Source organism: Mustela erminea, chromosome 20 (genome assembly GCF_009829155.1).
Source record: "Mustela erminea isolate mMusErm1 chromosome 20, mMusErm1.Pri, whole genome shotgun sequence".
Classification (NCBI taxonomy): Eukaryota; Metazoa; Chordata; class Mammalia; order Carnivora; family Mustelidae; genus Mustela; species Mustela erminea.
In genome coordinates, this window is record NC_045633.1 from 28,538,728 (window position 1) to 28,826,174 (window position 287,447).

General features: G+C 45.8%; 5 protein-coding genes and 2 long non-coding RNA genes across 16 annotated transcripts; 2 read left to right on the forward strand and 5 right to left on the reverse strand.

The window, feature by feature from the left end:
• Nucleotides 1-8,694: 8,694 nt before the first annotated feature.
• On the reverse strand, nucleotides 8,695-151,489 carry RNF216 (ring finger protein 216). 5 transcript variants are annotated; one of them, XM_032326721.1, is made up of 17 exons: nucleotides 151,326-151,489; nucleotides 136,697-136,832; nucleotides 130,425-130,558; nucleotides 124,146-124,832; nucleotides 123,314-123,390; nucleotides 112,526-112,628; nucleotides 110,771-110,935; nucleotides 102,805-102,919; nucleotides 98,738-98,877; nucleotides 96,946-96,996; nucleotides 95,881-96,018; nucleotides 94,641-94,789; nucleotides 93,818-93,896; nucleotides 31,070-31,167; nucleotides 24,711-24,933; nucleotides 12,237-12,306; nucleotides 8,695-11,632 (listed from the first exon to the last, which is right to left on the reverse strand). In XM_032326721.1, exons 2-17 carry the CDS (start codon nucleotides 136,761-136,763, stop codon nucleotides 11,313-11,315), a joined length of 2,616 nt encoding a protein of 871 aa, XP_032182612.1. In that variant the 5' UTR covers nucleotides 136,764-136,832; nucleotides 151,326-151,489; the 3' UTR covers nucleotides 8,695-11,312. The 5 variants fall into 5 exon arrangements, with proteins under 5 accessions (XP_032182612.1, XP_032182609.1, XP_032182611.1 ...); XM_032326718.1 differs by having other exon boundaries at nucleotides 124,146-125,003; XM_032326720.1 differs by lacking the exon at nucleotides 151,326-151,489 and adding an exon at nucleotides 141,137-141,179 and having other exon boundaries at nucleotides 124,146-125,003.
• Nucleotides 32,609-55,503, reverse strand: LOC116580466. The gene is made up of 3 exons (XR_004281666.1): nucleotides 55,349-55,503; nucleotides 41,524-41,529; nucleotides 32,609-32,620 (listed from the first exon to the last, which is right to left on the reverse strand). It is a non-coding gene; the product is annotated as an uncharacterized LOC116580466 (long non-coding RNA).
• Nucleotides 151,490-192,268: 40,779 nt separating the features above from the next.
• Nucleotides 192,269-210,720, forward strand: LOC116580580 (zinc finger protein 300-like). 5 transcript variants are annotated; one of them, XM_032326979.1, is made up of 9 exons: nucleotides 192,269-192,699; nucleotides 192,797-192,914; nucleotides 197,444-197,565; nucleotides 198,130-198,362; nucleotides 200,396-200,569; nucleotides 201,579-201,621; nucleotides 207,043-207,169; nucleotides 207,450-207,545; nucleotides 209,321-210,720. In XM_032326979.1, exons 6-9 carry the CDS (start codon nucleotides 201,613-201,615, stop codon nucleotides 210,394-210,396), a joined length of 1,308 nt encoding a protein of 435 aa, XP_032182870.1. In that variant the 5' UTR covers nucleotides 192,269-192,699; nucleotides 192,797-192,914; nucleotides 197,444-197,565; nucleotides 198,130-198,362; nucleotides 200,396-200,569; nucleotides 201,579-201,612; the 3' UTR covers nucleotides 210,397-210,720. The 5 variants fall into 5 exon arrangements, with proteins under 5 accessions (XP_032182870.1, XP_032182871.1, XP_032182869.1 ...); XM_032326980.1 differs by having other exon boundaries at nucleotides 192,269-192,415; nucleotides 192,630-192,699; nucleotides 200,396-201,621; XM_032326981.1 differs by having other exon boundaries at nucleotides 192,289-192,342; nucleotides 192,630-192,699; nucleotides 200,396-201,621.
• Nucleotides 210,721-216,053: 5,333 nt separating this feature from the next.
• LOC116580720 (olfactory receptor 10AC1-like) lies at nucleotides 216,054-217,456 on the reverse strand. The gene is made up of 2 exons (XM_032327363.1): nucleotides 217,279-217,456; nucleotides 216,054-217,039 (listed from the first exon to the last, which is right to left on the reverse strand). The coding sequence occupies exons 1-2, from the start codon at nucleotides 217,454-217,456 to the stop codon at nucleotides 216,054-216,056; spliced, it is 1,164 nt and encodes a 387-aa protein (XP_032183254.1).
• Nucleotides 217,457-233,326: 15,870 nt separating this feature from the next.
• On the reverse strand, nucleotides 233,327-234,718 carry LOC116580584. Of its 2 annotated transcripts, none has more exons than XR_004281716.1 (3): nucleotides 234,520-234,718; nucleotides 234,139-234,272; nucleotides 233,327-233,681 (listed from the first exon to the last, which is right to left on the reverse strand). It is a non-coding gene; the product is annotated as an uncharacterized LOC116580584 (long non-coding RNA). The 2 variants fall into 2 exon arrangements; XR_004281715.1 differs by having other exon boundaries at nucleotides 234,139-234,275.
• A 4,113-nt stretch (nucleotides 234,719-238,831) lies between these two features.
• Nucleotides 238,832-257,382, reverse strand: RBAK (RB associated KRAB zinc finger). Its single transcript, XM_032326975.1, has 5 exons — nucleotides 257,271-257,382; nucleotides 256,343-256,401; nucleotides 247,447-247,573; nucleotides 247,059-247,154; nucleotides 238,832-242,533 (listed from the first exon to the last, which is right to left on the reverse strand). The coding sequence occupies exons 2-5, from the start codon at nucleotides 256,379-256,381 to the stop codon at nucleotides 240,636-240,638; spliced, it is 2,160 nt and encodes a 719-aa protein (XP_032182866.1). The 5' UTR covers nucleotides 256,382-256,401; nucleotides 257,271-257,382; the 3' UTR covers nucleotides 238,832-240,635.
• An 8,086-nt stretch (nucleotides 257,383-265,468) lies between these two features.
• On the forward strand, nucleotides 265,469-269,767 carry LOC116580721 (speedy protein E4-like). The gene is made up of 6 exons (XM_032327364.1): nucleotides 265,469-265,635; nucleotides 266,131-266,328; nucleotides 267,209-267,267; nucleotides 267,752-267,837; nucleotides 269,352-269,520; nucleotides 269,705-269,767. The coding sequence occupies exons 1-6, from the start codon at nucleotides 265,521-265,523 to the stop codon at nucleotides 269,765-269,767; spliced, it is 690 nt and encodes a 229-aa protein (XP_032183255.1). The 5' UTR covers nucleotides 265,469-265,520.
• Nucleotides 269,768-287,447: the final 17,680 nt, after the last annotated feature.

Consider the following 287,447-nt stretch of genomic DNA (forward strand, 5'->3'; position numbering starts at 1 on the left):
GGGCCGCTGGACATGGTTTCCTGCAATGCCTGGGAGGGCAGGAAAGAACTGCCCTGGAATGACCCCGGGGTCCCCTGGCCGAATCCGAGCCCGGTCTGAGCCAGGCGAGCTACGCGTAGGTTGTGGATTCCATTTGTTCTGCAAAAATGGGCACCTGCTACGTGGCTGAGCTTTCGGGGGGGCTGCTGGCTACAGTGTACTTGGGGAGCTGATCACAACCAGGGAAAGAGGACAGTACAAGGGATGGGAAGGTCAGTCTGGGTAGAGGGAACAGCATAAGCAAAGGCCCTACGGGAGAGATGGGACAGAGCCTCCTTGGATGGTGGTTGGAGACTTGGTTTGAGCAAACGAAGCTGGTTGCCTCCACCGGGGTGCCCACTCCCCTCCATTCGCCCAGACCCAGACTGGCAGGTCTTCCTTGCCTCCAGCTGTGAAGCCTGCCATGGAGGGTGAGCAAAAGTTCAGCCTTCCATTGCACAGATGGGGAAACTGAGACCTAGCAGATGCCCAGTGAGCCTGGGCAGGGGCAGTGGAGCCGAGTTCCAAGTCACAGTTAGTTGTGAGCCCCAAAGATCATGATTGAAGGAAAAATGTTCCGTGAAATTGAAAAGGAAGAAAAAGAAGAGAGACAAGCACTCTTCCTCCCGACGTGTCCGTCCCTGTCAGGGGCCGAAAGAGGCTGCGGGCCAAGCAGCTTCAGACAGGCTGGAAACAGACAGCCATGTAGCCAGAGGGCACAGGCCATCCCTGGGCCTCACCCCTGGGCCTCCCCACTCCTGTCTGCTGGGGTTCCCACAGGTGTGGCCCTGTAGGACCCTTGTTGTGATGGGACCCCAAGCCCCTGCCGGGGGACCGTGGAGCTGTCCCTCTGGTGGGGAAGGCCTCTGAGCTTCCCAAGGGTGTCTCCCTGGGACACCCCTGCCAAGTAGGTCCCCTCCCCAGCTCAGGCTCCTCCCCTGTTCATTTCAGGGGAGACCTCAGTGGAGGGCACCCCAGACCTGGCTGGGCCTCACTTCCTCTAGGGTCAGAGCTGCCTCTTCCAGAATTGGGAGGGATGATAGGTGACTTCCAATGACCTCACACTGTAGCATACCGTAGGTGAGGCTGCAGAGGAAGCTTGAGTCTCTGGGGACCTCCTGTCCTCAGTTTCCCCCATTTGAGCAATGGGCAAATGGTTCCCAGGGCAAGACTGCCCAGTTGGACGAGAACCCTGGGACAGCAAAAGAAGGGAACAGGTGCGGTTTCCTCAGGCAGAAGGAGGCCTGGAGAAGCCCGCCTCCCCAAGACACACCTGGCAGGGGAAGAGACGGGGTGGGTCGGGTAGAGCATTTGCCCTGAGGCCCCAGCCTCGTCGTGGGGACCCTGGGCTTAACCGGGAGGAGGACTGATCCTCCAGGAGGGGTGAATAATGGAGACAAAAGCTGCACAGATGTGGGGAAAGGATCTGACCCCCCAGGACGGGAGGAGGAGACCCACCTTCTAGGCACCTCCCACTGGTGTCAGGCACTGGTAAGTGCTCTGAGAGGGTTACAGCGTCATCATTGCTGTTAGCTTAGGAATTAAGGTAATGAAACAGGGCACCTGGGTGGCTCAGTGGGTTAAGCCTCTGCCTTTGGCTCGGGTCATGATCTCGGGGTCCTGGGATCGAGCCCCGCATCGGGCTCTCTGCTCAGCGGGGAGCCTGCTTCCCTCCTTCCCTTCTGCTTGCCTCTCTGCCTACTTGTGATCTGTCTCTGTCTGCCAAAAAAATAAATAAAATATTAAAAAAAAAAAAAGAATTAAGGTAATGAAAGCACGGAGTCTGGCGTCGGAGGATCCCAGCAACCCCCAGAGTAACACTGATGGCAGTCTTTTAGTCTTCTGGAAAATCTTACTTTTATGGGAAAGCATTCATATACAGCCCTTGCTAGGTGCTGGGTACTTACCCTTCATTCACTTGCTCAGTCCCTGGGTCCCCAATTGGGATTCGTGTGCGGAGGTCAGAACCCCAGCACCTCTCGGGGTGATGGTGCGCGGAGACAAGGTATTTCAGGAGGTGATTAAGATTTAAAAAGGTTGCTGAGGTGAGCCCCACTCCAATCTGACCGTGTCCTGGTAAGAAGAGGAGATGAGGAGGTAAATGTGCCCAGAGGGAAGGCGGGAGGCCGCGGACAGAGGCCGCGAAGACTGCCCACCCCCTCCCCACTTTGGGACTCCCGCCTTCAGGGCTGGGAAAAAACTTGCAATGTTGAGGCGCCCGGCCCATGACTCCTACCACCCACATCCCAGCCCCGCAGGGGAGCGTGTCCTGCAACTCACTGCTGCAGAAATTGAGGTTCAGGGAGGTTAAGTAAGTTGCTCCCAGCTCGGGGTACAGCTGGGATTTAGATATAAATGTAACCCTTCTGGGCAAGCACGCGGACACTCCTCCTCCTATGACTGGTTCCCCCAAAACAGACAGACACGCACATTCAAGGCCAAGTGGCTTACTTGGGTGGTGACCCCAGGAAACGGGGGGTCGGGGGAGGGCTGGTGAGGGTGAGCCGGAGGTGCACAAGGCATCTGTCCTTCTGTGACCACTCGAGTGACTTGGCCCTGCGTCTGTGAGGTTCACCCATGTCGTGGCGTGGGTCGGAGCTCTAGTCCTTGTTCTGGCTGACTCATGTTCCGAGGGACACGCGGATGCATGTGCCGCTCCCCAGACGGACACCGGATTGCTTTTGGTTCTTGTGAATGCCGCCGCTTAGAACACGGGTACAAATCTCTTGAGTCCCTGTTTTCTCTTCTTTTGGGTTTACACCCAGAGTGGCTTTGCTGCTTCTTACGGTCGTTCTAGTTTCATTTTTTCAAGCACCCTCCCTACCCTGTTTTGCACAGTGGCTGCACTGCTCTACACCCCCAGCAACAGTGAGCGGGGGTTGTAGTCTGCTTTGTTGCACACTCGGGTTTGTGGGCTTCCATGACCCCCTCCCTTCAGCTGTCACCCGACACGTGTGTTTTCCTTACCTGCACAGGCAGACCTTGGTCCGGCTTCTCGAGGGCCACTCTGTCCTTGGCCATCGGATCTAGTCAGTGCCCCAGTCACGGACACTCCCGCCCGTTCTCCCTCGTTCTGAGCGGCGTGTGCTGCTGCATAGAACAACAGTGGGCAGGAGACACTTGATGAGGCTCTTGGGGAAATATCTGGAAGGGCAATTCTTTTTTTTTTTTTTAAAGATTTTATTTATTTATTTGACAGATAGAGATCACAAGTAGGCAGAGAGAGAGGAGGAAGCAGGCTCCCCGCTGAGCAGAGAGCACGATGTGGGGCTCGATCCTAGGACCCTGGGATCATGACCTGAGCAGAAGGCAGAGGCTTTAACCCATTGAGCCACCCAGGTGCCCCCCCCCTTTTTTTAAAGATTTTATTTATTTATTTGACAAAGACACCAAGAGAGGGAGCATAAGCAGGGGGAGTGGGAGAGGGAGAAGCAGGCTCCCGGCTGAGCAGGGAGCATGATGCCAGGCTCGATCCCAGGACCCTGGGATCATGACCTGAGCCGAAGGCAGACACTTAACAACTGAGCCACCCAGGCGCTCCAGGAAGGGCAATTCTTAAGTCACTTGAGGTTTGGATAGAGGCGGCCGGACTGCCTCCCCAAAGGCCCTCCCACCCCCGCCCAGCTGTGGATGAGTGTGTCTTTACGTTCTCCCCCTCCTGGATGGAATCGTTCTGGAAGCTTCTTGCCAGGCTGAGGTGAGATCGAGGGTGCTGCATGGGTCAGGAGTGCAAGGGTCACCTGCGGCTGAGTCTGTGCTAATGGGGAGCACCTAAGCTGGGCGGAGCCTCTCCACCTCTTTCCCCTGCCACTTGGCGTCCTCCTCCCCTGGAGCAGGGCTGGCAGATTTGGGGGAATGTAAATAAAAGCCGCCGCATCTCCCATGGCCCCGGATAAAGTCTCCTCCAAGAGCTGGCCCATGGTCCCTGCAGCTGCAGGGGGGCCTAGAGGGGCTCCACAGTGGCCCATGCTGTGACCAGCTGCTCCGCACCTGGCCCCAGGTCCTCTCCACAAGGACCCCGTTTGCAGACCCCGAGTGGCCTGTCTGGCTGCTTCCTCCTCCTTCACGCCTCTGCCCTGTGGGTCCTCGGCGTCCCCAAGTTTTCAGATCTGTCTCCTCCACGCAGGGAGGTCCCCAGTCTCTGCCAGGCTTCTATCACTCAGGCTACCCAGCCCAACCCTTCCCTTTTACAGATGGGGAAACTGAGGCTCCAGCAAGCAGGGGACTTGCCGCCCAGGACGCAGGTGGAGAAAGCAGTCGCTCACATTTTTGGATTCCAAACACAATTAAGCTGACATCTGTGTGGTTCCACAGGTCACACTGTGTCTTCGCCTGCAGTAGCTTGCTGAGTGTCCTGCAGACCGCCTTCCAACAACTATTTCCTGAGCACCCTGGGCCCCAACCGGGTGCCAGAGATGCAGTGCCGAGCACAATGGTGCTCTCGGTCCTTTGGGGAGGCAGGCCTGGTGGACAGTGTTCTCGGGAGGAGAGGCACAGAGGCCTGGGCCGTGGCTCACAGCCGGGGAACAGCACTGCTGGGCAGGAACTGTGTGCCTGCATGTTCTTCAATGTTCCTGGCCTCCAGAATGTTCCAGGCCTCCTTTCTTGTTCCCCATCAGAGGCAAGAAAAAGGAGCTGTCTGTGGGGGAGGTGGCGTCAGAGTCGCCGGAGGTCTGAGGCTGAGCAGGTGAGGGTGCCCTGTGGGGAGCCATCCAGGTCGCCCACTCGGTGCCCAGGCCCAGGCCTCCCCAGAGCCCCAGCGGGGGGGCACCCCCCCGAAGCCGATCAGGGCCTGGGGCTGCCCCTCCTGGGCCTCCAGCAGGTCATGGAGACGTGTGCTGCCTGCGGAGCTGTCTTCTTTGGAGCTATGGGCACGTGTTCGCCCCATGGCCACGGTGACCCTTACAACTCATGTGCTTCTCCATGTGAGTGGCCAGGAAGGGGGCCAGGCCACCTGGCTTCAGAGCCCCACTTCCTGCGCTGTGCTCTTTTAATACTGTTGCTTTGCTTCTGTTCCAGTTCGGTTTTTCTGGTTTTTTATCATGGGTATTTTTTGGTTAAGTGGCCTCAATCTGGATAGAAATGAGGAAAGAGAGAGAGAGAGAGAGAGGGAGAACAAGACGTGGGGGAGAGAAAGGAGACACCGACAGTCCCTTTGGACAGCTGCGGCCCTGCTCTCCTTGTGGTGACGTCCTGGGCACAGGTGTACCCCCCCCAGGCCGTGAACGCTGCTCAAACTGGGAGTGGTGGTTTGGGGTCCCGTTTCTGCTCGGGAGGCAAGGGATTCCCCCAATCCGGGTGGTCCTGTGGCTGGGTCTGGCCGGGAAGGATGCACGCGGATGGCTGCTGTGCCCACTTAGGGCACTGCAGGAGGGGAGCTCGGCCCAGGAGTGATGGGAGGCCAGGGCAGAGCAGCCCTCGCGGAGGCCATCTGGGGGCTGCAGTCTCAGATGAACCCCAGCTGAGAGCAGAGTGGACTGGCTGAGCCCATGAACCTGCAGCGCTGTCCGAATCAGCATCTCCGGCTTCCCAAGCTGCCGCTGGGGGCTGTGCTCCCCCTGCTTTAAAGGTGGCATTTATTTATTTGAGAGAGGGAGAGGGAGAAGCAGGCTCCCTGCTGAGCAGGGCGACAAATGCGGGTCTCTATCCTGGGATCATGACCTGAGCTGAAGGCAGGTGCTCAACCGCCTGAGCCACGCAGGTGCCCCGTGGGCTGTGGTCTTATTCAGCAGGAGATGGGAAGCCAGAGAAGCAGGGGGGAGGTGGCGCTGGAGGAGGGGAAGGACGCAGGGTGCTGCTCCCAGGCACCCAGAGGAACCGGAGGGCCCGAGACAAGGTTCTGGGGAAGCTCCGAGAATGCCTGCAGGTGGGCACTGCACCCAGCACCAGGTCCTCCTGTGGGGGCACCAGCTCTCCCAAGCCCACAGTTTTCTCCTACTGCCCTGGCTGCCCTCCACCTGCCCTGTCATCAGGGTGGCTCTTGGGGTCCCAGCCTGGCTCGCTGTGCCATCCCCAGGCCTTCAGGGCTGGGTCTGCCGTGGGACACCTCTTGGACAAACACACTCATCGGGATCGAAGACATGGCCTCTGCCCTTGGGCCCTGGCCCGCTGCTCCACCTGCTGCCCTTGCCGGCACTGTGTGGCAGCGTGGTCCTCCTCTCTCTGCAAGTCCCCGCTGCCGCCAGCTCCCCTGGGTCTCTCTGGAACCCTCCCAGATGTGCTCCCACCCGTCGGGATCCCTGGAGGCATCCCTCCTCCTCCCAAACCTCCCGCCCCAGGACTCCGCCAAGGATCTGCAGTGATCCCTACACTGATGAGCTGTTGAAATGCAGATTCCTGGGAACCACCAGCATCACTGGCCCTGCAGCCTGCAAGCGGTCCAGCCCCGGAACAGGACAAGGAGCTAGGCTGGGGCCCCAATTTCTGCCTTCCCAGTGCCTGGGCCACCCCTACCATGTTCCGTGCCCAGAGGCCTCTTGTTGCGCCGTGGAGTGGTGAGTCCAGCCCGGGCAGCTCCCACTGGGTGCACACACATGGCTGCGTGGGGCACGTGGGTTGGGGGGACTGGACCTGTGGGGTGGTGAGGGGCAGCTGCCCAGGGGATGGGCCTGGGTCTGAACCTGGGACAGCCTCTGGGAGTGGATGCCAAAGGGCAGCCAGCAAGGGAACCCAACAACTCTTATCACGTGAGAGACTTCAAGCTCTTTTCTGGCTTTCTCGAATTCTCTTAGCCTGATGAAAAGGTGCTGTAATTATCCCCGCTTTGCTTCAAGCAGCTGGCTTCAGTGACCTTCCCCGGGGCCCCATAGTGCTGCACCTGCAGGAGCCACAGGATGGCCTCGGGCCCGGTGCACCACCCCCACTTAGGGAAGAGGCAGGTCCCAGTGATCCTGGTGACCCTGGTGACAGCCTGTGCTGGCTCCATGCCCCTATAGTGAGGGTCTTAACTGGCATCGTCTAGGGCAAAGTCAAGCTGGTGGTCAGTTCTGGGCTGTCTTTGCCAAGACGTACTGACGAAGGGGGAGGAAGCAAGCAGAAGAGTCACTTCCGACTAAATCCTGGAAGGGAAGACCCAGAGCTGGGGCTTTGGGGGTGTGTGTGTGTGTACCCCTAGGGGTCATGAGAACAAAGAACAACTGGCAAGATAGGGGCAGCTGTGGGCCAGCCTGTAGAAGGTGATTAAGAAGTCCAAACAGAAAGCTTACAAGCCTGAGGCAAGAAGGTTCTAGAAGGAGGAGCTAATTGTATTTTGGAAGCAATTGCTCATACCTTGCTAAAGCCCACGATAGGGTACAAACCTGTGCGTCTGGTTTACTGGTTGGGGAGACATTATATATACCACAGAGCAGGACAACCTAGAAGGAAATGCATCAAAAAAATATTATCAGTAGGGGCGCCTGGGTGGCTCAGTGGGTTAAGCATTCAACTCTTGACTTCGGCTCAGGTCATGATCTCAGGGTCATGAGATCGAGCCCTGCATCGGGCTCTGCAATCAATGGGGTCCGCTTGAGATCGTCTCTCTGCCCCCTCCCCACTCCTCCATGCTAATAAACAAATCTTAAAAAAAAATATATATATATTAGAGGGGTGCCTGGGTGGCTCAGTGGGTTAAAGCCTCTGCCTTCGGCTTGGGTCATGATTTCAGGGTCCTGGGATCAGGCCCCGCATCGGGCTTTCTGCTCCACGAGGAGCCTGCTTCCTCCTCTCTCTCTCTGCCTGCTTCTCTGTGATCTCGGTCAAATTAAAAAAACAAAAACAAAAACATGTATTTATATATATATTTTATATATATATATAAAATCAGTAGTTACCTTTGGGTAACAAAGCACTTTTGAATTGATGCTTTTCTGTATCTTCAAATTTTTTCTGTTTTAAAACATGTATAATTGGCCAACGTGTACGTATATACATCACTTTAAGGATGGAAAAGTGAGTTTGGGCAGGACAATTACAAAGGCACCTGACCTAAACAGCAGTTCCCTCTAAAGGAAAATGTGTCCATTCTAGTGTCCCCATGAGGTCGGATTCCAGGAGACGAGTCTTAGGACAGCCGAGGGACCGAGGGACCGTGGTGACAAAGATATGCCAGCAAAAGGTGAGGACACAGCCCAGGGCGGGTGGGTTGACACTGTTTAGTCAAGGAAATCTGGCAAGGAATCTTGCAGAAGCCATAGAAATACACACCCCTCCCTGTCCCTTCTATGCACAACTCTGCTCCTGGAAAATGCATCCTTTGAAACATCCAAGAGGGTTAAACAACCAAGAGGGTGGCAGGAAGTGCGAAGCCCCCAGATTTCCCATCAGGATGGCACAAAGAGAACCCATCAGACCCAGAGGGCACTCTGTGATTGCAAAGGGAGAAAAATAAGTCCCGTTTTGAAAAGTGTAGAATCTCTTTTTCTGGAAGGGGATTCTGTGCCAAAAAACAACAAAAAACCACCCAAGCAGGGTCGGCACGAGACATCACCGGATCTTCCTTCAGGGGAGGGGAGATGGGGGTCTCACGTCTCCCTGCAGCTCTCCGGCGGCAGCCGACAGCCGGTCCTGGGGAGTGGAGGCTTCATAGGCCCAATCATTCCCTGGGAATCTGTCGCCCGTGTGTGCAGCCCCTGTAACTTCGTGGGGGTGGCAAGGCCTGCCTGGTAGTGCCGTGTGGACAGATGAAACCAGAGGGAGTGTAGTGCACAAACATTTATTTACAAAAAGTCCAAGTTACATATGATACAGGCTTTTTACACACAGTAGTTTAAACAGAATTATTTTGATGTATTTTTACTACCAGAAGGTACAGAAAAAAAATTTAATAAACTAATCATTTTTGCTATTTTTATACAAAGTGACAGGTCATGCACACTTTTTTTTTTTTAAGTTTTAAAATCTTTTGCTAAGTGCAAATACTAGATTCCTCTCTCCAGTTTAAGGCAAGTAGAACAGGACTGTCGCTGGGCAGTCTCTGGCTTGGGGGAGCAAACACTGTGGCCCAGAGAGGGAAAGGTGCCAGGCTGCCTCTGGGATTCCTGCCTTGTCCCTGTGACTGGCTAGTCTCCGTGGGTCTCCTATCTTCACATCTTGCAGCCATTTGCTGGCTGGTCGGAGTACTAAGGTCCCCTCTCCCCTGAACTCTCACTAGTGCAGGCTATTTCTCAAGAAGCCTGGGGTCCTCTGGAACACAGGCACCTAGACAGTCACTTCACAGACAGGTGGGGGACCTCATGCTAGCATCAAACTTGTGGCAATGACCTTCCCCCAAACAGCAACTGTGCTGCCGCAGGCCTGGGACCTGCCCCACCATCCAGGTCAAGGGGGATCATCAGAAACCAGGCACCCGTGGTTCCCTAGCAGCTGCTTGTGGCTACGAACAGCCCGAATTCATCTCAAAGGACAAGTCTTCAGTTTGGCCTTGGGGGGAAGCAATCATTCTTGCCTCTTCCTGTGCCAGGGGGGCTTCACATGCCGCCCACCCGGGGTGTGTCCCTTCAGCTGCCCAAAGCACCTCATGAAGCCCTGTGCCCTGGCTGGTTTCCTCCTTGGATGAACTGCGCCAAGGGGCTCAGGAGGTTTTGGTGTGTCTATTTGGTGGGATGTCCACTAGAAGCTCAACTGCTCTTGAGACCCCTGCTGTCTTGGGGATACAAAGGGACCACGCTATAAAGGTACTTAGACATGTCACCGTGCTCCACAGGGCACCCCCAGCAGGGCTCTCCCAAGGGACTGCCATTCAGGCTCCCGGCCAGGCAGGCCCCTCCTTGTTTCCTGCCCCACATGCAGAGAACTGCAAAGTCCTCCCTGGAGGAAAAGCAGGACAAAAAACAGGCAACTTAGCAGATTTCTGCCCATTTTAATCCTTGAAATACATGAGAAATGGATGGCAGTGGATGTCTATGCACAAGAACGCATGGTCCTGGGGCATGGCCTGTAGGCTCACCCCACTGCGGTCTGTGCACAGGTGCTGGGAACTTCCGGGAACCCCACAGCCATCAGAGATACAGCAGCAGTGACAGAGGCCAACACTGGGTCAGGCAGGGTCGCTCCCGCAGAGGCCTCTGCTCTGTACAGCGGAGGCGAGTGATGGGGCAGAGCCTCAGGTGGGCTGGGGCTGAACAGGCAAAGGTGAGTGGGAAGGGGCAGGGATTCCCACGCCGACTCAGAGCTAGACTCACCTGGCTGTGGGCAAGGGCAGCTCCATGGGCGGATGCTGGGTGTAGTCTGGGTCTTCTGTCCCCCTGTGGAAACCCACCACTACCACCAAACCTCTGGGGAGAAGCTGCTCATTACCAGTAACTGGGCTGCCTGGGAAAGCCACCAAGCCTGTCACAGGCGCCCGAAAGGACCTTTTGTTTGGCAAGATTCAGGACCATCCAGCCCTCACTGGCTGCCTGGCATGGGAAAACAGATTTGACTTTCCAGAGACTGAACGAGAGAAACTCTAGCAGGCCACAGAAAACCCAGTAAGTTCAAAGTGAGTAAATGGCAAATATTTCTTTAAACTACAAAACAGAACTGATAGCATGAGATGGCTCTCTGTGGTCTCATCGGAGTGGGCCAAGGACGAGACCAGAATAGTCATGGTGGCAGCAGCGGCGGCCTGGGGTTCTGGATGTGGGAGATAAAGTCTGCAGCCTCCCCACCCTGAGTGGTGCTCCCAGGCCTGGGGACATGGCTCTGCCACCGCCTTCCTGGGACCAATGGGCTTGAAGCAGCAGGGTGTACTCACTCTGGATGGGCTGCAGCACTGGGGTGGGGGCGGGGGAGAACCCAGCCTTCACAACATGGTTCAGACAGCTCAGCTCTCTCCGAACTCGACTCCCTCCAACTGGGACTCAGCTTTATCGAGAATCAGACTATACTGCGGTAAGGAAGGCCTATGTGGTTAACTGAGAGACTTCTGAGGTCTGCCAGGGGAGGGAACGGACCCAAACACTTCACTCATCTCTGTCTGCAGGGACAGGACTGACAGAGCAGAGACGAGCTACCTTGTGGTGAGGGTCCCTGCACTGTGGCTTGGACAGTGGAACTCTCTAGGGAGGCCCTACTCTCTGGTCCAGCAAGTGCCAGACCAATCCTTTTACAGGCACCTGAGGGCACTGGCCTGCTGGCCGCTCTTCAAGGGGCAGTAGCCCTTCCCAGGAAGGAGCAGGTAAAAAGCCAGCCTATCCTTTTGAGAGCCAAGTGCATGATCCCTACTCTGAAGGCATGGCCTTGGGGGTGAGGCGGGTAATCTACAGAACCCTGGCCCTGCACAGGCTGGGCTGCTCAGCGGCAGGGCTCCGGGGAGGACGCAGGACACAGAGCTGTCAGAAGCGATGCCGTGGCTGCGGGCCGAAGTGCATAGGCAGGTTGTGCTCCAGCGGCACGTGGACGGGAGCGAAGTCGTAGTTGACACGCACATTGGGCAGAGGGGGCACGTAGGGCGCTGGGACTGGGCCCATGTTGAGAGGGAAGTTGTTGAACATGGGCCGGACGGGCGGCAGGGGGAAGGGCGGGTGCACGAAGGCATAGGGGGGGATCTGTGGCTGGTGCAGGTTCTGCGGGACGGGCCTCGGCAGGGCTTCGATCCTCTGGACTTTCTCTGGAGGCTTCTCCAAGGGGGGCCCGATGCGTTTGAAGGTGTTCTCTGAACAGGAGATGGGATTTAGTAGAGAAAACAAAACCAACTGTGCTTGCATGTGGGCTGGGACCAGGGCTGCATATCCTGCTCAGTCCCACCTGGCCCTAGCGGAGAGCCCACAGCACGAGGCCAGGCCAGGACTGTCTGACCTTCAGCATCATTCTTACCTATGGACACAGAAGGGGTAGCCGGGCCAAATAAGGCTGATTAACGCGTGTATGCGCACCAACCCCCCTCAGCTGTCCAAGCATTAGCTCAGAGATCACCCTGGAAAGTGGTAGATTCCGTGACTTTCCTTCAAAGCCAGGGCCTAGGGACTCCCAGAAACTCCACTTCATTCTTTTGTGACCTCAGAGAGGCAAGGGTGGGCCTACTGTCTTTTTAGTCCAGTGTGGGTACTGTCTACCCCCTAAGCTCAAACTCATCCCCTGAGACCTCCTGATCATCAAGGGGATGCTGAAACTCTCCTACGCTTTCATAGCCTCTCCCATGGGGAGTGGGATGGATGCCTGGTGGTCCCCAGCTGGGCAGAGGGCCAGCCATGAAGCCTGCCCCCCACCCCACACATGGAGAACACTGGGCACAGGGCCCGCGCCGGGGGAGCGCTTGCCTCCATTCTTTCTCTTCTGCTCCTCTTCAGCCTCCTTCTGGATTTCCTCAATCAGCTTCTCATCATCCTCCTAGAGGAAGAGCAACAAGATGGTGAGCTTGCCCCAAGCAGTTCCATGCCATGCTGAGACACCACTGGGAGCCGGGGGACGCCAGAGGGCGGCTAGTCGGCAGACGACTCATTTCCAGACCCAGAAAGCAGATTCCTTGCTTCATCACTGGGTGAGGCTCCCATGAGGAAGCCCACCTGAAACGCCGTGGCTGAGGAGTGGGACTGTGTACAGTGGTGGCCACCTCCGGGAGGGGCGAGGGCCTGCTTTGTTCGTTAGGCCGCAAAGTTAGCAGAGAGAGAATCTTCTGCAGCTCGGGGTGGGAAGACTGATAATCCAAGGGTCTGGGGCGGGCAGGGCCAGAAGAGTTTCAGATCTAGAGTCTACCAACTCCGAGCTCCACACCCTTTTGTGCAAAGCCCAACAGAGTCTTACTGATTCTGTGACCTCAGGGGGGACAAAGGTCTACTCGGGCCAGCTGAGCCCTGAAGCTGGCCTTTAGCTTCTAGGTAACTGGCAGGCTACAGAAGGAATGGTGTCCCGACAGTCAAATGGTGGTTGGGGCGGGGACCCGCATGTGGAAGGAAGGGCGCAGCAGTTTAAGAGCGAGCTGAACCGAGCGGAACATCACCAACTTCGTGGACTTGAACTGAACGACCAACAGGCTCGTTTCCTGGGGTCTTCCAGCTGCTTCTCCGTGAATTAGTAGCAGTCACGCTGGGAGGAAGTGTGAGGAAGGCACTGGTACACAGTATGGGGGCCAGAAGGCAGAGCCAATCCCCACACTCAAGGAGGTGTTTCCTAGACAAGGTATTGGAACCTGCCCCCATGGCCAGGTGTGTCCTGGCTGGGAGTGGTTTCAGTGACAGCTCGAATTTTCACACTGATCTGAGGCTCTGACCAACTGATGGCACCCAGCAAACTTGGGAGATGTGAATGGAGGACCCCTGAAAAGAGCATCTGAGCTGGAGAGAGCACCCTCCCTGGACAGCGGAGGGCGTGGGGGTCCCACCTGTGCGATGGGCAGTGTGGACGTTTACTTAGCGTGTTATTAACGTCGCTGCCAAGACAGCGGCCAGGGACTTCACCACACAGTTCCGAACCTCAAGGACTTGAGAGTCAGGAGCAGCCTTTAAATCAGCGTGTATTGGACACCTGCTAGTGCCAGACACTGATCTAAGTTTGCTGGTTAAACTTCTGATTGACAAGAAGACTAAAAGTCCTACTGATGGAATGAGTAAATAGTTATGTAATATTCCCTTTGGTAGATTAAAAAAAAATCTTAGAACAGGGGCACCTGGGTGGCTCAGTGGGTTAAGCCTCTGCCTTCGGCTCAGTTCATGATCTCAGGGTCCTGGGACCGGGCCCCATGTCGGGCTCCCTGCTTGGCGGGGATCCTGCTTCTCTCTCTCTCTCTGCCTGCCTCTCTGCCTGCTTGTGATCTCTGTCTGTTAAACAAATAAATAAAATCTTAAAAAAAAGAAAAAAAAGAAATTGTAGGACAGAATTGCTGGGGGCCGGAGGCTCTGTGGCCAATAGCAGAGGCCCTGTTAAATTCATAGACATTTCCCCACCCTCAGGCACTGAATGATGGACTGAACTCAGTTGTCTCTAGATTCTTACCACGTTCTTTCTGACATTCGGAAATTCTTAACACACAAATCTTTCTCAGCCTCACCTTGCAGGTGTTCTGAGCAAGGCAGGAGAATGAGGAGAGAACTACCAGGTGCCGAAAGAAACCCTCGGGGGCACCATGTCTGTCTCTCAGGTTAACATATGTCAAATTCTCCAGTAAAAACCCCAAGGCCCGGTTGTCCAGTCTCTCCGTGAACACTCCAAACGAGGGAATGGAGTCCTATACAACGGAACCACTAAGCCAACTGATGCAAAGGGCTCCGAGAACTCCGTATGGGTTGGTGGGCACAGTCTGAAGGTTTCCGTCTGCATGCAGAGATACACACTATCGATTAGAGGAGGAGGAGCTGACAAACCTCTTCACTTTGGTGCCAGTGGATGGTCCAGGACAAAAAGATTTTTAATGGGGGGGGGGGATCCGGAGAACTGTCAGGTAGGAGAGCAGGGCTCTGTGGTATCTCCCACGAAGCGAGTTAAAACATCCGAGTCTTGATACCTCGTCTGTAAAATGGGCTGTTGTAAGGATGGAATGAGCTCAAGTAGGTAAAGGACTTGGCACAGATCACTCACTATTAAAGACAGGAAGTTCATGGAAAACAGCAGAAATAAAGATTTTAGAAAGATTAGAAGCTTCAAGAAAGAGTGGAGAGACTGGGAGATGTCCCAACACTTGCCTCTGTGGCTTCTTCATGGGGCAGGTGCCTGGCTTCCTGTGTTAATTAGGGCCACTGAGTAAACCGTCAGTTGCAGCTAGAATAAGGGTCAGATGGTTCAGATTTCAACTTCCTCTGACTGGTTGGAGTCACAGGACACTATTTAGAAACTAACAATGAAAAGCTTTTTAATATACGTATTTTTAAATTACATTTTTAGCTAAATGTGTTAGACTCTAAGGTGAAGATTTCTTATTTCATCCAGGGCAGGGGTTCCTTCCCAAGCAATTTCTCTTAAGCATTTAAAGCTCCTCAAGTCAAGAGTGACATTTTATACATACTTTACCATAACTAAAAATGTAACGTTAACAAAAAGAGTAAATGTGGCAAGCTTTAGAGTTACTTTGAGGTAGAAGACGAAGACTGGTCCCTTTGGGTTTGGGCTGAAGGACAGATGGGCTCCCGAGGCCTTTCTGAAGGTATGTTCCCTTAGGAAACATTCTAGGAGCCCCAAGTGTCACCATTCATGGTGAACGAGGACACTTGCAAAAAAGGCTTGCCACTCTGTAATCTAGGACACACCTAGGCTGCTGGAAGCAGGGAACAATAGGAGGAAAGCAGATGAGAGAGCCGGGTGCAGTGGCCAGGTCACCGAAGTACCTGACCTCCAGCACCCCCGGAAGGGGCTGAGTCACCCACAGGAAATCCAGGCAAGCTGGGGTGACTGGCCATGGCAAGTCTTATCTTCGAGCAGCACTGGCCTCCTAATGGGCAGACAGCTGGTGCAGTGGGAAGAACTCCTGTTCTGGGGCTCTAGAGAGCTGGGCTTGAGGACCCTGTTACACTCCACCACCTGACCTGGAGCCCATTCACAGCAGCTTTACGTGAGAAGCAGATGATCTTCCTTTTACAAAGTGCCAGGCTCAGCGACAGCAAGAACGGAAGCTAATGTTTGCTGAGGGCTTACTATGTGCCAGCTCCTGCTGTAAGCACTTCACAGAGACTGAGTCTTCCTAACAGCTCCAGAGTTAGGCCCTATTAACTAATTCCCGTATTACAGATGTGGAAACGGAAGCACAGTGAGGTTTAAACCCAGGCTTTCCACTCTGGAGGTTGAAGCTCTTAACCACATAAACCACAGGTTTCTGAACTGGAGCTTCTGCAGCAGGGACTGCAAGGCCCCTGGAACTCTGCCCACCCTGCCCTGAGCACCATCAGAGGCCCTGCCTTGTTCTAGAATGAGTTCATCTTATCCTCCTTGAAATACAAGAGGGTTCCTTCTCTCTGGGATGGGCAGAACTCCGAAATCTCCTTTTTCCACTAAATACAAGAGAATAGGGCAAAACAAAACGCCTCCATTCAAGAGGACGAACGGCCAACACAGCAAAGAGGGTCACTTCCCTGGAAATTTTTAGGGAATTCTTTTCTTGGTCAGCTCACCCAGAAATGCACGTATCATCCCTTAAAAAAGATCCATTCGCCAGTGTCTGACTGGCTTCCCTTGGCACCAGGCCTTTGAGACAAAGCCAGCAGATCCCTCTCACCACCTCCTGTCTTCTCACCCAGACGGAGCCAGGAGCTCCAGGGCCCACAAACCTCACCTCCGAGCCAGAAAGCCAAGGTGCAGGCCAGGGTCTACCACTGAGGCCCCAAAGGACTTACTGGCTCACAGTGGTAGGGTCTCCTGTTGCCTCTGACTGGGCTACTGTTCTTAGTCCCTCTCCAGAGCGGGAACACACACTTCTACATTTCCCTGCCTGACATGCTTTCTCGTGAGGCTACCAACTTACTTGCATATCACAGTGTCCCATGGAATTTTCTTTCTGCAACAAAAAACCGGTGTTTCTGATTCTCATATACATTAAAGCAATTTTGGGAGAAAAAGTTTAACAACACCCAAATAAAAAAGTGACCAGTAATTTCTTTCCAGAGAGAACTCCTGGGAATGTTCTGGCCCACTTCTCACTGCTTGTGCTTGTATCCCCGCCTCGCTCAGAGACCCCACCCCCCATCCCGAGGTTCTCTTCTAGAAGGCCATGCTCTGCACTCAGGTCCCACCTCCCTGTGTCTTGCTTTAGTTCATATGCGCACCCTTAGCGTCTCTTCCAGCTATGGGGGGGTAACAGATTCTACCTGCGAGGAAACAGGCTCTGAGATGCAGTTACATGCTGAAGATGACGGAGCTGTGAGAAGTGCCGTCCGACCAGCACAGAGCCTGTGGTTCCTTCTGGGCTCGCATCCCCGAGGGTGCCTGGGCAGTTAGCGCCCCTCTGCCTGCTCTGTCCTCTGCAGGGCTGGAGGCCAAGCTGGACACTCTTGAGAACCAAGCTCCCCGTCAGCCTCTGCCCACCTGGGCTGGCTGGGAACCACAGGAGGAAGAGACGGTTCTGTTGGTAGTCACCACACTGGGCACCCCAACAGGCCTTAGTGAATGGACACGAGGGTGACACGTCCTCCTGTACTCCTCCACCTGGCTTTTGGCGTGGGATTTAAGATGGATACAGTAGGCCTGGATGACTTCCACTCTGTATGCTTCCTGGCCCCTTCTGATCTTGGTGAAAATTTCCACACAGATCCATGGAATGTGCATATAAGCAAGGCTAGGCTGAAAGAGGAGGGAGCAGACACCAGTCGGCGGTCAAAATGTCCCAGGACGGTGGGTCTCAAAAGACTAAGTATAATGGGGGCACCAGGGTGGCTCAGGTCATGAAGCCAGGGTCCTGGGATCGAGCCCCATGTCGGGCTCCCTGCCCAGCAGGAAGCCTGCTTCTTCCTCTCCCTTTACCCCTTCTTCCTGCTTGGGCTGTCAAATAAATAAATAAAATCTTCATTAAAAAAAAAAAAAAGACTGAGTATAACGAAACACCAGGCTAGAGTGCAAGAGAACCACCTAAGCACTTTTTATCACTACCCATGGCCACTCTGGGCAGGGAGCCCACAGACCACAACCAGATGCAACAAGGCCTGTGAAGGGAACGAGCACAGCACCCACGGCGGGCCGGTGCACCCCAAATGCAGTGCCGAGGATAAAGGAATACAGCAGAATGGGGCGTGGAGTCTCACTGCCCCGGGAATCTGGAGCAATACTTTAAAGGAAGAAATGAGTGGGTTGCATCTTAACAGGAAGAAGGTTTTATTTCCTCTCCCTGAATTCCTTTGAGCTCAGCAGGACACAAAGTGTTGGCCTGACTGGAAGGACTTGGACACGCCTGCTTCACATGGAGGCAGCGGGGAGCACGGCGAGGGCACGAGGCTGATGGCAGGGGCCGGGCTTCTCCAAAACAGACTCAGCACGGCAGTCGCTGGCAGGAAGTGAGGTAGAGTTCGCCAGAGAGATTTTAATTAAGAAAAAGCAGCCCAAACCTGGACTCTGTAACCCGCCCCTCAATAAGGAAGCTTTGCAGCTCCGCCTGAGCAGCAGGGTCTGGACAGGAGGAAACGGAGAAGCTGCAAATGGTCTGAGAAAGAGGAGGTTTCTGCCAATCAGACATTGACAGTGATCGCCACCACAGGCTGAAGGGCCCTAAAATAGATGTGTGAACACTTGGCCTCAGGCTGCTCTTGCCAAAGCTTTGAAAAGTCCCTTTGAGCAGTTTTCTTTATTTCTGATCACCATGGCTGGCGGCCGGCTAGTCTGCTGTTCAGCCTCCTGTGACCACGGAGGAAGGATGGGTGACTTTTCTTCTTCATTTAACTTTCCTCCCCTTAAAAAGGTGACTGGGAATTCCAAGTCAACTGCTGCTTCCCTCCTGTGATTTTGGGGGTGGGGTTGGGGCTGGGATCCAGGTCATGTGTGGCCACAGCTGTTGTTAATAAACTTGCAATGATTTCATAAAAGGCTTCTCAAGGACTGAGGATTTAGTTTCAAATTATTCCCAGATCGGCTGCAGATCGCCGAGCAACACCAGACCCTAACCCCCAGCTCCAGCTGTCCCCCTGCAACAGGAAATTGGGGGGAGGAGGGTGAGGCGCAGCCCGAAGTGGCACATGCTGTGCAGCTGGGGTCTGGAATGGCCTGCGGCGGGGGTGGGGGGGTTGGACGAGGTGCTGGGGAGGTGCAAGGACAGCAAGGAGAGCAGGCTCTCAGCTCACAGAGACCCAGCACCCGAATGCTTTTCCATCTAGAGCTCCCCCATGCGGACCTGGAGGCAGCATGGAATGTGGCCATCTTTGGACTCCCGTCAGGGTTAAGTGCTCTGCCTGGGGCCTTCGGGCATTTGCCGAAGATGACCCATATTTACATGCTGCCACCCTCCTTGGTAAAGTCCTCAGTGACACCTAAACCCGATCAAGCACACTGTCAAGCTTTGGAGATGCCAGGCCCCACCTCTACCATCGGCAGCTTGCTCAATGGGGAAAGGGTCTAGCGATGGTCCCACCCCGCTATGGAGGCCCAGCTGGTTCCCTTGGCTCTGGACCCCCATGGGCACCTAACATGGTGAGCTGCCAAATTTGTGACCTGTCACTCCAGAGCGTGGAGACTTCTGGAGTAAAGGGAGCCGACATCTGATCCAAGACCTGGGCTTGCATCCCACTTTTACCAAGTGACCCGAATTTCATTTTCCTCATCTGTGGACTGGGAAAGCGGTCATAAGTGACCCGAAATAAGATGCTGAGGCAGGGGACTCACATTACCACCTTTGTTTCTTTTGTAGAAGGTACATTTAAAATGGTACGGAAAGAGAGGTGCCTGACTGGCTCAGTTGGTACAGCATGCGACTCCTGATCTCAGGGTCAGGAGTTCAAGCCTCACATGGGGCACAGAACTTACTACTATTATTATTTTTTAAGATTTTATATATTTGAGAGAGAGAGAGAGAGAGAGAGATAGAAGAGAGAAAAGTAGGCTCCCTGCTCAGCAGGGCTTAATCCCAGGACCCTGGGATCATGACCTAAGCCAAAGGCAGAAGCTTCACTGATTGAGTCACCCAGATGCTCCAGCACAGAGCTGACTTTAAAAAAAAAAAAGAAGAAAAGAAAAGAAAAGAAAAGAAAAAAAGGTAAGCAACATTGAAACCAAAATCCAGTTAATGACTTCACCTTTGGTCTACCTTTCCCATGGGCCTTCTGCCTCTCCTGGGCCCACTCTGAAAAGCTCTTCTCCCTTCCATTCCTGCAACACGCCCTCCTTTTCCTGACACGGGTCTCAGAGTTGTGCGTGGCCTCTGCAAACCAGCCCCGGCAGGGAGACGCTGGGCCCTGGGCTAGTCTGGATGGCGTTGGAGCCATAGGCGGGAGAAGGCAGGTGGGTGTCTTCCAAGAGAAGCAGCTGTGGCTGCAGCCCCGTGCTAGGTTTATGGACCACAGCCTTTGCAGAAGTGGAATGACACATCTGCCTTAGAAAATTATTGCAGAATTAAATATATTAGCCCAGGTCGATGTCACATTCGATTCAATGTAGGCTTGGGAAAAATAAGTCAGTCTCCTGACCAAGTGGCTAGGCGGTAATGGTATCAAACTGTACATTGGTTGCAAAAGCTCCAGGGTTTTATTTGAATTGAACAATCTTTTATATCCAAAAATCAAAGAAGTTGTGGAAAATAATTCTGTGCAGTTTCTGGTAACCAACACCCAAGATAAACACTGACTTTGTTTTGTATAAGAAAAAATGCTGTTAAGAATTCTGCGTCACTTCTTGAATCCAGACAGCCAGGGGACTCCGGAGAGGACCAGGGCGTCTGCCGCCAAGCTGTGCTGTGCCAGCCCTGCCGCTCCCTCAGCTGCAAGGGGTTCGGACCCAGTCAAGCACTAGGACGCCTCCCTCCACGGCAAAATAATATCTGCTGACTTCTGTGTCAACATGTGGCTTTGCATTCTGCCCCCCAATCAGAAAAGTGTGGTTTGCTTTTTTTCCCCCTTCCTTTTAAAAAGACATCTTGCTTTTTAAGACTTGTGGCTGAATGTTTTTGGCTTCATTCTGATAACACTGAAGGCAAGTTACATTCATCATTTTAGTTCTCATACAGAGTTCGTTTGGGTTCCCAAGCAATCTCTAGTCATTAAGGGATAAAACGCGACTTCTCTCCAAACCACGAAGGGACGAAGAGATTCTTCCTGGCCTTGCTGGTTAATTAAGCCAGAGAAAAGGCCTGGATGACAGGGCATGCTTTGTTTCCCTGAACTTCTGAATGGCTTTGTGTTCTCAGAAGCCCCAACAGATGCTGGCTTGGAATCCAATCAGTCTCCTGGTGAGAATCAAGGAAACGGGGCTGATCCCAGATTTGATGGGAATGGACAAATGGAACCAAATCTCTGGCTATGGCTGCCCGAGGAAATCAGAGGGATTTGTATTTGCCTGACCTTCCTTTTGAACGTTATTTTGAGCAAATACAGAACCTTTCTCAGGGTGGAAGACAATGATTCAATAAGAAAACAAGGGAGCAGTCACATGGTACGGCACCCAAACAAGGTGTAAAGGACACAAAAAACCTTTAACTCATTCCACGCGTAGTAGGAAAAGGGAGGCAGCAGGAGAAGGAACAAGAATGAGCAGGAGCAGAAAGGAAAACAGTGCCAGCCAAGGAGAGGCCAGCAGCTGAACACCTTCTGCTGTGTAACTCTGCTTAGCTCTTTGTTTCTGGAAGGCAGCGTGGTGTGTGTGTGTGTGGGGACGACTCGGAGAACTTCATAGGAGATGCAGCTGAAGGAAAAGAGTCCTATTTCCTCGCGTAAGAGATGCTGAGGCCTGGGTATGCTGGCTGCATGGCGCGGAGGAAGTGAGTCAGCAGAGCTGCCAGGGCCCGGGAAGGTTTGTCCTAGAAGGCAGCACACGTTACCTTGCCGAGCACTTGCCATTGGCGGCTGGACCTCCTTCCACTGAACCAAACCAGCAACAGAAGGGTGACCTGCCTACTTCCAAAGTCTGCCCTTTCCTTCAGTGACTAGGGGTGTGCTGGAGGGTGAGGGGCGGGGAAGGAAGGCTTGCTGAGACTCTCAGTGGGTGGCAGAGCTGCCCAGTCAGAGCCATTCCTGGGTCCCTCTGCCCAATCTTCTGCCCAGTGAGGAGGTGGCTTCTGACACGCACACAGCTGGTTTCCATTGAGGACTCACTATTTTTCAAAACTGGGAACTCCCAGAATTGGGGTTAGGCCAGGAGAATGGTCTGCTGTGGTTCTCACACTGGGCGGGCCTGCCCCTGACATCGCCTCTTGGTAGGCCTGCCGGACATGCTCGAAACCAGGGGTAAAGTCTGATGACTAACAACCTATGTTTTGGCTTACGAAGTGCTGGTATGAAACATAAGTTTTTAAGATACTTGGATTAATGGCCAATCTTGAAAAATCAGAACATAGGGGTGCCTGGGTGGCTCAGTGGGTTAAAGCCTCTGCCTTCGGCTCAGGTCATGATCCCAGGGTCCTGGGATCAAGCCCTGCATTGGGCTCTCTGCTCAGCAGGGAGCCTGCTTATTCCTCTCTCTCTCTCTGCCTGCCTCTCTGCCTACTTCTGATCTGTCAAATAAATAAATAAATAAAATCTTAAAAAAAAAAAAAAATCAGAAGATAACATATTAAAGTCCAGAGTTCCACCTCCTCTGGAGAATCTGAAGCCATGGTAACCATGAGCAGAATTTTACCTGGTGACAATCTGTGGGAAAGGAGGAGCAGCCTTGGATATGACCTATACCCTCTCTGGTTTGCCTCACCATATCCCACTATCCCAGACATGGCCCACTTTATATTCACAGATGATTTATGTTACTATTTGTCCCTGTGGTAACTTGGGTCTACGACCCCAGCTACACGCTGTTGGTGTTCTATGCTGAACAGTGAGCCTGATGGGGGGCTCAATCCCAAGACTCTGGGATTATGACCGAAGCCGAAGGCAGCAGCTCAATGGACTGAGTCATCCAGGTGCCTGAGCACAGAACTCTGGATCTTGGGGTCAAGAGTTTCAGCCCCACGTTAAGTGTAGCGATTATGTAAATAAAAACCTTAAAAAAAAAAAAAATATATATATATATATTTTTTAATATATATAAAATATATATATATATTTTTTTAACAGATTAAATTCTCATTTAATGTGTTTCTGGTCTCCATTTTCTCTCTCAGATCTAGTTATTAGCTCACTTAGTTTTGATTAGTGTAGCTTAATAAAAATTAGTCTCCTTTACAAAACTGGAGGTAATTTTTTAAGGGGAAAAAAAAAAAGCTTTACTGAACTTAAATGGGAATTGCAGCAAAAAAAAAAAAGCTTTACTGAACTTAAATGGGAATTGCAGCAAATGTCTTGATTTCAGATTGAAGTGCTATGTCTGTAATACCAAGTCTTGCCTCTGAGGGCAAGACTCTGAGGATCAGGTCAGCAACTTCCCGGTCCTCAGGGAAGCTGAGGAGTCACCGGCTGTCACCAGGCCTCCAGGGACCTTGGGCTGGGGCACTTCCTCAGGCCTTTGCTCTGAGTTAGCAGGGTTTTCACTTAAGCTCAATCTTTTTGGTAGGACAAGTCCTGGCACATACTGCACTGCGTGAAAATTATTTTAAGAACGGACACAGTTTATATTAAAGCTTACTTAAGAACAAAGCATGGGGCCCCTGGGGGCTCAGCCATTAAGTGTCTGCCTTCGGCTTGGGTCATGATCCCAGGGTCCTAAGATCGAGCCCCGCATAGGGCTCCCTGCTTGGCGGGAAGCCTGCTTCTCCCTCTTCATCTCCCCCTGCTTGTGTTCCCCTTCTCGCTGTCTCTCTCTGTCAAATAAATAAATAAAATCTTTTTTTTTTTTTTTTAAAGATTTTTTTATTATTTATTCATTTGACACAGAGAGATCACAAGTAGGCAGAGAGGCAGGCAGAGAGAGAGAGAGGAGGAAGCAGGCTCCCCGCGGAGCAGAGAACCCCATGCGGGACTCGATCCCAGGACCCTGAGATCACGACCTGAGCCGAAGGCAGCGGCTTAACCCACTGAGCCACCCAGGCGCCCAAATAAATAAAATCTTTAAAAAAAGATCATAATTTAGGAAAAAAAAAACAAAACAAAGCATATTTCTCTGTATGTTCACGTCTCTTGATGTCCTTCAACATAGTTTAATGGTGTTCTTCATTTTTCTTGTTAAAGTAATTTCTAGGCTATTTTATGATTTATATTGTTATATAACGTGAATGACAGTGAATGACATTCTGTGTATTTATTTTGTATCTAGACATCTTTCTACTGCTTCTAATAGCTTTCCAGTTGATAATATTTTGTCTTTTCTCAGGCTGAAATTGGTAGATTTCTCTACCATTATTATGTATAAAAGTACTTAGAATGGTGTCTGAAACACAGTGGGTACCCAATGAACACAGGCAATTATGTTCTATTCTCTTAGCTAACTGAATTGACTAGCAGTTCCAAAACTAAATAGTGGTAATAGTCTTATATTTGATTTTTTGGTAATGCTTCTATGTATTTCACTATTAAAAACATGCTAAGGACTGTTCTGAAATATGGGGTTAAAAAAATATCCTTCTAGGGGCGCCTGGGTGGCTCAGTGGGTTAAAGCCTCTGCCATTGACTCAGGTCATGATCCCGGGGTCCCGGGATTGAACCCCACATCGGGCTCTCTACTCTGCAGAAAGCCTGCTTCCTCTTCTCTCTGCCTGCCTCCCTGCCTGCTTGTGATCTATGAAATAAATAAAATCTTAAAAAAAAAAATCCTTCTGATACTGTTCTTTAAACCTTAAATCAAGAATAGATATGTGATTTTATTATATCTTTAACCATTTAAAGTTATCATATGGTGAGTTATGTCAATAAAGCTCTTAATACTGAACCATCCCTGCATTTCTGGAACAGTCTCACTTGGTTATAGTTTTTTTCTAGATTTTATTTATCTGAGAGAGAGAGTTTGAGACTGAATGGGGGGTAGAGGGAGAGGAGAGACAGAGAGGACAGAGCAGACTCCCTGCTAAGCACGGAGCCCCATTCAGGGCTCAGTCTCAGGATCTCAAGATCATGACCTGAGCCAAAATCCAAAACAGACACTCAACCACTGGGCCACGCAGGACACCCAATCACTTGATCCTAGTTTCTATTTGCTGATATATTCCTATATTTTCCAAAGTCACAATGTGTTACGTATATGGAGAATCCCTTTCATTATGTTACCTTACCAACATTTTCCCCTACAAAGCAACAAGCAGCCGTGCATTCACTTACAGTGGGGTCGGTCCAGAGAGAGCATCTTGAACACTCCTGGCAAGGGGCTCCCGGCGAGCGAGGATGCTGGCAGAAATGGTCATATCCGTTGATAGATACGCGACAGAGGTAGCACATTTGGGCGCCACAGCGGCAAGACATGCGGTTGCAGCCTTCAGACTTGATGAGGCCAGTCCCACACTTGTGGCATTTTCTAATGCGGGCTGCAGTCATTTTTTCTTCACTGAGAAAAGAACACATGAATGGAGACAGGAGGTAAGAGGACGAAGAGAGAAAAGCACGCTAGGCACTAAGTATATCTTCCCACAGGTGACTGCCTAGACCTTTTGGTGACATCTGAAAAGTGAAAAGAACCTGTGCTTTGGAGCTGAGAACTCCGTTCAGTTCATTATCTCTATGGCCCTGGATGAAGTACTCAACTGCTAGGAGACTCAGTTTTCTCATTTTAAAATTAGGAAAACCCAACTTTCTTCATCATCTTTTTTTTTAAAATTATTTTTTATTTTTTTTTAAAGATTTTATTTATTTATTTGACAGAGAGAGATCACAAGTAGGCACAGAGGCAGGCAGAGAGAGAGGCAGGCAGAGAGAGAGAAAGGGGAGGAAGCAGGCTCCCTGCTGAGCAGAGAGCCCGATGCGGGACTCGATCCCAGGACCCTGAGATCATGACCTGAGCCGAAGGCAGTGGCTTAACCCACTGAGCCACCCAGGTGCCCCTCTTCATCATCTTTTGAGGATTATTACAGGTAAGACAGCAAGCACCCTGGCACAGTGCCTGATACCTACCATTTAGAAAATTACTATTCTGTTTGTTATAGGAGTCCCTGCAGGCTTAAAACGGGAGAGAAAAACTCAAGGTCTTCCTTGATAATGTGTTTTATATACGCAAAATGGCTGACGAAGAGCCACCAAGCCTAAACCTTAGTTATATACACATTTTGAATTTTACACATCTTTCTTTTTTTTTTTTAATGTTGGGGGAGAGAAAGAGGAAGGGGTAGGAGGGAGAGAGAATTCTGAGCAGGCTCCACGTCCAGTGCGGAGCCTGACATGGGGCTTATCTCATGACCCTGAGCCGAAAGCAAAAGCTGGACTCTTAACTAAGTCACCCAGGCAGCCCCCTCCAACCCTGGATTTTAAAAACTTAGTGTGGGATGGGGAGACACAGATGGGAGACAATACGACAGCCAGTTTAGAACTTCTTCCTGTTGGCAAGTGCCCACCTCCTTGTCAAAATCCCACATTCCCAGGCCCCCTTTTAGCGAGAGTGTCGGCATGTCCTTGAGGAGTTGTAGGCCCTGGCCAATGGGAAGCCTGTAGGAAAGCTACTTGTTTCCAGAAGCAATTTAACTGATATGGAGGGTCAGATGATGAGAGCCAAAATGACACATCTTGGCTCTTTACCAAGAGCTGGCACTGCTGAATTAGTTTCTTCTGTAGTGTCCTGTTCCTAACTCTAAGACAACACTTGCTACCCTGGCCTATAACTGTTTGTGTGTCTGTCTTCCTCTACTAAGCTGAGTTCCTGGAAGGTGTTAGAAAGCATGCCTATGGAGACTAGGGAAGGCAGGAATGACCCCCACAGTGGAGAAGCCCTGAAAGTAGGACTTAACCCAGTGCTCTGAGAACTGCTCTTCTTTCCAAGCAGGAAGCCAGAGTGGTGGCCAGGGAAATGCTTCCCTGCGAAGACTCAACAGTCTGGGGATGAGTTCTGACCTGCAGGCTCTGTCCTTACAGTGAGAAAAAGCCTTCCTCCTGCAGCTCCCAGGGTTTCTGCTAAGTAAGGGAAGCCAGCGGAGTCTAGGGTCAAGACAAGTGTTTTTATTTACTGATATTTAGAAGACAGTCATAGTTTGTGCCTTAAAAGCTAGATCATGAGCTTAAAAATAGAAAAATGAACTAGGAAATTGTTTGCTATTCATTTAGGTCTAATTTTTGAATGGTCCAAAAGGCAGGAAGGCTCTAGCTTGAAAAGAATTTAAACCCAGTTCAAGTTATAGAGGAACAAATGAGTTCTAAGTTTTGCTGAGCAGGAAACATCATCAAGGAGACAAAGTTTAAATAAAGTGAATTTGTTATTGTCAACTTAACATAGCACACATGTTCATGATTTCGGTTACTCAGAATCTGTGAAGATACTTTTCAATGCTCCCTGTAAAGACTTACAAGGTTCTGATGCGAAAGTGTCCAAGATGAAAACCTGTGGCCAAGACACAACCATGATTTTCTATAGCATAAGCTTTCTGTGTCAGAACACCTTCAAGACTGATGTGGGGCTTGAGGCTGTCATGCTTTGGGGGCCTGGGGCTGGCTGACATTCTCCCTGGGTAGCTGCTATGGCTACAGTATGGAAGAGAAGTTGATGAAAAGAACCAAGGTTGGGCCGTGTGGGTGGCTTAGTCAGTAAAGTGCCCAATTCTTGCTCTTGGTTTAGGTCTTGATTTCATGGTCATGAGTCTGAGCCCTGCACTGGGGCTGGACATGGAGCCTACTTTAAAAAAAAAAAAGAACCAGGATTATGGAGTCCTTTCCTGAAGGCTTGGGAAGAGGGTGCATTTATCTGCTTACTGTGTTCCACCAAGCTGTAATGATGGATACGGGATGCGAGAAAAGGCACTCGGAGATGAATGGAGGGATACACAGAGTGAGCACCACTCAAGATTGCTCTAAAGGTCACAGAGCTGTTCAAGGCTGCACGAGTATCATCCAAGTCCTCATTCCTGCACTCTTGAGACTAGCACTAGGGTAGGGCCAGAATGACTCATACCAAGAAAAGACTGCTTTTATGGATTGCGGTGACCACCTATCCAGTAACATAAAAGTGCAAAATGGGATGAGAAATCAGTTGATTCTTTTGGGAGAAGAGTGATGTGGGAATTCGATTCTAAACTAGGGAGGAAACAAACAGCCCTACAGGATGTGCTCCTGGGCAGGACAGGAAGAGAAGCCTGACCTGCAGCTGTGTCTCCTGACCTTGTGTTCAAACAGGAAGGTTCACTGCCTTCCCCTACATAACCAATCTAGATCCTATAGCTCTACGAGTATTTGTTCTCACCACTTTTAAGTATGTTGGGGGCTGTCTTCTTTTTTTGTGGCCTTCACAGGTGAGGCCATTGTGTTCTTTCCAGAGTCCCTGACACTTCCTACATTTTGAATATACTATTCAAAATGTTAGATGGCTTTCCTTTGTGAATGTGTATATATTTTTTAAACTGTGGTAAAATGCACATAAAATTCCCATTTTGTTTTTTTTTTAATGATTTTATTTACTTATTTGACAGAGACAGACACAGCGAGAGAGGAAACACAAGCAGGGGGAGTGGGAGAGGGAGAAGCGGGAGCCCAATGCGGGACTCGATTCTAAGACCCTGGGATCATGATCTGAGTGGAAGACAGATGCTTAACTAACTGAGCCACCCAGGCGTCCCTATTCCATAAACCACATCTACAAGGGCCCTTCGCCATGTCAGGTAACGATATTCACAGGCTCTGGGGATCAGGACATTTTGCCCACCACAGTCTGCCCTCGGGACTCCAGATTCATATTCAGCCTGCACCCCTACAGTCACCTCAACCCATGACCGGATGCCAAATCTCACCATTTAAATCGAGTACAGGTGAAGACACTGGATATGACCCATTCTGGGACATACTTCCTTTCCAAAGGGAAACAATGGAAGGAAAAAAAGGAGTCATCACTTATAATCAATTTAGAAATCCAGCTGGGCAAACTCCCTAATATATCAGATCTCAGAACCCTGTGGTCATGGCGCTACTGTGCAAGCCTGCCTTTTCTCAAGAAAGGTAGCGTGTCTGCAGCTGAGTCGTTTTTAGTCAACCTGCTTCCTTTCTCTAGAACTCTGGGCATCTGGTGGACTCCTTCCCATCCACACTCCGTGTCTTTCAGGCCAAGCTGCAGTGTTTCTGCTGACATGCGCACTCTACCCACAGCCAGTTCCCCGCAGAGCCCACCTCTGCTTTGGGCTTCTGCAGAGATGGCTGAGGGGGGATGCCCGAGACGCCAAGAGACTCCCTTGTCCGCCTGAAGGGATCTGAAGGGTTCTCCCTTGACCTCCTAAGAGCCTTTACAGGACTGAAGACTCTGACATTTGGAACACATCCTTGGTCTTCTCTCCAGGCGCATGCTTCTCCTGATGGCTGAAGTCTTAATTTTGGGGTCTTCTGTCCCCTGAGCAGGATGGGAGTTTCAGGAACAACCAAATCCTGTTCCTGCCCCTCAATCTCTCCTGCTTACATTTTTCTCTCGCCATGCTCAGCCCCCAAGTTTCCTCAGCTACATGTCCAGACCCATCTATACCTTCTGCTTTCTACACGACTGAGACGAACCAGCTGAGGTTCCTGCCACCGACATGAGAACACGCTCTGCATGCACTTCTGAGTCCTCATCTGCGGCTCTGTCTATGGGGGCTCGGGTCTTCTCCAAGGCAATTCTGGCTTTGCCCATGATGCTCCTCCCTTGCTTCTGAGCCCTCAAGGGGGAGGTTTCTAAAATCCATATTTCTACTAGTTCAAGGCAATCTAGGCTTTTTCTACCCTGGTTTTCAAAACTGCTCCAGTCTCTACCCATTATCCAATTCCAAACTTAACTTCCACATTTTTAGGTATTTGTTACAGCAGCACCCCATTCTGGCCCCAAAATCTGTGTCAGTTTTCTACTGCTGCTGTAGCAGACCACAATTTTATTAGCTTAATGTAATATAATTTTTTTTTTTTTTTTTTTTTTAAAACAAACGCATTCTTTTACAGAGCTGTACGTCAGAAGTCCAGCATGGGTCTCCTCCGACAAAATATCCAGGTATCATTGGGCTGTCACTTACTCTGGGAGAAAATCTATTTACTATTCCTGTGGGCTGTCAGCAAATTCATTCGTTGGGGCTGTGGGACTGGGATACCCATTTTCTTACTGGCTGCCAAATGAAGGTTGCTCCCTGCTTCTAGAAAGAGCCACATTCCCTGGCTCAAGGCCTTCTTCCTCCATCTCAAAGGCCAGCAGCAGGAGGTGGAGTCCTCACACCTTTCTGGGTCTGTCCATCACTATCCCTCTGACCACAGAAAGGCTCTCTGCTTTTAAGGAGTCATGTGATGAGACTGGGCTCACCTGGATAATCCAGAATCATCTCCCTACCTCCAGGTCCATAACCTTAATCACATCTGGAAAGTCCATTTGGCCATAAAAGGTAACCGGCTCACAGATTCCAGAGGGCAGTGACATCCTTGTGGGGTCATTAGTCTGCCTACCAAAGCTGTGGTAAAGGACAGCTGGGAAACCATGTGCTCAGATTTCAAGCCCCAGGTAGTAAACCTGCAGGATCACATGCAAGTTTCCTCGGCTCTGCCTGTTGTACTGTTTTTCTAAAATGAGGGCCATAGTACCTACTTGTGCTGGACAATGGAAGACTATTCACTGCTCCTAATAGTCATTTCCCATGTCATTCTCTTAGTAATGAAACCCACTTCTCACCCTTTAAATTCAAGTTGGACATAGAATCACCCAGCGAGAGATTACATATGGTGTCTGCCTTGAAACTAGGTTGTGGCCACATGACTCAGTCTAGACCGATAGGGTAGGAGAAGTCACAGGCACGGATGCGTGCGTGTACACACACACACACACACACACACCCCTTACAACTAAAAAGATGCCTGGCTGGCAGCTTTGTTCTTTCTCCTCTTCTATGGGCTGGAGTACAAATGTGGTTACACTCCAGTCACCATCATGCAGATGAGAATACCACCTTCGGGAATGGTGAAACAACGTGATAAAGGAACCTGGTCTCTGAGCGACCTCATGGGAAAGATCTGCCTGGCAAGGCTGGGCCATTATAGGAGAAAGAAATGGCCTTATTTAAGCCAACGCATTTAATGAGTTAATATTTGTAAAGTGCTCAGCCACAGAGGGAGTGCTAAACGGTAATGGTGCTTATTATTACTGATGGCATTATTCTGCATTCTGGAGGCTATAATTTTGCTTAATGTCTCAGGCCACTAGTATCCTATAGGAAACATGGATATAAGGAACATTAGTGCAATCTAATCTAGTTAAAGTGTGTGATTTGCTTATTTGTTCGGGATCAGAAGGAGAAGACGAATGAACATTTACTGAACTCGCGTGCACCAGGCACTGACTCCAGGACCGGCTCTATGAGGCTGAAGAGATAAGGAAACAGAGGGGGTTACGGTCGCTTCCTGAGGTCCCTCTAGATCTGCGTGGCCCGAGAGCTTCCTCCCCACAACACTCACTGCCCTCCTCCGCCAAGGGGCAGGCTTTGGCAGGCTAAAGGGGGTGGGGTGGGGGGTGGGCAGCTGAGAACTAGCAGCAAGCCCCTGAGGTTACTCACATGGAGGTTCGGTACTTGATGTCATCTTTCTCAGCCAGCTCTTCACAGGTGAGGCCATTGTGTTCTTTCCAGAGTCCCTGACACTTCCTACAGGTTTCCTGGGGATAGAGGAGAGAGACAAAGACAGCTCCTGGTGAGGAGACACCATACAAGCTTCTTCTGTTCAACAACAGGAAATGCAAAACCACCCTCATGTGGCTTGAGTTTTTCCTGAAGATGGCTCTCCCCTTCCAGCAGGGATATTTCTTTCTTTCTTTCTTTCTTTTTTTTTTTTTTTAAAGATTTTATTTATTTATTTGACAGACAGAGAGAGAGAGATCACAAGTAGGCAGAGAGGCAGGCAGAGAGAGAGGGGGAAGCAGGCTCCCCGCTGAGCAGAGAGCCCGATGCGGGGCTCGATCCCAGGACCCTGAGATCATGACCTGAGCCGAAGGCAGAGACTTAACCCACTGAGCCACCCAGATTGCCCCGCAGCAGGGATATTTCTAAAGACATCTCTCAAGAGAAAAGATAAGAATCGTGAGAAGAAAGCATGGGGGAAACTTCCTTCTCCTTAGAGCCTCCCCCCAAAAAGGGGGGGTGCTTTCCTCATCGCCCAATTGATAAAAGGCCTTCAAAATGCCAGGAGCCACCTGAAAACAAAAAACAAAAAACAAAAAAACCCCCACAACCCCCCCCCCCCCACCAAACATGGAAGACAGACTTATGTGACCGCGATTTTTTTTTTTTTAATTTATTTATTTGACAGAGAGAGATCACAAGTAGGCAGAGAGGCAGGCAGAGAGAGAGGGGGAAGCAAGCTCCCCGCTGAGCAGAGAGCCCGATGCATGACTCGATCCCAGGACCCTGAGATCATGACCCGAGCCGAAGACAGAGGCTTCAACCCACTGAGCCACTCAGGCGCCCCGAGTTTTTTATTTTTTAAAGATTTTATCCATTTGAGAGAGAGAGGAAGCAGCAGACTCCCCACTGAGCACAGAGTCCAATGTGGGGCTCAATCCTAGGACCCTCAGATTGTGACCCGAGCCAAAGGCAGATGCCTACCCAAGTAAGCTACCCAGGTGCTCCCGATCTTGGGCTTCTAAAAATGAACTACCATAAGGTGCTTGAGCGCAGGGTCTATTTGGATCTCCTTAATTTCTGTAATACCCGTGCCCAGTGTTCCAATGTTGGCCAGACACAGATTACATCTGTTGAACTGAAGAATGGTCTAGATTAGGATTAGTAGGGGTCCTTACGAGAAATACCCATCTAGTCGTCCCTTATTGGAAAAACTGATATCAATCTCCACAGCTTAACCCCATCTGTAAACCTAATTAAAAAAAAAAATTTACTTATTTGAGAGAGAGCGCAAGTGAATGCATGAATAGGAGAAGCAGAGGGAGAGGGAGAGGGAAACTCAAGAAGACTCCGTGCCAAGCCTGACACAGGGCTTGATCTCATGACCCTGAGATCAGTACCTGAGCTGATACCAAGAGTCAGACGCTTAACCAACTTTGCCACCCAGGCTCCCCTATAACCATGAATTTAAAAAAATTACTACTTTTTATTCTAGAAGCTTTACAAATTTTACATAAATTATATGTGTCAGGAACTATTTCCCATCCACAAGAATTTAAAGAACCTTTAACCCAATTAAATTTCCATAAGTGGAAATTACAACTTTAGTAAGTATAATGAAGGAAAAGTTGAGTGTCATCAGCTTTAACTGGGAACCTGATCTAGTCTCCGGAGAAGAACGGTGAAGGCTTGAGGAAGTGGAGTCTGAGTTCTGAAAGATGAGTCAAAGATAGCGAAAGGAGAACAGCATTCCAGACGGAGGAAAAGAAAGAGAATACTTGGCAGACGAAGCTGGGCAAGTCTGGTTCCTGTGCTGGACGGCGGAGAGTGAAAACAGGCCCGGTGAAGCCTGCACAAACCAGGCCGTGTGGATGCGACCATCAGTCTGGCCTTTGTCTTAAGGTTGCCAGGAAGGCCTCAAGAAGTGGCAAGCATGGAAACACTATTAGCAGGTATCTGGTTTAAGAGATCACTGTGTGTGGACAACAGCCTGGAGGGAGGAAAGAATGAACGTGCCAAAGACACTCAGGAAACGGAGAAAGTCACCCAGTATAGAGCCTGAGAAGGCCCAGACCAAGAAAGTAGGTGAAGGCAGGAAGGAAAGTTCACTGACTGGAGAGAACTCAGGAAGGTGTCAGGATGATTTCTCAGTTTCTGGTTCGTGCAACCCAAGATACAGATGGAGCCTGGCAACAGGGGAAAAGGTCTGGCTTGTGCACCTGTGGGACACCACTGGTGATGTCTGGTAGTGAGCTTGAGCGGGTCAGTGTTTCGCATTTGGGAGTGGCCAGGTTAGGGATCGCCCGAAGATGTACTAGATTCTATCCTGATGTCAATTCTAGAAGCACTCCCATCGGTGTATTCGTCACTTCATTACTGAACTTTCTCTAACATATACTGCCGAGATGACTCAACAAGGCACAGAACAGCATGTACAGTATAGACGGTACCATTTCTACAGAACGAAGGTGGAGGTGGTGGTAGTGGTGGTGCTGGGGGAGAATACAGCGACCCTATAAAGTGAACCTGGAAGGTTACCTAGGAAATTGGTAGTGCTGACTGTCTCGAGTGGCCGGAAGACAGGGGTGAGACTTCTTACTGCAGGCAGTTATCATCTTTTGAATCTTTTTTTTTTTTTTAATATCTTATTTATTTATTAGAAAGAGAGAGATCACACGTAGGCAGAGAGGCAGACAGAGAGATCACAAGCAGGCAGAGAGGCAGGCAGAGGGAAAGGGGGAAGCAGGCTCCCCGCTGAGCAGAGAGCCCGATGCGGGGCTCAATCCCAGGACCCCGAGATCATGACCTGAGCCGAAGGCAGAGGCTTAACCCACTGAGCCACCCAGGTGCCCCTATCATTTTTTGAATTTTATACTACATATGTGCACTATCTAATTAAAAAATAAATTACATTTAAAAAGATAAGACAAATGAAGCGAACTGCTGGGGGAGCTAAGAACCTGAACAACCCTCTGATGGATGTGACTGTAAACAGGCTTCAGTCAGTGGAATGAGGCAGGCAGGGGTAGAGATGAGCCCATTAGAAATTCGATATCACACACCACTGCTTCCAAGGGCTACGATGTTCTCTGGTCCCCTACCTACATTCCCCGCCAGTGAACAGAGGCTATATCAGTAGTGACTTCATTACTACACACCAAAATGTAAAGCAGCCCCAAACCTGTTTTTTAAGAGACTTTGGGCCTGACTATTCTGGGAAACCGGAGGATAAACAACAGCTGGAGAACAGATGAGCTGGTATCTGGATCCTAACCTTTTGAACAATACTGGCCTAGCCACCCCCACCATGAATGACAGCTTGACAACAATGCGCAGCACTTTTTTAGCATTCCTGATGATGCAGTTATTAATTCATGGGACCTTCTTCGTAAGGAAGAACCCATTTTCTAAGGGAGACACGGTTGTGACAGAAGCTGGCCTGGGCCAATGAAGTCACTTGTGAGCAAGAGGACTCCACCGTTCACTTCCAAAATCATAGCAATTCTCTGGCAAATCCAGGGGTGGATTTTCAGCCACGGTGTTTCTCACTGAAGGGCCCGGGTCCCAAAAGTAAAACGGAAATGTCTTTTGAAGAGACTAACTAGCCAGACATTGAAACCCACAATTAACGTAAGGCAAGAGAATAGCAATCTGGATGAATTTAGCATTTGGAGCTTTGTGTTGTTTCTTTAAAACGCATCGTTCTCTTATAAACACAGTGTATATTTCTCTGAATTGTAATTCTCTCAAGCACAGCGAGGCTTTGCTCCTAGACTCAACAAATGCTTTAACAACATTAGGCAGAAGAAACGTTCTTGCACATTTCTAACACAAAGATAATTACGTTCTTCAAAGTGAGGCTAATGAGAAGGTCCTGAGGACCATTTTGGAAGGCGGTGGACATTCTGCATGCAACTTCCCAACACCCCGCGCAAGCGCACCCCGGCCATCAGACTTGATCGGCACAGGGGTGGGGTCACTAAGGACTGCTGTGGGTCTGGGTTCTTCACAGCAAGAGAGAGATTCCTGGTCAAGTTTTATGGTGCCCTTTAGTCTTCATGATGCATCAAGGTGTTCGGACTGCTCACTGAGGTCTCAGCTTTTCCAGTATAAAGAAAACACTCCAGAGTCTCCCTTCACCCACTGCTTAAATACTGTTCTATGGGCAAGGCAGCAGATTAAGCTTGGTTTCAGACGACCCTGTCAGAGAGCTGAGAGCTCTTCATTAAACAGCTTCCTCAAAGACCAGCAAACAGTGCCTCCGTCATCACCTCACCTCTGCACAGCTAGCTTCCTGCTGCTGGCAAGGAATCCAAGAGAAGGTGAGACCAAGAGTCCGAGTCTGTCCTCCTCGCTCACTGCCCCTCCAGGCCTACTCTGAAATGGCTTGGCTTTCTGTGCACCCCGAGTCTTACCTGCTGGACTTCCAGCCTTGTCTAGGGAGTGGAACACAGTACAAAGTTTAAGAGGGTGGGCATCAAAGCCAAGTATCTTTCTGCTCACTTATTTTTAAATGGTTCCTCCAGTGAAACTTCTAGATCCACTCTTTAGGGCAGAGAAGTTGCTGACCTAGAAATGGGGTATGAGGCTGTGGCTGACTCAAACAGAATCTCTGAAACTCAAGCTCTGCCATCTCAGGCACTCCAAAAATGGTGGGGCTCTAAGTCCCCAAACCCCTTAAATCAGAAGATGAGGCCCAGGAACCGGACTCTTTACAAATGCTTAGCAAACTCCAGGAGCCACAGGACCATGTGTATTCAGACCACACCTGTCTCTCAATTGTCAAGGTCACCGTTTCTTCCCCACCTCCAGGTCAAGATGATAAATGCACACCAACTTAGTCCAGCAAGAGACTGATTTTTTTTTTTTTTTAAAAGATTTTATTTATTTATTTGACAGAGAGAGATCACAAGTAGGCAGAGAGGCAGGCAGAGAGAGAGAGAGAGGAGGAAGCAGGCTCCCTGCTGAGCAGAGAGCCCGATGCGGGACTCGATCCCAGGACCCTGAGATCATGACCTGAGCCGAAGGCAGCGGCTTAACCCACTGAGCCACCCAGGCGCCCAAGAGACTGATTTTTTAAGACCATGAGACTGATGCCGGAATCCCTGAGAAACAGTAAAACCAGGCAAACTTAAAATTCAATAGAATTGGGGCCTTTCCTTCCTTTAACTGAGGAAATCTGAGAACTTCTGTTTTTCCCAGGGTAAGGATGCACACGGTGCGCTTCAGTGTAATAGTGCGCACACAGGCAGGCTTGTGCACACGTGAGAAAGACAGCCAAGGAGAGGGAGAGGAGCTAAGTCACACAGGAGTTCTTGGAGGAGTTGGCAGCTTCATAGGACTGAATAAGACAAGAATCATGAGGGCTGAGAACACCAGGCAACGCATACAGTACTCCTCCCATCAGGACTCAGATCTCTCTGGGAAGTGCCTTCCCCAGCTCTAAGAGCCATCAAAGCCAAGTATTTAAAATGCAGAACCAGACTCCCCAAACATTCCAACAACGAAATGAAACACAATGTTAATATTTTAATGAGCACAAAAGAATTTCACATCATTAAGTAAAATTATTTTAAAGTATAATTTCATCCCACCCTCTTAAACTTTCTGTATCTAAGTAGTTCTGCAATGTATGTTACAACAGAAGCTATAAATAAATTAGTTGGTTATGAATAAGTAGTCGACACACACTGGGGGTATTCTGCTCTACACAATTCTGATGCAGTGAGCAATCACAACATTGTACATCTCCTGCTCTCGATACTGGAAAGTCACGGAAGGGACCTACACAGGCCAGCGATCTGTCTGGGGGCTTGTTTTTCCAAAAGCTTTGATGAATGGAAGAAGCTAGACCAGAGGTGGGAAGATGGCTGAGCAGCAACTAGAAGAGTCTATGGAAGAGACAAGGATGAGAGAAGCCTGCAGTGATTCTGGGCTTCCGACTTATGACACCGCTAGGCTGGTGGAAACATGAACTTGGATCAAGTGATGCAGGAACAGCAGATCCGAGTGACAGTGGGAAGAAGAGGTGCGAACAGAAGTTTAATTTTAGACTAACTTGCTTATTCTTTTTGTTTATTAATTTATTTGAGAGAGAAAGAGCGAGCAAGCCCACCCACACACGAGTGAGGGAGGAGGAGAGGGAGAGAAAGGATTCCCAAGCAGACTCTGCACTCAGCATGGAGCATGATACGGGGCTTGCTCTCACAAACCTGAGATCATCCAATTAAGAACTGGACGCTAGGGGCGCCTGGGTGGCTCAGTGGGTTAAGCCGCTGCCTTCGGCTCAGGTCATGATCTCGGGGTCCTGGGATCGAGTCCCGCATCGGGCTCTCTGCTCAGCAGGGAGCCTGCTTCCCTCTCTCTCTCTCTCTCTGCCTGCCTCTCCATCTACGTGTGATTTCTCTCTGTCAAATAAATAAAATCTTAAAAAAAAAAAAAAAAAAGAACTGGACGCTCGACGGACTGAGCCACCCAGGCGCTCTTATTCACCCCTGATACTGTTTTATCGCTTGTCATATGCTGTATGAGATGCTGGGCATAGCTACAAGCAAGTTAGACTCAATTTCTACCTTTTTTTCTTTTTTTAAAAGAAAGCTCTGTGCCCAATGTGGGGCTCAAACTTATGACCCTGCGATCAAGAGTCATGTGCTCTATCAACTGAGCCAGGCATGCACCCCATTACTTTTTTTTCCCCTAAAGATTTTATTTATTTAGGGGCGCCTGGGTGGCTCAGTTGTTAAGCGTCTGCCTTTGCCTTGGGTCATGATCCTGGGGTCCTGCTACTGAGCCCCGTATCAGGCTCCCTGCTCGGCAGGTAGCCTGCTTCTCCCTCTCCTACTGCGTGTGTTCCCTCTCTTGCTGTGTCTCTGTCAGATAAGTAAAATCTTAAAAAAAAAAAAAAAAAAAGATTTTACTTATTTGAGAGAGACGAGGGAGGGAGAGATAGAGCATGCAAGTGGGTGGTGGGGGAGGAGCAGAGGGAGAGGGACAGGTAGACTGTGCTGAGCATGGAGTCCGTGGCAGGGCTTGACTCCATGACTCCATCACACCCTGAGCCAAAACCAAGAGCCAGAGGCTCAACTGACTGAGCCGCGTAGGTGCCTCCACCCACCCTGCAACAACCCCTTGAAGTGTATGTTTTAATGAAGAAGAGAAATACGAAACAAACAGGACACGGCTACAACAGTGATGGGAACATTTCAGAGGAATAGCTTGGGAGACCGAGAAAGCCTTTTTGAGGATGTGACATGGAAGCACAGCCCTGAAGGGTGTTGCAAAGTCTGCCAGATAAGGGGGGGAAGGGGGTGTGTGAAGGCTCTGATGCAGGAGAGGACCTGTCTCACTGCAGGAGCACAGAGGAAGTGGGTTTGGCTGGAGCTCAAGGGGCAGGGCTTTGAATGGCCAGTGAATCCTGCTTCCTACTACTTCCTGCTGCAGGCACTGAGGCTGGAAGAAGAGTCTGCAAAGCCAAGGCGTGGGTGGGAAATGCAATGATCTGAGTTACATTTTCAAAAGATCACGCTGTTTGCACAGGCAGAGAATGGGTCCCGGTGGTAAAGACTAGATTGTAGGATCTTACAGCCATCTCCCCACTAAAACTTGGGCCAAGTAAATAACTTCGAGGGAAACAAGCCCTGGGGTCTGGATTTGATTCCTGGCCAGAGCTCCTCAGAGCCCTCCACCAGTAAGACTACGACCTACTTCCTGAACCAAGCTGTGCCGCACGGAGCCTGGCAGGAGTAAGGCCAGCCTGTGACTGGGGAAACGGCAACGGGCCTATCTTTTCTTGTTAGGAATAAGAGAATCACTTTTCCAACATGGCTTCAGAAAAGGACTTTATTTTGACAAGCAGACAGAATTTCAGTTTTGGCTCTTGAGATGAGTTGCCCACTGAATGATGTCTATATGTATGGGAGCATCATTTAAAAAAAAATATATTTTACTTTATACCCAAGTTTTTACTTAAATTCAAGTTAACATACAGTGTAGTATTGGTTTCAGGAGAACTTAGTGATTCATATCACTTATATACAATGCTCAGTGCTCATCATAACAAGTGCCCTTCTTAATGGCCATCACCCATTTGGCCCACCCCAATTCACCTCCCCAAAATTTCAAGTAATCTCTATACCCAACCTGGGGATCAAACCACAACCCTGAGATCAAAAGTCATACGCTCCACCAACTGAGCCAGTCAGGTGCTAAAGAAGAGAACAACTTTTTTCTCTTTTTAAAAAAGATTTAGGGGTGCCTGGGTGGCTTGCCTGGTTAAAGCGATTGCCTTCAGCTCAGGTCGTGGTCCCGAAGTCCTGGGATCGAGTTCTACATTGGGCTCCCTGCTCAGTGGGGAGTCTGCTTCTCCCTCCAGCCCTCCAGCCTCTGATGCTCTCTCAAATAAATAAATAAAATCTTAAAAAAAAGAGATTTATTTATGTGAGAGACAGAAGAGAGAATATGAACTATTGGTGGGGTTGGGGGCCAGCGAACGAGAGGGAGAGGGAGGGGAGAATCCTAACCACACTCTGTGCTGAGCGCAGAGCCCACCACCATGACCGAGATCACGACCTGAGTCGAAACCAAAAGTCAGATGCTTAACCAATGGCACCACCCAAGCAGGCGTCTTTAACATGTGTCTTGAACTCACACATCCCTCCCGCTAACCCCCAGCACTGGTTCAAGGTTCCAAACCTGTATGTCTTCCACTATGCGGTGCTTTACACACACAGCTCATTCACAAAACTTGACAAGGAAGTACTGGACCATTATTTCCATTCTTTTTTAAAATTTAAAATTTATTTGTATTTTTTGAGGGAGGAGGGGCAGAGGGAGAGAGAGAAACAGAATCCCAAGCAGAGCATGGAGCCTGATGTGGGGCTCAATCTCACAATCCTGAGATCATGACCTGAGCTGACACTTAACTGACTGAGTTACCCCTCCATTCTTTTTTAAAAAAGTAAATGAGAAAAGGAAGGCTCAGAGAGGCAAATTAACTTGCTTAAGGCCATGAAGTTATGGACTCCGTCTGCTTGCTTCCAAATCCACTTGCTCTTTCCACTGTGTTCTCAGTGCTTGCCAGCATGGTGTTTGCTAGCAAGAACAGGTCATTGTTTACTGGAAAACCCAAGGGCACGAGGCTATGAGACAAGCCCTGAGGTTACAATGGGCATCTTGTGTGAGAGCAGATGAAGGCTTTGCCGTGGAGAGCCAAGCGTCAGGGTTTGGAGGGCACGGACACGAAGCTGCAGCTGTGCAGGATGCCTGCTTCCCTGTGCTTCCTGGAGAGCTGGGAATGGCCCAGCAAGAGGCAGGGTGGGCCAGGATTAAGCCCGAGGATATCATTTCTTAATGATAATGATAGGAACCTGCAAATCACAGCAATCTTAGACTGGACACAAACGAGGAAGTTGCTTTTCCGGCTATCCCTGGCCAGCTGCAGGTCTGGTGGGGCGCCAGAGGAAGTGTGTTTTTAGATTCCCATTAGATGTGCAAACGGGCTCAGTGGGTTCTCCGCACCAGAACCAAGTACCACTTACTCGGTCCTTCTGTCACTCAGTCCCTGGGCCTTCATTTGTACACACCTGCCACTCACTTCCCCAAAGGTGGCCAGGACAATGCTGTACAGAGACCTGCTAATGACAGTGCCTGAGACCATCAATCCGCCATCACTGCTTTGGGTGAAGTTTTATTCCCACTGAGACTGGTAAGGGAGGCATTTCTGCGCTAAAAGGAATAGTAACACTCTCCCTTTCCCTACCTTGCCCCCTTCAACAAACACCTCCTGAGAGCGACCCTGCCACTTGGACCAGACTCTAGTCCTACTGAATGATCAATGAACAAATGAGGTCTCATTCCACACAGTCTATGTTCTGAGGGACAAGTAGATAAAGGTCCACTCTGCAGGAAGACCGGGAACACTCTAGGCACGAGTCGGGGCAGGGAGGCCGCCCTTTGACAGTGGTGTGAAAGATAGCCTCAAGCTTGGGTGGCGTTCCAGTGTGAGCCTGAAGGGGATCTGGCATCGTGGAAGCAGGGGGTGGAGGGAGAGCAGGAGAGGAGCTCAGAGAAGCAGCCCTTGGGGGCCTCATGGCTGATCCCCAGCTGGAGTCCAGGGCCAGCATGGTTGGCCTCCAGTCAGTGACACACGCCTAACACCCTCAATCTGGCAATGCTCTTCTGAGATGTCCTTTTTCTTCTGGCAACACCAACCCATCAGTTCTCATTTCAAACACTAGGGGCTCTGCGAGACCCAGATGACCTGGGTGAGAGCTGGCACTCTTCCCCTGGACTCCTGGAGCACTTGGCTCCCACTCAGTAACAGCACTTCTGTCTTGTAATTATCTGATTACATCACATCTCCAAGGAGCCAAGCCCTGCTTGCAGGCAAAGACTACGCTCTGCTGATCACTACAGACAGACTTAGAATGGAAGGTTCAATTAATCAATTTTATATTTTGTGTCACACGGGACTGCACTGGTGAATAAACCAGCAGAATTCTGGATCACAAGGTGCTTACAGCCTAGCACACAAGGTCTCAGGTATCTTGGGATTTCCAGGGTCATGCACTAGGTCTGACCCACAAGAGGGAGTGAATATATAACAAACTGCAGAGATAAAGGCTAGTGAACACAAAGCACATTCCTCTGCATGCTGGAGTTACAAACACACCTCCTGCCCTCGCTCCTGGGACTTCTGCATTTTATATGTAAAAAAGGCATTTGATATCTTTTAGTAAAATGAACCCCTTCCCCCCAAAACATTATCTCCTCCTTATCAGGTCTTTATATTTATAATCACGCAAGTACAAGGATGAGCTCATGAGAAAATCAAGTTCTATGTAAGACACTTTCAGAGGGGGCTTGGTTGGCTCAGTCGGTAGAGCATATGGCTCTCAAACTCAGGGTCACGAGTTCAAGTCCCACGTTGGGTATAGAGCTTACTTAAAAAAAAATCAACTGGATTTAATAAAACTTAAAAAAAATCATCATTATTATTAAAGATTTTATTTATTTGACAGAGATTACAAGTAGGCAGAGAGGCAGGCAGAGAGAGAGGGGGAAGCGGGCTCCCAGCTGAGCAGAGAGCCGGATGCCGGCTCGATCCCAGGACCCTGGGATCATGACTAAAGCCAAGGGCAGAGGCTTTAACCCACTGAGCCACCAAGACGCCCCCCCCAAAATCAATATTATTAAAAAAAACAAACCCCAACCAAAAACCTTTTCAGGTTGTCATTACAGCTTGTGCCTTAAGGAAACAGGCTATGTCTTTCTTATAGTGGTTCCTTTCTTCACTCTCCCCTAATTCCCTTCCCCAATCCAATGCACAAAATTATAAAAACCAATTATTACCAAGAAACTAATGGTCAAATGCCTGTAGATGGTGCCTGAGAAAGCCACTCCATCTGCTTTAATTCTGATGTTCTCTGTTGCCTTTCACCTATAACTTCAGTATGTGGAAACGGATCTCTCATTCTGGGGAGGTGCTTCGCAAACAGCAATGCCTATTAACTCTTGCCTGTAAGAAAGTCAGGACTGAAAAATCCATCAGCCTGGCTCTCTCCCTCAACTGCCCAGAGCTCCAGAAGGTCACTCAGCACCTGAGGTCAGACCATAGGTTCTTAGGGCTTCCACCTACCAGAACAAGAAAGTCCAAGCCTGCCCGGGGCTATTTTTCTTAAAGAACACAATGCGAGCATTAATTCTTTTAATGATGTTCTGTAATTATCTGATGACTTCACAACTCCATAAGAAGTCATGCTCTCCTTGTAGGGATTTCTTTTTCTCAAAGTAAATCAACCCTCTGAGGCAGAAGAACCTTCTCATTTCTCTTTTTAAAGATTTATTTGACAGAGAGAGACAGCGAGAGAGGGAACACAAGCAGGGGAAGTGGGAAAGGGAAGTAGGCTTCCCACTGAGCAGGGAGCCCTATGTGAGGCTCGATCCCAGGACCCAGGGATCAAGACCCGAGCCGAAGGCAGATGCTCAACAGCTGAGCCACCCAACCTTCTGATTTCTAACTGCAGAAATTCAAATGTGGGCATGGCCAGGCAACACCTCTGGGCAGCAGTACTTAAGAAAAAAACCTCTCTGGGAAAGATTTCACTGTTCTTATTTTTGGAAGGTTATATATACATATACTAATTTTTAAACCTGTGTGCCTTGGATGCATATCTTCCCACTTCTAGATACAAGCTGACTTTGAAAAAAGAAATCTCTAAACCTTACTCCTGCACATTAGGAAGAAGCCAAGCATTCCTTTCCTTTAGATTCACTAGGATTAAGTGACAAACTGGAATGGGTGGCTTTGAATTTGGTTTCTGTGCTAATGCTGCCCCCTAGGGACAGAAAGCTAAAAAGGCACCAAGACTTCCAGAGTCAACCTGCCCCGCAGAGCTCTGGCAATGCTTGAGAAATTCAGACAGGGAAAACCAGCGATATCATGATCACAGGGGTCTGCTTTTTCACTCTGCTATGGGGATCAGGACCTTTTTTTTTTTTTTTTTAAAAAGACCTTATTTACTTATTTGACAGACAAGAGATCACAAGCAGGCAGAAAGGCAGGCGGAGAGAGAAAGGGAGAAGCAGGCTCCCCACTGAGCAGAGAGCCCAATCGCAGGGCTCAATCTCAGGACCCTGGGATCATGACCTGAGCCAAAGGCAGAGGCTTTAACTCACTGAGCCACCCAGGCACCCAGGGATCAGGACTTTTGAGATAAAGTCGGATGTAAAGACTTTCTGGAGTAAAAAGTAAGTTTAATTTTACCTTTACCAGAGTAATAAAAATACCAATCCCTTTACAGAGTTATTCAAATACTGATTTCACTGTTTCTCACGAATGCCCATTTAATAGGAACAAGATCAATGCCAGGGGGTGGCTGGGTGGCTCAGATGGTTAGGCCTCTGCTTTTGGCTCAGGTCATGATCCCAGAGTCCTGGGATCGAGTCCTGCATCAAGCTCCCTGCTCAGCAGAGAGCGGGCTTCTCCCTCTCCCTCTGCTGCTCCCCCTGCTTGTCCTCTTTCTTTGTCAAATAAATAAATAAAATCTTAAAAAAAAATCAGCGCCAGGAGGTGGGTATTTATATAGAAATTTGGAGACAAATAGGTGAGTTCCTACTAGGTACTATGACTATTGCTCTGGGCACTGGGGAAGAAAAATGAATAAATATAACCCCTGCCTTCATGGGAGTTACTGGGGGTAACTCCAGTTTACTTATTTATGTTAAAAAAAAAAGTTTACTTATTTATGCTAAATAAGTAAAATATATGTAAGAGGATTTTATGTGCTAAGGAGAAAATTACAGGAAGGAAGAATATTCTGGGGTCTTGAGGTACACAGATAAAGTAGGTGGTTGGCGAAGGCCTCCCTGACTCCCTGAGAAGGTGTATTTAAACAAAGATTTAAGGAAGTTGAGGAAATGAGTTTTGTGATGTCTGGGGTAAAGCATTCCAGGCCACTGGAGTGAGGTGGGAAGGCCAGTAAAAGGAGATCACCTGGAGGTGATGACAGGGACTGGTGGCATGTGCCCAGAGTAAAGAGAGGTTGACTTGAAGAGGATTCTCTCAAAAGGGCCTGAGTAGGTGAGTCCCAAAGAACCCCTATGTGCCCATACCCTTTTCATGGAGAACCTTCCTGCTGTGAGCCATCCTGTCTGCCTCTGAGGGGGCTGAAAGGGCAGGAGGGAAGGGGTCGTGACTAAGCCAGTCCAAAGGGGTTTGCCTACAGGAGATGCTCAGCACGAGTTTGTGGAACCAGAGTCCCTTAGAGCTATGATGTTTACACTCTGAATTGCAACACACTGGTGGGTCGTGAAATCATTTTAGTAGATTATGACCAGTGTTTATATGTTCATTTATTTTTCAAACTACAACAGAAAAGAAGATACTGGAGTGCACGCCACATGTCAGGTACCTGTTCTGTGAAACTACTGTTCTGGTTATATACAAGTATATTTCCGTATACAGTGGTTTTACGGTTTACGGCAGGTCACTTTCAAAATAGTCTGAAAGCCATTAACTTAGCATTCATTCATTCATGAACCAAAAAGTTGTTTTTTATTTTTAAATTTTCAAAAGATATTTTTCATTTGCACACGTGAGAGAGCGAGCGAGCACACAAGCTGGGGGAGCAGCAGGCTCCCTGGTGAGCAAGGAAACCAATGTGGAACTCAATTCCAGGACCCCGGGATCATGACCTGAACTGAAGGCAGACACTTAATGGACCGAACCACCCAGGTGCCCACCAGAAGTCTGTTATTTAAAAAAGACTGACTTATTTATTTAGAGAAAGAGTGCCCCGTGTGCTGCAGGGAGTGTGGAGCAAGGGTAGCAGGGGGAGAGGGAGAGAGAATCTCAAGCAGACTCCCTGCTTGGTGGGAAGCCCAACAACACAGGGCTCAATTTCACAACCCCAGATCATGATCTGAGCCAAAGTCAAGAGTGGCATGCTCAACTGAGTGACCCAGGTATCCCGAACTAAAAAGTTTCTTTTTAAATTTGAGAGAAAGAGGGAGAATGAGTGGGGGTGGGGGGACAGAGGGAGGGGAGAAGCAGACTCTCTGCTTAGCAGGGAGCCTGATGTGGAACTTGATCCCAGCGCTCTGGGATCAGGAGCTGAGCCTGAGGCGGACAATTAACGGACTGAGCCATCTAGGCGCCTGAGGAGAGGCTCTTCCTCAACAGGAGCTCCCAGGAAACACTGTGTGGAATTTAAAAACGGCCCCACCTCTGGTTTACCCCGGAGCTACTGCTTTCAGTGAGGAACACTGCAGAACAGCTTTCGGGAGGGCTCACAGCAAAGCCATGTATTAGGAAGTGGTGAATCTAATAATAGACCATTTCAAACTTCGAAAGTAAACACGCTAGGACTTGGGGAGAAAGAAGCCCAAGCACATCTCACCTTTACTCACTGCAAGGACTACTCCTGGGCTTCCTGGAGCTTGTGGGAACCTTGGCATGGCAGGAACAGCCAGCAAAGCCTGCTAGCTCTTCACTGCTCAGACTCCACGGTCACCAAGCCCTGGGAGCAGCTCCAGATTTCAGGCAAAACCTAAAGATGTTATCCCCACAGTATGCTTCTGGACCACATCTCTATTTTCACGTCACTGGCGGACTAGGCAGGTGTGTCGAGGGTAAGCAGACAATAAAAGTAAAGGCCTTCACCGCCCAGACCCCAGGGAGAAGTTATCCTTGCTCTCAGTATTAACATGAGAAATGCTGCAGCTTTTCTGGGGAAGACAAACAAGTGGCAGGAGGGCTCAAGGAGCAACGTGGCAAATCACACAAGACACAGAGAATGTGTGACCGAAAAGAGCACTCCAGCCTCAGCTGCAGTTCCCACTAATCTGAGGAATGGTAAGATGTTACCTGAGGCTAGAAAGAGGGGAAATCAGGAATGTGCCAGTCTGACCACACTCCAAGGGAGAGGAAAGGGCACTGGCCAGCTTGAGCATCTCTGGCCTTGTCACAGCTACCATCCTGCAGCAGTGACAACTGGCCGTGGGCTCCCTCTCAGATGTGCATGTGGGGACAGATGGCATGTGCCGGAAGGCCAATTTGAGTGTCTATGTGATCGTTCTGTGACTGAGCTAGCATTCTCGTTTCTCTCTCAACCTCAACGTGTGGATCTGGTTTGGGTCAATAGGAGGAAATCCAGCTTTTGGACCAGTAGTGCCAGACACACCCCTGGCCCTGGCACTCACTTTCTGTGTGCACAAGACTCACCAGGGCTGCTAATGAAAGATGCAGATCCTGACTCTGGGGTCCCAAGTGGGCCCAGAAATCTGCATACAGACCAGCTCTTGGGGTACTGTTACAGCAGGCTTACAGACTGTGTTTGGAGAAACCCCACCCGATTATAGCACTGCCTCTGTGAGGCCTTGCCTTGGTGGCTTTCCTCTGCGAGTCACGTCTACTGCTCCCTCAGTGATTTGGTTTCCCACAAGGGAAAAGCAAATAAATGCTAATTAATGTCCCTTACCCAACAGCCTACTCAGTGTCCCTTTATGGGTTCCCAAATAGATAGTATATACACTTTCGCCACTTTTTCCTTCCTTGCTGAAGTCAGAAAAAAAAAATATATTTTTGTATATACATGTGCTTTTATCTTAGTCTAGGTCTGAGAATGTGCTGTGAGGCAGTGAAGTAGAGAAACCAGGCCCTGCCACTCAGGCCCAAGAAGCAGAGATGAAGGCCATCATGGCATTCCTGTGCATGCCTGGTCTGGCAACAGGCTGGGGGAATTTTTTTAAGCTGGGCTTAACAAAAAAAAACAAACACACTACACACACAAAATTGTATATATAATTAAGATATAAATATTAATATATATATTTTATGTGACAGAAAGAATGAGAGCACAGGCAGGGGAAGCAGCAGGCTCCCTGCCAAGCAGGGGGCCTGATGTGGGACTTGATCCCAGGACCCTGGGTTCATGACCTGAGCTGAAGTCCGATACTTAACCAACTAAGCCACCCAGGTGCCCCTGAAAAATATATTTCAAAATGCAATGAAAAAAGAAACAGACCGGGCACCTGGGTGGCTCAGTGGGTTAAGCCTCTGCCTTTGGCTCAGGTCATGATCTCAGGGCCCTGGGATGAGGCTCTCTACTCAGCAGGGAGCCTGCCCCCGTCCCGCCACCTGCCTCTCTGCCTACTTGTGATCCTTGTCAAATAAATAAGTAAAATGAAATAAAATAAAAAAGAGAAGGAACAGACCTACAGCACACACCATTCAAGTGAATGAGAATCATACACGCTCACGCTCTATTTTCTCAAGGCATACACCCATTTGGGGACACATACAAAATGCTTAAAGTGGGTGTTTAAGGCATGGAGGCAGGAGCAGGGATAGAGATGAAGAAGGAAATAAAACAACTCGCACAGCTGATGCTAATGGTGTACCCTACAAAGGAGTGTGGCTGACTCAGATTCCTCGCCTTGGTTCCAGTGAAAATTCTCACTCACGGACTAAACACACTGCCTGTCCCCTACATCTTAGGTTCAAACTGCTCTTACTGCCCTCATCCTCCCTAGCTTTAAAAACAGGTGTAGAAGAACTGGATTAACATCCATATTCACAAATCAGAAGGCAAAGCACTACCAACAGGGCACAAGCACGTAAGTACAGGTGTATTCTGGGGTGGATCTTTCACTAATGCTTCTACTTTGGTTAGGTTTGTGGATTTACGTCATTGACTTCGTCTAAAAACAACTCAGTTTTAGAATTTGAAAAGCTCTGAAAAAACTATGAATAGTAAAAAATCAAACTTGTAAGAATTAGCAAATACTCAGAAAGATGGGTCCCGACAAGTGAGAGGACCTCATGGAATCTCTGATCCTGGGATACACGTGGTTCTGGATTTCCTGGACAGCTTTATAGATATTAGGACTTCGCATTTTTTTTAACCACCTGGGATGGAATTCTTACAGGCAGCAGAATTCAATCTTTTCCTGATTATGCACAGTTATGGTCCTGTGGTACATCCACGACTCTGAGCTGTAAGCAGGGAAGCCACTGGAGTCTAAAACGTGTTTGGGCAGTCTGTCCCTACCCCAATTGTCCCCAGGCCACTGCCCCCTTGGAGTCTTCCTGTTTGACTGGATGGTTTCTTCCCTGCTTTCAGATGACCCCTTTTTGCTGCGGTTTCTATGCTTACCTGACGCACTTCCTCCTTCTCCCTATCGATCTGTTAAACAGTTGAAAACCAGACAACTAAGCATTTTAGAACTGGGTCTCAAATAAGAATAGAATGATCTGAAGGCAAATCTCTAGTGTTCTGTCGGAGAACAGAGCATCACAGACTGTAATGCTAACTATTCTGGAAGCTTCAAAGGCTTTTCAGATTAGCTCCTGCTACCAGTTCAGTGTGGCAGATGAAAAAAGGCGGCTGTGGAAAATTCTTCTCAAATATGATTATTGTAAAATCTGCTCTGGCTTGACCTTGATGGACCTTTCCTAACCTGATTATCTTCACCTACTAGGCCAACACTGTGGCGGGGATGGTACACTCCGTCTTGGCAGACAGGTCTGTGGGGACTGTGGGGGTACTTGGTCAGTCTCTTCACCTTGTATTGTTTCTCTGAGGGTGGATCTTCCAGTCCAGGCAGAGTGCCATTCAGACCAACACCAGTCTTTAGTTATGGCGGTGGAGAAAGGTGCCTATGTCTTTCTCAATTTTCCAGATGACAAGCTTCCCTCTGGCGGGGACATAGTCAGTTCTCATCAATAGGCTTGCTCATGAAACCCAGCCCACGGGGTCAGCGCAGTGCGAGACTCAGGAATGTTACAAGTCTTTTGAGATCTGGTGCCCAGGTGTCATTATGTTCACCCGTTTTAAGAGTCCGTGAACTTTAATGAAGCCCTCTCTCAAGAAAAGAAGACTTAAAGAGTACAGAGATGCAGTATCTCGAACTGTGACAGCAGATGGGTGTTTACTAATGGGGTTAATCAAATGGGGCCTGGATTTACCCACGCGGCCTGCATTTATTCTCTCATTTGAGAAAATGGGAGAATAAGCTGGGGATATCTGACCCACCTAAAACACCCCACAAAATAACCCTAGACTGTTATGAAGTGTAGCTTACCACAGTTCTAACTTAAATAAAGTCAGTAACTTAGCTTTCCAAAATGAGGGCCTGTTTTCCCCCAGGACTCAAGAGTGGAGTTACTCTTGAAGAAAGCATGACAGATTTAAAGATCAGGCAGGGGATTTCTGAGAACTGCCTAGGAGGTATGGTCTGAGCCCAGGTGTGGGAAGCTCTGGCATGTGGAAAGCGATTAAAGACACAGCTTGGATGAGATCACCGTGGCAGGTGGGGACAGATGCACAGGGGCACAGGTCAGAGCCCCAGGGTGCTCCAGGAGTGGTATGCAGGGCTGACAAACGGAGGACCAGGAAGCTTCTCAGTGAGGGGGTAATTAAAGTACTAGACTGGGTTGGTTTCTAAAATGGAAAGATAACAAAGGAAAAAGGGAGAAAGAGAAATGGATATGCAAGAGGGACCGGCAAGCTTTATCTTTTGGGCTACTTTATAACTCTATATCCATCTCTCTCGGCCTAAGTAATGAGGCACATTTTTTCCTACATTTCTCTGGTGATATCTTGTAAAATTCAAAACAGAATTTCCATCATTTTGTTGTCCTAGAGTGACAGAATCCAAAGCCCTTGCAAATGGTGAGCTTCCTGGAACCAAGAAAGGTACAAGTAACTGACCTAACTCTGAGCCCCATCCAACCACTAGCTAACACTCAGATAATTTCTGGCTCAAATTCTGTTAATTACCAATGGTTTAGAACTGCAACATTCATGAAATATAAGATCACAAGTTTATAGTAGCAGTTTCCCAGAACCACAAACTTGAGCTCTAACCAAACAAGGAACTAGATAGACATTCAGGGTAGAACATATCAATACGCTCTTTCTGGCAAAGCTGGGCTTGTCCGCAGCCGTGCTGGGGAGTGGATGTGTAAGAGTGGAGCCTTCATTGAGTTGTTAAAAGTGGGTTACATGATATGATTCTTCTTGATACCGAGATTGAACAGTGACTTCTGGAAAACTTGGGGACAGGAGAACAGGTCCTTAAAGGAGTGGCAGGGGTCAAGGTGGGAAACAAAGCGGACAGTAAAGCAGGCTGGGGAGGCACACAGCATTCCACATTCTTTCTCTGCAGCAGCTGCTTTCTCCCTGGCACTCCCGGACAGGCCGTGCACATCTGCATTTCTCTATCTTCCTGATACCCTCCCTGCCGAGCCCTCTTTCTCTAATGATGTTCATTTCCTCTTTCGGAACTGGACTTTATGAGAAGGCAGAGGCCCTCCCCTTGAATGTGGCCCCCGTTCACTCTTTGTTGAACAGTGCAATCTCTCTAGTTGCTTTTTGGTTCCTGTGCCCGGAGAAAGACATACAAACATGTTCTGTTGAAAGGATTTTACGACTCACCACTCTGGGTAGACAGAATGGAGGTAAAAATGACAAAGGAAGTTAAGTAAATGGCTTCTGAAGTGTGGTTTCAGGTGCACTTCTGGGCTGGTAACTAGGAAGTCCCCATGGATTTCCTTCTTCTTCTTCTTCTTTTTTTTTTTTTTAAAGATTTTATTTATCTGACAGAGAAATCACAAGTAGGCAGAGAGGCAGGCAGAGAGAGGGGGGAAGCAGGCTCCCCATTGAGCAGAGAGCCCGATGTGGGGCTCGATCCTGGGACCTGAGATTATGACCTGAGCCGAAGGCAGAGGCTTAACCCACTGAGCCCCCCAGGTGCCCCTCTATTTTTATTTTTGAAGCCCACCAGCTTTCCCTAACTGCTGTCCCAACTCCTGAAAGGAATGAAGACAGCACAATATAGCAGAAAGAGCCCAGGTTTTAGACAGTAAGACAATTTGTTGCTATTTATGCTATGGGCTGTCTCCCTGGTCTCTTCTCAAAGACTTACTCTTCAGATCTCCCTGGAAAAGTATAAAGGTAAAACGAGAAAATACATGACCTCGGCGACGATGCCAGGCACTTGGAAGCGGTCCCTCTGAATGCTGACATCACTGGTGGGCTCCGTTTTCCTGAGAAACCTTTGACTACTTTGCCATTTCTGTGTCCAACTCACTAAGAACAGAGCAACAAGCCTGATGTTCCCCAGGGCCTGTTTTCTATACTTGTGCGTAATCTGTGTATGTCTGTTTTTCTGTTTCTGCTCTTCTGCTCATATGGTGCGCAGGGCAGAGCCTGTGAGGACACCGTCCATGTACAGTATTTACCAAGCGCTCACTGAGGCTGAAGCAGAGTGCTGGGTGCGGTCTGCTGCACACAATGTCATCAAACCACACGCTCTCTTCAGACTTCCTACGTTAGGGATAGCTCCACACGAGAGGGCCTAATCCTCCCACTGTGAACCCTGGCAATACTCTGCTTAGACTACATTTTCCCACAAAACTCTTTTCTTCTGAGTTCAGGGCCTTCCTTAATGCCCAGGGAGTGAAAGGCCATTTATAAGCCATTCGTGTGCCCTCAGCCACACAATTAGCTCCGGGAAAAGGGATGGGAATTAAGGGGACTGCACACTCGTAAAGATTTTTCAGATGACTTTCCTCCAAAAAATTCACATTTCTTCCACAATGACGTCATGAGGAGCCAGAATTCTGTCTTCGCAGAAAAAACAACAGTAAAGCAAATTTGAGAGTGTGATTACTTTTGGGGCACCTGGGTGGCTCAGTCGGTTAAGCCTCCGACTCTTGATCTCAGCTTGGGTCTTTAACTCAGGGTGGTGAGTTCAAGCCCCATGTTGCACACTGGGTGTGAAGACTACTTAAAAAAAAGTGGGGAGCTGCGTAATCACTTTTGATCTTTCTTTGCCACCTCAAAATTCACTAATTCTGTTCTGGTATCAGCTGAGGAGGTATAATAACAATGGGCTGTTTAATTCTTGTCAAGTAGGACAAGAAAACCAAGAGTAACAGGCTTGCCCATGTGCTGCAGACGACGGTCCCCCTTCTCTAGTGTTGGAAGGAAAGTCCTATCCTTGACCTTAGCTGGAAGCCAAGGTGATCCCATACTTCACAAGTGCCATGTATGTAGCAGGCTTACAAAGAGAAAGCTGCTGCCCATGCTGGTATTTTTTCACCTTCTCATTAAAAACAGAAACAGCAACAAAAAAAAAACCCTTCCGCCCTGTAAAAAGCATACACACACAAATAACCCTTTTCAAAGTAACAGCAAAGGTGGGCTTTTGGTCATCCCCTCCTGTTACTACTGAAGTACGACAAAAAGGCAAGTCTCTCTTGGGCACAGGGGATATGAGTGGAGAGTGCGGGTCAGAGAAGGGAGGAAAATAAGGTCAAAGGAAAACAAGGTCACATCGACACTGGCATGATAAGCAGTGTGTGGGGAAGAGTCCCAGCTCGGAAGGCATGGCGAGAGGCCACCGGCCCGGATCTCAATCAAGAAACACCGCCTGATGAACAGCACGAGCTTGCCACTATTCTTCCAATCCCTCATTCCTTTTATTCACCCAGCTCACAAGGTTTGACAAGCCCAGATACGGAATGAATGTTGTTCACATATTTTTGTTGTGGCAAACAGCACAACACTGTTTGGCTGGTACATCACCCATCAGAGGTCTCCAGACATTACTGTTTCTACGTTCCTACTCACATGCTCCCATGGCTCTTTTTCCAGCTGAAAACTAGTCCTCTCCTTCAAAAAAGGAGTGGCTTGTTTAATCAGTGATTTTTAGTTCTGCGGGACATACTACTATGAAGAACACGTGGAGAACATTTAAGGCAGGCAGGTGGCTACAGATGGTCCTCTCAAGGGACAGTTACCTACTCCCTTGCCCCAAGCCAGCACTATCCATACCTGGGAGCTTGTCAGGAATGCAGAATGGCCGGCTCCACTCTTAGACCTACCAATCAGAATGGCACTTTTGACACAAATACCAGTGATTCTGATACACAGTGAACTTTAAGAAGCCCTGACCTGTTTTTATACAGGTTTCGGTTTTGCTGATCCTTCTGATACCTCTATGGGGGGAGGAGGGATCAGACAATCTGGGTTCTTCAGAAGATCAAGTTTGCTATTGGCAATTATAGGGAAGTTGACTACATTCATTCATTATCCATTCTTTTGCTCAATGCCCCTGAAATCATCACTCCATCTTGTTTCAAGGAGAAGGTGATCAAGAGAGTCAACAGTAAGATACCAAAAAGGTATGAGAGAGTGAGGTGTCAGGAAGAGCTGGCAGTGAAGTCTACAACTGCTCATGCTGTAAATCAAAGACTAAATTCAGTATCAAATTTGGCAAATACTGTTGAAGATGAAACCGTGGACAATGTATTTTTTTTTTTTTAAGATTTTTATTTATTTGACAGACAGAGATCACAAGTAGGTAGAGAGGCAGGCAGAGAGAAAGGAGGAAGCAGGCTCCCTGCTGAGCAGAGAGCCTGATGTGGGGCTCGATCCCAGGACCCTGGGATGATGACCTGAGCCGAAGGCAGAGGCTTAACACACTGAGCCACCCAGGCGCCCCTGGACAACGTATTTTGGAAAGCAGTCCTACAAAAGGTGCTGACACAGCTTCAGGACTGTATGTAAACTGTTTGCCCTGAGCACACACCTGCTTGAGCACCGTGGCTGCCTGCCGATGCAAGCAGGACCCAGTTACGAGGGGAGGTGGGCTTGCCTGATGCCATGTCACGTGGGGGCAGCTGTCAAGAGGAGATATTCAGACCCAAGGGAGAATGTCTGATGAAGACAAACCATCTTCTATTGTCTTGTTTGATTATTCCTGGGTATATACATTTTTGTATATACAAAATAAAACAAACCTTAGGATGCCACTATCTCAAACACCGTCACAAAAGTCTGATCCTAGGGGTGCCTGGGTGACTCAGTGGGTTAAGCCTCTGCCTTTGGCTCAGGTCATGATCTCAGGGTCCTGGGACAGAGCCCAGTATCGGGCTCTCTGCTCAGCAGGGAGCCTGCTTCTCCATCTCTTTCTGCCTGCTGCTCTGCCTATTTGTGATCTCTCTGTCAAATAAATAAATAAAGTCTTAAAAAAAAAAAAAGTCTGAATCTAAAGCATTCTTAATTCCTACTCCCACTTTCTCATTAGTTTCTTCACATTCAAAAACCTAAACATGACCTCTGGAAGCAGAAATGCAAGTAAAATATTGATTGTGAGTATGTCTCCTAACACCATATGTTGCAAATGTGACCATCTTCAGGATTCATCTGCAGCCCCAGCTCTCAGTTCCTGTTATAGGGCCACCTGGTGCAGTGGTGGCCACACGTGCAGCCCACCTACAGCTTTACTGGAGGGCAAGAATCCAGCCCAGGAAGGAAGAGCTGAGGGTCTACATGAAGGTCCAGATGAAGCCCCCCCTATCCTTGTCCTTTGCCCTAGAGGGCTTACAGTGATTCCTGTGAGCACCTGGCCCTGCAGAAAGCTGCCAGAGGGTAGCCTGTGTTCTGGCACTGCTAGTAGCTGTTTTCATTCTTAATTCTTTCCTTACAGCAACTGCTCAAAATAACAACAGATGGACAATAGGATAACTTCACTGAAACCATGTGCCTTTTGCAGGCTCCTCCAGCTCTGCTCTACTCAGGCTCAGAAGCAACTGCTCCATGTGCCTGGATGAAGGCTAGACCTGAAAACACCTAAGGGACGCGTTTGCTAATACTCTAATTGATTTGTCTATGGCACAACTAGAAGCCCAATCATGGTCCTGCTAAAAACCCAACTGACTATTTGACCCAGTAAAAAGACCCCACGCATCATTTATTTGTAGCTGTTATGGACTAAACTGTGCCCCCTTCCCCTAAGTTCAGATGCTTAAGTCCTGGTACCTCAGAATGTGTATCTATCTGGAAATAAGGTTTTTAAAGAGGTGATTTAGGTTGACAAAAGGCAGGGCAGACCCTAATGCAATCTGACTGGTGTCCTCAGAAGAGAAGATTTGGACACACAGAGACACATCAGAGATGCATGTTCACAATGGGAAGGCCATGGAAGGACACAGGAAGAAGGTGGCCACCTACAAGCCAAGGAGAGAGGTCTCAGAAGAAATCAAATCTGCTGACGCCTTGATCTTGGACTTACAGACTCCAGAAAAATGAAAATAAATTGTGAAATGTAAAAAAAATCAGTTTCTGTTGTTTAAGCCACCCAGTGTATGGCATTTGGCTATGGCGCCCCTAGCCAACTAATAAAGGAGCCTTTGATGTCGATCAAACCCTAGATGGCGGTGCCTCCTGAGCAGCCTTGACCCCTCACACCGCCCTCTGTTTTTTTTTTTTAAAAGACAGAGATCACAAGTAGGCAGAGAGAGAGGAGGAAGCAGGCTCCCCGCGGAGCAGGGAGCCCCACGTGGGGCTTGATGCCAGGACCCTGGGATCATGACCTGAGCCGAAGGCAGAGGCTTTAACCCACTGAGCCACCCAGGTGCCCCTGATTTTTTTTTTTTTGCATGCGCTGGAGACTGAGTCATGGTTCTTGGGGGGACAGATGAAAACACAGACTGTAGAGTTCCAGAAAACCAAGAATGTCACACATTTATTTCTAATCCAGATGAACACATGGCTTCCTGGAAGCACCTGCCTCCAAATATGTGTTTACTCCGGGGGAACATTAACCTTGTAGTAATATCAGTTAATTAATTAAGTTTTTAAACAAGTAATCTCTACATCCAACCTGGGGCTCAAACTCACGACTCTGAGATCAACAATGGGCTGCTCTAACGACTGAGGCAGCCAGGTGCCCCAGTTACTTTTGTCTTCACTGAAGATGTCGAATAGTCTTACCCTACAAAATGATCAGATTGGAGAGTTCTGTTTGCTAAATTCAGTTAAAAGAAGCAGAGCAACCAGCCTTAGAATAAGCACCGTCCCCCACCCCCCTAGTAAGAGTGGAGTGCTTGCAATGTGCAGAGATAGTTTATGCTACTGACCAACTTCGACAGGAATGAGACTGTATTTTCTGGGAATAAAGAGAGGTCTCCAGAATTCACAAAACACGTGCTGAATTAAATTTGTATCCATCTTCCTCTATCTTCTCGCCAGTACCAAAAATAAATAGTTTACGATATTTAGGTGTAATTAATTACATCTATTTCAAAAAATATTTACCAAGCAAGCTGGACGCCGTGTTAGGAAGTAGACTCTGTCCCTAATTTTCAGGAGACTGTAATATTCAAGAACACAGCTGCCACACTGGGGAAGGTATGTGCTGTGGTGAGTGCTGTGAAGTGTATAAACCTGGCGATTCACAGACCTGTACCCCCGGGGCTAGTAATACACTATATGTTAATAAAAAATAAAAAATAAAAAAATTAAAAAAAAAAAAAAAAAAAAAAAAAAAGAACACAGCTGCCGAGCAAAAATGAGATTCAGTTTGCCCAAGGTTTTAAATTTAAGAGAAGTCAGAGATCTGGAATTTTTCACAAAATCTGATTTTATCTATCGGTAGCTAACTAAAAACTCGTTCATCATGTTGACAAGGACTACACACGCACGGATCCCGTGGGGGTGTGCATCCACTTCACAACTTCCCCGTGCACTTCACGGGTCAGGCCCAGGACTGGATACAGCCAGGGGCAATTCTGGGCACCAAGGAAACATTCACCCACTGAACTGCTATACTCGCCGGCCTGGCCCATTGTTCTCACCACTCCCAGCCCACGCTTGAAAATGTATCACGCGTGGTTTTCTTTTTCTTTTTTTTCCTCCTAAAGATTTTTATTTTATTTATTTATTTGACAGACGGAGATCACAAGTAGGCAGAGAGGCAGGCAGAGAGATGGGGGGAAGCAGGCTCCCCACTGAGCAGAGAGCCCGATGCGGGACTCGATCCCAGGATCCAGGATCATGACCTGAGCTGAAAGAAGAGGCTTTAACCCATTGAGCCACCCAGGCGCCCCAATACGTGGTTTTCTTAACTATGGAGTGAGGAAGGGGCCAGAAGCCTGGGGCTCTAGAAGCCACCGGAGGTTCTCGCTCGGTGATATGAAGGAACAGCAAGGCTGACCTGGCACGATATGGCAGCCGGGAGGGAGAGCAGGAGGCCAGGGCTTTGGTCCAGCGTGAGACTCGGGGCCAGGTGGAAGAGCAAATTGGAAGGTTCTGAAGAACCTCTTCCATCCAGCTAAAGAGAAAAACCCCGAACAACCTTAAGAAACCATAGCCTATGAGAAAAATCCGCTGGCCCAGGACTCCTAGAAGACTGTTCAAAGAGGTGCTGATGCTCACTCATTTGTAGGAGTAAAAGGAGGGGAGCCTTTAAACATGGATGCAAAAATGGTTAGTGCTTCTGCTGTAAGATGGCAGAGTCCCACAATTTAACTGAAAGCTTCATTTTTTCATTTTTTATTTTGAGATAACAGCATGGAAAGCAGCAATGGCTCTGGAACACGTAGATGAGGGGACTTTTATTCGGTGCCCATTATGAGCTAGTTACTGGAGAGGGTGCCTCCTGTCCACGTCTCAGGCACCAGGGTTATCGTGGGCCCGCATGGGAGACTCCTGCTGTGGAGAAACTTTGCCGCGCTGTGTCTCAGTGGACGGGGAGAGGCAGAAGCACACATATCCTGAAGCCCACAGCACCTCCTCTATTGAGTTCTGGTTCCAAAGAAACTCCCTGTTCCTCAGTCCCCTACCTGAGAAGTTTATGTAAACTTCAACACAAAACAAATCTGGCAGTGAAAGTGTTGATGGCAGGTGTAAAAAACAAGACAAGCCGGGTCACAGCCGACCTGCAGCAGAGCCGTGGACTGTTTCCCACAGAAAGAAATGGGTGTCGAGTGCTCCAGACCCACTGCTCCAGTCCAGGCTGCCTGGTGTGTGGCTCCCACAGCTTTAGTGGTGCTCCTGGGACACCCAGAGAGGGCATGGCAGGGGGTGGGTGCGGGGGTGGGGGGTGGGCAGAGGCACACCTGGAAAGAGTAGCCCTGAGCCGGAAAAAGCTGGTGTAATCTAAGACCTTATTTTTATGGAAGAATAGCACTCCAGGCCTAACAACTGGGAAAAATAAAACAAAACAACAAAGGACTCACAAACACACAGGACAATATGAGAACCATGACATACAGAAAAACCACCAGCCTTCCTTAGGTCTCAGGCTCAAACAGCTTCCCCTCTAGCCATTGTCCGATGCTGTGATTTCAAGGCTGACCTTGGGTCCAGGAACAGGTGTGCGTCCAGCTGGGTTGCTCCCACAGGACCAGAGACTGCAGGACACAATCTCACCAAGGTCCCTATTTCCAGTGGGCATTATTTATACATATAAATATACAAGCTACTGCTGCTTTCAAAAAAAATTTATCTGAGGTGCCTGAGCAGCTCAGTTGGTTAAGGATCTGCCTTCTGCTCAGGTCATGATCTCAGAGTCCTGGGATCGAGTTCCACATTGGGCTTCCTGCTCTGTGGGCCAGGAACTCTACTTCTCCCTCTAGCTTCTGCCCCATTACCTGCTCATGCCTTCCCTCTCAAATAAATAAATAAAATCTTAAAAAAAAAAAAATGAAGATATTAAGGGCGCCTGGGTGGCTCAGTGGGTTAAAGCCTCTGCCTTCAGCTCAGGTCATGATCCCAGGGTCCTCGGATTGAGCCCCTCATAGGGGGTGGGTGTCTGCTCATCGGGGAGCCTGCTTCCCTTCCTCTCTCTCTGCCTGCCTCTCTGCCTACTTGTGATCTCTGTCAAATAAATAAATAAAATCTTTAAAAAAAAATGAAGATTTTATTTATTTGTCAGAGAGATTTTATTTATTTCTTTGTCCCTGCTGAGCAAGGGAGCCTGATGCAGAACTTGACCCCAGGACCCCAGTTAACCAACTGAGCCACTCAGGTGTCCTGGGGCTAATGCCTCTTAAAAGACAAATCAAATGAAGTTGTGTTAAATGATCTTTTTTTCCCCCCTCTTTTAAGGATTTTTGAGAGCAACAGAGTGTGCACACATGTACACACACAGGCGTGCGCGGGGGTGTGGGGTAGGGGGGTAGGGTGGGGGAAGGGACAGAGGCAGAGAGAAAAGCAGGCTCCCTGCTTATCAAGGAGCCTGATGCGACTGGATTCCAGGACCCTGGGATCATGGCTTAAAAGCCCAAGGCAGCCTTTTAACCAACTGAACCACCCAGCACCCCGTCAAATGACCTTAAGAAGAAACCACTACAGAATCTCAATGTGCACAGCCATCCCACCCAACATTCTAACAGCACTCCTGCAGAGCTTATAAGGTGCCGAGAGTTGAAAAGATTTTACTTTGTATCATTTCTATCTATACATCAGGGTGTTCGTTTCTGAGCAAGCACATATTAGAGACTGCTAAGCATACATTTCTCCTGATCATTTCCCCCTGCCTCTGAACACTACCTGCTCCACTTGCTGTATGTGCGTCAAGGCCTCCAATGCTCATTAAAGATGTGCAGGAGAGAAGTTGTACCCATAGTAGGACGTGATTGCTAATGATATAACCATTCTTTCGGCTTTCTTACCATTTCCCGGAGCTTTCTACCATAAAGGGAACAAAAAAAAAGAAAAAGGAGAAGAGAAAAGAGTAAAGAGAAAAGACCATGACTGAAAGGTCCATATACAGTGTGTAGTTGACGATAATAACAACAGGTCCTTATAAAGGCATTGTTCGAAGCACCTACAGCCAGGATCCTCTGAGTGGAAAGAAATTACTAAGAACTGGTCTGGAATCTGGCCATTCAATTGCTAATACTGAGGGTTAAGAGCCAAACAGCTAATCCCATTCTGGGTGTGTCTGTCATTACCTCACTAGCATTTACTGTCCACAGCCCTGGGACAGCTGCTCAGAACATTCCAGGAAAGAATCTGCCCGGAGGGAGGGTCATACATACAGAGGCCATTAGGGTTACTGAATCAGAAACCCAAAAATCAGGGCAAGGGGATACTAGAATGTGAAGGAGTTGGACAATTAATTTCCTGTTTCCTTCCTGGTTCCCACAGGAGCCAGTGGGTCACTCCTTTACATACAATGGCGCACAATCTCATGGCCAACTCCCAAAGCAAAACCATACATGGACTATCAGGTCACTAGATTCTGCAACTGTTCTTCTGTAATTAACTGTTAACTTCTACCTTCTGCTTGATTCCTATCTTGATCCTGGAGGTGCTGGGGTTTCCTCCCAGTTCAGAGATGATGACTCCAGCGCAGGCTTGCCTAAATGCATCCCCACTGAGCCAAAGGGCGCTGGCTCCAGAACTGGCAAGCATCTAGGCTTCTTTTGTGAGGCTCTGGGGCCCTCTGCTGGCTGCCTGCTGTAACTGTTAGCTCCTCGATAGACTAATAAAACAATTCCCCTCGGAAAGCTACTACCCATGTTGGGTCCATCGATAAGGCTTTCAACTCACTTAAAACAGCCACCTGCAGAGAAACACAACACAGCCTTAAGTCATCTGAGCTTCTGCAATGTAAATATTTTATCCATATCTCATGAACAGGATCTGCAGAACAACGGCTTGCGACCAGTCTCAGGAAGGAAGTGACAGACAAGCGTCTGCCTCTGCCCGAGATAATCCTCTGATCAGCATCACAGCCTCCCAAGCACATACCGCTAATCTCGTCACACAGACAAGTGGGACTCTGACAGACGAGTGCAACAGGGCTCCCCACATAACCTGTCCCACATAACCAGTGTGGTCAGGAATGCTGGGTAGATCTGGGCACTTTGCCTCGGTCACTTACTCAATGGTGACCACGGGTGGGTGGATGCCTCATCTCTCCCACCTTCGGTTTCCAAATCTATAAAAGGGGATGTCAGGAGGCTGGGGGATGGAATGAGACAACTCCCCTCCAGCACGTACAGCTGCAGCAGCGCGCAGCGCACAGCAGAGACGGTAAGTGGGAAGAGCCGCTGCTCTGCGTTGGCTACCAGGCTACCGGGACTGCTCACCCCGTCGCCCTTCCAGCGCAGTGCAGAACACCCTGCCCTGTCTGCAACAATCAGGACGGAGAGGGCCCACACACAGAGGGTGACACCTATTTCTGGACACCAACTCACCAAGTGAGAGCTGGCTTCTCTCACTTAGAAAGCAGAAGGAAAGGGAGAGCTGACAGAGCACTGAGAGCGATAAAGGACCGGACAGCAGGTCCGCAGAGACAGCTGAGGAGGCTGCACGCAGCGGTGGAGCCGAGTGTGAGCAGGTGGAGACGTGGGGGGCACGGGCGGTTTATCAGCTGATTTCCAATAACCCCGCCCGCACAGAGACTGGAGATGGCCCTGAGCAGAGCAACAGGAAATGTACGGAAGCCTGAATATCTGAGTAAGGCTGCCAAATCTAGGAGGACGAGCTTAGATACACAGCAGGGTAAGGGACGACAGCCAGCACTGGCTCAATGCTTATGGACTAAGCACCTTCTTACCTTAAGTCCTTCGGCCCGGATAAAAGACCTCCCTCCATGGGAGCACAGCACCCCTGATGAGGAGACTGCAGCACAGGGTGATGCGGGTGGCTGAAGGCCACACAGCTATTGAGGCAGGGGCTGGGGTCTCAACGCAGGCAGAGCTGCTGACCGACAGCCAGCTCTGCCACCACCTAGGAACTTTGGGCCAATCTCTTAGGTCCAGAATGGAGCTGCGCAGGGAACACGGTTGCCTGACCCACCTCCAAGGGACAGGCGGTGAGGACGCCAGGGAAGTTGGTCGAGTCCTTCCGACAGGGAAAGCTGACTGGAGAGCCCCTCAGCAGTTCCCCCTGCCTGGTGTTTCTGGGAGCTGCTGTCTGCACCGCATAATCAGTCATCTGACAAGGCCTGAGCTCTACGTACTGTGGCAATGGATCACAAAATCAATCCATTGAAATCAAGCAAGTGAAAGACCATGCCTGTCGTGGAATCCGCCAGTGGAATGTGCTGTTGCAGGATGCAATTTAAAAAGCAAGCAAGCAAGCACCAAGCAAGCAAGCACCAAGCAAGCAAGCACAGCACAGCACCAGGAGAAGGAGCACATTTCTGTGTGTGCATTTAAAACCCTTGATTTTAGGACAATAGTCACAGAAGTGCCTTTAGAACTGGGGGGGGGGGGGGGGGGCGGGGAGGAGGTGTGCCTGGGTGGCTCAGTCCATTAAGTGTCCAACTTTTGGTCTCAGCTCAGGTCTTGATCTCAGGGTCATGAGTTCAAGCCCCACACTGGACTCCATGCTGGGCCTGGAGCCTACTTAAAAAAAACAAAAAACACAACAACAAACAAACAAAACAAAACAAAAAAAACCCAACTGGCCCAGCAATAGCTAGAGTATCACACAAGATCCAGAGCCAGCTCCTATCACACTCTGATAAAGCCAGCTGCTCCCCCCAAGGGCCAGCCCGCCCATGTCTGCCTTTTTGCTGGTGACAGATGGTCCCGTAGTGAGGGGGGCAGTGCGGCTGCGCAAGGTGTCTTCACCCGCAAGCTGCCCTCTCCGCTCTCCCCGCCTCCCATCTCTTCTCACCTCCAGATCTTCCCCCAACTGCTATCAGAATAACCTTCCGAGACACTGAATGTGATCACGTGGAGCCCGTTGCCTATCCTGGATGGACTCCCCACCCTCCCAGCCACGTCACCGCCCCACCCACCCTTGGAACCGCTTTCAATATGCTGCACCCTGTTCTGGGAGCCTCTCCTACTCCTCTGCCCCAGCCCTAGAGCAGCCCTCTAGGTCCAGTCCTGGAGTCGATTCTCCACGATATCCAATTCTCCCAGGCAAAATCAGTCAGCCCCCGCCGCCCTACCCCGCCCCGTGGCACCCAGGCTCTGACGGCTCCCCTACGCAGCAGGCTTACAGCCCCACCCGGCTACACGTTTCTGAAACAATCCAGATCACCTGGTCTCACAAAGCTGTTCTTAGTCTCCCCTGGGACACTGAAGCATATTACCACCCATTAGCTAGTCCTTCCAGCTCTCTCCCTTAGGTCCCTCCACTCCTGCTTGTGTCCAGAAACCACCACCATTTCTGACTGAGACGACCACAGAAAGAGCCTAGATTTTGATTGTCACTATCCCTCCAGGGCCTGCCACTGTGTCTCCAATAGCTTCTACACTTCTGGGAAGAAAACCACTAAAACCCACTAGCCCTCTTCCAGTGCACATCTCTTCCTGGTTTATTCCAAGGGTTTTCTCAAAGCCCTAAGGGTCAGAGAGGACCCTGAGAATCAAGGGCAGACGTCCCCCTCCTTTCTAAGTCTACCAACTGAGCACATCATGAACGTCTCCCTGACTACATTACTTAGGTAGGTCAACAACAAATCTCGCCAACTCAACTTGGGACAGTTGCATCAGGGGAGCTGCCCAAGCCTCACTGGTCACAACTTCCACATGCCACAGACAGCACTGGCCTGCCTGAGTACATTATTCATGGGCCCGGGTGTCCAGTCAAGTGCCACAGTTCAGTTCGGAGTTTACAAATGGGACACATTGCCAGAACGGGAAGGGAAAAGACCAAACTCAAAACAAGTTCAGAGTCAAGACGGTGGCCTCAAAGGGTGCATGCATCATCTTCTAAAGAATGCTACAAAGGTGACTGAAGGTGACAAACTCCCCGAGCCACCCTAAGCCTTGAGGGAACATGTTCATGCTCTCAAGACAGAGCTTCATGTCTCATGGATACCAAGAATTTAAGAAACAAGACAGAGGATCATAGGGGAAGGAAAAGGAAAAGGAAATAAGACAAAACCAGAGAAGGAGACAAACCATAAGAGACCATCTCAGGAAACAAACTGAGGGCTGCTGGGGGGTGTGGGGCAGGGAAAGGGTGGCTGGGTGACGGACACCGGGGAGGGTATGCACTACGGGGAGTGCTGTGAATTGTGTTAGACTGATGATTCCCAGACCTGTACCCCTGAAACAAGTAATACATGCTGTGCTAATTAAAACAAAACAAAACACAGCCTCATGGGCAAATCTGTTCTCGCTCTTTGCGCACTGTTTCTCCCCCAGCAGTGGCTCTCCTTACAGCAGAGTCTGTCCAGAGGCGCCCGCACTTCGACCGCAAGCACGCCCGTCCACTCGGAGGCCACCCGAGAGCACAGCCAGTGTGAGTGCCGTCCTGCCCGGACACACAGCGTGGGCTTTCCCCTTTCTAAACTGCAAGGTTGGTAGATTCTGTACCTCTGGGCTGGCCCACACCGGCTTTTGCTCAAAGGTGGACTCTAAAGATCCCTATTCTGTTTTGAAATCCTTCGGAAACACTTCAAAACCTATTTCAGAGTAGCCCTTCACAGCTGTTGGGGTCGCTATGGAAGGGCAGCCAGTATCTGAGCTGAAGAACATACTATGGCACTTTTCTTTTTTAAAATATGCAGCATGGGGCGCCTGGGTGGCTCAGTGGTTAAAGCCTCTGCCTTCAGCTTGGGTCATGATCTCAGGGTCCTGGGATCGAGTCCCGCACTGGGCTCTCTGCTCAGCAGGGAGCCTGCCTCCTCCTCCTCCTGTCTCTTTCTGCCTGCCTCTCTGCCTGCTTGTGATCTCTCTGTCAAATAAAAACAAAACAAAACAAAACAAAACAAAAAAACTTTAAAATATGCAGCATGTACTGGAGGAAAGAGAACTACGTGTTAACTCAAATTCTGGAAAGAATTTTGTAAGTCTCAAGAAAATAGATTCTCTTGGACCCAGGAGTTCTACTCTAAGGAGTCTCCTAAGGAACCATTTTAAGAAAGAAGAGGCTTTATGTGCAAGAGCCACGCACTGCACTATCTGCAAAAGCGGAAAACACTTCACACCTCGGACTCAGGGCACATGGAACTCAACCAGAGTACATCTGTCTGACACAAGTTCACCAATTGTTTAAGAATGCAGAAGGTGGGGACGCCTGGGTGGCTCAGTTGGTTGGACGACTGCCTTCGGCTCAGGTCATGATCCTGGAGTCCGGGGATCGAGTCCCACATCGGGCTCCCAGCTCCACAGGGAGTCTGCTTCTCTCTCTGACCTTCTCCTCGCTCATGCTCTCTCACTGTCTCTCTCTCAAATAAATAAATAAAATCTTAAAAAAAAAATGCAGAAGGTGTTTCTGTCAGGCTAAGGAAAAAAAAAAAAAAGCTGGGCATGACACGGTGCTTACAGAATGATTACAATCATGTGGCAAAAAGCAAATGCGAGACCACAAGCTAAAGATACAGCATCACATGTTGGGAAGGGGAAGATGGACCAGAGGCATCTGTGTGAGGCTGCGCAAGTCCCGTGCCCTGGGCTTCCTTGTCAATAAAAATGGGGAGAACAAGTACTTGGCAGGATCTCCTCAAAGATAAATGAGAAACTGGGTGCACCCCATAAAGGACAGCTGCTCTTCTCACGCAGTGATGAGGGGGACAGCTGGTGCCTCCCACATTCCTCGCCACACTAAGGTAGGAGCAATGTCATTTCCTTGCTCTCCGTTAGATGTAACCTTGGCCACAGGTACTTGCGCATCATCTTTTTTTTTTCTTTAAAGATTTATTTACTTGAGAGAGAGAGAGAGAAAAAAAAAGAGTGCATGTGCATGCAGGAAAGGGCAGAGGGAGAGGGAGAGACAGTCTTAAGCACTCCATGCTGAGCGTGCAGCCTGATTTGGGGTTCGATCTCAGGACTCTGAGATCACGACCTGAGCCAAAACCAAGAGTTGGGCGCTTAACTGACTACACCACCCCGGAACCCCACGGGCATCACTATCTTAACTATGTCACTAGAACCTTCTAAACAGATGTGCTGGCCTCAATCCTGGCTCTGCTGTCTATGGGTGTGTACTTAACATGAGCCAGGCAGAGGCCACTTTTAGGCAACAGGCTTGAACGATGGTAACATGAGTAAGGCACAAGGGCCCACAGTGACCACTGGGCTGAATGTGAACAGTTCCATCAGGCCACCCACCTTGAAAGCGCCACAGGATCTGACACCAACGGGCTACTTGCGAGCAGGCACAGGTACCACAAAAGGGAAATTCTATATGTTCCCATACGTCCTCACTCTCCCCTAACTCTGGCCTCCCGTCACCACGTCCTGGCACACAGCCTCCCCTCTGCTGTACTGCCCACTGCTCCCTTGCAGTATATTCAGCAAATATCTAGGTCTTTTTTTCTGCCTCAGATGAGTCTTTCCACCACTGTGCCAGTGGCCCCCAACCTGATCGGGTCTCCCCACAAGCCCCAGTGTCCCCATCTGGTAAAACGGGGGTAATACTGAAGCCTGGGAATAGTTTTTCAAGAGCTCAACAAAGCAGCAGATAATCAATGAATTGTACAGTTATTGTGGGGCATGTGGGGTGCGGGACAAAGCAGGGAAGTTTTTAAGGAAAAATAGTAACATTACATGACAAGTTACATACGGTGAGAAGGCTGGCTGTGACTGAGTTAAGGACTAGATAAAAGCAGATGGTGATGTGTGAAGAACAAGGGGGCAGAAAAGCAATTCAGCCTGGTCAGCATTTGACACTGACTTGTGATGGGTGAACATGGGGTTCCACTAGTTGGGGGCTTTCTAAGCTGAGCCTGTGCATTAAAAAGCAAAAGCAAGTGCTTGCTTCGGCAGCACATATATTAAAAAGAAATGAATAAATTAAAATAAATAATAATAATAAAAAGCAAATATAAAAACAAACAAAACCATCCTGATGTTCAAACTACTGCCAGTCTCTGTTACTCCTGACCTGCTACAGGAAGCACCAGCCGCCACTCCTGGTGCGTGATGCCCCTGGGGTTTCTGGAAAACAAGCCTGGCTCATGTCAGTGGCAGCAAAGATCACCCCAGGAGTTGTGTTGCGTTCTCATGTCTGCTCAAGGCCCAGGTGTCCCTGCCTTGCTAGCTCCCGAGCAGAGGGGAACAGGGCAGCCTCTACTGACATCTTCACAGCTATTTCAATGGGCACTCAAGGCACAAAACCTTAGCTTTTGTAGGGTCCCCTCCTGTAGCAGGAAGGAAATGTGAACTCCTACTGGGGCAGTCTGCTGCTGCTCCCCAACCCCACGCTCCAGGCTGTGCAGGGAAGGGCCATCATTGAACACCCTGTCCCCCGCTCAGGCTGAGCACAAGCGCCCGCCCTGCTGCGGGGCAGCGGCACACCAGAGCGAGCCAGCTTCTGTGGGCTACAACCCGCGCATCCCCTCAACCCTGCCACCTTTGTCACGGGCTGCTCATTCCACACTCTGCCTCTTACAGGGAGCGAGACCACAGCAGAAAGACAGTGAGCCATCATCAGTCACTGGCCTCAGGCTGCCAGAACCAGGGAAGCTCCCCACAGCTGTCATCGCCACAGATGTGGACACAAGGGTGGCTCTGCTGGCGGGGACAGCCTGAGGTGGAAAGAACCCAACTGCCTTGAACAAAGACACCACCTTCTCTTTGCTCCACAGGCTCTCGGCCCTGTTCTGCCTTCACAACTAGATAGATAATTGTGATCAATGTTGGGAGAGGAGACGTTCACTGGCCCCTGTCCAGGGTCCAAGTGAGGATTTTTACATCTCTGGAAGAGCAGGGCTGTAGAAACTGTTCTATTATCTTATCGCCCTGGATGCCAAGGGATGCACACTAAACACTGCTACTTTGAAAACACAGCAAGCTGTAAGATGAACTCCGTAGAGGCAACTTTTACTACCTTTTCTTTTCTTCCCCCAACTGAAAGGACAGAGTGATGAGCTGAAAATGAACGGGGAGGGGCTTGGTGGGTGGGGAAGCATGCTTGAGCCCCTCTCCTCTCACAGACACATCCAAACGGCAAGTCACCAAGGCTGGAAACGCTGAGCTCAGGGGTAATTAAATCAAATTAATCCTGGGAAAAGAGCTTTAAATATTCAAAGCCCCATTAATCCTCATGCCTCATAATTAAATATGTATGTTAAGAAGGTTTGGACAAAAGCAAAACATTTTCAAAATGTGACTTCTTTACATTCATAGCATTATAATGCATTTAAAGTACTGGTCTTATAGAAAACTATGTAAAAAATTCAGTGAAGTACACGTTGTAAAAACGCGGCAGAAAGAATATAGCTAGAATCTCTGGTCATCCTGAGCTTTAGAAAAAAGAGCCTTGGGGGCGCCTGGGTGGCTTAGTGGATTAAGCCGCTGCCTTCGGCTCGGGTCATGATCTCAGGGTCCTGGGATCGAGTGCCGCATCCGGCTCTCGGCTCAGCAGGGAGCCTGCTTCCCTCTCTCTCTCTGCCTGCCTCTCTGTCTACTTGTGATCTCTCTGTCAAATAAATAAATAAAACCTTAAAAAAAAAAAAAAAGAAAAAAAAAAAAAGAAAAAAGAGCCTTGATAAACATCGTCACTGTTTTTAGGCTCCACAGCATTTGCCCACTGATAATTTCCACTTTAGTCCTCACCACTTTGGGTCTTGACAGGGCATCCCCTCCCCCAGAGTCTTGGAAAAGTTCTTTGCTTCTGTTGTCCTGGGATCCTCTCTTCTATTTTATCTTCTCAATAAAACACACTGTTCTGTGTCGTCTTCCAGAGAAAACCTTCTCTTTGATAATCAACCACTGAAGAGATTGTGGTCACCCCAACCTACTGTGTGTCTTGGAGGGAAGACACCCAACTTCTGAAGATGAGAGGTGCCACCTAAGAACCTTACCAACATCCCTTCTTCAATCCCTGAACAACCCACTGAGACAGGCAGGTATCATCATACCCATTCTATAGAAGAGGAAACCAAGCTACTAAGAGAATGAAGAACATGCCTAGATTACATAGGTTATGCCCCAAATTCTTCCAGTCATTCCATAATCAGCAGCCTATCACCCTGTTGTTTCCTCTGTTTTCTAGCAGGAAAAAAACAGCTTTTCTGATAAGCTTACTTATGTTAAATGGAAGGTACTAGCTTTTGGAAATGAAATCAGAGAGGTGGCTCCAGAAGTAAATAAACATCAGAGCAATGGGTATATGCAATCAGTCAAGTCTCTACTTTCTGTGTATTGATTCTGTTCCCTAATTGAGAAAACATACAACACAGATTTTAGCCTCAAAGTTCCTGCCATGTGAATCTCACTTCTACACGATGACAGATATGGACACTAACACGAGTCTAGGTCTAACAGATGGAGGGAGCCGTGCAGTTCAAATGAGTGAGATGGAACTTTACCATTGAAATGCCATGAAGCTCTGCCAAGATTTCCTGGAACAGACATGAGAGTATTCTTAACACAAGACTTTCCTGCTTCAAGTCCCGGATTCCTACTGCTGGGCAGTGAGGACACCAGGGTGTTATTCTGCTGTTAAAAGCACAAAACTGTGAAAAACTGAAAGGCATTTCTAGCAATGATTCGTCTTCTTTCACTTATCTTATGTTGAGAGGAGAGCATAAAAAAAGTTGTAAAAAGTGGACCGTAAATGAAGTGGGGTGGGAACTGTATATAGTACCAGACACTCACATATCCAAAAGCTACAAGAAATGGAAGCCAGAGCTGCTGACTGGTTCATTCCAGACACACTGAATGTCAGGAGGAGAAAGGGTTTGGCTAAAACACGTTTTCTGTCTTGGGGTTGTTGGGTGTTTTATTTTAATTTCTGTTGATACCAAGATGACTGGTGAGAGCAAGGACACCCGTGGACACACTACTAAGAAACACAAAAGGCATAAATGAAGACAGAGTGGACTCCTCTTGTTTTAACCCTTCTGTTGGCAGTTTTTGTTTCATTCCAGAAAAAAATAATATACATACTTAACAGATAAACCTTTTACATATTTATACAAGAGGACCCAAACACACTGCACACACTTTACCTCGCTGTTTTCACTTGATAGTGCATTTCTTGGAGAGGTTTCCTGATCAGTACCTATAGATCGATCTTATTTTTTTAGGATGGGTTATGTAAAATTTTGTTAGTGACTCTAGCACTGGATAATTCTCAGTTAATCTGTTTCACATTCTTTTTTAAAAAGATTTTATTTGAGAGAGCGAGAACGAGCAGGGGGAGCAGCAGGCAGAGGCAGAGGGACAAGCAGATTCCCTGCTGAGCAGGGAGCCCAACATGGGGCTCTATCCCAGGACCCTGAGATTGTGACCTGAGCCAAAGGCAGAAGCTTAACTGACTGAGCCACACAGGTGCCCTATTTCACATTCTTATTAAAAAAGGGTTGCTTTTGATAAAGCATGACAAAGGCCCCTAAATGGCCATGGCTAACATTACCATACAGATCACTGTGCTTTTTAAAGTAACAGACTCTGAACTCCAATGTTGATTAAATGAGGAAACAGAGGAAAAGAGTTCAAAGAACTGAATAAAGGAAATAGCCCTTTTTTATCAAGTGGATCTGAAAAGCTCTGGGTATGGAGGATTCTGCTATGGCTCCATCCTTTGTGGAAGAATAGGAGGGCAAGGCGAGGAGACAGAAATTCCTGGTGTGGGGCTCGGCCTTCAGTGCGCACGTGCACCAGGGAGCCCACCGCAGGGCAATGCCACCTCGGGATGCCTGCCCTTCCACACAGCCTGCTTCAAGCACCTGGTTGGTGTGGGACACATGGGAAAAAGTGACAGGATTTACTCTCTGTTTTGAGAACTGTGACTCACCCCAACACTCTGTCAACTGTGGCCACACCTGTAGTATTAAAAAAAAAAAAAAAAGAAGGGAAAGAAGAAAAGAGAAAGGCAAAACATCTCAAGACCAGGAGGCAGGGCACCTAGAAATCTACCTCTTCTCAGTTCTACTGTCAAGTGATCAATGATTCCTCTTTCATGAGCTATTTAAAAAAAAAGTCCAAGCTCTGTGTCCTCTCAAAATGGTCTTTTGTACTTTTAAACAAATAGAAAATATTATTTCAAAGTAGTTTTCTTTTCCTCTTGGACTTTGTACAAGTGATGACATTTCCACAACATAAGAAATCTAGTTCAGGACTGGAATCCTATAATACACAGGTAAAATAATCTAAGTATGTGTAGTTCTAGAAACTGGTATGCGAAGGGCCAGGTAAGTCTGTATTTTATTTTACTTGCATCTTTAAAGTCCCTTTCTATTTCCTGTTCCTCTGGCAGACACGGTCAGTGTTCTCAGGAGCCAGGCGGGTTTTGGCTAAGGTTCTCAGGTGACACGAAAGGCCCGAGATTCATCAGATTCATCACTGTGGCGCAGTGAATGCTCCTCTCTCTGAAACCTACGCCGCTCAGGCCGGGGGAGGAGATGCTGCCCTCACCTTAGAGAACCCGCCATTGCAGCTCCCACCGGGCCTGTCAACTCCTGCCTTCCACAGACATCTGCCAGCACCACACCACCCTCCGAGCAAGCAGGGCTGGTGTTACCCTCATTCCAGAGGGAAAAGGTGGCGGGAAAGGCCTTGGCTAGCTGAGGGCAGAGTTAAATTCGGGGCCCTCCTCCGCTGAGGATGCTCTGCCGCCCAGTATTTTGTGAGTCAGGTCAGTTCCTGCGTTTGGTCCCCCCAGTTCACATCTTCTAAGAGCACAGATGAACGCACGGAGGCATATCCACTGTCCAAGGAGTCAGGCTGACGTTGGGGGGCTTAATAGATGAGCAGACTCAGACCTGGAGGGGAAGGGCTGAGGCAAGCACAGGGCACACAGCACGTGGCCCCAAGAGGACGAAGCCAGCCCTCTGCGGCAGTTCCTTCTGGCTCACACCACCGTGCTGTTCAGCTAGAGCAAGAATCCTGGAGGTTTTTACGGACTAATACAAACAAAACAAATCCCCTTCTCTAACCCTGTGCACAGACAGTGAGAGCCTGCGGTGACCGAGGTGAAGAGCACTTATTTCCCCCTCCTGCCAGCAGGGTCTCTACCGGGTCAGCCTGTGGTGAAAGCCCACCTCCACCCCGAACAACAGAGCACAGACACCAAGCAATTCTGCCCGACAGCAGTATTTTATTGTTATGACACTGTCTTGTGACCCACTTTACTCCCTGCTCCTTACTTCTCGGTTATAAGCAGTAATTAGTAATGTCAGCGTTCTGGCTGGATTGCTCCAGGCCCATTAATAATGCAAGAGCAGGAACAGGATGGATGCGTAAGTGTGCAATAGAGGTTTCAAGGTTAAAAGCAGTAATGGAGAGACTACAGCGGGGGGTGTGTGTGTGTGTGTGTGGTGGTGGGTGGTGTGCAGGTGGTGTTGGTAGGGGAAGAGGAGAGGATGTGTGTCTGTGAGAGGGAGGGAGAGAGAGAAAGATATGGAAAGAGAGGGATCTAAATCTATTTTCTGAAACGCAAATAGTCCCTTTAGGGCAATATGTATGGCAAAGCGCAACTTCCTGGTGTCCTCGATGGAGCTCGCTCCCTCTTCTGAAGGGGACGAACGTCTCTGGCTACCTGGCAGGGAGTGTGTCGTGCTAAGTCTCCGGCTCGGGAGAGTTACTAGTGTATGAAATTGAGGTCAGAGAAAAGTACACCAGTATCTTTCAAACATATTTTCGATGTTTTAAATGACTTCTCTCATAAAAGGCAATGCCTGCTTGTTCAGCAGAACTGGTACCTTCCCACTTAATGCTTTTAAAGGAAAGTCAAGACAAGTGATGCAGAACAGGCCCCGGGTTTGGCAGCCAGGCCCTCCCTCGTGGAAGACAAGACTGCGTTGTTACAACTGCTTCCGCATCTGCAAATCCCCCACACCGCCATGGCTCCAAGGGGGATTTCCAAAGGTACCATATCAGACCTTCCTGCAAAGAGCTTCGTAGGAAGAACTGAATGACCACACACAAGCCTGCAGATTATGCACGGAAAAGGATCAGAAGAGCTATCTGAGAAATATTTGCTTGGTAGTTGGGGGAAGGGCCACACAGCAAGGCTGACTGTTATCTGTGACTCCTGAACTGTTCTTAGTTAGCTTCACTGTCTTTTAAGCAGAGAAGGATTTGCTATTAAACCTTTTATTCATCCCTCACATACCAAAAGTGAGCTGTTTTTGGTAGTAGGAAAGTAACAACTTCATCTGCTAGTTTCACAATCAAGGGCAGACATTTTTAAAACTGGTCATCGTAATGCTTAGGTGAATCAGAACCCATTCTTACTTGTGAGTCAGAAATAGTCTCTGTGGGAAAAGGAAGCAGCTGGAAGCAGTCTTGAATGGTTACTAATGAAAGCTGTATTTATCCCCTGACTTTGGGGCCACGGTTTTTTCACTGGCTGTGTACTGTCCAGCAGTTCCTGGGCACGCGCTGTAGACGGGGCTCCTGCAGAAAGGGCAGTGAGAAGGCAGAGCTGCCGAGTTCCAGCTCTTTCCGCCGACCCTGAAACCCCACCACCTCACCTATAATCTGAGGCCATGAACTCTTTTTGAGGGAGGTAAAGTCAGCCCCCACAACAATCCAGGAGAAATGGCTACGGGGTTAAACACATGCAAGCACAGTTTAAAAATAACATTTCTACCTTTCGAGTTCCCTTAAAACCAACAGAACAAAATCCTTTTCCTTTAAAATTCTGGAGTTGTCTGGGCTGATGAAAATGAGTACATTATTTTTTGAACTGAAAAAGTAATACAGACCAACTGCCCCATCCCCCACCTCCGTGGGCCTCCCCTGAAGCACCACCTGGGCACCAATGCAAGAAACTGCCCTTCCACACGGATTTTCTGTACATGTCAGCACACCTGTCCTCCGCTCATCTGAGACCCAGATATACACATACCATACCCACCCACCGCTCTACAACTGGCTTTTTTCACTTAACAACATCTTGGGGGCAGCTCTGTCTTGGCACTACTGGACCCATGTCATACTTTTAAATCTTATTGTGTATGCCAGGGGTTGACTGACTGGAGCTCATGGGCCAAATCTGGCCTGCTGCCTGTTTTTATAAACATCATCTTACTGGATCACAGCCACGTTTTTTCATTTACGCACCGTCTAGGGTTACGTGTGTGCTACAAAAGCTATGACACAGACTGTGTAGTTGAAAAAGCCTAAACTGTCTGCTCTCTTGCCCTTTCTAGAAATAGCCTGCCGTCCCCTGCTGTATGCACCGAGACATATTTAACCTGTTTCCCGTTGATGGACATTCAAGTGGAAAACTCCTTAAAATTCCTTAAGATTAAAATTAGACTCTGCAAATGCTGAGAAGCATTAAGAAGGCTGAGGAAAGGAAGAGCAGTAACTAGCTGGGCAGAGGCCAGCATGGAGGAGAAGGCTTAAAGAGGGAACTTCAGGGTGAGCTATAACCTCCCAAGTGTCACTTCCTCTTTTTAGAGGAAGCAAGAGGCGAACTGTAGGACTTCTGATAAGAGGAAATCCCCCTTTGCTGTATCAAAGCTACTCCCTGTGTTTGTGTTTTTCTAAGTTTGGCAAGGCTGCCTGCAGCATACTGTGACCAAATTAGGAAGTGAGCAGGCTGATGTCTCTAAGCTGGTCACCACATGGCCAGGACGCCCAGGCATGCGTAGACAGTGATGGATGGGGAGGGAGAGGCTCTATCCAAGAAGGAAATGCTATTTGCTTGAGAAATTAGCCTGATAAAAATTACACTTAATAAGAGTAAGTGTTCTGTAAGATGGAATTCTCTTGCTGCTGCTGACAATAGAACAAAGGTTTCTACAAGGAAAGACTGTATGAGACAGGCAGTGGAGACAAATTCTTTTGGGCATTATTCTGTTTATTCTGAGGGCAGTGAAGATCTTGAGAAATACCAGGGGAAAATATACCAATTAGCTCTTTAATAGATTAAGATATTTAGTTTTATGCTATTGAGAAAAAAAGAATTTAGATAGGTCACGCTAAAAAAGAATTGTGTAAATGCTCCATTTTACCACGGCCTACCCACTTGCTCTATTTGCTGGAACGGTAAGATTTAAGCTCATCTTAACAGTTTCCAACAAGGTCTAGGAATGTGGTCCTGAATCATTCATACTGAGCTTGTTTCTGCCATCTCTACTCAGTGTAACTCTCTTCAAAGAATGACTTCTGAGTTAACTTTTGATTCTGAGCCAGTGAGCTAAGAATCTATTCTGACCACCAGTACTATTGGGGTAATAAAGTTTAAACTTGAAAAACCTTGCTTTCCTCCCAAATTTCCAGATCAGCAAGATTCTTGGACATGGTTTTTATTCCCTGAAGAATGTGCCTGGTTTATTTCCAGAATCCGCTATGAAATCAGATGTGCAGTTAAAAGTTAAGGTAAGGGTAGGGATGTCTGGGTAGCTCAACTCGTTAAGCATCTGACTTCGGCTCAGGTTATGATCTTTGGGTCCTGGGACAGAGCCCTGAGTAGGGCTCCACACTCAGTGGGGAGTCTGCTTGTCCCTCTCCCTGCTGCGGCTCCTATGCACATTCTCTCAAATGAATAAATAAAATCTTTAAATTAAAAAAAAAAAAGAGTTAAGGTAAGTGTAAATGACAAACCTTAGCTCTTTATAGGAAAACCTTCAGGGGAGTTAGGCAAAAAGATGTGGGGACAGTTCTCAGCCCAACCTGGGAACCTGCTCTCTCTAGGGCAGTGGCTGCTCCAAGAGAAGGCGGAGGCCCAGGGCAGAGGTCTGTGCCGGTGGCCCTGCTGTGGCGTGGGGCTCCAGCTCACTGTACGCGGAGCTCCTATTCTGGTTTCTTCACCAGGCTTATGGGGCAGGAATTCTACAGTCACTCTACTGTTACCAAAAAAGCTAAATGTTTGCTTTCTACCTACTCCTATACTGACTTTGAACAGTATTTATTTATAATCACCTAAAAGATCCATGAATTTTATAGCCAACAACACTACAAAGAAAACACACTTTCTGGAATGCCCTGGCTGACTGACACAGCCACCCACCAAGTAAGAATGATATTTCTATTAGTCTGGGTCTCTATGGCTCACAACTAATGGAGGCAAACAGAGGACCTATACAGACAAGAGAACTATCCCTGAATCCAGAGTCCACGTATAAGTGAAAAACAGAAGTTGGAGAATTTCCTCAAACTACGTGAACCTTGCACTTAACCTCTTCCCTTTATCTATACAAGGAAGATGTCGGGGCTATATGATCTCCCCGGTCCCCTGATAAACCTGGTGCCTGCTACTACAAATCGAGAAAACCAGATGCCAGTATTATAAAACCACCTGGGCAGGCCTGGAGCAGTTCCTCTGCACAGCCCTGGACTACACATTCATGTGTCCCACTAGATGAGTACGAGATGCCAAGGACAGCCACGCCTGCTCCGACCTCACTATGCCCAATCAGAGCACGGCTCCCATGCCCTGCTCTCCACTGCCGCCACCGCCCTGCGGCCTGGCCTGAGTAGGAGATGCGCACGGCAAACGCAGAGCCGTGCTCTCTCCTGGGCTGTCTTCTGCTTTCTCACTGCAGTGCAGAAGGCGCCACGGCTCTACACAAGCTTCGTTGCCCTTTTATGGTAGAAAAATGAATTGCTTGCCCAGCAGTGGAGCTGAGAGAGATGACAGAACGGAAAGTTGTCATTTGTTGTGGTTTTGGCAGCAACAGAATAGAGCATTCTCCCCCCAGCCACCCTTGGATGGACACTGCACACCAGGCATTTAGCAGGGGAAAAGCAAACCCCCCGCCGAACTGCTCCCAGATGCATTCCTTCCTTGCCTGGCCCGCAAAGGGATGTGTTTATTTATGAACAGTGTCAAGCCTTATTTTGGTGGAAATGCACTTTTTACAAAACAAGATATAAAAAAGGCCATTTGTGTTCTGCTGGAAGATCTAAGCAGAGGTGGCCTAGAAAACAGGGTTCCAATCAGATCTCATCCAAGGAACGCCTTCATTTCCTTGCACAACGAGGCCGAAGGACTGAAGCTAGGCAGTGAGATGACCTTGCTCAGAGGAGGAGCTGCCGCTCTTGGTGAAGACCAGCCCAGGCCAGCCCAGGCCAGCCCAGTCAGCCTGATCCCTGTCTCCTGCGTGGCTCAGAGGGATGGGGGAGTAGCCACCAACTCCTGATAAATACATTGGGGGGGGGGGGAGACACACCAATATCCAAGTCCCTGGGGTAATAAACAGCAGTTGGTACCAGAGGGCTTTAAATTGTTTTCATTTCTGTCAGTAGGCTCACAGAAAAAAAAAAAAAAAAAAAAAAAAACAAAAAAAAACAGGCCTCCCAGCAGCTGGGAAAACATGTTGCAAAAGGAGAATTAGGCAATTCTCTGTATGCACATTGGAGTTAGGGAAATTAAGCTTATCTGAGTGAGAGAAATTAAGCTTATCCAACAAGCTTTCGGCTGGAAAACAAGCCTTTTTTAAATGGGTAGGAAAAAGCTTGTGATGGTTACATGGTTTCTTCCATATTTAAAGCACCCAAGGATTAAGAAAACCACGTTGGCCATGGAACTGGAGCAAAGTAGCAGCCACTAAATGAGGGGCCAAATGTCCGGTTTTCCTGTAGCTGGCACTGCGGACCCCTCCACCACAGCATGCCCTCTACCTCCCTCCTCTTCCAACGGGGGTGGGGAGGGTGTGGGGTGTGGGGTGTGGGTGGTGTGTGTGCGCCAGGAACAGCTGGCCTCCTGCATGTGTATGCTCAGGATCCACTGCTAGCCTTGGACCGTCTGGCCTCTCCCCTTGGCCCCTCAGTCAGCCCTCAGAAGATTGGTGTTTCTTTCCTTTCTTTTTTTGGAAGATTATATTTATTTACCTGTCAGTGTGGGCGAGAGAGAGCATGTGCGTGAGTGCACAGATGGGGAGCAGCAGGCAAAGGGAGAAGCAGGCTCCCTGCTGACAAGGTACCTGATGTGGGACTCGGTCCCAGGACCCTGGGATCATGACCTAAGCCGAAGGCAGACGCTTAACTAAGTGAGGCACCCAGGTATCCCAAGACTGTTGTTTCTTTAGGCCAATTCACTCCCACCGAGGCCTCCTGGAGAAGGGTAAAAGAACACTAGCAAACGTCCACAGCACTGCACAAATGGGCTTTGGGACTAGAGGTTTTGTTAACCAAGGACCACAAGAGCACTGTGCATCCCCAGGTCTCAGGCTGCTAGGTCACCAGAAACAACCAGATGTTCCAGGCACCACCCGCTGCCACCCCCCCCCATCTCCCCTCACCCCCCATGCCTTCTTCTGTGGCTGTACAAGATCCATCCTCCCACCAGCACTTTGATCACACCATCTCTACATCAGGCTTGCAACAGCTCCCTGGTGTGTCCAGAATCAGAGTCAGGCCTCTACTTTGTAGAGCCCTTTTTGAGCTGGAGTCCATCTATCCTCCTAGTCAACTTTCTTCTGGTCACTCACGTCTACTGGTTGACCCCTGAATAGCTGTCTGTGTCATTCCCTGGTCGGGAATACTGGTCTACCTGCACCTATCAGGCCCCGTTATGACTCTGTCAGGCCAAGGGCGCCTGGGTGGCTCAGTGGGTTAAGCCTCTGCCTTCTGCTCAGGTCATGGTCTCGGGGTCCTGGGATCGAGTCCCACAACAGGCTCTCTGCCTGCTTCCTCCTCTCTCTCTACCTACTTGTGATCTTTGTCTGTGAAATAAATAAATAAAATCTTAAAAAAAAAAAAAAGACTCTATCAGGCCAAGATCCAGCTCTTCACAAAGTGTTTCCAGACTGCGCCCAATGAAAATGACTGTCCCCTCCCTCCTCTGGCTTTCTCCAGCAGTTCCCATTACATCTCACTATTTAGCTGTCTGCACAAGGGAGTTGGCTTCCCTTGACCCAGATCTGAGGGTAGGACTGTTACTGTCTATTTTGTATTTCTTGAGGCATAGCAATACTCCAAAAAAATCTGAATGAATGACCAAATTCCAATCAAAGCCAACCAGCCTGTGCTGGCATAAGCCTATGCTGAGGGAGCAGCTAAGAGAGCAAGGCCAAAGTTGTAGGAAGGAGTGAGTCCAAGGGAAGAGTGCAGGGGAGAAGGCAGCGCTGCACAGCAGACAGGGCCATGGTGACAGAGGGCTCAGGGACAGGGAGTCTGCCTGGAGAGAAGAGCCATGCTGTGAGAGCTAAGGGGAGGTCAGAATGGGCGCCTGCCTCAGGAGAGAAGAGGAAGAGGCTTTTATGGGAGGTGAAAGGGCCTCCTGGGAGCCAAGAGAATTATGGCAACTGGAGACGTCTGGAACAGCAAAATCTCACTGAAGAGGGGAGAAGTGGTGGAAAGGACAAACTGCAGTCAAAGAAAAGAGAAGAAAAAATTGTGGCCTCCATCACTCTCTTTGTGCTAGAATCTCAATCAGCTTCTCAGGTATGGGGAAACTTTTGAAACTTAAAATGCTTTTCTCATACGAATTTCTGATGAAATAAAACAAAAAAGTGCTTTTATGAGGCTATAGGTACTTGATCTGAGAAACTCTTAGACTATTTCTCTTTGAAAAGCAAATACAAACACCAGTTTGAAAACCCTCAGTATTGGAAACCAGGGACTTTGGACTGGAAGGACACCCAAAAGGTCATCTGGTCTCTTCTCTGGCCTTGAAGCTGCACCATATGCTGGAAGTCATTCCAGAGAAAGCCTATCCAAAAGCCTCCAGCAGGGCCTTGGCACAGGGGCCCAGGTTCCTAGACCCTGTTTCACTGGTTATATTATGGTCTAGTGATCCATTCTGGATTTCCTTCTGGGTAGCTGAAGTCTTTTTTTCTCAGGGAAGCTGGAAAACACCAAGTCATGACCACTCCTACAGAAGAATCTTGTACAAATACAGAAACCATAGACAGACAGACAGACACACACACAGCCTTCCCTCCTCCAAGATGACCAGCCCCTTCATCTTCCCACAAAAAGCTGTTAACATTTTCCTATTATGTAACAAATTTCCCTCATCTCTTAGAAAAGTGACCATGCCACAGAATTGGACATCTAAGTACAGATCTTTGGGGAACTGAGATGCCTTCAAAGCAACAAAGTAGGTAAGAACACAAATATAGAAAAGTCAAGTGAAACTAGGCTTTTTTTCCAATATGATGTTTTAAAAATTAACTTTTTAAATATATAAAAGTATAAGCAATAAACATGCGTGATGGGTCCCCACATACCCATCCCTTAGGTTTAATAATTATCAACTCAGGGCCAATTAGCTTTTTGTACCCCATCTTCTCTTGCTCAGTGTAACTTTATTTATTTATTTTTAATAAAGATTTTATTTACTTATTTGACAGAGAGAGACAGTGAGTGAGAAGGGGAACACAAGCTGGGAGAGTGAGAGAGGGAGAAGCAGGCTTCCAGTTGAGCAGGGAGCCGGATGCGGGGCTCCATCCCAGGACCTTGGGGTCATGACCTGAGCCGAAGGCAGACACTTAACAACTGAGCCACCCAGGCATCCCTGCCCAGTGTAATTTTTTTTTTTTTTGCCCGGCATAATTTTATTTATTTATTTAAAAAAAGATTTTATTTATTTGACAATAAGAGATCACAAGTAGGCAGAGAGGCAGGCAGAGAGGGGGAAGCAGGCTCCCTGTTGAGCAGAGAGCCTGATCCCAAGATTGAGCTGAAGGCAGAGGCTTAACCCACTGAGCAACCCAGGTGCCCCTGGCCCAGTGTAATTTTAAAGTAAATCTCTGATCACGTATAATTTCATTTATAAGCATTTCAGTTTGTATCTCTAAAAGACAAGGACTCTTAACACCAGCCAGCCATACCTAAATCACACCTAGAACCACCTAATACCAAGTAAGGCAGCCTTGGATTTGACTCCTGATGTCCCCTGCTAGCCGTGACTGAGCAGACAAGGAGCAGAAAGTCCCCAAAAGACGCTACTGGTAAGAGCTCCACTGGCAGGCCTGTCAGCATCTGCCTGTTGAAGGTGCCAACCCCCCCACCTCACACGACCGGGACCGCCTTTGCTCTTTCTGACAGAACGGCGCAGGAGCCAAGGCTGTGCTTCTTATTCTTACCCTGACCCTGGCAGGCTGGACTCAGTATGTCAGAGCTGATCCTAGTCGCCAAGGTCGTTTTCTCAAGGAGCATTGGTATGTGGTGCAGATACAGAGCACACAGCTGCCCTTGGCTCTCAAGAAATGGCAGTGCTGGCTCCCGAGCCTGTTACCGTGGAGACGAAGGGCAGTGGGCTCTGCGACCGCGCAGTTAATCTCACTCCGAACAGTAAACTGGCGCACAGATACAGACATGCATTTCTAATCGTGGTCTGGGAGAGGGCCATGCAGCCTCGGGGGTGAAAGAGGCCCTCCTCATTCTCTATATGTTTGTCTCCAAGTCAGGGAGGACACTGAACAGTCAAATGCCATTTACATTGCTCAGGCACTACCCAGCAATAGGAAAATGACCTTGAATCCAACAGTACACACGAGAAATTCCACCCTGTGACAGCTCCGCTCTGTGCTTTAAGCATTCGTTTTTGCTCCTGTTTCCCTTGCCCACATTCCTCCTCCCTGACACACACACCCACAGGGAGATGGGGTGTTTTCATGCCTGTGCTATTACCATAGCAACAATTTCTCTTCTACCTGCAAGGGTGGAAGCCCTGCAGTGCTCTGTGCTGAGAACGCAAAGAGGGGACATGAAGGCTCTGTGCTCTGATACACACGTGCATACCACACACGCGCACACGCGATGCACACACATGCACATGTGACACAGGCACACTCCTCCAAGGACACTGCAGTGAGAACCAGTAAAACGAATTAAATTAAAATGTTGACACCTGGTCACACAATTAGTGGAAAGACAAAGAAGGCAAATGACTATAAAAAGATATTTTGTAGACATCAATTCTTGAGGGATTTTTAACGTGAGATTTCTAAAGACTTTGAATCAAAATGCGTCTCTCCTTTGATGAGGCCACAGGCACACACAAGAAAACCATTAAGTTATTTTAACAAAACATATGAAGGCACTAAACAAATAACTGTGGTTTCCAGAAAGATAGGCACTCAGAGCTTATGATCCCCATATGGTTTGTGAACAGGGCTAGGCTGTGGTGAGTCTGATAAGCAATGGCTCATGGTAGCCACAGAAACCAGGAGAAAGGGTCAGAGTTTCAGCTTTAATAACATGCCCATCCAAGTCTGTTAAAAATTCAGTCTCTTTCCATACCACAGACAACATATCTTAGCAGAAACCCAGACAACAAAAGAGAGACAAGGAGGTATGTCCTTTCACTACAAGGACAGTGAAACTGTGATGTGAGCAGCACCGACTTCCGGGCCTGCCTGCTGCACTGGGGGTGGGTGGGGTCAAGACTCAAAGATCTGTACCTACCAAGAAGACAAAAAACAGGGGTGCCTGGGTGGCTCAGTGGGTTAAAGCCTCTGCCTTTGGCTCAGGTCATGATCTTGGGATCCTGGGATCGAGTCCCGCATGGGGCTCTCTGCTCAGGGGGGAGCCTGTTTCCTTCTCTCTCTCTCTGCCTGCCTCTCAGTCTACTTGTGATCTCTGCCTGTCAAATAAATAAATAAAATCTTAAAAAAAAAAAAAGAAAAAGACAAAAAACATAACCCATGTGTCATGGAGACAAACCATGGATTTTTTTTGTTTTTAAAGATTTTATTTATTTATTTGACAGACAGAGATCACAAGTGGGCAGAGAGGCAGGCAGAGAGAGAAGGAAGCAGGCTCCATGCCAAGCAAAGCGCCCGATGCGGGGCTCGATCCCTGGACTCCCCGAGATCATGACCTGAGCTGAAGGCAGAGGCTTAAACCACTGAGCCACCCAGATGCCCCAAACCATGGATTTTTATCTTCACTGTGACTAATTCTGGGTTCTCTAGCAAAACGAATTATTGTTTTTCTAGGTCCTTCCTACACTCATCTCTTGAAATATTCCCTGAAATGCCAATCCTTTCAGAAAGGGATTAAAAAAAAAAAAAACAAAAAAAAACGAGAAACCCCAAAGGAGGGACACAGCAGTGCTGTGGACCAAATACTAAGACTCGTGGGGCATAGGCAGCCTTCATCAGGACACGGCTCTCCCCACAGAAGCACGGGTCCTTCTCTGAACTTGAACAATGCGGGTTAAAGCAACAGTAGTCATTTCTTACAGAACATATTAGCACAAAATTTCGCTTAAAAAAACCTATCCTCTTTCCACTGTGGCACGCTAGTGAGAAAGGAGTTTTCTGAGTACGTGATTTGAGAAGTTAAGGTATGCGAGAAGTCATCTTTTGGTCCCTAATGGGACTTTACATCTGCCCATCTTAGGGGAATTCCACACTCTTGAGGGAGAGTTTAGAAATACGGGACAATTTCCTCCTTTCTAGGAATTCCTCACCTGCGCGCTGCTCGCGTCAGTCTCCACCTTCCCTGTGACCCAAGACGTGCCAGGCACCGGAGCTGGCGCGGTCCCCGCTTACTCCCCCTTCCCCGCCTTGAGACACACCCAACACTACACTGACTTCTCCCCAGAGGTCTGTGAGGTAGGTGCAACCGGTCTCATTTTACAGATTTAAATACTGTGGCTCAGGGAGGGGGCGTATTTACCCTAAGTCACAAAGCCAAGAAGCTGAAAAGAGCTGGAACAAAAGCCTGAGCCGGTTTAACATCAAAATCCGTCTTCTCCAGGACGCGAGGCTGTCTTCTGAGCCGCAGCGCAGGCAGCAGCCACAGGCGCCACACTATCTGCGGCTTCATGGCGCGCCCAGCTCAGCGCTGGGTCCAGAGCCCCACGCCAGCGAATGCTTCTCACACGGGGGTCTTCCAGAGAAGTCTCCAAATTCTGAACTTCCTAATAAAGCCCAGCACAAGTGTGTGTTCCAAGCACTGCTGACGGCAGAGGAACACAAAGCCTCTTCCTTCGAACGGAGAGTTCTGTGATTTGTCTCCTGGAAGGTGGCAACATTTTAAGCATCTAGAGCAGCTTCCCCGGGTGAGAAAAGAAGCCCTGGAATGCTCTCTGGGGTCAAGGCAGAGTCATGCCCACCTCCTAGGTGGGGTGGGGTTGGGGTGCGTGCCAAGGAAATGGGTGAATACCCAAGTCCACACTGACAGCTCAGCCTGCCTGGACCTCCTGGGCTCTGAAATGCGCTCGTCTGCGTGCTGGAGAGGCAGCACCGACCCGAGTTCCCAGGGGAGAAGTGTGAGGGCTACCCCCCCCCCCCCTGCCCTGCCGGTGCCCACTTACCATCCTCTCAGCCTCCTCAAAGGCAGGCCAGGAAGGGGAGGCACTTGTTTTCACTGCTCAGTGCCCAGTGTCACGGGACAGAAAAGATTAAATATAGGAATAAAAACTACTCCCACAGGACCAAGGGGAAACGAAAAAACCGTTTTGTTTATATTAGCTTTTCTGTTTAACCTGTGTGTATACGCGTATGTATACCTGCGTGTATAAAGATTTTTATTTATTTGAGAGAGAGGGATTGAGAGAATGAGTGGGAGGAGGGGCAGAGGGAGCAGCAGAGCAGGGAGCCTGACACAGGACATGATCCCAGGGATTATGACCTGAGCCCAAGGCAGACGCTTAACCAACTGAGCCACCTAGGTGTCCTATGTGTATGTACTTTTAAAGATTTTATATATATTTTTAAAAGATTTTATTTATTTGACAGAGAGAGACACAGCGAGAGAGCGAACACAAGCAGGAGGAGTGGAAGAGGGAGAAGCACCCCTGCTGAGCAGGCAGCCTCCTAGGACCTGAGCCGAAGGCAGACGCTTAAGGACTGAGCCACCCAGGCACCCCAGGATTTTGTATTTTTGAGCAACCTCTATACCCAACATGGGGACTGAACTCACAACCCCAAGACCAAGAGTTGCAGTTCTACTGACTTAGCCTGCCAGGCGCACCCCTCTCCCACATATACATTTTACCTTTCCTCCCCTTGAGTAGATTTCTCTCTCCTTTTCAGGTAAGTGCTGCAAACAACAGCAGACACCATATTTTATATGACTTTTACTGGGAAGGCAGTATAGGAGAAAAGGTAAACAATATTTGTCTTTTTTTGTTTTTATTCTTCTTGGGAACACACACACACACACACACACACACGCACATCCACTGAAAGAACCAGGCTCTCTAGTCACAGTGTTAGATGTGTGAAGATCTTAAGTAATGAAGTGTAACTGTCAACCAAAATCTTCCAAGGACCAAGAAGCCGATGATGAACACAAACACTGTAGCTGTTTGCTACAAGGGATTTTAAAAACTGGAAAATAACAAAAATATTAAGTTAAAAACAGAGTTAGATCCTGAAACCTCACTGCCACGATGCCAGTTCTGCTCCAGGACTGGCGGGAGGGCACCCACAGGGATGCTGCTTGAGATCTACTCTGGGACTGTGTCCCAGAGGGAAGCCTCCCTCTGGGTTCTCCTCATTGGGTAAATATTGTCCCTCCACTCCGCACCTTAGAGGTCACCTTTTAGGGTGGCTGGGAGAAATGCCGGGAGCTGAGAGCCCTGAAAGGCACCTACCCAACATGCCTGCATGCCACGCTGCCTGCGGTCTTAAACTATTCCGCCGGAACCCTCCGGCTCTGAAGGAAGTGACTCACCTTGTGAGCAGGGGCATGCCAAATCCCCGGGAGGGAATGCCCATCCCGCCTCACCCCACTTCTTTTGTGGACTTGAATGATGAAGCTTGGACTTCCACGCCAGCCAGAGAATGAGCACTTACTCAGGGACTTAAAAAATCCTTTTGTTACCCAAACATTCGGTTCTTGTCAACATAAGTTCCTGAATAAAGATCCTCCCTGACAGTGAGAACAAGAGGATAAAGCTTCATTCAGATCTACATAAATGTAAACGCCTGTGCTCAGCACAGGAGTCAGCTGACTGGCTGGGCCTCAAATTATAGTGCTGCTAATAAGTGCCAAGCGTCCACTGTCACAGCTGGAGCTGCCCTGGCACTGACAGCTGGTCCAGGCTCATTTACATTCTCTTCACGCAGCCATCCAGCTACGGTAGGCGGCCGCAGATGCTGGTTTTTTTAGCAACAAACTGGTTCACTGCAGATGTGAATTCTGGTTATATTTCACTGCCGTGGAGTCAATAACACTGAACGCTACAAAGGACAGGATGGGGCCTGGAAACAGGAGAAAAAGAGGAGTACAGAAGAGACAAGAGAAACACAGGAAAGAAAGGTGAGAAAGACACAGGAAAACAAGTACAAGTCACACCAGGAAAAGACGTGTGATTGTCCAGCCACGCTCACCCTCTTGGTTCACTAAGGAACACCCAGCCAAGGGTCCGTCACAGTTCTTCAACTGAAGCCTTACCACCTGATAGGGCTCCCTCCCTTGGCACTTACTTCATGAATAGTCTTAAATCTCCACCTTCTAGCTCTGGCTACCTTTCTGGAAAGCTCTACGTACAAAACTCTGAATTTATGGAGCAAAGCTAGGATTCTGGAAAAGTACAGAAAGACTCAACAGGGAAATTCTGACCCTCAGAATAAATATTCCAAATGCATCATTTTCAAATCTCCTTTTATCTGACACTCTGCAGTCCCATACCAAACACATTCAATTCATTCCTAAAAGCACCATGCTGAAAACAAACTGATGAATCCTTTATCTGCAAACACACAGGGCTCTGAGGGCCTTGACAAAAGCATTCCATCCTATCAATGAAACAAAGACTCTCTCCCCATTTCATCAAAGATACAGTATCTTATTCTCTTCAGGGATTTTAGAGGAATGATTCCAGGCATTCAAGCCCGCCTCTAGATAATGCATTAATATAAACGCCTCATCTCAGAGTGACAAGTTCCTGGAAATCTAACTGGAGTTTAGATTACTGGCAAAGACACTGCAATGAGGAAGCAGATGCCCTTAGTCTCACATGGGCCAAAAATCAGTTTGTGGCTCATTTCTTAAACATAAGCAATCCACAAGGATTAACGGCTGGTTTAGCCACCTAGCTGAAAAGAAACGATGTCATAAGGGGAATTCATTTAAGTGAAAAAGGTAAAAGCACAGGTTCTAAAATCACTGACATCTCTGATATTAAATTCCAAATGCACACAGTGGTTTGCTTTGGTACTGAGCCTAAAAGAATTCTGTTTACGAGACACAGTCTTGCTGACTGACATACTTCTGAAATGCTCAAGAGGAAAACCATTTCTCATGGAGTGTCAGTGCCACCTAGTGGTGACTCTCCATAGTGCCGAATAACGAGGGACCACCTTAGACCTAATTGTAAGCTGGCTCTCCCTTCCCCGTGAAGAACAGGGCAGGAACTTCCCAACCTGCTGTCTCTGCCTCAGGTTCCCAAGACACAGTTTTTACTTTATTTTCCACGGTGGGCCAAACTCTGCAGACATTACCCAAAGGTGGAAACTGTCCAGAACATGGATGCTCTCATATGCAGGGAGGGTCAAGTTCTGAAGCACACTGTCATTGAGAAAGCCTTATGATGCATTTTCTTTACTGCAAAACATTACTAAGGGACACAAAAGGATCTGAAAAAACGTAAGTACATGCTTTGAACCCATCAGGACTCACTTTAATGGTAATTATCTCCCTAAACTCATCTATGAATTTGACAAGACTACAGCAAAATGCTGTCAGCATTCTCTAACTCCTGTTACCTACTTCTTAGATGGCCTGCCGGAAGCTTTCCGCGCTCCCATATGTGTTCCCTGTCCCCAGGGCTCCCTCTTTCCAATGCTTCTTACTCCTGACTACAGAATTTTCCTCTAGCCTAGATCCTGCCTCACGTTCCTGACTCCAGTCACTTTCTAAGTAATTACTGAGCACCTATGTGCCAGGCAAACGTACATATACTGAACACCTCCAGCCTCAAAACTCTACATGTCTAAAACAGAACCAACCAACCTTCTCTCCTGGAATCTTTTTCTATTCTTTTCTTCCTTTTTTTAAGAGAGGGGAGGGGAGAGAATCCTAAGCAGGCTCCTGGCACAGTGTGTAGCCCAACACGGAACAGAATCTCATGACCTCGAGGACACGACCTGAGCCAAAATCAAGTGTCTGACGCTCAGCTAACTGAGTTATGCAGGCGCCCCTCTTTGTCTACTCGATTTGCAACTGCACGTGAATAGCATCATCACTCACTTACCGCCTAAACCAGAGAAGTGAGTCATCTGGACTTCTCCCTACCCCACCAGCCAGAGTGTGTCCTTCGAATCCTATCTCCCCATTATCCTTCAAATCTGTTCCTTTTCTCCACCCCCATCATCTGTTTTGGTTCTCAAGATCTGTACCAGTCAGGACATGCTAGGTTATGCTGTTGGAACTAACTCAAACTTCAGTAGCTCCAAACAGAGACTTACTTCTACATGTCCATCTTGGCAGAAGGAAGGGACAAGGAACCATTTAGCTCTCTTTTTCGTTGGGTTAAAAAAAAAACCCCACAATACACGAAATCTACCCTATGAACAAATCTGAAAGTGTATAGTACAGTACTGCTAACTACATATGCACTAGTGTACAGCAGATCTCAGGAAGTTTTGCATCCCGGGTGACTGAAATTTCACAGCCATTGCATGGCAGTTCTCTGTTCCCGCCTCCCCTAGCCCCTGGCGACCACCATTCTCTTTCCGGCTTCTGTAAGTGACTACTACCTGCAGTAAGGGATCACACAGGATTTGTCTTGCTGTGATAGGCTTATCTCACTAGCATCATGTTCTCAAGGTTCACCCATGTTGTAGCATGACAGGACTTCTTTCTTTCAAAATCCTGATTACTATTCCATTGTATGGAAAGACATTTCCTTTAGCCATTCATCCATGGATAGACATGCTGCTTTTATGTCTTGGCTACTGTGAACAACAACGTAATGAACGAGAGCACAAACAGCTCTCCAAGATCCCGTTTTCAATGGAAAAATATTCAGAAGCAGGATCACTAGATTGTATGGTACTTATATTTTTTAATTAAAAAAAAAAAAAAGAGCCCAATGTGGGGCTTGAACTCACAACCCTGTGATCAAGATAGAAGCTGAGATCAAGAATCAGATGCTTAACCAACTAAGTTATGCAGGTGCCCCAAGATTTTTATTTCTAAGTGATCTGCACGCCTAATGTGGGGCTGGCATTTACCACCCTGAGATCAAGAGTCACACGCTCCACCAACAGAGCCAGCCAGCTGCCCGTATTTTTAATTTTTAGTTTCCATAGGGGATATACTGCTTTACATTTTCATCAGCAATGTACAACAGTTTCAATTTCTTCACATCCTTATCAACACTATTTCCTTTTCCCCCTTTTTGTGTCAGTGAGCGTCCTAGTAGATATGAGACAAACTCACTGTGGCTCTGATTTGCATTTCTTGGACGAGTGGTGCGGAGTGCCTTTTCATATACCTGCTGACCATCTGCGTGTCCTCTTTGAAGAAATGTCTATTTGAATCCTTTGCCCGTTTCTTAATTAACTTATTTCTGTCACTGAGTTACAGGAATTCCTGTGTATTACTGATATTAACACTTTATCAGAGAAATAATCTGGAAATACTTTCTCCCATTCCACAGGCTACCTTTTCATTGATGATGGTCTCCTTTGCTGTGCAAAGGATTTTCAGTCTGATGCAGTCCTATTGGTCTATTTTGGTTTTTGTTGTCTGTGCCTTCGTTATATCCACGAAATCACTGCAAAGACCAGTATTAGGAAGCTTCGTAGGTTTTCTTCCAGGAATTTTAGATTGTGTGTTTCAGTTTTTATTCCATTTTGAGTTGATCTCTGTGGTGTTTCTGCAGGCAGTAATCCAGTTTGCCTGGCACCATTTGTGGAGCAGAACGACCTTTCCCACTGTGTAATCTTGATGCCCCTGACTGCGTAGGTATGGGCTTCCTTCTGGGCTCTTTGTTCAGTTCCACTGGTTTGTAGGTCTGTTTTCATACCACTACCATTCTGTTTTGGTTACTATAACTCTGTACTATGCTTTGAAGCCAGGGAAGTATGAGCCATCTGGCTTTGTTCTTTCTCAAGACTGTTTTTGGCTTATACAGATTTTTGGATCGTTTTTTCTGTTTCTTCAAAAAAAAAAAAAAACCAGCTGGGATTTTCATAGAAATTGTGATTAAAACCGTTAAGTGGCACTGGGCAGGTACGACATTTTAACAATATTAACTCTCCCTTATACCGTGTGGATTCATTTCAATTGGGGCCTATTTGGCTTCTTGAATCTGGATATCCATTTTCCTTTCCCAGACTGTAGAAGTTTTAGAATCTGATTTTTTTCAAATAAGCTTTCTGTCTCTTCCTCTCTTCTCCCGAAACTCTTACAGCACACACACTGATTCACTTAATCGTGTCCCTCCCACTGGTGCCTCAAGCTTTCCTTATTCTTCATTCTTTTTTTTTCCTTTCTGTTCTTCTGGCTAGATAATTTAAAATTGTCAGGTAATTCACATACCTCCTTTTCTTTAGTGTCCTTTCTGGATATCTACTCTGTTCCTTTGGTTGGATTGTATTTCTTCCTGTGCCTTGTTGCTTTGTGGCAGGATCCACACATTTGAAGAAACGGTCCCTGGCTTTGCAAAGGGAAAGACCTTTACCAGTCAACCTAGCTATAGATTCTGGGAACCTTTGGAAGTGTCTTCTTTGGACTTAACAAATGTAAATTCCCAATCAGAGAAGTTTTGCTGGCTTATTTTCAGGAGCTTATAAATCTCTTTTATAAATCTTTTATAAATATTTATAAATCTCTGGTGTCTGCCTACAGTACTGCAGAACTGCTATAAGCAGTCCACCTTCTTTTTGTTCTTAGCAGCCCCCAGTTATCTACAGCATGGTGGGTCTCAGCAGTGCTGAGGCGGGCAAGAGAAACCAGTCCCTTCAAAAACCTCTTCCCCCAAGAAGCTAGAACACTGGGTGCATGCTCCACTCTTCCCTTCTTCAAGGGAGAAGCTGCCAAACCATATCAACCGCTGTCTCTGTCTGAACCGTGGGTCCTCTGGGGCAGCAGCGAGCCTCCCAGCTCTAGTGTTCCTGGCATCTAGGGTCTACCGGGTCCTGTCAGTGCAGTGAGTCGGTGAGACAATAACCAGCCCTTTAGGCAGTACTCCCAAAGTCAGAACACCGGACCTATGCTTCAACTCTTACCCTCCTTAGGCAGAAGCAAGGAGTTGGGGGTTTTCTCCAATTCTTTCCACACTAAACTGAGGGGAAGGGCAGTGGTGAGCAAGTGTATGTCAGCTTAAAATGTTGCCTTTGGGGGCACCTGGCACCTCAGTCAGTAGAACATGTGACTCTTGGATCTCTGGGTCTTGAGTTCAAGCCCCATGTTGGGTATAGAACTTACTTAAATAAGTAAATAAATAAAATGCTGCCTTTGTTCTCAGCAATCTCCAACCTGGTGCCCCACCCTGTCAATGCTTAGTGTCAGGAAAGACCAAAGCCAGCCCCTTGGGTAGCTGCTCAAGAAGTCTGAATGTTAGATTATGTTCGAGTCTTCCCTCTCCCTCCCTCTAGGGGGAAGCTAGGATTTAGGGGTTTCCTGCATGTGCAGATGGGAGCGTCTCTGGCAAGTGAGTTTCATGAAATTTTCCTACAGGCTTCAAGGGAGCCAGCTTTGCAATATCTGGAATGCAGGAGCCTCTTAATTGGTTTCTAAGTTTCTCATAAAGGGAGCTGGTCTGTGTACTATTGATCAGTGTATCTGTAGGGGGCTGGGGAATGAAGGTCTGGGGCTGCTTACTTGTTGACATCACCCCAAATCAGGTTTTTACCACTTCTTCTCCAAGTGACTGACTTCATCCACACTGACATTTCATTGACCAAAAGAAGCTACATGGCCACCTCCAAGTACAAGAAGGTATGTATATCCCTTTCACGGAGAGGAAGCTGAATATTTGATGTTTCTACTTCAGACACTTTCACTGACTTCACAGGTTGATGTTCTGAAGACACTAACAGGACACTGTTTCAGACTCACATATGCCCATATGACTGCCTGTTACTGTCTCCGGAGAATACTGACCTCACCTTCTCTTTGGCCTTCCAAACTGTCTATGAGCAGTTTTATTGGGAGAGTCTAATCTGGAATTCTCAGAGAAAATGTAGTTCCCAGCTCCATCTTAGCAATTCCTGGAGACTCCACAGGAGGTGGCAGTGACGGGGGTCTCTGACCTGGCCTCCAGCAGCCAAGGAGCTCTCTCTCCCTGGTATCTCAGTCCCCCTGTCGTCCGCCCTCTGCCACCTCAGACTGGTGTTCAAGACCTGCATAACCTGGCCTCACCAGCTTGTGAGCCTTCAGGACTACTGATCTTCAGACCTACAACATTCCAGCATCTCTACTTTTCCCCCACTCTCCGCTTCGTTCCCTTGGCTATTGCCTCCCCAGGCATTCCAGTGCTGGGTGCTCGGGGGGCACACATGGCAGTCAGGGGCTCCACTTAGTTCCAAAAGCCAGATACTGTTGGGACAATTGTTATAGCAAAAGCCTTAGGGTGGGACACGTAAGTTCTAAGAATACACTCAGGTTTTACAAAGAAATGTGAATGCTGAAAACAAAAGGAATAAAATTTAGTCCATTAGTTTGGTTTCTTCCTCCTTTCCCAATGACTACTTTCATTTCTTCACTCCTGCAACAAGGCAGAGATATTATAATGTTCAACTCTGGCCATGATATTTTCTTTTATTTTTAAAATTTTATTTATTTATTTATTTATTTATTTATTTATTTATTTAAAAGATTTTATTTATTTGACAGAGAGAAATCACAAGTAGACGGAGAGGCAGGCAGAGAGAGAGAGGGAAGCAGGCTCCCCGCTGAGCAGAGAGCCCGATGCGGGGCTCGATCCCAGAACCCTGAGATCATGACCCGAGCCGAAGGCAGCGGCTTAACCCACTGAGCCACCCAGGCACCCCATGATATTTTCTTTTAAAGATCTTATTTATTTATTTGAGAGAGCGCATGAGCACAGGCAGGAAGGGGGGTTGAGGGAGAGAGAAGCAGATGCCCTGCTGAGCAGGGAGCCTGACGACGCAGGGCTCAATCCCAGGACCCTGAGATCACAACCTGAGCCAAAGGCAGATGCTTCACCTCCTGAGCCACCCAGGCACCCTGGTCATGCTATTTTAGGAAAATGGCTTAAAACATACTTGTTGAGGTTGATGCTAGGCATTTAAAAACTCTTAGTGGCTTCTAAATAGCTGACACATTTGAAGATGTTCTTAGCTCACAGTGCAGTATAGTTACAAAGAAGATTTTCAGTAGCAAGATGACTGGACGGTGTTGGACACCCAACACAATCAATTCTTATAAGAACAGTTAGTGAATAATCTACTAGATGTGACAGAAATGCCATCATGATGCCCAGGCCTTTATCCCTTCACATTTTACATCACAACATATGCCCTCACAAGAAGGCCTCCAACAGGTGACTGGAATTCCACAGTTGGCCCCTATTTCTGCAACCATGTCAACCATGATTCACTAAGTACCTAACTTCATTTGCTTTCATGAAAAGGAGAGCACACAAATCCTTCTCACAGGTCAAAAGGCAGATAACCAGCAGTTACCTGGCCATCAGTGTAGTCTGTAATATCAAAATCTAGAAAGCGAATCTAGGAAAAAATATGCTTCCCTACCTTCCGGCAGCGAGGATTGGGACAACTGAACCTCTTCACATCACTGTCCAACAGAGCAGGAAAGCTGCAGGAGGGGCACCTACAATCAAAACAGCAGAAGGAATATTACTCAGAATATTAAATTGATTTCATGTTCATAATAACATAGAGTTTTATTTTTTGTTGGTTTTTGTTGTTGTTCTTACTTCTTTTTTAAAATAGAGTTTAGGGGCACCTGAGTGGCTCAGTGGGTTAAAGTCTCTGCTTTCGGCTCAGGTCATGATCCCAGGGTTCTGGGATCAAGTCCCACATTGGGCTCTCTGCTCAGCAGGGAGCCTGCTTCCTCCTCTCTCTGCCTGCCTCTCTGCCTACTTGTGATCTCTGTCAAATAAATAAATAAAATTTTTAATAAAATAAAATAAAATAAAATAAAATAAACACATAAAATAAAATAAAACACAGACTGAGGCTCTCCTTTGTGCTGGCTCTTACCAGGAAATGCAGGTGCCATTTTGGGTCCTGCTTCAGTGCAAACCGCTCAATAAACATAGAGCCCTATCTCTGTGAGAACTCCTTGCCCATGTCACCCTTCCTCCATCCTCCAACCCAATGTGTAATGACTGTACCTATAAGCCAAGTGATTAAGAGGTACCAAGGAATGTGAGTAAAAATGTGAAATGTGGATTTTCCCATTAATAAAATTATCCCCTTATTCTTCAGAAGACCAGAAGACCTGGAAAATCCAGCTTTGTTAGAGACTGTCACTGTCTAATGAAAGTGTTCAGGCAGTCTTCATAATGGAGAATGAGGTGACAGACGACACTCTCCAATTCTGAGAACTCACCTGACAAGCTCATCGGCGTAAGCTGCGGCAACTTCTTCTTCGGCTTTCCGCTCGTAGTATTTATACAGGATGGTCTGGGGAAGCACCTTCTCCAGCTCACTGGTTGGGAACGAACATGTGCAACTGCCTTCCATGCAGCTGAGTTCTGACTGGAATTATAAGGGCAGGAGGCAAAAAAAAAAAAAAAAAAGGTAAAATTAAATTAATAAAGAAAGAAGGAGGGGCGCCTGGGTGGCTCAGTGGCTTAAGCCGCTGCCTTCGGCTCGGGTCATGATCTCAGGGTCCTGGGATCGAGTCCCGCATCGGGCTCTCTGCTCAGCGGGGAGCCTGCTTCCCTCTCTCTCTGCCTGCCTCTCCGTCTACTTGTGATTTCTCTCTGTCAAATAAATACATAAAAAAAAAAAAAATCTTAAAAAAAAAAAACCCCCCCACCTTTTTGTATTATATTATGCTGGTATCAATAGACACTAACTTCAGACAGAGAAATATGATCTTGGACAGTTACTTTTTTAAAAGCTTTTAGTTCTTTTTTGGTCTATTTTTAAAGTTCACTTATTTACTTTTAAGTAGTCCCTACACTCAACGTAGGGCTTGAACTCATGACCCCCAAATGAACAGTCACATGCTATTCTGACTGAACCAGCCAGGCATCCCAATAGTTATTCATTTAACTACAACTATAAAATCCTTCAAAAATTTTGTGTAAAAAAAGCCTAACAATGCACTCTCATTCAAACAGCTATAAGGATCTCATTTTTATTACAAAAAGGTTCGATAAGGGGGGGCTCCTGGGTGGCTCAATGGGTTAAGCCTCTGCCTTTGGCTCAGGTCATGACCTCAGGGTCCTGGGATCGAGCCCCACGTCGGGCTCTCTGCTCAGCAGGAAGCCTGCTTCCTCCTCTCTCTGCCTACCTCTCTGCCTACTTGTGATCTCTGTCAAATACATAAATAAAATCTTAAAAAAAAAAGATTCGATGAGTGAAGAAGTCGTGGTGCTCCTGGAGTAGGCATGGGGGCACAGAGGAACAGTGCCATTCCAAGAAGAAATCTGCTCTGCTTTACAACCAACAGAATCACACCAGCCAGGCATTGTCTAGGAATCACACACTTACCAGCATGTCTCAAAAGCTCTACCTCACCCCAGAAAGGGCAATTCCACGAGGCATTTACACTCGTCTATAGATGTCTCAGACTCTGTAAACATTTCCTGTGTGTGCGGACATATTCCATTGAGTCTTACCTTTCCAGATCCAAAGACCGCTTCTTGGGCGTATCTGATGAGACATTCTTTGCAGAACAAGTGAGCATCCGCACACTGAGTGAGCTCCTCGAATGGAAACTCCCCGTAGCAGCAGCGGCACTCAATCAGCTGGCCATCCTGTGGGCCGTCGGAGACACATGAGATGCTAAGCACTGAAGCAGAGGAGCAGCTAGATTTCATACTCCCCCATTTCCAAACACATGCTGAGGTCAGAAGTCACCTCTAGAAGCCGTAAGACAACGAAGAGCTGTTTTCGGCTCTGTAAATCTAGCTTGAGGTGCTAGTACAAATATCAATACATAACTAAAGACAGTGAGAATTTTCATGGGTTTTTATTCTTTGGAGTCATCCTTTGTATAAAGTGATCTTATCATGAGCTCCATGGTGTCAGCAGAACTATAACATCTATACTCAGATGGTAATAGGACTGAGAGTCAGGAAGTGGCATAAAGGATGTCATCCCAAAAAGGCTCTGATGTTGGACTTTGTTCTCCCTGTTAGAAAGCAGGTGTGTAAGGGGGTTGTGTCTTAACCCACACTGTATCTCACTGGACTACAAAGCCAGCTAGAGCAGCAACCCCCCGTACTGTGAATACCAGCAAACCTGCTCTTCCCACTGGCAGAGCCAGACCCAGCCCCCAGGCCATCCCCACCTAGAAAAGGCTGCAAGGTAAGGATGGCAGAGCGTGGAGAAGAGCCACCTGGTCCTGAGGTTAAACACGACATCTTTTCCTTCTAACTTTTTGACAACAGAATTCTGAATTTTCCTCTAAAAGTCTATTTGATGGATTCTAGGAAATGCTTTTTGATTTTTTTTTTTTTTTAAGAGCGACAACTATGTCGTCATCTGTGCTTCAATTCTGATCCAGTCTGGGATCAGGAGCACCCACGACGGTTCAAGCATCCACAGTAAGTTGGCTGAACCATAAACCCAGCAGATGAACAGGGAGTCAAACGGACACCAATTTGCCACCAGGAAATGTGATAAAGAAAAAAGGTCATGTAAATACCCAGAATAAGTGAATTAGTGCAATTTCAAACTACCTTTTGATACTGCTCTTCATTCATCTGGAGGGCAAGCAAAAAGTCTTCATGCTGAAGAATAAAAATAATACAAGCAGATACAAAGTTACCAAAGTTAACACAAACATTTAGCATTTATTTCCATGGACGTAAAAGAACTCGATTATGAATAATGATCTCTTCAGTTACAGTTTAGTAGTTTAAAAAGCTACCTCAGAGTAAATTTAAAATCCATGAGAAAGCTAAATATAAAACAGGAAACCAAGCAAATACTAGAAAATATAAGAGAAGCTTTCTTGAATCTCACTCAAACCGCAGAAGGAATAAGTGAAAAGTATATAGAAACACTTTTGAATAGCAAAGAATAGCACAAGCAAACAATAAACCAAACGGTAAAAAACAAGTTTAACAACATCTTTTGTCGGTGAGGCGGGTGACCCGTGCACTGCTGCACACTGCTCAGAATGTGAACCAATGCAAGCGCTATGGACGAGACCTGGCGCTATGTAACACATTACTTACGTATTTAGGTACTTTGATTCACCTGAGGCACTTCTAGGGATGTATCCCAAAGATACTAGGGGGCAGAAGTAGGAAATACGGGATGCTCAGGGTTATTCACCATGGCACTATTTCTAATAGCAAAAACAATGGAAACCACCCTGGACGTCCATCAAGGAGAATAACCAAATCCACACCGCTACTGCAAACAAGGGCACACAAAGCAGTTTTATTTTAATTTTTATTTTTTTAAAGATTTTTATTTATTGATTTGACAGAGAGAGAGAGAAAGCACAAAAGCAGGGGGAGCTGCAGACAGGAGAGGGAGAAACAGGCTCCCTGCTGAGCAGGGAGCCCAATCCGGGACTCGATCCCAGGACCCTGGGATCATGGCCTGAGTTGAAGGCAGCAGTTTAACCGACTGAGCCACCCAGGCATCCCTTATTACTTATTTTTTTGAAAGCAAGCGAGTGAGCGCACACGCACACACATGCAGTGGGGGGAAGGAGGGAGAGGAGACAGTTTCAAGCAGGGCCCATGCCCAGTGCAGAGGGGGAGGCAGGGCTCAATCTCAAGACCTGAGATCACAGTGTGAGACAGGCTTAAGGGACTGAGCTACCCAGGCGCCCCTCATCAAAGGCATTTTTAGGTAACATGGACTTCTTTTTTAGATTTTTTTTCTTTTTAATTTGACAGAGATCACAAGTAGGTGAGAGGCAGGCAGAGACAAAGGAGAGAGCAGGCTCCCTGCTGAGCAGAAAGCCTGATGTGGGGCTCGATTCCAGGACCCTGAGATCATAACCCAAGCCGAAGGCAGAGGCTTAACCCACTGAGCCACCCAGGTGCCCCTCACAGACTTCTTTTTTAAACGTTGAGTGCAGGGGCGCCTGGGTAGCTCAGTGGGTTAAATACGTATTAATACGTAGTAAACACATAGTAAATACGTAGTAAACCACCAGTATATCTACCACCAGTATATCTATCAGGTCGCCCTGCACACTTGACAGTTTATTTGGAAGAACTGAAGAGCTTAGTAGGCTCTCTCTCTGGTTGTTCTCCATTACTAAAGGCTGAGGGAGGTGAAATACACATGTTCACCAAGCTCCAAATTAAATTCTTAACATGCATCTAATTTATAAAATGATGACCTTTAGTCAATATCCTTACAAAACCCAGTTCTTTTTTTTTTAAGTTTATTAGTTTATTTAAACCAACTGCTTCAAAGACAACAGAAATCTTCAAGGATAGTTTTATACTAAGCCCTAAGAGCAAACCAGAATGTCAGAAACACAACCCAAACCCATCCTCCTACCTCTGCCATTTCTTTGATTTTCTGCTCATAGAACTCCTGCTCTTGCTGTACAGCCGGAAGAAGGGCACGTCGGTCGTAGGACCTACAATGTCGCCGCTTATTTTCCAGAAAGAACATCCTCTTTTCTATTTTTATGTCACCTAGGAGGCATATGACAATGCAAAATCATGCAGACAACTGTTGTGAGGAATCCAGGGTGTCCCTTCCAGGCTCCTGTGGCTCAGTCTCCCACGTATCCCCCAACAGTATATTTCTGACTCCAATAATGTAGTCTATGTTCGGGAAAATTCAGCCCCTTACCATTCCCTAACTTATCATGCATATATTTTGACTTTCATTTTCTTCTTCCTTGTTACGCTCCAAATGGAAGGTCCCTCCTATCCTGGCAGTATGGCACCGTGTGAATATACCACACAGTATTATTCATTCTACTAAAGACAGCTGGGTTTACAGTTCTGGGTTACTGTGAACAGGGCTGTTGAATGTGTCTGCAATTCAGCAGAGCACACATAAGGGAGTGGGAACGCTGGATCAGAGATAGGCATATTCGCAGCGTTAGAAAATAGTGCCAGGTTTCCAAAGCAGTTGTGTCAATTTACACGCTCCCTCCACTGGCAGTGTGTCATACCATGTCCCTATCACCTGTAACTGGCAGCTTGTAATCGTAGCCATTCTGGTAAGGCAACATGTGTCTGATGAATGTTTTTTTAAACTTTTTACTTTGAAAACCTTCATACAGAAAAGCTGGAAGAGCAGCACCTAAATCTACAATAAGTAACAAATATTTAGAGTAAAAGATAACAGAATGATAAATATCAGACAACGCTACTGGCCTATTCAGCTTTTTTATATTCTGTGCATTTGGTAATTTATGTTTTCTAGAAAACTGTCTGTTCTACCCAGATAATCTACTCACTCTCTAAAGTCTCTTCTTCATAGTCTCTTCCTTTTGGCTTTCTCAAGATTTACTCTATTAGGTTCCTGACACTTCACCCACTTACTCTCTTCAAAAATTTTGGCTAGTCCAGTACCTTGCCTTTCCATAAGAATTCTAGGATAAACTTTCCTATAGCCACCAGAAAGTTTTGCTGGGAACTATGAATCAATTTGGGGAGGACTGACATCCTTACAATGCTGGATTTTTCTGTCCGTGATCACAAAACAGGTCTCCACTGACATCTACCTTTGGTTTCTTTCTTCAGTGTTTTCCAGTTTTTTGTTTTTTTAAATCACAAGTCTTATACATGTTTTGTTAGCTTTAAACCAAACATTAAATAATGGGAGAGGCAGTAATTTTAAATAGTATTGTACTGCGATTTCCACATGCTGATTACCAGTATATAGAAATACCAGTTTTTCCAGATTGACCTTGTACCTTGCAATGACACTGAACTTATTTAATGATTGTGGAAGATGTATTTTCGGTAGATTCCTTGGAGTTTCCTCATTGGCTATAACTTCCAATTCATGTTGAACAGCAGTAAACAGATGGCATCCTTCCCCCATTACTGACTGAGGGGAAAAGGATTCACCATTAAATATAACATTAGCTTTAGATTTTCTTAAAGATGTTATCAAGTTGAAGAAGCTCTTCTCAAGTTCCTAATTTCCTGAGTTTTCATCATGATTAGGTGTTAAATACTGTTAAATGACTTTTCTGTATCATTTAACATGGTCATGTAATTTTCCTTCTTTAACCTGTTAATATGGTGGATTATACTGACTGCTTTTCAAAATACTAAATGAGCCTTATACCCCTGGAATACACCTGACTTGGTCATGGCACATAATCCTCTTATATATCGCTAATTCCTATTTGCTGGTATTTTGTTAACGGTTTTTGCATGCCTATTCATGAGGGATATTGGTCTATAGTTTTCTGTGCTGTCTTTGTTGGCTTTTGTTATCTGAGTTAATACTGACTACATAAAATGAATTGGAAAAGTGCTTCCTACTCTTTTATTTTCTAGAAGCTACTATGCAGAACTAGTATTAATTCTTCTAAACTTTTTTTTTTTTTAAAAGATTTTATTTATTTATTTGACAGACAGTGATCACAAGCAGGCAGAGAAGCAGGCAGAGAAAGAGGAGGAAGCAGGTTCCCTGTTGAGCAGAGAGCCCGATGTGGGGCTAGATCCCAGGACCCTGGGATCACGACCTGAGCCAAAGGCAGAGGCTTTAGCCCACTGAGCCACCCAGGTGCCCAATTCTTCTAAACTTTTTTAGAAGACTTTTCCAGTGAAACCAAATGAGGCTGGAGATTTCTTTTTTGGGAGACTTAAAATTATTAATTCAGTTTCCTTGAGAGCTACAGGGCTATCTAAATTATCTATTTAAATATGGGTAAGTCTTGATATTTTGTTTTTTGAGGAACTGGTCCATTTCATTTAAGCTGTCAGATTCATGGGTGTAAAGTTGTTCATAGTATTCTGCATTGGCTGTTTGTAGGGTCTATGGTGAGAGGCCCTGTAAGGGGTGAAAAATCCTGATACTGGTAATTTGTGTCTTTCTTCTTGGTCAGTTTTGAGAGATAGTATGTTGCATTTTTTATTGATGTTCAGTTTAGATCCAGATTCTACCCAGACTCTTCATGAGAATACGGTCTACTGGTCAGTTCATGAAATCACTGAAAGGACTGTGGAGGGAGAATCCTGACTCCCTCTTTGAGCCAAGCAACATGTAACCCAAACGGTGGTGCTTGGATGGAAAAATGGCCGAAGAGGTGAAAAATTAGATTCCTGGAGCAAATGGAGGACTCTGAGACGATCTATACTTGTAAACTGCTGTCAAGGAAGGTTAAATGTATCTGTTAGCTGTAAATATTAATGCTGAGAGTTGTCTCCACACAGCAGACTCATCTGGAGTACCCTGCCCACCCAGACTTTCAAAGATTCCGACAAGCTAGAGGAGACACACAGAGAAAGGCACTCAGAAAGACAAAGGAGCAACAGACAGATTCCAAGTCTTTTCAGAGACAAGAACTACATCCATGGCAAGAAATTTTGGGAAGGTACATTTTGACCTGATAGAAAAGAATTTTCTAAAAGATAGAGGTGACCAACAAGGGAGTGAACCATTTTGCAAAGTGGTACTTTCTATTCTCTATCACTGACAGAAACAAATATGGAACGGCTATGTATTTGGGATGCCGAGTCTAAACTGGATAAATTTAGCTGAATGAAGAACCACCTACACACTGCCCTCACTTTCCCGTTCTCTGGCAGACCTGTAAGAGTGTCACGGCAGGAGAGCGCTGCACCACAGACTAGCTCGGGGACCTCAGGAGTCAGAGCCCAAGGGTTTCATTTTAGATCCTGAGGAGCTCAGAACCCCCAGAACTTTCTAACTCCACAGTTAGCTCAGAGATTTTCCATTTAGATCTGAAATCAAGTTACATAACTAAGTACTGATTTAAGAGAAAGACACATAAGAGAAAACAAAAGGAAAATATTACTGTTTATGACACAATCTATAGAAGTGACAGTGGGCTCTTTTCTCAGACACAAGCAACTCATATCAGATTTGATGTATAATTTAACACGTTTACCCTGGGGGTGGGGATTAGACCCAAGGTAACGTCTCTGGAAGGGCTCTCGGCAGTTACGTCATCAATAACACAATGTTCAGCACACTAGTGGCTGTTTAGGAGCTGCTGGTTTCTCCTGTGCAGAAGCCACTCCCTCAGGTGCACAAGTGGTCCCTCTGTAGGGAGCAGTCAATCTCTGGCCTAGGTAATTTTCCTAAAGATAAAGCTAATTCTTATCAAACCTTCAAGATCAGCCTCCCACTCCCCCCAGTTTGAGAGTGTCCCCACTTTCCCACACGTGAGTTCTTTGCCACTGTACACGATGTTCCGGTCACAGTGTACCCTAGGCAGAAAGAAGGAGGGTGGCAACCACAGCCCTTCCTAAACATATGGCTGCGTCACCAGAGAAGGCCATGCAGCCAGTCCTTGGGCTAGACTGGCAGGGTGGCTATACCACAGCAGTCTTTATGGGCTGTGTGGGAAGCAGAGGGCTCCACAGAGCTGCTTCACACAGTTGGCAAAATTCAGGGTTGGCTATTACCTTGTTCAAACTTGAAATCTATGTAAGAGTACTGATTCATTTCTTTTCTCTTTTTTCTTTTTCCACTGGTTTCTGGTGATAGCTCCTGCCATTTTTTAATGGCATCAGAAAAGGCCTGAAAATTGAGAAAAAGAAAAGTTAGTGCTGTACATGGGACACAAGAGTATGGGAAACCCAGGCAACCCTGGGAAACCCAGGCAACCCCGGCAACCCCAAATCTCATTCTGACTCTCAGTTTCAGCTAGCTCTCCTGCACAGCTTACCAGAAACAGGCTGCAGCAAAATGAACAGGGAGTGTTTTCATTATTTTCACTTTCTGCCTTTCACAAACTGCTGCAAGGGCAGAACCAACGCTTACTGACAAAGCAACATAAGAAAACAGCAAGTGGGCAAGCTGTCTCGGCTGTGTGCAGGGTGGGCCACTTAACAGATGGCTGGCGAGTCACACTCTACAGGCATACCCTAAATGGCACACCTCTGGCCAACACTCTCTTGTCCACTTTCCACCAACACTGCCATATTCCTTGTGGCTTCACCTGTGTCCCCTCTCTGTACAGCACACTGGAGGGCAAAAGTTTTATGCCAGTGATAATTCCTTTCCTTCTGAGCTTCCCTCTTTTAAAAATCTTTCCACCTGACATTTCAATATGCTCAAGTCTTTGCCACCTTAAAAAAAAAGGGTGGGGGTACCTGGTTGGCTAAGTCATTAAGCATTTGCCTTAGGCTCAGGTCATGATCACAGGGTCCTGGGATCGAACCCAACATCGGGCTTCCTGCTCAGCGGGAAGCCTGTTTCTCCCTCTCCCACTCCCCCTGCTTGTGTTCCCTCTTTTGCTGTCTCTGTCAAACAAATAAATAAATAATCTTTTTTTTTTTTTAAAGATTTTATTTATTTATTTGACAGACAGAGATCACAAGTAGGCAGAGAGGCAGGCAGAGAGAGAGAGGAGAAAGCAGGCTCCCCGCTGAGCAGAGAGCCCGATGCGGGGCTCGATCCCAGGACCCTGGGATCATGACCCGAGCCGAAGGCAAAGGCTTTAACCCACTGAGCCATCCAGGCGCCCCAATAAATAAAAAATCTTAAAAAAAACCAAAACAAAACACAAATCCCTCCTCCCCGGCCTCCTTCTCTTTTCAGGTACCAGCGACAACAGCCGACCTGGAACTGCCCGAAGAGGCCACCTGCCCCTGTTTGCTCATCTCACCCTGCGTGCATTTCCCAGCTCCCTCCGGTCAGGCACTGAAGCCCATCTTTCCATTAGCTCATCTCCTTGGTAACAGGAGGCAAACTCCAGCCCCTATGCTTTAGTCCTCATCTCACCTGGCCTCTCGGCAGTACTGGTAACACGGACTGCTCCCCGCGCCTGGCGTCCTGCCTCCTCTGCCCACTCCTCGCCACCCTCCCTCCGCTTGGTCTTCACACGTTTGTGGAGGCCTCCAGGCAGCCTTGGCTCTCTCCCTGTGCCTACCTCATCGAGGCTGGGGAGGTCACCCTGCAAGTGCCAATGACCCTCATGATCCCACCTCTTCTTTTTTTTTTTTTTTTTTTAAAGATTTTATTTATCCATTTGACAGAGAGAGATTACAAGTAGGCAGAGAGAGAGAGGAGGAAGCAGGCTCCCTGCTGAGCAGAGAGCCTGATGCGGGACTCGATCCCAGGACCCTGAGATCATGACCTGAGCCGAAGGCTTAACCCACTGAGCCACCCAGGCGCCCGATCCCACCTCTTCTGGCCATTCAAGCACCCAAACGGATTCTCTCTACTTGGATGTCTCACAAGCTTCACTCAACAGGCTGGCAACTCAATGCTTCCAAGGCTGAATTAATGACCCTTTCCCTCGAACTTAGCTCTTCTACAGTATTCCCTCATTCCAGGAAAGGACACTCCCAAACCCCACTTACTGAACTCCTACTTAGACAACACTCAGGTCTGTGGTTGAATGTCTCCTGCTCAGGGAGGCCTTCCTGGAGCCTCTCCGTCCACCCTAGGTCCTCGGGCTACACTCTTTCTGAGTACCTTTTTTCTTTGAAATGCTGATAATAGTAATGATACACTTATTTGATTCTGTTTCATGTCAGCCCCTCCGCTGGAGGATGGGCTTCTGGAGGCCACAGAAGGTGACCAAAGCCCAGGGTATAACCTTGGCAACCCGTGGGGTTTGCATTTCATACTCTCAGTGAATAACAAAAGGTTACAGGGATATCTATGTGTTACAGGAATGTTGCCAGTAAGTCACATTCTGAATGTTTATCTTAGGAAAACAGCTGTGTCCCCCGCTGATAAAATGAAAGCAAAAGAAAACAAGTGTTGGGGCACCTGGGTGGCTCAGTGGGTTAAGGCCTCTGCCTTTGGCTCGGGTCGTGATCCCAGGGTCCTGGGATTGAGCCCCTGCAGAGCAGAGAGCCTGCTTCCTCCTCTCTCTCTGCCTGCTTCTCTGCCTACTTGTGATTTTTTCTGTCAAATAAATAAAATCTTAAAAAAAAGAAAAGAAAAGAAAACAAGTGTTTTAGCTACAGAAGAGGGACAGATCATCTTTGCACCCTCATCTACCTTCTATCCCCTCCTTCCCAAAGTTCTTAAGTTTGGGAACAGCAAGGGAATCGCCATGGGTTTACACACCTCTGGGAATGAAGCATCCTGTGTGGGTGTGGCCACCCCTCAGGTCATGGGATTCTCACAGCAACCCTCTGAGGGAGGGCTTCTTTCACAGCAGAGGGAAGCGAGGCTTACAGAGAAGGACACTGCCCCAGTCAAATTAATTAAAGCTAGAATATGAACTCAGGCCAGTCGCAGCACTAAGGCTCCTTCCTCTCTCTGACATCGCCTTGCCCTCACGGAGCGGTTCAGGAAACCCACCAAGGGCTGGCGGACAGTAGAAGCCATCCTACTACTTCTCCATCTCCCTGATCCTCCCTATATTTGTTCCCACAAACACTTAGGTACCAGTCTTAAAGTGACATGTTTGTACTCCACGGCAAGACCACTAATTTCTATCAGTTCTACCTAGAGGTAAACACTCCATCCTTGAACCAGGGCTATCTTCTAAAAGCAGGACAGGTTAAAATAACTTAAATTTACAAATGAGGTGATTAAAGGGTAGATGTCATTTATAAATAACGAATGAAATGGGAATGTGAACTCAGTTCAGAACTTTTACCTGGTAGCCCACTGGGTCTTCAACCACACCACCCTCTTGTTTGGAGGTGAAATGAGGTCATTACCTTGGTCCAATTTAAATACTATTTCTAGTTAGAAGGAAAAAAAATCCATACTGGCCCTTGTCAGGAAAACTGTATCTTAAAACAAATGAGGCTGACCAAGTAAAGGAGACTCCAAAATCTTAGTTCAGTAGTTACGACAACCGCCCCTTATCTTAATATTAACTAAAGATCTAGTTAAATAGACCAAATACAATTATAAATCAGAGTTCTTCCCTTTCAAGAACTGCTAGTTATAAATTCATACCTACTTGCTCAAAGGCACGTGGTTACTTCTTTTTTTTTTTTGGCCTCTGCACGTAAGATTTCTCTAGTGAAAACAACTTTCCCTTAAGACTTTGTTCAAATGACATCCACCCTTTCTTTTCTAGTGTTCTCATGTACATTTATTCACTCTTTTGTAACACTCATCACACCGCTTTAATTTTCTTTTCCCTTTAATCTTCTCAAATAGACTGAAAGCTCTTTGGAAGGAAGCTAATCTGTGTTCTACAGATGCCATTGTTTTCAGGGTCTGGCTGATAACTATAAAAAGGACTCAAAAAAACCGACCAGGAGGAACACAGGAACAACAGATATCGAAGATAATTTTTCCTTTTTCACTTATCTGGTATTTCTCCCTCCAGCTTGCTCATATTCACAAATCAAATCCCCACTCAAGGTACTGGTTCTGAGAACCAAGGATATAGTTTGCTAAGAGTCTTAGGATATCTTGACAATGGCCAAAATTCCTTTAAGGCATGACCTAGAAATACTACAATGGGCATCTGATGAAATTAAAGCTGAGAAGAGGCACAGACTCCTCTGTGGAGCCTGGTGAGGGTCAGGTCCAAAAATGCAGACACTGTCACCTATAAGGAGACTGAGGTGATCATTAAAGTACACAGGAGAGAAATCTGGGGAGGCTGGGAAGCGGAGACCCTCAGAATGAGCACATGTCAGAGGAACAGAATTTAAGGGGCGAAGAAGTTAAAGAAAGAACACTGTCCACTAGTATTAAGCTCCACAAGGGGAGGGGCCTTGCACTGTTCACCGTGACTCTCCCAGGGCATGGCCCATAGTAGGCACTCAATGTGCTGTCTGAATGAAAGAGACAGTTGAATCTGTGGCAGGATTACTGAAGAGAAACTTGGTGGAGAAATAATTTTCAACCAGGGAACTATAAGCCAAGTGTGAGTGTGTAAACCAAGACAGAAAAAGCGGTCAGGATCTAGAACACAGAGGATCAAACTTTGTCCAAAGGCAAAGGGCACTCCCAAGTGGAAAGGTATACACAGGCATGGAGAAGGAAGGAAAAAAAACAAACTGAGTGTTGATGGACAGGTTTGACAACAGGCAAACTGTGATGAGAACAGTGTTTTAGACTTGTCAGCTACAGCATCAAAAAACAAAGCAACAAAAACAAGAAAAAGTAAATGAAAAGACAGGGGAAACCAATGTTAACTCCAAGAAAGACAGAAAATTCAAGAAAGGAGACATTATCATAGTACCTTACTTGCCCCAGCAGTGAATACTTCCACAGTCATAATAATAAAACTTTAAAAACAGATTTAACAAAAACTGTATATTGAAAAGGTAGTGTGTATGGGTGTGTAAGATCCAGAGCCCCATCTACCTTAAGAGAACTAAAGTAATTTCTGAAACTAATCAAGGATAAGCCTGTGTTCATAAATGTGGAGATAAGTACTAGGAAAAAAAAACAGATTAAGAGTCGAGTTATGTCTGGAAAACAGAGGAAGAGGGTGAAGAAGGGGGCTTCAGCCTGTGGTTTAAAAAATTATAAATAAGCATTTTGGCACTAACTGATTTTTAAATTTATGGCCATAAATTACTTTCATGAAAATCAAAGTCCTTAGAATACCACCAAGCTGGTGGTATAGGAAGACTCTGCCCCCAGTGCGTGTGTGGTTGCAGATATGTTCGCTCAGCTCTTCGTGAATGTGTCCTATGCATAGGTTTCTTGGAGACCACAGTGCAGCTGCAGTAATGTTTCCTCTGGTTGTTAGCTCTGTAGGGACCAAAGTGCTCCCAAAAATAAATAACTTCTAACTGGACAGAACAGAACATTATTAAAACTCATGGCAGGAGCTCCTTGTTAAAATGAATGTTGATACCACTGGCTGGCAACAAACCAGAGCAGGTTCAGGTCACAGGCCCCTCTAGAGTGAATTCAGCACCATGAACCTAAGGAGGCCACATCAGAGAATGTGGTCTTGTAATACTACTCTAAGGACTGACTCTTAAGATCACACTGAAGGTGGGCTACTGGGAAATTTCTAAATGCAGAGGCTTGACAACTGTTCCTCAGTACATGAAAGGAAGTGCAAAAGAAGGGAACTTATCACTGAAACCTCATACACACGAAGCACTGTGCTGGGCTCACTCTACACTGTATCCCATCTAATTCTCCTACAAGCCATGTAAAACATCCACTATTGGGACGCCTGGGTGGCTCAGTCGGTTAAGCTGCTACCTTCGGCTCGGGTCATGATCCCGGAGTCCTGGGATCGAGTGCCGCATCGGGCTCCTTGCTTGGCAGGATGCCTGCTTCTCTTTCTGCCTCTGCCTGCCACTCTGCCTACTTGTGCTCTCTCTGACAAATTAAAAAAAATAAAATAAAAAAAAAATCCACTATTTACCAAGAGAACTGAAGCCCGGCACGTTCCAGACACAGGCTCAAAGTCAAAGACCCAACTGGCAGAAATGGAATTAAAATTCAAGGGGGGGACAGAAATTAAACCCGAGTTTGATCAAGATTTTAGATCTAACTATCAAGTTATAAGAAATACAGTACACCAAAGAACCAGTTAATGATGCCACAGGGTACAGTCAGCAAAATCTAGACTGTCAAAACCTGGAAGATAAACTGATTTTTTTCAATAAATGAGCAGCAAGAAAAAGTAAAGGGGGAAGGATTAAGAGATTAAGAGATTTAAGTAACCTATCAACCAACTGCAAGAAAGACTTTTACTTGGAACTCAATATGACCAAAGGTTTTTGACAGATCCAGAGAAGTTTGAACAAAATGAGTGGATATCTAATAACATTACTTTTTAAGGTGTGATACTGGTATTTTGTTTTTCAAAAAAGAATCCATCTTTTAAAGGTTAACACTGAAATAGTTACGGATTTAAAGAAAATGAAACAATTCTTGGAGTTTGCTACAAAACAGTCAGGGAGGGAGGAAGTGGGTCCACATGGGACGAAAAACCAGGCAGGAGCTGAGAGTTACTGAAGCTGAGTGATGGGTAAGCAGGGCTCATTACAGTACAATTTCTAATTTTACGTGTGTTTGATGTTTATAACACAAAAGGAAAAAATCCAAGGAAATGTGATGGTCTCCAGTAAACATGTATGTATGTATGTGTGTGTATATATATATATATATATATATATATATATGTCAGGAGACTAAGCTATCATCATGTCTGGGGAGTGGCACAGGGAAGATGTGCTGTGGCCATAATTAGAAAACATCTCTGGGTGTGCTTCCCACGCCCAGTCCACAAGAGCATCACTGTCCACAGGGCAGAACCCCTGGGCGTGATCTGCATACAGCAGGGAGAAGTTCTAACTAAATGCAACAGGTTTTAGCTTCTGCCAAATAGTACTGCCCCTTAAACAGCCCACTTTCATTCAAACAGCCCACCCCAACCCCATTTTAAAATGCTGTAAATTTTCCAACTACTCACCAAAACAAGCAGACACCATAAAAAAAAAAAAGGACCAGAAACAAAGAAAGGGGTAAAGAAGATGTAAGTAAGAGGTGAACCACAAAATCCTACCAACTTCCCACCCAAATAATGAGAGGGCTGTGGGATGACCAGGGAGAAGCATCTGCTAGTCAAATTTCTTTTACTGGTCCCAGGACAGTAGCAGGAACATTGCTAATAGGACCAACCCACCCTCCAGGCCACAGGAGCCACCTCTTGCTACTGCCCTTTCCCTTTTAATCTGGGCTCCCTGGGAGCTCGGCAAAGCTGTTGGGAACCTCTGGAGCAATAAAGATGCTAGGAAGGCCTCAAGCTGTGGTCACTGGTTTGGTTCTTTTTTTTTTTTTTTTTTTTTTTTTGGGTGAGGGGGAGGGAGCTCATTCATTTTTCAGTGACAACACAGCATTCCCTAATTGGCATGAGGAATGAGATTCAGAAATAGAAGGCACTAACTGTGTTCCCCTCACAGTAATTTTCCTAAGATTAACCTACAATTAGACGAGTTTGTTGACAACTGCCTGGATCTTCTTGGCCATATAAGGGGGAAGGGGCCTAGACTTGGGGTGAGGCCACATTCATCAGGAGACCTGCTCCCAGCTGGAGAGGAAAGCAAGGAGGGGCATTGGAACACACTTTTCACTCCTAGTCATCTTGCCGTCCACAGTAACATTCATTACCCATCATGTCTTCATGGGCCAACCAGAACTTTCCCTGCTGCTTTTCTGAAACTTTTTTTTAAAAGTAGGCTCCATGCCCAAGGTGGAACTCACAGTTGTGAGTTCAAGAGTCACATGCTCTACTGACTGAGCCAGCCAGGTGCCCTCAGAACTTCCCTGCTTCTAAACTATGATTTCTTTTCATCCAGTTCCTCCTGATCAGTAAATACCTCTGTCTATTTATCTTCACCCTGACAAACTCCTTAGTGCTTTGCCATCATAAATCATCCCAATTTCCACAAGCTGAACTCTTCGTTCTGTTATCACAGGAAGAAGCAGTCAAGAGGTGTGACCCCACCAGAAGACCAAGCACAGCACCTTTCGGGTGATTGCATAGTGTCCTTTGAGCTCATGCAGGGCCCACTTGATGTCCTGACTGCTGAGCATTTTGAAGTCGGCCATCAGGAGGTCAGCAGCCTGGATGAAGCAGCGCTGGTCGAGAGGAACCAACTGAGAGTAATCAAAGAAGTCTATCTCAGGCGACTGGAACGAGAAGGCAGGGGGTGGGGGGCATGACATTAGGAAGCCAGATAGTGCATTTCCCACCAAGGGGCATCACTTTAAGAACTGCTTATTACGAAACAGAATCATCTCACTTGTATTCATGATTACTCCACAGAGGGTACCAGTCCTGTACAGAAATGAAGGAACTGGTGGTTCGGAGATACTAAATCAGCCGTCTGGAGTCTGGAGACGAGTATGTGCCAGAACTAGTAAAAAATTATAGCTACGGATTTGAAACGGAGCCTTCAGCCAGCTTCTGTCCACAAAATGTTCAGAAAAAACTAGCATTTTTCCTGCTATAGAATACATAAAAGAGACTGTCAAAAGACAGTATGGGGAGCAGAAGGATCAAGCAGCCATGTAGCAGTTCTGATCTACACTTTCCTTCACCACTTGACACACTAAATGCTAGTTAGGATTGCAATAAAAGTGATGATTAAGATTTAAAAAGAAATCAGGGGCGCCTGGGTGGCTCAGCTGGTTAAGCATCTGCCTTTGGCTCAGGTCATGCTCCTGGGGTTCTGGGATCGAGTCCCACATCAGTGGGGCAGGGGGAAGGTCCCCTGCTCAGCGGGGACTCTGCTTCTCCCTTTGCCTCTCCACCCACTTGTGCTCGCTCTCTCTTTCCCTCTCTCAGATAAATAAAATCTTAAAAAAAAAAAGATTAGAGGGCACCTGGGTGGCTCAGGGGGTTAAGCCGCTGCCTTCGGCTCAGGTCATGATCTCAGGATCCTGGGATCAAGTCCCATATCGGGCTCTCTGCTCAACAGGGAGCCTGCTTCCTCCTCTCTCTCTCTGCCTGCCTCTCTGCCTACTTGTGATCTCTCTCTCTGTTAAATAAATAAAATCTTTAAAAAAAAGAAAAAAAAAAGATTAGAAAAATCAAACTTTTTAATACAGATTTGGTTATACAGGTGCATGCATTATATGTAGGTCATATATCAAAAGAAAAACTATAACAGATATTGAACTCTAGGTGATGAAATGCACGCTGAAGTATGTAGGTATGGGGCAGTGTGTTGATTTCCTTGTGATTTATGTATCACAAGAATGTATCATAATGAAATCTAAGAGAATTATGTAAGAAATACAAAAAAAATGCACTGATGGGACAGAGGAATGGGTTTGTGACGTAGTGGATATAATAAAATGTTAACTTCTAATAGTACTGCTGGTAGATACACACGTGATCAGTGTAAAATTCTTCTGGCTTTATGTCTGAAAATTTTCATAATAAAATATTGAAAAAACAACAACCACTACCAAAATGATACAAAGAATCCTGGCCAATTCTTGTTTCATCTTAAAAACTTGCTTTGTAAGACTAAAGATATGGAAGGTTTGTTTTTTTGTGGGAAGAGATGCTGAAGTTACAACAAAAGAAGTTAAACACAGAATCCAAAGCGACTCAGGTTGGGAAAACCCACTGAAGTGGTATGTGTATTCTGAAATCCTATTTTCCTGGCTGGTCTTTAAAAAATGTGTCCCAATAAGGCATTTTCTTACCACAAAGATGAAAAAAGCAGAGGGCTTTGAGGCAGACTGTAAAACAAAGAGCACAACACTTGCCTTTGTCTCATCTTGGCTGGCAAGCAGGCTGCTACTGGGATTGATAATGACTCGGTCTTCTCTCTTTGGATAGTCTGGATTTTCCAGAAGAAAATTACAAAGTCTGCAAAAATAAATGATGTTATTTTCACAATACTTCCAAATCTCACACCTGCCATTGATTTAAATACAATGTTTGAAAAATAATGTGCCTCGTCATACACTATGACTGGCCTATTAAATTGTTTGCAGATCCGAAAAATGAAACAAATAGACAAAAACCAGATATACTTAATTCCTATTTTTACTTCTAGTTTTAAAAAGCAATAAACATACTAATTAATGCACACTTCCCTGTTCATCAGGTGTCAATGTCATGAAGTCACTGAAATTCTTACTGGTTGAACTGTATGGAGCTGGGAAATTTAGATGAAAAGTATCTATGGTCCGTGAGAAAATTGTAACAGACAAGGGGTGGGAAAATGTATTCACATTCGCAATTAAACACAGTTTGTTCCACTCTGGAAAACAGTATGGAAAAAGTTTAAAATAGAGCTACCGTATGACCCAGGAATTGCACTACTGGGTATTTACCCAAAAGATAAAATGTAGTGATCTGAAGGGGCACCTGCACCCCAATGTTTGTAGCAGCAATTTCCACAATAGCCCAACTGTGACAAGAGCCCAGATGTCCATCGACAGATGAATGGATAAAGAACATGTGGTAAATATAATAAACACACATACACACACCAGAATACTACTCAGTCATCAAAAAAAAAAAAAAAAAAAAAAAAAAAAAAAGAGAAATCTTGCCATTTGCAAGGATGTGGCTGGAACTAGATATTATGCTTACCAAAATAAGTCAATCAGAGAAAGATAATTGTATGATCTCACTGACATGTGGAATTTAAGAAACAAAACAGAGGCTCATAGGGGAAGAGAGGAAAAAATAAAACAAGATGGAATCAGAGAGGGAGACAAACTATAAGTGACTCCTGATCATAGGAAATAAACAGGGTTGCTGGAGGGGAGAGGGGTTGGGGTAATTGGGTGATGACATTAAGGAGGGCATGTGGCGTAATGAGCACTGGGTATTATGTAAGACTGATGAATCTTCTGTTAATTCATTAATACTTTTTGTAACCCTCTGGTCGTATCGGTCCCCATGAAGAATTTCAGTGACATTCAGTTGGCCCAGCTGCAAGGCTGAAGGAACAGACCATGTCTGCTTAAGAACAGACTCTCTTCACTCCAAACACATAGCTTTGTCCCTTTATCACTATTATGAAACACGTTTAAAGGTAAGGATACAGAGTAACATAACACATGCTGATATATCACTGTCCAGACTGAACAAATATTAACCAGCGAGGTGCCTCACCCTGTGACAACCAAATACAACAACATGCTGAGCTCTTGGGATGACTCCACAGAGACGAGGACAGGCTGGGGGGTGAGGTGTAGCTCTCGTGCTTCAGTAGCAGGAAAGCTTCTCAGCGCAAAGGGTCACGGGGATTCCCCACTCCACCTCTCTCCCTTTCCTTGCTCCTGCAGGTTCTTAGAATGACTCCACCCCAGGATTCTTGAATCCCTTCTTCCCAGGTCTCTCCTGTCCAGTGCCAACAGTAGAGCCTTTAGCAGGAGGACAGGTCCAGCAGGAAGAGGAGAGAAAAAGCACTCCCCTCCAGCTCCTCTTCTCCCCCAGAGGGGAGAAGTGGGAACAGAGGGGGGGGGGGGCTTCTTCATCAGCCCCTTCTGCAGGTTATACAGACCTCTATAGGCTGACCTGAGAATTAGTCACCACCAAGAATCTAGTGTCCATGGGGAAAGGCCTCAAGGTCGAAACAACTCTGTTCACATGCACATCTGGACAAACTACAACCCAGATGTGGAGCGCCTCCTTCATTTCAAACATGCCTGTTTATAATGTTCTGGTTAAGTGCGGCTACCACATCCCAATGAAAGACCAGATATCAGGAACTTGGGGGGAAGATAAAAAGGTCACTCAGTGAAGAACCTTCTTTAACAGCACAGCTATCATGGGTGCAGCCAGTGGCATCTACGTGGGGCGCATGGCAGATGATCTGCTAGAGTACTAGCAGAAAGAAAGTATTATAACTCCTATTTTTAAAAATCTCATCCTTTACAATTTTCTACTTGGAAGTATTTTTCTAAAGTACATGATACAGAATTACAGCATATGACACAGAAGTAAAATAGTAGGTGTAATTTCTAGAAAACAAAACAAAAGCCAACCATGTATTAGGGGTTCTTCTCTGACCATTCATTTCGTATTTTCAGTATTAAGAAGATCACACCCAGAAACACTGCAAGAGAAGGAATTCCACATGGCAGAAATCAGAGGTCTGCGTTCGGTTACTTACGTAAGTTTCAACCTCAAGTCAAACTTGTTTATGATGCAATATATTTTTAAGTAATCTGTACACCTGACATGGGACTCAAACTCATGATCCCAAGGTCAAGAGTCGGAGGTCCTTTACTGATTGAGACAGAGGCCCCTGGAGGCTCTCTCTCTCTTTTTTTTTTTTTTTTAAAGATTTTTAAAAATTAAAAAAAAAATTAATTTATTTGACAGAGATCACAAGTAGGCAGAGAGGCAGGCAGAGAGAGAGGAGGAAGCAGGCTCCCTGCTGAGCAGAGAGTCCAATACATCCGGGCTTGATCCCAGGACCGTGGGGTCATGACCTGAGCCGAAGGCAGAAGCTTTAACCCACTGAGCCACCCAAGAGCCCCTTTTTTAAAGATTTTATTTATTTGACAGACAGAGATCACAAGTAGGTAGAGAGGTAGGCAGAGAAAGAGATGGAAGCAGGCTCCCGGCTGAGCAGAGAGCCTGATGTGGGACTCGATCCCATGACCCTGAGATCATGACCTGAGCCAAAGCAGAGGCTTAACTCACTGAGCCACCCAGGTGACCTGGAGGCTCTCATTCTGAACTGTCAAAGTCATTTGTATTTTAACACCTTTACCCTTACCAAAAGAACTTTCCTGAAGGTTAAATGATATTCAGTGGCACAGGTAATTAAATACAAAGTTTCTTTTTTGTAGAAATGGAACTATAACCCAAGACATCAATATTTACAGCCTGGGGCCAAGGCAGTGGGAGGCTTGTCAGTACTCAAATCTCCCCACCCATGTATATTATTTCATACCTGATCTGACCTGACAAGCTGAAGGGTCTCAAGAAAGCACTGCTACTAAATGAGCCAGGCTAGTATTCCAAGCTTTTATTCCTTAGATAGTTGCTGCTGCCTTGATCTAATTTAAGATTCATTACATGTGAGTGAAAAATCTTAGTAATCAGCTCAAAGAGATTACCATCACAGGAGGTTGGTTCTCTGGCGAATAAATCCCTCGTGCTAAAATGACCAGATGGTTATGTCTATAGGTGATTTAAAGATTGCACATAAAGTAACCGAGAGTGTCAGCCACCCACAATGCCAGCTTGCTCAACTCTGCTTTGTGCCTCCTTTTGGGTCTGTATTAACAATATTTAGCTTAGCTGTTGTGAGAATTAACACCTTAGGTCCCAAGAGCCCAGGGATAAAAGTCATGTACAATTACCGCACAGTCCCCTTTCTTTGAATTTCACAAGTATTTTTATATGTTTAAGAATGAATATTTGAGGGGGGCCTGGGTGGCTCAGTGGGTTAAGCCTCTGTCTTCAGCTCAAGTCATGATCTCAGGGTCCTGGGGTGGAATCCGGCATTGGGCTCTCTGGTCGGCATAGCTCCCCCAACCCCGCCCCTCCCCGGTCTGCCTCTCTGCCTACTTGTGATTTCTCTCTCTGTGTGAAATAAAAGCTTTAAAAAAAAAAAAAAAAAAAAAAAAAAAAAAGAATATTTGCATCTGAGTGATGTGAAAGGCATAGAATCAGTAAGTCCCTAGGATGAGACTCAGGAGGTAAGAGAACAAACTGTCACAGAATCTGTCAATTTCACAGAAATTAATCCTGCAAAAGTTGAAAAATAATACATTCACATTTGTAGAATGAGAGGGAAACATTAAAGTATACTAAATTTCTAAAGGGTTACTTTAATATTTACTATAAATTATTAAAAAATACTTAAACTTGGCATTTCCTATTCAAATCCGTATTCTACATTCTTCAGTATATCCTACAGTATTAGCTACATGTGCTGGGTTTATACTTAATCATTTATGTTTTCCAAACGGAACAAAACCAGTATTGCATTTCCTAATCGGGAAAACATGAACAACAGCAAAAGAATTCAGTGAGAAAAGGTGCAAACAATTCACATAGGAGAGAAATACAATTAGTAAACAAATACATGAAAAATCCCATGCAGCCCCCATTATCAAAGAAATAAACAGTAAGCTCCCTTATGCCTAGTTAACACCACCATTATGCATCATCACTGAGACATTACTAAAGCAATTCACGTACAGCTCCAACAGCAACATAAAGTGGTATGACTCCACTGGAAATCTATGGGGAAATATGTTTCAGTGACCATGAATTTGTTTATAATGTCCAACCCTGAATTTTAACTTTTAGGATTTCAGCATGTAGTGAGTATACAGAAAGAAAAGGGAAAGTGCCATATAGGAAATTATGTTCCTTATAACAACGGTGAAAACGAAGAACAAAGTATTTAACAAAGAGTTAAACTCAATAATTAACTGTTATTAAAGGTGATCATTATTAACATCACCATTATTTTACAAACAAGATATCCAGAATTGCATCAACTCTTTGAAAAAACTGTGTTTGCATTCCAAGAAGAACTAAAAGCTTGCATAAAAATAAAATCAGTTGTTTTTTAGTTGAGGGGAAGTCGAGATACTTTTTTTTTTTTTTAAGATTTTTATTTATTTGATAGACAGAGATCATTAGTAGGAAGGGGGGCAGGCAGATAGGGGGGTGAGGGAAGCAGGCTCCCTGCTGAGCAGAGAGCCCGATGAGGGGGCTCAATCCCAGAACCCTGGAACTATGACCTGAGCTGAAGGCAGAGGCTTTAACCCACTGAGCCACCCAGGTGCCCCGAGATACTTTTTATTGCAAAAATGTACTAGTTATTTCCATTCAATTTCCCTATGAATCTAAAAATGCTCTAAAAACAAAGTTTATGGGGCGCCTGGGTGGCTCAGTGGTTTGGGCTGCTGCCTTCGGCTCGGGTCATGATCTCAGGGTCCTGGGATCGAGCCCCGCATCGGGCTCCCTGCTCCGCAGGAAGCCTGCTTCCCTCTCTCTCTCTCTCTCTGCCTGCCTCTCTGCCTACTTGTGATCTCTGTCTGTCAAATAAATAAATAAAATCTTTAAAAAAAAAAATAAAAAAATTAAAACAAAGTTTATTAGTTAAAAATAATGTAATTATGAAGTCATTACTTTCATTTTTAGTAATGGCAGACCAATCTTCCCAAAAATGAGAAACAAGACCAGAAATTCAGAAATAAAAAATTTCTGCTTGAAAATACCAGTAGTCAGGGCACCTGGTTGGCTCAGTCAGTTAAGCATCAGCCTTCAGCTCAGGTCACGATCCCAGGGTCCTGGAACTGAGCCCTGCATTGGGCTCTCTGCTCTGCAGTGAATTGTCTTCTCCCTTTCTCCCTCTCCCTCTACGCTCTCTCTCAAGTAAAAAATAAAATCTTAAAAAAAAAGAGAGAGAAAGAAAATACAGTAGCCAACAGGATGGCAAAGAAGGCGAAATCTGGTAAATACTGGAGGCTCGGGAGGGATGTGGAAGAATGGTTCAAAGGTGCTTTATTTGTGAAAGCCAAAAGGTGGAAACAACTCAAATGCTTATCAAAACCAGAGGGAAAAACTATAGTATTTTGATACACATGGGATACCACACAGCAGTGAAAATGAATGAACTATAGTTATACAGAGTGTTGTGCCCGAGTTTTTGCATCTGAGAGACCACCAAGGAGCCAAGCACTGATGGAATCACACGAGGGTTTATTTGACAAGCTTAAGCTTGGGCCCAAGTGTACCCTACACAGTGGAGTAAGAACTTGGACCCCAAGCCAGATTACAGTCAGAGTTTTTAAAGGCAGAGTAGGGGTGGACTCAGCGATGGGTGAGGACAAAGGGGATTAGGGATGGCGTAAGTTTCTAAGGACTTTCGGAAACAAGGTCTCCAGGACCTTGAGGGGCTAGCTATTGTTGGGAGAGAGGTTATTTATTACCAATAATAAAAATCTTCTCGTGAGACCTTTTAGATGTGTATCAGTAGGCCATATACTTGGGAATGATTCTCCACACTATCTTGGAGGTTTAAAGATAAAGTTTCCTAAAGGAATTGTTAAAGTAGACTTACAGGATTCTGGTCGGACCTGTCGGGGTAGGGGGTCGGTTAGGCTAGGATTGTTCTTAGCAAAACCTCAAGGTGAGGGCATTTAAGTCCCCAGGGGAGAGCCACTCTGTCTGTTTCAAGGGCTTGTCAGTAGGTGAGGAATTATAATGATTTTCTTCTGCCTCTGTTTCCCACATCACCTAAACTTGAGGTGGGATGGCCTTAATTTTCTTGGCCTCCACACAGAGCATGGGTAAACCCCAGAAACAATGCTGAGTGAAAGAAGCCAGTCACTAAAGGATAGAGACAACATGAAATCTTCACAAAATCTTCAGTGTTTGAAGATGGTGGCAATGTCCTTTTTTGAGGGAGGATTTCTAGATGCTAGTTACATGAATGTCTGGTTTGTGATAAATTATTAGGCTCGTTATCTTTATTTTGTGCATTTTTCTATATGTGTATTACAGTCCACAATAAAAAAGGTTTTAGGGGCGCCTGGGTGGCTCAGTGGGTTAAAGCCTCTGCCTTCGGCTCAGGTCATGATCTCAGGGTCCTGGGATCAAGCCCAGCATCGAGCTCTCTGCTCAGTGGGGTGCCTGCTTCCCTGTCTCTCTTTCTCTCTGCCTGCCTCTCTGCCTACTTGTGATCTCTCTGTCAAATAAATAAATAAAATCTTAAAAAAAAAAAATTTTTTTTTAAATGCTGACTATTGGGGCGCCTGGGTGGCTCAGTTGGTTAAGCAACTGCCTTCAGCTCAGGTCATGATCCTGGAGTCCCAGGATCGAGTCCTGCATCAGGCTCCCTGCTCAGCAGGGAGTCTGCTTCTCCCCCTGATCCTCTCCCCTCTCATGCTCTCTCTCTCTTACTCTCAAGTAAATAAATAAAATATTAAAAAAAAAAAAAAAGAAGTACATCAAATTAAAATTAGAAGTTCTTAGGAGTCCAAACCTAAGTGAAAGTGAAATCCCAGAGAAGTAAAGCTAAACAGAAGCAAGATTTTCCTGAGTGTACTCACCAAGTCACTTACATATTCAAAAAGAAAATAAAGATAATGATAATCATCTTCTTCTTAAGTCCTTAGTTCACAGGGCACAGAGACAAAGCTCACAGGCCATAAGGAGAAACATGCCTTAATACTGATGATGAGTGGACGGAGAGGAAACAAAACGCACTCTGAGAATTTGTGAGTATTATACTCAGTCCTCATCCAGGACTAAATTCTTACTATCTCGATGACTCAAAGCTTTACAGACAACAATCTAAAGGATAAAGTAGTGTTAGACCAACAACTGCCCGTAGGCACGTGCTGAAAGACAAAGCGAATTCTTCCTGAAGGAACCATTTCTATCAAAACCCCAAGAATGAGCTGACGGTCAAAATTTACAAAATGCACAAGGAAAAGAGGATACAAAGAGTCAGCAGAAACAACATTGTAAGGGTCACAAGGACCTCAAGTGTCAGAATGATCATACTCAGAACACAAAGAAGCTATGTTTCTTGTGTTTAAAGAACTAAATGGATTAAAAATACAGGCAAAATGATGACACTAGAAAAATGATCTGGAGAATTACCAATTAAGGATGCCAGAATGAGAAGAATATAGGAAATGGAACTAAAAACACTGTGGATGAGTTTCGTGGCAGATTACACCCCACTAAAAAGAAAATTAGTGAGCTAGAGGATTGCCTTGAAGGAATCATCCAGAGTATATCACAGAGGCAAGAGATGGGGTCAAGAGCCACAGAGCACGGGGGAGAAGCGTGACAGGAGAAGGATGAGAACAGGGTTATTTGAGGATATACTGGCTACTGAATTTTTAGAACTGAGGAATGTCATCATTCTACTACCTAGAACAGCCTATGTTCTAACTGTACCGTCTTAGTGAGAAACGCATTACGCATAAAATAACTATAAAACATTTTTTACTTTACTCAATAGTAGTCATCGGTAGTAGCACTGCCACAATAATTTTATGTATATTGTAGGATAAAAAGTTGTATTAATGTTACTAGAAACTACATTTTTAGTGGAGGGACACATAAATGTAAAATTTACAAAGACTGAGGGAGGGGTGTCTGGGTGGCTCAGTGGGTTAAAGCCTCTGCCTTGGGCTCAGGTCATGATCTCAGGGTCCTAGGATAGAGCCCAGCATTGGGTGCCCTGCTCAGCAGGGAGCCTGCTTCTCCCCACCCCTGCCTGCCTCTCTGCCTACTTGTGATCTTTGTCTGTCAAATAAATAAATAAAAATCTTAAAAAAAAAAAAAAAAAAAAAGAAGAAGAAGAAGAAGAAGAAGACAAAGACCGAGGGGAAAAAAACTTTAATGTTAAACTTGAATGTGAAATTATGAACATATGATTAAAAAACCCGATATTCTTGGTATGTCCCCTGTTAAGAGCTGACGCTAGTGGCAAAAACCTGGGTTTCATGGAGAAATAACCCTATTCCTGGTTTAGGGAAGAAACATTCAAGGTAAGCCCAAGCAACTCTGTATTTCAGAAAGCAAGGACATGCTCAGACTAATAGGGTCATGTCAAAATGACAATAGATGCATCTTAAGAGGCTCCTACTGGTCAAACTTAGGATAATTCAGTACCAAAACCAAAAAAGGTTTAAACTGATTGTAAAATATCACTTATGTAAAATCTTAAAGTCCACAGTAACTTAGAAAGAGACCAAAAAGTAAAAGGACAAAATCTTACAGAGCAACACCAGATAATAACCCAGGTGGTGGATATATGGGGTTCATCATACAGTCTTTCAACCCATGTTAAAAAATACTGGGGTGGCTCAGTTGTTAACTGTCTGCCTTCGGCTCTGGTCATGATTCCAGGGTCCTGGGATCGAGCCCCACATCAGGTTGCCTGTTCAGTGGGAAGTCTGACTGTCCCTCTCCCACTTCTCCCGATTGTGTTCCCTCTCTCGCTGTGTTTATCTCTGTCAAATAAATAAATAAAATCTTAAAAAAAAAGAAAAGTGTTTACTTAAAAAAAAAATACTGGGAGGAAAATCAATGACATTAAAAAAATTAAGTGGGGGACTGTTCTAGATTAAGAAGCTAAAGAGATAAACACATTATAAAACTCTGACTCAATTCTGGTTTAAAAACTGGTCACAGAGGTGCCTGGGTGGCTCAGTCGTTTTAGAGTCTGCCTTCAGCCCAGGTCATGATCCCGGGGTTCTGGGATCAAGCCTGGAGCTGGGCTCCCTGCTCCTTGGGAAGGCTGCTTCTCCCTCACCTCCCCACTTGTGCTCTGCCTCGCTATCTTTGTCTCTCAAAAACAAACAAACAAACAAACAAAAAAAACCCTAGAAACAAACAGAAAACCAAAAACTGGTTAGTGGCTGTCCCTGGATAGAGGGCGACGGACAAGGTGGCCCCTGGCACCAACAGTCTTTGTATGAATTAGAAAAGAGCATCTCCTCTGGCTGCTGACCTGGGCAATGGGGCTCCTCCCACTTGGCCGTGGCAGGGAACAGCTCTCACTTGCACTCCTGGCTGAGTACTATAGTACTGGGCATAATCTTCTGAGGATAGAGCATTAGGTATACTACCTCTTCTGTCTAAAGGATGTGATCTGTATTAACTGAAAATTTTCTTAGTTTCAGTATTCTACTGTTCTTCACAAATTTACAACTATTTCACCTCTGCAGACTAGAAGGGGGGGGAAGAGTGTAAAAGGGGAAGGACTTATTTGTTTTTTGGGAGACACTTCAATTTTTTAGAAAATTATAGTTTTGTTTGTTTGTTTTTTTTAAAAATTTGACAGAGATCACAAGTAGGCAGAGAGGCCGGCAGAGAATGGAAGGGAAGCAGGATCCCTGCTGATCAGAGAGGCCAATGCAGGGCTCGATCCCAGGACCCTGCGATCATGACCTGAGCTGAAGGCAGAGGCTTTAACCCACTGAGCCACCCAGGCGCCCCTATAGTTATCATTTTTACGATAAACACTAAAGAAAACATTTCCATGCACTTCTCCAAACAGGCAGAGTGGTTGCAGAACACTTTTTGTTACAAATAAAGGGAAGAAAATGTCTTTTAACAACCTGACCAGAACATGTAGTATCAATGCTCAGAATTAACAAAGCACCTTAATTCCATAACCATGCAGCACTAAGTAAAACCCAGAAAGTCTGTATATGACTAAAATTAGAACTCTTCTAACAGGATCATTAAAGGAAACATAATGCTAAATGAAATAAGCCAGTCACCAAAGGACAAATACTGTGTTATTATTCTACTATTATGATGTTTCTGGAGTAGTCAAATTCAGAGAGACAGAAAGTAGAAGTGTATGTCCCAGGGGCTGGGGGTGCAGCGGTGGGGGATAAGGAGTTACTGTTTATGGGGACAGTTTCAATTTGGGAAGATGAAAATGTTCTAGAGATGGTGGGGATGGTTGTGCAAAAATGTGGAGCTAATTAATGCCATTCATCTGTATACTTAAAAATGGTATAAACCGTAGAATTTTATATTATGTGTATTTCACTACAGTAAGAAAAACAAAAGGCATATGGTGTACTTACACATTCAAATCATAATAATTCTTCAAATGAATTATCTCCTCAATATACCCATTTGCGACATCTGGAAATCTGGCTTCCTGAAAAGGAATAAAAACATTATTTTTCATCCACTAGAATGCTTTCAAATTGTAATAAAAATCAGATGGCAAAAAGTAAAATAACTCAAGACGAGAAAGAGACTGTAAGGCAAGTCTGTGCCCATACTTAATGTGTCTACATGGAGTGTGGACTCCAGAAAGGACCCTAGAGATTACCTGGTCCTCTGCCACTTTGCGTATCTGTTCTTCACTCTTTCAATTAACACTGAACACCTCTGCCCAGGCCAAAGGAGTCCGAAAAGGAGAAAGCGCTACCTCTTAACATGCACATAAGCTCGTGTGCCAGACAAAAACACCCAGGGGAAAAGGGCTGAAAGCCTGTTCAAGGGCAATGAGCAGCTGAGTCGGAATCCACAGCCCTGCATCACACTCTGCATCAGGGATATCCAACAGAATTTCAAACAGTGATGGAAATGTTCTATTCTGTGCTTTCCAGTATGGTAGCTCTCTGGACCCATGTGACTACCAGGCAGTTTAAATGTGACTAGTGCCACTGGAAACAGAATTTTAAATTTTATCTAGTTTTAAGGCACTTAAACAGGTACGAGAAACCACCACACTGGACAGTGCAGCTCTAGGTAATCTTATTCTTCAGAGTCTTTCTTCTGTTTTATATATTCAGCTCTAGATCCCTGATGAAAACAAAGTGCCCCCACCACCCTGCTGTGACTTTGCAGTAAAAGAAAACCTAGTACATTTAGTGTAATTATTCACTTAAATAAAATAAAACTTACTGTTTCTTTCACTAAAAGTGCAATGAGTTCTTGATCTACCTCAGTAGCTTCCTGCCCCCAAAGGTTTTCCAAATTAGGCTCCTGAGATCCTTGGAGTGGGAAGGCTGGCCCTGGCTCTTCATCATCTATTGCTAATTGTTGGTCTTCGAGCTCTCCTAGAGGATGGGCAGGCTGAGGAGAAGAGGGGCCTGGAATCCCATCCTGTTGGGGTTCCGGTCTTGGAAAAGCTGGTCTTGGAAAAGTGAGTCCCGGGGGTTCATGCTGATACAACAATGGGCCCAGTTCTGCTTCAGGCTGCCGCTCCTGAGGAACAACCTGGTTTGTTATCTCACGGGGCTGTTGGTTTAGGGACTGGAAGTAAGGATGGTCTAACCAGCAGTCTTCTTCGATGGCCTGATCATCCAGGATAGCAGTCGATTCTTCAAGGTTTGATAGAAGCTCTGTCTCTGAATCTTCAGATGACTGGTTCTGAGTGTCCAGAGGATCGCTGTCTGGTGAAAGAAGGCTACCTTCTTCCAAGATAACGGTTTTCTGCTCTGACCTTGGGTTGATGATGTCATTTGCTGTTTGGTTATGACTTGGTCCAGGTTTGGGTTCTCTTTCTGTTTGGCCACTTGGCTTAATGAATTCAGAAACTCCAGGAGGCCCAAGATCCAGAAATTCACCGTAGTCATCCTCAGAATCATCCTGCGCCCCAGAATCAAACAATGAGCTGTTACACACTGAAAAATAGCCGTTCTTATCTGATTCAAAGGCTGCTCTAGACTTTTTAGGCCTTTCTTCTCCCAATCTTTTGAGATCTTGCCACTGGGCAGCTGGTTTGATGAGATTGGGTCGTGATGTCTGAGGTTTATTTGTCTAAGAAAAAATGAAATTTTAATAATAATTCAATTTCTTTCCTAGACCTATGTCTCCTTGTGTAATTATGTTGAGCTCTGGAGACAGGACAGGAAAGAAACAAAACCCAAAACACCCTACCCCACAAAACCTATTCTTCTTAACATTTATCTTAACACTGAAATTTGATTCCAACTCTTAGAATCAACACAGCCATTCATAGACTGGAACCTGAGTTCTAGTTTGCTTATATAGTTACACATAGTTTATATATAATAAAATTTATATATATAAAGTTTAAAAATTTATTTAAAATTATTAAAAATTTATAAAAATTTACATATATAGTTTATATAATTACAGCTATAATTTCACCTGACACCACTAAAATGCAGCTGCACTGCAGAGGAAATAATGAAAGAACAAGAAAACAGCAGAACAAGGACTGTTCAAAAAACATGAAAACAACTTAAACCTCATCGGTAATTAGCAAAATGCAAATTAAAAAAGGATGTCCTCCACCCCCTCATAAGACTGGCAGAGCTTTTAGTTAGATAAGTCAGAACACTGATAAGGATGTGGAAAAACTCTCAGGCTATCATTCACCGCTGCTGAATTGAGGAGAGCAATTTGGCATTACTGATTAAAAATACATATCCTTAGGATCTATCAGTATAACCTTTTTATATCTATTGTATAAACCCTTCTGTAGCTAAAGGGCACATATTTAATAGATATTCACTGCCACACTGCTCAAAACATAAAAAGAAAAAAATCGGAGACGTTCTACAGTTTATGCCCGAGAGAGTGGTTAAATTAAAATGCATGTCCAATTTTAAGGTAATGGAATACAGGTCCTCTGTCCCTTCTCTTCTCTGAAATCCCCCCAATCCAGGCAGAAGAATGAGACACAAAACTGAAAATCTTCGATGAAACCAGCAGACATGTGCAATCCCAAATCACAGCATATAAGAGAAGGAGCCAATAAATGCAGAACTACAGATGTCTGGCAGGGAAGAGAAAACTTCAGAAAGGCAGAAAGTTTTCCAAAGATGGTGATGTGCCCCGGGAGGACAAGACCAGTGCCCGTTTGGAACATGGGAACGGCCACTCCACTGACAGGAGTTTCTGAGGATCTTAGACTATGAGGGGACAAACACCTCTGTAGGGGGGCACGTGTCAGTGACACGGGATGGACAGAAACTTTGAAATGGGCTTCTCTGGAGCCAGCAATCTCTGCCAGGTCCTAAGAAGAGAACGCTAAATAAACAAAAGTCCATGTACACAAACACTCCCTGCCTACGCACCTACACACACCCACACATACCCACACACCCACCCACCCTCTGGTAAGAGAGAACTCCCGCTAGCCAACAACAGTCCCTGAGCCTTTCCCCAACATAACTGCCTGGTCCAGGAGAAGTTCAATTGCATTCGAAGTTGAGTAATAAAAACCAACTAGAAACTATAGAAAGATACCCAACTTAAAAAAAAAAAGAAGAAATGGCAGATGAATAACACAATTAGAAAGTTAGTACTACACAGCAGGTAAAATAATGACAAAACAGAAACAAAAACACAAATTAGTAATACAATAATTATTTCTTTAATATAAATGTTTAAAATCATGGTTGAGTAGAAATAAGATAATTGTCAAAAAATGGGAGATGAAGTAGCCAGGGGTCCAAAAATACACTTAAAGCTGATTAATCAACTGGTACATGTAAGGACAGCATATGAAACTATAAAAGTTATACCAGAAGAACTAAAAAGAATAAAACTAAGGATAAAAACCTTAAAAAAAAAAAGGTTTTCAAACTACCAGCTACACCACAGTTCCAAAATAAGTAAAAACAAAACCTCCAAGATGCAAGGAATATATAGTGAAAGATTATTTTTTAAAAACAACTTAGTTATTTTTGAGAGAGAGCATGTGAGCCCATGAGCTGGGGAGACAGGCAGAGGGAACCTCAAGCAGACCCCTTGTTGAATGTAGAGCCTAACAAGGCTTGAGCCCATGACCATGAAATCATGGTCCAGGCTGAAATCAAGAGTCAAATGCTTAACTGACTGAGCCACCCAGGTGTTCTTCAAAGATTATTTTTTAAAAGAATAAAAATGTAAAGCAAAGTAAATATTACAAAAGAACTAAAAACAAATGATAATAATCACATTTTAAATATAAATGAGGGGTGTGCCTTGCTAGCTCAGTCAGGGGAGTGAAGGACTCTTGATCTCAGGGTCATGAGTCTGAGCCCTACCCTGGATGTAGTGATTAAATAAATAATTTAATATAAACAAGATCAATTCTTCTATTAAATTTAAAAGTCTCTTTAAAAAGATCCCCTAAAGCAAAACCCAACCACACACTCACATATAACCAAGTTATTGGCACATTGATTCAGAAAGCACATGAGTAAAGACAAAAAAGTGGACTACTTTTTTAAAAAAAATATTTCATTTATTTATTTGACACACAGAGAGAGATCACAAGTAGGCAGAGAGGCAGGCAGAGGGAGAGGGAGAAGCAGGCTCCCCGCTGAGCAGAGAGCCCGATGCGGGGCTTGATCCCAGGACCCTGAGATCATGACCTAAGCAGAAGGAAGAGGCCTAACCTGCTGAGCCACCCAGGTGCCCCTGGGCTTCTTTTTCTAGTAACAACATACTAGATCAATGCTTCTACTGAGTAAAAGCAGCAAACTTGGGTCAAAATATAAAAGCAACATCAAACATCTACTTGAAGGCCTCAGAGATATAGTGGGACAGGGACCAGGAAGTAGTAGTCCAGTAAAATGAGCCCCACAATGGGGTACTTTTCTCTTGTAGCAGCATTTGCTAATTCCAGACCCAGATGAAGAGGAGAAGATAAACAACACTTCCGACATCCTCGCTGAGGAGCTATGGGCACCAAAGGTGGAATTCAGAACTCACCATGGGGAAGGGTTCTGGTAAATCTCAAGCTCGGGGTGAATTGGAGATGTGCTGGACCTCTCTGGAAATGAATCCTTGTTTGTGGAGAGTTTAAATCCCTCCATCTGAAATTGCTCGTTCCCCAACCATATTTGAAAAACAAATGTGAGGGGCACCTGGGTGGCTCAGTCAGTTAAGCGTCTGCTTTCAGCTCAGGTAATGATCCCAGAGTCATGGGACCGAGCCCCGCATCATGCTCCCTGCTCAGTGGGAAGTGTGCATCTCTCTTTGCTCCTCCCCTGCTCATAGTTTCTCTCAAATAAATAAAATCTTAAAAAACAAAAAAAAAAAAACAAAAAAAAAAAGACTCAGAAGACACAGAGAAGAGGTTTAATTTTATTTAATACACTAAAAAAAAAAAAAAAAAAACAACTTAAAGAATTTATTTTGTAGGAAAGTGTCACAGAACAAAACTGGTATTAAAGTGACAGAAGGGGTGCCTGGGGTGGCTTGGTCAGTTAAGCATCCAACTCTTGGTTCTGGCTCAAGTTGTAATCTCAGGGTCCTGAGATCGAGCCCTGTGATGGGTTCCATGCTCAGTGCAGAGTTTGCTCGAGATTCTCTCCCTCTACCCCTCCCCCACTTTTTAAAATAAATCAATCTTCAAAAAAGAAGAAGAAGAAGAAGAAGTGACAGAGGGGACACCTTGGGGTCTGGTTAAGTGACTCTTGATTTTGGCTCAGGTCCTAATCTCATGGTTGTTGAGTTTGAGCCCTGCATTGGGCTCCATGCTGGGTGTAAAGCTTACTTTAAAAAAAAAACAAAACAAAAGTGACAGAAAATCTAAACATGTTAATTACCACAGAGGAAGCTGAGACAGTTTCAAAGAAATGGCCCCCAAGAAAAGCAATAGCCCAAATACCTATAGGGTAAATTCTATCAAATCTCTAACACGCAACACTGATATTATTTAAAACAGTAATGTCAACACAAAGAAGAAGAAGAAAGAAAACTTCTAAATTCTTTTCATGAAATCAGAATCAATCATGTTTGTAAAAACCCTGTCAGAGACAGCACAGGTGCACACATATACACCTACAGGCCACTCTCCCTCATACCAACTATGGAGAAAACCCTAAATAAAATCTTAGCAAATGGAATCCAAGGGCTTATTACCATTACATTACAATACCATTACCAAGCAGAGTTGATCCAGAGATAGCAGAAAAATTTACATTAACAGATCGAAGAAAAATTATATGACAATCTCCACAGATGCTGAAATGGAATTTGACAGAATTCTATATTCAGTAATAAAAACTTAAAGTAGATGGCTATTTCCGTAACATACTTTAAAAAATGGTATCTCAGCATGCCTGGGTGGCTCACTTAGTTAAGAGTCTGCCTTTGGCTCAGGTCATGATCACTGAATCCCAGGATCCAGCCTTGCATCAGGCTCCCTGCGCAGGGAGGAGTTTGCTTCTCCCTCTCCCTCTGCTCCTCCCCTGCTCATGCTCTCTTTCTAATAAAAATCTTTAAAAAAAAAAAAAAGAAAAAGAAAAAGGATAACTCAAGCAAAAATCTACTACTCACTTAGCAAAGAAACATTAGTAAGTATTCCCATTTATGTCAGTGGATATTTTTCTCACTCCTACTCCTATTATTAAAATTTTTGAGAAAGCATTATTTAATATAATTAGACAAGATATAGACAGAAATAAAAACTGGAAAGGAAGAAACTGCAAGTATCGTTATTTGCAGGTAGATCAGCTGCCATCCCTTGAGAGGGTCATAGGATCAACCGAAAAACAACTATAGACAATAAAGATAAGGTGAAATTAATATAAAATTAATATAAAACCCACCACACTTCTAAATTAAAAAAAAAATGGTTAGAAAGTACAGTTGAAGCAAAGATATCCTTTACAAAAGTGACAGAAAAGATAAAATAACTAGGAAGAAACTTAACAAAAAATGTTTAACATTTAAACTGGAAAAAAAAAAATTCAAAATGCTCTAGCTGAGGAATATAAAGGAAGGATAGGCCAAATGGAACAGAAGTTAGAAAGGGTCAGTACTATAAAAAATGGTTAAGTTTAACAATAATGTTTGTTTTGAATTCTATCATCAAGCTACCTACTGGAATTAGAAAAGCTGTGCTCAAAATTTATATAAAAGTATGAAGCACAAAAATATCCAGGATGAGTCTGAAAAAAGTACAGTAAAAAGGGGAGATGAACGCTACAAGAAGGATTTAGTAATTGCAACAGTGCAGACCAGTGCACAAACAGCAAATAATGCAGAAGTTGAGAAACTGACCAAACATTGGCTTCTAAAGTTACGGGGGCATCAGTCAGGGCAGAAAGGGGCTATTCTCAGAGATGCACGACCACAGCACACACAGAGCCACAGTGCAATAGAAATGGTGCTCTCAGCTGTGCTATGAGGTCCCACAACCACTAGCATAGGGCCGAAGAATCAGATCACTAACTTGCAATAATGCCTCATCATGGTAGGTTTAAGAAAACTCACTTCTGTCAGGATGACATCATCATCCAGGTCCTCATCGTCGTGTTGCTGAGGAGCCGGGGTGACCAGCATAGGAACCCCTTCCTCATCAGAGGAGTCAGATATGGTGATGGGTCCATCTCTGAGATTGATCCAGTCTAAAAGGAGGCAGAGAACATGGTTACCAGGAGATGAGCATGATCTTCAGTCTTTTAATTCAATTTTGGCATGAAAAGGGTCAAGCCTAAAGCCGAATTCATGGCTACTGCTGTGTTAGCTTATCTCCTCAAGCAGCACACACGCCCAAATATTAACAGCTAGGTTTCTGTGGTGAGCCTTGCCAATAATACATTTTGGGAAGCAATAGAGAAAATCTAACAACGTTATTAACCTTTTCTTATACTAGGTCTGAGAAATCTGTCGGTGAAATCCTGACTGCCAGTTTTTAAAAAGTGAAATCATGGTCTCCCACCTCATCTCTATTCTTTCCAGGGAATAAAACATTGTTTTATTATTCAACTGACTAATCTGAAAAAACTTTCACTCAAAACTAGTAAAATTTTCATTTAATTTGTTCACCTTAGACATAAACTTTAGATACAATTTATACACAGTTCAATATTTCAAAAACCCATTTATCATCTACGACTGTAAACAACAGAAACATCCTAATTTCTTTTTATTTTTAAATTTTATTATTATTTCTTAAGATTTGAGAAAGAGAGAACATGGGAGTGTAAGTGAGCGCTGGAGCAGATGAAGTACAGAAGGAGAGGGAGAAGAGAAGCAGATTCCCTGCTGAGCATGGAGCCCAATGTGGGGCTCAAACTCAGGGCTCTGAAATCATGACCTGAGCCAAAATCAAGAGTTGGATACGTGACTGACTGAGCCACCTAGGTGCCCCATCCTTTTAAGTACAACTAGAGTTAAGCTATCTGGATATAGTAATTATGTTGGAAGTTTCTAACTCCTTTTATTTGTTTGAAAACAGAGCATGCTGGGGTACCTGGGTGACTCAGTAGTTAAGGGTCTGCCTTTGGCTTGGGTCATGATCCCAGGGTTCTGGGATCGAGCCTCACATCAGGCTCCCTGTTTGGGGGGAGGCCAGCCGCTCTCTCTCTCACTCCCCCTGCTTATGTTCCACCCCCCCCCATCAAACAAACAAACAAATAATAAATAAATAAATATCTTGCAGAAAATGGTACTTAAAAAAAAATAGAGCATGTCTATGAATTACTGGGTAACAGAAACTGTTAATTTTTTTCTGCCTGGCTCATGGGAACATTAAAGGTTAAAACAGGTAAAAAAGAGCAAATGCATTTGAGAGTTTGGGCGGGGGGACACAATGAGGAAAGAGGCACCATCAGTTACAAATGTTGAAATTTCTCCATTAAAGCTCTAATATCTTTCTCAAGGCAATGCCTCATTTATTTTTACAGTATTCAACAATTTGAAAAGCAATCTAAAGTCAATTATCTCACTTCATCCCTGTAACAACCCTGTGGTGAGCCATGGACAGCAGTCTGTTGAATCTAAGGTCAGACTACCCGGGTTCAAGTCTCCGCTCCACCATATGAAAGCCGCGGGATGCTATTACCTAACTTCCTCAACATTAAAAAAAGTTAACGATGATGGCTTGAGGGGAGAAGGCTCACACCCCCAGCCTGCAGGGTGGACAGCCAACCAGAGGTAGCCCAATTCATGACAGAATTCCACATTTTCCTGAATGCTCCCCATCATTATATTCCTTTGGTTATTTTCTGATACTGAATAATTTTTGTTGTTGTTGTTTTTACAATTTTGTTTAATTTTCTTTGGAAGACTCTAATTGACTTTATTAAGCAATTCTTGATTTGGGCAACACCCCACCTAGCAAGCAGAATGGAGCGTCGGACAACTTTGTCTAATTTTACCACTGGTTTTGAAGAGAATCTGTCAAGTCAGCCATTCCAAAAAAACCCACCCGGTGGAGGTCCACTATGAAGGGACACTAAGGCAGAGGCACCAGGCACAGGGTCAAGAGAGTGCCAGTGCCAGTGCCACAGCATAATGAACAAGCCTCCGGCCACCTTCTATTGCTTCGCTCCCAGAATGCTGGCAGTCTCTGATTCCTGAGGCAGGAAATGTACATTCCTCTCTGCAAGAACTGGCCCAAGACCAGAACACTTACTGACACCCTTGGAAGACCCAATGAAAAAGCTGGCTTGAAACCTATCATCTCAGAGTGGAAGCCCAATGGTTGACAAGATTATTCCCCAACACACCATATATAAATATATTAGCCTTTAAAAAATTAAAGTATAACAAAATCTATGAACCAAATGTCAAACTCCATGAATTAATCAAAAGGCCCATACCTGAGGGACCATCACCAAGGTCAGTAAATACATTTCCAGCACATTAATAGTCTCCTAGCTCCACAGACTAGTTCTGCTTGTTTTTTGAGTATACATTTGTTCCTGGCTTTCTTGCAAATACCAGGCCCACGCATCCATGCTATGGCATGTCCTGTAGCTCTCTGCTGTATGTAATCCACTATGTGACTCTATCGCAAGATATTTATTTTTCTGTCAATGGCCATTTGGGTTGGTTCCAGTCTTGGCTGTTTTGGATAACACGGTCTTGAACACTCTTTTTTTTTTTTTTTTAAAAGAGAGAGAGGGAGAAAGAACCTTAAGTAGGCTCCATGCCCAGCATGGAACCCAACTTGGGCTTGATCCCACAGCCGATTATCATGATCTGAGCCAAAATCAAGAGTTGCACACTTAACTGACTGAGCCACCTAGATGCCCCTTAATGCTATCTTGAACACTCTTATGCATGTCTCTTGGTATACTCATTTCAGTTGGGTACATTCTAGGAGGGAAGCGCTAAACCATAGGGAAAGCATATGTTCAATTTCAGTGGACAACGCCAAATAATTTTCTCAACTGTGCTAATATACACTCCTGCCAGCAGTGTGGGGTGGGATGGTACCTGTACTTCATGTCCTTAAGTGGAACATAGCCATGCTCATTCATTTATACATCATCTATTGCTGCTTTCATCTTACCATGGTATAGCTGAGTAACTGCCAGACAGCATAAGACTTCCCAGACAAAAACAGTGACTATCCGACTTTCAAAAGTTTGTGGAGTCTTCATTTATTCAGTTTTCTTCAAACATGATTATTAGGTGCATCTCATAACCTTCAACAATTTGTATTTTCATTATCACACAATTCAAAATATTTTTATTTCCACTGTGATTTCTTTTTTGAACCGTAAGTCATTCTGAAATGTATTCCTAAGTTCCACACATAGAGGAATTTTCTAATTATATTTCTGTAATTGATTTACAACTTAATTCCAACATGGTTAGAGAATATAAGCTATATGATTTCAATCCTCTGAAACCTGGATCTTGTTTTGTGGTTCAAAATGGCCAATTTTGTTAAATACGTTGGGTGCAATACTCCATTTATGTCTATTATGTCAAATTTGTTGATCGTGTTCTATATTCACACCAATGTTTGTGTATGCTTGCTCTGTCAGTTAATGAAAGAAACATGCTTAAAATCTCCAAAATAATTGTGGATTTATCCATTTCTCCTTTTAGTTCTGTTCATTTTTGCTTTGTGTATTTTCACAACATGTTACTGAGTGTACAGAGATTAGAACTGTTTTATCTTTCCAGTGCACTGACCCCTTTATCATTATAAACTCTTTATTTATTAATACTTCTGGCTAAAGTGTCCACCTTATCTGATAATACACAGACATACCATCTCTTTTTTGTGCTATTTGCATAATCTGTCTTTTTTTGTTCCTGTACTTTTAACCTTTATTTTACCTTCATTTTTAAAAAAAAAAAATTATTTATTTATTTGACAGAGAAAGATCACAAGTAGGCAGAGAGGCAGGCAGAGAGAGGGAAGCAGGCACCCTGCTGAGCAGAGAGCCCGATATAGGACTCGATCCCAGGACCCTGGGATCATAACCTGAGCTGAAGGCAGAGGCTTAACCCACTAAGCCACCCAGGCACCAGACCATTACCTTCATTTTTAAGCCTATTTTTACTGGGTATGGAATTCTTGCAATTGAATACTACACGGCAATTAAAAAGGATTTAATTTAATGCTACATGGCAGAATCTCAAAACATCACACTGTACAGAAAAATTCAGGCATAAAGAATATAGACTGTATGGTTCCATTTATATGAAACTATATAGTGACAAAAAATAGATCAGTAGTTTCCCTAGGCTGAGAGTAGGGTGAGGACTGGCTGAAGACCAGACATAGAGGAACCTTTCTGGGAAGACAGAAATGTCCCACATCATGAATAAAGGGGGTGATTACATGGGTATTTTCATTTTTCAAAGCTCACTGAACTATATCCTTAAAATGTGTGCATTTAAGTAAATTATACCTCATAAAGCAGATTTAAAAATAAAGAAATCTACAGGAGCTGGCACTATAAAAATTATTAATATGGCGCATAAAAGCAAAACTCTGCAATCCTGAAAAAAATCCTCATGCAGCGTGCAAAATACACAAAACTTGTCTAACAGAAAAATATACCTCCAAAGTGAGTAATTTCCCCAAAGGAATTAGTTGTTCTGAAACCCTGTTCAAGTATATTTAAAACCCAGCTAAAAGACAACTACAACATTAATTTGATATACATGTTTAAAAGATTTGGAAACAATCCCATATACAAATTATAGCTAAGATTTAAAACTTTCTGACTCATAATAAATTACGGCTCTCTTACTACCAAGCTAGAATAAACTCTTCGTAAAATCCTTAAAAAGTAGTGCTTCTTTTGCATTAATAATTTGCATAGTTTAAGCATTTTATTTTTCTATTTGCTTAATAAAATCTGTTCAACTTTAGGGATGCCTGGGTAGCTCCGTGGGTTGGGCCTTTGCCTTCTGCTCAGGTCATGATCCCTGTTCCCGGGATTGAGCCCCACATTGGGCTTTCTGCTCAGCAGGGAGCCTGTTTCCCTTCCTCTCTCTCTGCCTGCCTCTCTGCCTGCTTGTGATCTTTCTCTGTCAAATAAATAAATAAAATCTTAAAAAAAGAAATTTGCTCAACTTTAAATATTCTCTGAAAGCCAAATGTATATAATTTACCCTCTGCTGGGAAAAAAAATCATCTTCATAAGCACAAAATATTATCAATGGGAAGAAAACCTCAAAAAATATATAGTACAATTTCTTCCATGGGAAAAAAAAAAAAAAAGATTATATTTATTTGAGAATGTGTATGCACTCAAGTGGGGAGGGGGAGTGACACAGGGAGAGGGAGAATTAGACTCCTCACTGAGCAAGGAGCCCAACTTGGGACTTGATCCCAGGACCCCAAGATCGTGACCTGAACAGACACTTCACTGTCTGAGTCATCCAGGAGCCCCCTTCCATGGAATTTATACTTGCAAAAAATACTTTTCCTACTCAGCAGCATGAATTTTTTCCTTTCAGCCTAGGTGTAAATGTAAATTCTGATTTGACAGGAAATTTCACATGCATTTAGGAATGTTACAGATATGCAGGCTCCCTTCCCTTTTTCTTTTCTTTCTTTTTTTTTTTTTTTTTTTTAAGATTTTACTTATTTATTTGAGAGAGAGACAGTGAGAGAGAGCATGAGAGGCGAGAAGGTCAGAGGGAGAAGCAGACTCCCCATGGAGCTGGGAGCCTGATGCGGGACTCGATCCCGGGACTCCAGGACTGTGACCTGAGCCGAAGGCAGTTGCTTAACCGACTGAGCCACCCAGACGCCCTCCCTTCCCTTTTTGAATCAATGAACTTCCCCAAATTTTAAACACCGTACAATGAAAGAATATATATTCTAGAATTCCCTATTTTAGGCAATCAGAATCTTTTGGGGAAAAAAATTAAGCATCATATGAAGGGACAAAAATGCTGTAGCAGCACTTTCAGATCATACAGGCCTGGAAAAGCACTCCTTTGAAGACCCCATTCCTTCAAAAAAGGAACTGTCACAATTCCCACACTCCCACCTCTTAAGATCCAATGACTGCACATTCACAGCTTATTGTGGCTTGCTCATTAATAGCTTAATAATCCACTTGTGATGAAAGATTCTTAAAACTTCATTCATGCCAGTATGTGTCACCATCTGACACAAAATTCCAGTCTAATGAGCCCATTACACCAGATGTTCTGAGGTCTAAAAATGAAATGTCTCTGGGGTCCACATGGTGCAAAACAGGTTCATTTCAAAGAAACTATGACTATACCATAAGAGAAAAAGCAATAATAAAAGGGAGAAAGTGAGAACAAACACTTACCTTGTCCCCTGTGGCAGTGAAAGTTGTTCAAATGAATTACTTCTTCATTATTGTTTCCCTCTGCCATTTTCAAATGCAGACGTACACATACGTGCTTGCTAATATCTAAACATGGTGACTATCTGTTCAAAAGGGTCTGAAAAAAAAAAAAAAACACATTAAGAATGAGGCATTGTCAGAACTCTTCCCTCATATTTGAAGGTAGCATTCTAAGCTTATGGTGAAACCACTGAAGGGAAAAATAAAAGAATGCGTAACTGAAAAGCTGATGGGTGGGGGGAGAAGAATAATTTAAAAAATAACTTATTATTGTAAAAGAACATAACCTATTATTGTAAAAGAACAGAGGAATAAAGCATCAAAGAACAAATGGAACACATAAAGAATAAAATAAACTTAAAAACTCAATCACAGCAACCTACGGAATGGGAGAAAATATCTGCAACTCATAGTAGCTTGTAAGGGGTTAAAATCTAAAATATACAAAGAACTTCCACGACTTGATAGCCAAAAGCAAATAATCCAATTTTAAAATGGGCAACGGACCTAGATAGACATTTTTCCAGTAAGATACTCAATTGGACTACAGGTACATGAAAAGGTGCTCATTATCACTAATCACCAGGGAAATGCAAATCAAAACCAAAAGTCATGGCCTCCCCCTTGTTAGAAAAAGGTAAAGAGATAACAAATGCTGGCAAGGATACAGACAAAAGATAGCCCTCGTACACTACTGGAGGGAATGTAAATTCTCTTCATGCAAACTAGTATGGGGGTGCATCAAAAAATTTTAAAAAGGGCACCTGGGGGCTTAGTCAGTTAAGCCTCTGCCTTTGGTTCACTTCATGATCCCAGGGTACTGGGACGGAGCCCTGCATTGGGATCCCTGATCAGTGGAGAGTCTGTTTCTCCCTCTGCCTCAACCACCCCCAACCTCACTTGTGCTTTTCTCTCAAATATATTTAAAACAAACAAACAAATAACCCCCCCAAATTAAAAATAAAACTACCATATGATCCAGCAATTCCATTTCTGGGTATGTATGTTCGCTGCAGCATTATTTACAACAGCCAAGATGTGGACACGGCCTAAATGTTCATTCAGTGAATGGGTAAAGAAAATAGAGGGGCACCTGGGTAGTTCAGTTAAGTGTCCAACTCTTGGTTTCAGCTCAGGAATGATCTCAGGGTCCTGAGAATGAGCCCTGCGTTGGGCTCTGCACTGAACGTGGAATCTGCTTGACCCTCTCTCTCTGTTCCCTCTCATAAGTAAATTTTATAAAAAGAAAAAAAAAAAAAAGAAATGCTAGAAAACAGAATGCTACTAAGGTGTAAAAAAGAGGGCAATCCTGTCATTTGCAAGAACATGGATGAATTATACACTAAGCATTATATACTAAGTGAAATGAGACAGAAAAACAAACAAGATATGATCTCACATGTAGAGTCCAAAAAACAACTCAAAATCCCACAAAGACCCAAACTCGTAGAAACTGAGATCACATATGGTTACCAAAGGTAGGAGAACTGGATGAAGGAGGTCAAAAGGAACAAAGTTCCAGTTATAAAATAATAATGGGGCCAGAAGGTACAACATGAGGACTACAGTTAACACTGCTGTAGGGTGTATTTGGAAACTGCTAAGAGAGTAAATCCTGAAAGATCTTATCGCAAGGGAAAACACATTTTTCTCTGTTTTGGGGGGTTACCCATATGAGATGATGATGTTAACTAAACTTCCCAAGGTAATTACTTTGCAATTTATGTTAAGTCGTTATCTTGTACAACTTAAATATAATCATACTGGAAACTGTACTACATAAACAGACAACATAAACACTGTTAAGAAAAAGCTTTAAAGCAAAAGGATGGAAAGCAATAGACTGGTCAACTAATAAGATACTTTATTTTTCAGTCATAAGATGTCCATCTGATTCTTTTTTAAAGACTTTATTTATTTATTTCATGGACAGAGATCACAAGTAGGCAGAGAGGCAGGAAGAGAGAGAGGGAGAAGCAGGCTCCCCGCCGAGCAGAGAGCCCGATGCAGGGCTCCGTCCCAGGACCCCGGGATCACGACCTGAGCCAAAGGCAGAGGCTTTAACCCACTGAGCCACCCAGGGGCCCCTCCATCTGATTTTTTAAATAAACTCCAATTCTATGTTGAAGCTCTCTTTTCAACTAATCTTTTCTTTTTGGGAGGGAGGCAGAAGGGGTACAACAAAACCCATGAAAAATTCTATGAATAGACTAGAATCAGACAAAATTGACATAAGTAGTTATCAGAGACCAGTAGGGAGACTTCATCCAGTTAAGAGGGTCAACTCACAGAAGATACAGTATTGAATGTGTATGAATCTAATAATACCATTTCAAAAATATATACACCTCAAACTGACAGAAGTTAAGGAAGTAACACAAATCCACACTTATAGCCGGACAGATCTGAAGAGCACTATCAAACCACTTGACCTCACTGACGCTGATAGACCACTCTACCTAACAACTGCAGAACACATATTTTTTTCAAGTATATAGAGAACATTTACAAAATGGATTATATCCCTGAGTCATAAGACTAGTCTCAACAAATTTCATGGGCTTGAAATCATACGGTGTATTGTTACCTGGTAACAGTCAGTAAAAGATAACCAGGAAATTTCTAAATACTGGAAATTAAGCAAACTAAACAACTGATGGATTAAAGAAGAAATTATGACGAAAATTAGAAACTCCTGTATTTTGACTGGATGAATCAAACAGTAATGAAAACAAAATATGTCAAAATTCATAGGCTAGAGTTAAAGCAGTGTTTAGAGGGCAATTTATACATCCAAATGCTAGTTTAGAGAAGAAAAAGGACCACGATATCAATGACTGGAGCCTCAATCTCAGGAAGCTAGAAAAAGCACAGTAAATCAAATCAGAAAAATAGAAGACAATCATTAACAGCAGGAATCAACAAAATAGACACAAACATATAAAGAAAAGTCCAAACAAAAAGTTGTTTCTCTAACAAGATTAAGAAGACTGATAAACCTCTCATAACTGATGAAGGGAAAATGGGAGAAAACACAACCAACCATTATCAGGAATGTAAAAGAAGACACCACTACAGATTCTACAATATAAAAGGAGTATTATGTATAATTTTATACCAATCAATTTGAAATTGTGACTGGATAAACTCTTTGAGATACAACTTGCCATAGGGGAAGAAAAGTTTTTATTTATTTATTTAAAAATTATTTACTTAGGTAATCTCTATACCCACTGTGGGGCTCAAACTCATGGCCCTGAAATCAAGACACATGCTTTGTGGACTGAGCCAGCTAGGTGGCCCTGAACAAAGAAAACTAAATCTCAACAGAGCGCTACCAAACAAGGAAACTGAATCAGTAACTAATAACTTTCCCACAAAGAATACTGTAAAAGCCCTATAACCTTTCCCAGTAAAGTCTTCGAAATATCCAAGGAAGAAGTGTAACTAATATTACAAAAACTGAGAGAACAGAAAAAGAACAAACATTATTTCTGAATCATTTTATGAGGCCTGCATAATTCTGATACTCTAAGCTCATTAGAACAGCACAAGAAAGACCAATCTCTCTCATGAACACAGATGCAAAAATCATAACCAAAGCAAAGCAAAGTAAGGTATGTTATTGGAATAAAGAAAAAACTGTATCATCATTGCAGTAGGATGGAGGAAAAAGCATTAAAATTTAACAGCTATTCATGATTAAAATCTCTCAGCCTACTGGTTATTAGAGAAGACTACCTTTGCCAAGTTGAAGACATTTCAAAAACACTAGAGCAAATCTCACACCTAACAGTGAAGCAATGAAAAGTTTTTTCCCTAAAATTGAGGAGAGTTTGCACCATTTCTCAACTACACTGTACTGGAGGTTGTAGAAGGTGCAGTAGGGCAATAAAGAGAAATAAAATATCAAGCCGAAAGGGAGAAATTAAAATGGCATTATATGCAGATGATAAGATTTTATATATATACATACATAGATTTTTTTTAAGATTTTATTTGACAGAGATCACAAGGAGGCAAAGAGGAAGACAGAGAGAGGGGGTAAAGCAGGCTCCCACTGAGCACCCGATGTGGGACTCGATCCCAGGACCCCAGGATTATAACCTGAGCCGAAGGCAGAGGCTTTAAACCACTGAGCCACTCAGGGGCCCCAAGACTGTCTACTGATGCAAGACAGAAAAACAGACTAGAGGGCTCAGAAACAGACCCATATACATTTGGTTATCTATATAAAAACAAAGGTGCTACTGCAATGTAGTGGGAACAATGGTCTCCCGATAAACATTGCTAGGCCAAGTGGGTATCAATAGAGGAAGAAAATGAGCCTTGATTCATTCCTTATACCACACATAAACATTTGTTCCAGAAGGATTATCAAAAGATAAAACAACAGGGCACCTGGGTGGCTCAGTCGGTTGAGTGTCCAACTCTTGATCTCAGGTCTCAGTCTTGGGGTCTCGAGTTCAAGCCCCACGCTGGGCATGGAACCTACTTAAAAAATAAATAAATAAAATGATAAAATAATAAATAAATGCAATGAAAGAGGTGCCAGACCTCTATATAAAAAACTGTAAATCACTGAGCGAAACAAAAGAACACTAATGAATGGAGACACATACCACATTCATGGACTGGAAAGCTCCATTTTGTAAAGATGTCAATTCCTCCCAAACTGATCTACAGATCTAATACAGCCTTAATCAGATTTTTAAAAAGTGGCTATATACAATATGATTTTAAAATCTACAGGAAAATGCAAAGAGCCAAGAATAACCAAGGCATTCATAAAGAAATACAAGAGGTGAAAGACTTACACTATTAGACAGTTGAGTCTTATTAATACAAAGCTACAGTTAATTAAAACCATGCAGTATTGGCAAAAGAAGAGAAAAACAGACGAACAGAGTCCAGAAACTGATTCATTCACATGCGGATGTCTGATTTATGACAAAAGTGGCACTGCAGAGCAGTGGAAAACACGTTTTTACTGTATGCTGTACTAGAAAGCTGTGGGGGAGGGCAGGAAGAATGAGGAACTAAGTCTCTTCCTCATGCCTTAGACAAAAATGACTTTAGGTGATTTCTTGATTTAAATAGGAAGGTAGAAGAGTTTCTAGAAGATACCTTAAAAAAAAAATGCCTTCACAAACTTGGGGTTGGGAAAGATAGTAGTACATATTATACTATTGTAAATATTGTACATTAAAAATAAAATTTTGTACATTAAAAATAAAAACTTCTATTCACAAAATAAATTATTAAGAGTGAAAAGGCAAGCCACTGGGGGAAGAAGCTGTCATATTTTGAAAATTGCATGAAAAGGGATTTCTGTGAAGTTGAAAAAGCTATCCTAAACTTACCCTCTTTCTATAAGTCCCAAAAAACCCAATTTCATTAAAAATGTGCAAAGATTCTGGCCTGCAAAAGTTTCTGCTAAAAAAATGAGTTTGAAAAGAACTGATGTCAAAACTCCTATAAAGTTGTAAGAAAAACAAGCAGTAGCAAAACAACATCCCTATAAACAAATACATGCCAGAAAAAAACACCCAAAGGACACTATGAAAATAATACAAGACATAAAACAACAACATAAATCAGAACAAGAAAACTCATAAATGGCATGGCAGATCTCAGGAAAGAAATAATATTTTAAGAAGTTTTAGAAGTGAAGACTAAATTAGAAGGAACATAAGTGTGAATAAACACAATACATACTGCTTAGGAGAACTGAAAGGTAAAAGGAAAACTTTAAATAGAAAAATAAAGAGATAAGGAACAAATATTCAAGACAAAGATTGTCCAGTGTAACAAACAGCAGCTCTTGAATAAATCAAGAGGGAAGAGAATACTAAAAATTGTGACAGAAAAAAATTTTATTTTTCCTAAAATAAAAATGTTAAGACTACATTTCAAAAGAATACAGTAAATACCTAAAAAAACCCAAGAAAAACAAAACAAAACAAAACAAAACAAACAAAACCCAAAATGACAACTACCAAGACACACAGACTTTAAAGGAAAAAAAAAAAAAATCTTTTTACGGGCTGGGCTTGAGCCAGTGAAAAGAAAGAAAATTAGATTAGCAGACTTTGATAGTGACGCTTTATGTCATTAGAAAATGGTGTAAGATACTTTTTTAAAAAATATAAACCAGAGATTTTATATCCAGCAAAAATAATTTCAAAGAAAAGGAGCACAAATTTATCAACATGTAGAACTTAGGATTACTGATTGTTTCTATAGGACCTTCCTAAGGAATCTGACAGAAAAATAAACTTTAGGCAACCAAAATGACTAAAGACAACAACACAAAGGCTGGCAGTAAACATTAAATATGTAATTAATTACTTGTAGCACAAAGATTAAATAAGAACTAAAATTAAGCAATATAGTTCAATTATAAAAATTATGGGGGGAAGCATAAACAAATCCTAACAGTTGAGACATTCTGAGACTTTCATTCTGACACTTTTTGTGTGTAACAAGTTAAAAAGATTAGCAGTTATGGCATATTCTATTAATCCCTGTGCCCTCAAGAATCAAGAATTTCAGTGTAAAAAAAGGAATCTTATTTATAATATAGAAGAAAAAGCCTATAGAAAAAAACCTATAAAAGAAGATTTAGGGCTCAACAGCCCTAAATCTGAATTAGTGTGAACTCATAAAATATTTTAGTTCTGTCCTGCCCCCCTCCACCCCCAAAGGCCTGAAAACCTATTACTTGTAGCAATGAACAATGCCTAGATTATGTCTTAAAATACTATCTCCCACCAAAAGAAACCAGGATTTTGGAGAAATTACTAATTCCAATTCTGGAGCAGGAATATTACAAAACGAGCCTACAATACCAGATATCATACCAGATATCAAGAAAGCAATCAAAAACTACTTATCAAAAGCTGGGTTCAGTCAGAATAACACAGAAAAAGAAAATCCTGAAGAGGCTCCCACTGGCCAAACTTGGGACAATTTGAGCTCCAAAAAAGATAATACTATGGTATGAGTCTCTTAAAAAAACATAAATAAAAATGGCCATAATTATTTTCCAAAAGGTCATTTTCAAAGGATACTATCAACCAAAACTTTATCTTTAAAACTGGTAAAACAGGGGTGCCTGGATGGCTCAGTCAGTTAAGCGTCTGTCTCGATTTTGGCTCAGGTCAGGATCTCAGGGTTGTGAGATCAAGTCCCACGATGGGCTCTGCGCTGAGTGTGGAACCTCCTTAAGATTGTGTCTCCCTCTTCCTCTCTATAGATAAACAAATAAGCAAGCAAACAAATAAAATATAGATGAAATAGAGGCAAGGAATTTGGTACTTTCTTGCCTTTTCTATATAAACTGTATGTAACTGGACAAATAGTAGACAAGAAAATGGTTTCTTTATAAAAAATATTCCAGTATTAATTTAAAAAATCCAACTAAAATACCATTTTGCAATCCTCAATGATTACTAAATCTGGATCTGAAGTATCACTGGCTGCTAACATCGTAGAGAGAAGAACTAAGTGCCTTCCAAGGAAAGAACATGATCTACAGTCTTGTGAAAGAGATGGAACCAGAGTTAGGACAAGGATCTGGATCCAACCCCTTTTAAAATAGAGGCTAGACAGAAAATGAAATTTTTGAACTGCAGCATAATTATGCAACCCAGACCATATATTCTCAATGGGAGTGCTTTTGCAAGGGTGTGAAAAGATCTTAAGATATTACAGTGGTTTGTGACCCTCCAAAATTCAGTCCCATCCAGTAAAATCTTATTCCTTAGTATTTAATGAGAAAGGATTAGAAATAAAAATGTTTTAAAAGGTTCTATATGGGGATGATAATTTTTTTAGAAGTCTGATGAACACCTAGCTAGGCTCTGGGAATTACAGGCTAAATGGATCAGGCTCAACAACAGATAAATTATAAGGAAAAAAAAAAGGAAGAGGAAACTTAGATTTAAAAAATACATCAGAATTTAAAAATGAGATTACAGTATCTAGGAATATACTCTTGGGTGATAAAATAAACATGAAAAAATGATTATAAAAGTCAGATTAAGAGTTAATATTGAAGGAAGGAATGAGTTATGATCAGGATAGGAGAACATGGACATGGCTTAGAGATGGGAGTTTACTTCTTAGACTGGGTGGTGGATACAAGCATCTTTTAATCCATTAAGCCATTCATAATGGTTGAGGGAAGGAATCCAAATATAAGAGAATATACCTCGAATGACTTCATTTAGATGAAGAAACTGAGTTTGGGGTCAAACTTCTTTGTGTGTACTCTATTTCAAAATAGGAAAGTTAGGGGAACAAAAGCCATTATGAGAGAAAAAAAGTGGTTGCCTCTGTGAAACAGTAGTGTTTTGAACCATGTGAACCATTTTCTTGCTTTATTTTAATGAAAATAATTAAGAACCAACGTTCTTGGTGCCAAGAAAATCTCAATTTTTTCCACCTTCCTGGGAGAAACAACATGCTTTAGAGAAAGTAGACCCCATACTCTGGCTTCTCACACAATGATGCCTACACAAAGTTAAAAATCAAATAACATCAGCATTTTTCCAACATAGAGAATACTAAGTTGTGTATCAAGACTAAATTTAATAGTAAAACTTTCTGATATCTGTAACTGGACAAAGGTATCTCAATTTTTAAAAATTTACAAATCTCCCTTGAAATAAAAGTGGCATCATTTATAAACAGCATGGTAAAAGAGTTCTAATGTCAAATTTAAACTGTATTCAAATCATTACTTTTCTTTCAAATGCAATTTTAAAAAAGTATTGTGAACATAATCCCACTAACCACGTTTCTTGTTTCTTCTTTTACCACAAGGTTCTTTCAATTTTATACTGGAAGTCAAAGGGACATGTGACTCATTTTACATATACCTAATTTAGCTAGAATGTCAAGCTTGTAGTTAAACAGATTACTGGCGGTGCTTTAAAAGCAAGATTCCTCATGAGCGAGTGGTACATACAATGTCCCCAAACTTCAGTGAGAAAAGTAGTCTGACGAGGGAATTTCTACTCCTTACTAGCTTCTATGCAAAGGTCATTAAAGTCCCTGACACTCGGTCCTCTCATCTGGGCTTCAGATCAAACTACCTAAGCATGAACCCTGGTTTCACCATTTAATGACTCAGTGACTGCATAAATTGCTCAATCTCTTGGACCTAGTTTATTTGTAAAATGAGGATAGTTGTTTTAAAGTTGAATATATTTACCATAGTGCGTGGCACATGCCCAGTGTCACATTATGGCTACTATTATTCCCTATGAAATGGAAATTGCTATTCTTACCTTGTAAGGTTGTGCTGGAATATGAGAAGCCGCTTTGTAAATGGTAAATGTCACCAAAACAGGAGCTTGTTATCAAAAGTACACAGTAGATGTACAGTGTTTATTAGTAAGCTGACAATATAGCCAGCTTTGGGGTAGGGCTTTATTTTCCTCTTCCAGGTTACTTTTTGCTAGTTTTATGATAACTATTCAGTTAAACTTTTACTTCCTTCTATAAGAAACTTCATTTTTCCTCTGGAAGTAGCTTCTTCATCACACAGCTGAAGAAAATGGCTCAATAAATGTGGAATCCAGAAATGAGAAATGCTACCTAACAGAATAGTTTTTGCCTCTTCCTTTTATTGTAAAAATTATCATATATACATTTGTGTCTATACTGTATAGTCAATACATCAGATAATGCTTCCAGATTAGCATACATTTTAGCACTTCCTCACCCCACAGAGAATTGTTATGTAGTACTACTGTATTGTAAAAACTTAAGAAAAATGAGGTGACAATTCTATATTCTTTTCCACCTCCTACAATTGTCCTCATTACCTTTTTAAAAATCTCCTCTTCCTTGGATGGATATAGCAACACGTGACAAAGTTCACATGTCAACTGTGTTCTCCATATGCCCTTGACTACATCTTATTCAGAGCGGTATTTCCTGTGTCTGGCACAGTTTTTGAGTAAAGGAGTGGCTCCAAAGACATCTTCATCCATCAGAGCCATATATAACCAGAGTTAGGGTTAAGTGACAACAATCAGTTTATCAGGATTTTCTTCGGTCATAAATTTCTTCTCATCCTTCTATTTGTGTTACATCTCCATTTTTCCTTCCACATGCTAATAATACTGCATGGTCCTGGGGTTTGTGATGTTCCTGCTTTCCAGAATAATCCCCATAATTATGTCTGTCACATCTGCAACACTGGTCTTGGGGTAGTATGTTTCCAAGTTAATGAGTTAATCTCTGTGAACATTCCAGCATTAGGTGGGTGAAGCAGAGCCAGGTAGAGGCTGCAAGAAGCTGTATGTGCCCACATCGTACACTCCACAATACTGTTTCCCAGCATGGTTTTCTGAGAGATTGTAAGTGATTATTGCTCTTCATTCAAACCCTAGCTCCTCATCTTATCCGTCGTTTGGATATTCATTCGCTGTAAGCCTATACTAAGGTTAAATCAATATTAAATCAACACAACAAAAAGTGAATAATGGTTATTTCTAAGTACAAAGTTTAGAGTAGGTTTTTTTTTTTGCTTTGTTATATTTCCTGACTTTTCTATACTGAACTTGAATTATTTATATTATCTTTTCTTTTTTCTTTTTTTAAGTAGGTTCCATGCCCAGTGTGGAGCCCAACATGGGGCTTGAGCTCAGGACGCTGAGATCAAGGAGCTGAAATCAAGTTGAATGCTTAACTGACTGAGCCACCCAGGCACCCCTACATGGCTATTTAAGATTAAAATACATTAAAGAATTAAGCAAATACTACTGTCATCTTGCCATGTAGTATAAAACAGTTGTGGGGTGCCTGGGTGACTCAGTTCATTGAGCATCTGACTTTGGCTCAGGTCATGATCTGGGGATCCTGGAATCAAGCCCTACATCAAGCTCTGTGCTCAGCACGAAATCTGCTGGTCCCTCTGCTGCTCCCCTTGTGTTCTTTCTTGCTTTCAAATATATCAAGTCTTTAAAAAAAAAAAAAAAAGTGTTATGCACCATGGGGAATACGTACAAAGAAAATCCAACATGGATTTTGCCTCAAAAAACTTGGGGGAGTAAAATCAGTGAGAGAAACTCAGTACACAATGAAGCACACTACAAAATAAAAAGAAATAGCACAATAAAGACACTATTCCAGTTGGGAGAGGGCAGGTAGTGAGGGAAGCTTTGCCCAGATAGTTGTATTTAAGCTGAAATGAATGCTATGTAGCTCCAAGCTTTGCCTTTAAGAGAACTTTAGGCAGCTTCCACCTAGGGCTCCTGGAGGCCAGAATTACCATTAAGAAGTCTGCCTCCTGATGGAGAGAGCACACAGAAAGCCGACACTACCCAGAGAAATAAAACATAGCTGAGCCCTGCCTCCCGGCAGTCCGTGACAAGGCATGGAGTGAAAAAGCATTTTGGAAGTGGAACCTCCAGCCCTACCACCTCTGCTAGCAACATGTGGACCACGGGGGAAAAAAAGAAATTCCACATTAGTCCTTCCCAATCTCCTGAGTCACAAAATTGCTGACAAATAAAATTGTCATATTAAGTTATACGTTTGAGTGGTTTGCTCTGTGCATCTATGGATAACTGAAGTACAGGTCAAATTTTATTTTCTAACCAGTAAGAAGTAATACAGAGACTTGTACTTTAGGAAAATCAACCTAACTGCAATGTGTAAGACTATAAAAAACATCTAGTAGCAGGAAACCCAGGAAACAAGAGGCAGTGAAGTATGAACTAGAGATAACAATAAGCAGGGAAAAGAAAAAGATGTAAGATACCAACTACGGTTAGATTCAATGGGATTTTTGTATGTAAAGAGCCATGAGGCAAGAAGAAAATAAAGGAGTCAAAGTTGACTTAGATGTTGAGGACACCTAGATGTTGGGTGACTGAAGGATGGCAATCCTATTAAGAAGGAACAAGGCAAGTGAGTTCAGAATAAAAAAAAAAATACAATGGGTGTATATTTTAATATATAGACAAAGTGAAAGAATTAAGATAAAATGGCATTCATAACCAAAGACAGAATTATGTAGACAATTAGTCTGCAGTTTTAGCAGAGTTCAAAAGAGCTCTAAAAATCCTCGTATCAGGGTCTTTCTACAATAGGAAAAGTTTAAAACCAAAAATTAAAATCTTCACTGGGTTGGCTAAAATGTTTAACATATATAACCTAAGATTTTCCTCAAATGTCGAGTAAAAATTGATTCAGAAACTGGAATAAGCAAGCACAGTCTCATCCACAAAAGGAAAAAAAAATCGTTTTCAACAATCTTTTTACAGGTGAATCCTCTGTGAACTCATGATACGAGACCCCTTCTATCTCAATAGTGTCTGACTTATCTTCATGTAGCATGGAGGTTGGTTTGTTGGTTTTTGAATCATAAAATCTCATCATGGTAGGACCAAAATCCCATGGCCTTAGGACCCTTGCTGACACAGCTAGCCTCAGTTTGCACCCCTCCCCTATTCACAATTCTGCAGGGACCATGGCTCAGTCCCTTGAACAGGCCATGCTCCTTCCTCTTCCCTCTAGCTGGCTGATTATTTTTCACTGTCTCTGACCAAATAAACTCCATTCATCCTTGAGTTTCTCATCTTAAGTATCACCTCCTCAGAAGGAGGACCTTTCCTGACCATCCCCCACTGTTCATTCACACAACATATCACAATCCTCCAGAGTTCTTGGCACAATAATCTACAATTACTTAGAAAGCTGTATTAGATAGCTAGCTCCTCTGCTAAAGCAAGTTCTAAAGATGTAGGACCCTACATCTTACTGACTCCCATAGCCACAGGACAGAGAACATTGCCTGGCCCCAAGTAAATACTCCAGAACTTTTCAAATAAGTATCATTCATAGGTATAGCAAAATAATTAGGAGCATAAACTATGGAACCCAACTGAGTTCAAGTTCCAGCTCTGACCCTTACAAGCTTTGTGACTGTGTAAGTTATTTTTCAGTACCTCGTTTCCTTCCTTGTTAAGAACAGAACCCCCATCACTGAAGATTAAAGGAGTTAATACATTTAAAATGCTTAGAACAGTGTCTAGTACATAGTAACTGGCATCATGTTTTGTCTTACTGACAATGAAAATAACATCGCCAGCTAGTTATAAGGTCTGAAAAGAACCTAACACAGCCTGGAATATAACGAACACTGATTAAACAGAAGCCATCAGGGGCGTTGGGTGGCGGTCCTGGGATCGAGCCCCGAGTTGGGCTCTCTGCTCAGCGGGGGGCCTGCTTCTCCCTCCTCCTCTGCCGGCCTCTCTGCCTATTTGTGATCTCTGTCAAATAAATAAAATCTAAAAATAAATAAAATAAATAAATAAATAGAAGCCATCAGAGTTAGCAAGCAAAGGTGCTCTCGTCTACCCTATTTCATAAACTTTGTCTCCTTGACTCCCATTTCAACTTTCAACTTCCTTTATTGGATTTCCTCCACAGGGGCTGGAAGGCTTCTTTTTCACTTGCTGCCCGCTAACCTCTATTTAGGATTACGGGGGGGGGGGGGGGGAGATCCCAAATCTGGCCCCAGGTTCTCCTCAGAGTCACACCATTCCCTATGCCCAGCCCCAATAAATCACCCATACAATAAACACAAACAAAGCACGGCTGTTCCTCGGCAGTCGTTCTTCACGCAAGCGTGCTAAAATTGAGGTCGGTCCTAAAATCTTCCCTGATCTCTCCCAGCTCCCAGCAGGGTAAATAAATCTTCTCTTTGCATTAGCAAAGTTGCTTAGGACGAGCTCGACCCAGGCACTTATCACGTGTGCGATATTCGGGTTATTTACAGGGCCCCTGGCTGGTTTACATGGGACCCCGCAGGCACCCTGGGGGAGGGGAGGGGTCTCCCACAGGACTGAAGTGGCCCAAAGTTTTGAGACAATCGTTCCACGCAGTCTCCAGCCACATCCCACGCGGGAACGCCGGTCTCGTTCACTGCGCGGCGCTCCAGGCACATTTTGTCGGGCTCGCGTTCCCCGCGCTGCACGGGGTTTTGACGCACTTGGATGTCCTCACGAGGGCTGGGTGGGAGTCGCCGGCTTCCTCGAGAAGACAGCCCTCCTGAACCGAGTCGGGAGGACTGGGGACTGAGGCCCGGCGCCCCTGGGCCGGGGGCGCCGTAGTTCAGAATCACAGGGCATCGCTGCCCGCGCGCTCCAGGCCGCGCTCGGCTCCACCGACGCCGCCTCCCGCGAGGTGCCGGCGGGGAAACTCGGTCTTTCGGCGCTTTCGCCCTCGCGCAGCAGGCCGAGGGACCGGCCCGCGAAACTTCCCGAAGTGGCGGGCGCGGGGGAGGGTCCGCCGGCCGCCTGCGCCTTTGTGGCTCCCGCCTCGCCGCCGGCCCCGCTGCTCGAGCCGCCCTGCGCTCAGCGGCGCCCCGCGCGGCCCCGGGCCCGCTCGCGTTCGGGCGGCCGCCGCGCCAGGCCCGCGCCCCCGACTCTGCGGCCCCGCCGCCCCTCACGGCCGTGGCCCCAGCCCCCGCCCCCACCCCGGGGCTTAATGGAGGCGCCGGGCTGAGACGCCACTCGCCTCACGCGGCCTGCCGAGGAGCCGGGTGCGCCCCGCAGCCGACACTTACTCGCCACTCAGCTCGCCGGCTCGCCAAGCGGGCTCGGCGGCCTCTGTCGCCACGGCTTTTAGTCACCAGAAGCGGCCGCCGACAGCTTCGTCGCCGCCGCCGCCGAGGCCGCCGCTGCACTCCTTCCGGCCCCGCCGCGGCTTCACCCCGCGCCTGCGCACAGCGCCCCCTCCCGACTAATGACAGGAAGAACCATAGAGGCACGCCGGGTGCTAGGGAGGAGGGGCCTGGGGAGTAGGACCATAGAGAGGGACCTCTGTCCGCTCACCGCCCACTGAGTCTTGACTCCCCCACGAGGTGGGAGGACGAAGGAAACTGAGGCGCCCCTCCCCCAACCCCAGGAAGTGTCACCCTCTCCCTAGAGCTGAAAAAGGGGGTGTTTTGGGGGGGGATGTTGGGAGGGAGCAGGTGCCCATGGAAATCTACTGGATATACACTTATTTGCACCCCTTGCCTTTGGAAAATCATTCATTCAACGCATATTTTTGGAGAGCTTCCTGTGTGCCAGGCACTGTTTTAGGAACTGGGGATACAGCGGTATGGAAGGTCCCTGTCCTCCCAGAGCGATGTTTTAGTGGGTAAGTATATAACCAACTAGCGAACTCACTAACAAACGAACTAAATATTAGCCTAAGCAGGAAGTGTTGTGGGTGGGGGGGACCCACAGGAAAAATAAAGCAGAGGGAGGGGTAGAGAGTGACGGAGGTACAAGTGTGGTCAGGGAGTCTTCTGAAGAGGGGACATTTGAGCAGAAAATGGAATGACATAAGGAGGTGAGCTATGGCGACCGCTGGGAGGAAACACACTTCAAGCAGAGGGGCTATGCCTGGTGTGTTAGAGAAACTGTGTGGGTGCCTGCAATGCAGGGAGTGAGACAAAGAGTGGTAGGGAATGGGGGTGGGCCAGGTGATGGGGGGCCAGGTCAGAGAAGGTCTTAATACGGAATCTGTACTTTATTCTGCGATGGGAAACTACTAGAGAATTGGGAGTGGGGGCGTGGTTTGATTTTTACAAAGAGGACTCTGGTCCTAGAGAGCTCAGAGTAGAAGCAGGAATGCTAGTTAGGAAGAGACTGCAGGAGTCCAGGTAATACTGGATGGTGACTTTAACTAGTACGGTCAGGAAGGAAGTGGGGACAAATGATCAAATTAGGGATTTTTTTTTTTTCAGGTGGAACAGAGAGATTTGCAGATGGATTGGATGTGAGGTGAGAGGGAAAGGAGTCAAGGGTAAATACAAGGTTTTTGGCGTGTGCAACTGGGTGAATGGTGGTTTCGGTCACAAATACGGGAGGGGGGATTGGGAGGGATTGATTTTAGTTGGAGTAGGGAGAAGTGAACATGTTTTGGGCACGTGAAATTACCAACTGGATCTTCAAGTAGAGACATCAGTAGGCAGTTGGGTATATGTCTGCAGCTTCAGAAAAACAGATGGTAACGCAAGACTAGGGATTTAAATTGGGAATCACTGAGATAGAGAAAATGTGTAAAACGTAGTGAGTGTAGGTAGGGACGAGAGGAAAGCTGAGGATGGATTTCAGGGTCATGTCAACATCTGGAATCTAGAGAAGGATGCTGCGGAGGAAAACCAGGAGAGTGTGATATCTCAGAGGCCAAAGAGAGAAAGTATTTCGATAAGAAGGAAATGATTGGCATTTCCAAATGCTGCTCAGAGAAGCCATACGATGGGACTGAACCTTTGGGAAAGGAGAAGGAGGGAGGTTAGCTGACAGTGAGGTCGGGGAGAAGATCTGAGAGTTTGGTGAAGAAAAGAGCCAAGGGTGAAATGACCAGCCCAATGCAGTAGTGGAGTTCTGTGATCCGAAATTTGAAATGGGGCCAGGCAGCAAGGATGTGGATCTTTCTCCAGCAACCTGCTTATGTGCAGGGGGAAGAAGGAGCTGGAGAGATAGGAGGGGGCCAAAGAGAGGTGTGCTTGGCACTGAGATTTTGGAGATGATGCACTTGTCAGTAATGATAAAGCCCATGGGCAACTATGAGCATGGCTGACGTGGGGAGGAGGTGTAGATCTTCCAAGGGGAGGAACCAAGAAACAAAGGCATGGATGTAGCTAGATTATTTAAAAGGATATTAAATCATCAAGAAATTTGTCAGAAACAGGGGTAGGGCACAGAATGAGACAAGTCCTAAAATCTTCAATGAATAAGAAGGAAAGACCGGTTGCACAAGGAAGAGGGTGGTAAGGTCTGATGGCACAGGCTTCTGAAGATTTAATTAATTGTGGTCATTGTTAGTGATATGTAGACCCTGCTCCATCTTTTAAAAAATATATTTTTTTAAATTTGTTAGGTAGAGAGAGAGAGAGCATGTAAGCTCACAAGCTGGGGGAGCAATAGGCAGAGGGAGAAGCAGACTCCCCACTGAGCAGGGAGCCCCATGCAGGACTGGATCCCAGGACTCTGGCATTATGACGTGAGCCAAAGGCAGACGCTTAAACGACTGAGCCACCCAGGTGTCCCTGGCACTGGTCCCTCTAATCAGGATGACACTGATGAGTTCACACCTGTCCTCTCATTGAACCATAAGACAGCAGAGCAGGACAGGGAACAGTCTTCAACAGACCTCAAACATATGAGCAGTACAGCAACACTGCAACATTTGCCACCCATGACCCATAAGTATTATTTTGTTCTTTAGATGGTTTCATTTTTGTCAAAATATATTTAAAAAATTTAAAAACCCATGACCCATAAGTATTATTTTGTTCTTTAGATGGATTCATTTTTGTCAAAATATATTTAAAAAATTTAAAAACCCATGACCCATAAGTATTATTTTGTTCTTTAGGTGGATTCACTTTTGTCAAAATATATTTTAAAAAGGAAGCCTTATTTCGCTCCATAAATAGAAAACAAGTCTCACTTTGATTAAGCAGAAAATGACCATAAAAATGGAGTCCATGAAATACAACAATGTTGTTGAATTCTTAAAAAGTCAAAATTAGAGTAAACCAACAAATAAACTGCAAAAGTTAAAACCAAGGTGTGAAGCATAGACCTGAAAATCTGCTTCCTCAAGAAAAGGATGGGAATCTGAAACTAATAGAACACAGTATGTTAACGAACTGGAATGAGGGACACCTGGTGGCTCAGTCGGTTAAGCGTCTGCCTTCGGCTAACGTCATGATCCCAGGGTCCTGGGATCGAGTCCTACATAGGGTTCCTAGCTCAGTGGGGAGGCTGCTTCTTCCTCTGCTTGTCCCACCCACTGCTTGTGCGTGCGCGCTCTCTCTGACAAATAAATAAATAAAACCTTTAAAAAAACCTAATTGGAATTAAAATAAAAACCTTAAAAAAGCACCCAGCTGGCTTAGTCAGTAAGGCAAATGACTCAATCTTAGGGGCGTGAGTTCGAGCCCACATTGGGTGTAGAGCGTGCTTAAGAAACAAACAGAAAGTGAAAAAAATTAATTCAATTTAAAAAGAGAGAGAGAGAGAGAAAGGATGGAATAGTTTGATGGACTAGTTTGTGATCAGTCGGAAGTAAAGGAATTTTTGCTCCATGTTTTTAGTTTAAGAGAAATGAAGTCCGATGTCAATAAGAGGGGTCACTCTTTTTCTTCTCTCTCTCTTTTTTTTTTTTTTAAAGATTTTATTTATTTATTTAACAGACAGAGATCACAGGTAGGCAGAGAGGCAGGCAGAGAGAGAGACAGGAGGAAGCAGGCTCCCCGAGGAGCAGAGAGCCCGATGTGGGGCTCAATCCCAGGACTCTGGGATCATGACCCGAGCCGAAGGCAGAGGCTTTAACCTACTGAGCCACCCAGGCGCCCCTCTTTTTCTTCTCTTAATGTTAATCAGCACCAGCAATCAGAAAGGGCAGAAGATACCTGCTTGCGGACAGAACTGTTGTCCAGAAGCAATACTTTCCTGTTTTCTTGGGTAGAAGCATGTGAATTCAATTCCATCTGTGGAAATTCATATCGTGTGTGCTGGGTATATTTCCACGCAGTCATGGTGGAAGGGATGACCCCTACGAGCGCTACAAGCATTCCAGAAAGCTGGGGGTACAACTCACACACCTCTGTGAGTCATCGCAAGACCGCTGCCTCTATTAAGTTTTCTGGTTACAATTAGTGGCCACTTGTAAAATCATTTATAATCACAGAGGACTGTCATTACCACAATTTGTAAATCATCTTCACTTTGTTCCCAAGAGCTATAAGTACTGCCATCACTTTTATCTAGATGAAGCTGTGCTAGTCTGGCCATGGAGGAAATTATTCCCAAACTCTGTCTGCTTTCAGAAGCAGTAATTTCCTGCTATTCTATCACATTGATTTTTTTTTTTAATCAGTGTTATTGCAGAATGATTTATATGCAGTACAAGGTGCCCGGTTTAAGTGTACATTTCTGAGTTTTGACAGATTTATATGCCCACGCATGCAACCGCCACCACCATCAAGATAGAGATCATTCCCATCACCCCAAAATATTCTCTGGTATTTCTTCCTCGACCTGTGGTGCTCTTTCCACCATCTCTAACACTGGTGCTAGGCAACCACTCATCTGCTTTCTGTCACTTTAGATTAGAATTGCTTTCTCTGTAGTTTCAGATAAATGAGATCATAAAGCAGGTACCTTCGTGTCTGGTTTCTTTTGCTCAACGCATGTTTATTTTCTTCATTATTTTCATTGTGGCAAAACGCACATAACCAAATATTAAATCTTAACCATTTTTAAACAAACACCTCAGTGGTATAAAACACATTCATAATGTATGTTGTGCCAACCGCCATCACCATCCGTCTCCATAACATTTTTCATTTTACAAAACTGAAATTCTGTACCCGTTGAATGAGACCCCCACCTCCCCCTGGCAACCACCATTCCACTGTCTGTCACTGTGATTGTGATTGCTCTAAGAACCTCATAATCAGTGGAATCATGCAGTATTTGTGACGGGCTTATGTCCCTCAGTATAACGTTCTCAAGGTTCAGAATGTCCTTCCTTTTTAAGACCGAATCATATTCCATTGTGTGCATGACACATTTTGTTTTAGCCATTCATCTGTCAATGGACACTTGGGTTGCTTTCATGTCTTAGCAATTATTGTGAACATGGGTGTTCAGTGATCTCTTTTAAGACCCCACTTGCAATTCTTCTGAGCATATTTCCAGAGTGGAATTGCTGCGTCATACGGTAATTCTATTTTTTAAAAAAAGATTTATTTATTCATTTATTTGACAGACAGAGATCACAAGTAGGCAGAGAGACAGGCAGAGACAGAGGAGGGAGCAGGCTCCCCGCTGAGCAGAGAGCCCGATGTGAGCCTCGATCCCAGGACCCTGGAATCATGACCTGAGCCGAAGGCAGAGGCTTTAACCCACTGAGCCACCCAGGTGCCCCGGTAATTCTATTTTTAATTTTTGAGGAAACATCACATTATTTTCCACCATTGACATTGCCCCGGACTGGGTACACGGGTCCCAATTTCTCCACATTCTTGCCTGTACTCATTATTTTCTGGTTTTTAATAGTAGCCATCTTAGTGAGTGTGAGATGATATCTTTTTGTAGTTCTGATTTACATTTCTCTAATGGTTAATGATCTTTAGCATCTTTTCATGGGCTTACTGGCCATTTGTATATTTTCTTTGGAGAGATGTCCATTCAATCTTTTGGCCATTCTTGTGTGGATTTGTTTGTTTCTTGGTTGTTGAGTTTCAGAAGTTCTCTATATATTCTGAATATTAATCCTTTTTCAGATGTATGGTTTCCAAATATTTTCTCCCATCCTGGGTTGCCTTTTTTTTTTTTTAACCCTGTTGATATTGTCTTTGATGCACACAATTTTTAAATTTTCATGAAGTCCTATTTGTCTCTTTTTTCTTTTGTTGCCTGTACCTTTGGTGTCACAGCCAAAAAAATGACTGCCAAATCCAATGTCATGAAGCTTTTGCTCTATGTCTTCTCCTACTTTTATAATTTTGGGTCTTTCATTTAGGTTGATCCATTTTTAGTTCATTGTCATATATGGAATTAAGTAATTCATTTTTAAAAAATTTCCATGTGGATATGCACTTTTCCCAGCATGATTTGTTGAAAACACTCATTTCCCCCATTGAATGGGTTTGACATCTTTGTTAAAAATCATTTGACCATATATTTGAGAATTTATTTCTGGACTCTTTATTCCATTGGTCTGTATGTCTGTCTTTATGCCAGGACCACACAGTTATGAGTACTGCGGCTTTGTAGTGAATTTTGAAATTAGGAAGTGTGGGTGACTTACTTGGTTAAGCATCCAACTCTTGGTTTCAGCTCAGGTCATGATCTTGGTGATTGTGGGATCAAGCCCCACATGGGTCTCTGGCTCAGTGTGGAGTCTGCTTCAGATTCTTTCTCCCTCTTCCCCTCCTCTCTCCCTCTCTCAAATTAAATAAATAAAAACTTAAAAAAAAAAAGAAATTAGGAAGTGTGACTCCTCTGGGCTTTTTCTTTCTCAAAATTGCTTCAGCTGCTTAGGTCCAATCAGGATTCTATATGAATTTTAGGATGGGTTTTTCTGTTTGCTTAAAAAATTTTCCTAGGATTTTGATGGAGATTGCATTGAACCTATAAATTTCTATAGGTAATATTGACATCTTCACAATATCAGTGGTTCAAGTCCATGTACCTGGGATGTATTTTCATTTGGTTATGTCTTCCAGCAATGTTTTGCAGGTTTCATTGGACAAGACTATGTCAGCACGTGCTTTTTAGGTTTCTCTGCGTTGTTGATGTGTGCCAGTGGTTTATTCTTTTTGTTGCCAGGTAGAGTTCCGTTGCATGGATATAGCACACTTTGTTTATCCACTCACCTGTGCATGGGCACTGAATTGTTTCCAGTTTGGGGCTATTTTGAATGAAGCTCTAAGGAACACTAACGTATATGATTTTAGGCAGATATGTGTTTTCATCTCTCTGGGTGTGGAATTGCTGAGTCATGTATTAAGTGTCCAACTGTTTTCCGAAGTTGTTGTGCCATTTTGCTTTTCCACTGGCAAGGAAGGAGAGTCCCAGGTCCTCCTTCTCCTCCTCAGCAGTCTTTAATTCCAGCCATTGTGATGGACGTATGGTGCTGTACTGGTGTGGTTTTAGTTTGCATTTCCCTGATGGCTAATTGTGTGGTGCATCTTTTCTTGCGCTTGCTGGACTTTTTACACCTTCTCTTGTGAAGTTTTTGGGCTTTTGGGGGAGGAAAGCATTATTTTTTAGAAATATTTTATTTTTTTAAAAAGATTTATTTTAGAGAGAGGAAAGGGAGGGAGGGAGGGGGAGAGAGCAGGGGCAGAGGGAGAGAGTATCTCAAGCAGACCCCACGTGGGGCTTAATCCCACAACCCTGAGATCATGACCTGAATCAAAATCAAGAGTTGGCTGCTCAACTGACTGAGCCACCAAGGTCCCCCCTAAAAAGATTTTATTTTTAAGCAATCTCTATACTCAACTGAGGCTTGAACCCACAACCCTGGGATCAAGAGTTCCACGTTCCACCGACTGATCCAGCCAGGTGCCCCTTGGCCCATTATTTAAATTGAGTTGTTTGTCTTCTTATAATTGAGTTGTGAGAGTTCTTTTTATATTTTGGATAGGAGTCCTTAGTATTGGTGTATATTTTCTCTCACTCTCTTGACTTTTCATTTTCTTTCTTTCTTTCTTTCTTTTTTACAACATAATTAACAGGCTTGAGAATAGTGCACGTAGCGGAGGAAGAGGTATTCTTCTCAAATATATACATATGAAAACTAATTATGTGCCTGAGCATAAAGCAGGCACCAAAAACTCAGATAAACAGTATTTATAAGCATCATTAGTGGTAATAATAAGTGGAACATACTATGTTCAAGAAAAGGATTACCCAATATTCCAAAGATCAGTTTCCCCTCAAATTGGCCTTTATTTTTTTTTTTTTTTTTTTTTTTTTTTTTTTTTTTTTTTTTTTTTAAAGATTTTATTTATTTATTTGACAGAGAGAAATCACAAGTAGTCGGAGAGGCAGGCAGAGAGAGAGAGAGAGGGAAGCAGGCTCCCTGCTGAGCAGAGAGCCCGATGCGGGACTCGATCCCAGGACCCTGAGATCATGACCTGAGCCGAAGGCAGCGGCTTAACCCACTGAGCCACCCAGGCGCCCTCAAATTGGCCTTTAGATAACAGTGTAATCCCAAACTAAATCCCTGTGGGATTTTGGAGGAATTGGTTAAACCAATTACAAAATTTATACAATAATACAAAGAGAAAAAAAAAAAAAAAAGAAGAAGAAGGTCAAGACACTTCTGATGAAGAATATGGTAAGAAGACTTACTTCCCTGGATTTCAAGACTTATTAATACACAGTGAGTAGGACAGTGTGGCAATGACAGAGGAAGAGACCAGTGGAATAGATCAGAGAGCCCAGAAACAAATCCATGCATAAGTGGAGACCTGACACAGGATAGCTGGGGAGAAAAAAAAGGATGCCCTCAACAATATATGCTCTTGAGACAAACTGATTATCCCCATGGAGGGGAAAAAAAAAAAAAGAATACAGATCCCTCCCTCATACACACATAACAAAATCAACTGCAGATGGGGCCCAAATGAGAAAGGCAAAATTTCTAGAAGAACATTTGGAAAAGAAACAATTCTTCAGGCATCCAGATGATGGAAGGACAGTTCCCATTGGCCAGACTGTGTAAACATGGAAACAACCTGTGGTCCCCACCACCCAAACGCCACCGTTCCTGCTGATAGGGTGAGCCTGATAGGGGACATTCACTGCTCTCTGCATCCACCTCGGTTCTACGTGTTATTGCTCAACTTGACTTTCTTGCACTGACTCCCTGAGACCACCACAGCTGCAGAGATGGTGGGGGGGGAGGCATCTGGAACCACAGCAGGACGCACCAGCAGGGGTGGGGCAGAAACATTTTTTCATTTTTTAGTAGTGTCTTATGAAGAGAAGAAGTTTTTAGGGAGGCCTGAGGGGCTCAGTCCTTTAAGCTTCTGCCCTCAGCTCAGGTCATGATCTTGGGGTCCTGGGATCCAGCCCCATGTTGCATTGGGCACCCTGCTCAGCGGGGTGTCTGTTTGTCCCTCTCCCTAGGCCCTTCCCTCCACTTATGCCTCTCCCAAATAAATAAATAAAATATTAAAAAAATTTTTTAAAAAAGAACAGAAGTTTTCAGTTTGGGGGCTCTTGGGTGGCTCAACTTGTTAAGCGTCAGATTCTAGATCTCACCTCAGGTCTTGAACTCGGGGTCATGAGTTTGAGCCCCAAGGAACCTACTGTCAAAAAAGGAGTTTTTAGTTTTGATGTATTTTTTTAAAATTTCCATTCAATTTAAACATTTTCTTATTTCACTTGTGATTTCTTTGTTGACTCATGGGTTATTCAGAATTGTGTTTAAAATTTTTCTTTTAGTTGGGGTGTTTTCTAGATATCTTTCTCTAATTAATTTTTTTTTCTTTAAGCAGGCTCTATGCCTAGTGTGGAGCCCAGTCCAGGGCTTGAACTCAGGACCCCAAGTTCAAGTCCTGAGCTGAGATCAAGCGTCAGACGCTTAACCGACTGAACCACCTAGGCGCCCCTCTCTTTGATTTCTAGTTTTATTTCTTTGTGGCTAAAAAGCATACTCTGTATGCTGTCCAACTTTTAAAAATTCATTAAGACTCGTCATATGGCTGGGGAAATTTTGGTGCATTTTCCATGGACACATGGAAAAAATGTGTATCCCACTGTTCTTCAGGGAAACTTCTTTGCATGCCAACGGGTCCATGTTAGAATTTACATCCTTACTGATTTTCCATCCCCTTGTTCTCGAACCTGGTGAGAGTTGAGTCTTGAAACTTCCACCTGTAACTGTAGGCTTGTTGACAGCCGATAGCTGGCTCTTGCATTTTTATCCAATCTCACAATCTCTGTCACTTAATTGAAGTGCTCAGACCATTTTAATTTAATATAATTCTTTTTTAAAAAAGATTTTATTATTTATATATTTGTCAGAGAGAGAGAGAGCGCACAAGCAGGCAGAGAGAGGCAGGCAGAGGCAGAGAGAGAAGCAGGCTCTCCACTGAGCAAGGAGCCCGATGTGGGACTCGATCCCAGGACCCTGGGATCATGACCTGAGCCAAAGGCAGTGGCTTAACCAACTGAGCCACCCAGGCGCCCCCAAATTTAATATAATTCTTGATGTGATTGGGTCTAAATCTATCCAGATTGTCTTGTGTTTGTTCTCTATTTGACCCTCCAATTCTTTTTTTCCCCCTCGTTTGGATTTAATTGAGCAATGTCGAGTTTTTCATTTTCTCCCTACTGTTGGTTTCTTCGCTATTCTTCCTTGTATTACTATTTTAATGATTTCACTAAGGTTCATAACACGCATGCTGACCTTTTCACAACCCTCTTCAAACGTTGCACCATTTTACATTTAATCTGAGACCCTTACAAGAATATACTACCATCTCTTCCTCTACCTTTTGTGCTCTTACTTCCACATATAATATGAACTCCATGATTCTGCCCTTTCTGAAATCATGCCTTATGATTTCTAGCTGCCTGAGTCTCTCTGAGTTCTGATCTATATCTCCTCCACTCAGTGAGGCTCCTGGGTTCTGATTAGATTTGCCTTCCTCATGCCTCGAGTCCGGAAATTGCTTCCAGGCAGAAGCTGGGGTGGTTATAGGGCTCAACTCATTTGTTATCCTACTGTTCGGCATCCTGTCCTGTCTTGTATGCTGCCCAATGTCTAGAAACTTCTGTTTCATATATTCATATATATATATATATATATATATATATATATATATATATAATTTCTTTTTTTTTTTTTCATTTTTCCAGTTGTTTGCTGTGGGAAGATGACTCACCAGCTTGGGAAGTGGAAGTCTTAGCACTATTTACTTATTTACTTTACCCTTCTCCTGAGCAATAGTGTTTTTTAGCCCACTGAGCCGCCCAGGCACCCCATGAGCAATAATGCTTTTTGAAATCATGGGTTTTGTTTTGCTTGGTTTTATTGCTTACATTCTACTAACATGCACACATGTATCTGTTAAAATGATTTTGCCCAGCACCGATGGTATGTGCACCTGCTTTGGAAAACCAGAAGCCAGTCTAATCTCTAAGAATTATAAATAGGGGGAAAACAGAGGGCGAGTGACATGCCCAAGAGACGGTTAATGTCTGATTCTGATCTGAAACCCTGAAGGTTTGCCGATTTCCAGGTGATTTCCACTGCAACGCCCACCCCCGCCGCACCGCTCTTGCTTCGTTTTCTATCTCTTTTCACATCCACGTTTTCAAAGGAAGCTTCTGGGGGAAGATTCCAGCTCTACAGATGTATACTGAGTGCCTACACCTTGCCTGTTCATCATGCAGTTATTTGATCAAATGTTATTTTTGTCATGGAAACCTCTGACAGATCAGTTTTCCCTTTGAAACATCCCTTTCTAGCTCATTTATCATTTGTTATTATGTATGGATTAGTGATTAGTTATTGTTTGAGTAATGCTCTCTCCTCCAGTGCAGCACACTGAATGAGGACAGGTGCTGGGCTGGGTTCTTTTTCTTTCTTTCTTCTCCCCACTCTTCTCCGGTGCCCAGTGCCCAGCGCCCAGCACATCAAAGCCACTCAATAAATATTTGTTGAATACATTTGATAAAAATAGCATCCCTAGAGAAGCCATAAACCCCTCAAGGTCTCAAAGAGATGCCTGAATAAGATGTGATCGGGTCTTGCTGGTTGAGCTCCAAAAAGCAAAAAACAAGCAGAGTGTGTTCCTGGATCTATCAAAGTGATCCCAGTGTGTGAGGTGTGGTCCTACACATGCCGCCTCCCGGCCAGAGGAAGCCACTATCTTTCAGTGACCACCTTGGAAGGATGCCAGGCCACTCTCAAGCCCCCCGAATCAGCTGACGTCACCAGGGGATGTGAGCCTCAGTATTGCCCTGAGATCCAGCCATCACAGACCACCCACCGGAAATCCAAAGCCGTGACTGTCATGGGACTCAAGATTGGGGGTGGGGGGAAGGATTGAGAACCAGAGAAGCAACCCTTATAATGTACCGCCAGAGAGAGGGCCCAACTTGTCAAAGAAAGGCCATGCGGATTGGCATCCTGACGGTGATCCTGTGACTTTTCTTGCTCATTGGCCATCGCAGAAGAGGAATTGAGTACAAAACTCTGAAAGACAAAAGCCTTCTTGCTGGCACTCAAAGTACCTTGCTAGGACGTGAGGGGCTTGCCCCCCAGGACACCAAACTGCCTATTTTGATTGTAGACCTGTGGTTCCCAGTGCTTTGCCTGCCCACTGGAAACTCTCCAGGGCCATCACCACCGCCCCATTCATCTTGAGAGACAAGGAGGCCCCTGGGAGGCGCTGAAATGATTTCCTTCCTGCTGTGGCTTGAATTCAATGCAGGCGACAGATGTTCTGGGTTAGACTTCAGAAGGTAAGAACACATCCATCCTCTCTGATAATAAGCTTAGTGTCAGGTTCTTAGTAGGGTGATGTTATGGGCTGAGCTGTGCTCCCCAAATATTCATACACTGGTGTCCTAACTTCTAGGACCTCAGAACGTGACTGTGTTTGGAGATAGGGTCTTTAGAGAGGTAGTTAAGTGAAAATGAGGTCATTAGGGTGGGCCATACTCCACAATGGCTGAAGAGATCAGGACACAGACACATACAGAGGGAAGACCACGTGAAGAGAAGGTGCAGAGCGAAGGTGGCCGTCTCATGCCAAGGACAGAGGCCTCAGAAGATACCATATCTGGCAGCACCTTGATCTTGGCCTTCCCATAACTGTGAGAAAATACATTTCTGTTGTCTAAGTTGCCCAGTCTGTGTACCTGTGATGGTAGCCCCAGCACACCGATAGAGGTAACCAGCAGTACTAACCAAGTAAAGAAATGATGGGAAGTACTCCCATGGGAAAAACTCAGTTAATAAGGTGATGCATGTGCTAAAAAAAAATTGCATTAATATGTAATGTAGGGACGCCTGGGTGGCTCAGTGGGTTAAAACCTCTGCTTTCGGCTCAGGTCATGATCCCAGGGTCCTGGGATCGAGCCCCGCATTGGACTCTGTCCTCAGCAGGGAGCCTGCTTTCCTTCCTCTCTCTCAGCCTGCCTCTCTGCCTACTTGTGATCTCTGTCTGTCAAATAAATTTTAAAAAATTTAAAAAATAAGTAATGGAGCAGTGAACTGTACAGACACAGAGAAGGGGATGCTCAGTCATTCCTGGCGGAGGGGTAAAGAGGAAGTCTCCATCTCTAGCGAGCGAGGCAGATTCTGGAAGGATGGGCAGCCATTTGTTGGGGGAAAGTTTGGGCTGTTGGAGGAGGGGAGAGGCTGAAAGAATGTGAGATGTTCAGAAGCAAAGTCTTGATGGTGAGAAAGAACCCAGGGAGTGGAGGAGCTAGGGGCTGGCCAATGAAGCAGGGAACGGACAAGGAGGCGGGACATGGGGGCAAGGGATGAGAAAGGTTGGAACCAAATCCCGAAGGCTCTGAGTGCCCCGCTGAGGAATCTGAGCTTTCCTCCAGGGGGCAGATGGAGCGCTGTGGAAGGGTTGGAAGCCGGTGGAGGTGTGCACTTCCTTTTAAAAACCCACTTGGCGGAGCGCCTGGGTGGCTCAGTGGGTTAAAGCCTCTGCCTTCAGCTCAGGTCATGATCTCAGGGTCCTGGGATCAAGCCCCGCATCTCTGCTCAGCAGGGAGCTGCTTCCCCCTCTCTCTCTGCCTGCCTCTCTTGTCTACTTGTGATCTCTGTCTGTGTCAAATAAATAAATAAAACCTTTAAAAAAATATAAAAAAAAAAATAAAAACCCTCTCGGAGGGGCGCCAGGGGACGCCAGGGTGGCTCAGGCAGTTGAACATCCAACTCCTGGTTTCGGCTCAGGTCACGATCTCAGGATGGTGATATCGAGCCCTGCCTCTGGCTCTGCGCTGAGTATGGAGTCTGCTTAAGATTCCCCCCCTCTATCTCCCTCTCGCCCTGCCTCTCTACCCCTGCTTGTGCATGCCTGCCCTCTGTCTCTAAAAAAAATAATAAATTAAAAAAACCCACTTGGAGAACGGCTGCATCCCCTTAGTAACAGTGAAGTCATTGAGGCAAGCTTTCCACAGGCGACAACATGAACAGTGCCAATGTCACATGAAATAAAACAGCTTCCTGAAATAATCAAAGAGCTAACAAGATCTTGAGTCATTAGTGGGCTGAGATCCAGAGAAGACAGTCATCCTGAGGGATCAGTCACGTATTCAGGGCTGCCCCGGGCTGAGGTCACTCCTGGCCATTCTCTAGGAGAGACTCCAAGGGCTTCATGGGGCCAGGGAGGGGATGGATGTGCAGAGTTGGGTAACTCGACAGACGAGGTGCAGAAGAGCGTCCAATCTAGAGGGCGAGGCCACGAATTTCAGCAGGGACATTCTGCATGAGATGCTTGCCTCCACGAACCTCGGGGCTCCCTCACCGCAAGTGAGCTGGTCCCCTGTCATAGAGGGTTCACAAAGGGAGGAGTTTTTGAAGAGCCTGACAGTCAACCTTCCCCCAAGCTCTCTTTTGCCATCCTATGTCCCTAACGCTTTACCCTGAACTTGGGGTACGTTTGGTGCGTCAACTCTGTTCCTCTCCTGGGCTTGGCACTCTGGCCCTTTTTTGGAAAGCAGGCCCCCAGCAAGAAACCCTCTTCTCCCAGAACTGCATCTTGTCTGCTCTTGTGTGAGTCATTTTTAGCCTCAGCTTGTCTCTTTCTTGAAGGACCTTTGGGAAGGGAGCACAAAAGCAGCTGATGTACTCCACGTCTTAAATTTTTCTTACTAAAGCTCTAATGCTAATGTTAAGAAGATGTCCTTGCCTAACATTACATGAACATTCCAGATAGGGTCCAGAACATCCCTTCCTCTCTCTCGACATTTCTCTCCTGCCCGTTTGGCACATAGGAAGCGTTGCCTAAGGAGTCAAAGAATTGTCACGGAGGTACCTTCATGGACACATTATTTTGTACATATTTGGTCATGATTACTGGCGGGGACAGTTGTGTTTTGTTTTCATTTAGAGACTTCTTTCAGGTTTTCTTGTGTTGTTGTTGTTGGTGATTTTCAGCAGGGGGTAGTTTTTTACACTTGGTACTACTGGAAATCTTGTTAGAAACAGCTACTTTTATTTTTTTTTTAAGAGTTTATTTGTATATTTGACAGGCTGAGATCACAAGTAGGCAGAGAGGCAGGCAGAGAGAGGGAAGGAAGCAGGCTCCATGTTGAGCAGAGAGCCCGAGGCGGGGCTCGATCCCAGGAGCCTGGGATCATGACCTGAGCTGAAGGCAGCGGCTTAACCCACTGAGCAACCCAGGTGCCCCAGAAACACCTCTTAATTTGAGGATGATATACATATAGGAAAGTACATATATCATGAGCTTGATCAATTTTCACAGAGTGAACACGTTTCCATCCCTGGTATCCAAAACAAGAAAAAGGGCTTGACCAGCACTCCAGAAGCCCCTGTCATGCTCTCTTCCAGGCACTACCTAGCACTGCAAGGGGAGTTGTCATCCTGACGTTCAATACCATGGACCATGTTCTCTAGGTTTTTGGATGCTTTATTTCCTATGTATGTACAGAATTATATTGACATACTCCTCTGTGCTTGGCTTTTTTCCTTCAACATTACAATTGTGAGGTTCCTTCCTATGTGGGTGTAAGTCATCCTCACTATCGTAGAGTGGTTCTCAAAAGTGTGGTCTGGAGGGGTGCCTGGGTGGCTTAGTGGGTTAAGTAAGCCTCTGCCTTCAGCTCAGGTCATGATCTCAGGGTGCTAGGACTGACCCCTCATTGGGCTCTCTGCTTGGCAGGGAGACTGCTTCCCCCTCTCTGCCTGCCTCTCTGGCTACTTGTGATCTCTCTCTGTCAAATAAATAAATAAAAATCTTAAAAAAAAAAGTGTAGTCTGAAGAACTCTGGGGCTTCCCAAGACCGCCTTCAGGGATTGTCTGAGGTCAAAACTTCTTTCATCATAACATCTGGCATTATTTTCCACTCTTGCTAATGGTGGAAAGGCAATGATAGGTAAGACTGTGGGTGTCTTATCACGAATCAAGACAATGGCACCAAACTAAAATCATGGTCACTGTATTATTTACTACCACACACTTGCAAGGACAAAAAAAAAAAAATCCAGCTTCACTTAAGAATGTGCTTTATTAAAAGCAGTGAAGATGCAGATTTCCTTCAATCTGGACACTTGAGTATGTAGGTCTTTTTCATACTGCGAATTGTGAGATGCTAAATTTGCACAGAACACAGTGGTTGTCTTGAGGAAAAGCCTTGGCATCATCATTTAAGTCACGAGCTGCGCTGGCCACTTTTTTTTTCTTTTTTGGAACATCATCTTTTTTTTTTGGAACATCATCTTTTAAGAATGACTGGCCAACCAACTATGATTCTTCAGACTCAAGTACTTGGCAGACATTTTCTAGAAAGCAAATGCAAGAAAATCACCGTGTATTTATTGCCAATGATAAAACTTGAGCTTTCAAGAGAAAATTAGAATTTATTCTAATTTTTCTATATTCTATATTCTATATTTATATCTGCCACTGTGAGATTGACAGTTTCCCAATACTTACAACGTGTTTTGATGAGATGGCGGGTGATATTAATGAATGTGATTCTCTCCTACTTTATGAAATGTGTCAACATTTGGAAAAGTTGCATAATTCAGTGAAGAAATATTCTCTAAATGAGCAAAGACTGATATGACAAAATCATGCATATATAAGAGATCTATTGCAAAATGGGAGATAAACCAAAAGACTTATGTATGTGGATATGGTTTTAGATTACTTGTTACAGTCAGTACCCCCCTTTTTATTTATTTATTTATTTAATTAATTTATTTTTTTTTATTTTAAAGATTTTTATTTATTTATTTGACAGAGATTGATCACAAGTAGACAGAGAGGCAGGCAGAGAGAGAGAGGAAGGGAAGCAGGCTCCCTGCTGAGCAGAGAGCCCAACGTGGGACTCGATCCCAGGACCCTGAGATCATGACCTGAGCCAAAGGCAGCGGCCCAACCCACTGAGCCACCCAGGCGCCCCAGTCCCCCCGTTTTTAAAAAAGTAACCTTATTCCCAGCGTGGGGCTTGAACTCACAATCCCGGGAGGAAGAGTCACATGCTTTACTGACTGAGCCCACTGACCTTTAAGAAACCACCATTTGTCAAGTTTTGGTAAGATTCCCAAAGAAGAATATACACAATTATTTGACATGGCTGTTAAAATACTCCTTTCCTCTCCCATCACGTATATATGTGTAAGTCCATAATTTCTTCACACACTTCAACTAAAACAACATATTGCAACAGACTGAATGCAGAAGCAGATATGAAAATACAACAGCTTCCTCCAAAATCTGACATGAAGGAGATTTGCAAAAATGCAAAAACAATGCCATTCTTCAAGCTCTAATGTTTTTTGGGTGGGGGGGGTCAGGGGACTGTTTTGGAAAATACAGTCATTTCCCATAGCAATAAAAATTTATGTTACTCTCTAATGAGTTCGCTATTATTTTTTGTTACTTTGTAATGAGTTCATCATTGTTATTTCTAAATGAATTAATAAGTCAACATTTAAAGAACTCTCAGTTTCAGTTCCTAATGCGGTAAACATGATAGGGCTTTGGGGTCTCACAGTTTGCATGAAGGGCTTAGGAGGCAAGTAAGTTTGAGAAAGCGTGCTGCACCACATTTTGTGAAGGTAAATTTTTAATTGCAGAAAGCATTTATTTCCAGTTAAATTTTTTTTTCCAGTTACCTGGGGGAAAAGGTCATCATTCAATTCTGGGTCCAGCTGGTGCAGAAGTTGAGGACAACACCAGGTCCTGAGCCAAACTGAGGGTACTGGATCCAGGGGAGTTCCTCTCAGAGTGGGCTCAGCTATGGAAATGGAAACCAAGGACTGTAACAGGTTGTTAGAATAATGACAGTCCCCTCGCCATGAATTGCGTGTTCATGCCATTTGTGGTGTGACTTTGTCCCTGGATCTGGGCTGACCTGGAGACCAGCAGAATGCCACAGAAGGGACGCTGCGCAGTGGTCATTTTAAAAACATTCCCAGGGAGGAGAGTTTGAGCTCTGGAACCAGATTCCTGGAAGAATGACTGAAGGATCCTCCAGCACCATTCCCTGCCCCCCTTGGTGATGTGCGGGTGAGTTGGCTGCGATGGTACCCCAGGGTTAAGGGAGAGCTGTATGCACCCCTAAGGCCAGAGTTGGAGGATTCTTATTGGAAATTGCTCGTGAAACCAACAAGATTGGCTGGGGTGGGCGGAGCCAGGGTCCCAATGCCAAAGACAGAGTTAGAAGTAAGTCATCTGACCCAAGAAGATTCAGGGTCCCTATCAACGCAGTAGCAGAGGGCTGATTTCTTAAATTTTCTGAAGGGGAGGCGCGAGTTGTAGGGATGGACCGAGCTTGGTAATGCCCGAGGCTGGGTCGTGTAAGCAAAAGATGTTCTGTGAGCAAGCATGCATGTCCTTTTTCTCAGGGATCTCCAGGGTTTCCCCTACAGGCGGCACACCTCATTGTGTTTAATGGCTTCTTGGACACTGAACTCTTAAGCCCTTTCGGGAGGGTTGGTTAGATCAGGTGAGCTAGTGTGTGGCTGGCATGCGTGTGTACCCTCACTGGGCGTAGATCCCTGGTCCTCATGCTCAAGTGTGTTCTGGGCTCTCTCCAGCTGTGATAGGCACATGACCCGAGGGGCTTTCTCTAGCTAGGATCAGCTGTGGACCTTCTTTTGACCCGTTCACACTTCCTGTTTTCCCCGGGGGCCAACTTTGTACCAGAGCACAGTGACTTGCATTGTTTGATGATTTCCATGGGTAAATCCTTCCTCCATGGCCGATCTCAACCACCAACTTGTTGCCGACTGACTTGCAAAACTCTTAAAAATGTAAAAGCCAAATAAATAAATAAATAAATAAATAAAAGCCATGGGACACCTGGTTAAGCATCTGCCTTTGGCTCAGGTCATGATCCCAGGGTCCTGGGATTGAGTCCTGAGCTGGGCTCCTTGCTCAGCAAGGAGCCTGATTCTCCCCCTCCCTCTGCCTGTCGCTCCCTGTACTTGTACGCTCTCTCTCTCTCTTTCTCATTCTAACAAATAAATAAAATCTTAAAAAGAAAAATAAAAGCCATTTCTTGCAAGCTGGCGTGAGCTGGATCCAGCACACCAGGGCAGAACGTGGGTATTTTGGAATCTCCTGTTCCAAAATACTGCTGAGCAGAGAGCCCGATGCGGGGCTCGATCCCAGGACTCTGAGATCATTCCTGCTGTCTCAGGCCATGTTCTTAATATGCTGGGCTAAGTCCTGATCACCCCTGTGAACTTCCTCCTCCGTCCTCACCTCCTGCCCCTCCCCCTTGTCCCCACCTCTACCCCTAACCCATAGCTGCTCCTCAATCCTGGAGGGCTGGCTCAGTCTCCATGAGCATGGCACTTTGGGAGCTTTCTGGAATCATGAGGCTGCACAGCCTGACTTTGCACAGCTGTAAACTGAATACATCCAGCTTCTGAGAAAAGCCTGGAACTCCTCCCATGGCTGCAGAGAGAGTTCTCCCAGCGGTGTGGGTGGAGGCCACTGCGACTCACGGTCCCTCACTCTGCTGCGAGCTCAGGGACATTCCGCAAGTCCTCATTTGTCCTCGGTCACTGCTGTCACATCTCCCACACCAGCCTTTCCAGTGTTCCATATCTGGTTGTGCCTGCCTGTTATCTGACCTTACTTTTCCACGATGCTCAGGAAAATCACACATTGCCCAATTTACGTCTATGGAAAGACCCAGCACAGACTCCCTTCTCCAGAGATTTCTGGAATGGTCCACTATCACTCCCTACCTTTCTGCTTTGAGAAGGTGTCTTTTTTTTTTGAGATGAAGGAGGGCAGAGGGAGAAAGAAAAATCTTAAGCAGGCTCCACTCCCAGCACAGAGCCTGTCTCAGGGCTCAATCCCATGACCCGGAGATAACAACCCCGGCCCAAATCAGAAGTTGGACACTTAACCGACTGAGCCACCCAGGTGCCCCAGTTGCTAAACTTTTCCTAGTACCATTAAATCATTAGGCGGTCTTCCTTGAAGGCAATGACTGACCCACGAACTGTTTATCTCATTTCCAGATCTTTCTCTCACTTGCCCCTTAGTCAAGACTGAGCCATTTTCCAGCTCTGTGTGAATGTTCCCGTTACTGCTTCAGACCCCATCATAAACTTCTTGGTTAATGTCATTAATTAAGTAGAGTTTCTGGGGCTGAGATCATTAAAATAGCTTCCACTTCTGGATCTGAAATTCAAGAATTACGATGGCAACTCCAAAGGAAATCGAGCAATATTTAGAATAGAATGGGAGTAAAAGCCACTTTGGGTCAACATTTGTGCAAAACCACTGACACTTACAGAAGGACAGCTGTTTAAGCACATTTCTGAGGAAACAAAAACAGCTAAATGGTGAACTCTAGAGGCAATCCCAAAGCAGCAGGAAGAAAAATTAATGAAGATAGGGTCAACTCAGGAATCAATCATAGAGATAGCAGAAGAAAATAAAAAAAGGAGAACATTCTTTGAAACTGATTATTTTGGAAAAGAAATTAAGATGAGCATAACTCTGATCAAGAAAAGAAGAGTTTTAGGAGTGCCTGGGTGGCTCAGTGGGTTAAGCCTCTGCCTTAGGCTCAGGTCATGATCTCAGGATCGTGGGATCGAGCCCCGAATAGGGCTCTCTGCTCAGCAGGGAGCCTGCTTCCCACCCCACCCCCCGCCTGCCTCTCTGCCTACTTGTGATCTCTCTGTCAAATAAACAAATAAAATTTAAAAAAAAAGAAGAGTTAAAAAAAAGTTTAGATTCAAATGAACTATAGGCCCAACAGAAGTTTATATACATGTTTTTATATATGTTTATGTACATATATAAGTTTATACATATTAATATTCCTATATATGCATATCTATATTTTTATATAGTTTATATATCACATAATAATATAATATATAATATTTAATTATGATATATAAATTAGAGGTATGCATATATGCAGGAATATTATTTGTATATAATGTATTTTAAATAGAAATATAAAAACATATATTTAAGTCAACTAGAAAATTTAGAGGACATGGTATCTTGATTTGTGTTCTTCTCAAAGACCCTGAGACAAAGACTGAAGTGCCAGTGGCATTTTGGGATGTGATTTTTTTTTTTTTTTTTAGACTTTATTTAAGCATTTGACAGAGAGAGAGAGGCGCGTGCACAAGCAGGGGGAGCAGCAGGCAGAGGCAGAGAGAGAAGCAGTCTCTCTGCTGAGCAGGGAGCCTGACCTGGGGCTCCATCCCAGGATCCTGGGATCATGACCTGAGCGGAAGGTAGCTGCTTAGCCGACTGAGTCACCCAGGCGCCCCTGAGATGTGATCTCCAGTAATACCGGCGGGGGCGTGGGGAGGTGGGACAGGGAAGGAACCTAAAGTAGCTAAAGTGTGCTGTGAAGCCAGTTACCTCCGGAGCTCCAGCCCCCCAGGGACTTCTGGGAGATGATGCAGAAGGCCTCTCAAAGTCACCCGCCCAAAGGATGAAGAGGCTGGGGCTGTTATTCAGCGACTCACCACCTGTGTTTGCATGCAGGCTGCTTCCTGGGGCATTTTCTCTCTAGCCCTTCTGCTTTCGCCATGCACGGTCCAGCCGCACTCCCTCCGGCCGCAGCGGAAGGGCTCGGAGGCGGAGAGGTGCGGGCTCTTTCCGGGTCCCAGCCTCTGGAGTGTGGAAGTGGATGCCGACCTGTCGCCGGTGAACCACGGACAGCTCGTCCCTCAGCTCACACTCAGTCCTGTCACTGATTCTCCAAAGTGGTAGCTGGTCATGACCTCAAAAAAAAAAAAAAATGCTTAGAGCGGGCTAGGCTCCAATCTCTATGACCGCAGTTGGTGTTTTGACATTTGTGGCCGCCCTCTTCTAACACCCCATCCCCCATCTCCAGCCAACATGTCCGTGGGTGGACGTTGATTGCTGCGTGGGGTACCTCGCCTTCCCGGGAGGTCTGAGCCCCTGGTGGCCACGCCCTTGGTGGGCCTTTGCGATTGCTGCTTCTGATTATCACTAGGAGCAGAAGCCCACTTTGGGATCCGGGCATCCATGGAGTTCCACACACTCTTTCCTGCTCCCAACACACAGGAAAAACACATCAGGGTCTAGGACCCCTGCCAGCGGAGAAGGTCCTTTCTTTGCCTTCTGGTCTATTGGCATTCGGAGCCCCAAATGACCAGGTGGCAGTCATTACCTTTAGGCGAAGTAGATCCCCACTGTGTACCCTGTGTACACCGTGTACCCTGTGTCCCCACTGTGTACTCCGCAGCTCCCGGGATCCAGGACCTAGAATCCAGCAGAGCCTAAAGCTGTTGGGACAGAAAACACAAATCTCCGAGCAGGTCCCTGGTCTCTTCTACTTCTTTCTACCCCTTTGGCTCGAAGACCCATCCATTTTTTTTTTTAATTAAGGTAATACTCATATAACATAAAATTAACTTATTTCCCTTCATCTCCTGTGTGACAAGACAAGCCGTTTGGTGTTTCCCAGGGGGTCCGTGTAAACGCTAATTTCAGGTCAATGCTCCTCGCACACCCCGTTACCAGCAAATGCACCTGTTGAAATGCGACTCTGTTGGAGGAGTTCCCGTCACTGCCTGATTCCAGGGTCACCCCTGAACGACACAACAGGGGGACAGTGGTCCCTTTCCAGATGGCACCCGCAGTGAACCAGGCTTAGCATTTCCTCCTCCATCATCCGGTTATAGATGACCCCAATGAGGCCACAGATGTGAAGTTGAGCGACAAATGTGGTTGCAACAAAGGCAGCGGAATGTGGGAGCCAGTCTGGCTTCTCCATTCATGTAACTTATTTTTGCCCCGTGAGTCTGCTCAGGCCTAATCTAGAAAATACCTGCTCAGGCCTAATCTAGAAAATACCAGCATGCCCACTCAATTTTTATCACTTGGTGGGTCTGGGTGGTCATGCACAATTCGTGATGGGCAGCTCTGGTCTTCTACTCACTTGATGCCCCATGGTCAAGGGCTTAGTCTGGGCTAGAAGCTGGTAGCATGAAAAGAGCTGCCTTTGAATTATGCATGTGCTGAAGACAGCAGAGCTTTGTTCTAGAATCCTAGGTATCTGCACTGTGGCTTCTCCATCGGGACGTGCCAGAGACGTCACGTCCAGTTGCTATTTCTAGCATCATAGCGCCCACCATGGGGACACAGGACACGGTGGTCTATGACCTGTCATATAAGTCAAAGGTTCAGACAGGAGGGCCTTTGGACCTCAGCTGGGACATGAGACAGAACTCGCTCTTGCTCAGGCAGCAGTCATAAATGTCAGCCTTCTGAGTCACCTAAAAAACAAATTATAGCGCTATTCTCATGGGTGACGTGCATTGTCTCCCAGATTCGGAGAGGCCTATCAAATGCTCATCTTCTTTCTTAACAGTAGGAGATAAAAACGTGTAATAACTTGTCTTTTCTCTGGCAATACTGCACTGTCTTGAATAATATAAGCTGTCTACTTTATCCCTTAGAAGCCTTAGCATATGAGTCATTGTCCTTTTAAATTCCCAGTCGAATAGTTCCAACGTCCCTGCTTGTGGGTTTCTGCTGGGGTGAGCTTGATTCTTTCTCTCATTCGCCTGTGTGTGTCTGTCTGATCTGGGGGCCAGTGGCTTACCCTACGACCTCATGGGCCGATGAAAAGTTGTTGTTTTCAGTTTGTTCAGCTTTTTATTTGTTAGGATGGAGTGGCACCTTCCGAGCTCCTTGCGTGCCAGAGTTCTGTCCCTCTGGCGTGACATGTTTGTCCTCCTTTATGTAAATTCGGAAGTTTTTTTTTTTTTTTTTAAAGATTTTTATTTATTTGACAGACAGATCACAAGTAGGCAGAGAGGCAGGCAGAGAGAGAGAGAGAGAGAGAGAGGAGGAGGAGGCAGGCTCCCTGCCGAGCAAAGAGCCCGATGTGAGGCTCGATCCCAGGACCCTGGGATCATGACCTGAGCCAAAGGCAGAGGCTTTAACCACTGAACCACCCAGGTGCCCCATAAATTTGGAAGTTTATGGGGATCCTGTGGGGCAGAGTCATTGGGATCCTCCCCTGTTATCCTTGTTGTTTTGTTCACTTAAGAGCAGAAACCAATCTTTCCCCATGTTCCTGCCACATGAAAACATTTTTTTCCCAATGCCTAATGTATGCCAGGAGTTGGGCTAACCACTGGGGTTGCAGCGGTGAGTAAGACCCTGTCCCTCCCTCCCCGAACTCGTCTGCCCGGAGGTGGACACACTCATCTTTTGAGTGCCAAGCCCCCATGCACCCTGCTCTGTGAATCTCGGCTGACAGCAGGTTCCTCCCGTGGACCCGGAGACATCGCCCCATTCCAGAGTTCTTTGTGCTGAATGAGGCCCAGACCCATGCACGAGGCAGGACACTTCTTCCCACTTCCTCCGACACCAGGAAGAAGTGCTGAGCTTCTGGAGAGCTGCCCTGAGGCCAGAAGTCCAAGGTGTCCTGACTATAGAGAAATACTTTCCCATTATCAGCTGTGCCTCCAGCTGATAAGGATGGTGTTCTCTTCCGCAGGAAGATGCATCAAGAGATAAATGACTGGGAAATCCTTGCCTTGGCTCTGTGGTCTTTGATGTCAACGTATCTCCATTCTTCTCTTGCAGCCTTGGGCGGCCTCCATCAATCAAGCCACACTCCTTTGTTCCGCAGGCTGCGGGACAAAGCTTCGGATTTGAAATCAGCCCCCAAATCAGCAGCCAAAGTGGACACGCGGAGGCTTCTCCTCTCTGAATCGACACTCATTCAAAACAATCCAAACAAAGGATACGGATGAGGATATGAAGGCTGTCTGAACAGTAAATGACATTTGCGAGAGGCGTTTGTTTGTGTTTCTGTTTTCATCCAAGGGGTTGGGCTAAAGTGGGTGTTATTGCCACCGGGCCCCAAAGGATCGTGATTCTGTGATTCTCTGTTGCCATGGGGATGGGTTTATATGATTCACAGGCACAGCGTGTTCTGTCGCTGAGGTAATCAAGGGTATCTTCACCCTCTCTGAGGGCCTGCTTTGTCACAGATATTAGCCATGGGACAAAATAAGCATGGGGCCTCAGGTGCCGAGAGAGAGAGAGAGAGAGAGAGAGAGAGAGGGAGAGAGAGAGAGAGAGAGGAGTGGGGAAAATCACCTCTGTGGGAGGTTTTGCAGGCAATGAAAAATTCCACCTGCTGGTTGACCCCGGCGGTCCCCTGGTGACAGCTGGAAACATGGATGGCGTGGTGGCAGGTATCTTTAGCAAGCGAGTGCCAGGGTACAAGTTGGTGATGGCCATTTCGCAGGGGCATGCTAGTATTGTGCTAGGCGGCGGCGGGACCCAGAAGGTTCAAGTGTTTCAGAAGGTGTCAGAACCTTCCAGATGGTGGGGAAAGGTGTCTGTGGGGAGGGCATAGTGTTGGAGTAGGAGTTAGGGGAGCAAGGTTCTAGTCCCCAACTGGGCACTAATTCACCCACCACTAAACTCTCTGGGCTGCCACTCAACCCAGGGGCACAGTGCTGTTACCGGAGCTCAGGGAACGAAGCACCCTGGAGGTCTTTGTACCAAGGAGAGGAGGAGCTCTGAGACTGTTTAGACCCCGTAAATAGTAGGCCTAGTGTAAAATGCTTGTCGCTTCAGGCTCTCAGGGGCTCCGTGGCTTCCATTCTGGGGGCGGGGGTGGGGAATCAAGAAACAAATCAGGTGTGTGTGTGTGTGTGTGTGTGTGTGTGTGTGTGTCGGGGGGGGGCAACATTTCAGAACAAGATGGTCAAGTCGCATTCTAGCTTTCCCGCTTCTGATCTTGTATGATGGGGTCGAGTCATTCTTTTGTTTCTCCAACATCTCCCAAGGGTTCAGTGCCAAAGCTCTCTGATCCCCGGTTTACACAACCGTGAAATGAAAAGCACAACAATAAAAATTCGGAGGAAGAGGGGAAGGCAGCGGAGAAGTGAGTGTGAGCATTAAGGAAACTGTGGAATTTCCCACAGCCTGGATTTTGTGGATTGTCTCATTGTGGGGTCATCCGACATATTTCTCTGCTGCTCCTTGTTTTTCCTGTAGTGTGGGTAGTTAGATCCACAGGCGTGGTCAGGTTTTTTGATGGGGTTTTTTTGGTTTGTTTTTTGTTTATTTTCAGGATTACTCACAGCTGATGTTCCTTATGACCATATAGAGGAACAGAACATCTGGCTTGCTTGTTTTTTATTTTTTGGTTTTTTGGTTTTTGGTTTTTTGGTTATTTATGAAATGCCAATTGAATATTACTCCCACCTTAAAAGACCACCAGAGACGTGAGTCAAAGCCAATCAGCAAGGGTCGTTTATTGCAGGTTCGAACCTGGACCTCTGCGCCGCTCGTTGCCGATAACGCCGAGAGGTCCAGAGCTGGGTCGGTGCAGGATTTTTATAGACAGATACAAACAAGTTTCGGGTGGGGCTGAGCTGATTGATTGACAGTTTGAACAGGCATACTTGGCGCCAGTGGATTGGGTCAGGGGACCCCACGCGAAAGCAGACTACAGAAGCAGAACTGGCCGGTTAGCCCACGCCTGCGAAAAAAGCACTATCAGGATATTGAAGGCCTGGTTACTATCAAGTAAAGACAATTGGGAGTCTCCTGGTGGAATGTTACATTCCTGCTCTCAAGCATCCTTGTTAATGAGATTTAGGTTTAGAAGAAATTTAACTTTATTTGCTTTTCCTTCTACCTCCGCCTCCTTCGGTTTTTTATGGAGGGGAGGGTGACATTAGGGCTTGAGGAACTGAGTTCTGTGTCTTTGGAAATTGGGCTAGTGATAAGGTAACTTCTTTGTTGTAATCTCAAGGACATTTGCAAACCAAGGGAGACTCCTGTCTTGCAGGATTGTGATCTCAGCAAGTTAACTATTTATCATTTTATGGCAGTCAGGGGTGCCTGAGGAATGCTACACATATGGAGGGGAGCGGGTGGAGGGGGGGGTGCAAGGCGCCAGCTTTTGCTTTGTCCTCAGCCAGCCTCCTGCTCCTTCAATTTATTTATTGGATAGACATAGATCACAAGCAGGCGGAGAGGCAGGCAGAAAGAGAGGAGGTTTATTTTTTTTTTTAAAGATGTCGCTGGTGGTGGGTGATCATTGCCGAAGGGCTCATTAAGGATTGTAGAAATGATAAATAGTATGATTCAATCACTTCTGAATTTACATATTACTCCTTATCAGTTATTTGTTTACCCAAGGATACTATTTATATAGGAATGACAAGATAATTTCTCCTCCTATATACACCCATCCTCAAAATAATGACTTGGTCTCCTAATATCTTCCAGAGGTGATTAACAAATATTTCTGGAATATTTTGGCAAACATAGATTTTTGCCAATCCAAAAGGTGGGAAATGGCCTCCCCTCATATCTCTCTTATAATGAATGAGATTGAGCAATTTATCATATGTTTGAGGGAATTTGCTTTTTTTCTGAGAACTATCCATGTTTACATAGGATTTTTGTCTTTTTATCCTCTAATTTTTAGATCTCTTTCTGTATTAGGCAGAGCAACCCTATAGGTCCGTAGACCCTGTAGGTCTAGGACCTACACCACAAATATTTTCCCTGGTACATCAATTGCCTTTCTATTCTGGCCATGGTATTTTAAGCTTTGTAAATGTTTCCTATTTTCATTCAGTCAATTTTACTATTTTTTCCCGTTATTGTGTCTGGATTTTGAGTCATATTTATAGAGAAGGTTTCTTCATTCCCAGTTACAGAGAAATTTCCTCATGTTTTCCTCTAATACTCATATGGTTTTGTTTTTTGTTTGACATTGAAATCTCTGATTCATTTGAAATCTATTGGGTGTATGGTGTGAGGAATGGATTTAATTATATCTAATTCCATTAGGCCAGCCAGCTGTCCCAGCATCACACATTGAAAAGTCCTCTATAGGGGCGCCTGGGTGGCTCAGTGGGTTAAAGCCTCTGCTTTTGGCTCAGGTCATGATCCCAGGGTCCTGGGATCGAGCCCCGTATTGGGCTGTCTCTGCCTGCCTCTCTGCCCACTTGTGATCTCTGTCTATCCAATAAATAAATAGAATCTTTGAAAAAGAAAGAATGAGGGCGCCTGGGTGGCTCAGTGGGTTAAGCCGCTGCCTTCGGCTCAGGTCATGATCTCAGAGTCCTGGGATCGAGTCCCGCATCGGGCTCTCTGCTTGGCAGGGAGCCTGCTTCCCTCTCTCTCTCTCTCTGCCTGCCTCTCCATTTACTTGTGATTTCTCTCTGTCAAATAAATAAATAAAGTCTTAAAAAAAAAAAAAAAGAAAAAGAAAGAATGAAAAGTCCTCTATTCCCCTCACTGATTGGAAATGTTGTGTCTTGTACTTTGTTTTGAGTCTGTACCTGGTTCTGCTTCTGGATTTTCTGTTTCTGTGCCCTTTGTCTGTGACGAGACCAGTGTCTCATTTTAATGACAGAGACTGTATATGTGTTCGAATACCTTGGAATCTGGCTGTATTTCAAGCACTATCTGGCTGTTTTATTTCTTCTTGCCCAAATTATAATCTACTTGCTTTTAATCCCAGGAGAAGAAAACGAATGGTTTATTATTATTTTTTTTTCTTGAAATCCTGTAAAATGTGTAGATTAACCTGGGGACAACTGACATCTTTGTGATGATCCAATCCAGGAATGTGACACGACTTTTCATTCGTTCAAGCTCGCCTTTGCCTTTCCAAATGTGTTTTTATAGCTTCTTATATGAATTTTAGATATTTCTTTTTAAGATTATGCTTATATTTTATTATTTTTTTTATAAAATCACCGATAGGGTCATCTCTCCCATTATACCTTTTTTCTTCTATCCTTCGAATGATTCATGTTTATATAGATTTTTGCATGCTGGTTTTAATACTTGCATCTTTTACAAAATGCTCCTTTTAAAAAGATTTTATTTACTTATTTGAGAGAGAGAGAGAGATAGGGAGCCCAACATGGGGTTCGATCCTAGGATGCTGGAATCATGACCTGAGCAAACTGACACTCCCCCAAATGCTTCATTTGATCAAACCATCGGAAATTGTAGTTTTATCTCTTTCTTTGCTCTAATTTGCTTTTTCTTGTTTCATTGCAGCAAATAACTCCAGCACAGTGTTAAGGAGCCAGAAAGTGGCCCTAGTTTAGTGGGCAAGTTTCCAGTATTTTCTCATTGGGATAAAGTATATATATTTTTATCATGTTAAGGAAGTGTTCATTAATTCCTATTTTTATAGCATTTTTATCATGAATGGGTGTCAACTTTAAAATAATGCCCTATGCTACTTCTTATGAAAATGGTCATACAAAATTTCCCCTTAGTCCTATTATTATAATATAGTAACAACTTTTCCCACATTGAACCATCCTTACAATCCTGTTGGAAATTCCACCTGATACAATGTCTTATTTTATTTTATTTTTTAAAGCTTTTATTTTTGAGGTGTCTGGGTAGCTCAGTTATTAAGTGTCTGCCTTTGGCTCAGGTCATGATCTCAGGGTCCTAGGATCGAGCCCTGCATCGGCTCCCTGCTTAGCATGAAGCCTGCTTCTCCCTCTCTTCCCCGATCTTGCTGTCACTATCTCTGTGTCTCTTTCTCTCTCAAATAAATGAATAAAATCGTCTAAAAAATAAATATTTTATTTTATTTAAAAAAATTTATTCATTATTTGACAGAGAGAGAGATCACAAGTAGGCAGAGAGGCAGGCAGAGAGAGAAGAGGAAGCAGGCTCCCTGCTGAGCAGAGAGCCCTATGTGGGGCTCAATCCCAGGAACCTGAGATCATGACCTGAGCTGAAGGCAGAGACTTTAACCCACTGAACCACCCAGGCACCCCATTTTTTTTAAATGAAAGGGTTGGTATAATTTCTCTATTAATCAACAGTGTGGACCTGGTGCTTTTCAATTATTTCCCCCTGTTTCTTCTTTGGTAATTGATCTATTCAGGCTTCCTGTCTCTGGTGGGGTCAATTTCGATAAATGGCATCTTTCTAGAAAACTATAAATTTCTTGTAAGTTTCTCAATCTCTGCATGGAGTTCTGGGTTTACTAATTGATTGGCATAGAGTTGTGCAAAATAAACTAGCATCTTACTATTCTGCAAAATATCCCTGTTTCAGTAGCTATTTTCCCTTTCTCCCTTCTGATGGAGGCTCACCAGATTCACCTGAAGGTAACCTGCATTTACCAGAGAGTTCTCCTAGATGGAATCCCAATGCAACTCAACATCATTCAGGTGCAGAGAGTGAGTTAAAGCAGGATCAGAGACCAAAATGCCTAGCTTATATGGGAAAGTACATTAAGCAGAAGAAACTAGGTACTGTTACACCTTTGTTAATTTTTCCAGGAGTGTTACTGATAAGGACGTGTGTGTGTGATGTTGCCTCCAACCCCCCCATCCCCTGCTCCTTCCCACATGCTTATGTGGGAAGCCCGGTCACCATTAACCTTTCGAAGGGGTATTTCCCTCAAATGAGTTTTAAGTTCATAGGTTAGAAATCCTAGACAACCGGGGGTTTTGTTTTAAATTAACATATAATGTAACACAACTGGTATCTTGGTGAAGAAGAAACCAAGAAAGTTTTCCGTTTCGTTCCTACTCTCTCTCCTCTCCTCCTCTTGTGCTCTGGATGAGGCTGAAAATCCAGGTGTGAACGATAAAGCACCATCCTCCAGCATGCTGGCTGTGGATTCAGAAAGGCTGAATTTTTTAAAAAAAAGATTTTATTTATTTATCCGACAGAGATCACAAGTAGGTAGAGAGGCAGGCAGAGAGAAAGGTGGAAGCAGGCTCCCCACTGAGCAGAGAGCTCGTTTCTCTTCTAGCATTGCATAATGCTTTTCCATGGTCTGGATGGACCACAGCTTATCTATGCATTCATCTAATGGAAGAACATCTTGATTGCTTCCAGGTTCTGGCAATTATGCATAAGAGCTGCTACAAAAATCAGGTTTTTGTATAGGCATCATTTTCAACTCCTTTGGGTAGATACCAAAGAGCATGATAGCTGGTTCATATGGTAGGACTATGTTTGGTTTTAAAAGAAAGTGCCTCACTGTCTTCCAAAGCCATTGCACCATTTTTCATTCCCCCCAGCAGCAACGAAGAGTTCCCACTCTTCCACATCTTCCCCAGCATTTGGGGTTCTCAGTCTTGGATTTCGACCATTCTGAGAGATGTGAGGTCACTGTGTATCTCATCGTTGTTTCAATTTCTGATTGTCTAATGGCCTAAGCGTGCAGGGCGGGTCTATTCACAACAAAACCCTCCGTTTCATTTGTCTGAGAGTGTCTTTAATTTCCTTTCGCCTATGAAGAATAATTTTGCAGGTTACACGACTCTAAATCGGTGGGTTATTTTTCTTTTCACACTTCAAATATTTGACTCTATCCTCTTCTTGCTTGCATGGTTTCTGAGAAGTCAGATTAAGTCTTATCTTTTTTCCTCTATAGATAAAACGGATTTTTTCCCTCTGGCTTCTTCCAGGATTTTTTCCTTTATTTTCTGAAGTTTGAATATGTTATGCCTAGATACAGTTTTTGTTCTTTATTTATTTGTGTGCATTTTGGCATTTATTTTGCTCGGTGTTTTCAGAGCTTCTAGGATCTTAGGTTTGGTGTGTGACAAAAATTTTGGGAGATTCTCATTTTTGTTTCAAATATTCCTTCTCTTCCTTTCTCTTTCTTCTCCTACTGGCATTTCCGTGACATATATGTGATGTCATTTTTATATACATAGTTCTTGGATAGTCTAGTCTGGTTTTTCATTCTTTTTCTTTTTTCCTTTGCTTTTTAATTTTTGAGGTTTCTACTGAGATGTCCTCACACTCACGGATTCCGTCCTCAGATGTGTCTGGTCTACCGATAAGCCTATCCAAGGCATTCTTTATTTCGGTTGCAGTGATTTTGGTTTCTAATGCTTCCCTTTTATTCTCTCTGAGAGTTTCCATTGCTCTGCCTACATTATTCATCTGTTCTTCCATATTGTCTTCCCTTTCCATTAAAGCCCCTACCCTATTAATCACAGTTTTAAAAATTTTTTGTCTGATAATTCAATGTTTCCACCATATCTGTTTCTTGCTCTGATGAATGTTCAGTCTCTTCAAACTGTTTTTTTGCCTTTTTGTATGCCTTGTAATTTTGTCTTGATGGCCACACGTGATGCCCCAAGTAAAAACACTGCTGTAATGGGCCGTTAGTAATGTGGTGCTAAAGTGTTGGGGAGGGGGAGCACTTACAGTTCAAAGATTAGGTCTCAGGTTTTTAGCCAGCCAGTGCCTCTGGACTGTGAGCCTCCCGGATGCGGTTCAGTGCACCTCCCCTGTTGAGTGGGCCGGGGCTGAGTATTTCCCTTCCCCCGGTCATTTAGGCTCTGATAAAGCCCCAGTAGGTTAGGCTCTGGTTAACTAGTTTCTCCTGAGGGCCGGCCTCGTTAAGAAGAACAGAATGCTCTGGTGTATTTAAAAATGGTTGCTTTCCCTTTCCGCTTGCAGGAAGCATGAGGCGGCTTTCCTGCCCTCTTCACTGAGAGCACCGGGTGAAACTCCTAAGGTAAAAGTCCTGAAAGGGCACCCTCCTCCCTGGACTCTCGGACTTGCCCACACTGAACCTCCAGTAATTCATCCATTACAGTTGAGGTTTTCTTAACCCAGACTGGTTCATGTGAAGGTTTCTGCCCTGGTAAGTTGTGAGTCTCAGAATCTGCCCATCTGTATGTTCGATTTGGGGGTACCACAGCTTGCCCTGTGACCTCCCATGTCTGATGGATCTAAGTAGAGTTGTTTTTGTTTTTCTTTAGTTTAGTCAGTTTTTAATTTGTTGTTAGGGTAGGATGGCAACTTCTGAATTCTTTAATTTGCTGTGGTATTTATAGAGATCCTGTTGACTTGTTGAAATCTTAGAAAAGTGGGACCACAATAGCCTTGGGAGAGAACTGGTCCACCTTGGAGATGCCGAAGGAAGCATTAGTTTCTATGGAAGACAGAGCAGACTTGAAAGAAAGATGGCAGATTCTATATAGGCTCCTGAAACCCACTAAGGTGGGTTTTTAAAGTAACGGGTAAGAGATTTAGTTATTCAAATTTTTCTAAGGAGGAGGACCTTTCAGTATGGGATATTAATTCCTCAGCTGAAGCTTGATGATATCAGGAGTTCGTAATCCTGAAATCTGGGACATTTTATAGCATCGGCTTTGTGTTATTTTAACTGTGCTGTCGTTGGCTGTTTGTTAGATTGTTATTAGTTTTTTTTGTAAGAGCATAGAGCTGCCTTCTCTTTGGGGTGAGTTTCCCTGTCTGGAAAGAGATTTTTTTTTTTTTGAGATTTTTATTTATTTATTTGACAGAGACAGAGATCACAAGTAGGCAGAAAGGCAGGCAGAGGGAGAAGGGAAAGCAGGCTCCCCGCTGAGCAGAGAGCCCGATGCAGGGCTCGATCCCAGGACCCTAAGATCATGACCCGAGCCGAAGGCAGAGGCTCAACCCACTGAGCCACCCAGGCACCCCTGGAAAGAGATTTGACGCTGAACCGCAGGTCGAGAGTTGCTGTTGGGGGCAATGTTTCCAACAGGAATTAGCGACAAACCCTGTTGCATATTTGAATTAAGGATTCCAAGTCCAGCTCCCAAATGGAGCTATTGAAGGAACCCCATTATTTCCCATGGAAGATGGCCCCGGCTTCAGCCATGGAAGAAGGAAAACAGATTCTACCTGGCAAGCCACATACTCTAGACTCAAGTTTCTCATGATTTAGATCTCTGGTCTGATGAGGCTGTAACTCCCTGGCCAGTTTGCATAAGCTACTTGATTATATTAAACGAGTGGTTCTCAAATGGGGACAATTTTCCTCCCCACCCTCTCCCACCACTCCAAGGACATCGGTAGTGTCTGCAGACATTTTTGGTGGTCATAAATGTGGAGGGGGGCTTCTGGCATCTGGGTGCAGAACAGCGCCCCCTACAACAAAGAATTATTTGGCCTCAAATATCAATAGTGCTGAGGTAGAGAAATTTGTTCATCAGTGTGTACCTAAAGATAAGATTGCTGGGGCACAGCAAACAGTCACGCTCAGCTTTACTGCAGCTGACCAAAGTGTTGCCTCATGTCGTTGTATTAATAGCCACTCTTTCCCGGTAATGAGTGCCCGGTTGGTTTTTACAACCTTGCTTATCTTTGGTGCGGCCCCTGCCAACCTGGTGGTTTATAGTTTGCTTTTCCTTGATCATTACTAACGTTGTATCCCAAAATGCCCACTTGGGTGTTCTCTTCTGGAAAATATCTGTTCGGGTTTTTTAATCATTTCTTTTTCTCATTGCGTCATCTCCTTTTTTTTTTTTTTTTTCTCCTCAATGACTTCTAGGAATTTTTAGTTCTTCAGATGAGTCTTTGTGAATTATCGGTATAATAGATCTTCTCTCCCGTGCTATGGCTAGTTCATTCATCCTCTTTATGGTGTCCTTACCCTTGATGCAGTCTTACCAATCTATTCCGTTATAGTTAACGATTCTGTGTTTTTCTTAGGAAATTTCACTTCTTTCTAAAATTGTGAAGATATTTTATACTTGATTTTTAAAATTGTGAAGATATTTTATACTTGATTTTTAAAATTTATTTTAGTTTTAAAGTAATCTCCACACCCAAGGTGAGGCTTGAACTCATGACCCGAGACCGAGAGTCACACACTAGGGACGCCTGGGTGGCTAAGTTGGTTAAGTGTCTGCCTTTGGCTCAGGTCATGATCCCTGGGTCCAGCAGCAAGCTTCTTACTCAGCAGGGAGCCTGCTTTTCCCTCTGCCTGCTCCCTCCCTGCTTATGTTCTCTCTCTGACAAATAAATAAATAAAATCTTTAAAAAGTCACACACCAACATCAAGACTGATGTTGGTCTTGATGACTGAGCCAGGTAGGCACCCAGAAAATCGTGAAGATACTCTCTATCTTTTCAAAGTGATATAGTTCTGTTTCTCACAATGAGGTCTTTTGAATTTTTGATCCTCTTTGTTTTCATTTATTTTCAATTATCAGTTTATTCCCCAGTCTTATGACTATTACCCTTCTAATTTCTTTCAGTTTAGTTTGCTGTTTCTTTGCTAAAATTCTTTTTTTTTAAAGATTTTATTTATTTGACAGATCACAAGCAGGCAGAGAGGCAGGCAGAGAGAGAGAGAGAGGAGGAAGCAGACTCCCCCCAGAGCAGAGAGCCCAATGTGGGGCTCGATCCCAGGACCCTGGGATCAAGACATGAGCTGAAGGCAGAGGCTTTAACCCACTGAACCACCCAGGCATCCTCTTTTCTAAAATTCTTAATAGGGAACTGCAAAAATATTACACAGAAGGAAAAAAAAGGCAACTTCTTTGCAGAAGAATAAATCCAGCAAGTCAGAAGAAAATGGATGACTTACTTTTTTTTTTTAAGATTTTATTTATTTATTTGACAGAGAGAGATCACAAGTAGACAGAGAGGCAGGCAGAGAGAGAGAGGAGGAAGCAGGCTCCCTGCTGAGCAAAGAGCCCGATGTGGGACTCGATCCCAGGACCCCGAGATCATGACCAGAGCCGAAGGCAGCGGCTTAACCCACTGAGCCACCCAGGCGCCCCAGAAAATGGATGACTTTTTTAAAGAGTTGACAGTAAAAAACCAAAACTCCATTGACCTATCATTCTATATCCAGTGAAAGTATCTTTCAAAAATGAAGATAAATTTCTGTTTCCAATGCAGATGGTGCAGATAGTGCAGAAACCTTCTATCTGAAAAACAAAAACAAAGTAACAAAAATATGTGAAATAAATATTTGGGAGACATTGGACACCAGGCAGTGAACTGTCTTTCGTGAGGGCGGAGACTCAGTGGGGAAATTCTGTGATTGCCCCAGCCCTGGGACAAAGAGGGTAACCTGGGTGAAGCCCGGTAGACTCCCTGAGTTGAGAAGCCCAAGGAGACCAAAATAGTTAGTGCTCTCAGGACAGAGTGCCAGAGAGCATTAGGTAAGATATCCTGTAATATCACTGGAAGGTAGATCGCGAGAAGTTAAAATGGATGCTGTGACTAGAAAGCAACCACTAAAAAAATAGTTACAGCTAATGAGCCAACAAAAGAAATAAAGTGTAACTGTTACATATGGGGGCAATGATCAGGCGGGGGCTGGTGGCTTGGTGGTGGAAGGATTCGACATGAGGCAGAACAAAGGAGAATGAAATTTATTAAACTCACTGCAAGGGAGCAGCCGGCAGGACAGCAGAGGGGAGGCTGTTTGCCAGGACGTGGTGGTGGGGGGCTAGACTTAAGGGGGAAGTGAGGAGGTATGGGAACATACAGAATTGTCCTTTTGTGGTACCTCGCGAGTGGCCCATTGGTGAGTTAGGATCTGTGACTATTTCGAGGTGGTCACCTGATGGGATTCAGCCCAGGGGTCGCTGTGGGTCCTTATGCCTTACTCATGTTTCCATTGTTCAAGCCTATTGCCTAAGAGTGGCCTCTATGCTATAGACTGAACGTGCACCCCCCATTCCCACTGCCCAAATACCTATGTTGAAACCTAACTCCAAATGTGATTATATTAGGAGGCAAGGTCTTTGGGAGGTCAAGAGGGTAAAGCCCTCCTTGGTGGAATTTGTACCTTATAAAAGACGCGCCAGAGAGCTCCATCTGTCTTCCCACCACGTGAGGACATAGAGAGAAGACCTGTAGTCCTGAGTCTATAAACCTGGAAGCAAGTCCTCCCCAGACACTGAATCTGCTGCCATCTTGACCTTGAAATTCCCAGCCTCTCCAGATCTGTGAAGAAATGATTCTCTGTGTTTATAAGCCGCCCTTTCTCTGGTATTCTTTTCTAACAGCCGATGGTCTAAGGCAGGAATCATTAAAAAAAAAAAAAATTCAATCTAAAAAATGGCCGGGAAATACGGAAAGGAGAATAAAAAGCAAATAGGACAAACAGAAACCAAAGAGCAAGATGAGAGATTTAAGCCCAAACATATTAATGCCCATATTAAATGTGAATGGCCTTTGTATGATTTCATATGATTACATAGAGGCAGGAGAATTATACGGAAGACTAGGCACTAGGCTATTTACATTTGTTATTTGGGAGTCCGGGGGCAAGGGGTGTCAGCTTCCTCTCTCTATTTGTATTATTCGGTTTGTTACACTATGCATTTCTTACGCTTTTCAAATAAATTGAAAAACATGAGAATCTATAATCAGAGCAGTTAGATCCCCTTGTCTCCAGCTCTACTCGGCATATCTGGCTAGTTATTACTGCTTATCATTTTCAATTCCATCCCTAGAAGATTAAATTTTGTCCTCTGGTGAAATGGGGAAAATAAATAAAATGCAGCACTATCTGCAGTCTAACTCGATGAGGTGGGGGGAGGCTCGTGGTTAATATCACAATCTGCCTCGGTCGTTTGGCTGGCGTTTTCCATGACTTCCTGCAAGCTCTCTGATCTCCAAAGGCAGAGACTGCTCATTATCTCCCAATATCTGTTCTCCACTCCTAAAGTAATAAATCCTCAATTTTTAGCTGGGAACATTACCTTCCCAGAATAAAGACTTCATTTCCCAGTCTTCTTCGTAGACAGGAGGGGTCATAGGACGGAGACCCGTCCAATGGGATGTGTGCAGAAGTGACTTGTGCCTCTTTAGGATTGTGCCCTACAAGAAAATTCATTCTAGGCTCTTTCTTTTCCTTCTTACTGCCGAGTGAGGGATGGATGTGGGGCTGGCTCTCTTGGGAGAGTATGGGAGTAATCTAGAAAGAGTTTAGTTTTCTGACTCCCTTGGAGCTGCCCAGAGGGTTGTGTAAGGAAAAAAAAAAAATCGTCTATGATTTTTTTTTTTAAGGCGCTGCTGTTTTGTCATCTCTATTTACAGCAATTTCATCCACATCCTAAATAATGTGGTTCTGTCCATTTTTAGTTCTCGTTTTGTAATTAGCATTGGAATGTTCCTAAATGGAGTCTCCCATTTATTTTATTATTTTAAAAAAGATTTCATTTATTTATTTAAGGGGGAGCGCTAAGGGAGAGGGAGAGTCTCCAGCAGACTCCGTGCTCACTGCAGAGCCCCAGGTGGGGCTTAATTTCACGACTCTGAGATTATGACCTGAGCCAAAATCAAGAGTCAGATGCTGAACTGATTAGCCCTCCCCCTCCCAGGTACTCCTGCTCCCATTTATTTTATTATTTTTTAAAGGTTTTATTTATTTATTTGACAGACAGAGATCACAAGTAGGCAGAGAGGCAGGCAGAAGCAGGCTCCCCGCTGAGCAGAGAGCCCGATGCAGGGCTTGATCCCAGGACCCTGGGATCATAACCTGAGCCGAAGGCAGTGGCTTAACCCAATGAGGGACCCAGGTGTCCCAAATCTTTTTTTTTTTTTTTTTACGATTTTATTTACTTTTTTTTTTTTTTAAGAATTTATTTATCTATTTGACAGACACAGATTACAAGCAGGCAGAGAGAGTGGCAGAAGCAGACTCCCTGCTGAGAAGAGAGCCTAATGCGGGGCTTGATCTCAGGACCCCGAGATCATACCCAAGCCAAAGGCAGAGGCTTAACCCACTGAGCCACCCAGGCGCCCTGCTCCCATTTATTTTAAAGTAAATTCCTTGTCATCCTGATATTAGAAGATAATCATAAGACTTTTATTTTTCTCTCTCATCAGAGAAGAAAAGAAAAAAATTGAATTCATAAACCAATCTAAAGCCTAGTCTTTGGGGGAAAAAAAAGATACATTTCTGGTTGTGTTAACACAAAAGAGATAACAATTCTGGGAAAATGCTCTAAAAAAATAGATGTGGACATTTAAAGTAATAGGCTTAATTAAAAAAAAACCCTTAGTAAAAATCGTGAAAATACTGAATTGAGGAATAATTTGGAAAAAATATAGATTACCAAAATCAGCTTAAGAGGAAGAAAAGAACAAAAGACATGAAACCCCAAGAGAATTAACCTGTAAAAGTTCCTACACTCAGAAGTTTCACAAATGAATCTTTCTGAATGTTTTTTAACAGGATAATTTTTACTGTTTGTAACTATCTCTAGAACAAAAGCTGTAAAGCTATAAGCTTTGCTGAATCTGCAAAGGACTCAAATCCCCGATACCCAAACCTGACACAGGAAGGAGAAACAAAAGGAGAGGCAACTTCTTGTAACAAAACAATAGGATTACCTTTTTTTCCTTTAAAAGATCATGAACTGAATCTAAGAGTATATTCTAAAAGCTCTTATAGGCTGTACCCAATAATGCATAATGAGTTCACTGATAAGAAACTATTTGAATATTAGTAGTTAAAATTTAAATTTATATCATTTTAATTGTTTAAAAAAATCACATGATAGCATTCATTGCCCTGACCTCTCTCTCTCACACCCAATACATGTATGTCCTAAAGAATATCTTTTAGAGCAATATCATACTTGGTTGTTCAAATAATTCTATAGACAATTCCAGCAACCTTGTAAAATCTATACAATTTACTGGCACTATTTTATAACGTAGGATCTCCCAAAGCATTAAGCTTTAATAACTTAATATTTAAAGTGCTACAAGCATACGAAAAGCATCATTTTAAGCTTTAAATTCCTTTACCTTCACTCGGTGAATTTTGAATAATAAATGTTTAATGGCAAACGATGAGGGGAATATCACACAAAAAGAGTACCTGGCCAGAATAAACAGAATGTATGGGAAAAAAACCTTGACAAATATATCTCTGAAAATAAACACTAACCAAACGAGAACAGGCAAAACCTATTTATTCAGAACTTGCTATACCAAAGGAGTCAGTCAACGTTCCTTGCATTTCGGCAGAAACTCAAAAGTCAGGCAGGGGAATGAGAAAGTTCTACAGTGGGGACCAAAGGAAGGCTTCCAATATGCCTTCATTGGAGGCTGGTGGCAGCAGAAGGCTGGAGGCTAGCACGGGCAGTGAGGCATCCTGTGTGATGGGTTAGCGGTGTATAATCGATCTCCCCCCCCCCCCCCCCGCCGGTTGATCCCGAGTTAGAAGCGAGGATGAACTTTAGGAAAGCTGTCAGTTATTGATGAAGTCCTCATTGTTTGCGGCTGTTACAGAAGGGATTGTTCAGCTTCCGGGACTGTGGCTGGAGATTTGCAATCTGGCTCCCAGCGTTGTTCACTGCGGACAAGGGAGCTGGTTTCTGGGGAGGCTGCGCTGCTGGTAGGTCTGAGTCCCTTCTCGGTCCCTGGTCCGGCTGTCGTGCACTTGTATATTCAGTATCTCCTATGCATAACCTCAGGACCGCCTTATTCTACCATGAGCTGCAGACAAAATAGTTAGGCAAGGGTTCCCTGAGACCTGAGAATTATTTCAAGGGTTCCTCCAGAGGGAAAATATTGAGAAAGGCGGCCTCTGATTCCTCATCTGTGAAATGGGGGATAACGATACCTATTTCGGGACTCTCAGGAGGACTGAAGGATAGGAGTGGTTTTTGTTTGTTTGTTTATTTGCTTTTACAAAATCAAGTGCCCGACATGGAGCCCCTCAGGTGGTAGTAGACTTCTGGGGAGGTGGTATAGGGACAAGCCCAGGTTGGCGCCCAAAGAGGGGGCCGGGGGGGACAGCCATAACCCATCCCTCAACAGGGCACAGGACTGGGGACAGCCCGGATCCGATCCGGTGGGAAGACCCTAGGGCGACTGCCGCCGGCAACAATGTGAGAGAGGGTGCATTCGCTCACATCCCGGGGGACCACTGGGGTGCCCCCCGCGCCATGCCCGCCCGCCCACAGCCGCGACTCCGTGGCCGGAAATGTGTGGACCGCCGGCCGGAAGTACCTCACCGCGGAGGCTCCCGGGAATTGTAGTTTCCTCCAGTCCGGGGGCATCTCGGCTGTGTCTGGAGGTCTCCGAGAGTGGTGTGCGCACTTCCGGACCTCAGGCTGGGCTCGCGGTGGTCAGCACCTTGGACCTGGCTGGTCCTGAGGTCCCCGCCGCATCTGGGACTGGCTATTCCCTCCGCCTGAGCGGTAGAGAGGGCACGTGTGGCAGAGCCACGGCTGCAGAGCTGGCGGATGCTGGGAGGGGTGCTGTGTTGGGTGGCGGGTGGCGGGTGGCGGGCGGGGGGGGGGGTCCGGTGGGCGGCTCCGTCTGACGTCTACTGGGGAGGGTCGGGGTTCCTGTCTGGTTTGGGGGCGGGGGCCGTGGGCAGGCTGGTCTCACTGCTTTTCTGCCGTCCTGCAGCCAAGCCTCGTTGGAGCCCACGGTCCGCAGGGGGCTTGGTGCGGTGGACCCAGTGACAGCCGTGGCCCTGGTGAGCTGGGGAGCAGCTCTCCCCCCAATGGTCACCTCTTTTTCCCAACGGTGGAGTTGTTTCCATCCCTTGACCTGGAGCTTCTCTGCCCATCCAGGTCCCTGAACTCCGCTGGTGCGGCCCGGCCTCCCGTGGCTGAGGAGGGACTGTTGAGGAAGGAAGCCCCTCCTGTCCGACCTACCCACACTCCTTCGGACCCCACGTTGCAGCCAACGGTAGGCTCTGAGCTATGAGGGCAAGGAAGGAAGGATGTGAAATGATTGGTACTTCATGGATCTGCAGTGTCAGTCTTCATCTGACAAACATTTGTTGAGTGGGACAGGCACTGGGGAAGCACTGAGCCCCATCTTTGGCTAGAACCCTATGGAGGTGTCCGTCCTGTGAACAGATAAGGGCCACCAAAGTGTGGGTGCTCTGATAGTTATCCCTACTGGATGAAGGGACCCCTAGGTAGGAGGTCAGTTCCTGCTAGGGGAGGCATGACTGAGTATCCAACTTGAAATAAGGTCTCCATAGGTGACAGGGGGCAAAAGGATTAGGGGTAGGGAACAGTCTATGCAAAGGTAAGAGGCCCCCATGAAGCATGCAGGTAACTGCTGGATTTTGCACCATGGAAGAGCCTGGGGGCAGTGTGGTGAGGCTGGAGGCTGGAGGTGGTCTTGGGGAGCATATCAAGCTGACCTAGGGGTACGGACTGGGTTCCATTAGCATCTGAAGTGTTTTAGGCAAGGCAGTGGTGTGATGAAATTTCTCTTTTGGTGTGAATATGACCAGCAGTGAGTAGAGTTGATGTGGACTGAGCTAAGGGGGCAGGAAAAGTGAGTGGAGGAAGCCAGGCCAGCGCTGGGGAGGGGGAGAGAAGTGGGGTGTGTGAGTGCATCCGACTGCAGAGTGTCAAAGAAGGCAGGAGGCAGACACGGTTCAGTGTAGACGGTTCTTTCCCCACACTCCACGAGGAGAGGTAGAGCCACAGTGGGGGTACCCGGAGATGCAGAGATGGGGCTGGATCTGTCGTTCTTTGAGACTTTTTTGCTCAAGATACAGGACACACTTGAGCCGGGGCGGCTCACACACTTGAGAGGGGTTGAAGCGAAACCGGTACTATAGTTCTGCGTCTTGATGAGGCTTATCAGTTTTTTGCATCATGACTTGAATTTGGGTCTTCTTGAAGGAGGTTTTCTTCTATCACAGCCCATGATCTTTTCTTAACTGTGTTCAGCTAGTCCCGTTAGAAAAGATCTCATGTACAGTAAAGTGAGAAAAGAAGGAAACTTTTTGCAGTCGTCATTTAGACGGAGGAGATGTGAAAAGTTTGTTTGCTTTGGATTTTCTAAAGATCTAAAACCTTATAAGTACCATTGGAGCTATTTTATTATCCCCCCTCATTCTGTTTCTCTTCCTCTCTGGGTAACAACCCCTGAGATCACTTTATTCTTACATGTTATTTACTTATTAGATGTGAATGTGGTCGTGAACAACATATTGTGCTGTGAGTTCATTACCTTTGCCTGTATTTCTTTGGCTGTGTCTCTTTCTCGTTTATTTTTAGTATTTTTTTTCATATATTCCAGATATAAATCCATTTATGGCTTATGCATGTTGCAAATATCTTGACTAGATTTTTTATTGAGACTGGTGTTTCCTTGATGGGTCTATTTCCGAGTGCCCATCCATTTTATTTAATGTTTAGTGGTGGTGGTTGTTGTTGTTGTTTTTTTTTTTTCCAGTTTTCTGTTGCTTTGTCAATTTTGGGACTTGATATTTTTCTAGGAAACTGTCCAGTTTAATTTCCGATTTATGGCATTGCATTGTCTTTAGTGATCTTCTAACTTAAAGATATCTCTGCTGTATCTGAAATTTGTCTTTTTTTCATGTCTAAAAATTGGATTTTTGCCTCCTCTTGCTTTCTTGATCAATGGTGCTCGAACTTAGTCTATTTTATTAGTTTTAAACATAAACCAGTTATGTTACTAGCTTTAATCTTTTCGAAGAATGGATTGTATTTTCTTCTTCACGGTTTTTTATTTGGGCAGAACTTCAGAAGTAAAGAAAAGTCACAATGGTAGAATGTACAGAGAATTCCTGAACACTTTTCATCTGAATTTCCTGAATGTGAGCATTTTACCACATTTGTGAAGGGGGCTTGAGGGATTTCAGGGCCGATTAAAGAAAAAGATACGTGACCAGGAGCACACACAAGCTTTATTTAAGCATGCAAGTGAGGGCGAGGTCCCTCACAGCATGAGACCATCCAGAGGTTAGGGCCGGGGGGTCCCCTTCCCAGAAAGGTGGAGGACAAGGATACCCCTGGGTATCTCTGGCTCAGAGTTCTTGGGGTCTCTCTAGCCACATGGTGTATGTTATCTCTGGCTACCTGATGCTGGCTACAGATGCATGGGGTAGGCAAAGCAGGTAGGCTCTAAATGACTAAAAATATGTTTCTGTTTGGCTTGTTTTTAACATGACTGCACATTAACATTGGAGTTTGGTGCTGCTGGTCTTTTGAGCTGCTGGTCTCAGCCTGCTAGGGTCCGCTCCACAGAGGCCATCATTGAATCATTCATAGACAACTCGCTTTCTCCTTTTTTTTCCTCTCTCCTCCATACCTATGCGTGTGGGTACACACTTCGTGTGAATTTCCCAAAAACAAGGCCATTGTGTCACGCAGCCACAGGATAAGGATCAACAACACCGGGAAATTAGCACTGATACACTACTGCTGTCCACAGATCTTACTCCCAATTTGCACCCGTCGCCTCAGAAAGACCCTTTCTGACTCCAGGAGATCTCCAATCATGCGCCGCTTTTATCCCCTCAGTGTCCCCTTGTCGTCTTTTCTCTGGAACAGTTCCGCAGTCTTTCCTAGTCTTCAATAGAATAGCAATTTTGACCAATCCAGGCCAGTTGTTTTGTGGAATGTTCCTCAGTGTAGCTTTGTTGAATGTCTCACCATGATTGCATTCAGGTAATACACTGGTGGCAGGATTTTTTTTTTTTTTTAAGCCGTTCTATTATTTCTTTGATTTCCTCTTTTTAAAATCTCTGCTCAAAAAAAAAAAAAATCTCTTCTCATACTTGTTTCTTTTATGGCTTTTGGGTTTACATTTTTCTGTGCTGGCCTCCTGCGATGCATATCGTTAATTTTTCATTTTTATCTAATGAGTATCAAGGCTTTAATTTTTTGTTAAAGTATCCTAGGGCTGTACTTTTTTTTAAAGTGTGTCTTTGTAACTGTGTCTCCATTTTGATGTGTAATATTTTTGCAGTCATTGTTATAAATAATTCTGCATTCTTATTATTTTCTGGTTGTATTGCTTTTTGGTTTAGAGAGTGGCATCTATGCAATATTCATTTTTAACATATTTATTGAAGTTTATTCTTAGCTTTTTTAGGTCAGTTTTTATAACTATCCCAGATGTGCTTAAAAAGAATTTATGTTCTCTTGTTATCAAGTGCATTCTTCTGTCCAATCCCATAGGTCAGGTTTTTAAATTGTTAACCAAATGTTGTATACGCTTGCTATTTATTTTTTGTATCCGGAATCTTCATTTCTAAAAACACGTGCTAGAATCTTTTCACTATGATAGGGGATTTGTTGGTTTCCCCTGCGTGTTTCACGTGTGCTTGGGCTACATATGCTTCCCATCCTGTGTTCGTGTGCCCAGACCCAAGATCAAGTTGGCTTCTGGCCCTTGCTATGTCTCTGCAGTGGGTGTCTCTTGCTTTTTGTAATTTCTTTTTCTTTTTTTAAATGAATGCGGGGCATTGTTGGGCAGGGGGAGTGGAGACCTCTGCTCCCCTGTTGCTGTACGTGGGGCTTGGAGGCTGGAGGTTGGTCTCTGCAGGACTGGTTAGGAGGGGACAGGGCTGGCATTTCCTGTTGCTCTGGTTACGGTCTGGCCGTGGCCTCGCTCCTTGCCTTGGGTGGGCTGTTCACTCTCCCTGCTGTTACTTTCTCTCCGTGCTGATGCTTGACTAGTTCCTTGATGCTGCTTGGGCTGGTGGTAGGGGGCCCTGCATCCCTGAGTCGAGGTTCTGGCACCTTGTCAGGGCTGCTGCCCCTCCCTCTGGAGTAGGAGCCTAGGACACATGCCTGCTCCGTTCCCACTGGGGAGTTTTTTCCCCCCTTTTCCCTGTCAGGACCTGGCAGTCTCACCTGTGCTCGGGAAGCAACAGGTTTTGTTGCCCTTCCCTTGGCACAGTGTAAAGCTCTGTTCCTCAGAAGTTTCTGGAAGGATGGGGCTTCCCTGTGTTTTCCACAATGGCAGCCATTCTGCTCCTCCAGACCTTCGCTACCCAGGGAGTCTCTCTGTGGTCTCGTGCCCAGCCCTAAACTTTCTCCTGAGCCCCCCGCAGAGGGCTGGGTCCCAGATGACCCCACACCCAGTGATTTAAAGCAACACCCACTGTCACCTCGCGGCTCTGTCCAGTCCAGAGCGAATGTGACTGACGGTGACTCCGTTCAGGTCTTCCAAGGCCAGAATCAAAGTGTGGGACCGTGGGCCTCTTCCCCGAGGCACTCAGGGTACAGTCTATTCACAGGCGTCAGCAGAAGTCAGTGTCCGGTGGTTTGAGGCCCAGGGCTCCTGATTCCCGGCTTGCTGTTAGCTGAGGTTTCTCTCGGCTCTTCACACGGGGTGGCGTGGGGTCCTTCTTGTGTTTCCACTTCTCTGTCCCCAGACAGAGGTGGATGTCCTGCCAATGTTCTCATGTGAGTCTCACCACGCTGTCTGTCTATTTGCAGGTGTTCGTAGCGTCTTGGCAAAGACTAAGCATCAGGCTGGGACCGGGTGGCTCAGTCTGCACATTCCAGCTCCTTTCTACCCCCAGACCGCCTGGAAGCAGGAGCTGAGCCTCCGCCCCACGGTAAGTTCTCAGCAGGAGAGCAGAGCTTTGCCAGTCCTCAAGCCCCAGGCACCCCACCAATAGGATAATTCTTGTAAAGGTGACCCGGGGAGCAGCAATCTACTTTGGAAGCTGGGCACCCTCTCTGAGCTCCCCCTTAGAGCTTAGGGCTGAAGCTGGAGGTCCACGCAGTACAGGGCACATTCCCCCCAGGAAAGCATCCCTAAAACAGCTGAGGACCTGCTTGCGGACTGTGAATTTGGGGGAATGCCATCGTATCAGGGGATCATCTAGGATTTGGTTTAGGGGAAGGTTTGCTAGCCGGAGAGGGATCCCCTGCTTTAGGGTATGAGAAACAGGAGCAAGAGAAGGGATCCCCGCGACTCTTGGAGGATGCCCCCCACCCCCGATCTCTCTACATGCAGGTGCATTCACTGTCCCTCTGTCCTGCCCGCGCCCCCTGCCCACCCCCATCCCCACTGCCCCGCACTCCACTCGTGAGACGTAGACCCTCCTCGTATAGTCAAGGCATAGAAGTTGTTTTCTTAACCTAAGAGTATTTCATTTTTCCTTCTCATGTTAAAGACGAAAGAAAATGCGCGTGAGAGCGGTGTTCAGAGCCGCGCAGCTCTCTAGAGGCCGAGCCAGCTCTAGCGCCCAGGGCTCCCGTCCGCCAGGCGGCGGCTTCCTCCCGTGCGCCCGCCTCGGGTCATCGCTAAAACCCGCCCCTTCCCACCTTCCACCCCTTCAGACCCTCCCACGGATTTCCTCTCCTCCAGGGGAAGGACTCTGATAGGCGGTCATGGAGAGAACACCCAGTAAGATGATATATTTTTATGAAATATTGAAATATTGAACAGTGAGCATATGTCGATTGTCTTAAAAAATTAGTTAAATATCAGTTAAATGCCACGGTTTCAAAACGGAGCCAACCACGCGAAGGTCACTGTTGTTAACATTGTGTGTGTTTTGTGCAGAGTTTTTTTCTTTATATGTTTTTACAAAAGCCCACTCCACAGGCTGAAATGGGATGTGTACAAACAGGAGAGAGAGGAGTGTCCCCTCTGACCAGGGTTTTGGACCCACACTCTTGGGTCTGCATTCCTGTCCTCACTTCCCTGGGGGTGCCAGGACAAAGTACTCCAGACAGGGGCGGCTTGAAGCTCAAGCTTCAAGCTTGAGATCTGTCTCAGCTCAGGTTGGGCTGGGGCTGGTTCCTTCCGAGGCCGTGCTGGGGCACCTGCCCCGGGCCTCCCCCCTGCTTCTGGGGGCTTGCCAGCAGTCCTTGGCATTTCTGCCTTCATCTTCTCTGATGTTCTTCCTGTGTCCAGTTTTCCCTTTTCACAAGCATGCCAGTCTCCCTGGGTTGGGGCCCCCTCTATCATCATCTGCAAAGACTCTATCTCTAAATTAGGTCACATTCAGAGACACCGAGGGCTTGGATCCCCGGCATATCTTCTTGGGGGGACAGAGTTCAACTCAGAACACGTCCCTGCCAGGAGGAGCTCTCTGGTAACCCAGAGTGGTTCAGTCACTTGAAGTTGTGATGAAGACCAGCCTCTCTTCGGCTGGCTGCTGTTGGTCTAGTGCACAGCTCACTCTCCCGTCCAGTTCTGAGCTTCCCCTGCTCCCTGCTGCGGGGCTGCAGGTTTTCATTCCCCAGATGGAAGGCCTGTGATCGCTTCTGTCTTTGCTCTTCCTTAACCCTTCGTTCTCCTCATCGGACTGCTTCTTTCTCCACCAGGGGCAGGGCAGGAGGAGGGGAAAGTAGCACAGATGTCTCCTTGCTTGGTTCTCTTGGTAGCTTCCCCTGCCTAGCTGGCTGCCCTCTGTCATGCTGGAGGCCACCTGATGGCCTTTTGGGGGTGCAGAGCTTGTGATACAAGCCCAGACTGTCTGGCAGACCTCGGTGCCCAGCCCCAGCTCTGGGCTCAGTGGTCCTTCTTCTCTGTGTCCTTGCAGTAGAATTCACGCCCACCTACCTTCCTACCCTCCAGGTGCCACCAGGAACTCTCGCATCCTGGTTCCAACACACGGAGGCTGGGCATGGGGGCTCCTGGTCCTACCCCTCTCTTCACCTGATCACCATTGCTGGCCTCTAACTTCTGAGTTCCTCGGTTGCAAGGCTGGCCTCTAACTTGCTGGCCTCTAACTTCTGAGTTCCTCGGTTGCAAGGCTCACTCTTGCTGCTGGGATCCTGCATGCACAAATCTGTCCCTGGAGAGCACACCCCCCATTGTCTGCTGAACCCCCATGTGCCCCAGAGTTCTGCACCTGGGCACACATCCAGCCCATGGGGGTACAATTTTACCCCCTTACTTTTTGCAGGCTCCCTTTGGTTCTTTTGTAACCACCCCCCTTGGCATGGGAAGGAAGCAAAACCCCACGTACACCTTCAGTAGACACCTCTCCTTCGCCATTCCTTTTCCAAAGGGAGGCGTCTGTCAGGTTGGGTCTAGCAGCTTCCCCAGAGAATTTGGGGTGTTTGGGAATTTAGCTGAAACTCCAGGGACCTGGGAAAATCCCATCTATCTACCTGATACCCATCTGTGAATCGCGTGTTTATGGATTACATAGCCTCCTTTTATTCCTTCCCCCACTTACTGGTCTAGCCAGAAGCGATTTCCATGTCTGATAGTTTCTTGTATGATAGTTTAAATTGATTCGTCGCATGGCATGTTTGAAGTGTATCAAACTTGACTGACTAATCTCTTGTTTTTAAAAATGTAGGTAGTCTCTAATTAAAACCAAAACACCTTCAGGATTCTTTACAGAGTTTCTGTAACTCTAGAGTTTTAGTGTCTCTGCAGACTTCTCGGACCCAACTCCCATGTGTCTCTGTCCCGAGTAGGAACATACGTAAGATCAACCTCGTGTGTGTTCAGGAGAGAGATAGGTGTGGGGTCCAGTTGACGCTTCCAGCCACAGTAAATTTGCTCCTGAACCTTCGTGTTCCTGTTCCCTGGCAAAATGAGGAAAGGAGGAGAGGGCTCAGGAGAAGCCATCAGATCTTGCCCCATACTTGGTAAGTGGCAGAGCCAGACCGAGACTGCTTCCCGGGCAGAAGTCAGCACAGATGAGCCAGGGCGGCTGTGATGAGGAGTGACAGCGGACAGACCGCCGGTGCGGGAGGAGGCGCGTACGGAGCCCCACAGGTCCGGGGAGGGGCCGGAGGGCCATGGCTCCTCGCCCCCCGCCCGCCCTAGCTGAACTCCATTTAATGGACTCTGCCTTCAGGAACCCATTTTTATATTTTCCTGGGAGTGGTCCTCCATGCTTGCCAGGGGCAGGCCTGGTGACGAGCTTCAGGTTAGAAGCTTAGTAGACAACAAATGTTTTAAAAGTAACGTTTATATACGAAGTGCCTGTTAGTCATAGAAAAAGTTAGGAAATTCATCTAAGGACAAAGAAAGTATTTTATAAAGTGGTCGTGACCCAACTGCCCAGAGCTAACCACTAGTGTTTTTGTCTTACATCACTTCAGAGATTGTTCTGCGTGAACATGTCTGTGTGTGCATGCATCTGTGTGTGTGGGATCCAATAGTTTCCGGCCACCTTTTTTTTTTTCAGTGATGAGTACGCTGTTGCTAAAATAGTTTTCCATGATTTTATTTTCATAAGTTACATAGCGGGTTCATTTCCCTTTGGAGGTAGTGTGTTTACTCATCCTTCTTCATTGGTTGTTATTTTCTCTTTTATTTCGGACTTTTAACAAAATGTAATACGTATCTTGGCACCTAACTCTTCGCCTAAACTCGTGACTGTTTCTTCAGAATAAATTCCTATGAATTTCTGGGGAGCGAGGGGAGGGGTTAGTAAATGGCTCACTGATGACTGAAACACAGATACATATGTGGATTAAGTAGAAAAGTCGAGAGTGGACCCCCACAAGGTGGCGTCCCTCATCACACGCCAAGGCGAGGGCATTGTGTGGTGGCGGGGTCCTTGGGGGGAAGCCTGTCCTCCCCCTGTTCCTGCAGTGAGCTTGGCCTCTCACGTGCTCTCCTGTCCCCACCCCGTCTCTGCTTCCACAGGTGTCTGCTTTTCGCGGCCCATCAGGGAAGGACCATGTACCCGGTGAGTAAGGCATTTCTTTTATTTATTTGTTTTAGATTTATTTATTTGATAGAGCGAGAGCACGAGCAGGAGGAAGGGCAGAGGGAGAGGGAGAAGCAGATTCCCTGCCGAGTGGAGAGCCTGATGTGGGGCTCGATCCCACGACCCTGAGATCATGACCTGAGCTGAAATCAGGAGTCAGAGGCTTAACTGACTGTGCCCACCCCCAGTTGCCCTATGGCACTTCTTTATACTCCACTCCGCTTTACTGGGCGGGTTTAGGGATGCTTCTAAGAATGCATCCAGTAAAAACAACGTGAACAGGACCCAAGGTCACTGAAGATGGGAAATGAGTAGAAGGAGGCGGCCCTGGGCAGGGCCGGGCGGATAGAGTTAGGAGCTGCCCTATAAACTTGTGTCTGACATTGCTGGCTCTTGGAAAAGGTGGATTCCATCCAATGTATGACTTGTGTTGTCTGCTTGGGACTGGCATGTCAACTTCTTAGAGGAAATAAAGCTGTTTTCGGTACTGAGGAGTTCACGTGACGGGCCATGGAGTGAGCAGGTAGGTCCTCTGTAATGACCACACTGCAGCAGACGCACCAGCAAAGCTTCTGCGACTTTTCCCCCAACTAAACAGTGGGTCTTCCATCAGTGTGGAAATCTGTGATTGCGGTTGCTTAAGGAATCAAAATTCGCACTTCTATGTAAACAGCCTGGTGCTGTCAGACTGACCTAGCGGAGACACGGCCTTGTGCAGAGGAAGGAACCAGTCCCATGTTCTGCAAATTCTTTCTCATAGTAAGTTTGGACACAGATGGAGAGTGAACAGCTCAGTTTCAGCCTTTGGCAGGAGCGTGGAGGGAAGATGGTTAGAGCTCTCCCGGCCTTTTCTCCTGGGCTCTGAGGTTCCTCTTTTCATGACTTAGACCTCACACATCTGCCCTTGGCCCCCCCCTTTCTTACGGGGTCACTGTGATCTTCAGATGTCAGTGACGTTGTCTGCTCCTAGCCTGTCTGTGTTCTCTAATTACTCGTGACAGGTCCCTCTCCTTACCCTGGATGCAGGAACTCGTGAACAGGAAGTATGCTGGCCAGAATCCATGTTTCAAGAGCCAGAAATCCAGCTAGTACTAGTCTAGAACTAGGCAATACCTAGACCATGGGAGGAGCAGGTGTGCAGCCGGGACTCAGAGACTGTCACATCGAAGAATGTAGGTGTCGCCTGGAGACTTTCCAGCCCCTTGCCTCTGCGTCTGTGACTTCCTTCTCATACACCAACATCCTCCATGAGGCCGGAAGTAGGCATGGCCCACACCCCACCCCCAGGAGTTCTGCCAGATATAGGAACCTAGTCCCCTCCCAGAGCCAGTTTGCGTGGTCTTTGGGAGAAACTCAGACTGGCCAAGCTTAGCCCACGTCTAGGGCTGAGAGGCTGGGTCTGCGGTGGGGTGCCCCCAGGAGCACCACCTGCTCGGGGTGGGTGCAAAGGGAGCCTGCTAGCCCAGGAGGGAGCTGAGGCCTCGTGGACGAACATTACACGCAGTATAGTAAGGATACAGTGGAGGATGGTTAACAACAGAGCCTTGGCCGTACAGTAGATCTTCACATCTTATTCATCTTTTGTAACAAACACTGAACCCTTAACCAGCACCTCCCCATTTCCCTGTTCCTCCCAGCCCCCGCTACCCTCCATGCTACTCTCTAGTTCTAGGAGTTTGGCCATTCTAGAGCCCTCATTAAAGTAGGATCGTGCAGTGTCTGTGCTCCTGTGTCTGGCCTGTTTCGTTCTGCATAATGTCCTCCAGGTTCATCCGTGTTGTCCAGAATGAAGGGATGTCCTTCTCTCTCATGGCCAATATTCCGTAGTATGTGTACACCACATGGTCCGTTCATCCGCTGATGGACACTTAGGCGGGTTCCATCTCTAAGCTCCTGTGAACGATGCTGCAGGAGGCATGAGAATTCAGGTATCTCCTTGAGACCCACACTCCATAAGATCACATCCTCTTCGAGCACAGAAACATTCATTTCTTCCTTCCTGATTTGGATGCCTTTTATTTCTTTTTCTTGTCCGATTGCTCTGGCCAGACTTCTAGTACTGGGTTGAACAGGAGACGTGATTACGGGCCTCTTTGCCTTGTTCCAGGTCTTAGATGGAAAGCTTTCCCCACTGAATGTGATATTAGCTCGGGGATTTTCATAAATGGCCTTTATTGTGTTGAGGTGAGTTCTTCCTATTTCCTCAGTTTGCTGAGAGCTTTTAATCATGAAGGGTGTTGAAGTTTGCGAAATGCTTTTTGTGCAGCTGTTGAGTGGATTTTGTGATCTTTATTCTTTGTTCTGTTAATGTGGTGTCGGGATTGGATTTTCATGTGTTGAACCATCCTTGCATCCCAGGGATTAAATCCTACTTGGTCATGGTGTCTGATCCTTTTACTGGGCTGTTGAATATGATGCGCTGATATTTTGGTGAGGGTTTTTACATCATTTATCAGGGTTATTGGCCTGTAGTTTTCTTTTTGTGTGAGGTCTTTAGTTTTGATATCAGAGTAATGCTGGCCTTGTAGAAGGAATTTGAAAGTGTTCCCTCTCTTTCTGTTTTTTTTTTTTGGGGGGGGGAACCAGATTTTAAGAAGGATTGGTATTAATTATTGTTTTAATTTTTGGCAGAATTCACCCTTGAAGTCCGGGGCTTTTCTTTGTTAGGAGTGTTTTGGTTACTTCTTCAATATTTTTTTGTGTCTGCTATGCCCAGGATTTCTGTATCTTCTTGATTCAGTATTGGTAGGTTGTACTTTTTTTTTTTTTTAGAATTGTGTTCATTTTTTTTCTAGGTTGTCCAGTTCGTAGGCATAGAATTGTGTATCATAGTTTTTCAGGAGCTTTTTATTTCTCTGGCGTCAACTGTAATGTCTCCTCTTTCATTTCTGATTTTATTTATTCCAGTCTTCTCATTTTATTTTCTTAGTCTAGCCTAAGGCTTTGTCAATTTTATTATTTCACAAAACCAACTCTTAGTTTTATTTTGTTTCTATTATTTTCTCTTCCCTATTTCATTTATTTCTGCTCTAAACTTTATTATTTCCTTCTGCCAATTTAGGACTTAATTCTTCTTTTTCTGGAGGTACAAATTTAGATTGTTTGAGATTTTTTTCTCTTTTTTAATGTAGACATTCATTTCTACAAAATTCTCTTACTGATGCTTTTGCTGTATCCCTTAAGTTTTGGTCTGTTGTGTTTTCATCAGTCTTAAGATATTTCATAATTTCCTTTTTGATTTCTTCTGGACCCAATGGTGTTTAAGAATGTGTTGTTTAATTTCCAATATTTAAAATTTCCCCCTTTTCTATTATTGATTTCTATTTTGTTTCATTGTGACTAGAAAGGATATTTGGAACAATTTTGGTCTTCTTAAATTTAAGACTTGCTTTGTGATCTTGTCTGTGATCCATGCTGGAAAACATTCTGTGTGCTCTTGACAAGAATGAGTATTCTGTTGCTGTTTGGTAGAATGTTCTATAGATATCTCTTGCAGCTATTTGGTCTATAGTGTTGTTCATGTCTGCTGTTTTCTTGTTGATGTTCTGTCTAGACAATCTACCCATTATTGACAGTGGACTAGGTAAGCCCCTTACTAGTATTGTAATGCTTTCTGTTTCTCCCTTGTGATTTGTCAATGTTTGCTTTATATATTTAGGTCCTTTGATGTTGGGTGCATATGCATTTAAAACTGTCCTATCTTCCTGTTGAATGGACCCTTTTATAGTTATAAGAGGACTTTCTTTGTCTCTTGTGACAGTATTTGACTTAAAGGCTATCTTGTCTGATACAAGTATAACCAGACCAGCTCTCTTTCGGTCACTACTGCGTGGCGTAGGACCTCTTTCTTCATCCCTTCACTCTTCCCCAATATGTGTCCTGAAGTCTAAAGTGAGGCTCTTGCAGACAGCATATGCTTGGGTCTTGTTTTTTACCCATTCAACCACTCTACGTGTTTTAATTTGGGGAGTTGAGTTTATTTACATTTAAAGTGATTATTGGTAGGTAAAGACTTAATATTGCCACTTTGTTCACTGTTTTCTGTTCTGTAGTTTCTTTGTTCCCCTCTTCCTCTCTTGTCTTTATTGTGGTTTGAGAATTTCTTATAGTGATATGTTTTGATGCCTTCTTCTTTATTTTTATGTATCTATTATAGGTTTTTTTTGGTGTGATTACCATGAGGCTTACACTGAATATTTTAGACTTTTAGCAGTCTCTTTTAGCCTCATAACAACTTAACTTCCATCACATATGGCAACTCTACACTTTACTTCCTCACACATTTATGCTTTGTTACTTATGTCAGATTTTACTTCCTTTTATATTGTGTTTCAATTAGTAAATCTGATTATAGTTATTATGTTTTTGCCTTTTAACTTCCATATTTGTGTTAAAATGATTTACATATGGTTACAGTCTTACCACATTCAATATAAAATAATTTGTTGTTTTGGTCCTTAATTCATCCAGAGAGAGAAGATGAGGGAGAAAAGAGAGCCAAGCCCTGTTCTGCAGTTGCAGAATCCTTTTGCTCTTTTCTTGTTGTCACCTTAATTTTGACAATATCTCATGTCATTGATTGTAATTGTGCCCTAATTTTATTTACTCATTCTCTCCCAGTGATTCCCTACCTTTTTCTACATCCCACTATCTCTTGTAACTCCGCTCCTTAAATACCGTGATGGGAGTCCCTATTGCCTTGTAGGAGAAAAACCTTTTGTCTTGTGATATGTGTTCTCTCTCTCTCTCTCCCTCTCTCTCTCTCTCTCACACACACACACACACACACAATTCTACATTGACGTTTCCAAGTATTTGCAATTCTACATTGACATTCCTAAGTATCTGCAATTCCTACCAGATTTTTTTGTGATGCCTTTCTTTTGCTTGTGCCATGCCTCTTGATAGGAAATACCTTCAGGGGTAGCACATCAGAACGTGCTGTTCATCTTTCATGATTCTGCACAAAGGTACCCTCCAGTGAAGCTTAACTTGACATCAGACATTTGACGGCTGTCTTTGTTCTGTCCTTAACATATTTCCATCATAGCCATATGGAAGTCTTAGGTTTATCTCGCTCCACCAGACTCCAGAAGCCATCAGAGCAAGAGTAATGCTGCGTTCAGCTTTCAACCCCAAGCACCAAGCAGAATGCTATTAACCTACCAAACGCACTGCATGAATGAATGCATGAATAGAGATCCAGAAGCGAGATCTTTTCTAATGAGCTTTTTCTTCTCTTCCTCAAAATATAGTACAGAGTTAGGGGCATGTTAATTTCCCATATCACTTAACATGGGGAAACCTGACATCAAAAGTGTTAACACCCATCACTGCTACACCTTTGCCATGGTGCTCTGTGCCGAGCATTCCAGATTAATCAGGAACGTGTTGTTCCAGCGGTCGTTGTCATTCAGAGATGTGGCCGTGGGCTTCACCCGGAAGGAATGGCAGCAGCTGGACCCCACACAGAGGACGCTGTACCGGGATGTGATGCTGGAGAACTATAGCCACCTGGTCTCAGTGGGTGAGGCGAGCTTCCCGTGTTTCCCAGTTCTATCTGAGCTCCTTTCTTTTCTCGCTTATGCAAAACTTCTCAGACTAAGCATGTTTGGCCTTGGGTTTCAGTTCAGCAAGGCTCTGGCTCTCATCTCGCCCGCGTTATTTGTGAATTTACCTCCCAAGTGAGATACCCATTCTTCAGCCGAGATGGAAGTGTTTGTTGAGGCACCTGAACCTTCTGCTTCCTTAGATGGCCCACGTGGCTTGGCATAGATCCTCATAACAGGGATATTTCTCATCAACAGGGTATCAGGTCACCAAACCAGCTGTGATCTCCAGGTTGGAGCAGGGGCAAGAACCATGGATGGAGGAGGAAGAAATCCTCAGATGGAGCTTTCCAGGTGAGAGAGGACCAGCTTGCAGGGTGGGCTGGGGCGAGTGGACATCTGGTTGGTCACAGAGCTGAACTTCAGGTGGGTTTCAGGCTTCTTAAAAAGCCTTGGATCTTTGCAAGCAGTTGTGGAAGTCTTGGCCCGAGAACTTGAGTTGCCCCAAAGGACTTCCGCTACCTGCACACATCCCACGACGATACAGGATCACATTCCTTTCCCTGGGTTTTAGAGAAAGACCTATTCTATTTTTTTTTAAATTTTATTCATTTATTTGACAGACAGAAATCACAAGTAGGCGGAGAGGCAGGCAGAGAGAGAGAGAGGAGGAAGCAGGCTCCCTGCTGAGCAGAGAGCCCGATGTGGGGCTCGATCCCAGGACCCCAGGATCATGACCTGAGCCGAAGGCAGAGGCTTTAACCCACTGAGCCACCCAGGCACCCCAGACCTATTCCATTTTTATTCTTCTATTTTGACCTTACTGTCCCCATCTGAGACCTTGCTTGCTCAGTTTTTCTCTAGAATCTTCAGTCTGACCCTTTCTCCCATGGTTGTGAAACAGATTTCCTCATGTTTTCAGAGATTTGTAGATCGCCCCTATTTTAAAATAACTTATTTTTTTGCCACTCATTTTTATTTCATTGTCTTTTCTTTTACTGCAAAATGCCTCAGAAACTTAGTTTCTCCCTTTTATGTGACTTTAAATGACTCTTCTTTCAAAACTATGTAACATGGCTCCGTTTTGCTTAATGGATCATAAATGAAACTCCTCTCTCCCTGTCCCAGTATAATCCCAAGGGGAGAAGAGTGTTTATCTTATTTATCCTTATTCTGTGGGACACACATGGTGGTCACTGACTCTTCCTTCCGGGACCTTTTATCCTTCCAGGGTCTTTTATCAAGCATTTGTTTCAGGGACGTTGTTATTAATCAGGGATGCACACCAGAATCACCTGGGGAGCTTTAAAAACACCCCCTGGCTGGGTCCCAACCCGGGACACCATGATGTAGGCAGGGCGGAAGGTCAGCAGGCATTGATTTTGTCCGTTAGGAGTTCGGCGGTAGGACTCAAGGAACTGCAATATTTCTAAACCAAGGAGCTCCTTGGCTGCTCTGGGACTAGGTATGAGAGGTGAACCAGCGGGTACAGTTTGTGGTTTAAAATGTAAACGAAACTAAAAGCAAATGAGGATGCAAGCACGGGATGCAGAATCCCACATTTAAGAACCTCCGCCTGGTTGCCACAGTGATGGGGACACCAACATGCCCCCTACCTTTCCAGTTTTTCTCTCATTCCCTCTTACTTGTGTGTCCTCACCTTCCCGATTGACTTGTGTCAAACTTGTTGATAGCAGAGCTACATATATTTACTATCCACAGTAAACCCCTCTTTCCAGTATCCCACTTTTTCCTTTCAAAAGCCAAGGGATATGGCGCCTGGGTGGCTCAGCAGTCAGGCGTCTGACTCTTGATTTCAGCTTGGGTTGTGAGATCGAGCCCCATGTGGGGATCTGTGCTTGGCACAGAGTCTGCCTGGGATTCTCTCTTCCTCTCCCTCTGGCCCTCCCACTCAGGCTTACTTTAAGATAAGTAAATCTTAAAAAGAAAAAAAAGCCAAGAGACTAGAATGTGTTTGTAGTAGGTTTATGATTGTGATGATTGAATCTCGGCAAAGAGGTGTGAAACCACAAAGGTAATCTTCCTCTTAAGTGTTTGTGAAATCATTTAGTTCTGGGACGTGACCCTGGAAAGATTAACAAGTTTGTGTCATTATTTTTTTCCCCTAGGAGAAAATTTGCAAGTTGACCACCCAGTAGGAAGACCACAGGAACACCAAGACCGGCTTCCGAGGCACATTGTGTTCCTAGACAAGCAAGAACCGACAAAGAAAGGGCACCACGAGCGTAACCCAATTGAAAAGACAGTCTGTCAGGACACAAACCTTGCTCCTTCAAAACAGCAGGTCCATACATGTGACTCGTGTGGAAGGAAGCTACCATGCAATGTAGACGTCAGCCCCAACGCCTACCTTGCAAGAAGGCGATTTGAGTGTGACGGACAGGGGAACCTGTTTCTCTACTCCAAGCTCGAAACACCCCCTTCTGAAGGGCGGCCACGTGAGTGTGACCAGTGTCGGAAAGCCCTCCGCGGGGACCAGGCCCGGAGTGCCCGCTGGGGAGCTGGTGGCGCCGAGAGAGCCCACAGGTGCCCGCGTTGTGGGAAAGGCTTCTCCTATGAATCAGAACTCAGGACACACCTGGATGTGCACGGGGGTGAGCAGCCCCCTGCGCGTGGGGCCCAGGGGCTAGGCTGCAGGGTTAGCCGGGGAGGTCACCCCAGAGAGAAACCCGGGGGCAATGGCAGCGGCGGGACGGTGCCATCACAGAAGACGAGCCTGTCATTGCCCGCCGCAGCTCTTGCAGGAGGGAAGCCGTACAAGTGCTCTGAGTGCGAGAAGACCTTCTCCCACAAGTCCCGCCTCATCGAGCATCACCGGTCCCACACGGGGGAGAAGCCCTACGGCTGCAAAGAGTGCGGGAAGTCGTTCTCGCGCAAGTCGTGCCTCATCATCCACTTCCGGACCCACACCGGGGAGAAGCCCTACGGCTGCGGCGAGTGTGGGAAAGCCTTCTTCCAGAAGTCCCACCTCATCCTGCACCAGAGGACTCACACGGGCGAGAGGCCCTACAAGTGCAGCGAGTGTGGGAAAGCCTTCTCGCAGAACTCCTGCCTCATCATACACAAGCGAACTCACATGGGCAAGAAGCCCTACGAGTGCTCCGAGTGTGGGAAGACCTTCTCCCAGAAGGCCAACCTCATCCGCCACCACAGAATCCACACCCGCGAGAAGCTGTACGGGTGAGCGGAGAGCCGGGACTTCAGCTCCCGAGTCCCGGCGTGTTGGTGGCGGTCGCACCTCTGGAGGTTGTGAGTGTGGAAAACCCTTCTGCAGGAAGTCCAGTGCTGTGGGTGTGCGGAGATGCAAACCCAGGGGAGACTGGACCAGTCAGGAGAATCAGGAAGGGCTCTTCTCTTAAAACCAGTGAACGATGCTCTAGAGCGATCTATTTTTACAGGGTATACCTCATTATAAAGTCTATCTGCATTAACTGTGGCTATAGGGCTTTGAAATCTGTGACTAAATTAAATCATTACGACAATAGGTCTAATAAACATCAGAGCAATCCCAGGGGGCACATAGCGGGTCTGTTCCTGAGGACGCAGCCTAGAAAGAATCTGATTTATTTTAAGCCACGTTGTTAATTGACTAAGTGTGAGCTTCTCAGCTTGTCAGGCAGACACACCGGAGTGGATGGAGTGACCTGTACCAGGACGTCCCACATGAAATCGTGCCCTTTTGTCTCTGTGACATACTCCGTACCCAGAGCAGCAGGAGCTTATTAGGCCAGGACTCCAGACCCCACACCCCATCCCATTTTTTGTTTGCTTGCTGGATCTGAATACCAGCCATTTCTTGACCTCTCCTGATGCTCTCTCTGCCCACTGGTTCATAATCAGGTTTCATATCGTGTAAGGTTAGAGCTCCCTTTCCTGGCAAAACGGTGGGCCACCTGAGGCGAAAGCCATTCCACCATAAGTGACCAGAAATGATGGCCGGTAACAGATAAGATTCTTTTAAATGCATAGGTGGGCTGGCAAGAAAACTAGTGCAGTGTCCAGGTGCCAGTAAGGCAAGCTGAGCGGAGAGCCAAAGTGGCAGTCGGAGGCCAGAAGCTCGAGTTGCCCCAAGGGTTTAACTTGGTTTTCTCCAAAGCTCGGGTGTTCGAGACCAAAGGAGGACACAAGGCAAGGCTGTGGGGCACACAGGGCGAAGAGTGGGTCCTGAAGTAACTTACAGAGTCAGAAATTTCAGAAGTCTGTACACGCAGGGAAAGGGGGAGGGCTAGCGAAAAGTCTCCCTTGCTCCAGAACCTTGTCTGCCTCTCCTTTGGGCCCTGATGGGGAAAGGTTGATCCCGATGATTCATGAGCTCTGACCAGCATCCTGTGTGAGTCAGAATTTAGAATTCCTCTTATTCCTGTCCTAGTCTTAAAACTAACCAGTCAGTATAGAAATTTGCCCCGTTTTGAAACAGATGACAGAAGCGAGCACAATACATTTTGGAGGGGAACACCCTCAACCCACATTTGTCGGTGTTTTGACATATAAAACCCCACATGACTTCATAATCCCCAGCTACAAAACACGAAGGACCAAGCTACAGCAAGACGGATAACAGACACTTAAAATAACATCCAGTATTTTAGGGTCATAGAAACACAAAATTCTAGAAAAATAACTACCTTCACAAATGATTGAAAGCGAAGACTGAAAACCACAAGACAGCAAGGCACAGAGCCAGAGAGCTGGTGTCTGGCCAGGGGAGCTCACAGAGCGTCTAGAAATGAGAAATACGGGCATTGCAACGTGAACACCAAAATGCTGAGCGGAAAGCCCAGCAGGAGGCGATACTCAGCTGCAGAGAAAGGGAACAGAGCGGAGCAAAGCAGATTCCTAGGAGTCCGTCTACAGAGAAGCATCTAGATTAAAACACTACAAGCAAGCGGGAGTTCCTAAGAGGCAGACTACAGGAAGACGAGAAAACACGGCTCGGATTTGACAAGATGTGAGCTCACAGGCTCAGGCAGCCTGTGCCCAGGCGGGTGAACAGTAAATTCGCATCTTAGATACCCACCTGTACCTGTCAACAGCCGGCTAAGTTGCTCCGAGGTATCGCAGCTCCGTACCTAAAACATCTGGCCGAGCGGTCTGCGGGGACCCAACACTGACCCCGGCCCCCGGATCACAGCCGCAAAGCCACGAGCAAATGTGAGGTCCCGCATGCCTGCCTCCCACATCCTTGTGAACTACAGACTCCTCTGCTCGCCAGCGCTTATCTGCCTTACGCGCCCCTTAGCCAAGACCTCCCTGGCGCTTACCTAAACCCAGCTTCTCTGGTTTGAATGGACCAGTGTGGTCCTAGCCTACAGGCCCTAATAAAGTTGCGTGCCCCGGGTCCAGTCTTTTTCTGCTTTCTGCCTTGATGTCCCCGTGTGGCCCCTCCAGGCCTGCTGTGTACTTCTTGTCCCGCCCCCAGGGCCCCCCGTGAATAATAAATGTCTCTGTTTCCCGTTCTCCTATGGCCTGCTGTTGAACCCACCGACCACCAGTGCTCCTCTTAACAAGTGTTAGTTCAACAAAGTCCCAACAGCTGTCCCCAGGAACAGGCAGGGAGGGTCCTAGGGGAATGCTTTTTCCTGCTCGTGACTGGCTAACTGGCTCTGCCGGGTGGGCCGGTCTGTCTGGGGTCCCGCGCCTGCTGGCCTCAGCGGGCACTGCTTTGCCCCGAGGCTGCTGATCGTGCACAGTTCTTCCCATCCCAAAGGGCGAGCTGGGAAAGAAGCAACCAGAGTCCTCCTGGACCTGGAAGGACTGAGGCGGGGTCTGAGATGCTGTGGGTCTGTCTTCTTCCTGTTGATGCCGCAACGAGTTCCCCCAGCGGGTGCCGGGCCTCGAGTGAGCCAGCTTCCCCACTCAGCACCTGTCTGACTGAGGCTCTGAGCACTTGTTGCCTGGGGTAATGGCCAGGACAGGAGTGGGCTATGATAGAGGGGCCCTATGTGCTCTTAGAGCATAGAGAGACTCCCCTTCCCCACCAGCTGTGCTCCCAGGTGGCCCCGGGACTCCTCATCTTCCCTGGTGCCACAGGGGCCTTCGCATTCAGGGACCTGTGTGCCCTCTGTGGCTGTACACCTTGGCCCTCGACTCTGTGGGTTATTGTGGATCCCACCCCGGGCACATGATGGCAAGGGATCTAGTGGCCTGATGCCAATGGTCCAAGCGCCCCCCTGCAAGGCCCGAGGAGGTTAGCAAGCTCCTCGCTAAAGTCAAAGCCCACAGATGAGACCCTGGGCTGGGCAGCTTGCAGGACGCCGACATGCCAGGCCTGGGGGTCGTCCCGGGACCTCTCACTGTCACGTTGCTGCAAGTTCCTCATATCCTGGGGAGGCTGACGGGGACACCCCGGAGAGGGAAGGGGCCATGGGGGGACAGCCACTGCAGACCTTTCCAGTAAGGGTCTGTAAGGTCAGATCGGTGGGGGATGGTGGAGAATCTGAAACGAGAAAGTGTCACGTGTCCGAAAGCTGCTAAGAGAGTAAATCTTCAACTTTCTCATCGCAAGGGGGGAAATGCGGCAAATGTGAGATGATGTTAACTGTGCTTGTGATCACGTTACACTGTACGCATCTATCAAACTGTGCTGTACAACTGAGATTACTGTCCTTACGCATCACTGAGAGCGCCAACATCAGTCAATAAAGGAAAAAAGAACCCCAAACTCGAAACTTGATGCGTCTCGAGACTTGCCAGATTCTAAAGGACCTTGTGCAGCAGGAGGGGTTCGGACAGCTCCCGGCTGCTCAGTCGTTCACACCTGGTGGGGCGCCCCTCCTCGAAGCCCAGCCCCAGAGCCAAGCCAGACCAGAGCCACGCACAACCACAGACGGCCACGCACCGGCCCTTCAGCATATAAGACCTTCTCCTACCTGGTGGTTTCAGTGGGGCGGGGATGGAGGTCGCCTCTGGTGCCTGGAGCCAGAACTCCTGTGTGCATCGGGATATCCCGTTCTCCTCCTAGCACCGGCCTGAGGGAGACATGGAAGGTGACAAAGCAGGTGGCGTGGGTGGGTGGATAGCCAGACAGACAGAGACCCCGTCACGAGCCATCTGAAGCAGTTGGGAGCCCTGTGTGGCCTCACATACTTCCTTCTTCCTGGGCTCCAGGGGAGCCCCTATAGATGGGCCATTTCCCCAGCCTCTCCGACTTCCAGTGTCTGAATGGGACTCTAGGGGCGGGGGAATGTTTCTTGGAAGAGTTCCCACCTGCACGATCTGGATCTCTGGCCCTGGTACCATCAGGTCTGCCGAGTTTTCTAGATGCAGTTCGGACGCCAAGTTACAAGGCCACTGCTTCCGAGGCTCCTTGCATTGATTGGTAAATTGGGCCCCAGAACTGGCCAGCTGAGGTTTTCAGCCAGTTCTGACACTCTGACAGCAGACCCCAGAGGAGGACTCCATTGGACAGATTCTTGCCTTTGGTAGGACTCCAGAGCTTTGCCCCTGGGCCTGTAGCCCGTATGTGAGACCCCCAGAGAACCCAGAAGTTCGCCCATGGTTTGTTCCTCCCATCACATATTTATTAACAACCACCAAGTTCACGGATCGGGAACTAGAAGGTCAGGGTCTGAGGTCTGGCTTTAGGGAGCTCACCGTGTAGTTGGGTGGGGGGTGTGGGTGGGCGAGCGGGAAGTGAAGCGCATGCTGAAATTCTATTTTGGCATCACAGCCGCTGTCATCGAGAAGAGGAAGACATGTTCATAGGCGGTAGGAGAGGAAGAAAGTGTACCAGGGGCATCAAGCAGCACGAGCAAAGTCACGGCAGTCCCGAAGTCCTGCCATACTTGGCGAACAGTCGAACCAGCTGTGGTTTACTTTATAGACGGCAAAATGCACAGACCTGATGTAAGCATCTTGATGGGGATTTGTACACATGTATGCCCACGTCATGACCTGCCAGATCTAAATACAGAGCTTGTCCGGTGCCTGTGCCAACCCAGACCCTTCTCCCAGGTAACCCCTGTTATGGTATCAGCCACCGCTGATGAGTCTGTCATTGGCCTTATGAGCAGGGGGGCATTTGGTGTGTACTCTCGGAGTCTCGCTTCTCCTATTCAGTGTCATGTCTGAGTCTGCCAACAGGAACACGTGTCCCTTTCTTATTGTTGTGTCCAATTCTGTCACGTGAATATGCCACAAAGTTGTTGGTGTCTAGTTCTTTCTTTCTTTTTTTTTTTTAAGAGGGGGAGAGAGAGTGGGGCGGGGGGAGGGCAGAGGCGGAGGGAGGGAGAGAATCTTCAGTGAACTCCACGCCCAGCAAGGAACCCAAGGTGGGGCTTGAACTCACGACGCTGAGATCATGACCTGAGCCGAGATCAAGTGTCGGATGTTTCACCGACGGAGCCACCCAGGCGCCCCTTCTTTGTGTCTGTTCCACGTTCATGAACACTTGGCTTGTTTTCGGTGTTTGTCTATTATCAGTAACGCAGCTGGAAACCTCCTGCGCATGCGCTCCTTTCTCTTCAGTAGATACTGTGTGGCCAGACGTCAGAGCCGCTGTTCTCAGCCAAGGCTGACCTCGTCCCTCGGGTGATATTTGGCCACGTCTGGTGACAGTTTGGGACATCTCAAGTGTGGGGGAGCGGTGGTGTGTTCCTGGCATCTACTGGGTAGAGACAAGGGCTGCGGAATATCCCACAGTGCGTGGTCACCAGCAGGAACTGTTCAGCTTGAATGTGCATGGACACCAAAGAACCAGGTTGTGGTCCGATTCTGGAGTCCTCATACACTGTACACTGTGTTTCCATACAGACCATCCTGGGGAGCCACAGATGGCTCTGGAGCAGTGAGGTTCCCCTCAATGAAGGACATTTCAGGACAGTCACCCCCTGGCTCGCACTGTTAGTTGATGTCAGCCTGGTGGACGGTCCCTGGCGTCCTGCCGCTGACTGCCCGCTGCAGGGCGCCCTGCACATCCCGGTTCCGCAGCGTGTAGATGGCGGGGTAGAGCAGCGGTGTGAGGCTGATGTAGATGAGCGAGACCAGCTTGTCCTCCTCGAGGTCCCGGCTGCTCAGGGGTCTGGCGTACATGGCCGTGGCACAGCCATAGTGGAGCACGGCCACCGTGAGATGTGACGCCACCGTGTTGAAGGCCTTGCGGCGGCCTGCAGGCCCCCCAACGCCCAGGATGACCACCAGCACCCTGGTGTAGGACAGCAGGATCAGGGCCAGGGGCAGCACCAGCAGCAGCAGGCAAGCCGCCAGCAGGACCCGCTCCTGCAGCTGGCGGTTCCCGCACGCCAGCACCAACACTGCCGGGAGGTCACAGAAGACGTGGTTGACGAGGCCACCCCGGCAGAAGGGCAGCTGGAAAATGGCTGTGGTGAGCCCCAAGGCCAGGATAGAGCCCCCAGCACAGCAGGAGGCGAGGAGGCACCAGCAGAGGCCCGTGGTCATGAGCTGGGGATAGGAGAGAGGGCGGCAGATGGCCAGGTAGCGGTCCAGGGCCATGGCAGCCAGCAGCAGGCACTCAGAGCCTCCCAGCGCCACAAAGAGGCCCATCTGGGCAGCGCAGGTGGCTCGGGCCACCGCCTGGCCCCCCGGCGGCAGCAGGAAGCCAGCGAGCATGCGCGGGGTCAGCACCAGCGTGTAGGCCACCTCCACAGCGGACAGTGCCCCCAGAAAGAAGTACATGGGGGTGTGCAGGGCAGGCTCCACGATGGCCAGGCCCAGGATGAGCAGGTTTCCTGCCAGCGTGGCCAGATAGAGCGGCAGGAGGAAGGCAAAGAGCAGCAGCCGCAGCCCCTGGGGCCACCCGGAGAAACCCAGGATCACGAACTCCTGTGCCGCGGTCCAGTTGGAGTCTGGCCAAGAGCTCATGTCGGGACCTGTGAGGGGACAGGCGGGTGGGCCGGAGAGGAGGGTCACGGGGACGTATCCCTCCCAGAAAACACACGGATGGCCCCCACGTCCCTTCCACCAGTGACACCGGGCTTTGTCCCCAAGCTGGCACTTTCTGCCCCTTGCTGCCCTCAGCCCAGCCTCCCCCAGGAGTTCAGATGTCTGGAGCCACCGTCCGCTCTTCCTCTGGCCTCCGTGCTCTGGGCACCCAGGGGTCTCTGCACACCTGTCCACCCAGTCCCCAGGTCCATCCAGCATGTGGAGCCCCACAGCTCCCGTACCCGGTGGGCCAGCCTTACAGGGAGGAAGGTGGGAATGTGTACCTGAGTGGACAGTGGCCTGAGGGGTCCGATTTCTGAAGGGACGGGCTCTTTCCGGAGCAGCTGGTTCTGGGGTATGGACATGGTCGCTCCTGGGACAAAGCCCGGGGTGAGGGGCTGGACCAGCGCCAGAGTCTCCTGTCCCCGGAGACCCTTCCTACCACCTGCACTCGCCCATCCCGGGGAGGTCAGATCCCACGCTCTCCGAGGACAGACCGTACACCCTCCTGTCCTCACCTGCCCTGGCCATTGTCTTTTGTCTTATTTATGTCTTCCGGCCCTCCCCTTAGCGGGAGACTCAGGACACCCCCCATGGTCATCCTGGGCTTGTCCATTCTGACTCCATCCCGGGGAAGACGCGCACCTGCTCCGTGTTACGGCGGACAGCAGCCTTCGTGGGCGGCAGCGCCCGCGCCCGCGGCCCCAGCTGTGACGTGCAGCCCAAGGCAGACCCTCTCCCTTCTCTGAGCCGAAGACCATCAGTAATACTGCCCACACCCCCGCCCGCACTGCCAACTCAATCTGTCCTGAACTACTTACTGCGTCACTTCTCGAGGAGCCTTCCTCGACCTTATGTGAAGGGAGCTAGCTGCGGGCTCAGTTCCGAAGTCAGAAGTCACTGCGGATGGGCACCCGTCCCCACCCCTGCAGGACAGCTGGGCAGGAGCCCCTCTGTTCTCTCCCCTCTCAGGCTTCCTCTCCCCCAGGGATCACAGCGGACCCCCGCCGGCCCTCCTGCCTTTAGCACCGCCCACCTGAAGGACCCTCCAAAGACAGATGACAATTCCTCGCTTAACTCTCCCTTCTTTGCCCTTCCGGGTGACTTCCGACTTTGCCTCACGGACACCACGGGCTCCGCGTGGAGTGCGTGACACGCTTGTCCTGAGCAGATCTGTCCCTGCACACGGGGGCCTGGTGGGGGGGGGCTTCCTGGAATACCCTGCGGTCCCCACATTACTTACAGGGAAGAGCTGGGCTGACGTCACACGTGACGCGTGGGTGAAGACCCCTGTCTCCCAGGTGTCACCCTCTTGTCTTACAGTTGTCATGGCAACTGCGCTAAACTCAGGCTCCTGGATTGCAAAGTCTGAGTCGTGTCTGCTGATTGCTGAATTCCTGGAAGCGAGGGAGTTCATTCCCATTTCTCCCACATGTCTGCCTCCCGTCTGTGTCCCTGTCTGCGGGCCTGCCGTCCCCTTCATTCACTCGACTAAGAGGCATTTTCTGCTTCTCACCTTTCTCTTCCTAGACCCCCCGTCCTTAAAACTGCGCCCCTCGGAAGCCTCATGCAAGCTCACCGGAGGACCCTCAGCTGGCCAGACCAAACGGCTGCCTCCCGGTCCTCACTGCGAAACCACGTGGTGGCCGTCCCTCAGGCCCCCGTGGACCACCGGCCCGGGGCTTCCCTCCCACCCAACCCCCTCCCGCCGCTCCTTCCTGTTTCACCACTGCTCCCTCCCCTCACGGGTGGGTGCCTCGAGGCCACATCAGCAGAGCCGGAGGTAGGTGAGGCCAAGCCCCCAAAGCCTGCAAGTGCCCGGCCTCAGTTTCACTCCCCCAAACCCTCCCCGCACCTCTTCCACCAAGCCTTCTGGGAAGTTCCCCAGAGACACTGACAGGGCCTCCAACTTCCCTTTGTTGGCAACAGTCCCATATTCCCTCCCAACACCGAGGGGCATGGGGGGGGGGCGTGGTGCGGGACCACGGCAACAACCCCGCTGTGACAGTCACTGCCACACGTCCAGCCCTGACGGTGTGCTCTAAACGTGCCCCATGCACAGTAATACTGGGTCTTTGTGAGGCTGCTGGGAGGCAGACATGTCACCATCCCTGTTAATTCACAGATGGGGAAGCTGAGACTTGGGGCAGTCACACAGCATCTCCCTTAGCTAGAGGTCGCCAGGTTGGTCTGATTTTGAAGTCTGAGCTCTTCTCTGTGTCTGCCTTGTCTGTGGGTCCCTCCCCAGCCAGTAATGGGGGAAAGAGGGGCCTGGAGGAGAGAGAAAGAAGCAGATTCTAAGGGGGAGAAACAGAACAAGGCACATGACGAGGGACAGGCAGAGGCGACTGCTGAGGGCAGCCGCAGGCAGAGCAGGAGGGAAGCCACTCAGCCTTTGGAAGACCATCCCTACCGCGAGGGGTTCATCAGGCTCTGGGCTAACAGAGACCCAGAGAGAGACAGAGACAGGGAGAGAGAAAGACAGAAAGGGACAGAGACCGAGAAGAGGCACAGAGAACAGAGGAGAGTCTTCTATGTCCCCCAGGCTTCTGGACCTGAGACCCCCCCCAGCCCACCACCACGGGATTTCTGCTCCACTGCAAACAGGGGTTTAAAGCTGGCGAATTCCAGCAGGGGCTTTGCTCTCAGTCCCTGGCACCCACACCCCATCTTCTATGGCATCCCTGGAGAAAAAAGACCAAAATTTGAAAACTCATTCGTTCAAGCCAGACTCTGGGTCACCAGACCCCAAACTGCTGCCTGAATTAAAGCCTCAGCATCTCAGCTGGCCGGACACCTTGCTCACTGAACTACCCCGGAGGGAGAGCGGGATATGCCCAGCAGGGGAGATCTAGTCTGGGCTAAACGGGGGACCCAGATCCTGGTGGAAAAAGGGCAAGTTCTGGCCGTCACAACATGGAACCCATGGACCTTGTCGGTCCCCCCCACCCCCCGTCTCCTGCCCATGTCTTCCCCACAAGTCACGCCGCAGCCTGCACGTACCACCATCTCCCCCGGCTCCCTGACCGAGCACACCTTCTCCGCATCGGAGTGTCCTTCCCCACCTGGAAAGCTACTCACTCCTCACAGCCCAGGTCAAACAGCAGTTCCTCTGTGGACACAAATCTTAAAGTAGCAGCGAACTACAGGAGGACTCTGCAGAAAACGGGGGGAGGCCTGGCTGCACCGCATCGTGCCCCCTCTTCTCCCGTGAGCTCCGCCTCTGTTCCCGGGGTCGCTCGCCGTAAGCAAAGAGGGACTTAATAGGTTTCCCGGGGCCCACTTAGGGGTCTGGCTTCATCCAAAGCCCCAGGGTCTCGTTAGCGATCTTGGCCCCACGCTGCGGTGCCGAGGGGCCCGGCGGTCTCTGAAGGCTGGCGGCTGAGGCATAAGCAGGGAGGATGACTTGGGAAATCTGAACTGGGGTGTCCTGGGAGAGTCGGAAACTTCTGGGCCGGGGGGACGGAGGCCACCACCTCCCTGCAGTGATGGAGGGAATGCGGCGGGAGCTGGGGGTAAACTGGGATGGAGAACGTGCCGAAGTTTGAACTAAGCGGTCGTCAACAGCCTGGATCTCAGAATGGGGCGGTTGGTGGCGGGGGTGGGGGTGGGCGCCTTCACCACCACCGCCACCGTCACCGGAAAATACCCTAAGGTGCAGAGCAACGAAACTCAGCACCATGGACTTCTCATGTCTCACCGCCCCGTTGCAGAGAGGACCAGAGCCCTGCGGAAATGGACAGTTCTATAGCCCGCTGTCCTGTTTCCGTTGAATTACACCTTGTTTTCCAATTGCTCCATCGTCGTCTTAACCATTTTAGGCATTCATTTTGTTTACTTTTTAAAATAGAAAGTTGGGGTGCCTGGGTGGCTCAGTGGGTTAAGCCTCTGCCTTCGGCTCAGGTCATGATCCCGGGGTCTTAGGATCGAGTCCCGCATCGGGCTCTCTGCTCAGCAGGGAATCTGCTTCCTTCCTCCTCTCTCTGCCTGCCTCTCTGCCTACTTGTGATCTCTGTCAAATAAATGAATAAAATATATAAAAAAAATAGAAATTCCAAGGGTGTAGAACCTTGCCTCTAAACCAGAGGCAACAGCTTTTATCAGACCCGCTTCTCCTCACAGAGATGGTCTAAGTACACGTGGGATAGCATGCCCAGGTGTGGGTTGTTTGCTATTTAAAAAAAAAGATTTATTTATTTTAGAGAGAGGCCATGTGAGTAGGGTGGGTCAAGGGAGGACAGAGGGAGAGGGAGAGAGAGAATCTTTTTTTTTTTTTAAAGATTTTATTTATTTATTTGACAGAGAGAAATCACAAGTAGATGGAGAGGCAGGCAGAGAGAGAGAGAGAGGGAAGCAGGCTCCCTGCTGAGCAGAGAGCCCGATGCGGGCCTCGATCCCAGGACCCTGAGATCATGACCTGAGCCGAAGGCAGCGGCTTAACCCACTGAGCCACCCAGGCGCCCGAGAGAGAGAATCTTTAAGCAGACTTTCGGAGGAGTGCAGAGTCTGAAGCGGGGCTCGATCCCAAGGACCCTGAGATGGTGACCTGAGTGGAAACCAAGGGTTGGACACTTAACTGACAGAGCCACCCAGGTTCCACTAGATGCCGTCACCTATTGAACAAGTCCGGGCCGAAGGACATTCAGAGGGTTTCTGATCTTTGGCCGTTACTACCAACACCGAAATTAATATCCTTCCTTATCTACATTGTATTTGGCAAGTGTGCAATTAGGGTCAACGGGTTTGTGCTTTTTCTTTTCTCTCTTTCTTTAAGATTATTTATTTATTTATTTGAGAGAGAAAGCACACGAGCAGGGGGAGGAGCAGAGGGACAAGCGGGCTCCCTGCTGAGTGGGGAGCCTGGTGCGGGACTGGATCCCAGGACCCTGGGATCATGACGTGAGCCAAAGGCAGCTGCTTAACAACTGAGCCACCCAGATGCCTTGGGTTTTAAGTCGTATTTAAAGCCATTTTATTTTTATTTGTTTTTAAAGATTTTATTTATTTATTTGACACAGAGAGAGAGACCACAAGTAGGCAGAGAGGCAGGCAGAGAGAGAGGAAGGGAAGCAGGCTCCCTGCTGAGCAGAGAGCCTGATGCGGGGCTCGATCCCAGGACCCTGAGATCATGACCTAAGCCGAAGGCAGAGGCGTTAACCCACTAAGCCACCCAGGCGCCCCTAAAACCATTTTAAATTTTCTTAGTTATTTTGTTAGTGATCCACATGTTACTTCCCGTCTTTATTATAGCACTAACGGCTCCTGTCTGGAATATACGAAAACACCAGCTCGTCCTCCACCTTCACCAACACGATGCTGTCGGACTGTCCTCGATTTGGTAGAAATGTGCTGTCTCAGCACAATTTTAATTGGCACTTCTCTGTAAGTGAAGTTGACCTCCTTTTCCTATTTTAAAAGACATTTCTATTTTTTGCACTGTTCATTCGTATCCCTTTCCTTCCCCATTTTTTTCTATTTGCTTGTGGCTCTTCGCTTTTTATTGATTACTAGCCGTTTTAATATACATATTAAAGGAATTCAACTTGCCTGTAGGAGGAATTACAGATCTTTTTCCTGGCTCGCTATGTGTCTTCTGATGTTTATGGCGGGTTTTGCCGTGGAGAATTGCTTGATTTCAATGTAGTCAGATTCATCAATATTTTCTTTTGTAGCTTCTAGGTTGCACATCACGCTTGAAACACTCTTGAAATAAAAATTATTTCTCCACCCTTTCTTCTCAAACGTTTGTGGTTTGATTCTTTTTTAACAATTAAGTGCTTGATAGACATGCAATTTACCCCGTAAGATGTGGAGTAGGAATCCAATGTTATTTTTACCAGATGTTGGTTATCATTTTAAAAATAAGCATTACAGGGGCGCCTGGGTGGCTCAGTGGGTTAAGCCTCTGCCTTCGGCTCAGATCATGATCTCAGAGTCCTGGGATTGAGTCCCGCATTGGGCTCCCTGCTTGGCAGGGAGCCTGCTTCCTCCTCTCTCTCTCTCTGCCTGCCTCTCTGCCCAGTTGTGATTTCTCTCTGTCAAATAAATAAATAAAATCTTTAAAAAAATAAGCATTTCAATTGACATGTGATAGACTTACAGAAAATGTGATAGACTATCCAGAATAATGATACAACTGAATTTTCACAAAGTGAAATAACAGAACATTGCCAGAATTCCAGAGACCCTCCTCACTCCCTGCCCCACTGTTCTCTTTCCTCTTCCCTAAGGGAAAATAATGTTTTTAGTTTTTTGGTTTTTTTTAGCTTTAGCACCTTATATAATTTTGCTTGTTTCTGAACCCCAAAATACATATACTTTTGTGTTTGGTGTCAAAGAAAAATGCAAAGCCATATAGTTAACCATTATCATGCTGTTTGTGTACAGCAGAGATCAAAACCATGGACTGAGTCCTAAATAAGCAGAAGAGAGGGGAGAAAGTGGGAGATTTAAATTTTAAAAAAGAGGGAAAGGGAAAAGTAAACACTGCAGATAGCCTGGGGACAGTGAATCTTGTTTGAACATTTTGAGGGGGGCTATGAACATTTTGAGGGGGTCATAACAATCTGTCTTAACGCAGGCTGATGAACAGTATCAGAGAAAACAATTTCACTTGTTTGTAGATTCACCAGGAAACCTGACAGATCAGCTATGGAGAATAACAAACTATCTCTGTAATGTGTGATCGGTCATTTAAAAAAATTATCTGGAATGCATAGGAGCAAGAAAACATGACCCATAATGAAGTGAAAAATCAATCAGAACCAATCCAGGAACGGCAGAGATGACATATTTAGTAGACAAGGACACTGGGAGGGTTATCACAACTGTATTCCTTATGTTCTGGAAGCTAGAAGAAAGACTGGTCACGCCAAGGAGAGACGGGGAGTATTTAAAAGGGGGACAGTCGAACTTCTTCTAGAGGAGAAAACAGCTGGGTCCAAATGAAACATAAACCATGTGGCGACAATGCGGGAGAGATTGGTGACCTTGAACACACCACAAGGGAAACTATCCAAGATTAAATAAAGACAAGGAGAAAAAGAATCAGCAAGTTGTGGGACAAAGTCAAGCAATGTAATGAGTGTGTGATTGGAATCTAAAAAGGAGAAAAGTAGGGGAGGATGCAGGAAAATATTTGAAGAAATAGTGACCCCCCAAATCCCAAATTTAATGAAAACCACCAAACCCATATATCCAAGAAGCTCCACAAACTCTGAGCACAAGAAACATGAAAAAAACAATGAAACAGCTTAAAATTAAGGGCAAAAAGAAAATTTTAAAAAATCTAAATAAAAAAAGACACATTCTATCCAGAGGAATAAATGTAGGAGTAATAGCCAACTTCTTGTCAGGAAGCCTGAAGACAGTGGAGGAATAGCTATAAAGAACCAAAAAGGAAAAAAAAAATCTGTACCTAGTGAAAATATCTTTCAAGAAAGGAGACATTTAAAAATTTCTGGATGTACAAAAGCTGAAAAAATTCATCAAGCAGCGAATCTTCCACAATGCGTGGCAATTGATGTTGGCGAAAATATCCATAGGGCAGGAGGAGACCTCATTTGATGAATGTGCAAAGCCTGTGAAGACAGAAGGCATTTAGAGTCTGTGGTAATTAACTGCCTTCTTTATCAGCAGGTACTTTTTGAAAGCTATTCCAACCTCTCGTGTGTTATCACCAGCATCAACTGTGAGCCTCATTTGCTCTTTTGAACTTGATCTTTGAAAATGTTCTCACCCATGATTGTTTCTTGATATCTGTCAAGGCTGTTCTTCAATCACGTCAAACTTGGCGTTGGCTTCTCTAACAAATGAACCACCTTTGAGGTATCAGTAACAGATGTCAACTCACTGAGAGACCAGGAAAACCACTCAAAGTCACTTGCTTTGTTTTGAAATTGACTATTGATGTTGTTCTCAATGTCCTTGACTTGTCTTCTCAGAATATGTTTATCTTCTCTGTACACATTTTTCCCCCCAGCTGTCTCCCTCACGATTTAATTGACTCACCATTAGGTAGGTATCTTTCCTTGCTTGGCTAATAAATGGGTCACTCAGAAACTCTGTTTCATTTCAGCTTCATCTTTAAAAAGGATAAATTTATTTGAAACAGAGAGTTCAGGAGGAGGGGCAGAGGGAGAGGGAGAGAGAGAATCTTTTTTTTTTTTTTAAAGATTTTATTTATCCATTTGACAGAGAGAGATCACAAGTAGGCAAAGAGGCAGGCAGAGAGAGAGGGGAGGAAGCAGGCTCCCTACTGAGCAGAGAGCCCAATGCGGGACTCGATCCCAGGACCCTGAGATCATGACCTGAGCCGAAGGCAGTGGCCCAACCCACCGAGCCACCCAGGCGCCCGGGAGAGAGAGAATCTTGAAGCAGACTCCCCACTGAGCTCGGAGCCCGACTTGGGGTTGGATCTCATGACCTGAGTGGAAATTAAGAGTCGGATGCTTATCTGGCTGAGACACCCAGGCATCCCAAACCTCGTTTTTATTTTTGTGAAGAAAGCCTGATGCGGTGAGATCATCTCTTGTAAGCTTTCTAATGTTTCTGACGGTTGCTCTCCTACGAGCTGGAAAGATGAGTATTAGCCTGGTAAGGTCAATGTCTGTTGGACTCTCTAGCACAGTTATGGTTTGCTATGGCAAACACAATGCTTTGCCATCTAAATCAGTGACAAAATAATCTTGCTCCACCAGGTCTTAAAAGTACAGTATTTGAAGTCACTTTTCCTCTTTTACAGAATGGATATACACCGTCTCTGTTGCAACTGATCTCTGTTGCACCTGGTTGAGTCTGCCATTGTAGTCCCAATGGAGTCATGGGGGAGTACGTCATCATGGTTACGTTCCAGTAACACTTTATTTATGGACACTGAAATTTGAACTTGGCAGAATTTTCATGTGTCATGAAATACGATTTTTCTTTTTCTTTTTTTTCCCAACCATTTATTTTTATTTTATTTTATTTTTTTTTAAAGATTTTATTTATTTATTTGACAGAGAGAAATCACAAGTAGTTGGAGAGGCAGGCAGAGAGAGAGAGAGGAGGAAGCAGGCTCCCTGCTGAGCAGAGTGCCCCATGCGGGACTCGATCCCAGGACCCTGAGATCACGACCTGAGCCGAAGGCAGCGGCTTAACCCACTGAGCCACCCAGGCGCCCTTCCCAACCATTTAAAAACATAAAGGCATTCTTAGGTCAGGAGTGGAAGAAAACCATGTGGTAGGCTGAGTTTGTTGAATGGCCCGTGGTTTGCCAACCACTGGGTTAAAGAGAAAATTACAGTGCCAAGTTCCTATGTTAGAAAGAAGATCGTGAATCAAACCCAGCTTCTACCTTAAGACACTGGAAAAAGAATACCGAATTAAATACAAAGTAAGCACAAGAAAGGAATAAAATAAAGATCAGAGCAAAAATCACCAAAAATGGGAAAACCAGAACAATAGAGAAGATGAATAAAACCATAATTTTGGAGAACAAGAAGATTGATAAATCTCCAGTGAGACTAATCAGGAAAAAAGGAAGAAATAAATTACCAAAATCAGGTAAAATGTGGAGGCAACAGAGCGATAGGCTCATCTCAATAGATGCAAAAAAAGCATTTGACTAAAATCTGCATCTACCCCTGATAAAAATTTTCAGCAAACCAGAGCGCGAAAAGGAACCTCCTCTATTTAATGAATGGTAAACAAGCTCAAGTGAATTTGTGTCTTTTGAGTAATTTGTGCAGTGTATCTGAATTTCTGGATCTATTGGCATAAAATTGTTCACATATTTAAGTATCTGTAGGATCTGTGGGCAGTGGTCATTTGTGCTTCTCTATTTTTTTCTAATTAACCTGGCGAGGCTATTTTTATCAGTCTTCTCAAAGGATCAAGTTTCAATTTCATCAACTTTCTCCTCTATTTTTTCTCTATTCTATTATTCTTTGCTATATATTCTATTTGATTTCTCCTCGTGTACTAGTTCATTTCTTCTTTTTCCTTTTGGTGAATCTGAGTCGCTTTCTAGTATGATAAGGAGGAAGCGGGTGTCATTAGCTTTAGACCTTTGTTCTTTCTCAAGGTAGACATTTATTGCTCTTCCCCTCTAAACACTGTTTCAACCATGTCCCACAAAATTTTACGCATTGTTTGTTAAAATTGTTTCATTTGATTCAAAATACTTATTTCCTTTTTGATTTCTTCTTTGACCAGTTTTTCTCCCAATATTTCGGGGCTCTGTTGTTAGGTGTAAGTATGTTTATAATTGTAGGCATTCCTGATGGATTAATCCTTTTATCATTGTAAAATATTCTTCTTTACCTCTAGTAACAATTTTTTTGTCACAAAACCCTATTTGTCTGCTATCGGTCTAGTCACTCCATTTATCTTTTATTATTGTTTGCATGGTACACCTTTTTTCATTCTTTCAAGAAATTCTTGTCTTTCAATCTAAAGTGATAATCTTCGGATGCCTGGGTCACTCAGTTGGTTAAGGGTCTGCCTTCGGCTCAGGTTGTGATCCCAGGGTCCTGGGATTGAGTCCCACATTGGGCTCCTTGCTCAGCGAGGATCCTGCTTCTCCCAGTGAGGTCCCTCCACCCCCCTCCACATTCCCCGTCATGTGTTCTTTCACTCCACTCTCTCAAATAAAATATATTTTTAAAACAAAGTGATAATCTTGTAGATGGCATACAGTTGGATCTTTTTTTTTTAAAGATTCATTCATCTGAAAGTGAGTGAGTGAGCAGGGGGAGGGGCAGAGGGGTAGGGAGACAGAGAATCTTAAGCAGGCTCCTCACCCACCATGGAGCCCAACATGGAGCTCAATCTCATGACCCTGAGATCATAACCTAAGCCTAAAACAAGAGTCAGACTCTTAACTGACTGAGCCACCACGCACCACTGGATCATTTTTAATCCATTCTGCCAGTCTCTACCTTGTGATGAGAGGGTTTAATCTATTTATATTTAGAGTAATTACTGATAAGGAGGAGACTTAGCTTGAGAGTTTTCCTGTTTGCTTTCTGTATACCTTGTCTTTTTTATTCCCTTATTTCTCCATTGCCCTCTTCTGTATTAATAGATGTTTTCTAGTTGTACCATTTTAATTTTATTGTTTTCTTTACTACATATTTTTGGGGCTTACCTTTTTTTTTTGATTTATTTATTTTGAGAGAGGAAGGGAGAGGGAGTGAGCACAAGCAGGAGCAGGGGGGAGGGGCAGAGGGAGAGGGAGAAGCAGACTCCCCACTGAGCAGAGAGCCCAGTGTGGGGCTCCTGGGATCAGGACCTGAGCCAAAGGCAGATGCTTAACTGACGGAACCACGCAGATGCCTCAAGATAAATGTCCTCTTAATCCCCTTTACCTATTTCCTACTCTCCTACACACGTCTCCTCTGGCAACCACCAGTCTGTTTTCTGTATTTAAGAGTCCGGTTTTTGCCTGTTCATTTGCTTTGTTTCTTAAATTCCACATATGAGTGAAATCATATGGTGTTTGCTTTCCTCTGACTTATTTCACTTAGCATTTACACCCTCTAGGTCCACCCATGTTGCCAGATTCAAGATCCATGAAATCCTGCCATTTGCAGGATTTCATCATCTTTATTCATTCCTCTGAAGATGGACACTATGAGTGTCCATATCTTGGCTATTGTAAATAATGCTGCAAAAAACATAAGTGTGCATATATCTTTTCAAATTAGTGTTTTCATATTCTTTGGACAAATACTTAGTAGTGGGAATACTGGATCCAATATTTCTGTTCTTAAGTTTTTGAGGAACGTTCATACTCTTTTCCGTAGTGGCTGCACGAGTTTGTATTCCCAACAATAGTACGTGAGGGTTCCTTCTCCTCCACCTCCTTGCAAACACTTGTTATTTCTTGTCTTCTGATTTAACATCTTATTTTTTTCTTTTAGATTTTATTTTACTTGCCAGAGAGAGAGAGAGAGGGAACACAAGCAGGGGGAGCAGCAGAGGCAGAAGGAGAAGCAGGCTCCCCACTAAGCAGGGCTGGATCCCAGGACCTTGGGATCATGACCTGAGCCAAAGGCAGACGCTTAACCAACTGAGCCACCCAGGCATCCCCTGATTTAACATCTTAATTTAAAACAGTCTAGCTTGGATTAATAGAAACCTAACTTACATAGTATATAAAAACACTCCCCCAATATACCTGTTTTTTTTATCTCCCCATGTTTATATGTACTATTATCATCATACAAATTATATCTCATAAACCCATCGACAGAGATTTTATAATATACTTGAATATATTTAAAATAGCTTCTTTGAAGTCTTTGTCTAGTAACTCCAACATCTGGGATTTCTCACGGCCAGTGTTTATTGACTGCTTTTTTATGTATATAGGCCACACTTTCCTGTTTCTTTGCATGTCTCCTCTTTTATATAAAACTGGCTATTTTATTTTATTTTATTTTTAAGATTTTATTTATTTATTGGACAGACAGAGATCACAAGTAGACAGAGAGGCAGGCAGAGAGAGAGGGGGAAGGAGGCTCCCTGCTGAGCAGAGAGCCCGATGTGGGGCTCGATCCCAGGACCCTGAGACCACGACCTGAGCCGAAGGTAGAGGCTCAACCCACTGAGCCACCCAGGCGCCCCTAAAACTGGCTATTTTAAATAACAATGTGGCAATGGAATTTCCTTTCCCCCTCCTCTGAGTTTTTGCTCTTTGTGGTTGTTTATTTATGGTTGTTTATTTGGTGATTTTCTTTGACTAATTCTGTAAAGTCTGTATTCTTTGTGTGAAGCCTTTGCTCAGTTATCCTAGTTTTCAGCTAATGGTTGTACAGAGCTTTCCATACATGCCTTAAACTGGTAAGTCTTCCAGGCTTTGTCAAGGGGCCCCTTGTGTGTTGGGGCTACCTGCGTTCTGCACTAGCCTTTACTTTCTGCTTGCTCAGAGATTCAAGGCCAAGTCTTGATGTGAGACATCAAGTCTGACGTGAGACTTACGCTGTCCATGGTACTTCCTGAGCGTGTGCATGGTCTCCTAGGCAAGGGGGCAGTTAAGTCAGAGCTTCTCTTCCCCCAAGTTTTCAAGTTCTTGGCCAGCCTCTTGTTTGCCTCAACTGCCATCATCGCCCCAGAGAGCTACAATGTGATTAAAAGCCACTAATTGGTTTTGACAAATTCCCCGGGGATAGGGCTTTACTCCCATAGTGAGCTCGCAATCAGGGAAGATAAAGACAGTTCCTGTAGATGAGGCTTTTCTGGGGAGCTGCCACACAGGCCAAGTTTTGATAGTTCCCTGGGGAAGGAGCTTCTGGGGAGTTTCAGCCCATCTGGTCCCTCCAGTGGCGGCTAGGCTACTGCTTTTCACTGCTCCTGTGTTTCAGAGGCAGGCAGTTTTCAAGGCGACGCCAGGGGGGGTATAGCTCAGTGGTAGAGCATTTGACAGCAAGGCGACGCCAGAGATGGGGAGAGGGGCATGGAAATAGGGCAAATTCAAATGCCCGAAGTTCACTGTTCTTATATTCAGCCATTTTTCTTGAATAAAGTCTCTGCAAATCGTTGCAAGCCTTTAGTCAATTTCCAAAGTTCTGGAAAGGTTGATTATGACCATTATGTTCATCAATGTTTTGTTGTTTTTATGGAACAGAAGATTTTCAGAGGTCCTTATTTCTCCATTACGGAAGTGCCTGTCCCCTCAGGTTTATTCTTGATTCAATAAATGGAAAAAAAAATAATGAAGTGTGATATTTTCCTTTTGCAAAAATACTGGCCAAAATGTGTTTAAAGTTTCTGAATCCAAAGCTGACAAGGATGAGAGGAAGCAGGCTTTCTCACACAGTTGGTGTGAGTGTAACTTGCTGGAAAGGAGATTTGGTACTTGTCCCTATAAATCGGAATTTCAAAAAATCTCATGTTTTCCTGTGGAGCCCCTTGTGTCAGAGAGATTCTGTCAGGTTCGAGAGGGGGCACTATCGTCCCAGGTGAGAGCAGGAGGGGTTGGCTGGAAGGATTAGGATGGGGAGCTCCCCCCAAAACAGAGGCACCTTGTGCCAAGCAGCTGACCACAAGAAGCCTCAACACAGGCAGGAACAGGGAGGGAGGGAGGGAGAGAGAAATGGGACCAAACACGCTTTCATAGTGTGGTAGGGAGAAACTAGAAGACGTTTCTCACAGGACAAGAAAGGATACACAGACTTTAAGGTGTGTGAACAGACGGTTTGCCGCACGATCTTTGTGTGCCTTCGAGAGCCAGACAACAGAGGAGTCGTAAACAACTTGAGCCCGTAGTTGGATCCTGTGATCAATAAATGCCGAGCCTCCGATGACAGATTCGTTTAGGACACCTTTTCATAAGCCCACTCCTGACCAAAAGTGACGGCCTAAGAGGATGGGAGTCCCCTTTTGTGGGAGGCGCTACTGTTGTTCTCATTTTACAGCTAAGGAAATGGAGACCCCCTGCTTCCCCTTCCTCTTGAATGCATGCACACACACGGGCACACGCGGGCGCACACACACACACAGCTCATGGCCAGAAACTCATGGCTGAGCTTTTTCTACCTAGTTAAGTCACCATTTCCACACATGTCTTAGGATGGTGATTCATCCTAATACCTTAAAATCTTTGCATCTGTGTTTTTGAGAGATACAGAATTGACATTGTTCCTTTCTCAAAGTTTACCTTTCAGGTTTTGCAAAAAGGCTATTCTGGTTTCCTAACACACATTTTCTATTCTCTAGAGACATTTATGTAAGATGGTCATCAATATTTTTCAAAAGCATTAAGAAGGATTTGCTGGTGAGCTGAGTCTGTAGACTTTTTGATGGGAGGATTATAAACTATAGATCCCATATCTTGTGTTAGTTTTAATAAGCTGTGTTTTCTAGAAAGTTATGTTTTAACCAGATTTGCTAATTTACTGGCATAGGATACTCATAATATCTTCTGTGAGCTCTCACGCTTTCCCATCCTAATGGCTCAGGGGAGCAGAACAGAGATGGCATTCCAGGCATTGGAAGAGCATGAGCAAAGCCTTAGCACAGAGACTGAACCAGCAGTTGGATGCACCTGTCTGAAGATTTGAGGCACAGGCCCCAAGGATATAAAAGGTCCCAATATCACATCCTGTTGGTCCTGGATAGGAATCTGTTAGTAGAAGCAGCTGCCATCTGACTGGATGGTTCCATCAGCCTGGGGGTCCCAGAGACAAACCAAAGAGCAGACCAAGTCACACTGTGGCTTGAAAAGAGGGCACAGCAACCATCTGCCAGGCTCCCCCTGCACGAGTAGGGTGTCATTTCTTGCTGGTTGATATCTCCACCAGGTATGCTTTCTTGGGTCCCTGGTGCAGCTGCTCCTCCATCAGCTCTCTCCCGAGCCCTGCCTGAGCCCAGTTTTTTCTTTTGCTTTTTAAAGTAGGCTCTGTGTCCAGCATGGAGGCCAATGTGGGGCTTGAACTCAAAATCCTGAGCTCAAGACCTGAGCTGAGATCAAGAGTCAGATGCTTAACTGACTGAGCCACCCAGGGGCCCCTGAGCCCAGTTTGTGATTGCAATCTGGTCCATCCATCTGGCCTTATGCGAGGCCCACTCTATCAGCATGGTCCTAACCTCTCTGGCTTCAGCTCAGCCCTCTAACCCTCTTTCTTGATGCCCCCATATCCACCTGGCTTCCCCATCTGCTAAAGGCAGATGACATTGTGGGTCAGCTTCTCTGACTCGGATCAAGCAGGGACCTATACAGACAATGGCCAGGACCCTCACAGGCTGGAGTACAGCTGGCCATGCCCATGTTGCCTTATGGCCCAGACACACCCACAGTCACCAGAACACAGAACCAAGGAGGAATATGTCATCACTTTAACCCTGAAACATAACTGAAGAGTGCTTCTTTACTTCTCTGGAAGGAGGTAGAGGTCCCCCACTATGAATGACCCATTTCTTTCACCAACTCATCAAAGTGTGTTTTAACTGTCAATTTCAGCATTCGGACAGTAGGACTCCAATACTTTTAAACAGTCCAATGTGATCACCCTTCTAGGCAATACTGAAGTGGGAGCTTACGGCTGGAGCTCCAGGGAAGGGGGGGTCCCTCCAGACAGCACTCAGTGGACTCAACAACATCTATTCTTGTCGACAAAATGTTTTTGAGAACTAACACAGGCCACACTTTCTGGTAAGACTCGCGCATCATCTTGGTACAGGGGCTTGTAAATTATGTAGAAGAGATTATTTTTAATTGGCCAGATGTTGGGGACTGGCCCTGAAAGGAAAGAGCACAGCTGACTGTAAGAAAGGACTTTATTTCTAAATGGAGCTGGGGTCTGTTAAGGGTACATGTCTGTGCCCTGCCAGTGCTCTGGTGCCCACCCCCAGAACCAAAAGCTACTGATGAGCCTCGAGTGGGTCTTGGGGGTGGGCTGTTGGAACTGAGGGAGGCCCCAGGTCTCCCTTTGGGGCAGACCCCCTTTAAGAAGACTGGGGCAGATGGCCTATAGCCATGGAGGTTTCTCGCAGAGCCGCAGGCCAGCCTCCGGGACTTTGGGGCTCATAACCCAGGAGGACAGCCGGAGTGAGTAACTTGATCTGTGATTGCCCACATCCCTCTGTCTCTTGCAGCTTGAGAACCTGGTGAAGGAGAACAGGTTGAGCTCCAGGAGGGGCTGTCTGGTGCTAGCTGCAAAGGGGGCGGCTCCCCACTCAGGAAGCACTGAGGTCCTTGGGGCAGAGGGGAAGCTGTCCATGTCCCACAGCAAGTCCCCTCCAGCCTGGGGCCCATGTGTCTCCACCCCCTTCCCTGTCCACCTTTTGACCAGGAGGGTCAAACCAGTCCACCCCCACTACCACCATTTTGTTCTTTTTTATTTTATTTTTTTTTAAATCTCAGTCCCTTGTCTATTCTGTCCCACATTCTCCTTATTCTTGAACTTCGTCTGTCATGTTGTATCTGTTTCTGTCCCTAAGGCCCCTTCCCTTTATCTGTCTCTCCTTTGCTCTGTGTCCCTCTGACTTCTCTTGCCATCTGCCCCGCCCCTCCCTCCTGTCATCTTCCTCTCCCCAAACCCCAGCGAGAGAGGGTTGCAACCTTGGAGAAGGCCCTGCAGGCTGTCCTGGGCTTTGGCATCCGGGATGGGAGCGGCAGTGGCGCTGGGAATGGGGACGACAGGGAGCAGCAGCAGCATCAAGACCACAGGGCGCCACATGGCCGGGCAGGCAGGGCTGCTGGCAAGGTGGTGAGGGCTGGGTAGTCAGAGGCCCTGCCCTTTGTCCAGGCACTGCCTCCTATTCCACCAACACCCCCATTTGACCCCTTCTGTCCCCTCCCGCGTCCAGGTGCTAGGCCCACCACCCCCGAGGCACGGCCCTGAAGCCCAAGTCTCAATAACTGCTCACGGGCCCATAGGCCTGACCATCTTCCCGCTGCTCTCAAGTCCGCGCATAGCCCTGTCACTGGCCTTCTGCTCACCAAGGCCTATTAGTTCCAGACGGTTCTCTCCTGAGCTGCTCCTAGAGCTTTGGAGCCACGCCCCGTCCGAAGCCACTCCCGACTCTGACCACGCCCCCAGGGCATCGCCACGCCCCACTTATTGTTACACTCTACCCTTCACACAAAGATCACGCCTCCATGGCAGCCATGCCCCACCCACTGTTATGCACTACCTAAGTCCTACTATGGCCACGCCCCCAAGACACAACCACACCCACGCTCTTTAGCCACGCCCCCTAGAGTCAAGACAAGCCTCCGCCCCTGGCCACGCCCCAGGCCAGAGCCACGCCTCTAGTTGAAGAGCAAGGGCCCGGAGATCCCTGGTGTTTGGGGGCTCTCCTTTGTTCCACTTTCAAAGCCCACCCAAATGACTTGGGGCACCCTTTCCTCCACTGTGGCCTGGAAAGTCTGTCCAGGAAGCATGCCAGGCACCCAGGAGAATCACTGTCCTCTCTGCCCACTGTCCCAACGCTGTGACTTTATTTTGTTCAAGTTTTCAGTTTAGTCAGAAGGGTAAATCTAGTTCCTGTTACATCACAGTGACCAAAAATGGAAGATCAGAAATTATTCTTTGGAGTGATTGCCTCTTTAAAGAAACTTGCAAAACTTTATCTTCAATATCCTTACATTTCACTTGAGGTATGGCTATTCCTTATCTTTTTTGTTTGGAGCCCTGGTTTTTTGAGGTCACTTTGTTTTTTTCCAAGTATGTCAAATTAAGTACTCCCCCCACCAAGCAGTTTCTCCTCTGCACTGCTGGAGTCTTCCCCACTTTGGAGACTCCTGTTACCTTGCAGAAACCTCCACTTCTACCTTTTTCCCCCGCACATTTTTTCTTGCCACACAGTATCTCCCAGCTCATCAGCCATCTGCTCATCTGAACTCCTGAACCTTTACTGTTCAAAGTCAACATTTCACCTCTTTTTCACTTATTCCCACCTCACATTAGCAATACACTTTCAGTTCTTTGAGGATGTTTACTTAGCGGTGGTGGTTCAGGCTGTTCGCGGTCTGGTTTTCCTGAGCTTCTTTTTTCCCAGGAGTTCCTGGAATCTTGTCCGCAGGAAAAGCCACTCACACTCCTGTTTCCCAGTGAGGGTTTATGAAGAACCTGTGTACCCCCAAGCTGGGAAAGCTGGTGTGGATTTCCTTTGTCCACCCACCAGACAACCATGCTATAAAAGGATTTCCTTTCCTTGTTTTTAACCACTAAATCCTGCCAATTTTCTTCTGTTGCTGTGAAAGCTTAGCATTGGGTGCTATGGGGTGGGGGATAGGCTGAACACCTGCCTGTGTGTTCCATCTACTCCCTAGTCCTGTCAGGCTTGTGGGTTGTCTGGTGGTCATGAGCTAAGTACTTGGTTTCCTCTTCCATGGTCATCAGGTTGGTTGACTGTGTGGAGAAAACAGTTGCGGAGCTGGGCTCGGCAGATGCCAGGGTATTTGCACCTGTTTCTTTGCCATCTCCAGAGGCTACATGTTCCTCCACTGAGACCACCATCCTGCTTTCCCTGGAGGATCTTGGGACCTTATTTTCACTCCATACTCTGCTCACAAGTCAACAATTCAACTATTTCCCCAGTCTAACAGGCACTACAGCAATCTGATTTCTTAAATATGAAAGGGAAACTTTTTTGTCATGATTACCACAGTGCTCATCTTTGTGGCCTTTGTATAATTTAATTTGGGGAATACTGTAACATTCTTGTTAAAATGGGGCACACATTTCCCCTCTTTAAAGGGCTTAGCTGGATGGACCAGAGAACTGGGCATTTGGGATGGAATAAGGCGCATGGGGTGAGGTTCTGCCCTTAAATGTAAGTGGTCTCATATCCATGTCTTTGGCATAGTTAAGAGACTTGAGAAAAAAAATCTGAAAAGTTAACCGACCCCAAGTTGAGCAGTAGTAGATATGGGGATGGAGGGGGCAATCCCATGATGAAAGAGGCAGGCTCTGTCTGAGATGAAAGGGAGGCCATGGCCATGCTTGACCCCATGCCTCTTGGTTAATTCCAGTGGATTGAGGGAGTGGAACAGGCAGCTGGCGGTTGGGAGAGCACATCGCCAAGCCCCAGCTCCTGGACCACTGCTCTTTTAGCCAGTATACACTTCAAGCATCGCCTAGTATGAGGCAGGGGAATGAAGTCAAATGCACACCGTCCACTGCATCCCACGCTGAAACATCCTCCCTGCTGGGCCGCTGAGCTCAGCCAACCCTCTTCTCTCCCCAACCAGCCAAGCGCTCTTACTTTTCATGTCAGAGTTTTCACACACATCTGTGTGGGTAACAACTAAGTGGAAAGCATCGGAGTACAATTTCCCGCCAAATCAAAGTCACCGTTACATGGATTTACCTCCCAGCAAGGTCATCTCTAGGACGGTAATGCAGAAGACGCATCCCAAATTCAGAATGTGAAAAATTATTTGAGAAAAATTATGAAATGTTTACACACGTTAGTTCTTTATTGGAAGAGGTGGTTCAGACCCATTTATATATGCAAAAGGGTAGGATGACAAAATACGTAATGGCCCTGTCACCTTTTCAAATATTTTACTTAAAATATACTTTATATTAAGCTTTAAGGTCACAGTGTAGGAAATCTCTGTAGTTGCCATTAAAACTACTCTAAAGAATACTTCCTGCACAGAATGATGCAGGATTTTAAAACAATATACATGCAGAGAAAGACACATATCTTAAGTGCAGAGAACACTCAGATATTCAGCACCCAGGTTTAGAAACAGTATTACTAGCACCAGATAAATACCGTTTTTCAGTCTTGCCCAAGGCCAGCCGCTATCCTGATTCCTAACAGCATAAAGTTTTTCTGTTCTTATGCTTTACAAATGGTCATTCAGTGTGTGTGCCTCTGTGTGTGGTTTCTGTCATTCAGCTCTGTGAAACCAAGCTACTACTGCAAATACTTACGGTTCACTTGTTCTCAACGCTCAGAAGTCTCCTGCAGTGAAATATGCCACCAGGTTCATTCATTCTACTGCATGCCTACCTTCAGAGAATTCTGGTTTGTGCAGTTTGATGCAATGAATTATTTTAGTATGTCCTTTGGTTGACATAAGCGCGCCTATCTGCCAGGTTCGGTTAAAAGGGTATACGCATGTTCAAAGTGCCAGCTTTCCAAAATGGTCATACTAGTTGACAACACCTCAAGCAGGGTAGGCTTCCTGTTGCTTACCACCTTGCCAGAGCTTGATTCTTTTTCATGCTTTCATTTTAACCATCTCAGTGGGGGGCTGGTGTTCTAATTTTGCATTTCCCTGATTACTAATAAAAATAACATACCTTTTCATGTTTACTGGCCATCTGGATATTCTCTTTCGTTAAGTGGATGTCCCAATCTCTTGCCCATTTTTCTGTTTTTTTCTTGTTGATTTGTATTCTTTTTCAATTTTAGATCCAGGGCTGGAAAGTGTGGCCTTTGGGCCAAATCCAGACTGTTGCCTGTGTTTATGAATAAAGTTTATTGAAACAGACATGTTCACAGAGACTGTCTAGCCCACAGAGCCCCAAGTGTTTAACAAGCGGCACCTTCCAAAATCCATCACCACCTCCTCCTCTACACTCAATTCTGCTGTGATATACATAGGTTGCGAGTATTTTCTCCCCCCTTTCTTGCCTATTTGCTTTCTTAATGGTGGTCCTTTTAGTAAACCTAAGTTTCAGAAAGTTAATAACTCCAAATTAACTGGCTTTTATAGTTTAGTGTTTAGTGTTTTGGGGGTCTTATGAAAAATTTTCTCATTATAAGGTTACATACAGTCTGCTAAGTTCTCTTCTTAAAGCTTTATCATTTTACATTTCATACTGAGATCTGTAATCCATCGCAACCCACTTTTCTATTTTCTATTAAATTTTAAAATTTAACTGGCAAAGCATTTACTAGAAAGAATATCCTCTCCCCACTGCATTATCAACTTCAGCAAAAACCAAGTGACTATATTATATATGGGTGTTTCTGGAATCTTTCTTCTGTCCCAATGGTCGATTTGTTTATCTCTGCACCAATTATAATAATTTCTCTGGCTTTAGGACAGCTCTTCCTTGATACCTGGTAATATAAGTTCTTTCACTCTATTTCAGAAGATAGCCTTGACTATTATTGGTCTTCTGAATTTTCATTTGAATTTTTGAGTTTGTTTAATTTCAATTAAAGAACTTAGTAGGACTTTTAAGATTGCATTGAATATATGAATTAATTTGGGGAAAAACTGAGATTTTTAAAAAACTGTCCTGGAATCCATGAACTAGATATGGCCCTCTCAAGTTCTGTGATTTTTTTTTTTTTCTAGAAACAGTTCTTGAAAATATGGAGTTAGGTAATGTTCCCTCGAGGCACTTGAGGAATTTTGATGCTATTCTAAGTGGTATTGCTTTTTAAGTTTTTCATTTTTTATGTTCACTGCTGGTTTATTAAAAAACTATTTTTGCATAATGAGCTTAATATGCAGGGAGCTTGCAAAACCTAGTCATTCATTTCAATTATCTGTGCATTCCTCAGAACTTTCAAAGTACAAAATCATGTCAATTGCAGATAAAAGTTTTACTTCCTTCTAATCCTTATGCTCTTTAATTATTATTCTTCCCTTATTCTCCTGGCTACGTCCTTCTGCAGAATACTGAATACAATTACTGACAGTGGATAGCCTTTTTTTTTTTTTTCCCCAATCCTGGAGAAAACTTTCAGTATCTCGGTATTAGGTATGCTGGTAGTTATAGTTTTAGATACTTTTCGTCCAAGTAGGGAAGTTCCCTTCAAATCTATAACTTATGGAGAACATTAACGGATGCTGACTGTACCAAATGACTTCTGCATTCTAGATTACTTGTTTCTGTGAAGCAGTCCAGTGATTAATTTTTGATTATTAAATGATCCTTGCATTCCTTGGCCCAGTGAACTGGGTCCTGCGACCACTATAAAGAGGTTACTCACAATCGGAATGGAATTATCATGATTGGTTTAGACGAATCCGGATCCACTCTGTGTCTTGTGAAGAAACTGTGAACAAACTCTTCCAGCAAGGAATTAGGGGGTAAAGGACACTGAGTTAATCAACTAAAACTCTGCTAGAAACCTGTATTTGTTCCAAAATACTGGGAATGAGGGGCAGTGCACAGAACACAATAGTATTCGTGTCAAATAAAAGAAGAGATGATGTATCTGAATTATGTAGTATCTGCACACTGCGCACTCTAACAATTAGACAAGCAGAGTGGCACGAGAACTGTGTATATTCTACAGATAAACTGTGTGGATGCCCTCTTTTACTGACACAGACTTAACTCCAAATCATCTATGTGTAGTTTATGAAAAGAGTGTCTTAAAATCCTTTTTGCTCAAATGTAGTTGAAAATGCTACAAAAGCCACCGCTTAGCCTTTATTGATGGGGCATTTGCTAAAAATCCATTTATCAATGCCTCCCAACAAAGAGAAAAGTATTTAACTACCTAGTACCTAGCAAATGTCTCACCAACAGCACATATCCTGTGTTAGTACATTTTGCCACCTTAATACTCAAAATACTGCGTTTTCCCAAATAATTCAAATCCCAATTTGCAGAGAATTACTATTGGACTGCATTTTTAAAACATGATAGAACTGCCATATATATGTTTAATGTTACCGTCCTCATTATAAACTCCTGGTGATTCCAAAACTTCATTTGATACAATGGTTTATTCAGAGCTGATAGCTTCTGATAGCTTTCCTATTGGAATTTATGTCAGAATTATGGCTTTTAGTATAACAATTTCCAAGACAATAGTTTTCCCACATTCATCCCTCTAACAGATCTCGCCTTGGTATGATTCCCTGATATGTAAATACAATTTGAATTCCAAAATAAATATTAAATATGCACCAAGTTTCACTTCTGTATAAATTATCTCGTGCCCAACGGGTTGCAGTATTTTGCTGAAGGCTTTGCTGCTTCTTTCATTCCTAGGGATCCTTCTCTGCGAGAAATCAGGTGGAGATAAATTAAATTCCTAAATGGCTTCCCCATTCAGAAACATGAAGTCTCAGACAGTGACATCTGACTCCCTATTACATTTTGGTCTACTCAGAGGGTTTGGACTTCACAGGAGATTCTCCACATCCAATACATTCACATTCCCTCTCCTATGAATCCTCTGATGGCTATTGAAGGCTGACCTGTGGTGGAATTTTTTCCCACACTCGTTACATTCGTAGGGCTTCTCTCCTGAATGAGTCCTATAGTGTACAGTGAGGTAGGACTTCTGAGAAAAGACTTTTCCACATTCATTACATTCGTAGGGCTTCTCTCCTGAATGGCTTCTATAGTGAACAGTGAGGTTTGACATCCGAGAGAAGACTTTCCCACATTTACTACATTCATAGGGCTTCTCTCCCGAATGGATCCGGTGGTGGATGGTGAGATAGGATTTCTGAGAGAAGAACTTCCCACACTCGTAACACTCATAGGGCTTCTCTCCTGTGTGCACTCTTTGATGTCTAAAGAGGGATGAGTTATGGGAGAAGGTTTTCCCACATTCACTGCATCCATAGGGCTTCTCTTCAGAATGACTCCTGTAATGGATAGTGTAGTACGATAATTCGGAGAACAATTTTCCACAGATGTTACATTCATAGGACTTCTCCCCTTTCGGAAGTGACTGGTGCCCACTGAAGGCCGAACTGTCAAGGAAGATTTTCCCACATTCATGACATTCATAGGGTTTATCTCCTAAAGGAGCCGTAGGGTGGTCAGTGACATAGGAGAACTGAGAGAGTTTTCCGCATTCACTACATTCATGGGGTTTCTCGTCTGTGTGTACTTTCCGATGTCTAATGAAGGCTGAATTTAAATTGAAGGTTTTCCCGCACTCGTTACATTCATAGGGTTTCTCTTCTAAGTGACTTCTATAATGTATAGTGAGGTACGACACCCGAGAGAAGAACTTCCCACACTCACTGCATTGATAGGGTTTCTCTCCCGTGTGGGTCCTCTGATGTGTAATGAGGGTAGATTTTCGGTAGTAGGATTTCCCACATTCGTTACATTTGTAAAGTTTCTCTCCCGTATGTGTTCTCTGGTGGTCACTGAGGGCAGACTTGCGTGAAAAGGATTTTCCACATTCGTTACACGGATAGGGTCTCTCTCCTGAATGATTCCTCTGGTGTAGGGTGAGATGGGTCTTCTGGCAGAAGGTTTTCCCACACTCATTACATTCATAGGGCTTCTCACCTGAATGAGTTCTTAGGTGTTGGGTGAGATGTAACTTCTGACAGAAGGTTTTCCCACATTCGTTACATTTATAGGGCTTCTCCTCTAAATGTGATCTCCGATGGACAGTTAAGGTCCCCTTTTGGCTGAAGGATTTCCCACATACATTACATTCGTAAGGTTTTTCTCCTGTGTGGGCCCTCTGATGGATTATTAACTTTGACTTTTTACAGAAGGATTTCCCACATTCACTGCATTCAAAAGGCTTCAATTCCATCTGTGATCTCTGGTAAACACTAAAATTTGACATCTGGATGAAGTCTGACCCAGAGTCATTCCAATCATAGGGCTTTCCCCCCATATAAGCTCTCTTATGAGCAAGGAAAACAGCATCATTGTCTAAGGCTTCCATGCATTCATTATATTCAAAGGGTTTCTCCAAAATACTAATTTTCTGAAGAATACTCTCTTCATTTTGAGAATAGCCTTCCCCATTTTGATTACATTCATAGGGTTTCCCTCCGTGGTACATCTTCCCACATTCACTACACTCATCTGGTTTCTTTCTCGCATAGCTTCCATCACTAATAATTAATTCTGAAGTAGATTCTAAATTCTTTCCACAGGAGACACATGTATGAGATGTTTCGTTTGAAGGAACACGGCTTGTTTCCACATTCTCTCTCTCTTCAACCGGGGTTTTGCTGTTGATAGAAATAGCTTGCCTTGAATGTTCGTCTTCACTTCCTGGGATTCTCTCTATCGGGTCATCCGCCTTCCAGACTTCTTCTAAAAAGGAATAAAATTAAACAAACTTTGTGAATCTGAACACACTGGGTATCAAATGGGAGTGGTACTCAGGAGCCCTACTGAGGAACTGACTCTGGCTTTACAGCCAATCTCCACAAATAAAAATAATCACAAGCATATAGTCTTCATTTCCCCTTGATGTGTCATGTAAGACAGACAAGACACACACACACACACACACACACACACAACACACAGGAGTGGGGCGGGGTAGGCACAGGGAAGGGATGAGTGTGGGACAGGACCCAGTATTAGAGAAAGAAGGGAGAGTAAATTCACACCAAACACAAGTACCTTTGTTATCTCCCAAATATGTTCAAAACTTTGGTAGAAAAGGTGAAAAAAAACCCAAGAAATGATGAGCAGAGGGCACTATGACTGAAAAAGCACTAGATTAAGGAGGACTCGTGAGCACAGCGGTCTGGTGGGAGAACAAGAGCAATCACTGCATGAACTTTTAAAGAAAACATCCAAGTACGGATTTCACTGGGAGTAAGAGATTGCAATTTATATTAAACTGTAAGACACTGCTGCACACAAAGATTACCATAATGACATCCTCACTAGCCCAGACACTTCCAAAATCTTTGCCCTTCTATTCTGCACGTAAACCAAATAAACATTCTAAAAATTCCAATCTCCTCATCTTTAGAGACCTCTTTACCACCAGGGCTCCAACTCCCCAGCCCTAGTTCACACTCATCTGGAGGGAGAGCTTGAGGCACCTCAACAGCCAAAAGAAATGTAAGATGGGACCAGATGGCAAGAGACTGAGCCACGAACATCGGCTCTCGGAAGTGTTCTGACAGTCACTGAACCCTAGCTGCATTTGGGTGTACAACAGAGCGTGGCAGCTGAAAGCGTAGAGATGAGGCTACCTTGACTCAAATCCACTTCTAACACACTGCTGGCCAGGTCTTGAGCAAGTTACTGAACTGTGATGCAGCTTCGCATAGCTACAATGTGCCTAGATCACTGGGAAAGGACCAACTTAGTGCATGCTGATCGCTCAGAACAGTGTATGATATGAAACAACGGTTCATTGGTTTTCTTTCAATCTGCTGACTTAAATTTGACAAAACCAGTCACGTCCCTGACATAACACTGATGGAGTCCTGAAAACAAGCAAGAATTCCCATATGTGCAGGTTTCATTTAGTTTTAGTAGAAAACCTTAAATGTCAGATTTCAAAAACTGCCCCTGCAGTATTAACTTATTTATTTCTATGCTTCTTACAAATTTCGGGGGTCCGGGGATTGAGCCCCGCACGGGGCTCTATGCTCAGCAGGGAGCCTGCTTACCCCTCTCTCTGCCTACTTGTGATTTCTCTGTCAAATAAATAAATAAGATCTTTAAAAAATAAATAAATAAAGCTCTTCTTCCTTTAATTCTTAAAATAGCTTTAACATAAAGTTGTAAATAACATGTAAGTGCTCTGTGTGAAAGCGAAATCCAAACTAGTCCATGCAGCTATGTTCTCCTTTCCTAACTAAACTGTGTGCCTGCGGAGAGTGTGGAAACATTTCCTAGCTTTCCTGGAATCTCTCTGTCGTTAGAAACTAAAGTAGTTCCTAATCTGATCAAATGGGGGGCTTTCAGGTTCCACCCTGTTTTATCAAATCTATAGTTGAGGATAAATTATGTCTCAATGGATATAGATAATAAAGGTCTTTCTTCCCTAGGTCCTCAAGTCCATGAAAAATCTACAGAATGCCTTCTACACATTACATACCAAAACAGAATGAAAAGATCCTTCCCCTTTGGAGAATTACAATTCACGCAGAGAAAGAGGCTGAAGGACCAAATATATAATCATATCTAACTTTCGTAGTAACTGTGGAATGTGTATCAAGAGAAGGGAGAAACAAGTGCGGTGAGCCAGTAATTATGAAAGCGTAAATAAGAGGTGAACTTTTCAGGAAAAAGCTCTAGAAGTTCTGTTGCACAAGAATGTGAATATAGTTAATATCAATGAACTGTGTGCCTAAAAATGTTAAAATGGTAAATTCTGTTACGTGTTTGTGTTTTCTTGAGCCTTGGTATTTCTTTTGGGGTAGGTTTTTAAAAAATGTTTACTTATTTCTAAGATTCAAATACAGTCAACATACCATGTTCTATTAGTTTCAGACATATATTATTATTTTTTTATAACTACAATTTTAAGAGGAAGGAAGGAAAACATGTAATTTGGGTAAGAAAAGCACACACAAAGAAGAGCTAGGATAGTCTGGAGATCCAGACCAAATGGAATTTAACAATTCTGGGTTAACGGGTTAGTCTGGGGAAACGGGACATGAATTTTGATAGGCGCCATCACACCGTACTGAACGGGACCCAAGGAAAGGAGATTGTAACATCTATTTCAGAAGAAACAGAATAGTTATGGGTTCATCTGTCAGCCTCGTGTTAAATCAGCTGGATGTCTCCAATGAACAGACTTTGCAATTTCCAAATAGGTTTCATTGTAATCGAGGTATGAGAAAGTATCTTTTAGGCTGATGTCAGAAGAAACGAAGATTATGCAGGAAAATTTTAAAGCATTTCACAGGAGATAAGAAACAGGAACCAGGGGAGAGAAGACCAGTCCGATGTACTAAACAACAGAAGTGGGGAGGATGTGCAGGGTGGTTTGGAGAAGTCTGCAGCCGACTGTCAGCCCTTCTGAGGAAAAAGGGACTGGAGACCCTCTGGTACCGGCCTCTGTCAGGTAAGAGTTCACGGATTATAGGCATTCAACATCAACTTGGAAGAGGAGCATATATACAAAGAAAAAGGCCTGAAAGTTGAGACAAGATACACCTTTTTAAGGGACACAAAGAAAACAAAAGAATGGAAAACAGGCTCTTTTCCTCCCGGGCTGCTCGAAGCCGGGCCGTCATCATGAACGACGTGGTAATTATCCTGACCAGGAGGTTCACGAGCAAGCAACTACATTAGCGGAAACAAATGATCACGGATGTTCTTCAGCCTGGAAAGGCCCCAGTAGTTCGGGAACAACTAGCTGCAACCTACAAGAACACACCAGATGTCACCTTCATATCTGGATTCAGAACCAATTTTGGTGGCAGCAACACAAGTGATGTGGCATGATTTAGGACTCCTTGGATAATGCAGGGAAAAAAAAAATGAACCTAAACACATGCTCGCAAGAGGTGGCCTGTATGAGAAGGAGAAGACCTCCAGGAAACAGTGCAGTGAGAGCCAGAGCAGAATGAAGAAAGTCAGGGGGACGCCAAAAGCCAGTGCTGGTGCTGGCGACAGTGAGCCAGAGACCGGACAACAGGAGCAGAGATTCCGCAGTGACTATCAGTGGTGGTTGCGCAGATTTTTCATGAGAACAAATAAAATAAGAACTTTTAAAATAAAACTTCACTTATTTTTGCGAGAGAAAGAACATGACCGCATAAGCAGGGGAACAGTCAGAGGGAGAAGCAGACTCCCCGCGGAGCAGGGAGCCCTGGGATCATGACCTGAGCCGAAGGGAGACGCTTAACCAACTGAGCCACTCAGATGCCCTGCAAACCTTGATTTTAAAGTAACTTTTTCCCTCTCTTCCGCAAACCTTCCTCACCGCCCCTTAGCCTGTGGTCTCAGGAATCTGGCACCACCCTGAAAACAACTAACAAGGCTGGCAGCATCCCCATAATTCCTGCTGAACTGGCCAGATCCTGGCTTTCCCTAGAAACCCCCTTCCTTGCCATTTGTGAAGGCCACAGTCCGCGGCAGCCTCCTTTGCCTGGCAAAGCAACAAAGCTCTTATTGCTCTGTACCCCGAGCTGTCGGAGTTATATTTGGGCTCTGAAGCACAGTATCATGTGACAACCAACTTCGGGCCTGTACCCATCGCTGTCAAGCAGAGCGCAGAGGAGCACAGATGCACTGACTCGAGGTGACAGCCCGGCCTCACCCGCTCAGGGAGAGGGCAAATTTTGGTGTCTGTGTGCCCAAAGGAAGGGGTAAAACAGGCAGGAGACCAGCCCGAAGCACTTCATGGCAAGGAAGGAAAGAAAACAGAAGACGGAAAGAACGAATGGGAAAGTCTCAAGTTCATTTTTCTCCAAGACTTCTGAATGCCTGCCAAGAAAGGAATTCTGTGGGCACCTGGGTGGCTCAGTGGGTTAAGTTCCTGCCTTTGGCTCAGGTCGAGATCCCTGGGTCCTAGGATCGGGTCCCACATTGGGCTCTCTGCTTCGGCCTGTCTCTCTGCCTACTAATGCTTTCTGTCAAATAAATTAAAAAAAAAAAATTATAAAAAGAAAGGAATTCTGTGCTATGGGGGCGGTGAGCTCCTGGGGACACAGGAAGAGGAAGTGACCGGAGCCTCAGCACTGGCCATCGTGGAGAACGCCCACCAAGTGTAAACCAAATGTCAAATCCGAAAAGCAGCGTGCACGTGGCGCTGGAAGGAGCGTGCTGTCTGCGGCCTGGAGGTGTGACCAGGGCACCAGCGGCTCAGGGCTGCCCTCAGTCCTTCCTGAAGCGGGACAACCATGTCCTAACCTACCTGGCTGACTCTGACACGGCACTTCACCTTCGGCTACCCACGGCTCCTCTCCCTGCTCCAACTTGAGGATCACTTTGGGCTTGGTGCTGTCGTAGCCTGTGAAGGAGACACGGAGGCAGACTTGGACCGGCTGCTCCCCTCTCAGATCTCTGAGTCCAAGATGCTGCCCCAGAGGCTGTAGGATAAAACGTGGCTGGTTTTGCACCTTCGCAAAATCCGAACGTTTTGATGGAGAGGCCGACATATGAATACCCAGCCTGGTGCCCGAGGGGAGTGAGATGGTCCTACCACTTGTTTCTTCAAACTTGAGGAAAAATCACGACATGGGCAGTCCCTCCACCCCAACCCCCACCCACGGGGCAGCGACCCACAAGCAAGCTCTCCTCACCCACGGAGACGAGATGGCTGTAGTTCTCCAGCATCACATCCCGGTACGTGGTCTTCTCATCGGGCTCCAGCTGCTGCCACTCCTCCTGGGTGAAGTCCACGGCCACGTCCCTGAATGACACTGGCCCCTGCAACAGCACCGGATCAGAGCTGGTCAGGCGGAGGAGGTGTGCGGGCTCGGGAGCTTACTGAGCTCACAGAGAAAAGTGAACCGGGAACACTGAAAACCTGACCGGGTGTTACAGGCTATGGAATGAAATCAAACCTGAGGGGAAACACACAGCCTTTGGGTTCTTTCACGTGCTCCCTAAAATAACCAAACCCTGAAACCAGAAAACCAACTGAGGTCCTGTGTTGCAATGGAACCGAGTTCTGGGGTATGTGAGATGAGTAAGACACCACTTCTGCTCTCAGAAAGCTTCCAGCCCGGGAGGGCAACACCATGGAAATAAACACGCACTCTGTCTCTTGGCCTCCCACCCCACCGCGGCTTGGGGGCGCCCATGGCACTCAGTTGCTGGTTTCTGCCTTCCCGTTCATCTCTTTCACCTTGGACTTTTACCTGCAGTGACCTGCATGACTAGGGGTTCTACCTGCTCCGAGTTTTGGGCCAAACACCACATCTACAAACACCTCACTCTCGCAGCAGTAACTTGCACTGACGGACGCGAAAGAGGTCAGAGCGCCTGCACACAGAGCAGTTTAACAGACTCTGAATCTTATGTCGCCTGGTTAGGGTTCACAGATGCAGCTGGTAGGCCACAGGATTAAGGAGGAAAGAGGATGCAGAGGTGTGAAAAAGACACTTCCACGGAAGAAAAAGGCAACCAATCATGTTTCTGGTAAAGCCTCATTCTAGAATACAGAGAGAACTCTTCAAAGCCACCCAACAACAGAAACCAACATGATTCAAAATGGGCCAAGGACTGGAACAGACATTTCTCAAAGACGACACACACGTGTCCAAGGAGCATGTGGGAAGATGATCAACGTCACCAGCCGTTAGGGAAATCAAATCAAAGCCACAGTGAGTTACCACCTCCCGTCCCTTAGCATGGCTACTACCAAAATGCCTGCAAATAACACGTGTTGGAGAAATCCGAACCCTCGTGCACTGTCGCTGGAATGCAAACTGCGGCAGCCACTGCAGCCAGGAGAGCTCCTCAAAAATTAAAAATAAATCTGGCATTAATTTCCCATATGATCCAGCAAGTCCACTTTTGGGGACACACTTAAAAGAACCAGAAGCAGGGTCTTAGAGAGGAATTTATGCACCCACGCTGCATCATTCCCAATAGCAAAAATGCAAAAGTGAACCAAGGGTCCATTGACAGATAAAGAGACAAGCAGAATGCAGGCCACACGTACAATGCGAGCAATATTCAGACTTAAAAAGAAGATTCTGGCATCTGTTCCAACATGGATGGACTCTGAAGACACGATGCTCAGCGAAACAAACCAGGGACAAAAAGACAAACACTGGATGATTCCACTTAGGTGCTGAGAATAGTCACAATCAGAGGGACAGAGAGGACAACACTTGCAGGGACAGGGGGAGTTGAGGCATTACTCTGTAATGGGGACGGAGCTTCAGTTTTACAAGATGAGAAGTGTTCTCGAGACGGATGGTTGGTGGTGGTTGCACAAGCACATGAACATACTTCATGTCCGTGAGCTGTATGTTTTAAAGGTAAAATGGTAAATATCATGTTACATGTAACTTATCACAATTTAAAAAAAAAAGGAAGAAAAAACTGAAGTAGTGTCTACCTCCATTTCCCTAGTCCAGTAACTTCTAGAGCTCTGCAGTCATCCCCTCCATAAAGAAAAGAGTGAAATGGGATTATTAGTTAAGTATATTCACACTAGCTATGAGAATCCCTCTCTCAAAAACTGAAATTTTTAAAAAAACCTAGAATCATCAGCTAATTGCGGAAAACGGTGAATTAAAGATAAGTATCAAGGTGAGCAGCTAAACTATGACAGAACCAATTTCATAAAGGAAACAACTTCTATTGATTTGTATTTTTCAATAAATTTAGCAGGACACGGTTTCCAAAAAATGAGAACATTCTCCAAAAAATAGTCAGCAGAGATTACTTAGAAATTAAAGATCAAATTGTTGAATTTTTTAAAAAACCCCCAAGTAAGAGACTTATGTAACAAATGGGACACAGAATATACAACTTAGGAATTGTCTCCGATAACAAGAAATTGATATGATGAAATAAAGCTTGAGATACAAAAGCCAGATCGGACAGATTCCACTTTCAGAAAGAGAAAACAAGAAGGACGAACACAAAGAATCAAAGGCAGAACAAAAAATGATACGTGAGCTGAAGAATCACACAAGCCTTCATGTCACAAGGGGCCATTCAATTTGCAAACAAGAATACTGGGGGAGGGAATACAGATCTAGAAATTTCCCAATAAAAAGCCCCACACCAAAAAAATGGAGGAAAAAAAATGCCTAAAAAGTTACAGGTGGGGGGAAAGACACCACTGACCCTGGAACCTGCCATTCTACTTCTCACCTGAGAAAAACCCTTGGACAACTGTCCACGGCTTGTGAAAGAAAAAGAATTTCGAACCCAGAACTGTACGCCAAACCAAGCTATCATTTCAGCCTCCAGATATCAGAATCTTGCAAGAAAGCAGGACAACTGATTATCACAGGAGACACTTTCCTCAAAATGTTCAAGATATCCTCTGCCGGAAGCAAGCGAGAGGGCCACCCCAGAGGTCCATGGGGATGCTGGAGCCTCCTGAAGGGGGTGTTTCCGATGCCACTGCTGCAAGCAGTGGTGCTCTGGACTGCCGACACACGACTCCTGTTTCAGAAGAAAAGTGCTCAGCAGACGCGTCCCATCACCCTGTTTACAAAACATGAATCAACACAGGGTTTTCTACCCATAACGTAGGTGCCACAGCCGAGACTGCCCAAGACTGAAGGAGTTGAGCCAACAGAGAATCCACAGCAGACACTGTAGTCGATCCGGGCCAAGTGAGCTGATGAACTGCCACGGAGAGTCACAACTTTTTGGGTTCAATGAGTCCACAAGGCAAGGATGGGAGGGGTCAGAAGACTGACCACGTGATCAGTACGACGGCTTGATACCACTCATATCAACACCAACATCCAAAACAAGATGTTAGCAAACAGAATCCAACACCAGAATGAAAAAAAATAATATATGATCTCTAAGTAGTGCTTATGCCAAGAATACTGACTCGTTCAATCTTCGGAAATCCATTCATGTAATAGGCTACTCTAATATGGCTAAGAAAACACTTTTATCGCCACTAAGAAGCTGAAAAAGCCTCTGACAATGTTCAAAATACATACCTGATATAAAAAACCCTCAAGAAACTAGGAGTGGATACTTCACTAGCATGAATGTGTGTATACACACACACTCTCATACCCAAATACACAGAGTATGTGTGATACATGTACAATCTGAATCACAGGCAAGCACACACAAGTTACAGAGACACAGCTGCACAGGCACGGGCATGTTTACGCAGTCTTCTCAGTTCTCAAGTCAGGGTTTTACTTAATGGACAAACATAAGAGACAATCCCAGTAAGGTCAGTAACGAGGCAAAATGTTCACTGCCTCCAGCTGGAGAAAACAACTAGACATATTAATCAACAGAGAGAGTAAAACTATTTCTATTTGCAACAGATATGCTATACCCCCAAACTCAAGAGAATCAACAACAAAACCAACTCAATGAAAGAACAGTGTTACATAAAATCAGGACATACAAAGCAACAGGCCCGGGGGAGCCTGGCTGGCTCAGCTGGAAGAATGTGTAATTCTTTATTTTATTTTATTTTTTTTTTAAGATTTTATTTATCCATCTGACAGAGATCACAAGTAGGCAGAGAGGCAGGCAGCGAGAGACGAAGGGAAGCAGGCTCCCTGCCGAGCAGAGAGCCCGATGTGGGACTCGATCCCAGAACCCTGGGATCATGACCTGAGCTGAAGGCAGAGGCTTTAACCCACTGAGCCACCTAGGCACCCCAAGAATGTGCAACTCTTGATCCCAGGGTTGTCAGTTTGAGCCCCACGTTGGGTGCAGACTTAAATAAACTTACAAAAAAGAAAGGAAGAAAGAAAGAAAAAGAAAATTATTTTTAAAAAACTCAAACAAACCCAACAGCCCTTGTTACATTAACAGACTAAGAAGATATAATTCAAGCATATACACAGTTCATGGAGTAACAGAAAAGATAAAAGCGTTAACAAGAAATGTACAAAATCTACACTAGGAAAGTTTTAAAACACTCCTGAAAGGCACAGAAGCACACCGAAAAAAAGGAATGATGTTCTTTGTTCCTGGATGGGTCAACACTAAGATATAAATCACTCTGCCCTCAATTACTTAACAGATATATGATCCCAACAAAAATACCAAAAGCTTTCTTCCTTGAACTATATGAGCTGGCACCAAAGTTCATATGAGGGCAGAAAAAATCAAGAACTAGGAAAATCTCCAAAAAAAAAAAAAGCTGTATGGGGGGCCTAATCCCTACCAGATTTAAAACACAACCTTTATGATTAAAAGGGTTCGGTGTCAGCATACGGATGGAGATAGGTCAGTGGAACAGAGCACAAAGTCTAGAAGTAGACTTGTATGATTACATGACACATCACGAGGACCTGTGATATTATAATACATTATAACAATCCACTGATTTTTAATGAACAGTGTTAGAGGAACTATAGTCATTTGGGCATGGATGAAACTGCATCCATACTCCACACCATGAAAGAAAAAAGTCCAACTGGATCAGTGATCTAAATATAAAATATTAAACCACACAGAAAAAAAAAATGGGTGAATTTTCCTATAACCCAAATGTGGGGAGAAGTTTCTAACTATGATTCAAAATACAGGCAGGCATTAGGACTGCTTTCAACAAGACAGACAAGAATCAGATTTACCCTGCCTCCTGAAAGGACACCAAAAAACAGAATATACAAAGCAGTGGCTTTCTTTTTTTTTTTTTTTTTTTTTAAGATTTTATTTATTTGTTTGACAGACAAAGATCACAAGTACGCAGAGAGGCAGGCAGAGAGAGAGGGGGAAGCAGGCTCCCTGCTGAGCAGGGAGCCCCATGTGGGGCTCAATCCCAGGACCCTGAGACCATGACCTGAGCCAAAGGCAGAGGCTTTAACCACTGAGCCACCCAGGTGACCTCAAAGCAGTGGCTTTTAAGACATGGATCTTGAAGCAATAAAGGGCAGCAATGAAGAACAGGAATCAGAGATAGGATATCAACAAGGGGAGGCCTCTGGTTACTGCCCTGAGAGTTCCCAGCCCTGGAGCAGGGAGGGAGAACCGAGAGGAGGTGAGGAGGGTTGACAAACTGGGGGAAACATGCAGGGAAGGACAAGCCACCACAGAAAATGACGCAATACTGAAACGGGCCTAGAACTGACCCAGATGTTACAAGTGGCACTGATCATTAAAATAGTTTATTACCGTATTCCTTATGTTCAAAACATCTGAGTAGGAACAGGGAAGACATTTAAAAAGACTCAAACTGAACTTCTACAGACAAATACTACAATGTCTGAGAAAGTTAACACCCGACTAGATTAACACAGCACCAAAAAAAAGATCAGTGAACAGAAGAACAGCAACAGGAGCTTTTATAAAATGAAACACACAGAGAAAAAGGAATTGGAAGAGAACAAAGAATATCAGTGAGTTGTGAGATGACTTCAAGCTGCGTAACACACAGGGAAAAGGAGTCGCTGAGGACAGATGGAGGGAGGTGGGGGGAATATTTGAAGGAATACGGTCAAAAATTTCCCAAAGTTGATGAAAATCATAAACACACAGATCCAAGAAGTTCAATGACCCACAAGCACAGAGACCGGAGGAAAGCAATACCAAGACACAGCATAACCAAATTGCTCAAAACCAGGGATAAAGAGAAAAGTTCAAAATCATCTAGAAGAAAAACCAAAAACCACAGGACAAACATAGGAATGGAGAGGATGACATCACATTTCTCTTGGGAACAATGGAAGTGGGAAGACAGTAGGGGAACACATCTGATGTACAGGAGAAAACCCAGCAAAGCTCCCCTGAAATTGTAAGATTTTTTTTTTTTTAAAGATTTTATCTATTTATTTGACCGACAGAGATCACAAGTAGGTAGGGAAACAGGCAGAGAGAGAGGAAGGGAAGCAGGCTCCCCACTGAGCAGAGAGCCTGATGTGGGGCTTGATCCCAGGACCCTGGGATCATGACCTGAGTCGAAGGCAGAGGCTTTAACCCACTGGGCCGCCCAGGTGCCCCGCTCCCCTGAAATTAAAGCCAAGGCAAAAATAAAGGACTTTTTTGACATATAAGAGCTGAAAGATTCAGCAGCAGCTTAAAGTGTCCCAAAATCCAGAAAGAACTTATCAAACTCAACATCCCAAAACCAAATAATCCAGTCAAGAAATGGGCAGAGGACATGAACAGCCACTTTCCCAAAGACATACCTAGGGCCAAATGCATGTGCCTTACATGCAAAGATGCACAACGTCACTCATCATGAGGGAAACACAAATCAAAACACAAATCAAAACGAGATCCCACCACACAGCTGTCTCAATGGCTAAACTCAACGACACAAGAAGCAACAGGGGTTGGATGCGGAGAAAGGCGAACCTCGTGCACTGCTGGGGGTAATGCAAGCTGGTGCAGCCCCTCTGGAAAACAGTTCCCCAGAAAGTTGAAAATACAAATACCCTACAATCCAGCAATGACACTCTAGGTTAGGAATTTACCCAAAGGATACAAAAATACAGACTCGAAGGAGAACCTTCGATGTTTATGGAACCCCGATGTTTAGAACAGCATGATCCACAAGAGCCAAACTACAGCGAGAGCCCAAATGTCCCCCGACTGAGGAATGAAGACGATGTGGTGTATATATACAATGGATTATTACTCAGCCATCAAAAAGAATGATATCTTACCATTTTCAATGACCTCGACAGAACTAGAGGGTATTATGCTAAGCGAAGTAAATCAGTCAGAAAACGACAAATTTCATTACGATTTCACTCACATGATTCATAAATATGGGATTTAAGAAACAAGACAGATGAACATATGGGAAGGAACAAAAGAGGAGAGGGGAATCAAACCATAAGAGAACACAATGAGGGGTGATGGAGGGATGTGGGTGGGGTTGGGCTCGATGGGGGATGGGCATTAAGAAGATGTTTTGATGAGCACCAGGTGTCCTATGTAAGTGATGATTCACTGACCTCTACTCTTGAAACTATTATTGCACTGTAAGCTCACTCATTAAAATTTAAATAAAAATTTGAAAAAGAAAAAAAAGAACAACTAGAGGTGTTGAAGGAAGTCCTTCAGGCAGAAGGAAAGTAAGAGCAGATAAAAATCTGTATCTACATAAAGAAATGAAGAGTACCAGAAATGGTAGCTATGCTGTTTTCTTATTCCTTAAAAAATAAGTATTTGCTTAAAAATCACTAGTCCTATGGGCTTGATTCTACCTGTAAGAGTAAAATGACACAACAGTGTGATGACCCAGTGGGGAGCAATGGAAGTCACAAACTCCCTACATTCTAAGCAATAAATGGTACCTTACCTGAAGATAAACTGTGATGAATTAAAAGTTTCATACTATAAATTGCAAAGCAATCACAAATAACAACTGTGTTAGAGCTAACAACCGCACACAAGACGTAAAATGGGATCATAAAAAATACACAATCGAAAGGAAGACAAAAGCAGGAAAAAGAAACAAAGCCAACAGTAGATGTCCGATGGATCTGACTGTAATTACGTCACCGCTAATCTTCACTGAAACATTCGGGAGAGGGGTGAGGACGAAACCGGGATGCTGAGAATTGAAACGGGAATGAGATAAGAATATATTTGCTAACGAATACTTTGCTGGGATGCCTGGGTGGCTCAGTGGGTTAAAGCCTCTGCCTTTGGCTCAGGTCATGATCCCAGGATCCTGGGATCAAGCCCTACATCTGGCTCTCTGCTCAGCGGGGAGCCTGCTTTCCACCCCCCCACTTGTGATCTCTGTCAAATAAATTAGTAAAATCTTAAAAAAAAAAAAAAGAATACTTTGCTTTATTATTTACTGCACAACCCAAATGAACAGTAACAGAAGCATCTTAAGGATGGGCAGGCCATTCCCTCAGCCTTAGCTTTTATCCCTGCATCAAACAGGAACAATGAAAACAGGTCTTCTTGGATCACCGAAGTTTGCTCACCCAGCAGGCCCTCGGTTTAGATAAGCTACATGCATGAGCCATATGTTGCAATATTTAATGGTTGTTATTAGAAAAGCTACCCATAACTACATCAACTCCCACAAAGACATTTTCTCAAATCCCAGGAAATCTTGAAAACCCATAAGTAACGAAACAGTCAATTCAAATCATGTAACGGGCGGCACTCTCCTTTTCTGAGACTGTCAGGAACATCAGTCATGTGTTTGCTCTACCCCCACAGCCCTGAGGTAACCTACTATCTGCACACATGAACTCAGAAAAAGACTCTGGGTGCTGATATGACCCCCTAATAATTGTACTTTACATGATAATGTCTCTTATTTCCACATTCCCATTTTAAAATCTGAATCCAGGGGCACCTCGGTGGCTCAGTGGGTTAAGCCTCTACCTTCTACTCGGGTCACGGTCTCTGAGTCCTAGGATTGAGCACCACATCGGGCTCTCTGCTCAGCAGGAAGCCTACTTCCTCCTCTCTCTCTGCCTGCCTCTCTGCCTACTTGTGATCTCTCTCTCTCTGTCAAATAAATAAAATCTGAATCCATACAACCCTTCTGAAATGCATTACAAAGCTAAGCAAGAGAACATATACAAAGACATGAAAACTCACCTGGGATTCGTTCATTCTCTGTTGCTCTTGGAAAAGCATACAGACTGTTAACGGCTGACCTAGGGAAGCAGAAGAAATAATAGAAATCACGGGTAATGCAGCTTGCCGAGGTGGGAACATCCTGTGTGAGAACCACCAAAGAAAGCTCCTATCCTGTGAACACTCAGAAGGGTCTAAAAATGTGAAAAAAGGAGAAACATCAGAGTAGAGCTGTTGTCACTCCCACATATCAGGAGGTGATTAGCAGGTTTCTCTCATTGGTTAATATAAACACCCATTAATTTTTCAAAGAGGCTGCCTTCATTAAATTAATGTTGAAAAGAAAACCCTCTTCTTACACTGTTCACGCATTCTTTGTGACTATTCAAACTGCTTAAAATCACGGTATCCACAGGAACAGAAAACACCAGCTCTCTGAATTGTGATTAACATGCATCAAGGCATACTTTTGTTTTTAAATGAGATCACTTAACTCCGTTATCGCTGCACTTAAGAATCTTTTACTTAAAAAAAAAAAAACCGTAACAGAGAGAACAGAACCCGGACACAGGAGCTGAGTCCTGCGAGCATGCCTACCCGCCCCCCCCTACCCCGACGCCATCACCCGGAACAAGCCCCCTCCCATCTCAGGCCGTCTCCTCCTGTCAACTCCTCCACGCACGCTGGTCCAGCCCTACACTGGGAGATGCCCCAGGGCACAACCCAGCGGGGTCAGCACATGCTCCTGCGCGCTTATAGACGCGCCTGGAAACTGGACAGGGAACCAGGGGAGCAAGGGGTAGGGGGGGAAAGGCGGGAACCCCCTGCGCTCCCGGGAAACGTTGAGTCCCACAAGTCTCCAGTCCCGGGGGAGTGCCCAACCCTCCAGGGCACTCTCGCGCTCTCTCGCCGCCCCGCCCCCCGCAAGACCCGCAAGCGCACGACCTACCCCGTCAGGCACGCCAAGCTGCCCCGAGGCTCCCGAGGACTCCGGGGCGGGGGCTGCTCCTCCTCCACCTCCCGGGGCCGCCGTTCCCGCGGAGCCGGCTCTGGGCCCACGGGCAAACTCACTTCAGGTCGACGACCTTCCCGGGGCCCGAATCGGTCTCTAAGGGCCTCCCCGTCCCGCGGGCGCAGACCGGCCGAGCCCGGGCCTCGCCGCCCTGCTCCGTCGCCGCCGCCACCGCCCGACCCCTCCGGCCCAGCCCGCGGGCTCCCGGGCTCGAGCTCGAGAGTCCCCGCTCGAGCCTCCGCCCGGCCTGCCCGGAGCCGCGCCCGCACAGCCCCGTGCCCGCTGGATGCCGGCCCGACCGAACAGCGTGCAGCCCCGTAGGCCCCGGGACCCTTGCCCGCCGGAGGCCAAAGCCTGAGAACCACGGCGAGCGGTGACCTGGGCTCGGGCAGGAAGCGAGAGCAGCGCGGCGGTACTACGCGTGCGCGAACACGCACGCAGGCCGAGCTGCACATGCGCAGGACGGCGGCGGCGGTGCGCCTGTTGGAGCCCACTCGGGAGCCCGTCAAATATCCGACCTCTGTTTCCCGTGAGTCCAAGCGCACACACGTTAGGGGACGTCTCGAAGGTCTCCACCCTATCTGGTGGTTTAGAGGCGCTACGCTGAGACTTGACCTCCGGGACCAGGGTCCGGATTTTCCACTTGCCTTTGCTCCTGTTAGGGATCAAGGAAAGGGGTCACCTCGAGCAGTGGGCTGTGTTTACGTCCTGGATCTCTGGTCCTTTGCTTGCCCTGAGATCTATTGGGTTGGCACTGAGATTCCCCACGAGCAGGAGAGGACAAGGAAAGGGTGTATAGTATGCACATCACTGAAATATTACAAGTTTCACTAAAACACTGGTCTACAATTAATATCCAGTCATGACATTAGATATTATCATCCATGGGCACATGGTTTCTCGAAGAAAGGGGAAGAAAATAGAAAACTTAGCTTGTCCAGATTATACAACGAATGCATGAAAACTGTAGAACAATCAGAAATTACGCACAAACCAACCAAACAAACCCAGATACCTGAGATCTTGCGCATCAAAGAGAATTATGTGTATGTTAGCTGAAAAAGTCATTTTTCAAAAATGGGACCATAAGGACGATGCTTTATCAGTATTTTTTGGCGAGATGATGCAATCCTTTTCTTAGCCAATTGCTTCTTAACCAGTAGCGGGTGGTGAGGATTAAAAGTAAAATCTCCTGCCATCCAAGAAATCCTCTCTGCAACTATAGAAATAAGGACAACCACGCTATTGTTTTTTTTTTTTTTAAAGATTTATTTTAGAGAGAAAGAGACAGAGCAGGGGAGGGGCAGAGGGAGAGCTAGAGAGTGAATCCTCAGTCGACTCTGTGCAGAGTGTGGAGCCCCATGCAGGACTCGATCCCACAACCCTGAGATCTGGACCTGAGCTGAAAACAAGAGTCCCCCCACTGACTGAGCCACCCAGACTCCCCTTTTCTATTGTTAAATAACCATTAAACCAGACTGTGTTGCATGTCACAGGCGAACTACTAACAAGACAGCAAGGAGAAACATGAACCTCGCCTTTTCATTCAGCTCGGCAGATACAATACATTACATAGAAGTTCTCCAGCAAAACAATACACCTGTTTCAGGGTCACAGGACTTGCCAGCGGCATTTGCTATAAGTTTTTTATTGTTCATCCTAAATTTACTTTGTCATCTTGGTGCCCACCCGTGCCAGTTGTCTCTGTCCAAAGGAAAAAGAAAACTACTTACCCATTTCTGACAAACAGGTCGTTAAAGCTCAGAGCTAGGTGTCTAGGGCCCACCCTTAACTCTCCTGGTGACAGAGAGACACTACCTTCCTTGAGGTTTACATTTCAAAGAGATGGCTCCCAGGCCCTTAAGAACAACCATCCCCTGTTACAATGCTAGCAAGAAAATGGTTTAGCTTCTAGGAGATTTAGATACATACAAAATCAACAGAGGAAGTTTTCTCCAGGTAACCCTCTTTCCAAAGGTAATAGTACTGATTTATGCTAATGATGGGCACATAACCCATTCCTGATTTCTCTCACTGAGCTGTTGCATCAAACTAATCCTGCACAAAAGGCGTGCTTCTCCGGAAGCTGCTCTGTCCACCATGGCTGTGGCTGTGTAGCCCGGAAGTCCTGCCCAGCTCTTGCTGCTAGCAAGTGTGGTCTGTACCCGAATTCCCACCAACGGACTTCTCACCAACAGCATGCTGGAATTCATGAGAGGTGACCACACTTCCCCTGGGCCTGAGACTGGAAGACCTCCAGGCACCTTTCTTCTGTGTTCTTTTCCATTTTCGGCAGGTAAAGGAAGGAAGCTATGCTGAGCACCTTGGGGAAGACAGGCAGAGCCCCCCGCCTGCCCCGTCTATTGGGTCCTGGCCTCCAGCGCTTGCCTCCCCCAAAGGCACTGACCTGCTCACCTGAAGACTGGGACACCCTCCTGCCTCTCTGTCCACAATGGTTCTCTGCCTGTGAACTCTGGCTGTCATGCCCCTCTCCCCCTCACCACCCAACTCTGTCCCTGTAACTCAGAGACATCCTGGGCACCCCCAGGACCCCTGCCACATACCTCAGCCTAGATAACTCTCTGGGCGGTGAACTGGAAGCTCCTGGGGGCTCACTCCTCTCTCCAAATGGCTAAAACCTGTCATTTCATAGATTCATATATTTCCCCCTCCTAGAAACTTCTTTAAGCAGGGAAGGTAAATCTGAACCCTGTGATTCTGTCTGGGCCAGAAGTACTAGATCTGCACCTTTTTTTATTTTTTAGAGATTTTATTTGTTTATTTGACAGACAGAGATCACAAATAGGCAGAGAGGCAGGTAGAGAGGGAGGGGGGAAGCAGGCTTCCTGGTGAGCAGAGAACCTGACATGGGGCTCAATCCCAGGACCCTGGGATCATGACCTGAGCCGAAGACAGGGGCTTTAACCCACTGGGCCACCCAGGCCCCCCTGGACCTGTACCTTTTAAAAATATATACATATTATTTATTTATTTGACAGAGAAAGGGCACAAGCAGGGGGAGCAGCAGAGGGAGAGGGAGAAGCAGACTCCCCGCTAAGCAGGGAGCCTAATGCTGGTCTCTATCCTAGAACCCCAGGGTCAAAACCTGAGCCAAAGGCAGACACTTAACCGACTGAGCTACCCAGGTGCCCCAGATCTATACCTTTTAATGTGGCTTCATTAAGATCTCTTCATTTATTAGTATTTAAAATATAAAGCTTTCTCTTTTTGTATTTGTATTAAGTACAAATATTTCCCCCAATTTGTCATTGACCTTTTTAACTTAATGTTTTACTTTTATTTTCTGCCATATGGACATAATGTTTTTAAAGATTTTTATTTATTTATTCATGAGAGACAGAGAGAGAGAGAGGCAGAGGCAAAAGGAGAAGCAGGCTCCCTGCTAAGCAGGGAGCCCTGATGTGGAACTCGATCCCAGGACTCTGGGGCTATGATCTGAGCCAAAGGCAGACGCTTAACCATCCAAGCCCCCCAGATGACCCTTGACATTATTTCTTGTGTTCACATGGCTCACTTTCTCTTCCTACTTTTCTTCTGTTTTGACACCATACTTGAAGAAGCCTTTCCAGCTCTTAATTTTCTAAGTAATTGCCTGTGTTGGCTCCTGTTTCTCTTTAACACATCAATTTTATTAAGATAACTGGCAGCCATCCTCAAGATTTGTGAATCATTCTTGTCTTAAAGTCTTTCAACCATTTTTTGCCCCCAAACTAGCACGTTCACGGTGACCAGAAAATGTCAGAGGCTAAGAAAGCTCAAGGTTCTAATCTGTATGAAAGAACTAGTTCTTCTTTGAAGCTTTGGGACCTGGCTTGCTTTAATGGAAGGGGCCACAGAAGTGCTAGGAAAGTGACTGAATCTGAATTCCCTCTTATGCAAAATGCTGGTTGGATGGGTTTACAGGGAAGCTGCAACAAAGTAAGACAACCCAGGGGCCTTAACAACAGAGATGAATTGTCTCCAAGTTCTGGAGGCTGGGAGTGTGAGATCCAGGTGTGGGCAGGCCTAGTTCCTTGGCGGGGTTGGGGGGGGTGCGGGGGCTCGGTCCCATCCTCTCTCCTTGGCTTGTAGACGACTGTCCCCTCTCTATGTATCATCACACTCTCTTCTCTCTACCTGGGAGTCTCTGTATCCAAATTTTCCTTTTTTTTTTTTTTAAGAGTTATATATTTATTTTAGAGAGAGAGTGCATGAGCAAGGGGCGGGCAGAGGGGGAGAGAGAGAGAGAGAGAAGCAGACTCCCTGCTGAGTGCCGTGCCTAGCTTGGGGCTCATGACCTTGAGATCACAACGTCCACCCTAAAGGCTTCATTTTACCTTGATTTTCCTCTATAGAGACCCACCACCAAAGGAAAAAAAAAAAGAAAAGAAAAAGAAGAAGAAAAAATCACATTCTGAGGTACCAGGGGTTAGGACTTCAACTTATGAAGAGGGGGAAGGGGGGCTTGGACGGGAGCACACAATTTAACCCCTAGCCTTTGCGTCCCTGGTCTGGTCCAGTTTGCTTCCTCACTGCCTTGGTTATGTTAACATGGGCAGAACGCTTACAGGTCATCTTATCTACGTATTTTATTTTATAGGTTGAAGAGATGGGACCCTGAAGGCAGGAGGATTTGCACAAGGGCATGTGCTGCTTTGTAACAAAACCATTACTTTCCCATTCTCACCGCCCCCATCTTTTAGACAAGCATATTCTAACTACTGGTTTATGTTCTCCAGATTGTCTATCAACAGGAGTCTGAGCAGATGGAGAAGGGACCTCGTGAACAGGACAGAGGACTTGAATCAGAGCAGCCGAGGTGAATCCTGGGGTCTTGCTTCAGTCTTTAGCGCATCACATCCCTTGTTCTTAAAAACAAATCCCAGAGGTGCCTAGGTGGCAGTGGGTTAAACCTCTGCCTTCAGCTCGGGTCATGGTCTCAGTATCCTGGGATCGAGCCCCGCATGGGGCTCTCTGCTCGGTGGGGAGCCTGCCTCCCCACCCCTCTCTCTCTGCCTGCGTCTCTGCCTACTGGTGATGTCTGTCAAATACAGAAATAAAACCTTTAAAAATAAATAAATAAATCACAAATCCCAGACTTCCGTTTTGTTATGGGAGGGTCGACTCAGGTCTGATGGCTGAAAACTTCAGGAATGGCAATCTGAATGCAAATAGGCTTCCTAGAGATTGAACTTCTGCAGCCACGAGTCACATGTCCTTCATGGGGCAGTGTGGGACCCGCAGGAGGTCCAGGACCCATGGACGCTGTGCGGGAACCCCAAGACCACCTGCAGGCTCTCCCAAATGTGAATGTTCACAATTGCAAACAAAGGTAACAGTCGGTCCCTGCACCTTGGATCAACTACTTTTTAAAAATTTCAGTTTTATTGAGGTGTAACTGACATATAAAACAGTATGTTAAAGTGTACATCATTGCAAGTGATGTACACAGTGAAGGGATTCTAACCACCTAGTTAATTAACACATCCATGACCTCACTTACTGACCTTTTTGGGGGGTGAGAACATGTCAGTTCTACTCCCCAAGCAAATTTCATTTATGTGCTGTGTTGTGTGCGGTTACTGTGTCTGATATGAGATCCGTAGACTTCATCTTCTCACTGAAAAGTTTTCTTCTTTTTACCAGCCTCTCCCTAGTTCCTCCACCTTCCCCACCCCTGGCAACCTCCTTTTTTTTTTTTTTTTAACCTTCTGTTTCTCTGAGTTTGACTTTTTGTTGTTTTTTAAGATTTCCCATATAAATGTTACCACGCAGTATTTGTCTTTCTCTGTCAGTCTTATTTCATTCCACATAATGCCCTCAAGGTCCATCCATGTTGTCACGAATGGCAGGATTTCCTACTTTCTCACCTCTATCAAATACCAATCTACAGCTCCCTGTGTATGTACCTCACATCCTCTTTACGCACGCCTGCGTTGACAGACACCTGGGTAGTTTTCCTATCTTGGCTATTGTGAGTAATGCTGCAATGAACACAGGAGGGCAGATATTTCTTTAATATCCCGTTTTCATTTCCTTTGGTTGTATACCCGGCAATAAGAGTGCCAGATTATATGGTACTTCTGTTTTTTTTCGGTTTGTTTGTTTGGTTTTTTTAAAATCTTTGGAGAAACCTCCATATTGTTTTCTGGGTGAACTGGTTTGACTTTATTTATGCTTGGACTGGGCTCCTTAGCTATCCGTAAGTTTGATCGAAGTGCAAAATAAAACTTGAGGCACATCCCGAATTAAAGATGTGTTTCTCATCCAAGTTCAAACAATGGATCGAAAGCAAGGCTTAGCCAAAATGTGGACACAATACTGGCGTCCATCAACAGATGGATGGATAAACTAAAAATGGTATGTATGTATTACTGTTATTATATGATTGTGAAAGGAACATGTAAAAATGCAAACATACACACACACAGAATGGATATTATTCATCATTAAAAAGAAGGAGATTTCTCTCTGTCAAATAAATAAATAAAATTAAAAAAAAAGGTAGGAATTCTGTCACACACTATAACACAAATGAGCTTGGAAGACATTTTGTTGAATGAAATAAATCAGAAACATACGCATAAAATACTGCATGATTCTACTGATAGGAGCTATGTGAAATAGGCAATCTCTAGAGACAGAAAGTGGAATAGTGCTTGCCAGGGGCATGGGGGAGGGGAGAACGGGGAGTTATCCTTCAGTGGGTGCAGAGTTTCAGTTTCAGGGAAGACGAAAAAGTTCTGGAGAAGGATGGTGCTGATGGTAGCACAGAGACCCGAAGGTGCTACCAAATCATACCCTCAAAAATGGTTAAAATGGTAAATTTTCAGTCCTGTTATTTTAACACAGAAGGAGAGAGTGAGCAAGATTCAGATGCACAGGTGAGAAGCAGAGGTAAGAGGTAGGAGGTTGGGAAGAAGCTTCCTCTGATGTTAATGGACAGCCGGCCAGTACCTCCGTGACGGCGTCTGTGCTACCACATGCTTCCCACCTTCTTGGTTAAACAGATTCTGCCTTAAACGGGAGATTTTTCCATCTAGGCTTTTTGTGCATGTGGCATTTTGTTCATAAGATACACAGGTGGTCATGAAGTTTCTGGGTCGAGAGTGATACACGGGCTTACAAATTTCAGTTGCAGACTAGAGCTGATTAATTGCGACCAAGGGGCAGGTGTTGGGTGGTCTAGGGACTTCTTAAGTTGTAGACACCGTCTGAAGTGTGTGAGAACACAGGTACAGTTACCTACCGGTTCAGGTTCCCAAAATGTCTCTTGGGCTCAGAGATGCCTCAGAGGAGAGCGTGAGTGCTCCCCCACCACTGAACCCCCACCCCCAACACTATGTCAGTAAAACATGGAGCGGAAGAAGTCTACCAAATCAAGAGATTTAAACTAACTTTTTTTTTAAAAAAATTATTTATTTATTTGTCAGAGAGAGAGAGAGGGAGAGGGAGCGAGTGAGCACAGGCAGAGGCAGGCAGAGGCAGAGGGAGAAGCAGGCTCCCCGCCGAGCAAGGAGCCTGATGTGGGACTCAATTCCAGGATGCTGGATCGTGACCTGAGCCGAAGGCAGCCGCTTAACCAACTGAGCCACCCAGGCGTCCCTTAAACTAACTTTTAATTCCAACAAGTCCATGTACCTGGAACCTTCTTGACATACTTATGTCTGTCTTGTAAGTTCTTACGTTTCGGCCCATCCCAATTTCCCTTGTCTCTTTCCTCCTTCTCCCACCAGATGTGCCCTGACTTAGGAATAGGAAGGATGGAGAGAGCCCAACATGTGCCAAGAGGGGAGAGAGCCGGGCACCTGCTGGAGAGGAGTAGAGCGATCCAGACCCCTCGAGGACAGTTTTGGAGGATGGTCCAAGGCTGGGTCGGTGGCTGGAAACAGCCCTTACCTCGAGATCCCAAACTGGACACCAGTGTGGCAGTTACGTGTTTCCCTTCAAACTGGTTGCCAGGCTGGAATGACCTGTGACATCAGAGGCTTCCGACCTTCCTGATTGGAAGGACCAGATTCCGTGGTGCTTGGCAGCAGAGGTGGACAACTGTATCTTCACAGACCTTTTCGCCACTCCTGGTTTTGCCCCAGCTTGGAGAAGGGATCACGGGCTTGTGTTCGGTCAGAATTTGCCCAGAACAGGGTCTAAGGTTTCTGGGAGGACAGAAAGAGCTTGGGAAAAATCATGGCCGATGATCAACCTAATCAACCGCGTTCCCAGTCTGAGGACCAGAGTCCCCAGCCTAGCTGCTCAGGGTACCCCTTCAATGTGGTGGATGATGAAATCCCAGGACCATCAGGTGAGAAAGGAGGAAGAGGAAGGGACTTGAGAGGCTTGGCTAGTAAAGAGGAATGGGTACAAAAGTCAGGAAGGAGTGTCTGAGTAGGGTGTGTGTGACAGGAGAGATCCAGAAAGCCGGGGATTGGAGAAGGAAAGTACAGGAGTTGGGGACAAAACTATAACCATGGAAAGAAAGCCCAGGAAGCAGGGAAAGAGGGTTAGGAGATGAGGTCCAAAGAGGAGGTAAAGGAAGAGAGGAAATTATGCCATTATTCCCAGGGGAGAAGTTATCTACAATGAAATTTTGAGGATGGGGGTGGTGAAACAGTGCCAAAGATGAATGGGCACAGATGTGTATCAACAAAGGAGAAAGATGGAAACATGGTTGGGGAGATGTCAATTGTCAGTAAGGCTGGAGAGAATGAAGGGGAAGTTGGGGTTTTTGGAGGGGGAGAAGGGGTGGCTGAATTCCAAAGACAAAAGCCTTATCCTGTAGCCTGGTTTCTTCACTCAGCCCCCTGGGTAGACCCCCGCCCCATGCCTGAGTCCCCCACAAGGAAGAGAGGAAGGGATGAGTCAGATGAGGAGACAGGCTCTGGCGCTGAGGACATCTGGGTCGTGGAGTCACTGTGTGGCCTCAAGATGAAGTTGAAGAGACAACGGGTGTCTTCAGTGCTCCCTGAACACCACGAGGTCTTCAAAAAGTTGCTTGGTAAGAAGATCTCCTCCAACCCTCTTCCATTTTCTCTTTAAATTCAAGAAGCTTCCAATGGAAAAGAATTTTCCAGTGGAAAGGAATTCTCTGAAGGTTGGTGAGCTCTCCATCCTTGGAGGACTCCATAATGATCCCTCACTGGGTACACATAAAAATGACAGAGGATTAGGTGAGACTTGGAGAAAGGTCTGTACTTGGGATGAGAAAGCTTGGTTTCAGTTACACTCCGTGGATGTCTTAGTTCTTATTGGTCTTTTGCTTTTTGGTGTTTTTTTTTTTTTTGGATAATTTATTTATTTATTTGAAAGAGAGAGAGAGAGAGAGATCACAAGCAGGCAGAGGCAGACAGAAAAAGAGGGGGAAAGCAGGCTCCCCGTTGAGGAGAGAGCCTGATGTGGGGCTCGATCCCAGAACCCTGGGATCATGACCTGAGCCGAAGGCAGAGGTTTTAACCCATCGAGCCACCCAGGTGCCCCTTATTGGCCTTTTGACTCTAAATGTCTTTGGCTGTGTGTGTGGAGTTGGGCAGGGGGTGTGGAAATGACATGCCATCTTTATACCCTTATGTCACTGTGGGATGAGAAAATGACAGGGAATGACTGTGGTCTGCGCAGTGGCATGTCCATGCATGATGAGACAGCATCCCTGTTGACTTCCCATCCAATCTTACAGGTGTGCTCCCTCAGCCTCCCCACGCCGGAAGCCACCAACTTTCCCTGGGCGGTGACTGGTCTTTTCTCCCTTTTGTCCATCAGCCTCACCGCTGGCCACATCCTGGAACTTCCCCAGGAGAGGCATCATTCTCCTCTTTGCCCTGGAATGCTCCCACAGTAACCCCATTCTGCTTGTCAACCTGACCTATGCCCTCTTTTCACAGACGATCCTGTCATTCAAAAATTCCTGGCCTGGGACAAAAATCTGAGCGTATCGGACAAGGTATCATTGTTCTCCACTCAGATGTGTTCTTGCTCCAACATCTGTCCTGGGGCAGGGCGATGCCTCCAAAACCCTGTCTCCAACCTCATCCTGCCAACACTTCCCGTTGGGGACCTCGTGGTTTCCTGCAGGTCCTCTGGGACCTGAGTCCCAGGCGTGCCCCTCTGGCTGTTGCCACCTTAAGTCCCTTCTCTCTCAGCTCTTGGGTGGGGCTCCCCTTGGCTCCAGCTTCTCAGAGACCCTCCAGAGGCCGGCTGTCCTGAAGACAAGCCCTCAGACCAGCACAGCTTGCTATCCTGGGAGCACCATCAACTCTTCCCTTGACTTCTTTGGTTTGCAACCAACCATTTGACACCAAATAAGCAAATTCACCCAGTCTGTCAAAGCGGGAGCACCTGCTCCAGCCTCCTGTCCCCATCCCCCACGGGTTTTCCTCGCCCAGGATGTGACCTCTCTCTGACACTGTGTCTCCTCTTGCCGCCAGTATCTCCTGTCTATGGTCATAGCTTACTTCAGCCGTGCTGGCCTCTTCTCCTGGCAGTACCAGCGAATCCATTTCTTCATAGCCCTGTGAGTATTTTTGTCTCATCCCTCAGTAGAATTCGCTACCTGGGTGGATGGAGGGGGAAAGTGGGACCCTCACCTTTCATCTACTTTTTTTTTTAAACCATTTGTAACTGTTTATTAAACTACTTTTTTAAAAAAAACTGTTGACCCCGTGTATAAAAACGATAGGATTATAGTATAGTGTTTTTTTAGACTGTTCCTTGTAAACACAAACAACCCTGACGTCAGCCAGGAGAAGCAAACAGAAGACCCTTCTAAGAGGACAGAAGGAAGGAACGGACACGGCCCTGCCCTGAGCAAACAGACTAGCGAAGCAGCCGGTCCTGATCCTCCGTCTGTCCCCTTCCCACGGCGATACCAAGCGTAATGGTTTTCCTCCTAAGCATTCCCAGCACAAATGCCTCGATTCACGCCCCCAAGACATAGCACAGATCAGTTGTGAATGCTTCCGCGGGTGTGTCTTACAAGACCGTCCCCAAGCCTGTGGGTGCTATGTGCAGGAAGTCCTTCAAAGCTCTGGTCTCCTCCTCCACTCTCCAGGGCCAGTGGTGTTCTGGGTCAAGGCCAGGCTTCCGAGCTTGGATCCAACCCTTTCGTCTTCGTCCGACTTGCTCATCCCCTTGGTGTTTCAACCTTCTAAGGACACTTCCCTCTGTTCCTATATTGCGTTTTCTGTCTAGGTAATTTTGCACCTCTACCTGAGGAAAACGACTTGTCCTCAAGGTCAACTTCAACTCCCAAATCTTCAGATGCTCCCCCCTTCCCCGCCCCGCCAACCTCCCTGACTTCTACACCACAGCAGCACTTCTGTTAAAATCCGAGTGTCATGGATATTCTGGACTATGGTTATTGCCTATCCACTCACCGCCCCACCCCTTTGTCCCCTTCCCCAATCCCATTAGACTTGATGCCTGCAGGACTTGTCAAGATATTACCACACTCTCAAAGACACTGCACAATTCCTTCTGTTTTGCATAGGTTTAAGTTATGTTGGGACTAGGAGGTGATCAGTATTGCACTTGAACATGAGAAAAAGCATCATTTATTCATTCAACAAATACATATAGAGTACACCTTATGGACCAAGGACATGAGGCAATGGGAAGAGAGGTTCAAGAAGTGCGTGTTGAATTAATGCACCCAATGAACCCAGTCCTGTATTAGTCATTTGGTAGGAAAGTCATGGTTACAGAATAGAACAGGGTCAGCTCCTGCCCATGGGAGATGTATATGGCCTTGCTCTATGGGAAGACAGGTTTGTGCACAAACTAGCTAAAGGGAAGGGGTGGGTGTGGGTGTCCCCCCACAGGACATGCCCTCAGGCTTCCCATTGAGTTCCCTCTCCATCGTCAAGCTGGGAGAAGTCTCTGCCCAGCCATACCTTCTCGATGACTGAGTGGCACTCTGTGACACTGGGTAATAAGCAACCTGTGTCCTTGCTGGGAAGCTGAGCTCAGATGGGGGAGGGGCATCCTTCCCATCCTGCTCCTGACCAGCCACCTGATGTCTCTCTCCAGCTACCTGGCCAATGATATGGAGGAGGATAACCAGGCCCCCAAACAGGCCATCTTTTCATTCCTCTATGGGAAGAACCGGTCCGAGCGACCCTTGTTCCACAAACTGAGATTCCAATTTATACGATCCATGAACTGGAGGACCAGGGTGTCCCGAGAAGAGTGTGAAGAGGTAGGTTGGCTGGAGGGATTTGGGGTGTGGGGCCCAATGGGAGAGAGAGGAGGTGCAGCGAGGGACATGGGGATTTGGGACCAGAAAGAATTAAGGGTCTGGACGACAGGAGGGAGCAGGCTGGGGGTCGCGGGGGCAGAGCCCATCTGGAAGTCGTGTTCTCATGGGGCCGCTTGTCTTCTAGATCCAGGCTTTTGATCCAGACCTGTGGGTGTGGGGGCGAGACCGCCTCACTCTGATGCCCTAGGTCTCCTAGGGCCATGGAGGCCTGAGGTCATCGGCCTAAGGGAAGGTAGGTCTCTGTCCTCATGGGTCCAGGCACAATGATTTCTTGTGTAATGAGGAGATCTGAGGAATCCAGGAGCTGAGCCCACGCTCATCTCACTAGCCCCACACGTCAGCCTTCCATGCGCTATGAGGTGGAAGCCGTACACGCACTCAGGTCTCAGCCACGAGCTGACAACCCCACAGAGCCATGACTCAGGGAGATGTGTGGAAAACCTTAAGGACCTCAGGAAAACCAGTTTGTCACAGAGGCATGGACTTGGCTGAAATAATTCCATTGAAACCAACTGGACCCACATGATAGCTCTGAGGAAATGTTGACTTTCTGTGAAAAGGGAGCAAGTTTCCAATTTTTTCCCCTACATTGTGTTTTTACTTTCTCTTTCCTGCCTCAGAGATATGAATTCTGGGGATTTATTTACAACAAAGTAAATGTCTAACAATAGGACATTGGATTGAACAGTCTATCTATCCAATAATAAAAGATAAATTAGGACTAGCTGTGTGTTCATCCAGATTTGCTTGCGAACACATTGCTGATGCCACATGGCATCTGTGAGTCCTTTGGGTCCCCTGCCCACTTCTGGACGAGTCTCTCATCTCGTTCCATTACATCTTTCCCCTCAGGTTCACAGTCAAGGAGTTTGTCAGAATGAGTGAACCTTCAGAAATACTAGTCTCAGGGCGCCTGGGTGGCTCAGTGGGTTAAAGCCTCTGCCTTCAGCTTAGGTCATGATCCCAGGGTGCTGGGATCGAGCACCACATCGGGCTCTCTGCTCAGCCGGGAGCCTGCTTCCCCCTCTCTCTCTGCCTGCCTCTCTGCCTACTTGTGATCTCTGTCTGTCAAATAAATAAATAAAATCTTAAAAAAAAAAAGAAATACTAGTTTTAGCATAGCTTATTGTGATCAGCACGTAGAGTTATAGATTTGGGCAGAGGATTAAGTAAAGATTTGGTTTAAATCATGTGAACTAGTTCTCAGTCCCTTCGGGCTCCCACAACGAAGTACTACATGGCTTTGAGCAACAGACATTTATTTCTCATGGTTTGGAGGCTGGAAGTCTGAGAGCAGGGTGCCGGACCCTTTTCTGGGTTGCAGACTAAGTGGGTTCTGAGTTATGTCACTGGGGACTCTTTTATCAGAGCACTACTGCCATTGTTGAGGGCCCCCCCCCATGGCCATATCATCCCGAAGACCTCATCTTATAGCACCATCACCTTGTGGGTTAGGATCTCAATGTACAAATTTGAGGGAGGTGAAGAGACAAACATTCAGACCACGTAGCACTGACCACATTTAGGACTAGGTGTTATGGTTAAACATTAGGATCTAGGGTTAGAATGGAGGATTAGGTGGTCTCATGGTTCATGATGTTGATGTTTGCAGTATGGTTCTTTGTTCAGACTTTAAGTAGCACAAAAGGACCAAGGTGAGTTTTAGGTCTAAAGAAACATTCTCTCAAGTTTGTTTGTTTGTTTGTTTTGTTGTTGTTGTTGTTGTTTTGTTTTTGTTTTATTTTTAAAGATTTTATTTGTGAGAGACAGAGAGAGAACACAGGCAGGGGAATAGCAGGCAGAGGGAGAAGCAGGCTCCTCATTTGAGCAAGGAGCCTGATGTGCAACTCATTCCCGGGTACCTGAGCCGAAGGCAGACGCTCAACCGCCTGAGCCACCCAGGCGACCCTCAAGTTTGCTTTACTCCCTGAGCAGAATCACCTAGAGTCCTGGCTATCAAGCAGATAACCGGGTGTGACCTTAGGCTTATGAAAACATTTGGGGGGTCAGGGTCACCAAAGTCCAAGAGTCATAACTCATAATGAATTGGGGTTTAGAATGAAGGATTAGAGATAAAGTTGGATTTATGAATTAGTCTAAATTCTGGTTAGAACTGACCAAGATGTCTGGAGCGTTGACTCCTTGCGATCTGACTTCCTCTCTTTCTCTCAATTTCAGATCCCTGAGCCCCGGGGAGACTCAGGTTTACAGCAGGAAATCAATCTCGACACTAACAACAGGCATGAGGAAGGAAGAGAGGAGTCTCTTGTGCAGATAATCTAGAAGAACCCAAGACCTTCTAAAATTAGCTAAAGGGAATTTTCATACTGTCCTCGGAGGAGCTAGGAGTACCTATAGGAGTCCAGAGAAGGACAATAAGAAACCAGGCTTTTTTTTTTTTTAGGATCCACCCTTTCCTGGGGTGGTACCAAATATTTCAGATTTTTTAAATTCAAATCTCCCTTGAGGTAGGAGTTGGAGATCCTGTTTTTTATGCATTGGGACTCAAACAAGGAGGAGATTACTTCAAAAATATAAAACGAGAGACGACAGGATTATAATAGCCTAATATTATGCCATGAATTTCATTGGTATATTTTGAAAATGTTGTCCTTAGAACTATTTTATTTATTTTTATATTTTATATTTATGTATTTATTTTTTAAAGTTCTGAAATAGTCATAGTTTTCAAAACATGTTCCTACAAAGTTTTGTGATGAGATTACACCTGTAGATAAAATATTGTTGACATATTCGGGATAGGTTTTTGTGTTTTTACTATAGTTATATATCAATTACACTTATAAGTAGGTAGGTGATTCCCTCAAGTTGTTATTACTGTAAATGTTTATTTGACATTTAGTCTTCATTATTAAATTGTGGGAATCAGTTGTAATTCTTTTACTTGCCTGGATGACACGTTTGTAAGTTGTTTTATGTTATTTTAGGTTATTAAAGAGGACACTGCAATGTGTCTCTTGAGGAAACTACGAAGTTTTGTGATGAGATTACACCTGTAGATAAAATATTGTTGACATATTTGGGATAGTTTTTTGTGCTTTTACTATAGTTATATATCAATTACACTTATAACTAGGTAGGTGATTCCCTCAAGTTGTTATTACTGTAAATGTTTATTTGACATGTAGTCTTCATTATTAAATTGTGGGAATCAGTTGTAATTCTTTTACTTGCCTGGATGACACGTTTGTAAGTTGTTTTATGTTATTTTAGGTTATTAAAAAGGACACTGCAATGTGTCTCTTGAGGAAACATAATAAAATTAAAAGTCTTCATCTTCGTGGTGTTTGTGGTCATCTCAATTGGTCTTACTGTTCACTGTCCAATGATACTCTGTCTTAATGGGGTTGTGATTATTCAGCCACACTTCTTACCTTTGAAAAATAAGTGTAAGGTTTTTTTTAATGAGGATGTGGCTTTTTTTTAAGGATTTTATTTATTTATTTGACAGAGAGAGATCACAAGTAGGCAGAGAGGCAGGCAGAAAGAGACAGGGGAAGCAGGCTCCCCTCTGTGCAGAGAACCGGATGCGGATGCGGGCGGTCTCGATCCCAGGACCCTGAGATCATGACCTAAGCCGAAGGCAGACACTTAACCCACTGAGCCACAAAAGCGCCCCAAGTGTAAGTTACTTTTTATGTAGAAAAAAAAAGAAGATAAAGTGAACCCTGAGCCTGTGTCTTAAAGCAAGAAACAAGGCAAAGATATTGAGGCAGGAAAAGGGAAAGAAGGAAGATAGAGCTATGGGGACCTAGATAATCTAAAATTCACAACAAAGGCAACGTGCCTGAGTGAGATTATGCATTTTACGTGATGATCCATGGCAAGCAGACCCACAGGTGCAAGGGAGCACCCTTCTTTGGTAGAAGGAAAATCTACAGTATGGGATGAAATAGAACAACTGGAAAGAAATGAGGGTTTGGGAGAACTTTCTGAGAAACACAGTAAGATAGGAGGAGCTAAAGCTGTCAAATAAGAGAGGCATGGAGAAGAAAGAGTTAATGGCAGGAATCCTGAATATTGGAGGAAACCGATCTTGGGAGATGGTAGCACCAGAGAATACTGGGGCTGTCTCAAATACCAAGCTTCAGTGTCCTCGGGAAGCATCCCATGGATGTCTTGGCACATAGATGCATATCACCCGTCATGAAGCTCACCTGAGCTTGGTGACCAGAGTTTTTATTGGGGTTTCATTATGCAAGTGTGATTAACTCCATCATTGGCCATACCTCGAACACAGTCTCCAACTCTCTTCCTTCCCCTAGAGATTGGGCTGATATCAAGTGGTTCAAAGCCCCACCCCTGTTGGGGTTCCTGGTATGGCTGGCCCTATCCTGACTCATCTCGTTAGCAGAAACTCAAGTTTGGTCCACGGGGCCCAGTGTGAGTAACAAACACTCCTATCACTCAGGATTCCAAAGATGTAGAGGTTCTCTCCCAGGGAGCAGGGAGGGAGAGGTATCTGAAAAATTATTTATACAACACACTGGCTACGGTAGGAGATTGGCAAAACTCAGGTAGTCAGGGAAGGTAACAGTTTGGGGACAGATCTATCACAGGAGATGTTGGAGAAGTTGAACAAATAAGGATTGAAATAATGGGGTCCTCATGGGGATTTGGAATAGCTTGGGAGATGTGAGATATTTAGGAGATGAACACAGCACTCTATAGAGGAACAACAAGCAATGGAGTAAAGAGAAACCAAAGGGAAAATTGTGTGTGTGTGTGTGTGTGTGTGAGTTGGGGTTGGCGTTCGGATGCAGTTCTGATAAATGAGATGAACTCCTAAGCCTGGAGCAATTTCAGAAAGTGAAACCACCAAGGTCAGAAGAGCCACAGGGACATCAGCATCTGATTACAGCAGCTCAAGGAGAGGGAAGGCATTCAGAATTGGGACACAGTTGATGGACTGGGAACAGCAGAGGCTAGATTCTGCAGACACGGAAACAAAGAGGAGAAACAGTATGGCAGCTTGGAAACATATATAACATATGAGACACCTAGGACTTAACATGTATATTTAAGAAGCTTTGGGTCTCTGCAAGGTGGCAGGTAAAGGCAGATTAGGAAACAATTCAAATAAGGAAAGACCTGAATGAAAACGCACAAGAAACAGGACGGTGGATGCACACAATAAAGCAGTAACAAACAGGCGAGAAAGCAAACATCCGGTGACTGATGACAGGTGAGAACTGGGAGTGCTTGGGAACACTGGAGCAGAACATAGTGGATTCAGCCTGGACACCTAGAGAAACTGAGATCAGGACGGATCCAGTTGAAGAGAAGGGGGAGCCGAGGCTGCTGAGAAGGGGGTGAAGCTCAAGAGACTTGGAGGATAGAGAGAGGGCCCAGCTGAGAAAGTGGGAGAGGCTAGAGGCCACCGAAGGCTGAGAAGGAATACGGATCCAGGGAGGTGGTTCCGAGGTGTGAGCTGATGGCAGTAGCACGTGTGGCTCCCAGAGCACAGAAGAGTCAGAGCAGCCATGCTTCTGGAACCGGAAAGCGTCCAGGGCTATAGGTGGCCGCTGAGTGGAGGTCAGGAGGCAGCAACAGCGAAGATCAGCCACACAGCAGAGGAGCAGCGGGCTTGTCCTGAGAAGCAGGAGTGATGGAAGAACTCCAGTGCCTGGAGATGGAAAAGTAGGAGAGTGGTGGGGATCAGGGGTGTGATGTGGCTCAGTCAGTGAAGCAGCTGCCTCGGCTCAGGTCATGATCTCAGGGTCCTGGGATCGAGCCCCGCAGGGTGCTCTCTGCTCAGCAGGGAGCCTGCTTACCCCCCACCCTCCACCTGCCTCTCTGCCTACTTGTGATCTCTCTCTCTCTGTGTCAAATAAATAAGACTGAGTGACAAACAAGGAGGAGCTGCTTTGTGAAGGGGAAACACGGAGAAAACTAGAAAGAAATAGGAGCAGGGACTCAGGAAGAGTCCCGCGGGCAACTCCGGGGCGCCTGTCTCAGTAGCTACTCCCATTCTCTCAGCTTCTCCCTCAGCAGGCAGCCACGTACCCTCTACCGCTACTCTCATCCTAGATAAGGCGGGATTGTCTTTTTCTTTTCAGTTTTTCCCTTTATTTCTCCTTTCCTTCCTTTCCCTTTTGCTTCCCTCTCCCTTCCTTTTCCCTTGCCTACCTTTCCCTCCCCTCCCCTCCCCTTTTTTCTTTTTAAGTGTGGCTTTTTCGAGACGTCCCCTAACTTGTAGGCTCTTGAACTCACGGGATACGGAGGTCGGATATTTGACGGGCTCCCCAGTGGGCTCCAACAGCCACACCGCCGCTGCCGTCCTGCGCATGTGCAGCTCGGCCCCTGTGCGTGTTCGCGCATGCGTAGTGCCGCCCCGCAGCTCTCCTTCAGGTCACCGCTCGCCGCGGTTCCCAGGCTTCGGCCTCCGGCGGGCAAGCGAACTACTAACAAGACAGCAAGGAGAAAAATGAACCTCGCCTTTTCAATCATCTCGGCAGATACAATCCATTACATAGAAGTTCTCCAGCAAAACAATACACCCGTTTCAGGGTCACAGGACTTGCCAGCGGCATTTGCTATAAGGTTTTCATTGTTCATCCTAAATTTACCTTGTCATCTTGGTGCCCACCCGTGCCAGTTGTCTCTGTCCAAAGGAAAAAGAAAACTACTTACCCGTTTCTGACAAACAGGTCGTTAAAGCTCAGAGCTAGGTGTCTAGGGCCCACCCTTAACTCTCCTGGTGACAGAGAGACACTACCTTCCTTGAGGTTTACATTTCAAAGAGATGGCTCCCAGGCCCTTAAGAACAACCATCCCCTGTTACAATGCTAGCAAGAAAATGGTTTAGCTTCTAGGAGATTTAGATACATACAAAACCAACAGAGGAAGTTTTCTCCAGGTAACACTCTTTCCAAAGGTAATAGTACTGATTTATGCTAATGATGGGCACATAACCCATTCCTGATTTCTCTCACTGAGCTGTTGCATCAAACTAATCCTGCACAAAAGGTGCGCTTCTCCGGAAGCTGCTCTGTCCGCCATGGCTGTGGCTGTGTAGCCTGGAAGTCCTGCCCAGCTCTTGCTGCTAGTAAGTGTGGTCTGTGCCCGAATTCCCACCAACGGACTTCTCACCAACAGAATGCTGGAATTCACGAGAGGTGATCACACTTCCCCTGGGCCTGAGACTGGAAGACCTTCAGGCACATTTCTTCTGTGTTCTTTTCCATTTTCGGCAGGTAAAGGAAGGAAGCTATGCTGAGCACCTTGGGGAAGACAGGCAGAGCCCCCCGCCTGCCCCGTCTACTGGGTCCTGGCCTCCAGCGCTTGCCTCCCCCATAGGCACTGACCTGCTCACCTGAAGACTGGGACACCCTCCTGCCTCTCTGTCCACTCTAGTTCTCTGCCTGTGAACTCTGGCTGTCATGCCCCCCTCCCCCTCACCACCCAACTCTGTCCCTGCAACTCAGAGACATCCTGGGCACCCCCAGGACCCCTGCCACATACCTCAGCCTATATAACTTTCTGGGCGGTGAACTGGAAGCTCTTGGGGGCTCACTCCTCTCTCCAAATGGCTAAAACCTGTCATTTCATATATTCATATATTTCCCCCTCCTAGAAACTTCTTTAAGCAGGGAAGGCAAATCTGAACCCTGTGATTCTGTCTGGGCCAGAAGTACCAGATCTGCACCTTTTTTTATTTTTTAAAGATTTTATTTGTTTATTTGACAGACAGAGATCACAAATAGGCAGAGAGGCAGGTAGAGAGGGGGGCGAGCAGGCTCCCTGGTGAGCAGGGAACCTGACATGGGGCTCAATCCCAGGACCCTGGGATCATGACCTGAGCCGAAGACAGGGGCTTTAACCCACTGGGCCACCCAGGCGCCCCTGGACCTGTACCTTTTAAAAATATATACATATTATTTATTTATTTGACAGAGAAAGGGCACAAGCAGGGGGAGCAGCAGAGGGAGAGGGAGAAGCAGACTCCCCGCTAAGCAGGGAGCCTAATGCTGGTCTCTATCCTAGAACCCCAGGGTCAAAACCTGAGCCAAAGGCAGACACTTAACCGACTGAGCTACCCAGGTGCCCCAGATCTATACCTTTTAATGTGGCTTCATTAAGATCTCTTCATTTATTAGTATTTAAAATATAAAGCTTTCTCTTTTTGTATTTGTATTAAGTACAAATATTTCCCCCAATTTGTCATTGACCTTTTTAACTTAATGTTTTACTTTTATTTTCTGCCATATGGACATAATGTTTTTAAAGATTTTTACTTATTTATTCATGAGAGACAGAGAGAGAGAGGCAGAGGCAAAAGGAGAAGCAGGCTCCCTGCTAAGCAGGGAGCCCTGATGTGGAACTCGATCCCAGGACTCTGGGGCTATGATCTGAGCCAAAGGCAGACGCTTAACCATCCAAGCCCCCCAGATGACCCTCACTTTCTCTTCCTACTTTTCTTCTGTTTTGACACCATACTTGAAGAAGCCTTTCCAGCCCTTAATTTTCTAAGTAATTGCCTGTGTTGGCTCCTGTTTCTCTTTAACACATCAATTTTATTAAGATAACTGGCAGCCATCCTCAAGATTTGTGAATCATTCTTCTCTTAAAGTCTTTCAACCATTTTTTGCCCCCAAACTAGCACATTCACGGTGACCAGGAAATGTCAGAGGCTAAAGAAGCTCAAGTTTCTAATCTGTATGAAAGAACTAGTTCTTCTTTGAAGCCTCGGGACATGGCTTGTTTTAATGGATGGGACCACAGAAGTGCGAGGAAAGTGACTGAATCTGAATTCCGTCTTATGCAAAATACTGGTTGGATGGGTTTACAGGGAAGCTGCAACAAAATAAGACAACCCAGGGGCCTTAACAACAGAGATGAATTGTCTCCAAGTTCTGGAGGCTGGGAGTCTGAGATCCAGGTGTGGGCAGGCCTAGTTCCTTGGCGGGGTTGGGGGGGGTGCGGGGGCTCGGTCCCATCCTCTCTCCTTGGCTTGTAGACGACTGTCCCCTCTCTATGTATCATCACACTCTCTTCTCTCTACCTGGGAGTCTCTGTATCCAAATTTTCCTTTTTTTTTTTTTTAAGAGTTATATATTTATTTTAGAGTGAGAGTGCATGAGCAAGGGGCGGGCAGAGGGGGAGAGAGAGAGAGAGAGAAGCAGACTCCCTGCTGAGTGCCGTGCCTAGCTTGGGGCTCATGACCTTGAGATCACGATGTCCACCCTAAGGCTTCATTTTACCTTGATTTTCCTCCGTAGAGACCCACCACCAAAAAAAAAAAAAAGAAAAGAAAAAGAAGAAGAAAAAATCACATTCTGAGGTACCAGGGGTTAGGACTTCAACATATGAAGAGGGGGAAGGGGGGCTTGGACGGGAGCACACAATTTAACCCCTAGACTTTGCGTCCCTGGTCTTGTCCAGTTTGCTTCCTCACTGCCTTGGTTATGTTAACACGGGCAGAACGCTTACAGGTCATCTTATCTACTTATTTTATTTTATAGGTTGAAGAGATGGGACCCTGAAGGCAGGAGGATTTGCACAAGGGCATGTGCTGCTTTGTAACAAAACCATTACTTTCCCATTCTCACCGCCCCCATCTTTGAGACAAGCATATTCTAACTACTGGTTTATGTTCTCCAGATTGTCTATCAACAGGAGTCTGAGCAGATGGAGAAGGGACATAGTGAACAGGACAGAGGACTTGAATCAGAGCAGCCGAGGTGAATCCTGGGGTCTTGCTTCAGTCTTTAGCACATCACATCCCTTGTTCTAAAAAATCAAATCCCAGAGGTGCCTAGGTGGCAGTTGGTTAAAGCCTCTGCCTTCAGCTCGGGTCATGTTGTTAGTATCCTGGGATCGAGCCCCGCATCGGGCTCTCTGCTCAGTGCAGAGCCTGCCTCCCCAACCCTCTCTCTCTGCCTACTGGTGATGACTGTCAAATAAAGAAATAAAACCTTTAAAAATAAATAAATAAATAAATAACAAATCCCAGACTTCTGTTTTGTTATGGGAGGGTCCACTCAGGTCTGATGGCTGAAAACTTCAGGAATGACACTGTGTCTCCTCTTGCCGACAGTATCTCCTGTCTATGGTCATAGCTTACTTCAGCCGTGCTGGCCTCTTCTCCTGGCAGTACCAGCGAATCCATTTCTTCATAGCCCTGTGAGTATTTTTGTCTCATCCCTCAGTAGAATACGCTACCTCGGTGGATGTAGGGGGAAAGTGGGACCCTCACCTTTCATCTACTTTTTTTTTTTAAACCATTTGTAACTGCTTATTAAACTACTTTTTTAAAAAAACTGTTGACCCCGTGTATAAAAACGATAGGATTATAGTATAGTGTTTTTTTAGACTGTTCCTTGTAAACACAAACAACCCTGACGTCAGCCAGGAGAAGCAAACAGAAGACCCTTCTAAGAGGACAGAAGGAAGGAACGGACACGGCCCTGCCCTGAGCAAACAGACTAGCGAAGCAGCCGGTCCTGATCCTCCGTCTGTCCCCTTCCCACGGCGATACCAAGCGTAATGGTTTTCCTCCTAAGCATTCCCAGCACAAATGCCTCGATTCTCGCCCCCAAGACATAGCACAGATCTGTTGTGAATGCTTCCGCGGGTGTGTCTTACAAGACCGTCCCCAAGCCTGTGGGCGCTATGTGCAGGAAGTCCTTCAAAGCTCTGGTCACCTCCTCCACTCTCCAGGGCCAGTGGTGTTCTGGGTCAAGGCCAGGCTTCCGAGCTTGGATCCAACCCTTTCGTCTTCGTCCGACTTGCTCATCCCCTTGGTGTTTCAACCTTCTAAGGACACTTCCCTCTGTTCCTATATTGCGTTTTCTGTCTAGGTAATTTTGCACCTATACCTGAGGAAAACGACTTGTCCTCAAGGTCAACTTCAACTCCCAAATCTTCAGATGCTCCCCCCTTCCCCACCCCGCCAACCTCCCTGACTTCTGCACCGCAGTAGCACTTCTGTTAAAATCCGAGTGTCATGGATATTGTGGACTATGGTTATTGCCTATCCACTCACCGCCCCACCCCTTTGTCCCCTTCCCCAATCCCATTAGACTTGATGCCTGCAGGACTTGTCAAGATATTACCACACTCTCAAAGACACTGCACAATTCCTTCTGTTTTGCATAGGTTTAAGTTATGTTGGGACTAGGAGGTGATCAGTATTGCACTTGAACATGAGAAAAAGCATCATTTATTCATTCAACAAATACATATAGAGTACACCTTATGGACCAAGGACATGAGGCAATGGGAAGAGAGGTTCAAGAAGTGCGTGTTGAATTAATGCACCCAACGAACCCAGTCCTGTATTAGTCATTTGGTAGGAAAGTCATGGTTACAGAATAGAACAGGGTCAGCTCCTGCCCATGGGAGATGTTTATGGCCTTGCTCTATGGGAAGACAGGTTTGTGCACAAACTAGCTAAAGGGAAGGGGTGGGTGTGGGTGTCCCCCCACAGGACATGCCCTCAGGCTTCCCATTGAGTTCCCTCTCCATCCTCAAGCTGGGAGAAGTCTCTGCCCAGCCATACCTTCTCGATGACTGAGTGGCACTCTGTGACACTGGGTAATAAGCAACCTGTGTCCTTGCTGGGAAGCTGAGCTCAGATAGGGGAGGGGCATCCTTCCCGTCCTGCTCCTGACCAGCCACCTGATGTCTCTCTCCAGCTACCTGGCCAATGATATGGAAGAGGATAACCAGGCCCCCAAACAGGCCATCTTTTCATTCCTCTATGGGAAGAACCGGTCCGAGCAACCCTTGTTCCACAAACTGAGATTCCAATTTCTACGATCCATGAACTGGAGGACCAGGGTGTCCCGAGAAGAGTGTGAAGAGGTAGGTTGGCTGGCGGGATGTGGGGTGTGGGGCCCAATGGGAGAGAGAGGAGGTACAGCGAGGGACATGGGGATTTGGGACCAGAAAGAATTAAGGGTCTGGACGACAGGAGGGAGCAGGTCGGGGGTCGCGGGGGCAGGGCCCATCTGGAAGTTGTGTTCTCATGGGGCCGCTTGTCTTCTAGATCCAGGCTTTTGATCCAGACCTGTGGGTGTGGGGGCGAGACCGCCTCACTCTGATGCCCTAGGTCTCCTAGGGCCATGGAGGCCTGAGGTCATCGGCCTAAGGGAAGGTAGGTCTCTGTCCTCATGGGTCCAGGCTCAATGATTTCTTGTGTAATGAGGAGATCTGAGGAATCCAGGAGCTGAGCCGATGCTCATCTCACTAGCCCCACACGTCAGCCTTCCATGCGCTATGAGGTGGAAGCCGTACACGCACTCAGGTCTCAGCCACGAGCTGACAACCCCACAGAGCCATGACTCAGGGAGATGTGCGGAAAACCTTAAGGACCTCAGGAAAACCAGTTTGTCACAGAGGCATGGACTTGGCTGAAATAATTCCATTGAAACCAACTGGACCCACATGATAGCTCTGAGGAAACGTTGACTTTCTGTGAAAAGGGAGCAAGTTTCCAATTTTTTCCCCTACATTGTGTTTTTACTTTCTCTTTCATGCCTCAGAGATATGAATTCTGGGGATTTATTTACAACAAAGTAAATGTCTAACAATAGGACATTGGATGGAACAGTCTATCTATCCAATAATAAAAGATAAATTAGGACTAGCTGTGTGTTCATCCAGATTTGCTTGCGAACACATTGCTGATGCCAGATGGCATCTGTGAGTCCTTTGGGTCCCCTGCCCACTTCGGGACGAGTCTCTCATCTCGTTCTGAAAGACCCTCGATCCGCACCCAAGAAGCAGACACCAAGCCTCCACTGGATGCAAGTTGCAAGAGGTTTATTGGTTACACAGGCGCCTGCGGACGCATCAGCCTTTGTGGGCTGAGCGTGCCGGGCTAGGTTGGGGAACAGATTATATAGGGCAAGGGTTGGGGTGGCGGGAAGCAGTCTTACAGAAGCAGATGCTTGGTTACAGGAATCTGATTGGTAAATTTAAATCAAGCATTGTCAGGCACTGTGTTCAAGGCAAGGACATAATGGTTTGTTCTGGCGGGAGGCGGTGGCGGGAAGCGATCCTACAGAAGCAGATATGCATGGTTACAGGAGTCTAATTGATTAATTTGATTCAGGCATGATTGGGCGTTGGGGTCAGGGCGTTCTGGTGGTTCCTTGGGTCAGCACTCTGGAAAGTCCCAGTTACATTTTACTTTTCATTTGTCTTTTCTTTTGACAGACCGGGTGATCACAGACATCCTGCTTGTGCAGGATATATGTTGTCATTCGACTATGGGAACAATCAAGCCTTCAGCAAGGGGAGAGGGGGTGCTGTGGGGACATCAGGTTCCTTAAACAAGCCTTTAGCAAGGGGAGAGGGGGTCTTTCATTCCCCCCTTTTTCTTTATCATGGATAGAATCCTATACCCATTCGCTTTGTTTATGAAGCAAGTCAGTTTGAGAGCCGGTCTGTTTAATTAGTTGGTATTGCTATGTCAGTACCATTGTCCGGATTACTGACAAGCGATCTTTTATAAACTGTAAGAGTTTATTTAAGATACAAGGGCCGATTGAAAATTGGGTTATTGATAAGGTAACTTCTTTGTTGTAATCTCAAGGACATTTGTAAACCAAGGGAGGCTCCTGTCTTGCAGGATTGTGATCTCAGCACGTCAACTATTTATCATTTTATGGCAGTCAGGGGTGCCTGAGGAATGTTACACATATGGAGAGGAGCGGGTGAAGGGGGGGTGCAAGGTGCCAGCTTTTGCTTTGTCCTCAGCCAGCCTCCTGCTCCTTCATTCCCCCCTGAACAATTTTGACCCTTAAATTTTTAAGGTGGTTGAAGGTGGAAGGTCTCATCTTCTATAACTTCTTCGTGCTGAATAGGGGCGTAGAGCTGTCCCTACCTACTGGGGTCAATATTGATCAGGGTAGGAATGTATAAGGGAGTTTTGAAAGGTGGAGGAAGTTGAATCCAGCGCTGACAGTAAAGAGGTGTCCTTGCGTGCGACAAGGATCGTCTGTCGTGGTGAAGTCATTGTAGCAATGGAGTCTCGGCACCAAGTAGAGAAACATGGAACAAAGCAACATATTAAGGTTAATAAGGCGATAAGAATGAGAAGCCCGAAAAGGAGATTCGGCCTTAGTCCTCCTTTAAACCAGGAACTTAACCATTTACTGAGAGAGAGAGAAGGATCTTGTAGGCCTTAATTTGGGTATTTATATCTTTTATTAGTTCTGTGATATTTTTGTGATAGTCTGGGATGTACACACAACATTCTGTCTTGATAATTGCACATGTGCTACCCTGGACTGCTGTCAGGACATTTAAGGCCATCCTATTTTGTAGGACTGCCTTGCGTATCTGTGACACTTCGGTATTAAGCTGGGAGATGCTATTTAGTGAATCATTGAGTGCCTTTGTAGTATATTTATTAAGGACTTCTACATGCCACATGACATCCCCTAATCCCGCAGATGGAACAAAAATGGATGCTAAGTGATCATACCATTTAAAAACAGATCGTGTTCATCTTTGTTTTAAGTTGGGGAGATTAGCAGGAGTTGTAATGGTTTTAGTAATGTGCCCATGATTCCAGGAAAATCCCCTTTCCTTCCAAATAGCTCCATGGACATGTGGTACCAGGAAGGCATATTTGGAGTCAGTATAAATGTTAATTCTTAGGCTTTGGCAATTGCAAAGTGCTAGTGAGCACTATGGCACACCTAACTTTTCTTCTTCTTTGTATGAAAACTATTTTCATCAGAAAACCAACTGTCATTCGTAATTTTAACAGGGGCATCTTAAACCTGGCCATATAGAATAAGCTAGATTAATAATCTCTGAACATTTTTGCTCTATAGAGAAAGAAGTACAGTGGTCAGGTTCAGGCATACAGGTAACTAGGTTTAAAGTTTGACAAAGTTTGAGTTTTATTTCTGGCATCTCTATTAGTGTAGCCCAGTATTTAATAAGTCAGCCTCCATCATCCATTGGTGGCCTTTGGCTACTAAGATAAATCTGGACCTGATGTGACATTATTACAGTTAGGGACTGTCCCATAGTGAGCTTTGAGGCTCTTTTATGAGGGCTGTTTTAGGTTTTGCTAAAGCATCTGTTTGCAATTGCACCTCAATGGAGGTGGCCTCTAGATAAATATGACTAAGGGATGAAACCAATAAGAAGACCTTTGAGTGGTTCAACCTTAACAATATCCTGATTACAGAGGATCATTGTCAAGTGGGCGAAGAGTGCGGTCTGCTGGCTTTTAGGCAATTTCATTATTCCAGTTGTTTAATCATGTGCCGTGGGGTCTGCTAATATCCCCACAAAATAATAAGATTGACTAAAGAAGCTATTGTACAACTTCTCTGAAGTTTACCTCAAATTGTTTAGCTTAGGTAAACAAACATTTAAAGACAATCAAATCTAGAATTTAATATCCATAAAGGTGTGCTATTAAAACAGAATTTTTTTCTCTAAAATAACCCTCATTTACAGAGATAGCCAAATCAGGACTATTTTACTTGTGAAACAAGTTCAGTTTTAACAAACTTGGCCTATTATTTACATAAGCTCAGCAAGAACAATGAGTGTGATCAATAGATCTTTTAGCATCTGCTTTGCTGGAACTTTTAATAAGGAATCTCTAGGTTGAACTTTTAGTAGCCTCTCCGGGCCAGAAGCCAAGCCCTGTACTTGCCATCAGGCATGCCTGCAATACCTGTCGATTTGGGCGAATTTCTCAGTGGGCGAATTGCTCTTCTGAGACCGCACCTACCAAGGAGTGACATTCTTTACTCACCTGGTGAGGCTGCTGGGAACTCTGTAAGCAAGGTATCAGGCCAGCAGTCCCAAGGGGCTTTATGGCTCCAGGTTTTTTTAAAGTCAACCTTAGTTTCTTTAAACTGTCTGGTCATATCTGAGTCTTTTCAAATATGACATTCCAGTCAAAGCCTTGGTAAAATAACCCGTGTTTCCAATTCTTTCCTGTTACAAGGAGAACAGATTCTTATTGGACTTATGCAAATGACTGATTGCCATGGAAGAATGGAAGAATGCTTACTTACTGAGACCTTTTGGTTTCAGAGTGTTCAGATAGAGAGAAAAACTTGAATGCTTTGAACTCTTTTATAAATGAGCACTTTTACATCTGTATAAGTGACAGATAACTAGGAGGAAGTATCTCTAGTCTGGAAGAGCAAACATTAGAGAGAACCAGCAATGTTTAAAGTAAGACAAAATATTAAGAGATATAATATTATAATTTTTTAGTTCATTTAGTCCCGTGTTACCAAATCTGGTGAATGTGGCTTTAGTCAGTTTTGGAAATTTTTACCATTTTAGTTTTAGGATTTTCAAGGATATCAAATATCTGTATTTGTCCTGAAAGTCCTTTATAGGAATCTCCTTGAAGATAAAACTCATTTTACAAGAGAATTAAAACAATTATAAATGACAAAAACTCAGAATGGATATGGTTAAAGCTAAAGAGACACAGGAGTTTACAATTTAGCTGCAAAGAAATCAGGTTATTTTTGTGATACATAACATTTCCATAATTATAGTATCAAGCGATGATCTCTCAAAACATTAAAACTTTAGGAAGTGCGTAGAATCTCTAGAATAGTTATAGTATTTTCCCAAATGTAATCCAAGGTTTATCATCGGTTCAGTAGTATTTCATGAGCAACTTTATATATCAAGGAAAAGCCTGAGTTAAAGAGATTTTACAATTTAAATCTTGTCAACATTTGCTAAGATCTTAGAAAGTTTTGAAGCACATGCCTAAATATAATAGGGATGTTAAATACCTGATAAAACAAAGCATAGAAACTGGTTTTTCTGGGCAGGCAAAGAGAAAATCATTTACATTCTCATAACAGGAGATCAATTAATCTAAGAAAACTTTATCCTTTGAACAGAGAATTTCAGAAAGACCCTTTATAAACCTTTTATAACTTTTCTTTGCATTCAGGTCTTGTCCTAAGCCATTTCTTTCCAAGTAACCATCTCATTTAGGATAAAATTACCTTCCTTTACCTTTAACAAAATGTATTCCCATTCCTTAAATCTTTCTTACTTATCATCTATTTTTCTATAGAGTTTCCCTTATTTCCATCAGTCTTAGTTACACTAAGCAGAATTTGATACTCTTAGAAACCCCTTAATCTCTAGTGAAGACTAAGTATTAACCAATTGTGAACTGTTACAACAGAATTTTTCAGGTGGCAAATTTATGAATCAGTTAAGTGGCAAACAAGTTTACCAACAAATTTAAATACTCTTAGTTTCTTTGCAGTAAGAAGTCAAAAGCACAAACCTACAGCCAGTAATTAACGACTTAGCATTTTATCCTGTTTGGTTAAGATCTAGATGTCCATAATTTAATTCCATTTGTCATCCAAGCAAAACTTTAAAACTTTCAGGTTACCAAAGACTTTGAAAGCTACTTCAGCAATTACCCATTAGAACTTTGAGACAGACAATTAACCATCAGTTTAGTTATTTCTTTGCTAACAAATTTTAATAAATAACATGAGCTTATTTGACCTTCAGTAAACTTTGAAGTTTTACATTTACTGCTGATAACTTAAAAGACAGGTCTTATTTTAATTAAACCAACAAACTTAACTTAGTTCCAGCATTGATTTATGTTTCACCTGGACCCACTCCACTTTGAATGTTTACCTGAGACATGGTTGGGAAGATCTGGAGTGGGGGGGTGTTAGGTCCAGGGGGTGCTCTTCTTGCTCCTTGACAGTGAAGAGAGAAGGAGCTGTGGTGCATGATCTAGAGGCCAGTCATGCAGGCTGCACACACATTGGTACAGAAATAGGAGAAGGGGGAAACAGAAGAAACAAAGTGCTGCCAGGAGGCAGAGAAAGGATTCCCAGTTTTGGAGCTCCTAAGCCCCA

Bases quoted from the DNA above. Each gene is read 5' to 3' on its own strand.
- RNF216 (XM_032326718.1), bottom strand. From the start codon at position 136,763: ATGGCAGAGGGAAACAATAATGAAGAAGTAATTCATTTGAACAACTTT. The intron at 93,897-94,640 runs GTGAGTTCTCAG...TTTTGATTGTAG, and splicing joins TACGCCGATGAGCTTGTCAG to GTGCCCCTCCTGCAGCTTTC. The intron at 24,934-31,069 runs GTGAGTAACCTC...TTCTTTTCTCAG, and splicing joins ATCAAGTACCGAACCTCCAT to TGAAGAAAAAATGACTGCAG.
- LOC116580580 (XM_032326979.1), top strand. The intron at 207,170-207,449 runs GTGAGGCGAGCT...TCTCATCAACAG, and splicing joins TAGCCACCTGGTCTCAGTGG to GGTATCAGGTCACCAAACCA. The intron at 207,546-209,320 runs GTGAGAGAGGAC...TTTTTCCCCTAG, and splicing joins CCTCAGATGGAGCTTTCCAG to GAGAAAATTTGCAAGTTGAC.
- LOC116580720 (XM_032327363.1), bottom strand. From the start codon at position 217,456: ATGTCCATACCCCAGAACCAGCTGCTCCGGAAAGAGCCCGTCCCTTCA. The intron at 217,040-217,278 runs GTGTGCAGAGAC...GTCCCCTCACAG, and splicing joins CCTGGGGACTGGGTGGACAG to GTCCCGACATGAGCTCTTGG.
- RBAK (XM_032326975.1), bottom strand. From the start codon at position 256,381: ATGCTTTTCCAAGAGCAACAGAGAATGAACGAATCCCAG. The intron at 247,155-247,446 runs GTGAGGAGAGCT...TCTCCTTCACAG, and splicing joins CAGCCATCTCGTCTCCGTGG to GCTACGACAGCACCAAGCCC. The intron at 242,534-247,058 runs GTAGGTTAGGAC...ATTCCTTTTTAG, and splicing joins GCCGTGTCAGAGTCAGCCAG to AAGAAGTCTGGAAGGCGGAT.
- LOC116580721 (XM_032327364.1), top strand. From the start codon at position 265,521: ATGGCCGATGATCAACCTAATCAACCGCGTTCCCAGTCTGAGGACCAG. The intron at 265,636-266,130 runs GTGAGAAAGGAG...TTCTTCACTCAG, and splicing joins TGAAATCCCAGGACCATCAG to CCCCCTGGGTAGACCCCCGC. The intron at 269,521-269,704 runs GTAGGTTGGCTG...CTTGTCTTCTAG, and splicing joins CCCGAGAAGAGTGTGAAGAG to ATCCAGGCTTTTGATCCAGA.